The sequence below is a fragment of the Ictalurus furcatus genome, chromosome 28 (genome assembly GCF_023375685.1).
Source record: "Ictalurus furcatus strain D&B chromosome 28, Billie_1.0, whole genome shotgun sequence".
Lineage (NCBI taxonomy): Eukaryota > Metazoa > Chordata > Actinopteri > Siluriformes > Ictaluridae > Ictalurus > Ictalurus furcatus.
In genome coordinates, this window is record NC_071282.1 from 17446159 (window position 1) to 17689951 (window position 243793).

The window sequence follows — 243793 nt, forward strand, 5'->3', positions numbered from 1 at the left end:
TAGATTTGCTTTGACTGACAGCTGAGTAAGTAACATCATCCCGCCCACCCAGAAAGCACGGCCAATCGCTCTCTCTCAGAGTCCTGGCCGCTGATGTATATAATATACTGTATATAGGCTGAAACGCCACAAAAGCAAGCCGGTTATTTAATTTTTTTACACATGCTTTACCCAAGTATTGTGGATTCTCATGATGAAATCTTTCGTGAGAAGCCGTGACTCATCATCGGCGCCCGGAGAGTAATAGATAGACGACAGTAATAGGTAGATTTACCTCGGGTATTCATTTACAGACGTAACCAGACGTCAACACATGAAATGATAAAATAACCGTCTGCTGTTTTAATTCAGCATGACATCTTTGTTCATGCTCCACCCATTTGTGTTTAAAGCGAGTATTATTATAAAAGTAGATCGCTCCATTGTGAGACCTTTTACCCTCGGGAGAAAGAGGTCACGTCCTGCGTCCTGCTCTCACACACACTCGGCACAATGCGAGGAAACCGGGACGCAAACATTCACAACGTCTCAGAGAAGTCGCTCGGGGACGAGCATTGTGCTCAGGTCGCTGATTTTGTCCAACGTAGATGGAGAAGAAAGAAATGAGGGAGAGAAACGAACGGAAAGGTACGAGGAGGAAGCATGATGCAAAAGGGCCGGAATAACAGGAAGGCAATTACCCGAGTCGCAGTCTGTAACAGGAAGTAGGAACAACACTCAGTTAAAGGTTGAGTTGTCAAGAGCATGAGATATTGAAGTTAGTGTTTCGGGGTGGGCGTGGTGGCGTGACACGAAGCGGAGTTAGTGTTTCAGCCTGAGGTTGATTATTTTCCTATCACAGCACGTCCTGAAGTGTTTTATTCCTCTTACACCACAGAAATCTGTTCGTTTTTTATTTTTTATTCCTTAATAAGTGAATATAGTTTATAGTTAGGGTTAGGGTTAGTTCCTGGTGTAACTGTTTGTTCTCTCTCCTGAAGGCAAAAATAAATAAATAAACAAACAAACAAATAAATAAATAAATCAGCTTGTCATGTTACCAAGAACTCCAGGACTTTCTGACACTGGAGACTCCTTCCATAAATGTTAAATAAACGTCGCCTTATCAACAATCAGAGCTCGCTTTGTGAAAAACCAACGCAGTCCCTGAAAATTAGTGGCTACTATAACAAATAATAACCTGAGATTTTGCTGTCAGCGCTTTTGTTGTAGAAAACACCTTCTGACCAATCAGAATCGAGATCTCAACAGTAAATTCTCAAAAGTAAATTCATTTGAAGATGCTTGGGGCGTTCGGTGTTCGGTGACCCGACGTCGTCTCCGTCTCTCATTCAGTACGTTTACACAGACGACAATAATCCGATATGAACCCGATTAAAACGACACTCTGATTAAGAAACTAGCGTGTAAACAGAGATTATTGATGACGTTAATCCGATTAAAGTCACACTCGAAGTAAACACGTGTGGAGTGTTCCTGTTTTAGTCGCGTTATCGACGTGTATTACAGACACGTACACACCTTGATCACAGTATTAACGTCGTGTGGGAGTTTCCAACGCATTGTGCGACAGGACACGTACACACACGGCAGCGCTCAACCGTTTGACTATACAGTAGGTAAGTACGCCGTTTGGGACGCAGCCCACGGCTTCAAGCGGTCGTCTATTAGCACGTATAGCGTGACAAATAATTAACCGCACTTGAAGTTAATTTTGAAGCTTGAAACACCTAAAACTGTATACGGTTCCATAACGAAGACGGACTGCATGTCGATACGTGAAATTCTGGAGGGAACGTCGGACGGCGTGGCGTGGGGACGTAATGACGTGTGCCATTAATCGATCTACGTTCTATAACATGTAAAACAGGAACATGAAAAGAGTATTCTAAAAGCGACTCGTGTAAACACCTTAATCAGAATATCGTCTTATTCAGAATAAGGTCAATGATTAGATTACTGCAGTCCGTGTAAACGCAGTCAGTGACAGGAGCTCTCAGCGAGGACTCGGGAAAAGGGATTTTCTTGGCTGACATTTCCCGTGACACACTGGAGCGCTTGCATCCAAATAACCTGAATGTTAAAAATGTGAAGCACACGTATGGCGCAAGATCAGATTGTTACAAAGGATTAACATGAAGCACGCAGATCATTCGTCTATCTGAGATGGGATCGCTCATGTGTTTCAGTGTGTCTCTACAGCGAGTGTGCATTTGCTCTTTTTGCGAAGTTCTTTTCTGAGGAAACAGACGGGGAAATCGTATGAGTAATAGACTAACTACAGCATCGTTGATCCTGTTGGGCTTTATCTAGGGCTTTATTTGGGCTTAATGATCTCGAACGATTCCTTGGACGTTTCCCCGCTTACAATCTGCAATTAGCTCCCATTTACCGATCGAAAAACTTGCAGCTTCATCGTATCCCTCCCTATACGCCCTCTCGTTCAGTGTGTATACAGACATCACGCAGAATAATAAAGCTTGGAAAGAAGATTGTCGGCGCCTCTGGTGAGCGTATCTAGCTAGTTCGGTTAGCTTGCTTTGCTAATGTAATCTGAATACGAAGCCTAGCATGTAACATCTAAACAAAACAAACAAAACCACCGATTTGTTCGTTATTTATTTTATGTTGAACTAGTTAGCATTAGAAGATACATATATGTACTACGGTTTCTCATCAGAACTAAGAAAATGGTGGACCGGCCACGCCCACAAGTGACAACTGTAGCGGTTGCTAAAGCGCTACGAGAGACCAATTGCGAGCTCTCTAAAAGGTTTAGAGGTTGTTTTCCTGTCAGAAAAATAGGTTTCACAACCCCTTTTAGCAAGTTAAGGACCCCTTGTAGAACCATTTTTTCTAAGCGCGCAGCTAACGTGTGCTTTCCCTCCTTAATTGTTCATTTTATCACCCGCTTATTTTTGCCCTAGCACTTCCTTATTCTCTTCTTAACATTCAGCCAAATCTTTTATTTATTTATTTATTTACTTATTTATTTATTTTACATTTTCTCCCCTCAGTATCACTATGATGTGCGTGTGTGTGTGGTTAAACGTAGCTAAATTGAGCTAAAACAGGCCATGCCAGCCCTGTGTGATGCGTGCTAAACGTCTGTGCATGAAAAGAACAGCGCTTTATGATGTCTTCCTTGCAATTTCACACCGTATGGAATACGTGACCGTATAAAGATGTGTGTTTTTATTTTCTGTTTTGTTTTGTTGGCAGAAGGCACGCGTGAACCCGGATCAGAAACATCTGGCAGGCTGCGATACGAATAACACGAACTGTAGACGGTTAAAACGCTGTCAGTTAAACGCTGCTTTGAGTTGTTTAAGAAATAAAAGACGAGAGGATGTGCTGTTATAAAATATTAATCAGCGACCGGGTGGTGTGATGTGATGTGGCCCAAAGTTGTTTATTTTCCTCTAATAGCACATGCCAGAGTGTCCGATTCCTAGCAATTTGCTAACGCTAACATTGTTTTTAAATTAAAGAATGAGATTATGTTCTTTTATATCGGTTTATAGTTACAATTTAACCCCTTACTGTATGGTGTTGCCGTATGGCAACGATGAATTTATCTCCGGTGTTTTTGATAGGCAGTAATACAAAGCTACTATTTTCCTATGTAATTGGAAAAAAATGGAGCTTTACCTTTGACATAAGAAATAAAACGACCAGGAAGTGCTGTTTGCACTTCCTTTTCTGCAATCACATGGCATGGTGAAAGTCATCATCAGAGGGCTCTTAAAATTGTATTAATTTTTCAATATTTACGCAAAACTCCTTCAAGGAAAACATTTTAACACTATCTGAGATAAGTTAACCTTTATTTTCTGCCATTTCAACACATTTATATATTTTTATTATTCTGTTAAATGGTAAAATTAAATTGTTGCCATATGGCAACAAGATGCGATAATGGAACTGTAGTATGTGCGTTCATGAATCGAAACAGGCCTACATAGCAAAAACCACACTAGACTTCTCTAATAGTATAAAAGTAAGAAAACTGGCGTAATTTCAGACATTTCGCAATTTCACCTCATTTGCAAAATGTTATGTTTCAAGAGAAAGAATTAAAAAGATACTTCACCCAAAGCATGTTTGGATAAAAATTTTTTGTGTGAGTAAATCCATCTACATACTTTTTTTTACAACTGTAATTTCTTTCTAGAAGATAGAACTTTTATGTACTTACTAGGTGGCAAAAAAAAAAAGTCACTCATATTTTGTGTTATTGTCGACTATATGATACTTTCCACCATTGCACATTGTTGCCATATGGCAACAATTTACCAGCTACCCCCCCCCCCCAATTCAAGTAATAACTAATTCAAGTAATAAAAATGCATAAACAAAACTTTTTTTTCTTAATGTAAACATATTAATTCATGCAGTAAAGCGTTAAGGGGATAGAACATCAGCAAAACATGTTCGTTGCTGTTATCGCTGATGTTTTAGCAGCTAAAAGAGTCGCTCCCTCACCAGCCTCTCTCATTTTCTCTTTCTTGAAGTAAAAAAAACCCTAAAAAATTAAGCTTGTAATGTTACCAATAAACCGCAAAGCATAAAGTCATCTGTCCTGAAACCTTTCCTGGAAGAGCTTTACCTCTGCCACTGGAGACTCCTTACACAAAACTTTACCGTAACAACAATTTTCACAAAGTTTTTCACTTTGTTTATGTTGAGCGTCGGCTAAACCGGTCCCTGCGTTAGTTGTTACTACAGAAACAATAACATTTTAGAACGTTCGCATTCACACGAACCTCTTTCTGTTGTAGGAAATTAAACATCAGCGCCGTCTGAACAAACAGAATGAAGAATTCAACAGCTGATATAAAAAGGCTTCTCAGTGTTGTTATGCATCATTTATCCACGCTTATCTAGAACTCTACAGGATATGCTATTATGTAAGTATTCGGTAGAACTAATACATACTACAAAGCCAGTGTCACCGGGAAGTGTTTTGTTCAGGTAAAAGAAAGACGACGATATCCGTAAAGAAGTTTGCGTTTCATAAAGATGAGTCATATCTGCAGGACGCATGCTTTACGCTAATCCGCCGAACAACTCCGACCTCCCAGTGAAGCGACTGGTTTACATTTTTGCAAAGTTTGTAAATGATCTGTTTAGGGAAATGCTAGTAAATAGTTGCGTTTGTGCTGACCGCAGATGCATCTGGCGAACAGCTGGACGCCGTTAAGGGCGCCGTCCGAGCAAGCTTCATGAGAGGAAGGAGAGGAGCGTTTTAACGAACTTCCTCCTGAGTGTATACGTGTTTGCGTTTGGTGTGCCAGAGAAGACCTGCTCCATCTCGTCGAGTCCCAGGTGTCTCTCAGGACGTTGTAAACAAACAGCACAACAACAACAACAATAATAATAATAAAAAAAAAGGAATTTCAAGAAAATAATAATAATAAAAAAACAACATCTGTATTTCTGGGAAATGAGTCTTATTTTTTTTTTTTATGTGTAAAAAGAAAAATAATCCCGTCAGACATGTTTTGCTTTAGAAACGTAATCTCATTTTTAAGAAAAAATATATCTAACTTTGTCTTAATAAAATCTTCCGGTAAATATTAAGCTGGATTTAACCAGCGACAAGCTATAACAATGGTTTGCATAATATTCCAATTGCTCAGTGAAAAGCAGCTATATGTCATGGTTATGCTGAAATCCACACTGAACTACATTACCCATCAGCCCCAGCACGTCACATGACCATGTCACACGTCCCACTGATCACTCGCACCTGTTCTGTGTTATCCGTAATAAGCGCTCCTATAAAAGTTCTGCTTTTTCAGCACCTAATTCTCCAGCTTTTCTTTGTTGCTCTCGTGAAAATGGGTGACGTTTATCTAATATTTCCTATTACGAGATTATTATAAGTCAAATATATTATTCAGCCTGTTTTTAGGTGCTTTTAGACATTTCAAGCCAACATTCTAAATAAATATTTTTAAAATTGTTTTAAAAAAAAAAAACTAAAGTTATGCCCTGGGTTTTGTTTTCTGAGTACTGCTTAATTGTACTTCCTAGTTTTGACCTTCCCCTTGTTAGACACAGATCATGGATCATTCTTGTTTGACACACAGGATTTTTGGATTTGGCCAAATAAAGCTCATACGCCATGAGTTTACACAAGGAAAAAACTGTTTGCGTTCCTGTATGTTCGAGCTCAAAATATGCATTATTTTATATATATATATATATATATATATATATATATATATATATATATATATATATATACCCTTGCTGAAGGGTGACAATAATTCTGGAAGGCAAACAAAGATCCCCAAATTCCAAAGTGTAAAAAATATATATAATAGATAATAGAACAAGTCTATTTCAAGCCTGAAATTATTTTTTAAAAAAGTAGGACTTATCATGTAAGAAATGTAGAGGAAAGTTCAGGACAGCCGCATATGTAATATACAGATTTCCCTCCTCTCCACCCTATTGGCAGTGCTAATGCTGCCTGTGGAACACTTTGCCTCAGGGTTTTTTTTTTTTGTTGTTGTGTTTTTTTTTTTTTTTTTTAACTTTGGTTACTTTGGTTCTCATGTTCCAAGCTCTAAGATTAGCCACTTTATTTTCATAGCACGTTTGACCCCTGGTGGGATTATGGGTAGCAGCCGTTCTCAGGTTTCTGCTCTTCCGAAAGCGAGGTCTCATGGCATTGCGGTTTGGCACATTAAAACAGCTGTCTGACCCAGTGAGAACCGGCCCTGATGTGGTCGAGGGCAAGATGCAGCCTGACAACTGTAGACAGGAACTGAATCAAACGAGTGGTGTTAATAGGAATTTATTACAAGTACTGATAAGAGCTATTGACACGCTGCCAGACCCAAAGCTGGGTCTGGGAACGAGCTAATATCTTTTTTAGGAACCAAAACAATTGAAAACATCAGACTTCTTGTGCTAGTCTGAAGTGAGGGTTGTAACATAAATGACCAGGCAGCGGATATGTTTTCATGCAAATGTATGTAAACATCTAGAAAAGGAAGCTCAGTGCTGAAGAATATAATATAAGGTGATAATATAAGGTAATAATAGAGTAAATAATAGTTTGTTACCCTACTGTGTACACCTTTTCCGTGTTATTTCTCGATTTCTTTGCTAATTTATACCCTGTCGTGCCCATGTTATGCAAACTTTTTTATCATGAAATTAGTCACTTTATGCCCTAGTTTTGTTTTCTGAGGACCGTTTCATTATACTTCCTAGTTTTGACCTTTCCCTTGTTTGATAACGGATCATCCTTGTTTGATGTCGCCTGCTGTGTTTGACACAATAGGATTCTCGGGTTTGACCAAATAAAGCTCATACGTCATTTTTACACAAAAAAACAAAAAACAAACGCAAATGCGGAATAAAATGTTATTTGTGTTCCTGTATGTTTGAGCTCAAAATATCTTATCTTATCTTATCGCGCATATTACATATGCATGTTATATATATACATACACACACACCCTTGCTGAAGGGTGCCAATAATTCTGGAAGGCACACAAAGTTGGCAAAATTTCAAAGTGTACTCTATGTGCAATGCCAGAGCATTAAGCGTATACTTCGGACTTGCGCCCTTGAAGCACTTAGCATTCATGTAGCGCCTCTCTCTCTCTCTCTCTCTCTCTCTGTACTGTTGTTTATTATTTTGATCTACAGTCTCGGTGCTAGCGTTACAGTAAGCTCTGAACGCATGCTAGCAGTGGTCTATTTGCTTCCATGCTCACTTATCCTAGAGCCTCATTGTAACCCCACGAGTCTCGAGAACATTGTGTACAGCTCCGACTCTTTATGAGGTGTTTAAGAGGAATTGGGGGAGGTGAAAATGTGCTTTCCGGAAATATCGTTCAACTAGGTTTTACTGGACGGATGACGCTTAATAGATTAGAAGGTTTAATTGTTGTGTACATGTACAGGTCTGGTTTCGGGTAAATGACATGACGCCGTGACTGATGGTCCATTTCATATTGTTTAGATCTTGTTCTGTCAAACACAAACCTAACCTTTCAGACTTTTGCTCAAACTTTGTGCAGCTCGGATGACGTGGGTCAGTCTGGTGTTTTTTTCCCCTTCCATTCCACATGTCATGCATTTAGAAAATAGGAGATTGGAATGTGTAAAATATTTCAATTTAATGTGGGTGTATGTTGCATCAAGGCAAGTATAAATTCCACTAATCATCATGTGAATACTGACGGCGTTTCAGTTCCAGGTTGTAACACTACAAAATATAGATACAAGTTCAATGGGGGGGGTAAATACTTATGCAAAGCACTGTAAGTCCGTATCAGTCAAGCTAAAGGGGGCGCCAATAAAGTAAAATGGTGGAGAAGTCTTGAAGTTTGTTTGATGTTGTTATGCTAGCGCTAATCTGAAGCTAGTTTGCACCATTCACAAAACATGAGATATATAGAAATATAGAAAAGCTTGAACATAGATAGATATGCGACAACATATCATACATTGAATGCAAAAGTATGCACCCCCACGGGGTTTCAGTGGGAAAATAGTTAAACATACCGTTTTTATTTTTAAAGTGTCTTGTATCAAGACAACAATCCAAAACCAGACAAAATCAGAAAGATATTTTGGAATGTTGTGACCTGATCTGAACAAGGCAGTGCATGACATCTGGCTGAGTTTGTTCTGATTATGTCAAGAACATTATAAGAGGAGCTACAGTGGTGCTAATATTAAAACTGAGAGGATCCCAAAGACATTCAGGAAGTTTGAAACACGTTTGAGGCAGTAATGAAGGAAAACGGCGCATCTACAAAATCGTCTTGAAGTCAAATGAGCCATGACGTTTGGTTGAAGATTAGTTAATGCTAAGCTGAGGCTAAAATCTTGAATATATATATATATGCAACAGCATATGATACGTACAGTGGGTTCAAAGGTTTGCAACCCCCAATTTGAAGAACAATATAAGGGGTGCCAATATTAAAGACATCCAGAAGGTTTGATGTAGTTATAAAGGGAAATGATTGGCATATAAGTTCACAGCCAGTAATGCAGATGACTCCTTTCACAATTCGTTTGGTTAAAGAGGTAATGCTGATGCTAATCTGTGGCAATTTTGTACGATTGCTCTTATCATGAATTCAGAAAATAGAAAATTGGATTTGTTGAAATAGAGAATGTTAAACAGACTGTTTACCTGTGTCTGTGCCAGGATTGGGGTACGTGTTGTCCTGGCACAGTGTGAGAGCTCAGCTCCATGTAAGGCCATATCAGGATTAAGACTTGAGGTCGCTTCCCAACACAATGGGGCATTCTTTAACAAACACATTACCCAGAACAGCCCACCCCCGCTCTCCAGCCCGGGAGAGTCTCAGACCGATTACTGCCTCCTCACCTCCCACACCAACCCCCCCTTCTTCCTCCACAGTCCACTTATCCAATCAGAAGGCTCCAAAGACAGGAAGGTAACCTGACTCCAAGGTCTAACCCAAGGCTTTAATCTTGGCCACAGTTTGATGGTAGTAGAAGGATTCACAGAGGTTCCTTTCTCATCAAAAACACACTCTGGGACTATGCCAGAACATTAAATTAGCTTGGTCAACACACACACACACACACACACCTAATCTGGTGCAGGGTCCATTACACATTCTCCAGGACTATGGCTCTTGAGGATTTAGCCCAGTCTGGTTTCCACATGCTCATTGGCAACCTGGATGGATGATGCCTACTGTTGTTCTTTTGCTCTCCCCACAGCTGAGCGCCGGATCCGAGTGCAGCTGTGACGTCAGCCCTGACGGAACCAAGAAGAAGAAGTCCAAGAACCTGTAAGTTCTTCTGTTTCCTCAGACTGCTATCTCTCTGGTGTGCTATTGAGTTTTCCTGCTCGACCAGTCGACACAAAAGCTATTCCTGATTCAAAGTGCAAGCTAGCAAACATTGATTTTCTTCTGTTACCTGATGTTCCCAGGGGGTTTCAGGCGGCATTGTGGTTCCTCACACTACCGCATGCTAAATACGCATTTGAGAACTTTGAAATCTGAGCGTCTTTTCTTCTATTGTGCAGCCTGGGTTGGGGGAAAAGTGCATCACTGGGACATTTCTTCACAGGGCCATGTAATGTGAAGCTTTTTCTTTGTGTGTACAATCACATCTCTGTAAAAAAAAAAAAAAAAGTGCTTCTGGCACTTCATTTAAACCACTGTTTCCCTGATATATATATATATATATATTTAATTATCTGAGAGGCCTAAAATCATGACCTTGTACTCAACACACACCATGCTGAACTGGTGCCATGATGGGAGATTAGTTTAATACCTTAGGGATTTCAGCTTTTCTCCAGTTTCATGTCTAGGAAATGTTACGTTACTTCACATTAGTAGGAAAAATACTCCACTAGCAATACAAAAATATTATTTTTCTTCTATAATTTCCCAAGCCATGGTGTTAGCAGTTATTAACAGTAGTCATAGTGTTTAATAATAATAATAATAATAATGATGATGATGATGATGATGATGATGATGATGATGATGATAATAATAATACAAATAAAAGTATAGCTTTTTTTAAAAAGTGTTTATTTGTTTTCGATATACTGGAGGATATAAATGGTGTGGGGGGGGCGGTTAATTTTCCTGTTTTCCCCTTGTTTTAGGAGGATAAAATAGAAAGTGTTGAGAGAACAGGAAGTGCTTTGTGCTGGTGTTATAGATGTAATAAAATATTTATTGCTGTATTTATTTACTTTGTGCTTTTTATCCACACGAGTGGAAAAACTGTAAATGGTCACGCAATACACACCGCAACTTGATAGGAATGGATGATTGAGATGAATGAAACTCCTGTGAAACGTGACTAACAGGTGTTACTGTTTATTTTCTCTTTTTTATTTCTTTCTTTCTTTTTTTTTTTTTTTTTTTTTACAGTTAAAGGAGAACTCCATCCTGGAGCGCATTGAATCTGTTTATACTGGAATATTTGTGATGTGTTTCGAGATTTTGGCGCTAGTTTGTCGGTCGGGTTTGTCGCTGCGTTTTCGTTATTCCCCACTGAGAAGCTTGTTAAAGTCCCAGAATGCAATGCAGCCGGCAGAGTCTTGCACTCGGTTACGGCAGAGATGTATCTCGGCTAGTCAGCATTCTACGAGATGATTAGTTTGATGCAGTTGATGGCGGTATTAGCATGGAAGGACTAAAGCTCCGCCGCATCGATCTCGTTAGGTGGAGATGACGCGAGGGCTAAATCCTACTGGCGTGGCATATCGAATGGCATCGTGGGTAATGTAGGAAACCGTTAACTAAAGTATAAACGGACAAACGTGTCAATGAAAGACATGTGAAAACCCCCCAAACTGTATAGAGAACTAGCATAACTAGCACTTAATTCGAATTTTTGTGTGGGATTTTCAATTATCTGCATGTTTTTGTAGTTTTCATGAAATGTAGCACTTAAACGTGGAGCATTGTCTTTCCATATTTGCGCCAGTCACCTTGAGAATCTCGAAAAAAAAATTGAAATCTGTTAAAACTGTCGTAAACGTGATCAGTGAGCGTGTGTGTGTTCTCACCAGCGAGGTCTTATTGGTGTGTGTGAGAACTTGCGTTGATCAGAGAGAGATGATCTCCAGTGTGCGACGTGTCAAAGTTCACATCGGTGTTAAAGCCGCCCGTGCTTCATCAGCTGTTGATTGGCTCAGCGTCACTCACGTGTTAATCAAAGGCCACACGTTAACACCTACTTAAACAGTGGCTGCCGAGTGTTGGCTAATCTTTAGTTCCGTCACGATGGACTGAGATGGCACCAGTGGCGAACTATTACCGTTCACTGTAAAAAATCAAATGGGATGTTTATGATACGAATATTTGATACACCTGAGAAAGAGACGTGATAAAGCGACTGATCTGAGATTTAAAAAGATCTTTTTTCCTTTTATAATGTAAATCCAAAATGAAAATTTCACCAGCAAACCCAAATACCCAAAAGTTCCTCAGAGTTTGTAATGGATCGGTCGGTTAATCGGACATTTATTTTAAATTGGACTCTGTTTTTTTTTTTTTTTTTACCCAATTTCCACCTAGCTTCAGACTTAATTACGTGCTTTCAAACACTGCGATGAAAAATATTTGCCATGCCTACTAAAGATACAGCCAAAAAATAACGCTCTTGACCTGAGGTTCCATTTTTATTCCCCTTTTACAACAGAGATGTAAAATGAAAGACCCGGATATCCCAGTGAAACTACTGGATCTTTCTAGAATGTTAACTTTGAACCCAGTTTTCATCCCATTGTGCCAGTTCTCAACTAGCGTTAGAGTCACTTATATGGATTTATTCAGTGTATGACACACACTTACTTATCAATTTTTTGTATTTTTTTTGTGCTCAGGTAGGGGGTGTGGCTTTCAGATCGTTTGGTTTATCAGTGATTCTTTCGATTTTAACACAATTCTGTCCAATTTTGCCAATTCCCACTAGGTTTTAGACTTAGTTATGTAGTTTCAAACACGGCAATGACCTCCAAAAATGAACATTTCACCAGCAGACCCAAATACCACAGTGGAATTACTGGAAATTTATAATCCATTGTTTGTTTAATCAGTCCACACCTATTTCTTTTAGATTTGGGACCAGTTTTCTTCCAATTTGACAAATTCCCAGTTGCTTACACAATACTAAACTGTAAAAGTTTCCTTTATATGCTCGTTAGCCTCACAGCTCCAGTCAAATAAAAAAAAAAAATGTTTTTTTGGCTGTAGTCAGTAGTGTAGATTTTGTTTTTGGCTGAAGTGTTTGTTTAAGTTCAGGTACAGTACACTCTCAGGCCCGGTGTGGACTCAGACGGAGCAGGGTATGTACTCGTTCAAGCTGGACTAAAATCAGAAGAATCCCCCAAATCAGAGCTGGCACTCTATCAAGGCCTTTTGTTTTTGGCTTTAGTTCTGACACACAGAGAGGAGGGATATTCAGAACTGGAAGGGACTTGGAAGCAAAATGTCAGGCATGAAAGACGTGATCCTGGAAAGCCAGCATCTTTCCGTAAGACGGCATCGGTTCGTCATTTTTCTTCGTTTCTGCGATTCTAACACCAAATTTCTGTCCGAACGCCAAATTTCCGACATCGAAGTCATTTTAAAAAGTTAGCTAATATTACCCTAGTGATGCTTTGCTTACACTTATAGGCTAAGTACACTAAATAGCCAGCGTGCAATATAACAGTAGTGTTAGTTTATATAAATAAAGATTGTTGTGCCATGTTGTATTATTTAGAAAGATTTGAAAGTTCAATACGTCATGTAATACTAATAGCAAGCCACTGTACTGCTTCTTCAGCTAGCTATTAGTGTTAAAATATATAAAGTTATCATTTAGAAAGGTCATTTTCTGTTGAGTCCAGTTATGTCATACAGTTGCAATCGAAAATTATTCACCCCTCATTGCAAATCGGGTTTACTGTCAAAATTGACAGGAGAAATCGTTCTAAGTTGCGTTTTCTGTTGAATTTGGGGGGAAACCCACTCGAAGCATTCGTCCCGTCGGACTATTTCGATCGCTTTTGTTTGATTTGTTCGTTGCAGACAGCTGAAGGTCTGTAAGCTTTGACAATAAGCCTGATTTGCAATGGGGGTTGAATAACTGTAGTTGGGGTTGGTTTTGTCTAGACCTGCTAAGTCCTGGGCTCGAGTCCAAGAGTAATAAAAGGAGTAGTAACAGTTACTTCATTAATTTTGCTAACACGATTTTAGAGAAACGTTACATGCGCTAAGAAACCCTTTTAACTGATACCCTAAAGTCATTTCCTGGATTTTCCTGGATCTTTGACACATTGAGTGAGCTGTAAACATGCGGATACACAACATAGGAGCGTCTCCTCTCCGCACTGTGATTGGCTGAGGCCTGATCCCACCCCCGCCCTACTGTCTTCCCCTCCTCTGGCTTTAAAAAGGCTCAGAGGAGCTGAGAGGGGCTAGATGAATGCACCTCTTGCCCACCCTGCCCCACACACACACATACACACACACACACACACACACACACATACACACATGTTCCATACGATGGTGGACTTCTCCGAGAAGTACTTGGAAAGGTAGGCATCTCCTCCGAGCTTTCTGTGATGGACAGATTGAGGATGAACAAGAAAGGGAGGGAGAGGAAGAAAGAGAAAAGAGCTTAGAATAGAGATTAAACTAAGGAGACGGTGTGAAGTGAGAAGTTGAGCTCGTCTCTGCTGGGATTTGGGAGAGATCCACGTGAGTCACCTGCTCGTTTATGCTTTGTGTGTGTGTGTGTGTGTGTGTGTGTGTGTGTGTGTGTGTTGTTGGGAGTTGATGTTGGAGATGTTGGAGATGTTCTCCGTGTTCTTGCGTCCCGTTGGCGTTTATCTGTAACTGTGTTGTGTGTAGTGGAGTAAAGCAATGCGCAGTACGGTCCTGTGTTACTGACACAAGAGTGACATTTGAAGGCTCCAGCAGGCGTGTAAACGCTCTCGACGCTCCACCGGAGAAGCACGAGGGGCCTCTGCGAACGCCTGATGTCGTGCGTGTGTTTATTGTATACTTTTGCACGGTTTATTGAAGCCTCAATCTATTTGTTTTCTCCGCTGCGTAACCCTGGGTGTACAATAGCAATAAAAATGGTCACTCATTCAGGTTGAACTACAAGCCTGGATTCTATAACCTCCCCCTCCATCCCCCCCCCCACCCCCCCTCCCCCCTCTCCATTTCATTCCCATTGGTGTGGTTTTTTTTAAGCTCCATCATTGCTGCAGAGTCTCTCCGGGCTGCTGTCACATTCTAAAATGTCTTTCCCACTGCAGGCGTCCTGGTTTTCTTGCACCAGAATAGCTCAGAGCAATGCTGCGAGAGATAATAAGGGCCTGCCAGAGTGGGAACTGGAGCCGGGAGACGGTTTGGATTTGGATTTGGACGGAGACGTCCCTCCTCGGAAGCCAGGCGAGGGGAAACGTTAGACGTGGGAGCGATACCGATAAGCCGCGGTTGCAGTGAATAAGCGCGTTTAATGTTTACGTGTGTTTCTGGCTGATAGTGAGCGAGCACTTTTTTTTGTCTAGGAGTTCCAGTGATGTGCGAGCAGGTTTAGCATGTGCAACTGGAATTTGATCCATATTGTTTATTATTATTATTATTATTATTATTGAGATTCTTCACTTTAATGGGATGAGCACATGGCAGTCTTTATGACTGCAGCAGCAGAGTCAAATCTACAGAATCCAGGTGAGATTAGCTTGCTGATGCCAGGCTGAGATTTGGGGATCATAGTTAAGGTCTTAAAGGTCATCGATGTTCTGTCTGACATTTCCTCAGCCGTGTGTTATGAAGCCGCAAACCGAAATAACTCTCGGCTATTTTGCAGCGGGTCGCATCGACACCGCATGCCTGAGAGGTGGACATATTCACACAGGGGTGTGGAATGTAGACCATCTGCAGGACTATGCTCAGGGAATGTGCAAAAAAATATTAAAATCCTGCTGTCACTTGCACACACACACACACACACACACACACACACACACACACACACACACACACACACATCGAAAAAAACTGAATATATTGGAAAAATGTTTCGTTTCTCGGAATTCCAAAAGTGATGTAGTCTAGAGCAAGGGTTCTCAAACTCCAAATAAATAAATAAATAAATAAATACAGAATTATTTACAATATTTAAAATATAAAGTTACAGATTTATTTCATGAAGGAATGAAATAAACAGGAACGTTATTTAACCCGTACAATGATATTACGGCTACTTACTGGGAGTCTGGCTGTTTTACTTTTTTTAATAATTTTTAACCCATTTTTATTCTATTCGTCAGAATTATTCATCAGAATAAAAACATTAATAACTTTAAAAAAGTAGAAAATGTTTCATGGAACCAGTTTTGAGAAAGATGGGCCTGGGTGGTAGAGAATGCCCATAATGCACTAGTACAGAGAGGCACAATTTCAGTGACAGGGTCGGTGCTGATTATAGAGTAATAAATGACAACGCTTTCATTTGCATATTTGAATAATTAACGAGAGTGATAGTTCAGTTGAGACAAGAATATTTTAACCAGCCATCAAGAAGGATTTGATTAGTAATAAACTGCAAGAAAGAAAGAAAGAAAGAAAGAAGATGCAGAAGAAGAACAACATTGTTTATATTCATGTGAAAATCAATAAACAAATAAAATGAGCGAGAGAGAGAAAAAGGTGAGGAAATAAAAGGAAAAAGGTTTTTATATATATATATATATATATATATAAGAAAAACAGAGAACAAATAAAATAAAATGAAAGAAACTGAAAAATATGAACAAAAAAAAATGCTAGAAAAAAGAGAAAAGATATGCATGTGTAAATAAAAAAAAAATCCTAAATGAGCTGGAGAGAAAAAAAAAGTGGGAAAATGCAATATACAGATATAAAAAGTGAAAAACAGCAAATAATTGAAATAAAAAATGTAAAAGGAAAGAAAGGAGATTTTATAAAAAATTATACATATCAACTAATAAAAAAAGTTTTAGGAAAAAACAAAAAGAAAGAAAGAAAGAAAGGAAAATAAAGAAATAAAAATAGAAAAATGCAGAAGGACATTTTAGTTAAAAGTACACACTACTAAATGAGAGGGGAAAAAAGAAAAGATATGCATATGTGCAGATAAAAGATTTTACAAAATGAGAGGGATAGGAAAACAGAAGAAAAGCAAAAAAGAAATAAAAGTAAAACTGATAGACAGTAATATTTTTTCATTAAAAATCAAACTAAAAAGGAGGGAAAAGAGAAAATATATTATGCTGCATGCAGAGATTAAAAAAAAAAAAAAAAAAAAAAAAAATCCAAAGCAAGAGGAAGAGAAAAAGGGAAGGAAATAAAAGCTAGACAAAAAAAGAAAAAATGACATTTTAAATTGAATATTAAAAAGTATATAAGGAGAGAAAAGAGGATTTTTTTTTTATATAATATTATACTCACAGCAGTCAAGTGTATGTGTTTTCTTTATACTATAATAAAGTAAATATTTGGACGTCTGCACATTTGATACGACTGTGACGTCATTAGAAGGCTGTATATCACGTGTAGCGAGCACTACCGAACACTAGGTGGGAGTGTTGAGTTGAATATGTGTCTTACTTCCCCTGATGTGTTTTCTTTACATCCTACCGCTTCACTGAGGCCTATTTCCTTCGACTTCTCCAAAGCAGGAAAGCATCCCAACTGCTCTCAGATCAGTTTTCGTAGCATGTATGTCTCTGACATTTCTCCTCTGATGCAACTCTTTTGCCCCCCCTCCCCCCCCCCCATCTTCAGCCTCTTCTCAACTCTCGCTTGCTGTATTGAAACCAGATCAAGCCCATAAATTGTTCCATTAAACTCGCAACTCTTTTCCAAAGACCGTAAACTATTTAACAGAGGCTCTCAACTCCCACAATGCCTCAAACCTCGCTTTCTCCAGATTTCCCACTGGAAGTGAAAAAACAAGGCCGTCAAACACGTCCCGATCGTCTGTTTCTGCTTTACACTGTCTAAAAAAAGGCTCCTTTTGTTTTTTATTTGGTAGACCTCTTCAGGTTTCCAATTTAAACCCCCCCCCCCCCCCCACTCCAAGCTGCTTTCTCTCTTCCCTTTTTACAGTCTTAATACTAGTCAAAACAATCCGGAACAGCTTCTCCGTGTGTGCGCTCAGAGAGGAACGCAGCTCCTTAACTACTTGACCATTTTTCACGGCTCTTATCTTATCAGAACGGATTTGAGCGAGTAGCAGGGATCGGGTGCGTCATCGCCAGCGTCGTCCGAAATAAAACATGTTTATGTATAAATGGCATTAAAGTCTTTGTCCAGATCATGAGATAATGGTGTAGATAGGTGTAGTTTCCGATGACATCTCGTACGCACCTTCTAGATTCGACTGAGGAAGTGTACTGGAAAAGCAAAGCGCTGTCTGATAAACGTCCCGAATGATTCCATGTCCTGTTTATTCTTAAATGCAAAGATTCGGGTGTTTGATGAGCCAGTTTGAGTGGTGGAACAACGTCTGAGAGAAATGACATTTCTGTTTTTGGAACGGTTTTCTTTGGGAGATACAGAGAGCTGTTAATGAGTGGAAAATTGGAAGAGAATCGACTTGGAACGCAACATTAGCAATTCATTTTCATTGAGCCACGTTGGCATCAGAGTCGATTTAGTTGGCATGGTGGTGCAGTGGGTAGCGTTGTTGCCTCACAGCGCCTTGATTCCCAGGTTAATCCCGAGCTCAGGTTCAAAAATGCCCATGTTGGTTTCCTCTCAAGACCATGCTGGAAGGTGGATTGGTGAATCAATCCAGGATGTGTTCCTGCATCACGTTCAGTGTTCCAGGGATAGGCTGTCACGTCCACTGAGACCCAGTGATCATGGTTTCCAAGGTGTTTCCAATGGTGTTGCCAAGGATGGGGTACTAGGAATGAAATCCAAGCATACATCAATGTTTAAGAGACCAAAAACCAACAGAGAGAGACAATTCTGAGATTTGGACCCTACTAGCCCAGAACCTCAACTGTTAAGCAACCACTACCCCAGCTTTAGGACTGTATCTCACCAAAGTGCCCATGATGGTGGGTTTGATCATTTATTCATGAGCGATTCTTTCGGGCGCTACCTGTTTCCGGCTGAAAGAGCGAAGTGCCTCTCAGCAGTCCTTACACACACATCATCACAGATGACCTTCCTCCTTCTTCCTGTTGACAAAGATAAGAGCAGTAGCTTCAGTCCTGAATGGCCTTGGCTTTGAAACACAAAAGCAGCTTGGTGGAAAAGCAAAATAGCGAAGTCGCATCATTATCATGTGCACTATTCATGCGGTAATGGAATGTTTGAACATAGAGAATAAATATGTGGTGGGTTAAAGAGGAAGTCTGCGAAGCCACATCTTTTGGAAGTGGTTTAAGTTGTGTCTTTACTCCTGCTGAAAAAATGCCCGGTGTTGTATTTTAAGGTGATTGTTCATCATTTAGTCAGTTGGGTAGGAGGCGGGGGGGGGGGGGGTGGAAGGGGGGGGGGGGTGGAAGGGGGGGGGCATTGTTTCCAGATTTGAGCGCAACATTGAATGATGTCATAAATTGTTACAGACTTCCTGTTTCCTGTGAGGGCTCACCTCCTGGTTCTTTTACTGAAGCATAGCTGGATTCAAAGAGACAGCTAATGGTTAACCAGTGGTGGCCCCAAAAACATGTCCTTAATGATTTCCTTTAAAAAACAAAACAAAAAACAAAAAAAAAACACAGATGTTATGAGAATGAACGTGCGCTGATAAAAAAAAAAAAAGAAAGAAAGAAAAAGAAAAGTGCCTCATTCCTCCTGTTAGGCCTCACCGAATTCCACATGATAATAAGTACAGAAACCGTTATAGAAAAGAGGCATGACGAGGGCAGGACAGATGGACCGATTTAGGAACTGTGTCTAGGGAGGTCCAAAAACAGAATGGTCTCCCAACGTGGTGCTGATGAGAGCGGAGGCCTCGCTAATCCACTGTGGAAATCAGACGGCAGGAAATAGGTGTTACGGAAGGTCGGGCATTCCACGAGGACACGAGCGAGGTCGGAGTGTGTGAGGACGCGCGCTCGGGGATGGGAGGAGGGCGTGTCACGAGGCCGAAAGTTTGGCTAGATGGAGAGGGGTACAGCTGTACGCTGTTAGCTCCCTCAAGGGCTCTGACCCTGAGGTCACGAGCCCAGGGGCATTACGGAGAATCCTAGAGAGAGGTGTGGAGGTAGAGAGCCTCATCCCTCTGTCAGCACGTCACTCAGTCAGTCAGGAAGGAAGAAGAGGAGAGAGAGGACGAAGGACAGGAGTGAGACAGAGAGAGAGAGAGAGAGAGAGACAGACAGTGTCTCTCTTCCAACTCTCAACACCTTGCTGGAATCTTATCGCTGCTCTGAGCTCGACTGCGGAGAAAATGTACGCTCGATACGGATTTTCGTTTTTCACCACTTAGGGTTTTTAGGGTCAAGTCATGTGGAGTTGGTCTTGGAGATCTTTTGATGTTTTCCATAATGTCTGGATCTACGATTCATCTCTGACCTACTGCTTGTGTGTGTGTCCATACAGGGCCAAAGACATGAAGAACCGCTTGGCGTTCCTGAGGAGAAGGAATGAATCTCCTGGAAGCACTCCGGCCGGCAAGCTGGACAAAACTATGAAGTCAGTCAAGTATGTGTTACGTGTCCGTGTGTGCATGCTTGTCTGTGGGTGTGTGTGGGTGTGTGTGTGTGTGTGTGTGTGTGTGTGTTGACGCAAATGGGTGTGCACATGGCCTGAGAGAAGAAGTGGTGTGAAGTGGAAAAAAGGAAGTTTTCTGTTTGTGTCATCACGTTGTCATGCGGTGTGGCTGTCATGTTTAGTGTGTATATCTTTCCATGAACTAATGACCTTATTTAGTCCGTGGTAACTTTTATGCTTGTAGCCTTCGTTGTTTCAAAACCAGAAACGACAAACCTTACCATGTGGGTGCCAAAACATTTACTTTGTGCTAATAGAACATAAGGAATTGTTGTTATATCTTGGTTTGGAGCTGCACTGGTGAGAATAATCAGATAAATATATATATATATTTAGTGCATACGAAGTAACACCCAGCTGGTTGAACATACACACGGGTGTGATTTCTTTAGCATGACTAACGCCTGCTTAATCGCACGTGGACGCGGCATACACGATGCCACCCTATCGTGCAGAAAGACCGACTTGCTCCTAAAGTCAATAAGGCAGCAGATGTTGTAGAGCTGTTAATTGTAGTCACACAATGAAAAGCAGCTTTGGAAAGCGAGAGGCTGGAGGCGGAGCTATAGTAGCGTCCTACTGGCTGGCTCTAGCTCCACCTCTACCCCTCCCTTCTGAGGTTAGTCATAAAGGAAGCTCTCCACCAGAGGCATTCAGAGAGACTTGTATACACAAAAAAACACACACACACACACACCGGGCTGGAGAGAAGCACAGGGCTTCGGATGGGTCACACAATGAGAAACCTGACAGAAATGGGCTTGCTCAAGAACCGTTCTGCTTTCATCTGCAGGCCCACGCCGGAGGAGGCGCTCAAGTGGGGAGAATCCCTCGACAAGCTGCTCGTCCACAAATGTAAGTCAGGATTTATTCTTTAAAAAAGTCAAATAAAAAATGTATGGAATTCCGGGTTTGTATTAAGTTTACGGATCGAGTGCTTTCGTCTGGCCCGGAACCGGGAATGACATGTGTGCAGAGAACTCCATATGAATTGAGCCATGCATCAGGAGGGAGGAAATAGCAGCACGGCGGGATTAGTGTGCTCTAAAGGGATTAGTGTGCATGTTCTATTTATATCTGCTCTCCATAATCCATTATCCATAATCCATAATCCAGGCTTTGATGTTTTTAATATCATTTGTATTGATGGTAAGGAAACTCGCATGCATGCGTTCAGTATAACCAGCCAGTATGTCATGTACACGAGACTGACTTATCTGCAGTGTGCACTCTTTCAACACGTTTCCTTATCGCAAAACAAAACAAAACAAAACAAAAAAACCCAAACATCTCCGCAGCCAGCTTATCTGCAGCGGAAAGCGGTCTCGGTTGGCGGGGTGGCTCCTCGCTTCCTCGCATTCTTACTGACGGAACTCCTGAGCAAATTCCAAAAGCCTGTCAGAAATGTCGACGCGAGCCGCGAGGAAAGGAATATTTTTGTAATCGGCTTTCCGAAATGAGGACGCGCAGGGTTAGGGTTTCTGTAGACCGTTATAACGTCCTCAAAAAAAATCCCGAAAACTCGAAAATGCGTCGGAAATGTAAATAAGATCAGAGGATATATGAATCGTTTCAGTGTTTTAAAATGGCTTTCGAAATACTGTAGTGGTTCTTCATCCCAACCGCATGCAACAGAAGGGCAAGAGAGGAAGCTGCTAATCCGTATGGAATGACCCTTATCTCGCAGCTGAATGTGGTGTTCCTGTGGTTCTTCCTGTCTACTCATCCAATAACACCCTCGCTCTTTCTCCATCAGATGGGCTGGCGGCGTTCAGAGCGTTCCTGCGCACCGAGTTCAGCGAGGAGAATCTGGAATTCTGGCTGGCTTGCGAGGACTACAAGAAGATCAAGTCGCAGTCCAAGATGGCCTCAAAGGCTAAGAAGATCTTCGCCGAGTACATCGCCATTCAGTCTTGTAAAGAGGTAAGGAAGAGTTCTCGAACGCCAGGCGCACGTTAAAGCCGAGGCCGGGCAGCGGCCATGTCCGGTCAAAACACGTCGCGATAGTTTTGACTGGAAACAAATCAGCGTCGAGGCCTTTCGAAAGGTTTCTAAGTAAACACACATGGGCAGTGGAGTGTAAATCCTGCATACCCCCCCGCCCCGGTTCTCCTCCAGAAGAGGCATGAGGCAGACGATGAATGAGCTAGTCTGTGTGTATGGTTCCCACATGGAGGCCTGGAGGATGTGAGGTCACCCCTGGCTAATAAATTCACATGTACCCGTGCTACACTACGCCTCTGGTTTTAGCGCATGAGTTTGGGGCAAGCAAAAAAATAAATAAATCCAAACGAGACCACTTATAATTGACATTAAACAGAGAATCCTGACCCGAGCTGGATTTGCGAGTAACTGTAATTCCTCTTCTTTTGCCCTCTAGGTGAACCTTGACTCATACACACGAGAGCACACCAAGGAGAACCTCCAGAACGTCACACGTTCCTGTTTCGACCTGGCCCAGCGGCGGATATACGGCCTGATGGAGAAGGACTCGTATCCGCGGTTCCTGCGCTCGGAACTCTACCTGGACTTAGTGAACCAAAAGAAAGCGAGCGCCACGTCTACGGCGTCCTCGTCATAAGAGGAACCGCGGCGCAGAGAGACGCTTGACAAAACAAAAACAACAACAAACAAACAAAAAAAAAATCAAACTAGCATCGTGGACACTTTTGTTCTCATCCGCCATCCTGTCCTACGACGAGGAGAGACGAACGAGAGGCGACGATCAGGACGGAGAGACGCCGGAACGGAAGGACCGGTCGTCCGAGCCGGAGGCTGAGCGAAGAGACGTTTGGGAGTGTCTGTATAACGAGCGACATCGTCATTATCTTTTTAATTTATGGTTTGGGAGAGAGTGGGGGACGGGGATCTACTCTTCCACGCGAAGACAGTCGGGCACTGTTTTGTTTGTCGTTTCCGCGCTCTGTGCTCTCGGTACGATGCAGACGCCACTTTTTCGTCGCTCCCATTCTCAAGCCGTCATGGCCGGATCGATACAAAGTGCACATCCTTCCTGTCTTTCCTTCCATCTGTGGTCATGCACTTGTAACGAGGCATCTCCATCGGCGTCCCCCCAAGACACTCCCCCCATCCCCCGCCGTCCTGAAAGACGTTTTCGAGGAACGGACCAAAACACGGGCTCTCATGCTTCCGCACGTGGAACACGACCGTCCGTCCGCAGGTCTGCCAAGGTCAAAAGCGTGACAGTTTCTGTAATATTCATTGTAGCTCCATGTGGGGACTGGACGAGAGGATTCTCAGGACTGCACGGCACTCAACTATGAAGCTTTCAGGCTCGTTGGACCTTAATTTCACATTTTTTTTTTGTATATATTATTATTTTTTATTAGGTTTAAGCCTGCACTCCATAGATTCTTTTATGTTGTTGTTGTTAATAAGAAAGATAATGCTTTTACCTGTACAGAAAGTAAGTTTGCATATTTATTTAGATCCTTGCTGGATGTCTCGTTCAGTTCATTGCACTCGGTTAAACAATACAAAAGAAAGCACCCGTCCTACCTACCTTCCCCCCTGCACCCCCTCCCTCCCTCCCTCCCTCTCCCTTTACCCATGATCCTCGACCGGTCCTTATGTAAGTGCAATACGTTTTTATTGTTTTTGTTACTCCGCTTATCTTTTGGATAAGTTTCACTTTGACGATGGATTTTTATTTGTTAAAATTCGACCCCGCTCGAAGACTGAGTCGCAGTTTCAAGAGAGTATTTAGTTGATATTAAGCGCGTTGTTAACTGTGTACATCCTGGCAGCAGGCAGCCGGGGGTTTATGGGTGTAAATATAATTCGTAAGAAAAGAATAAAACGAAGAAAAAAGACAAAAACACAAGGTCTCGTGGGGGAAATCCCACGCAACACCGCTGTATGTATGTATGTAAATACTCAGAGCCTCAAAGCTATAAAATGACGTAACGTTATCAGAAAAAAATCAATAAATAAAAAAGGGGGGAAAGTCGTTGGGTGAAATCCACCTTTTCCTTGGTCATACACTGCTTGTAAGGGGGTTACGAAATGTATTTTATCATTTTCACTGTTTACAATTCAGACGCATCTCCTAAAATAGCAAGCGAAAAAAAAGAAAATAGAGAGAATACTTTTGGTGTCATTGTAAAAAAAAAAAAAGGAAAAAAAAAGAAAAGAGAAGATATAATAAAACAGATGAATGATAAAACTGATACCTGATCTTGTCTTGGTCTCTGATTATTGCTTTATTTTTCATAATGGACATAACGTGTGTGTGTGTGTGTGTGTGTGTGTGTGTGTGTGTGTGTGTGAATACACTCATCACAGTCGCCTCTTTCTGTCACAGCTCGGGTAAACAGGTACAGCACAACTCACTCTAAATAGGTGACCTGAAACACAGTCACACTCTACAGTAACACACTGCAGAAACATCAGGGAGAGAGAGAGGGAGGGAGTTGGGGAACGGGGGAGAGGGAGAGGGAGAGAGAGGGGGAGAGAGAGGGGGAAGGGGGGAGAGAGAGGGAGGGAGGAAGGGGGTGGCAGAGGGGGGAAGGGGGAGAGAGAGAGAGATGGGGGAAAGAGGAAAAAGACACTGATGGAGTTTGCAAACAGAAGACCAAAAAAAAAAATCAGAGAAATGAGGAGAACAAAATGAGGATCGATGAAAGGATCGAAAGAAGAGGAAACAGGCGAGATAAACAAACGAAAAGGAAAGAAAGAAACTGACTAAAGAATAAAGAAAAAATCTGAGAAATGAGGAGAATAAAGTGACGAGGGAAGAAATGGAAAAAAAAAAAGAGAGAAGATAAACGAAAGAAGAGAGACTAAAGAGTAGACATCAGGAGAGAGGAGAGATGTAAAAGACCAAAAATGACAGAAGAGTGAAGAACGGAAAGGTGGAGGAGTGGAGTGGAAACAGGGAAAGAAAGAGACTAATAAAGCTAAGAAAAAAGAAAGAAAATGAGAGGAAAAAAAAAACAAAAATGGAAGGTTAACAAGAAAGATTAGAGGTGGAGGAGTGGAGAACAGGAGAGGAAAGAGGAGAACAAAAAGACAAAAAAAGAAAGAAAGAAAGGCGAGAGTTAAGGTGACATGAGAGATGAGAGAGAAGAAAAACAGAAAAATAAAGAATGCGAGAGTGGAGAAGAGGAAAGAAGAGAATACAAAGATGTAAAAGTGAAAAAGAACAATAAAGGCGATAAACAAGGACAAGAGAAAGGGACTTAACGAGAGAAAGAATGAATGAAAGAAAGGCGAGAAATAAAGGAAAAAATGAGGAGAGGAGAGTTGAGGTGAAAGAGGAGGAGACTAAAAGGTGAGAGAAAAGAGGAAAATAGAAAGGAAAGAGGTGAGTAGGGACGAGAGAAGGGAAGAGAAGAGAGAAAAAAACAAAAGGTGAGAGAGGAGAAGAGCAGAAAGGCGAGATAAGCGCTCATTTTAAAAATGAATTAGAGAAGAGAATGAAAAGAAAGAACATAACAGAGATGAGAAATGAAAAGTGAGAGTTAAAGATAAAGATCAAAGGTTCAGGAGAAGAGAAGAGGAATAAAAGATGAGTGCAGTGGAGAAGCAGAGAGAAATGAGAGAAAAAAAGAAGTAGAGTAGAATAAAAAGAGGAAAAGAAAACTGTCCGGGTTTCCCTTCAGTCCACTGGGTTAAGGTCTGGTGACTGACTTGGCCAGTCTAAAACCCGGTTCGTTCTGCTGCTTCCATCATGAGTTCCATCATCAATAAAGATGCGTGAGAATGTTCCAGAAGCAGCCGTGCAAGCCCGAGCCACGACGCTACCTCCACTATGTTTCACAGATCAGCTCGTGAGCAGATCTTTTCTTTCTCCACACTTTGGTCTTTCCATCGCTTTGGTGAAGGTTCATCTTGGTTCCAGAACTTTTACGGCTCATCTCTGTACGTCTTTGTGAATTCCGATCGGGCTTTCTGATTCTTACTGCTGATGAGCGGGTTGGATCTTGTGGTACGGCCTCTATATTTCTGCTCTCAGAGTCTTCTTCGGAGGGTGGCTTGTGATACCTTCACCCCTGCCCTGTGGACGTTGTTGGTGATGTCACTGATGATTGTTTTTGGGTTTTTCCTCACAGCTCCCACAATGCTTCTGTCATCAGCCGTCGTTGTTTTCTTTGGCCGACCCAGTACACCAGTGGTTTCTTTCTTTTTCAGGACAAATTGCTGTATTGGCTAGGCCTGAGGTTCGTGCGATTCCTCTGATTGATTTGTCTCGGCTTGCTTTTCTCCCATAGACAGCTCTCTGATCTTCATGTCGGTTTATCCTTTTTAAACAGGAATTGCAGTCTTCACGGGCAAAAACCGGGACTCAAACCGAGATCAGACGTTCAGAGCTATTCATTCTCCAAACAATCGATTTAAAAAGTCCCACCTGGGCGGCAGCAAACACCGATCGGTCACGTGTTCCGATATTTTTGATCACTTGAGAAAACAGCAGAAGAGTGGGTTCAAACAAAAGCTGTCATGGTCTAAGTTGTTTAACACGTCTTGATGTAACTATCAGGAAACGAAAGCTGAAAGCCTGATATTACTGTCACGTATCAGAATTTTATTCAGAATTTATACCGGAGAAGTTTCCGGAGAAAAAGTCTGACTAAAAGACTGTCCACAAATAGCATCAATCCTGTCAGCTTTTTAGAGTTGCTAAGGAACCACGTTCGCTTCTCTCACCGTGTGTGTGTGTGTGTGTGTGTGTGTGTGTGTGTGTATGTGTGTTTATGTGTTCCGGACTTTATTGGATTTGGTCAGGACCAGCGGGTGTTTATTAGATGAGTGCTTCTTTCCTTTCTGCATGGCAACTACACAGTTGGACCTTTCATTTGGAGAAGGTTCAGGTTCGTTCAGCCTTCCCACACACACACACAAACACACACACACACACACACACACACACACAGGCACTGGCGGGAAGTGCTGAGCAGCAGGTGGTTCTGCCCAGCTTTGCTGAAGCGAGGTGATGACAGCTCTGTTTGGATTTGGCTCAGATTAAAGCTCCTCGGAGGATCTGGCAGGATTCAGCACGACTCAAACACACACACACACACACACACACACACACACACACTCACACAGATAATAGAGTGCAGATTGGATTACAATTCAACACCCTGTCTCGTTTAAATGTGTGTGTTTAGATGTGCGTTTTAGTTCAAACTAATTTGGTGATCATTAATCCATTCCCACTAATTCATGAAATTTACAAACAGCATGCTTATTAACAAACTCTTTAGCGTAAACATCGTACCCAATGACTGTATACAGTACGCGTGCTCACCATGCTGCCATTTCCTCCCTTCGTGCATTTTTGAAGCCTAATTCTGCGTCCTAATTCAGCTCCAGTCCGTCCTAAATATTACCCATCCATCCATCTTCTATACCGCTTATCCTTCCTTCAGGGTCACGGGGAACCCGGAGCCTATCCCAGGGAGCATCGGGCACAAGACGGGGTACACCCTGGACAGGGTGCCAATCCATCGCAGATCTAAATCTCACTAGCCAATGAGAGTAAATCGCTGTTAAGCCCCGCCCACACGAGAGGTTTGCTAGAATGGCAAACATAGACTTGAAAAGTCTGGCAGCGCGTTCATAAACCATGATTAGTGAAAAGGAAGTTTAGAGAAAACAAAGAACGCTGTTTATTTGAAGCCCATGTGACATTTTTGCCTCTGATATTGTCACTGTCATGAGAAATGGTCGGAATTCCTTCTCACCCCTGAGCTCAGCAAGTGACGTCAGATCAGCATGGCTGCTCACAGCATCAACAAAGTGACCATTCTCTTCTTTTCCATTTAAATGACTTATAAGGAATATACTTTACAGTTAGCTTGTTGCTAACAAAAGACAAACACGAAGCTGTCTATGTTTGTTTTTTTAGCCAATTTGTAGCTCGAATATGACATAACTCCAAATCCGGACGTCCCACTTTTCCGAGTTAAGTTGCACGCGGGATTAGTTCGGACATTCGGATCCACGTTAATATCGTTAATATTTCAAACGATAAATTTGAGGTTTCAGGTTTTCCCCGTCATTATCGAGTAACGCAAACGCTCAAATGCTATCGGATACCGAGTGCAGAAATATATCGCAGTTATCCATCCATCCATCTTCTATAGCGCTTATCCTTCTCAGGGTCACGGGGAACCTGGAGCTATCCCAGGGAGCATCGGGCACAAGGCGGGGTACACCCTGGACACGGTGCCGATCCATCACAGGGCACACTCGCATACACACTCACACACCCATTCATACACTACAGACACTTTGGACATGCCAATCAGCCTACCATGCATGTCTTTGGACTGGGGGAGGAAACCGGAGTACCCGGAGCACGGGGAGAACATGCAAACTCCACACACACAGGGCAATCGAACCCCCGACCCTGGAGGTGTGAGGCGAACGTGCTAACCACTAAGCCAATGTATGCCTTCGCAGTTATCCAACTAGAAATAAATCACTTCAGGGAAATGCGGTTATAAGAAAATAATTAACATCAGGCCGGTGTGATGACTCAGAGTTCCTGTTACCGCTGGAAAGTCCGTTATTTTCCAATAACAGCACGTCCTGAAGGGATTTAATTCCTTCTTATACCCGAGCAATGTTTCACTTATTAAAGAACAACACCTCAGCCTTTTTATCCATTTCGGAGGAGCTTCCACGGATTTTACACAGGTTCGGGCCGAGAGACGTGTCACGTGACGTCATCGTAAGAAAAACTCATTTAATGTTGTGGAATGACTGTGAAACTTTCTCGCTTATATTATAGCAGCTATAAACAGGTTTTTTTGTTTAAAAAAAAAACAAAACAAATCAGGTTCATGGACCCGCCTGCTGTATAAGTCCCTGTGAACGAGCTGTTACTATAGAAACGATAACGTATTCGAACGTGTGCGTTAACGTAAAGATTTGCAGGACGATTTGCTACTGTCAGAAAATAAACCGTCACCCTCTGACCAATCAGAATCGAGAATTCCACAGCGCTCACGCTGATGGATCTGGACTCAACACACGTACACGCGCACGCTGCAGACGTGCCTGAATTTCTGAAAGACCGATTTATTCATTTGTTTATTTTTCACGCCCGAGGTCAGGTTGAAAGTGTACTCAACGAAGAGCTCCGAATAATGTCCCTTAATCAGCCGCTGATTTCGCACCACTTATAATTTCAGACAGGAAATGTTCAGTGCACTTACGATACGACGTAAAAACAACGATAAGTAGCAGGAAATCTCCAGATGTCTGATTAGGGGAGGACAGAAGGTAAGAGGACTCATCTGTGTGGAGGTCAGTCAGGATTGTAGAGCTTTTCTGTAACGCATTTTGTTTACAAACATATACGAATATTGCATGTTTACATTTGTATTTTTGTCACAAAAACGGTTACAAAATGCCGACACTGGAGACTCCTTCCATAAATCTCATCTTGACCAATCAGAGTCGAGAATTCAGCAGCACAGTGGTATATAGTACATAGCAATTAGCGCTACTAACACTAGGTTGTTTATTTTGTGACCCAAAATCTCTGTTGATCTGATCCGAATAATATTCCGAATAATAAAGATCGGATCATTTCGATTCAGAAAATCGACTCTAGGGATTATTTCCGTATCTACATCATCTCTGTATTCTCAGCAGCATTCGCTCCACGACATCTCAAAATCTTCAAAACAAACGAAGGTCCTGCCACGTGCGTCTGACGCTGTGGATGTTGTGGACGTTTCTCAAACGCTGCAAAAGCCCGATCTGTCAAAGCGCGTCCAGATAAAGCAGCGCTTTGAGTCCAGGGCTTGACGGGTCACTTGTGTTGCGGTGACGGAGTGTTTGGCAGTTGGCAACAGCAGGCACGATGGAGCTGCTATTTCGGGACACTAAGTGCAGGTGGAAGGACGGAGATTGAGGTTGTGTATACGCTGATAATCCGTGATCGCAGCGGAGAAGCGCCGCTCGAGTCGTCCGAGGTGACTTTGACATAAAACGTATCCTGGGGAACTGTTTTAAAACAGCGCATCGACACCACCGACGGATTCGTATTAACGCGTGATTAATCAAACAGAATTGGACGTTTACGTTTCAATATAAACTGACTGAGGCTACGTTTCAGAAAGCTAATAATAGAACTTGCGTCGTTTTCACTTCATTACAACTCATGTTATTGCTACTGTTTTGTTTTTTTTTCCAGAAGAACATGCAAGTGGCAAATTCAAGGCTGCATAATAACTGTGTAAGGAAGTAAACACTTCAGGATGTGTGCGGTTATAGGAAAATCATCAACGACAGGGTAGTGTGAAGCCAAGTCACTGTTATTTTCCCACAACAATACACCCTGAAGTGTTTTATTCCTCTTACAGCACGGAAATTAGCCAATGATGACACTTCGTAATAACGAAAGGACGGTGTCATACTTTTGAATCCATTTATAGTTACAATTAATGTTCACGAACGCCACCAGCCTCTCTTTTAAAGCTCTTAAGACAAATAAAGAGCTTGTTTTGTTACCAATAGACCACCGAGACTGGAGACGCCTTCCAAAAATGTTAAACAAGCATCTCTCATGACCAATCAGAATTGAGAATTCAACACCACCTTTACTATATGTTTTTTTTTTTGCTTTGTATTTTTTGCTGTCTTATCTACAGTCGGGACGTGATGATGTAATCAAACATCGGACAAGACCGCTAGCACGGCTCGCGGCAGATCAGGAACGTTTCGGTGTTTGTTTTTTTCTCCTCTTCAGACTCTTGTAGGTCATTTCATTGCTGCACGTTGAAGCAGTACTCGGGAATACTCGGACAGTCTTGCAAACGCAGCCACACATTAGCTCATCCCGTTCCCACAATCGGGCGGACGTCCGATCTCGGCCTGTTGTGAAATCCGAAGCCCTCGGTGGGAAAAAACCGAAGACTTGTCAGGAATGTTTACGCTTGTTTTTTTTCCTGAGCGAAGCACTTATAACGCGTCGGTTCTTGGTGAATTAAAAGGAAGATCCAGTTCCTATGCAAGCAAGAAGAGACAACAGCTTTCGCTAAATTTTTCCAAATCCAAAGCCAAACCGAACCATCTATTTCGAGCGATAAACAGCTAAGCAACAGCCTTTTTATTTGGACGTTTTAGCGAGTCTCGAGGTCTTTCAGCTGAAGAGGAAATACATGAGGATGACTGTCGATGATGTCACGGACTTTAGATCACAGTGAACATGAACGGCGTGATGACAGACATCACGCCGAGCTAAAAACCACTGGAAAAGTAGTACCTAAAAAAATGGGCGATGCCATGATTTGTGATGAATTAACATTCCTTTTTAAAATATGTACAGTACGTTAAGTTAGAATACGTTGTAAACACAGCACAGTGTCCTTCACAACAACTTATATGTATCTCTCAGGTAAATAACTTAAAACTAGCGAATATTAGCATGGTACCAGTTACTGATCCCATGCTCATTTACCAACAGATAGCAACATCTGATGTTGTACCATATGCCATACTATCTGACGCACATGGTCACACTAATGATCTGGAGGCATTTTGTGAATGCTTATCGTAAAAGAGTAGGGGTATAACCCCGGTGTCCTGGCGAAATTCCCCCATTGGCCGTTCTCTGTCATGGCCCCCTAATAATCCCCATCTCTGAATTGGCTTCATCGCTCTCTCTTCTCCACTAATAGCTGGTGCGTGGTGGGGATTCTGGTGCAATCTGGCTGCCGTCACATCATCCAGGTGGATGCTACACACTAGTGGTGGTTGAGGAGACTCCCAACCCCCCAATATTGATATTCAAATAAATGCCATTAGACATGAATGTTATTAATGTTCACGGATGCCAGTTAAACACATTTCATGCATTTGCTAATTCTATACTCAACCCTGTGACTTTCAAATGTCAACGAACCCTCGTAACAAAAAAATAATAATAACAGTAAGATGATTTTTTTTTTTTTAACGGTTCAATGCATGTTTTGTTATATTAACTGTTGGAAAAATAATAATTATTAAGAGGTAGGGATAACCGGCGTTGTAATCCTGGAATCTCTCGAAACCAAATCACTTGAATCACTGAAAGTCAGAGAGACTTCCGCTGTCATGAATTATTCAGCCATGTCGTGTCACGAAACATGACATGATGACCTGCGTCGTGGGAAGCACACACCTCTGACGTGTGAACGTGTGTGAGTGGTTGTGTAAGAGTGAGCTCTAACAGGAGACCTCCTTTCCCTAACGAACGCGAACGCGTTTGACTTTCACCGCGTCCGCGAAAACGAACGGTGACACACGCGGAACATTCCCGCCAACACTTAGACCCGTGAGTAAGAACACTGGGCATGTTGTTGAGGGGGAACCAGGAACCATGGCAACCAACTTCGTAAATAGTTTAAAGACTTGTTTTGAGAAGTGCAGCCAGAGACACTGAAGCTGCCAGTGACGGGAGGCCAAAGCGCTCTGACACGCAGCAGGCGCTTCTCTGGCTTTTCACTTAGCCAGTGGAAAGAAGAAAAAAAAAAAACCCTACTTGAATGAAGCGACACTAAATCCAAATACTTTTTCCAAGCGCTCTTCAAGATGTTGGCTCGTTTAACATCATTGCAGTTCAGCCATATCATGATGTCATGGTGCACTAGTTGAGGAGAAGGAGCTTTCTAGAACTTGCTCCAAAATGCTTGAGAGATTTTCAGAAGAAATACAAGGAAAAAATGGTTGAGGTTTATATCAGTATATATCGAGCACCATGACCAGTCAATAGAAATGAAGCCGATGATGATTTTAATCCCAAATCCGATCTATTTATTGATTAACTTTTTTACATTTGTTGAAGGTCCAAGTTGTAGAAGATCCATCTCCATGTCACTTTTTCCTAATTTGCATTTGAAGATCGACCTTATACAGCTACTTCGCCGGCAGCTAGGAAGACAGAATGATAATTCAATATGATTGATATCATAAATATAATCAGATGAAATGAAATCAGATGCTCAGTACATTCTCAAACAAATACAACCATTATACAAAGACATAGGGAACATATAGTAGATGTTAACTACAAATAAGATTACAGTACACATCATATGCAGTAAAATAAGTCCTCCATGCTACACATATATTTGACCAAACCACTTATATCATGGGAGGTAGCTGACTCTGATGAACTGCCCCCTTGATTAAGGGACAGTTCCAGCTCCTCAGCTGGAGTGAGTGAAGGTACTGGTGGTCCCTCAGCCATTTTACAGTAAGTAATTGGAGTAAGTCCTAAAAGGTGTTCGCTAAGTTAACTTTGCTTTCTGGAATACCCCCCTGGTATACCCCCCTGGGATACCTCCCTGGTATACCCCCCTGGAATACCCCCCGGTATATCCCCCTGGGATACCTCCCAGGTATACTCCCCTGGGATACCTCCCTGGTATACCCCCTTGGAATACCCCCCTGGTATACCTCCCTGGTATACCCCCTTGGAATACCCCCCTGGTATACCCACCAGAACAAAAAAACAACAGCAAATTCAAAATGTTTTTGGTCTTCTGATTTGCTGCTGTGTTTTTGGATTGTTCTCAGACCAAAAGCCAGCATGAAATAGAGGACTATTGATTCTTTCATACCTGAAACAAATCTCTAGGTTGATTAGCATAAAAAAAATAAAAAAAAATCGATATCTGAATGTTCATGATTGCATTTTCTACTTTTTTAATCACCCAACTTCCTACCCTTTGTCTGCTCAAAGTGGATATTTTTGGTATTTTTCCAGGAAAAGAAAAGAAGTCTGAACATAAACTGAACGAGTGGCACAAATCTGAACTGATAATATTCACACGCAGGGGGGGGGGGAGAAAAAGAGATGAGGAAAAAGATCATCACATCTCATGGACACTTTTACTGAAAACACTGAAAGCCCCAGAGAAGATCAGAACACACCGTAGCTCTTGACTTCACGCCACTCTGAAGTGTTTCACCACTCCGAGTACCAAAATCCACAAGATGGAGAACTGGGTAACTCGATGCGTTTAGGAGAAAATAAACTGACTCAGCCTGGCAACGTCCTGCTTTTCAACAAGGGCAAGCTCTTGTCTTGTGTTGTTTAAAGAATAGTCATTGTGGAACCATCGCTCTTTTTCTTTTCCTCTCCCTCTCTGCCTGCTTGCACTTACTCACTCTTTGGCAAGCAAACACACACACACACACACACACACACACACACTGGGCGTAAACATGAGCAAGCCCAGTTTCCACTTGATGAAGCAAAGCTTTGGAGCCCATTGATTAATATACACAGTCCAACTCGACTGAAATCGACTGGCATTCCTTAGAAATGAAACATTTCTTTTCCTTTTTATTTTATTTTATTTTTTTACCAAAAGTTTTATTTTAAAAGCTCAGAGTCACAGAGAGGAATATATGAGCACTGAGTGCAGAACCAGATCAGACCATACAACACAAAGGACTGCAGATCTAGAACAATCTTTACAAAAAACAACAACAAAATACTATGCTATAGTTTTCCATTCTTTTGCTGGTACTGACTGGACGCTGAGTATAGGATCAGCGTCATCCATGTGATGAAGCAGAAATACTCTCATCACCATGAAGTTGATTAATTTCCTATGACAATATGTCCTGAAGTGTTTTATTCCTCTTGTACCACAGCAACTTGACACCATTACAATTTTTTTTTTTTTTACTTATTAAAAGAACATCATACTTTTATTTATTTATTTATTTATTTATTTATTGTCATGTTTGATGCTGTGGTACCTTCTGTGAAATGAATTCCTTCCTGTTCCTTCCATAAACGATAAATAGACATCTCCTCACAGGAAAAACTCCATCATATCAACTATTAAAAAAGGTCAAGCTTTATTGTTATAGAAAATGAATGAACACTTTCTGGCCAATCAAATTGTGGTATAAATACTCATTACTGCATTACGCGTGGCAGGTTAGGATTTCCACTAAAAAATTGGTACACGTTGGCGACCGTAAGTGAAGGAATGTCTTCCTGGAACGATGGAGGTTGGGTTTGAGTCGTCTAGTTCAACGTAGGAATGCAGAAATAACTGACCGTCAAGCTACGTTTGAGCTCGAGGTTAACTTTGTTCTTGAATTGACATTAAAAAAACACCGCTCAGGGTTTGCTAGGTAATTACTTTTCAAACCGGAGATGAATGTATTCACTTTATTGCTTTCTAATTGCTTTATGAGGTTAGTCACAGTGCAGTGGGAATACATATAAATAGACGTAACCCAAACCCCATCAGTCATCACCCAGTTTTCATCCAAACCCTTTTGAGAAAAGAGCACAACAGGAAGCTTTACATGATAACATTCCTCGTACAAATCTACACAGCTAGTGTTTAAGTGTAGACTCATTGTCCATCAGCGATTATGATAAACACAAGTAGAAATTCCACAGAAGTGCTTCAGTCCAGATAACACCGCTGTAATTCCACAAAGCGATGATGATGATGATGATGATGATGATGATGGAGTGAGTCTAACCAAGCGACCACACCTGAATGAGAAGAAGATTCTCATGGGGGGACTGGGAATAAACACCACGCATCGTGTTTCCTGATGGCTTTCTCACAAAAACATCACGAGAGCAAATTCAATTAGAATAAATCTCCTTTTCCGGTTCCGTTTTTTCACTTCCTGTTATTTTATATCAGACGTGTATATATATATATAGCACGAGTATATAATATACATACATAAAGATAGGGAGCACGATGGCTTAGTGGTTAGCAAGTTCGCCTCACGCCTCCAGGGTCAGGAGTTCGATTCACGCCGCTGCCGTGTGTGTGTGCGGAGTTTGCATGTTCTAGTCATGCTGCGGGGGTTTCCTCCGGGTACTCTGGTTTCCTCCCCCGGTCCAAAGACATGCACGGTAGGCTGATTGGCATGTCCAAAGTGTCCATAGTGTATGAATGTGTGTGTGAATATGTGTGTGATTGTGTGTGTCCTGTGATGGATTGGCACCGCGTCCAGAGTGTACCCCGCGCTCCCTGGGATCCTCGCGACCCTGTAGGGTTATAGGGTTCTATAAGCGCTATAGAAAACGGATGGACGGATGGATGTATATATAAAGATTAAATGTAGAACGTTGAATCATTCTTTAGCTTGCCTTGTTCGGGGAACTCTTAAAGAGAGGGTCTAAATCCTATTTTTGAATTTATTTATGGCGCCTATGGACCAAAAGTGTTATTTGTTTATCCCTTCTGAGTGGATTCTGAGTAGAAACACTTTAAGAAGGTTCCAGAAAAGTAAAAGCACATCACAGTTTAAGGTTCCTTGGTTTGCTCCTCTGAGACCTTCTGTGTGGAAACATAAAAGTAACACAGAGTTTCATTTAAAACACAAAAACAAAAGAACTCCATGATGTATTAAGGTATTAGGATTCTAAAATGAAAGTGTTGTTGGCTGTCATCTTACATGATGGAGACGTACAGTACGATGGAAATTAAATGGTTCTATTTTGCAAAGTGAAAGAATGCAAGAGGAGTGCTATTTATAGTTCTGAAGGACTTGATTTATGGATCTACTTACACTTCTAAAGGGCTGTTAATGAATCTCATGCACTCTTCTTCAATCTCCGTATCAATTTATGGATATAAACGGCTATTTATGCTTCCGAAAAGCTATTTACAGAGCTATAGTGCTGTTTACCGACTCTATTTATGGATCTAAATCCTATTTACTGATCTCTTTATGGATTTACAGTCCTATTTATGGATCTAAAGTATTATTGTACAGATCAAAAGTATTAATTCTGCATCTAAAATGCTATTCAAAGACCATTAGTGCTATTTGTGGATGTATTCATGGTTCTAAAGTGCTATTTGCTGATCTAAAGCACTATTAATGGATCTAAAATGCTACTTACAGATCTATTTACAGTTCAAATAGCTATTTATGGATCTAAGGTGCTATTTTATGCTTCTAAAGCACTATTTATGGATCTATGGTAAAATTTCTGACTCTAAAGTGCTGTCTACGGATCTATTTGCGGTCCTAAAAAGCTATTTATGGTTCTAAGTATCAGTATAAAAAGAGCTGTTTATGGATCTATATATGGTTCCTAAGATATACCGTGTTAACAGATCTAAACGACGATTAAAGGATCTGTAGTGCTATTTCTTCATCTAAAGTGCTTTCATAAAGTGCTGTTTCTGGATCTAAAGTCCTATTTACGGATCTATTTACGGTTCTAAAGAGTTTACGGATCTAAAGTATTTTGAATGGATCTATAGTGCTATTTCTTCATCTAACATGCAGATGTTTACAGATGTGAACTGCAATTTTTGCATCTAAACACTACTTCGGGATCTATTTATGACTATTACAGACCAAAAGTGCAATTTGTCGATCTAAATCACTAATCCCGATTCTATTTACAGAGCAAAAGTGCTATTTTATGGTTCTAAAGAGCTATTTGCAGCTATATTGTGCTAGTAAAGATCTACAGTATTTAAGGATCTAAAATACTATCACTTGATCTAAAGCACTATTTATAGAGCTAGTGAGCTATTTACAGATCTGAATGCTGTTTGCACTTTTGGTTTTCGAAGCAGATTTGAGAAGACAGTGTTCCGATTAGTCATCCGTTTCATCCTCATGCCACCTCAGAGATTCGGATCGCCGGCTGATGGAACTAAATGCAACAGCTCACAACTTTGTATACTGTCAGAACGTTTCGCTTCTTTGGTTTAACTTGTGTCTGTGGTTTCGTTTGTATCGATATCGCAAATTGCTCTAAAGTTAAACACTTACAGTTTAAAATGGCTCAAAGAGTTAATAACGCTGCTGTGATGGAACATTAGTTGCGGTTTGAAAACCAAACTAAACTGGTTCTATATCAGTGTCCTATCGTGCGATTTGCAACGTTCCTGACATGCCAGTAGAACGTTGACATTCTTTGGCTGGTTCGTGTGGCTAAACTGGAAAGAATGTACTTCACAGTTTTACGCCTTCGCTAACATGCTACTAATGAAGGTGTGGTGAGGAACGATATAAAGATATAAACAGCACCAACAGACAATTACCTGATTCATTAAAGGCTTTGTATAGAACCATGTGACATACCATATTTTTCACTTTCAGAAATAGTTCCAAGTAAAAGTATTAGAAAGCAGAACCCTTTTAACCTTCAAAGAACCCTTGAGGAACCAATTTTTTTTTTTTTTTTTTCCCCTGGAGTGTACAGATATACACTTATAGAGTTACTTAGTTCTTAAACTTTTTTTTTAATGTAGAACCCTACAACAGTGGGCTTCCGTTTCACATAGGTTTCTAACCCTAAAGAGTTCTTCAGTTGACAATTGTTTAAAAAAAAAAAATATCCAATGGGTTTCAATGGGTTTTTAAGTAGAACCTTGCAACAGCTGGTTTCCTTTTTAGAAAGCAAAGACAGGGGTCTAAATGGAGCCATGTTTGCATGTTTCGTCCAGCTAAACTGGAGCAAAAAGTTCTTAATCACCCAAAGAACCCTCGAGGAACTCTTCGAGAGTGCACAGTTATTTACCGAGTTTCCAGATATACGCTTAGACACAAAAGTTAAATCTAGAACCCTAAAGAGTTTTCTTAGTTCTACAACAAGGGGTTCCCTTTTCAGAGAAGGTTCTAAGTAGAAGTCAAAGCATCTTAATTATCTAGAGAACTCTTAGGAAACCCTTAACCCTCGGCATTTCAAAACCACCTATTTATTTATTTATTTATTTATTTATTTATTTATTTATTTTACTTACGACGGCCATCTTTGCGTCATGGCACACGCTGTTTACGTGAACATCAGTATCTCGGCTCAGAATGGTCCTAGCTCCTCGGAACAAAAATCTCTAGAGCGCATTACAAGGTACATGTACATATATAAACATTTAGCATGTTCTTGTTCCTTAGACTTAGAACTTAAGTCCAAATGTAATGCTCAAGATTCCTCACAGTTCCACTTTTACAAACAGTTTATAACGGGAAAGGTTTGAGTCTCCGTCTTAACGTATCTAGGTAAGTTTAGTGTGCATGCAGAACATTTCAGGTTTGAGACTTTTCGTTTTTTTGTTTTTTTTATCGTGGTGAGAAAGTACAATTTTTTAAAAAATTCCCGCACTTTTGGTTTGAATATCTTTGGTGGGGGAGCAGATATGTACCTGAAATTTTCACAGAAATAAGCCCTCTATAATAGCATTCTGCTGTAAAAATCTTGAGTTTGAGATTCCACTGTTTACAGATAAAAAAATTTTAAAAAAAATTAAAACCTGATGGTTTTGCAATGACAATACATAGAGGTAATTACTACATTTTTTTTTACTGGACCACTTTGAATCGATTGACCCTTAAAGGTTGTATGTAAAACCCTACAATAACCCGGGTCTAAGCGGAACCTTGTTTCTATGTATTGTGCGGCTAAGCGGGAGTTAATATTTGCAGGTTACAGTGTTTCTCCGTCACGCTAACGTTCAGCTAGCGAGGGTATTGTATGGAACGATATAAAAATGCAAAGAGCACCTGAAACACTACATTCCTAAATGCACTCATTATGCAAAGATTTGGAACCCATGATGTTCCGTGTGATGTTGTAAGTCAGACGTCACTGAGGCGTTTCGGCCCACGGGCTCAAAATGTCAGAGTGTGATGTCAGCAGTCATGTGATGTCTTTTTTTTTTCTATTCATAAAACTGGACGGCTGGGTTTGTGGTTAATTAAGTCTGTGCTGTTTTTAATCCTGGTCTTGTAGGTCAACACACACACACACACACACACACACACACACAGTGATTTCATTTCATGTACAAGATTAATTTATTTTCACTTATGATTCTCTACACATGATTCATTTATTCTCATTTGATTCTTTGCACATGATTCATTTATTTTCAGATGTGACACCTTACATATGATTCATTTACTTTCACATATGATTCTTTACTCATGATTCATTTATTCTCACTTTGGATTCTTACACGTTTCATTTATTTTCATGTGATTTTTTTTATACGATTCGTTTAATTTTTATATGCAATTCTTTACTCATGATTCATTTATTCTCACATGTGATTCTTACACACGATTCATTTATTCTCACATCTGATTCTTTGCACACGATTCATTTATTTTCATATGTGACTCCTTGCATATAATTCATTTACTTTTGCGCGGTTCTTTACTCATGATACATTTATGCTCACGTGATTTTTTACTCAGGATTCATTTATGCTCGCATGTGATTCTTTCTTCATGATTCACTTATTCTCACATGCGATTCTTACACACGATTCATTTATTCTCATATGTGATTCTTTGCACATGGTTCATTAATTTTTTAAATATGACTCCTTACATATGATTCATTTACTTTCACATGCGATTCCTTACTCATGACTCACTTCCTTACACACGAAAACTTTACACGATTCATTTTTCACCGAGTGTTTTTCACACACGATTCATTTACTCACATGCTTTTGCATATTACATGTTATTCGCATGACATATTTGCCTTCACATGTGCAATTTCAAACCTTTTTTTTCAACCTATTACTCCCATAAACCCATTGTGAATGGAAGCACCATTGCCTTAAAGGTAGGGCGAGTCTATATTTACAGGGCTTTACCTCTTCACACCAATTATGTGTTCCAGTTGTGGCTTTGAAAAGGTTAGCAGCGTCTCACGGATTGCTCACTTTCATTCCTGACTGCCTTGTCTTGGTGGATGAATCGGGAGTCTATTTTTGGGTCGAGGCGTGTGGATTAAAATGCAGGGTCCTCGTAAAAAAAACAAAACAAACAAAAAAAATAATTCAAAAACATGAGCTACGACTTCAATAATAAATGGTGTTGAATCTTGGCCCAAAATACACACTGATCAACAGCAATAACAATCAATCACTGATCAATCCCTGTATGATTACATCATGAGTCACTTTCCATAAAGAGCACATCTTTTATTCCTCTCCTGTGTGTATTTTTTATTATTATTACTTTTCTTCTCTCATGCTCTGAGCGTTCACGTGCACTGTCGTTGAAAGCCACAGCTGTGTCCCTGTTTCACCGTTTTCTCTTTTTGTTCAACGTCTTTTAGAAATAAAACTTTGAGAAGTGGCACCTCTGAGTCAGCCTTAAAGGCTCAGGAACGGTGGCACGAACATTAAGCCTCTTTATGCGCCACAGTGATTCAGAGATGCCTCTCCTATCCGAGCCAGGAGCACGCTTCAGGCACAACCATCTCCTCACTTCTTTTCAGTAAAGCGTGCGTGAAACATGAGTATACGGCCAAAACCAGTCCTTTCTTTTTCCCCAGGTGTTTGAATGAATCTTTTAAGTCTTTAAAAAAAAAAAAAAAACAACAACAAAAACTAATTAAAAAAATTAAAATAAATCGTGACTATGACTGACAAATATTTCCAAAGCAAGATCACGAGATGCAATGTGGATAGATATTGAAACCAGGCAATAAATAATACAGATGTGTATTATTACAGATAATTGCTGACGCACGAGAAGCACATCAGCACAGGTTCTTCATTTCCTACACACTAACCGAATTGCCAAGAAGAAAATCCCAGCAGGCACAGACAAAAAGCAGAATTTCCCCACAAAATTGAATATCTTTATTTAATAATAATCAGCTCCTTCGTTTTTTTTTTTTTTTTAACCGAACAAAGACACCACAGTTCTGCTGTCATGGTTACGCTCAAATCGACACATTATTATGGCTTTGTCCGAAACGGCGTGCTGTGATAGTACTGTACGTACTGCGATACAGTAAATACTGATCAGTATACGTGTGTAGTATGAATACAATCCGGACATACTACTGTACGTCCGTCATGTTGGCGTTGTCACGTGACCTACAATTTCAAAAGAGCCGACGCGCTGCCTTCCACCATTTTTGATTCTGACAGCTTTTCCGCACCAGTCCCGTCGCCTTATGGGATAGCGCGGTATCCACTGGTTCCCTACTGTGGAATCTTGCCGGACGCAGTAGATCATCCGGGTGTTTCTCACCTACTATTTTATGATTATGAATATGTTGTGAATATGTTATGCTCTCTAGTCCATGTATGTCTTTCTGCCTCGAAATCGAAATTTTTGGTTTAAAAAATAAAAAAAGAAAACACAACATTCCAGCGTAAGAACCGTATCCCATCTGTGAAACATGGTGGTGGTAGTATCATGGCTTGGGCTTGTTTTGCTGCATCTGGGCCAGGACGACTTGCCGTCATTGATGGGACAATGAATTCTGAATGATACCAGCGAATTCTAAAGCGAATTCTTCAATTTTATTTGTATAGCACGTTTAACAATGGACATTGTCCCAAAGCAGCTTTACAGAAATCTATACATTGAGAATATACATTTTAAATTGATGAATTTGTCCCTAATGAGCAGCCAGAGGCGACGGTGGTGAGTAAAAACCCCCTGAGATGATATAGGGAAGAAACCTTGAGAGGAACCAGACTCAGAAGGGAACCCATCGTCATCTGGGTAACACTGGATAGAGCGATTTATAAATAAGTCCCTTCTATAAATGTGCTAATACTACATGATCAAATAGTAGGGTTGTGTAACCAGGAAAATTCATGACAGTTTTTACATGAAGTCTGTTTTGTTGAACTTCTCCACTGATGGAGACTTGAGCGCAAAACTCTTTGTGGTAATTGCAGTGCTTTGGCTATAATAGCAATCATAGCTGAGGCTATCATAGCATAACTGTTCACATGAATTGAGGTCCAAAGCCATCGATATGGTTTTTAAGTGGTACCATCCTTAACAATCCCAGTGACCTCCACGCTCCACAACGTGGAACCATCCTCAGCAGCAGCATGTATCTTCTAACTGATGAGAACTCCAACCAGAAGTAGGGCATCGGGATGGATCAGGCAGGTCCGGAGAGCAGAAGGACCGCTGGTATCTCAGGCGTATCATGTGTAGCTTGACAGAAAGTGAGAGGGAAAACGTCAGGACATCTGTCCAGGAACTGAATCTCAAGAGAAAGTGGGACATGCAGGAAGACAATGTCCTTCAGCACACAAGTTGTTCTACCAAATAATGGCCAAGTCAATATCTGGACCTTAATCCAACAGAAATGTTGGGGAAGCACCTGAAGCAAGCAGTTCATGTGATGTGAGTTGAAGCTGTTCTGTACTGAGGAACGGCCTAAAATTACTCCAAGCCGATGTGCAGGACTGATCAACAGTTACCCCAAACGTATAAGGGGGTCACACCAGATACTGAAAACAAAGGTTCACATACTTTTACCCCTCACAGATATGTAATATTGGGTCATTTTCCTCAAAAAATAAATGACCGAGCATAATATTTTTATCTCATTTGAATAACTAGGTTCTCTTTATCTACTTCCAGGACTTGTGTGAAAACGTGATGATGTTTAAAGTCATACTTATGCAGATATAGACAATTCTAATGGGTTCACAAACTTTCAAGCACCACTGTATTTGTAATGGATTTATTAGCTTGAGTGATGGTCTGTAATGAGGCCCATCAGATCCACCTAATATTTAAAGGTGTGATTTAAAGGTGGAAAGAAGAGGTGAAAAATAGAGCTACGTTAAACAGCGGATTTACAGAAGTTCCGCTTTTCTGTCGAACTCGTATCTGTTATAAAGCACGGCACGTTTCTGAGAAACACATGTGGCCCTTCACCCCCAGCGAGAGACAAACCTCCCTGTAGAAAGAGAAATATTTAGCCACGGCGGTCCAGCGAGATATAAATCTTCAGTCTGTTGTATAAAGTTTATGTTCCTGCACTAAGCATGTGGTAAGAAATGATGCTTTTGGACGAAAATGTCCACGAGCGATTCCTCAAAAAAAAAACAAAAAAAAAAAAACCAGGTTACATTTCTTTTTGGCTTGCTATGATTACTCTGAAACACATTTCCTCTGAGAAATCATTTTGCAATAGGATTATAAATACAACATGGCCGAGGTGAGTACACCGCTGATCCGGCAAAGTAAAGCGAGAAAAAAGATTGAGTTCTAAACAAGAAAAGTACTTGTAATTTGTAAAAAAAAAAAAAAAAAAGTACCGAAAGTACCAAAGTGCAATTACGTAAGTCTTATTCCCTCTTATCTCCTTTAAGTTTCTCGTTACAGATTTTAATGACATATTTTAAAAACAGTTTTAATGTTATAGTTGATTGGTGTATGTTGAGAGAAGCAAATAACAGAAATAAATAAATAAATAAATAAATAAATAAATAAATAAATCTATTTTCTGGTGGTTTGACTCTTGCCATGGATTTTTTTTCTTTTTTTTTTTTTTTCAATAACCTTCTATAAAAAGACTCTAAATATTTGCTCAACAACCTCAGCGCTAAAATATGGACCTCCAGGAGTTGGAGAACTGACAGCTACAAGTAAAAGTCATATTACAGACGCTTGTTGAAAATGGGACCAGGAAAACGAAACCCAGATCAAACACCATTACAACCCTGTGAGTTTTTTATTGATCCGTGTGAGTTTTTTTAATGTCCTGTCGTCACCTTTTAAAAGCTGCCGTGGTATATTTTGCGCTAAGAACGAGTGACTTATTCTTCTCTGGTTGGAAAAGTCAGCAGTACGACAGTTACAGGGTTGTCTGGGGTTCCATGATGTTTATATTTAGCACCCTAATATTTCTTTATTGGAAACTTGGGGGGGGAAAATGTGGCCTGAATATCTCTCAGTCGAAGCCATGATTGAACTAGCATCTGTCGTTGTTTTTCCAGGCCAAGATTTAGAGATGGAGAGCAGTCATTATCTGATCTCCCATGAGTGCAAGTTTTTGGCAGGAGAAAAGCCAAAGCTTCCCCACAGAGGAAGTGCCGGTGTGAGGGGCGGAGCTACAGGAGGAACGCTTCATGTTTCTGAGTCACGCTGCGTTTAGAGGCGCTTCAGTGTGGGAATGCTGAGTCTCGGGTTGCTCTTGGCGGTGGTATCACTTGTGGCTTGGGGATTTTTGGTTTGGTTTTGTTTTTGTTTTTATAATAAGGTTTGCCAAAAAATGTCAGAAATTTGCAGCACCGTTTTTTTTTTTTTCACCCGATTTTATTGTGATCTAGAGTGTGTGGGGAGTTCTTGGACAAAAATAATTATACCACATAGACTATGTTTGTACATTTCAGTATCCATCCATCCATCTGTCCATCCATCCATCCATTTTCCATACTGCTTATCCTACACAGAGTCACGGGGAAACCTGGAGCCAATCCCAGGGACAGGGTGCCAACCCATTGCAGGGCACAATCACACACTATGGACAATTTGGAAATCAGCCAATCAGCCTACAACGCATGCTTTTGGACTGGGGGAGGAAACTGGAGTACCCAGAGGAAACCGCCGAAGCACGGGGAGAACATGCAAACTTCATGCACTCTGGATGGCGGCGGGATTTATACCCCCAAGCCCAGAGATGTAAGGCAAACGTGCTAACCGCTAAGCCACCATGCCCCCTAAATTTCAGTATAAGATCCAATTTGTAATGATATTTGTCCAGCATATTTATGATTTTGACAAAATATCTGTCCAGTATGGAATAACAAGTGGAGTTACACATTGTCTCCCTATTACAGCACGTCTTGAAGTGTTTTCTTCCAACACTAACCGTTTTTATTGTACTTTTTATCCATTTATAGTTACATTTAATATCGTTGAACGTTCAACAAAACAAGTATAGACATCATATATATATATATACCTCCTTATAGAAAACTTCACCATATCAACGATTCCACTTTCTCAGTCTCCGAGAGTGAGCTGTTACTATAGAAACAACAACGTATTAGAACGAGCGCATTAAAATAAACAACCGAGACAGTTATAATAAAAATACGTTACAAGGCAGGGACTTTAAATAAGCTATGACATGACTAATGAGTGCTGAATCACTTGTTTATGCATGTTGAAGTTGCTAGGAAACATCCTTCTCTCCTTTCATCATAGTGCCTCATTGTAATTTCTTTGTTTCTCGCGCGGTTAAAACGAACGCGTCCAAACAACGTTATTCGTTTGGATTTAAAGGTCAATGAAACAATTCTCTCCTTTTCTATAACTGTAACCAGATTAGCGTCGGTTGGTTCCACTCAATCTCTCCGAACTGCCGCAAAGCCTCTCCATGAGAAACATGTGTATTTAATCGTGCGTAGATTTATCCGCATATTGAGGCGACCTGGATGATAGAGCACTGTTTCTCTGAGTGCCCTTCTTCTCGCTCTGCGTTGTGTTTTGCTCATATTTTGTATCCATAGAGACAGCAATGTGCTTGACAGGGATATACAATGTCAGTTCAGTTTAACGTTCTGCCATGACGCCCTCCTCCTCCTCCTCCTCCTCCTCCTCCTCCTCTTGTTCATGTACATAGAACCGGTTTATTTTTGCTGCAGATGTGAGTGAGAGAATTGTGAAAGGAAAGAAGTGGGGAATTTATAGCAAGTTTGGACATGTCCTATATTATGCACAACCTAGTTTCACTAAGGTGGCGCGTAAACACTCGGCTGCGGCTCCCAAACACAGGTACTAGTCTGTGATTTCTAGAAACAAAATAAACCTGGGATGTTTTACTAGACTCTTTATTCACGCTGTAATTTACAGTCCAAAATGCATGATGTCACTGACGTGCGAAAACACAATGCGTCACAAATGACCATACCGTGGACGTTGTTTATGTCTCGTTTACGGTTATATTTGGTTTGATGGTTTTACCATACGCTACTGATGAGCAGTAATCGTTCTCCAAATAACTGTTTACCTTCTTCACCGTGTTCGAGTCCAAATAAGGGACTGCTTGTTCACTGTTCAGACACGCCTGGTAAGTATTATTCAAAATAATAAAACAATACAGCGTTCTCACCTTGACATAAATAGACTTTTAAATGAAATATAAAACACCCAATTGCATAAGTATGAAAGGGAAAACGCTGTCTTTAAACATTTCTTTACTGTATATATATAGATATTCCATGCATGTACACATTTACAAGATGGCTGCCACGAGTATCCTGTAGTTGGTTGGAACATCTCTTGTGCACATCCTTAGCAATTAATACGATGTTTCGTCCTGGTGCAAGATCAAAGTAAGAGTGAGAGCGTTGTCGTATGATGTGAGTTACTGTATAACAATAATCACAACAATGGCCTAATTAATCGTCGACGTCAGTGACGCTGCCATTGCTCCTGCTGTCTTAGCAAGGTAAACAATTAAGCAGCCGCATCGACTGTCGCCATGGTCACTGCTGACATACAAAATCGGAGAAGTCGTCAAAGAAGTTATTCCATTGGATGTTTCAGCTCTATCCTGCCTCCTAGTGGATATCGATTGTAGTCCTCCAGACGCACATAAGGTTCACAGGGATGATGTTTTCTGGGTGGGAGGGGCGCACTCTCTCAGCCCCTGTCAATCACAGAGCCACTAGTCCATCGTGAGCAGGTTGGTGAGCAAATTGGGGAGAGAAATGGGGCGTTTCGAGTGTTAAGTGACATCAAGTGCGCCAATTAGCTAGTTCAGGGACAAATGCGAGAAAAGCGAACAAACAAATAAACAAATCTCAGGGTGAAAAGCTAGTTCTATTGGATATCCATGGATGCTGTTATAAGAAACTCCACTCTTCTGGGAAGTCTTTCCACTGCATTTTGGAGTGTGGCTGTGGGGATTTGGGTTCATTCAGACACCCATAGTGAGGTCAGGTACTGATGTTCGGTGATGAGTCCTGGAGTGCAGACGATGTTCCTTCTCATCCCAAAGGTGTTCAATGGGGTTGAGGTCAGGGCTCTGTGCAGGTCACTCGAGTTCGTCCACTCCAACACTATCTTCAAGCCAGGTCTTCATGGAGATGGCTTTGTGCACAGGGGCACTGTCATGCTGGAACAAGTTTGCGCCTCTTAGTTCCAGTGTAAGGAAATTGTAATGCTACAGCATACAAAGACATTCTATACAATTATGTACTTTCAAGTTTGGAAAAGAACCACATATGGGTATGATGGTCAGGTGTCCATAAACATTTGGCCATATACTGTATATTTACTAGATCATCTCACCACCCAATTCTGCAAATGCTAATCTTTCTCAAGAGGACCTAAATGTTTTTTTTTTATTATTATTATTATTATTATTTATTTTATAAAACCCATTTTCAGAAACATACCACATTTTAAAATGGTATAAAATTTAAAATAATGATGGAATACATTTTCTGCAGAATAGACCTTGACAAATTTAGATTTTTGACTTCAGAAACTGTCCATTTTACTGTATGTTGTTAAGCAATATCATGAGCCTTTAATAGAGACAGTAAGACCACAGTAGGTCAGCATGTTGGGTTTAACGCCATTGAAAACAAGTTTCACGTTATTTTTCCACAAAGCAGACATACTGTACATGTCCATCGTCACTTTACATCATGCATCACACAAACACACATTTATTCCTGATTAGAACAGAACTTCCTGTTGCGTAAACTCAAGATTGGCAGAACCATGCCCAGTGTGTCATGCCGTGGTATCAGGAAATGTCTTGGTGCTTAGTCACAGGTTTATCAATTCGTGTATCTAGCAGCCTCACCTTGATTTCATCAGCAAAGTGCTGAACACAAATATGTAAACTGATACTTTTGTTCTATTTGTTGTAATGTTATGGATACAGTCACCACTGCAGACGTGAGAGCGGTCGATTATCAGTTGAACACAGAATCAGTTGATTATGAATCGGGTTTTATGTTGATTTTGGTGTATGCTCGGGTATGATTAACCTTCTGACGGAGGCAACTTTAAACACTTGAAATCTCTGATGTCATCAATCAAAATTGGCTACAAAACAACCCTAAGCATTTTACAATCATTTACCATTTTCTACACTGTGTCCCCCCCCCTCCACCACCCCCCCTTGTATTCAGGCCCCATTTTTCGTGTAAAGTGTAAATTATTTTAATAGGCATGGGTGTTAAAAGGTTAGATTTCGGTCTTTTTGAAACATCTCATTAAAACTGTCACTTGTTTTTCAGATGATGCATTTTGTTGCTCTCACAGTCCAGACCTGGTTGCCTCTGCGAGGAGGTTTAGACTGGAGATGAATTTCTCCACAATGACTTTGTCCAAGTTAACGAATAAATGGTAGAAATGGTACAAAACAAAAGAAAAGAAAATTACATCTACATGCACAATCCTAAGAATATATAATATCCTCTACCAGCCTTTACATTCTCTCTAAAGGAGGCTTTATAAAATAATAATTATAATAATTATCGTGGGGTGCCAATATATTTGGAATAAGCATTTTCCAAAACCTTGAAAAAAAAAAATTGTTGAAAAAAAAAAACAACTATACATATGGAAATGCAAATTACTTTTTGGATTTTTATTTGAATATAATCCCTGCACTGCTCACGTTATCTTCAAGAATTCTTTGATATGATGCAGAATTCATAGTTGAATCAATGAATGCAAGCTGTCCAGTCCCTGAGGCAGTGAAGCAACCCTAAACCATAACATTTCCACCACCGTGCTTCACAGTTGGTATGAGGTGCTTCTCCTGAAAAGCTGTCGTTGTTCTGCGCTAAACATGTCTGCTGTTACTGTGGCCAAACAACTCTACCTTTTGATTCGTCCATCCAGAGCACGTTATTCCAGAAGGCCTGGTCTTTGCCTAGATGTTCTTTGGCAAACTGTAGTCTTGCAAAGGCTTTTTCCTGGCACGCCTCCCATGCAGGTCAAATTTGTGTCAAATTTCTTTCTGATTCTAGAAGCATGCACTTTGACACCAACAGTTTCAAGACTTCCTAGCAGATCCTGTGATGAAATTCTGGGGTTTGTGGAGACTCTTTTTTGCATCAGGTCTGCTCTTGGGCTGAATTTGCTGGGACGGCCAGTCCAGGACAAATTGGCAGAATCTGAAATCTGCTCCATATGTAGATGATTTTCCTCACAGTGGAATGATGTATTTCAAATCATTTGGAGATGTTTTTAAATCCCTTTCCAGTCTCATAGGCATCCATAACCTTTTTTTTCTAAAGGCCTTACAGAACTCTTTAGATCTTGGCATGATGACACCACACACCTCAATAACAAAGGGAACACCAGAAACTAGATATGAGAGGGGTATAAATAAGACCGGTTCCACCTGCACTCCCTGAGCAGGTTCTAATCACCGGCACCCGATCTTCAACACCTGATTCTAATTGTATGAATTTGAAGGTGTGATAAATGTAGGGGTGTACTTACTTTTTCCATGTGACTGATCTTTTTTTATGTTCATTTAAATTTGGTGAATGTAATGGGAGCAGTAACTTGATCCTCAAAGCACAGATCTGAAGGGTTTAGTGTCCTTGAGCCACAGAAGCTTGTGGGACTCATTTCTGTCTCACTGCAGCACACTCAGAAATACCTGCCCCACTTTACACACCTTCACACACACACACACACACACAATTAGGCCTGACTCACTTTGCAAAGCACTGGCTTTGAAAGTTTCATTCTGGGTAAATGCCACCCCTAAAAGATGTATGTAGAACATTCCTTGACATGTTTCAAGCTGACTGCATCATCAACGAAAACGTACATATATTCAAGATGCTGCCATTGCTACCCACAATTCCTTGCGCATATATCTCCTTTCAGTTGAATTTCTGCATAACGTGTTTACATGCAACAAATTTCCAATTAAAACAGGCATAATATTCCTGAGGTGGGAATTCGGAATTTGGGGAATCAGAATATCGTCTTAATCCGAATCGGGTGATCTGGTTGCAGCATTTACGTGACTCAGAATATTGCCAGATTCCGGAATATTGATGTGTATGTAAACGTAGTCTATGAGGAAGATGACTGATAGAAATGGTTTTCCAGTTGTGCTCATGGGAGCTGTTCGAACAGGATATGACACATCCAGAACAAGAAGAGAAGTCTCTTTCTCTTTTTTTCTGTTCTTTTTTTTTTTTTTTAAAAATCTTTTCTTTTTTTTTTTAAAAAAAGACAGCTGCAGCTCTAGACTCGCCGCCATGTGCGTTCCACTCCTGGAAGACTTTTATTTGATCCTGTAAGTTCAAAGCAGCCGGTGAATGACGGCTCTGTCGTGCCACACTGTGAACTCGGCGCAGCTATTAAAGGCAAACAAGCCAGCAATAAAACGAAGTGATAGAGCCCGGAGAAGAGAGAAGAGGTAGAGTGGCTACCTGAACACACAGAGAGGGAGAGAGAGAGAGGGAGAGATACCGAAAGGACACAATGTATGCGAGAGATCATCGAGTTCCTAATGAATAATTTGACAGGTTGCGGTTAAAAGGAACGGATTGGTTAATTACATATGCTAATGTGGATAGCAGAAAGAGTGAGCGCTAATATTAGGTTAGCGTTAGCATGAGACGAAGCAGATTTGCCAGCTAACTGGTGTAGGGAATGCTAAGTCTCTGGAACATTTAATCGGAGACTGGAACATTCAGCAACATTTCTGTTCACCTCACCAAAAATGTGCTTGATTGAGATTCTTTTTTATTGGGGAATTGATTAAATATTCATTTACTAAAACACACGCATTCACACTTTTACAGTGAACGGGAACTAGACTCGGAGAATATGCATTTTGTCTAATAAATGGTCATTGTCCAGTATAATAAGTGGTTTATTCCTCTTATACAACAGCAATATGCCAACAATTACAATGTTTTTTTTACTTATGAAGCTTACTTATTACTTTTTATCCGTTTAGAGTCACATTTTAATGTCGTGGAACATCTGCGAAACAAGGTAGCTAATGCTCTCACTTATATCGGATCGGATAAACCGTCGTTTCCTCACCAGACTTTCTTCATTTTCATTATTTATTTAATTAAGATGAAAAAATGCAGCTTGGGGTGTTACCGAGAAACCAAAGAAAAGCTGTTCAAATATTGGAAATACCTGTGACAAAGCTCTGACACTGGAGACTCCTTCCATTAATGTTAACTAACAACAGCAACGAAGAAAAATCTCGTCACTGAAAAGGTCACTGTTGCTATAAAAACATATCGTATAAGAGCGAGCGCATTCATATAAACCTGTGATGGTATAGAAGATTCGTCAAGACCTTCTGACCAATCAGAATCGAGAATTCACCAGCGGTGTGTCATAATGGCAAATAATACAGGTCCTGGAATATTCAAATATGTTAGTAAAACTTCTGATCACGCATGCTGTGTGCTGTGTGTTCTGGCTTTTTTCGTGAATAAACACAGCTCGTGGTGTGATGAGATCATTTAAATGCAGGTCAGTGTGCACTCGTGTGCTTTTTTTAGCAGCCACATGACCTCGTGTTTAAAAAGGAGTGTCTCTCAGCATGAAAGGATTCAAGGTCAAGGATACGCAGCCGTGGCAGGTGTGTGAGTGTGTGTGTGTGTGTGTGTGTGGCAGGTTGGGATTGTGTGGATGAAAGGGAACAATGGAAAATGTGTAGCTAGTTTGTTTCGAAAGCCAAATGTAGCATTTGAAACGTTTTGTTAAAACCCTCTGTCATAAGACTGTCGTTACCATGCCGTAAGCGTGTCATGCAGTGAGGTCATGTGCTGTCGACGGTTCATGGGGTTTATGTCGGTCATATGACGCAGAGTTTCCAACAAGTGTTACCGACCATAAGGTTTTTTTTTTTGCTTGTTTTTTTAAACAATGAATTAGTCTTGTTTGGTTTTGTTTTTACTTTTTCTTGTTCTTTCACCAGATTTTGTACTTCATATTAAATGCTCAGAATTAGCCATCAAACGTTATGAAACTTCCTCCAGAGAAAAATTTAGCTACTGTCTTTTCTTTTCTTCAAACTCTTTAGCTAGTGTCAGGTAACTAGCTAGTTCTGACGTTAACTGGCTGCTGTCTTTACTTCAGATTCTTCAATTAGCTTCTATAGTTAGCTAACTAGGTAGGGCGATTTGAGTGTTCAGAAGTAGAGTATAAAACACCGATCTTGCTTCAGAAATAAATGTAGCTACTGCCTTTAGCTACTCATTAGCTAGAGTTAGCTAGCTAGCTAGTATTGTTTGGGGCCTCTGAATTAGCACCAAACATTCTTAAACTTCCTCCAGATAGGAAATTGACCTAACCCTTCAGTTAGCTTCTAGAGTTAGCTAAGTAGCTAGGTTGATTTTGGCATTCAGAATTCGCAACATTACTCAAAGCTTCAAAGTGTTTCGGTAGAGTTTGCTAACCGGCTAGAATTGTTTGCGGACTCAGAATTAACACCAAATATTCTTACGCTGCGCAAGAATATATTTAGCTACTGCCATATCTTCAAACTTTTCAATTAGCTTCTGCAGATAGCGATTATTGAAGTGCCTTCAGAAAGAAATTTAGCTTCTGCCTTTTCTTCAAGCTCTTTAGCTAGAGTTAGGTATAGGTTAGCTAACTAGCTAGGATAGTTTGGGGTTTCTGAATTAGCGCTAAACATTATTAAACTTCCTCCGAAAAGAAATTTAGATGCTATATTTTCTTCAAACTCTTCAATCAGCTTGTACAGATAGTTAACTATCAAGGATTGGCTGGAGCATTTCAGCACCAGACATTATTAAACTTCCTCCCGAAAGAAATTTAGCTACTGCCTTTTCTTCGTTATTTTGCTAGCGTTAGCTAAGTTAGCTAGCTAGCTAGGGTAATTTGGGGCTTGTGAATTAGCACTAAACATTATTAAACTTCCTCCAACCAAAAAATTTAGATGCTATCGATTCTTGAAACACTTCAGTTAGCTTCTAGAGATAGCTAACTAGCTAGGTGGGGATTCAAAATTTTAGTTCCAAACATTATTAAACTTCCTCGCGCGAGAGAAGTTTAGTTACTACCTTTTCTTCAGACTCTTTAGCTAGAGTTAGCTAGCTAGCTAAGATTGTTTAGAGATTCAGAAGTAACACTATAATCGGGTCACAGCGGAGCTCCTTCTAGCTCCAAGTGCACCTGCTACATGCCTGCTAGCATGCTAATAATGAGCGCTGCTTCCCAGATGGCTTTTGTTGGGCCTTGACTCAGCTGCATTCTTCCTCTTCATTCCTCACATGTTCACGTGCTATCTGTTTCTTAGCAACCGTGTTCAGTTTATCTCCTCATCCAGTCACAGGCATTTTTTTCTCCTTCGCCGGCTGTAAATTAGCCGAAATATTGCGAATCCTCCAGCAGCTATTCATCACCAGAGTTAAAAGCGAGCAGAGAGGGCTTTATATCAGGCCTTAAACTGGAATGGGATGAAAATAAAGATGTGAAAGTTTTCCAGCCTGCAGTATACATGTCTGTGGTGTTTGGGAGAGATTAGGTTATTTTTAAAGCGGCGCTTCACAGATCTGACAGTCAGAGCTGTGATAGTGCTCACATCGTCTTATCTCGTGCACACTGTGTGTTCCTCACACTCACACGCGCTGTTTCAGGATATTGCTTCTGTCACAGGAAGGAATGTGGCAGACTTTCATCTTATGTGGTTTTTATTTTTCTTTAAAGCTGTATGTACAACCTTCCATGGTATAAAATCCTTAAAAAAGCCAAAAAAAAAGTCCTGTTTCTTTCTTTTAAACATATATAAAAAAGTTTTGTTTGATCATTTTCTTCACATTTATTTATTCACATTAAGTTTTAAAAAGTTATATTTAAAAAATATTTCATGTAACTTTTTTTGTATACTTTTTCCTGGATTTTTCATAATGTTATTATTATTATTATTATTTTTGCTTATTATTACTTACAGTAACTTTATTTCTTATCATTTAAAAAAAACAAAACATACTAATTGATGTACAACGTGTTGTATCGCATCTTGTACTTGCCTTGATACTTAATGCCCTTTGTGTATTTATACATTAGAAAACTGTATAAACAGTAATTCAGAAGATTAACCTTAACACTGCATTATTTTTTCCACTAAATGTGAAATAAATCATTTCTTATAGCATACAGGCCCATACTTTACCTCTATTTCTATGCCATATTTTGTTATAGCTGTAGATTTATGAATGTTTGTGTTTCTGCAGTTCCATATCATGCAAAGCCAAATGACTTTTTGTCCTTTTAGACGTGCAGAGTCGTTTTATTTATCTTTCTGTTAAGCGTTGTGCTACGTAAATACCGAGACTTCATCACATGGAAGAGATTTACAGATTCACTATTTTACAGACAAGCACTGGCATGACGTGTGTGTTTGGAGGATAATAACAGCACACACACACACACACACACACACACACACACACAAAGACATTAAGTGTGAGTGTTTACTGCAGTACTGACGGCTCCTTTCACAGCTCTAAGGCAGTGTTATACTGTATGTGGTTCTGTTTCTTGTTTCTCTCTGAAGGACTGTGTGGTTGCTAAGCTCTCAGCGGTGTAGCGTGAAAAATAAAATCGGAGGGTTTTTCCCCGATGCTTCATCCTGACTGAGCTGGATAAAGACCCAGTCTGGATCAGGAACGATTCATCTGTTACCAGTAAAAAGCATTATAGATATTTCTCATACATGATCCATCATGTTTTCCTTCCTTGCTAGCTAGCTTTGTTTCAAGGCATATTTGTCTAACTGGCAGTTAGCAAAGTGTTAGCTATCAAGTTAGCTTTGTTTGAATGCATCCAGAACCAGTAACTTAACGATATTCAATACACAACTCCTTCTAATAATTTTTTATTATTATTATTTTTTTTAACAATCGCTTCAAATCTGTTAGCTACAGTTAACTAACTTTTCTTCAAACTCTTTCGCTAGACTTAGCTAACTAGCTACATTTATTTGGGGATTATGAATTAGTTCCAAACATCATTAAACTTCTTAAAAATTAGCTAGCTAGCTGGGATTGTTTGAGGATTCAGAATTAGCACCAAACATTTTCAAAGTTCCTTCAGCCAGAGATTTAGCATCGTCAGTTAGCTTCTACAGTTAGCTAACTAGCTAGGACTATTTGGGATTCTGAATTAGCAAAACATTACTGAACTTCCTTCAGAAAGAGATTTTTTTTTTTTTTTTTTACCTACTGCCTTTTCTTCAAACTCTTCAATTATCTTCAAAATATTGTTAGCTGCAATTAGCAAGCTCGTTAATTAATTTGTTTCGTAAAACATTAAACTATAAAACGGGTCGAATATACGACATGTTCTTTAATTAACTTTTTAAATAGCTAGCGTTGCTGTGGTGTAAGAGGAAAAAAACATGTCAGGATGTGCTGTTGTTGGAAAACTATTAATTAGAGAGTGACATGTCGTACTTTTTGTCCATTTCTTGTTACATTTAGAGTTAGTAGTTGTAGTTACAGTGTTTTATTCCTTACATGGTAGTTATTTATTATATTATAACAACATTATAACAGCAGAAATATGATATAAACAGCTAAAAAGAAGGAAACTGAATCACTTCCTGGAGGTAGAGTCCGATTTTTGGAGCGTACTCTAGGTGTGTGTGTGTGTGTGTGTGAAGTGAGCACTTGTTTGTTTCCTGATGATGAATGCTGTCTGGAATAACGCTCACAGATCATTAGAGCTTACTAATACTGTTTAAGAATATCTGTTATTACAGCAGTGTGATGATGCTGAGTGAGAGGCCCACACGTTTCCCTCAGCACCTCCACAGCCAGGCGAGACAGGAACCAAACCGCTGTGGCTTTGTGGTCAGCTCACGTCAAACGTCTGCCAATGTGGAATTCACCAGCTATGTCTTTTTGGTTTTCATGTGGGCTCAAAAAAAAAAGAGATCCTGCTACGTACAAGTGGGAGAGGAAAAGAGCTTCATGTTTAACATGTGCTGCGACGTGTTTAATAAGAAACCCACATCTGCTGCGAGAGGTTCAATAAGGATGAAGTAAAAATCTGATGTTTGATGAAATGTAAAAAGGCTTTGGACTGGGGGAGGAAACCAGAGTACCTGGAAGAGCATGCAAACTCACCCACACAGGGCGGATGTGGGATTTAAGCCCCCAACCCCCGAGGTGAAAGGCAAAGGTGCTAACTACTAAGCCACCGTGTTTGTTTGTTTGTTTGTTTATTTCTATTCAGTCTTGTACATGTTCATTCAATTGTGAGTTGTATCTGCACAGTAGATCTGTAGGATCTAATCTAAAGAGCATGAAGTCCATTTTAATGCCAGTTGAACCTTATTTTATAATAGAAATATATTTTTTAAAAATTAGAAATGTAATTTTTTATTTTTTAATTATTATTATTATTATTATTATTATTATTATTATTATTATTATTATAGTTTTATTGTATTGTGGTATTTTGACTATATTTTATACTCTCTCTCTCTCTCTCTCTCTCTCTCTCTCTCTCTCTCTATATATATATATATATATATATGCTAATTCTATAAATTATAAATGTATTTGATAAAAATAAGAATAATACTAATAATAAAGTTAATAAACCAATATGTATCAAGTAAAAATCATAAATGCGTATTAAATTAGTTTAAAGGAGTTTAAAAATATTAATAGATAATAGGGTAAGCAAGATGATGATGATGATGATGATGATGATAATAATAATAAGAAGAAGAAGATGAAGAAGAGAAGAAGAAAAAGAAGAAGAATGTGGTAGAGTGTTTAAAAATAAGCGAGTCAAGACTGAAATCAGTACAATTTAATAAACATGAGCAATCGTATGAAAAGTACAAAAAAAACATAATGTTAAAAATATAGTAAATAAATAAACAAGTAAATAAATATACTAAATAAAATGACGGTTGCATTTAAATATGAACTCATTGCTGTAGATGACTGGCGTAGGTCTTGGGGTGTAGAATTTTGGATGGTATTTTTGTTGCTGTTTTATGAGCTTAGAGATCATTCTTCTTCGCAAGTACGAGGTATAACAGGAAGTACAAAATGGTTCCTCTGGTCATCAGAAAACTATAAGGACGGTAAGTTCTATGACAGACAGAACTTTCTGGAAGGTTCCTCCCAAGAGTGGCGTGCGGGAGTCGTGGAGAAGGCCGAGACGAGGCAAACTCTACACAGGTAGAGATGATATATATATATATATATATATATATTCAGGCGTGATCTTTAGTCCAGTTATTACATTATGACTAATTTTAACTGTGTGTATGGATTAAATTTAGCTTACTGACTTCACGAATTCCACACTTATTCCAACACCAAAAATATCATCTGAAAGCACTGATGTCACCCAGACTGACCTCAGCGAAGTGAGGAATATTTCCCTCAGCTCAGCCTGGACTTAGCACTCAGGACTCCACACTTTCCAGATGAGCAATGGAACACGAACCTCTGTGAATCTGTAACGCGCTACAATTTTGGTTTCGTATTTGTTTATTACTCACGGAGGGAAGCTCCACCGCTCCGCACTTCACCCAGAGCTCCTCACGGTGACACTCACGGCTATTTTCAGGCCACCAGCTGTCGTGAGTCACTTTTGTGTCTGATTCTTTGTGGGAGGTTTTGTCATGTCTGCTTCAAGAATGTTAATTACTGACTATTAAGCATGAAATGTTTACTGGACGGTTAAAGGAATTACACGAGGAGTGAAAGGAGTACCACGTCACGTCACATGACAGACGGAAAAAGTGTATTAATGGGTCACTGTGTCTGAAAAAGCAAGTTCCTTAAGAGCAAGAAACTCTTTGCTTTATCCCCCTGGACAAACTCTTCCAAGTACTACATAGAACCCTACAACAAACAGTTCAATTTATGCATTTAGGAAGCTAAAATCCCTCGAGGAACACTTGAGGAAGCCGTGTTTCTAGGACAGAAGTAAATAAACTTAACTCCAGTGCTGCAACTCTTTCATATGAACAAATGCAATCTAGAACCCTAAAGCATCTAACCTTACAGCTATGTGCTTCAGAGTGGGGTCCGAGCAGAACCTATTTAGGAAGCTACAAACCCTTAACCATCTATAGGACTCTTTAAGAACCCATGATTGTAATCCAATGATTTTTTTTTTTTTTTGTCTATTCGGCTTCCCTTTATGAATCAGTCATTGTTTGTGAGCTTGGTACTTGTCGAAGTTGTATGATTTCGTTTGGTATATTGGTTGGATTTGACGATTGAAACGTAAAAATAGACGGTAGAAAATATTCAAACGCATGCCAATTTGCTGAAACAGTTTGGAAAATATGGTTCGGATTTTAAACCATTCCTGGTCTTCAGCCCTAGTTTTCGTGTCTATTTTCATCACTCCGTTATTTTTAGCTGAACCTCTGAACATCTTGCAATTCGATCTGCTATTTTTTTTTCTCCATTATTATTTATTTTACGAGCTTCATTGTCTAATGTAATATATGTTCTGGGATAATAATAAGCACGGGGGGGATAATAACAAGCTTCAGGTGTTTGGCAATAATATTTCGCTTTGGATTTTGGCCAACGCTGCTCAACCCCCTCCATATTTCCTGGCTCAGAGGCTGCTTTTGGAAGATAAGCCTTAAACTGACATCTCAGTTCATATCCAGGTAAAGGGAGGGGGGCAAAGAAACCCAACAAATCATAGTGAGGATAATCACATCTGGCACCATGTAACCCAAGACCCACACGTACAGTATATTTGTTGTTGTTGTTGTTGTTGTTGTTGTTGTTGGTATGCGTCTATCCTGTATTCCTTTAGTACCAAGTCGAGGAAGTTAAATATAGAACATCACACAGCAGGTCAACGAGTACTACGGTTGATTTGAAACAGCTGGAATTTTATCAGCTTTGTGCCTCTTGACTTGAATCTTTATGTGGAGCTCGTAAAATATAGCGTCTGCTCACTGCTTGAGTGGAAACAGCACCAAAATGGCTGCCGTCATTCTCTGGCCTTTCATGCTTATTTAGGAAAAAAGGGACTGGAAGAAAATAAAATAAATAAATAAATAAATATATATATATATATATATATATATATATATATATATATATATATATAACTGCACTCTCTAAGAAATTAGAGGTTCCGTTAAAGAGTCTTATATGGGTTCATTTAAAAAAGTTAAAAAGTTGCATTTTTTATTTGATCTCATACGATCTAGATTGCGATATGTTTTTTTTTTTTTTGCTTCTGTATTACTGCAACTCTGTGAAGTAGAGAGTTCAAAGCCGAGGCATTCGATTATTTATTTTATTTTTCCCTTAATCTCTGCACCCCCTGGAGAGAAGTAGGCCATGTTTTAAAGGAGAGAAAAAAAAAGTTGAGACGAGACGAGCTAAAATATCCACTCAGACATAACTCGATTCAGGTCAACATCCGTGGCACCTCGTTCAAGGTCTCGTTTTTGTCGCGGCCAAGCACGAGGTATCATGCATATCCAATCTGAGACACAAAAGCACGATATTTTATCAGGGGAAATAGTGTTTATTTTAGGATGATGGAGAGCAAGTCTGCTGTGGGTGTAAGTTTGAGGTCAGCGTGGCTATTAGGTCATCCTTTTGTGCTGCTGGTGTTGATGATGACGCTGAACTCACCATCTGGGGTTTTTCCCCTCCCTTTAAATAGGCCACTAGTGTAAGTGTGTGGATCTTTTTTCATTTATTTTTATTTCCCTCCAACTTCTTCACAGATGATGTCACTCCCGGTCCATACGATAGTGGCCTGAGGTCGTTTTATTTGTCCGAAGAGGACGAAACCACACCTCCCACATCAGGAAACCATTCCGAAAAACTTCCTTTTCTGCTTCCAAGATACATTCTTCTGGACGTGACCGAGACAGAGACTGGATTTTTGCATTGCTTCATGAGAAAACAGGCACTTGTAATTTCTCTGGCCTGAGTTACACCCTCTCTAACAGCCAGTGTGTTGGTTTTGGTTCTGGTTCTGATCCTGGTCGAAAATAGAAACAGAAAATAAATGATAGTCTTAGCTATAAAAATAGCGTTGCTACAAATTTGGAAATTCTTAATTACTTTTGAGCTTCTCTTTGGTCCTTCATGCAACACTGAGACACCTAACACAGGAAATACGTTTCTCTTAATCACTTCTGGCTGTTTTGGCTTACTTCCTGTAGCATTCGTTCTCTCTGCATCACTGCCAGAACACTTTCTAATTATTCTAAACTCTTGCTCATTACTCCAGATTGGTTCAATTTATACACTTTGCGTGCCAATTAAGTTTCTTACTGACTACAAAATGTTCCTAATGACGTATAAAAGCTCTACATGGTTTAGCTCTGGTGTATCTTCCTGAACTTCGGGAACAGTATAACCCATCTGGAGCACTTTGTTTATCTACAAAGCTCAGCCAGTAAATATTTTCCCGTATATCAGCTGTAAACTTTGGAATAAAGTTCCAGAGGATGGTTGAAATTCCAGTTCTATTAATGTTTTTAAATCCAGATTAAAACCCTTCCTGTTTGGCTTACTCATAGTTCCTGTGATTATAAACACCATGTGTGACTGTTGTAATTGGTTAATAGGTGTACATTGTTTTAACTGTAGATTATCTTGATATTATGTTGTTCATCTTTAACTGGCGAGTGCTTTTATCGTCATATCCTTATATAAGCTTTCATTTAGGGAGAGGAGTGTGTCCTGTGTAAATACAGTGATGATTCATATTCGAATACAAAATGACATTTAATTTGTCATACACGTTAATGGTACACTTTTAATTCTTTTTTTTCCTTTTAAGTTATGCTTATGGAAGATTGTAACCGTGTTGCATGATGGGATACTTTGTACACCACAGACAACTTCATCCACACGCTTAACGTACACCCTGAGTGCTATGTAATCCGGGTATCTGGAAATAATGACGTTGTTTACATTCTGCGTATTATATAATTGGTTTGAGCAGAGTTTATTATCGTTGTAATGCGCACTACAATTACAAACACAGCACAAAACAGAAAAAAGAAGAAAAAAAAAACAACGAAAAGTGAGAGATCCGAGGCTACGCGAGGCGTTATTTATAGTCGGACAGCTTTTCATCTGTTTAGCATGTGCTAACGCGTTGGAGCCAGATGCTAAACCGGATGTGAATCGGAGCCTCTAAATAGTGTGACTCTGTGTTGTTGTGTAACATCGATCCCATCTGCAGCAAACACGAAAAGAACAAGCGCATCTGATGCCCAGCTCGTGTCCAATCTCCAAGCGGATGCCTTAGAAAGAACATTTCATTTTCCTCGCTCTGTCACGTCTTTGTCGCTTTTATAGATTTGTCGCTTGATAGATTTGACCTACAATTTTTTATATGTAGCCAGTTCCCATCTCCTAAAATGCCCACTTACAGCAGGAAATCTGCTAGGAAGTCATATAGCATTGTCACACACTTCCATCAGGGTACGGTATACATGTATATGGGCTTCTGGAGCTCCAGTGGAAAAGTTAAATTTAGGGTATAATATATTGCATGTAAAATGTGACCATATATATATATATATATATACATATATATATACATATATATAGCATGAGTCAAATGAAGACGTTATTTTTTTAAAATTTAATTAAAAACAACACCAACCTGCAAAACCGAGATGAGCTAAAATATCGCACTGCTTCAAGTGAACATTCAAAGTGGTGATTTGTATTGATATTTATATTCGTTGTAATGTCTGACTCGTATAATTATGTCTGGCTCGGTGCATTCCGAGACAAAATAACATGCATCTGTGTGAATAAGACATAACATAGCTGATAGCAGAGTGTGTTGCTCAGAGGATCATCAGACATCAGAGGTCACGGCTATTCCCTGATCAGAATGTTCATGCTGAGGTTAAAAATCAATACGTGTTTAGAAATGATCACAACTAAACGCCACATCCTAGACAAGTTGTTCTTGTGAAGTAGTTCAACTGTAAGGCGATTAGAAAATCCAGTCATCGGAAATTAGGACGCTGGAAGATAATATCACCGAAATCAAGCAAAAATGTTCAACATGGAGTACGTTTTGGGAGCTGCGAGCTGACCAGACTTGTCAACGGTATTTAAATGAACCGCTGCTGTTAAACTGTTAAAGACAGAAACACATCCACCCCCCCCACCCCACCCCCCTCCATCGTGTAGACCCTTATCTAGTTCTGTAGCACATTCTCTAAGAGCTACAGTACAGGCTTGGAGCGAGTCCCTCAAGACATTAAGCACCGAGGTTGTGGAATGAACTTCCCCTGAAGTATTGGCTTCTTCAAACGAAGCCTGTAGACCCACCTCTTCACTGAGCACTTATGTAAGAACTAAGCCTTCTCTGGAGGGAAGAAAGTAGAGAAGAAGCACTTGATGTAACGGTACCAACTCCCACACTAACACTTCTCCAACAAGTTCTTCTTTGACTCAATAATAATTGATACGCGGGTAATCTGCTGTATTTTGTGAGGTGTTGAGGAAACTTTACAAATATTAATCCTTTATTTTAAGGAATACATAAGGGGTAATTATGGTCTTGTTCTTTCTTGGGCAAAGTCCAGTTTAGAACCATTTTATACCGGGCTTATTCACTATGCTTTTATAATATTCTACATAATAAAAAATGACATCATTGTAGATATGTTATCCGAAAAAATAATGTCCGATAATTCTATTACTAGTCGCGGTAATGCACAAGATGCACGTCAAAAGTCAACAGTAGACGTTGATCTTCTAGCCAGCTGGAGAAAAGATGCAAACGGTATGCTTATACAGTGGTGGACAGATGTGTGACCGTTTATATTAGCCGTTCATCAAACGTTGATCTTTATAAAGTCCTCATTTACAACTCTAAATATCTTAAATTCCATTGAAATTGTAATTACCTCGTTTGAGTGAACATTACTTTGCTCAGTGTTTTGAGTTATCATCGCCCCTAGTGGTCAAAAATGGGAATTGAAACAAAGCACTAAGGAGCAGGAATCTAAAAAAAATCACTCGATGGGGAGATTATAGCATGAATCAAGTGCAGTAGCCTCAAACAAAAAAGAGAGACTCTATACACTGCTGTGCTCATAATTTTTCACTCCCCCACTAAAAGTCATCGTGATTTGGCGTTAGAGAACCTGGAAGTTCCTGTCTCAGTGTTCTGTACTATTTCAAAATGAAAATGTGTTGTAGCACTGAATGCAAGGACTCCATTGCTGTTCCAGATCACTATAATAAGAAACACATGACATATATAATAATAATAATAATAATAATAATAATAAGCAGCTGTATACGGCTATAATCGTGTAATAGTGCATTTTCCGTTGTTGTGTTAATTGAACTTAAATTAATTTGGACTCTACTGAACAAAGAACAATAAAGCTATAATGATTACCTCATTTTTTTATGTTCTCATGATCTCCTTTCAGAAATCTGACAGACAAACAAACAAAGCGTCTACTGGAAGAACGTCATCAGAAATTATGCTCATCTGTAAAAACCCACCATGCTTGGAGAAAAGCCAAGCAAGTCTGAAATCTGAGTCTTGTGATTAGTAAGTCCCAACGCATCGCGGGCTGCATATGTAGTCGTTGCACGAGTGTAAAAATAGTGCAAGCCTGATTGAAGAGATCTTCTTGTTCCCATTCAGAAGGACACCCAAAGGCTTCTCTTGAGCACCGAGAGAGTTTTGTTATTAGCCTTCCTGTTCTGCATTCGAATGAGGACTATAGCAGGGATTGAATGAATGCCTGATCACGTTATATATTTAGGAACAAGGAGTCACAGGGCTCTTCTTCCACTTGCTAAAATCAGTGCGATTGATTGTACACGCCATTCACGTACCATTGCTCGTCACTCTGTGGTACGTCTTTTGTACCTTTGTCATGTACGTCATCTTTAAATCAAATGCATACTAACATTATTATTATTATTATTATTATTATTATTATTATTATTAGGCCTACATGATGGAGAATCCTCGAAAACCCATAATACAATGGCAATTTCATGAATGAGAGTTAAAAACTACTCAAAGTGACTGAGAAAACGTTTATAATCTGGTTGCTAAATTAGCAGGAATTAGCACGCAGGCAGTTAGCTAGCCAGTGACGATGATAGCGCAAATTTAAGATTTCTTTCGAATGACGTGTCTACATACGCAATCCAAAGAAAACATTTTCTCGATAACTGTGGCTTCCTAGAACCGATTCCAGATGTGCATGTTTCGCTAGAATGTACGACGCATTTAATGTGCTGGAAGTCTCTGCACTGTCTAGATACTCTCTTGAGGACGATGAGTCTTTATGAAGATGATGCGTGTGCCGACGGTCAGAAGGGATTCAACCAAATAGCTGATTTCCAGGTTATTTCCGAACTAATGATATCATTTGCTGTGCAGTTGGGATTGTTCTAGAAGTGCAGTCCCAGCGCTCCTCCGGGTTCGGAGACCGAATGACTAAATTAAGGGTCATCTGGATGTCACTTTTGCATAAGAGTAAACGTTTGCATAATCAGTAAGTAGGTTAGCTATGGAAAAAAAAAAAAAAAAAAAACAACCCAGGAGACAAACGTTCATTAACCAAAAAAAAAAAAGAAGAGAAGTGGTGGAAGAGACAGGATATATTAGGCAGCAGATGTTGGGGATGTAGTCATCCTCCTAATACATCAAAGAAGCTAAATATCATTTCTGTTTCATATCTCTTTAATAATAACTCTGCAATACAATAGAATAAACCCAATTTTTGTAAATTTCCATATACTTTATTGTTTCTAAAATTGTAAATGTGCTCGAATGAAATAATTAGAAGAATGAATGAGTTACTTGATTTGTTTTCTCATCATCACCTACGCTATAACGATGTATACATATAACGATTCAGCATCGTTTTTTAAACCATCTTTTCATCAATAAAAATGTACTTCAGTGCATTTATTAGTGTATATCAAAAATGTTTTCAGTTCTTTCCAGTGGAGACTTTCTTTTTCTTTTAGAAATGGATTCTCTGTGATCTGGGAATATATGATCTTTAGTGTTCGGATCTTCTATGTCTTATGTAATACTGTGGAAACCGAAAATGTACACAAGATAAGATAAGATAAGATAAGATAATACTTTATTCGTCCTCAGATGGAGAAATTAGGGTGAAATACATGACTGAGATGGAAATATTTTTACTGATGTTGTCTTTTTTTTTTCTTTTTTTTTCCTGACTGACAAAGTTTTCCTTTTGATGGACTTGAAATTGAAACCGAGTATTGTTTAGTTCACTTTCTCTGTTAGGTGTGTGTTCTCCCTGAGCACCAGGAGAAACATCCATTTTGTTCTACTTCTGCCTTGTTCAAGCCTTCAGGGTCTCTAGCCTGCATCTTTACACCCTATAAAGCTAGTAGAGTTAGTGTTCTTCATCATCATCATCATCATCATCATCATCATCATCACCGCCACCACCACCATCATCATCATCATCATCATCATCATCATCATTACCACCATCATCGACTCGCCAACTTTTGAAATAAGTATATTTACAATCGCTGGAAACAAATAAGTTTAGTGAAAATACAGTGATGTTTATTTTTAGAGATAAACGACCAAACCGGACATTTTTCCCAAATGTTTTGCCAAAACTGTGACACCGATGACGTCAGTACTCTCGCTCAGAGACACACACAAAACATGGAATGGACTAAATAAAGTAAAACATAACTTTAAGCAACATAAATCATAAGAAGCAATAACTCTAAGTGTAAGGAGTGCATTTTGAATTCGACATTAAACATTTACGTCTTTTTTTTTTTCAAAGCTATATATGGAAAGTCTTCTTCGTCATCTTTCTGAGTGATGTTTCTGAAAACAGTGAAGACTCCGTCAGGTTCTGAAACCTTCAGACGACACTCTCGTCCGCAATTGTATCTCAGCCCGGCCATGCTGACTTATTCTTTTTTGCAACCTATCGACGGGATGATCCTTCAAGACGTCTCCATTCGTTGATTGAAAATACCTCTTGTTCTACTAAAAATCTACTCTCGTTCGCCGTGACCTCCTCGTCCTTCAGAGGCTTCATCAGCTCTGTCTCGGGCTGCTCGGTGGGTGGCATGGTCATCATGAGCACAGGGCACCAAAAACATCAGGGCTAAAATTAGCCAGCCGCTTGCCTCAACTGCTTCCCACCCAACGTTTGTCAGCAGTGTGACGACAGCAGACAGGTCCCGAGGGGAAAAAAGCTCCATTATAGCCGGTATTGGCTCCAGACTAATCTTTTCTTTTATAAAAGCGTCCCTTTTTGTTCCAAGCTGGAGACAGGAGTTAATCAATGAACCAGCCAGAACCACTTCACAGACTCACCTTCACAGTTTAAATGCCACCATTTTATATTTATATTCATTTAATTCCATGTTTTGGGGGGAGGAATTATATGTAAGACTGTGGCAGACGAGGCAATGAAGCTCGCTTGATGTTTATATGAAACATTATAAACCCAATGGAAGTGGTAATAGTAGAAGTATTAAACGTTTTTTGACTGAGTTACTGATTCATTTAATGAATCATTTAATGGATTCACTTGCCACTTTTAAATTCATTATTAATATAATCGTAGAGTCATTTATTTAAGTCTGACTCCATGTTCTCTGTGTTTGAGTGATATATTTGTATTTCTACATACACTTCATAAAAGTTTGTTCATTATTTATTGTCCTGTTTTATGAGGACGTTTCCATCTGTACGTCCCATAAAAGTGCACTAAAACAGGATTTAGTAAATCAGGTGAATAGCAATCAGTAGACAACGTTGAATAGATTTTTACTAGCGGTGTAACGATATTAGACGATTCGGATCAATACATTGATTTAAAAGGTAGCGATTGAAACTGAGCGATGCCACAGTCATGAAATAGAAGGGACAAACAACTCGTGTGTAAAAAAAAAATATATAAAAATCACGTTGTGAAACTTATCCTATCACATCGTATTGTATCATATCGTACTGTATCGTATCGTATCGTATTGTATTGTATCGTATCGTATCAAATCGTATCGTATTGTATCATATTGTATTGTATCATATCGTATCGTATTGTATTGTATCGTATTGTATCGTATCGTATTGTATCGTATCGTATCGTATTGTATCGTATCGTATCATATCGTATCGTATCGTATTGCATCGTATCGTATCATATCGTATTGTATCTTATCGTATCAAATCGTATCGTATTGTATCGTATCGTATCGTATCATATCGTATTGTATCGTAACGTATTGTATCGTATCGTATCATATCTTATCATATCATATCATATTGTATCGTATCGTATCATATCGTATTGTATCGTATAGTATCATATCATATCGTATCGTATCATATTGTATCGTATTGTATCGTATCATATCGTATTGTATTGTATTGTATCATATCGTATCGTATTGTATCGTATCGTATCATATCGTATTGTATCGTATCGTATTGTATCGTATCGTATCGTATTGTATTGTATCATATCGTATCAAATCGTATCGTATTGTATCATATCGTATCGTATCGTATCGTATCATATCGTATCGTATCGTATAGTATCATATATCATATCGTATCATATCGTATCGTATCGTATCATATCGTGTTGTATGGTATCGTATTGTATCGTATCGTACCAGATTCAGTGGCATCTTCAAATACTGACTCATTTCCTTATGAATCAAAATCATATTGCATCATGTGGAAGTTTACATTCCTTGTTTTCCACACAGCTGAACAGCTTTAAACACAGTTTAAATATAAATTTATTGCCTGCTTTTTATAGTTCAGCTCAAAAAGTGCACAAGTGGATGTCTAAATTTGAAACTGAAACGACAAAACCATCGGAAGCCAGTGCTTATACAGATCACAGGGTGTATATTTTTATCTGATGTGGAAGTCAATTACTCATTCTTCTTATTTAGCACTTCGTGTATGAGTCACGAAGTGATTTATTTATTTCTTTATCTCACTCCCTAATGATGATTTGGTGCTGATTTTCCTGGTGCTGAATGTTTTGAACTTCGCTTGCTGCATGAATAAACCTTGAGCAACGCTCACTGAGAAAAAAACCCCCCCAAAAAAATGTGATGGAAAAAACGAACTGTTTCTGGGAAATTTCATCCACATTGACACGGTCGTGTGATTTTCTTTATACAGAAAGTGTAAACGAAGGTATTTCGTGCAAATCTTTGATTTCCAAACACGTGTCCTTATCTGGAATAGCCTGGTGTTAACGTCTGAGTTATTCTTCGCCCTGAAGTCACGTTCTCGAGCTGCTTTGGACTCACAGATTGGTGTAGAAATAACCTCTAAATAAATAGTGATGAACGCTAACTTAACGGTGATCATTTCGTTTCTTCGTCGCAGGACTCCGAGTCCGTTGTCACAATAAAAAGCTCAAAGCAGCGAACGTTCACGTGTGAGACGTGTGAGACGTGTGCTGTAGGGATTTCGTAATGTTTTTACCTTTCGTAATTTTGTATTTTATCTTTCTTTTATTTTATTTTCTATTCTTTTTTTCTGTTCTAGTACCTTTTTTTTATGAATTTGTTTCATTTACTCAACTTTTTTAATCAACTTTATTAACTTGTAGTGATTTTATTAACTATTTGAGGTTTCGTACAACACTTTGATCAGCATTTTTTAATATTTATTTATTTATTTATTTATTTATTTTTTACACTTTACAGCGTTTGGCAGACGCCCTTTATCCAGAGCAACTTAGATTTATCCCATTCATACAACTGAGCCAGGGTTAAGGGCCGTGCTCAAGGGCGCAACAGTGGTAACTTGGCAGTGCTGGGGCTTGAACTCCTGACCTTCTCCTGACCTTCTGATTATTAGCCCAGAGCCTTTAACCACTGACCCATCACTGCCCTATTTGTTGTTCTTGTTTTTTTTTTGTTCTTGTTTTTTAATCTGTTGTTTTGTCTCAAATTTGTGCTGTTTCATTGGTTCTGTCTGCTTTTAGGGCTCCAAACATGGATCCAGGACCTACAAAATAACGATTCAACGAGGAACCCGGATGGCCGAAGAAGCGGCAGGATGAAGACGCGCTGTCAGATGTCACCATCAGACACCTCATCCAACTGACAGGGTCAGTAGCAGCTTTTATTAGTTGAGCATTTCCAGGGATTTTTAGACAAATGTCCTTTTGGAAACACGAGGGAAAGAAGTTCGTCCTCATTCTGTGACCTTGTAAAAATAGTAAGCATGAATGCATGAAAAAAAAAGAATAATAATAAGCAGACCATGCTAATTAAATTCCATTAAGCTCATTTGCAACCCCCCCCCCCCCCCCCCATTTTTTTCCCCTTCTTTCTTTCTTTCTTTATTTTTTGCTCCTTGAATGCCAGGCTGCAGAAGATCACAAGACCTTGGTGTTATTTATGAGCTCACTAATTACATTAATTCTGCTTTTATATGAAGGATATAATAGTCCAGGCCAGACGATGGTTAAGATTTATTTATATGCATGATTCATGTGCGGTGCATGTGAGGGATTTGGTTTCATGCCATTCAGGCACAAAACGAATGTTGGGACATTACCCATACATAATGATCGTAATTCATCTTTCCGACGTGCTCATGATATTTAATATTTTATCGCGATCTTATATTATCGTATTATATTGATATTATTACATTATATTATATTATATATCGTGATATCGATTCTTCAGTTGCATTTTGTAATACTTTTTTTTTTTTTTTTTTTTTACACTACTCATGTTTGTATTGTTCGTCAAATATCCCGTCATGTTTTTCAGTCTCACCAGCAAAGCTGAGTCTGCATTGTTTCTCGAGTTCATATCTTATCCCGGCTCGATTCACACCCTCGTTTTTAAATCCATTGCACTTTCCCAGCCACCGTGCGGATTAGCTGCGGCTACGTAGGCACATTTTTGCAGATTAGAGCTTTTCTTCCCCAGAGACCACAACATCGGAGGCCCGAAGTAGGGGATGTGGGGGCATCCAAATATTTTACATACACCCCTGCTTCAACCTTGTAAACCACACCAAGTCATGATGTAACCAACCTTCCTGTATGTCAGTACCTGTGATAGACACACTCAGGCTTGGATTTGACGTTGTCACGTCGTTTTTCTTCTTCTCCCAGCATTCATAGTGGCGCCCCCCAGGCTGCGGCTGATTGATAGTCAGGATCGGCATGCTGCAGCTGGATGAGTCATCCCGGCCTCTCTGTATTCCTCATATGTGACAGAGTAGAGATAGAGACAGACAAACTGAGAGAGAGAGAGAGCGAGAGAGAGAGACCGCATACTGCAGAAACCAGGCATGGAAAAGCTTCTTCGCTGCTAAGAATAGCCCTCCAGGATTGAGAAATGGTTTGACATCCTGCTCTACTTGTATAGCAATGTAGAATAAAAGTGGTGTGAGAGAAAACATCTATTGATAATATTTCTCCTGAGGTGCTATGCACGTCCGTATCACAATTCTTGATTCCGATTAGTTCATTAGTTAGAAGGTGCTGGTTAATTTTCTACAGCAGCATCTCTGACATTTCTATACGAATGCTTTTGTTCGAATACGTTAACGTTTCCTTGCGAACGATGCCACTTAAACGGATTAGAACGATGTCTAATCGCTGAGCTGGTGAAGTTTACTCTAAGGAGATATTTACGAGTAAGGACATAAGGAAGGAGTCTGCAGTATCAGGGCTTTGTTATTTTGTTAAGCTGTGCATTTTCCCACCACTGGAAAGTCTTCAGGACAGTTCACGCTCGGTCCTGTTGACAAAATTGCTGCCGTATAAATTGAATAAAAGATGTTGAGATGTGCTGTTAGGCAAAAATAACGGTGCGGTAGAACTTGCCGGATCTCTGTACGTGGACTCTTGCACCCACAGGAGCAGAACTGGTCGTTTTGCATGTAAAAGCTAACCATATCCCAAATTATACAAGTATCCGTGTTTAAAATCCCCGTCTAACGTGACCTTCAATTGTCACAACACTGCAGCTGTTTCCTCTTAAGCAGATTACGATAACAATCTCGGTTTGCACGCATTTATGCATCAGAATCACTAAATATTATGGTCAATAAATCAGCTAGCGCATCAGCAACTTGGCACATAATCCCCTCTACAGCCTTATCTCACCTCGGTTTAGATTATCTTGATAGCTTTTTAATCCACCGAGCAATAAGGAAGGCATTAATAATTCCTCGTTTTTCTGGGATTTTTTTTTTTATATCCACGCCTTCCTACCGAGGGATTTGTTCTGTTTTGCTGTTATTGAGGCTCTATATACAGGCAAAAAGGAACGAGGAGTGCGCTTTGCCATATCGTTTAAAATGAACGTGAAGCCGAGGCAGAAAAATCACGACTCGCAGCTATACCCACGTATATTATAAGAGCGAGTTATTTTAATGTCTTCGATGATACTTGCGCGGCGGTGAGACCTCGGAGACACGTTACGATTTATCCTCGCATGTAAAACGTGACGAATTTCCGTCTTTAGAACACGAGAGTGCGTGATTTAACTCGAAATGGAATTACTTTTCCAACACGTGGTGCTGTAAAATGTCCACTGAGGCTAATCGTAACGTTGTATGAATTATATTACAGGCGTGTGTGTAGAACGTGACGCTATCGGTATGTGTTTGATGCTTCAGATATCCCTACATGTATTCGGATTTAAAGCAAGAGTGGGCGTGGACTTCCGAAATCGGAAGGATGTAATAATTCGTTGGTGATATTTCCTAAAATATAAACCTAAATTAAACCACCACGACCCTGACCAGGCAGGTACTAAGGGTGGATACATGAATGAGTGTTGTAAATTGTGAATGAACTTCTTTGTTCAAGTCTTTGTTTATCCCAGAAGCTTCATATCTGATCTGACGGCTCGACAGAAAGAAAAAAAAACCTCCTGCTCATGTTGCTCTTTCCCCTGAAGACATTATCTGTTCGTTCAGTTTCATCCCTAATGCATTAACGCTCTTCCGATATCACGCTGGGTTTTTTTTTTTGCTTTTTATGTGTGTCATGTACCCGGCAAATAACAACCTCTTAAACCTCATCTCACTGGGGTCTATTGTTGTGTCCTGGTGTGTTAAAGGCCCGAAACATATTTCACGCCTCAGTATGATTCACCTTGTTTCTCCTTTCTCATTGACGAAATAGATGCATCACATGGCCATTCACCTGCCCGAATAAAAACCGGCGTGGAAAGTCGGCGCCGTCTTTGTCTGCGCCCCTGATCTTTTTTTTGTTCCCCCAACTTGTCCTCTAGTCCTCTGCTAAGAGTGGCCCACCAGAGGCGCCTAAAAATATCTGCTCTGGCCTGTATTCTGATGGAAGTAGGACAGCTTGAGATCTTCGAAAGATGCCGCAGCAGATGTGCCAGACCGGTCGCGATGTGGAAGGAGGCTGTTGACGGAGGCTCGAAGTTAGAAACGAGAAGATGTTTTTCCAAACTGCATTTGGAATCAGAGACTCATGGAATCCGAACTAAAAACGTCGAGTCCAACTCCTCGCACGCAGAGAAAGTAGTTCTCTTAAAGGTTCAATGTAGAAAAGTGTCCTTCAAACGAATAGACATACGTAAAAACATCCTACAAGCACATTTCTTTTCACTAGCAGAAGTTCGTTGAGGTTCTACCGCTGTCTAAACTGAAGTTTAGTGACGATTTCTACTTAGACTGTAATTAGTCTTATTAGGACTCGTTGGCCGGGGTATACGGTATATCACTAAACCTAACCCCTAACCCCTAACGCTCTGCTTGCCTTGATTGTTGTGAAATCATACTATGCCGCTACTGCAATGTTAATCCAGGGTTCCTGGGTTCCACTGTTCTGGCTTGAACCTGGCATACTGTATGTTCAGACCCCAGTGATGGACTACAGTGAAGAATCTTTTGGAAGAATCTAAACAAAGTAAGCTGAAAGCAAGCAAGTAAAAAGTAAAAAGCTTTTACTTTTACGACATAGCCCTTGAAGAACTTGTTTTTCACCCACGGAGTATGTGCGGGTAAAATCTCGTACACTGTACCCTGTAGCAGCAGGTCGTATCGGTGCCTCAACGTTTCAGAGTCCCTAGGTCGAATTTCAATGTTCTCCATAGGGTTTCCTCGAGGTTTTCTGGTTTTCTCCCACATGCCTGTAAGTAACTTGGCTACGTTAAGGTGTGAAGGTAGATTCACACATACAGCAACAACGCGACCAGAGACCGTTCATTTTCAACGAGAGCCGGTTACTTCGACGGCGACTGTTGGCGACTAGATGTGGGCGTGTCCAGCGATGCAACAAAGTTTAAGTTTATGCAAATTTGGAGCAACTTGGTGCAACGACTACCAATGGGAGTGAAGACGTGATCCGCCATGCTGCCTGTGAGTCCGAATTGTTTCGTGGACCCAGACAGACCGGTGCTTGAGCTTTCACCACCCAGATATATAGCCGCAGTGGCAGAGAGCACACCCTGCTTCTCCTTCATCTAGTAGGATATGATGCATGTATACACTGGTGAATTTTATATACAAACGCTTTCCCTCCAGAATGCTTAATTTTAGCAGCAAGAGAATTGGAATGCTAGTTGCGCCACTCTCTGATAATTGTTACTATGGCAACCAGTAGTAGGAACGCCCACTTGCGACTTGCAGTGATAAAATCGCTGTATGTGTGAATGTATCTTAAACGGTGTCCTTCAATGGACTGTTGTTTCACCCAGTGTGTGTTTCCCCCTGAAGATCTCAGGATACACTCTCACACCATTCACTGCCACACTGAACGCTAACTGCAGATGAACGAAGGAATGTTTTTCCGAATAAACGATACGACGAAGGTAATATGATTCCCACTCAGCATTCCTAGAAATAGTGTCTAAGATGGGCTCTAATGGTTCTTCAGTGGTCAATGGTCCTCTCGCCCTAACCTTCAGATAACCTTTCTGGGTTCGATCACAGGAACAAACCAAAGAACGCTAACGGAAAATACATGCAAATACCTTTTTTTTCTAGGAGCATAAACTTATAGAAATGACCGAAACACTTATACAAGTTATTTTTTTTGGTGAATTGACATTCATCTCTTAACATTGTTCTAGTATGACACTGAAATAACAACAAACATGACTAGTATAATGCACTCCGGTTCCGTGAACAAGACCGGGCAAGTTGGCGAGGTTTACCAGCCAGGGTTTGGTTAAAAGGCAGGTCCAACCAGCACCCGCGTCAGCATTACCGCACTTTATTACATTACAGCATTACCGGTTGATATTGTCACATGAATATCATATGAATTTGTACCAATTTGAAATTAAATTACCTGCCATGAGTCTAAAAGCCTAAGTGCTGTTAACACAGGACTGAAAAATCAACCCTGCCCCAAATTACGCCCTTTTTCTGTACTTTATTGACACTTTTATGGAGCACATCGCCTGAGCTCGTTTATGAGCTGAAGCTGACGTACAAGTCTATTCTATTTACCAGACTTACCAAAAATTATCCACGCAATCATGGATGGTTTGTCTTCCAATCAGTGCGCTCGTGCTCCTGTGTGTACGATGAGACCCTGTGCTATAAGGCTCAACCATAATGCTTTCATAATATTTCCTCATTTAATATCATGACCAGCCATTACTGAAGATGACGATTTATTTACGTCTTATTTACGAAAGAGTTCCAACAGTCTGGAGGAAAAAAAAAAACAAGAAACAAAAACTGACTACCACAAGCACAAATATGTGATCCCACGGTGAAATATTTTGCACGAACGCTGGAAAAAAAAAGAAAAAAAATGGCATGGTATGAAATCCAAGCATTCAGGGTCAGAACAAGAGCAAGGCTGGTATTCATGACTTTCATACCAGTCTAGTCTGCATTTGTGTTTTGCATTGGTAATGGCATAAATCATTTTGTTATTTTATCATTGAAGGCACGCTCTACCATCAAATAATCTCGCCATATTAATAATGTTTCCATAAAACACTGTTATAACAGTTACACTGAAGATGAGATGCTCGTAAAAGCAGGACGTTTTACAGATCTACTAATATGCTGTATTTCTGTTGTTTAAACCACCCACAAATGAAGACTTTGGAAAAATGGAAACTATTTCAAAGCTGAAATCCCCCAAGATATGATGGCATGATGACATGACTAGGATGTCAAATGTTGATAAAAAAAAAAAAAAAAAAAAAAAAACAACAATACGGTCCAAGAGTCTCAAGGAGATCATCTCTGCGGTCGGAACGACGCCCGGGGTAACGTTTTCCCACCTAATCCTTTTAAAATGGAGTCAAAACAAAAGCTTTCTGGGAATAAATGGATTGTCTCGGTCTTCGCCTCCTCTCTTTACCCCCTCCTACCCCGTGCTTCTATTTTGGGCTTGTGGTGTGAAAGCAGCTAGCCACATCAGAGAGAATGGAGAGGGAAAAGTACTGGAGCGAATAGCTGACGCTGAACAACGTCAGAAAGGAGCTCTTATTATTTTTGCTTCTGCAGAAGAAAAGAGGGGCAGCTACGGGCAAGGGAGTCTCGGATAAGCTCGGTTGTGCTTAGAATTTCATATTAAATGTCATAATCAGATCTCGGAGATGGGTTTCACATGATGTTCTATTTCCAGCAACTGATTTTCAGAGCGAATGCCATCTTTGTTTAGGAGTCATGCAGTAATGGAAGGAGTGATCTGCAGTGGAAAATCCAGCGCAGGTCACTTTCAGGGAATAAACAACTTGGCCTACATAAGAAGGAACCGAATGATGAAACCCGGTGATCTCGGATCTCGGTCTTCTCGGATACGTTGCATTGGTTCCCGGCTCAACCAACAGATTAATTAGTGACTCTGTAATCATCAGGGATCTTTTGTGGCCTCTCATTACCCTTTCATTACCCAGCTAACATTAGTCAATCATGTACAGGGCTATCATTTTTATACTTATGCCCAGATGGAGAATTCAGAGGGATTCAACCTCCATATCGCGCTAGTAGCAATGGGCTAGCAGGAATAACGGGCTAGCAGGAATAATAGGCTAGCAGGGATAACGGGCTAGCAGGAATAACGGGCTAGCAGGAATCTTGGGCTAGCAGGGATAACGGGCTAGCAGGGATGATGGGCTAGCAGGAATAACGGGCTAGCAGGAATCTTGGGCTAGCAGGGATAACGGGATAGCAGGAATAATGGGCTAGCAGGAATCTTGGGCTAGCAGGGATGACGGGCTAGCAGGGATGATGGGCTAGCAGGAATAACGGGCTAGCAGAAATCTTGGGCTAGCAGGGATAATGGGCTAGCAGGAATAACGGGCTAGCAGGAATCTTGGGCTAGCAGGGATAACGGGCTAGCAGGAATAGCGGGCTAGCAGGGATGATGGGCTAGCAGGGATAAAGTCCTAGCACGAATAGCGGGCTAGCAGGGATGATGGGCTAGCAGGGATGATGCTGCGTCCCACTGGAGGTGACCAAAGCAAGAGAAACCAAAGAAAAACAACATCTCCACTTCTTGGAAAGTCATAAAGGCGTCCTCAACCCCTAGCATATGACGTCCAATCAACATGGTTGCTCACACTGTGAAATAAAACATCACGTCTCTACATTGAAGGAGTTTATACTGTAGTAGTGTTTACTTTAGATCAATCAACACAGACACATTCATTGCTTAAATCTATTTATAAAGCTTGACCATACAGTTTGCCATTTTTGGCAAGTTCCCAGACTTTGGCAGACTTCCCACTTCCCAGCAAAGAACGGTATGAAGAAGAGAGGCTGGGGCTGATTTTTTTTTTTCCCCCTAGTCCAGGGTTTTCTTTCTCTCTCTGGGATATTGGAACTATTACATTGTATTTTACCTTCTATTAAATAACCAAGAGAATATCCTGTCCAAATTAACATGTCATTAAAGTTCCTGTTAAATCCTGTTGAAAAATAGTTAAATTTTTACCCGCCATATAAATTTGCTAGCTTAATCGCACAGATTTCTGGCATAATATGTCAAGCATGATTATAGGCAGGATAGTGGATCAAAAAAAAAAAGAAAAGTCATTCTACTCAAAGAAACGGGAACATAATGAGCATTGTTGCTCGCAGGGTTTTGTGATGCATTGTGGGATTTTTTTAGGGCGCATTGGAAAGATTTCACGATTGAGAAAGCTTAAGCTTAAAATGGCCGACTACTGAGCTAGGCTGAGACGCACCGTATACCGCCATGTCGAGAAAATGTTATAGTGTAACAAGCATGAATAAATTGTGAAGACACGCCCATTTCTGTGATTTTCGACAGTGCGAATCCATCATAATCATTACAGACATTCTCCAGCTGCATGACTTTACAGAATTAGCGTTTCGCAGGAAACGATAGCAGCGTCTTTACTTTCTCTGGCGTATTTCAGACCTGAAAATGTCTTTCCGTTTTAAAAGTTATGTGTTGCAACAGAATTGCCAAATCCTGACCTTAGCTCAGCAGGATTCATTGGCTGGTTACTAAATGCCTCTGAGATTCTCTTTGCCTTATCTTAGTTTCCCTCCTCTAATTACTTCATCTCGGTTTCAAACACAACCACCCACTGGATGAGATAAAATAAAAATAAAAAAAAACAACCACGGTACATCACTCATCGGTTGCCTTTCTGCTGGAATGCCTACAAAGGTTTTACTGATTCATCTTTAATTTCAGTCTGATTCATTTGATACACATGTTACAGGATTCTTAAAGAGGCAAATATTTCATCTTGTTTTTTATCATGACTCACATTTATAGCTCGATCTGTGGAAAGTAGGTCAAAGATAATGCTAACACAGTTAGAAGGAGTCCGTTTGGTCAAGTGTGCTACACTGTGTCGTTGTTTTGAACCTGAATCTCGCTGGTATCTCGGTGGTAGGACACGTTTCTTTAGTGCGGAAAGTTATATCTAGAACCTAAAAATGGGTTCTAACCTCCTCCTAACCCCGAGGGAACTTGTTGTACAACCGTACCATGGAGAGATTTGTTATTGATGTTATGGGTCAAGGGACGCACGGTGGCTTAGTGGTTAGCACGTTCGCCTCACACCTCCAGGGTCGGGGTGTTCGATTCCCATCGTGGCTGCGGGGGTTTCCTCCGGGTACTCCGGTTTCCTCCCCCAGTCCAAAGACATGCATGGTACAATCAGCATGTCTAAAGTGTCGGTAGTGTATGAGTGTGTGTGTGAGTGTGCCCTGCGATGGATTGGCACCCTGTCCAGGGTGTACCCCGCCTTGTGCCCCATGCTCCCTGGGATAGGCTCCAGGTTCCCCGTGACCCTGAAATGGATAAGAAAGATGGATGGATGGTTATGGGTCGAATTTACAGTCTACGTCCATTTGACATTAGACATTAGACAGTTTACACACCCTTAAGCCGAAATAAAGTAGACAAAGAAATAGAATTTGTATAAATAGAACATTTGGTGTGTTTGGTTTGACGGAAATCTAAATACGCTAACGGTGTGAATAAATCGATCAAAGAATGTAAAGTTGCAGCTTTGACTGTTGCAAAGCCCTGACACTGGAGACTCCTTCCATAATCAACTTATCATTTGAAGTACAGAAAGTTAATCAGGACCTTCTGACCAATCAGTTTTGAGTCAATAGGATATCACTGCATGTAATGTATGTAATAGTTATAAATCATTCACCAGTAATCAGTAACTAACGATCATTTATAAGCATACAGTAAACAATATGATCGTGCGTGTTCAGGCTCCACATCTCTTAACTAACAAACAAATAAATAAATAAATAAATAAATAAATAAATAAATAGAAATGCAACCTCATTCTTTTCCTCCCTCATGAGACTACAACATCACACAGCTGAATAAATATTACACAGGGTTTATCTGTACATCTGTACAATGAGCTTGTTTTTTTTTTTGTTTTTTTTTAAAGGCATTATTAATCATTTCAGTGGTGTTGTGTTTGTAGCTGCTGTAATGATGGGGGGGGGATGAGTGGGGGCTGGGGGGGAAGTTGCTTTTGGCATCTGATGAACCGTGACCATTAAAACCAATACAGACTGATGCAGGATAATTATAGACGTGGAGAACTGGTGTTTTTCCCTTAATGACGTTCTCTCCGGGAGCTAAAAGCAGCTCCGCTTTGCTTTAAACCAACAGTGATATAACATAGTTACCTTTCGGGTCGTCGGCCACGCGGTTTAAGAGCTGGCTGTTTTTCCCCGGGAGACAAAGATTAACTCTGCAAGATGCTTCAGTAAGCACTCGTGCACTTAACTCAAACCCAAAAGGCCCGCTTTAAAAGGAAAAAAAAAGAAAAAAAAAAGAAAAAAAAAAGAAAAGAAAAAAGTTTCGGTCTAGTTTCGATGTCATGTCATGTCATGTTAGTTTCGATGACATGTCATGTCATGTTTTTTTTTAGGAGTATCTACATATGCTTGTTCTGGTTTTTTAAAATCAAAAGTTTGTACCCCCATGGTACTTTAATGCACATATGAAAAAGCAGTTAAGGGTGGGGGGTGGGGGTGGGGGGGGTATGTTGGGAGAGGAAGAACAAATGAAAAAAATCTAAATAAAAATCAAGCAGTTGTTCTAAACATTGTGCATTCTGTAATATTGAAGATAGTTCTAAAGGCAAACAGTATACTCAGGATAGGTTTGAGGACGGGTTTACTTTTGAGTCTGGTTCCTCTCAAGGGTTCTTCATCTTTATGTCATCTCAGGGAGGTTTTTTTTTTTTTTCCTTTTCCTTGCCACCATCGCCTCTGGTTTGCTCACTAAAAAAAAAAAAAAAAAAAAAAAAAAAGAGTTTTCCAGTTAGGACTATTTGTTCATAATAATATTATTACTGTTCTCTGTGGTACGTTTTAGATTTATGAGCTGTGTAAATGCTTCTATTGGAAAAGAAAAAAACAACATGTACCTTCTGTACTTTTTCTCTCTCTCTCTCTCTCTCTCTCTGCATTTTAAACAGCATGTGAGTACACTATGAAATCCAATTAGATCTTTCAGTTTGAGCCGTAATAAATAGATAATAATACAAAAAATTTAATCCAGATGGCCAACTCGGGGAGCAAGGGATTGTGGGAAAACAAAACATTTCTATTGTTTTGTCTCCTAGTCGATTTACTAAAGATAGCTCCACGCCTCAATAGTCTCCACTCTGCCCGTTTTTCTGTTCTGACAGGAACACTGTGTTTCAGAAAGCGAGCGCTTATTAAAGACGCTTCAAAGCGTTGTAAGAACAGCGCCTGGGTTTCGGGAGCTTCTTCATAAGAACAGCGGAATGTTATCGTAACGCTGTGAAAACGCTATGAAATATTGAATCACAGGGTCTCCATTCTTCTGGAGTTATTATAATGCGTGTCTTTTTGGGGGGTAAGAGCTCTTCATTTGCAGGGTCGTATCAAAGAAATGAATTTTCGGAGAGGAATTTGTCGCTGGTTCTTTGGTCATGAATATAAGAATTCCTTGAAGCTGCACAGCTGTGGAATTTTATACTCGACCTCAAAAGAAGGCCACTGAACATCTGCGACTTTTTTTTTCTAGCTGACCTAGATAAAAATAAAAATAAAAATAAAATAACAAATCCGGTTCCTCAGCGTTACAGGCGACAAATGTTTTTTGTCTTTAACGTACCATACGTTATCCTACAAGATATTTACACCTTTAAAAAAACATGGTCATTTTTAAAGGTTACTCTGCATACTATTACATTTCACAGCAGCGAAACAAAAAACAGTATTTACGTCTTTAGTCCGCATCTTCTATTCCAAGTGTGTTTAAAGGCGGCGGCCTATATAGACGCTGTTGAAAACCCCAGATCAAATGCTTCTACTCAGAGACGACCTCTGAGACGTGACCTACACGCGGCCGATTTTAATAATCTGAATCGGGTGCCGGGAAAGTCGACGAAACCTGACTCCGAACACTTTCCCTGCGTAAATATTTACTTTTGTGCTACTTTTAAGTCGCTGACTCTCGCTGAATACGGCTCCAAAGGAAGACGCCGTATTTACGTTTTTAGTTACGTTTAGGTAAGGTTTGTCTAACTGGAAATACTGAGTAAAAAGCGTTTGTACGGCGTTGAACAAACCATTTGAACATGACCTTCCTAGTACCAGCTGAATGCTTCGTGGACATTCTAAAAACATTCGCTAACGATATCAAAGTCCTTCATGTAAAGTCTGCACGGCGGCCATCTTGGAGAAACTCGCACGCAGCCAGATATAGCAGCTATAAACAGTCATTCCCTCACCACCCTTTGCTTTTATTCTTTCTTTCTTGAAGTTAAGAAGACAAAAAAAAAACAAACATGCCTTGTGATGTTACCAAAAAGTGTAAACTCTTCTGTCCTGATAACGTTCCACACTGGAGACTCCTTCCATGAAAAACTTCACGCACGTCTTTAATCCGTTTATTCGGAGAATCCATCATGTCCGTGAGATCTTACTATAGAAATGATATCATATTAAAATGAGTGCATGAATAGAAACCTTCGGACCGGTCAGAATCAAGGTTTCAACAGTAGTATAAATAGTAATTAGGGACCGAATTCAGACGCAGTACAGGAACGGAGTCCTGATGAAACCCCTGATAGCGTTTGTAAACACTAAAGGCTCAAAGTACTAACCCATGATTGTTGTATAACTTTGTGAGTTGTTCATGTTCTCGCGTGCTTCTTCCTTCGTTCCTCTGTGGGTCTTAAATGTTTTATTGAAATCTTTTCATTTCACGACTGCGTCAGTAGCGGCTCTGCGATGAAGGGAAAGTCAGAAAAGCCTCTGAGAATGTATTTTCCATTACACCTTTTTCCAGTCTGGTGGCTCCAATGTTTCTCTCTTCCATCTCTGATTTAAATTCTGATTTACTCGCTCGTACGCTCGTATTGACTCGGCGTTGATGACTATTCAGCCACAACACCGTTCTCTGGCCCTCTTTCATGTCTACAACATACAGTATTTTTTTTTTTAATCTCCACTGAGTCACATTTATTTCATAATAAGTCACATTTGGCATTATTTACCTCCCCGGTTCATTGCAGAGCACTGAGTCTTTGCACGTTTTATTGAGTGGCAAACGAACTTGCTGCTTATTTAAAGCAAAAATAGGTTTGACCTTGGTCTTTGAGTGAAAAATTAAAGTGCTTCACGGTGTAATTTTATCCCGTTACTGCTATGTAAGCTCAGAGGTCAGACAGGATGATCGACCTTGCATGGTGAGAGACTGCGACCACTGCTGTCCTCATCCAAAGCACACAGGATATGACCCATCCATTGTCCAGGGTCAGAGTTAACCCTTAACGCCAGTTTAGAGTCCCATTTTAGAGCCACCTTAATATTTCAATCATCTAGGAGCAACGTTAAGATGTTTATTTAATAAGCCAAATGAAAGATTTGATATGAAATACAGTATATTTGTAGAAATGTGTGATGACGTGGCTATTGCGCAATGACTTCGTGTTCTATTGTGTTCCAGCGCATCCTCCAGAATGTTGTATTAACTCATTAATGTTCAGTAGGCATCTCCTTACAGAAGACTACACCGTATTAACCGTTTTTTCGAATTCAATTCAATTCAGTTTGATCTGTATAGCGCTTTTAGGAGCGGACATTGTCTCAGAGTAGCTTTACAGAAACGTATAAACACAGGATAGAGATTTTAAGAGTGTGAATTTATCCCTGTTGAGCGAGACGGTGGTGACGGTGGTGAGGAAAAACTCCCTGAGATGATACGAGGAAGAACCTTGAGAGGAACCGGACTCAGAAGGGAACCCGTCCTCATCTGGGTAACGACGGATAGTGTGAAAGTAAAAGAAAGTGCACTATGGTGTTTATATGAAGTCTGTTTGTTGAACTCGTCCACTGTTCACTAAAGGAGACCCGAGTGTAAAACTGTATGTGGTAATCGCAGTCCCGAGGCCATCGCTGCAACCGTAGACCTAGCAAACACAGCGAGAACGTCCATGAGGTCCAAAACCATTTCCATGGTACCTCAAGCGGTACCGTCCTCAGCGATCTCCAGGCTGCACCGCTTGGACGTTCGTTTGAATTCGTTGTTGTTATAGAAAGGATAACGAATCGGAATGAGCGCATTAATGAGTGCGTGAACCTGTGATTTGCAGCTGCTATTGGAACACTAATCACCACTTTCTGACCAATCAGAGTCGAGCACTCAACAACACTGTGGTGTAATGAAATTTAACAAAGTCCTGATTTCTTCATGAACAACTTGTAGTTAAGCTACATACTGTATGGGTCAGGTCCGAATACATTCCAGCTGTTTAAAAACTCAGAGTCCATGCCGAAGTAAGTGAACCGTCTCTGCATGAGGCCCGAGGTGTAACGACGAAAAATGTGCTGCCACAGGTCAGTGTGTGTGTGTGTGTGTGTGTGTGACCTAGAATCTTTTTTTGGAACCCCACTGAGCATGTAAATCAACAACGCAGTCACTTTGCACAGTCAAGCTATTTTAAGGTTTAATTTCCTTATACTGCCTTTTCCCCCCTTCTGAAACCCAGTGCACTCTGTGGCCCTTGTGACTCACGCACAAGTAATAGGTTAAATTTTAGCTTAGCTTACAAGAGACCGCTCACACATGAGTGTGTGTCATCACAGATAGAATAAAATAAAATAGAGTAGAATAGGATATCTTTATTGTCGCTGTAAGAGTATACATGGACATTAGGACGTGTAATAGTGCAGTACAATTGATAAGCAGTTGTAAGAGTACACTATAAGAGTTGGTGTCCAATCTGAAGCTTTCGGATCAGAAATACACCGTCGGGCCTCATTTATCAAACTTTATACCAATTCGTAAATCGTTCCCAGGAGCGTTTTTTTTTAAAAATAGAAATGTGGTGTTCAGGAACGGATAGTTAGTTCAGAAAAACCTTTGTTTCCGCCATTTTGTGTGAATTTACGTGGACGTATAAACCAATCAGTTTCAGATCACTTCCTTATCAACGGGTTACTGCGATTTTACATACGGTCAAGTTTAAATCACGGATTTATTTCAGCCTTTCGGATGAAAGTAATGGCACCCCAGAGCGGGAGGAAGCGTTAATAATTTACTCAAAGATTTCTCGGTGAGCTTTGAACTTTACGGAGAGTCGTCAGAGTGACTGAATTCGAATCAGGAAGCGCTTGGTGATTTATGTGTGATGGTGTAAATGGCCTATGAGCAATTTTGTATATACCGTATCCGTGTCACTGATTTCTTTACTGAATTCGATGCTGAAAAGCGAACTGGCTCCGTGGATATTTTGTGCTGCTGTGTTTCATAACCACAGCTTTATATGCATGTTTGGGCGGTAGAGCGCTCAAGGGCAAAGCACTGACGAGACAATCAAGAAAATTTAGGACAGCATGTGCTGTTTCTCTTGATATGTGAGTCATTGACAACAGTGATATAATTACAGTGCACGTACAAACCGTGTCTTTTTTTTTGTTTTTTGTTTTTTTTATTTCTTTGACTACCAGACACTTTCATATCCTGGCATTGGAACTAGCAAAGCCGGGAGCACTTTCCTCAAAATGCAAAATGAAAGCAATGTCATGCTATCTCAATATCACTCGGGTCATTAATCGTTAGCGCTATTAGCACCGTGCTTTAGCTTTAACACGTCACGTAGCACGACGGAACCGCGGACAGGTCACGCAAGAAAAGCAGACTGTATATCGTATGTTAGAGAGAGTTGATTGTTGTACTCTCATATTTTGCTTAGAAATGTCTGAGATGCTTCCGTTATCGGGCGGAAGACAACGAAACTAAAGAATGTTTCATTTTCAATCAGATTAGATTTTTTTTAAAAATTGCCTCTTTTTTTTTTTTAGCAACTTTGTCTATTATGCTTTAAAAACAAAATCAACGTGGCGGTTATTTATCTCGTTATTATTACGTCATTATTATTACCTTGCTGTTATCTCATTATTCCGCCATACTATCTCATTATCTCAAGATACGATGACTTCACGTCGGCTTAACATATCGTTATTTTTGCCTTAATTCCTTAAACTTTTCGTTTCGCATTCTAATATTTTCGTTGTTCTGTTCCACTATGGTCAAGATTTTGACTCCCGACATTTAAATTGACCGAATTATGTAACGGTCATACCGACTCTAGGCAAGGAAGCAGGGAAGTGGTTAATAAACGTGGTTAATTGGCTGCTATCGGAGCTGCCACCTTCCACCTTTGCTGCAATTTGGAGGACGCTGCTGCTCGTCTAATTGGCGCTATCGGTTCAATAGCTCATTTCTGTTCTGGAGAATTGGTATTATGGGTGCAATTCAGATTGGTTGTGTTTGCAGAATGAATCATCTCTTACTAATGTTCTTCACACTGCCCGAGACAAAGGATATGCTCATGACTTATCTCAGTGCAGGCTATTGATTTCCACAGTCAGTGAGTGCTTCATTGGTTTTTAGAGAGGTCAGGATTATTTTTAGCTCGTTTCCATTACCTAGTGAAGGATTACACAGTGCAGATGAATATTCATGAGCCGCCACCCTTATTAGGGTGGGTCTTACAGGAGGGGCGGTGTGGTTACGTATATGTAAATATTTATTCTGGCTATAAAAAGAAAAACCTCTGAAGAAACAGCATTATGAAAGGAAGGAAGTTACGCAGTGTTTGTAGAGTACACACGAGGGGTTATGAGCGGACAGTAGAACGCCACTCGTGTACCTTTACTTTTATGTCGCATTACGTAATATCTCTGCTAGGTCCATTCTGATTGGCTTGTAGGTCTTTCAGTACACTATATTCAAACTGGTCATGTATAACTTATGACTGAAGGTCTAGTTGGCTTCCCATTTACTCATGACAGAAGATGGAATTCTATTTCAAATGAAATGAACTTTCCAGAACAATGTAATTAACGCTGCAAGTGTCTTCTTATGCAGTGTTTTCCATAAGTATTCAACCCCCAGTGAACTTTTCCACATTTTCTACTGTCGTGTTACAACCTGGAACTGAAATTGACCTAATTGGTATTATATGTCATGGATCTACACAAAAAATGGGACAAACTATTCAGAGGACAAACAAGTATAGCCTAGACACTCCACAAAGCTGGGTTTTATAGAAGAGTGATGAAAATAGAAAAAAATTTAAATAATAAGCTGTATGAGTTTGCCAAAAAGCATACTGGAGACTTAGAAAACATGTAGAATATGGTTCTTTGATCTGATAGGCCCAAAATTGAGCTTTTTGTCCTTGGCATAAAGTGCTATATTGGGTAGAAACACAACAGTGAGAGCATGTTCCATGTGGTAAAGCATGGTGGTGGTAGCGTCATGGTTTGGAGACCCTTTTCACTAGTAAGAACTGGGAAACTGGTAATAGTTAAGGTCCATAGCATAGGATGGAGCCAAATACAGAGCAATGCTAGAAGAAAACATATAGTCTGCAAGAAACTTGAGACTGGGGCAGAGCTTCACCTTCCAGCAGGAAAACAACTCTAAACAACCCCCAAAAACTACACTGGAGTGGATCAAAAACCAGGAATCTGAATGCGTTCGAATGGCCCAGCCAAAGCCCAGACCTTAATCTGATTAAGAATCTGTGGCAAGACTTGGTCAATGGTCACTAAAAGAGTGCGAGCAGTTTTGCCAAGAAAAATGTGCAAAAATACCAAGATAAAAAATGGGGAAGGCTGATCGAGAAATACCCCAGAATTCTTGCAGCTGTAATTTTAGTCTACTGGAGGTAAAGCAACCAACGTCTGCTTTTTGTTTGATTAGATTTGATTAGAATCGCACCGTCAAATGTTAGTCATATTGTGTAAATCACACTGTAAAAAGTCCATTCCAATTCCAGGTTGTAATACAAAACATGGAAAAGTTTACGTGGGGGTGATTTAATCAACACCTTCAGACCAATCAGAATCCAGAATTCAACAGCACTGAGGTAAAAGAGCACCTTCTCCATTTCTGAGGGAACACATGGAGATTTCAGCAAGGCCTAACCAAAAGGAATACATCATGGACTGGGAATAATTGATGGAATAAAGACGATACATGTGATGAATTCGTCACGCTCGCTCAGTAACAGAGAAAACAACACTTGAAGGATTGTACGTCAGTATAATGAGCTTTAGTTTGAGAGGTGTTATTTTCAGGACCGTGAGGAGAAGGTATGTGGAAACTGGATGAAATATTACAAACATGGCCTACTTTTCACTGTTGGCTTTGGCGAGCATTTTCCTCCCCCACCACCCCTTTTCATGCCCTTGCACATTTGTATCCTCGTAGTATGTCTCACATGTTAGGTAACTGATTTTTGGGGTAAATATTTGAGGCTTGCAGGGGGTAAAATGAACCGGTGGTGCTTTCATTTGCTCGCAGATGGACTATCAGAACCTCCCTGTGGAGATTTCCAGTCGCACTATGCACCATTTGCGTTGCGATCTGTCGTGCAGCGTGTGGTCCAGTGGGGTTTCTCCTGGAGGTCTCCGGATTTGGAATAAAGGCACAATGCCACGGATTTCATAAGTGAGGTCAAAAGAGTAGGGAGGGCCTGGCAGGAAATATATGCGACATTTGCTTTTAAACTGGAAAGGAATGTTTGGTTGAACTTGAAGCTTTCGGTATTTTACAGAAGAAAGACCTATTGGCAGGTCCAGCTGTACATTCCTCACTCCCATAAGTACATGCTTTTCCTGGCTAGTTATTTATTTGTGTAAACTGAATCATTCCTTGTAGTTAATCAATAACAAGCTGGGATTTTAAGGACTGTTAAGCCATACTTACTTATTTATCTTCTTATTTTTTGGCTTGCTAAATTTCTCCAAATATTTTCATTGATATTTTTGCTTTTTTTTAAATTTATAAACATTGACATATATTTATTAGTCAGATTGGATAATTTTTTTGTGTATAAGTTTTCCATTACTGAATACTTCATATACTTCAGTAGTTCTTGAACAATAAGCTAGAAGTTTATCTGTCTGTCTGTCTGTCTGTCTGTCTGTCTGTTTGCTTACACTACAGTTACTGCATAATTCATTGTATTCAGTGAACACTAAACTAGGAGATTAAGGATTAACTACTTATTTATTTTTGTTTGTTTGTTTGTTTGTTTGTTTGTTTGTTTGTTTTCAACGTATGGCAGTTAGTGAATAATAATCTACACCGTATAACCAGATAAGTTCATTAAACTAATTACCTCAAAATTTTTTGAGTTGATAAATCAATTTCTTTAAGCCAAATACACTTAAATATAACAAGTTTGAGTTAGATTTTCGCTATATTTAAGTGTATTTGGCTTGAAGAAATTAAATTTTTGAGGTAATCAGTTTCCTCAGATTTTTGGAGTTAAATGAACTTATCCGGTTTTACAGTGTAGGATTGTTAACAAATAAATTGTATGAATTCCGGTGAAATCACAGTTGTTTGTTACATTTTCTTATGGATTTTTTGTGAGAAATGAGATTGAAGAAAAAAAAAAGAAGAATGTAAAGAAATAAACGACATTAAATGAGGGAAAAAAAACTAAAAACAAACCAAGACAACTTAGAAAATATGAGACACCAATGGAACAGCAAGAAAAATACATGAAACCAGACTTTTCTTTTAAAAAAGCTGATTAGATGGTCTCCCCCCCCCCCCCCCCCCCCATTGTTTTATTTTTTTAATGTAAAGTAATAAAAACTGGGGGGCACAATGGCTTGGTGGTTCGCCTCACACCTCTGGGTTTCGGGGTTCAAATCCCACCTCCACCCTGTGTGTGCGGAATTCATGTTCTCCCCGTGCTTTGCGGCTTTCCTCCGGGTACTCCGGTTTCCTCCTCCAGTCCAAAGCCATGTGTTCTAGGCTGATTGGCATTTCCAAATTCTCTGTAGTGTATGAATATGTGTGTGATTGTGCGCTGCAATGGGTTGGCACCCTATCTAAGCGGTCCACCACCTTGTGCCATGAGGTCCTTGGGATAGGCTCCAGGCTCCCCTACGGTCCTGTGTAGGATAAGCGGTACATAAAATGGATGGATTGATGGATGGACGAGTAATAATAAGTGTTTAAAAGAAGGTTCATTTTGGAAGTCCTGGAGAAGCCTTCACGGACGGTAGACTGATACCAACTCTGAAATCTGTTGAACACGTGTGTGGCGTGTAATGGAAACCGTCATGCTTTTTTTTTGTGGGTTCTGTGGGCTGCCACGCTTGTAAGTAGCATTACGTGTGCGAGCGTTACATCACAGTCACACTTCCTCTCAAGTAAACCGCAGTGCCGAGCTCTTGAGGGAAGAGAATCTTTGAACGCTCGGCTAATAAGATTCCAATTATAGGCACATCATTTGGAAAATGTCACCACTCAGGTTCCATTTCCTGGCCAGGCCTCGAAGGAACGAATTCCTGATGGATGGCTTTAATTTGGTCTTACCTTACCTCCTTTCAATCAGCCGAGTGATTGAGCTTTTCTGTCACAGCGTTCCTTTTGACCTAGAAACTTAACGCAAGAGCAGAAAAAAAAATAACTGTTACATACTGTAAGTTTCAGGAAATGAATAATACGGGTTCGAATCAGCCTGTTCTTAAAAACTATTTGGAAGAGGTTGATTAAAATGTGATGTCATCGGTGTGAGAAATGGGTCAACTGCAACACTTTGGATGGACTGTAAATATAACGGAATGTAATCATTTCAGCACGGTTAGCACGTTCGCCTCACACCTCCAGGGTCGGGGGTTCGATTCCCACCGTGGCCCTGTGTGTGCGGAGTTTGCATGTTCTCCCCGTGCTGTGGGGATTCCTCGCCCAGTCCAAAGACATGCATGGTAGGCTGATCGGTGTGTCCAAAGTGTCCGTAGTGTATGAATGGGTGTGGATGTTTATGTGATTGTGCCCTGCGATGGATTGGGACCCTGTCCAGGGTGTACCCCGCCTTGTGCCCCATGCTCCCTGGGATAGGCTCCAGGTTCCCAGCGACCCTGAAGAAGGATAAGCGGTATAAAAGATGGATGGATGGATGGAGAATGGTTAGTAAGCATTCGGCGAGTTATAAGGAGGTTAAACTGGATAAATAACGTTCCTGCAATGTTCTAAAAAAAAAAACATTTGCTCTAAAAATGCACACAGCTCACAGTTCCAGGGTTCGATCCAGAAAGTCACTGAGATCACATTTGTTCCCCATTCTGATGTTTGATTTATTTTTTTATTATTATTCCCCCTCATTCTGACGCTTGATACTTTAACTGAAGCTCTGCATGATTTTGACCTGGATTTTGACCTGTATCTGCCACTTGATTGGATGATTGCATGAACGTACAAAACCAACAGCACTTCAATCAGGCTAATTTGTTTTGTTTTTCCCACCCCAGCCGTCCTCATCATGTCCCATTCATCCTTCACCTCCTGACCTAAAGATCTCTAAAAGAGCTTCACTTTGTCCAAATCGAAAAGATCCAAGTCTATCCCTGCACTACACAATCTCCAGTGTGTATCGATGGCACGAATCAACCCGTATAATAATAGCGTCTTGTTTGAATTAAGTTTTTGGATCTCACTTCCCTCAGTTTGCCTACATTTCAGTTCCCATTTGATTCACTTTAGTAGGATTACACAGTCCATGATTGTTGTGGTTTGGTGCCGTCCCAGTCCTCCCCTCCGAAAAAACCCTGGCTGACCCTCCGGCGCTGGAAATATCTCGCAACGACGTACTCTGTGTGTGCAGCAAACACCATCTGCAGCTTTGGGAATGCGGCCGTCTCGGGGGAGTGTGTGCTCACCCACTGGGAGATTTATGCGATGCATCAGGAGCTTGAGCAGCTCCACTGACTCCGACATGACTGAGTGTTCTCTTCGGAGAGTGCCACGGTGCAAATGCGTTTCTTTAACGGCAAACACGTTTTACACGATCTCAAACATGGTCGCTTGTGATGTGAGTCGGTGAAGGATGGAAAAACTAGCCAGTTTTAGTGTGATATCGTTCCACCGTGGGATCATATCCGAGTACCGCGTGGTGCTGGGACCGTTAAACCGTTAGATCAGACGTGTCCGACTCATCTAAGGTGACTTTCCATATTGCACTTGCAAAAAAAAAAAAAAAAAAAATCAGTTTAGTGATAAATAACACATTAACCAGTCTCCTTAAATATGTTCATTTATCACCATTTATCTGAAAGATACATCAGTATATTTCCTACAAAACAAATGATCAGACTGCAAACCATTAGCAAAAATCCTCAAATTTTCCAAACTGTGGTTTTACTTTACAGTGCTTTGCATGCTGAGCATACCCCCAGCCCCAAACCCGCCCCGCCCTCCCCGACCCACTGAACTTTTCCACATTTGTGTTAAAACCTCGAATTGAAATGGATCTAATTGGGATTATATGTCAAAGTGTTGGCTTGCTAATAAAGAATTACATCATTAGCACATTTTGTGAGGTTAGCTGAGTTTACAGCCCTGAGTTTATCGCTCTATTTTGCCCCCAAGTGGAAAAAGAGACACGCTCTATTTTTTCCCCCCGATTCCAGTCCACGAGACCATTCGTTTGGTGGGCTGGATTAGAACCTTTTATCGGACTTGTCTCGGCTCACGCGCTATATCTTATTTGATCAGTCTGAATGAAGGACAGAACGATTAGCATATGCTAATCGTATGAGTCATGGGTGTGGATTAGCATTCCCTTTAGTGCTCTTTACGGACTGTCTCGCCCTGCAAATACAGAGAAACTGAAATCGGACCCGTTATTCAACATCCATCTGTACTCGGAGGCTGAGCGTGCCAGTCCTGCCCACGCTGAGAGCTGGTGACTAGCCATGCCAGCTAACTGACTGCCAGACTGAGAGACACTTTTCTCTTTCACCGCCTCCTTCACGTGTAAATGTCAAAGGACACAGCGAAGTACCACGCCAGAAGGTCCATTCATGAAAAGAACGATTCACCTGCTGTTGAACGAGTCAAGCGACGATAGTCCGTTCTGTCCGAGTTCTGATATCGATCCGGTAGTGAGATCTTTATGGTAACCGCGGTAACGGAGTCATCTCGCTGCAAAACTTCTGTCACTAGGTTATTCTTTGAAGGATAACGGTCATCCTGAAGCACATGAAAGATGTTAATGTGAAGTGTTTAGTGTTTCTGGTGGTTGGTTAGTGATGTATTTTCATTCTTCCTGTAAGAAGTTAGCGGGCCTTGCTAGTGCAGTTACAGTGAGAGCAAACGTTTCAACAAACTCGAACATTAGTGATAGTCGTCAAGTTTCGATCTTAGCTCCGAACAACAAAAGCTTATTTTCTGATCATTTTCCAGTGACGTTTTGCGTCATATGAATAAGAAATGCAGTGTAGAAGCAGTCGAGACGTTACTCGGACTCAGAGTCCCAGAATGCAGTGCAGCTATACCGCTCCGCTAGGTTAGTTAGCGACCTACGAGATGACGATGGCCTCGACGATGGTATTTATGCGAAAGTTGAAGCGTTGGAATCTAAACTGTTTGAGCAGGGTGTACATATGAGACGAAGGGTATATTTCACAGGCACTACTATCAGCACGGCATTGTGGGTAATGCATAGGAAAGCTTCACCCAAACCAAACTGACCAACATGTTGAAAGAAGTTTAGACTAAAAACTCCTCAGACATAAATATACATCGGACATCGTTGTTCGTCATAAAGATTGACATGCACTGTAAGTCGATCAGGGTGGTATTTTTTCCCCCTTTAAGCCAAGTGGTGTACAACGTTTTGTGCTGTAGTGGTGTACAATGTGTCACACATGTTCACGTCATAAAATACATCCGATTGGAAAATCCAATCTAATACCAATCTAGAGTATTGACCTGATCTGTAAATCCATCATACGTATTGTAGCTAATTATCGTTTAACAATCTGGCTTGGGCCATTTTTGTAATCACAGGGTCAAACTGTTTTGACCTTTGACCCTTCCTCGGTCCCTAAAGCTTCCATGCAAAGCAACGTTGGCACGGAAGCCGTCCATGAGCCAACGGCCTCTTCACATCCCCTTGTGAGGGAAGTAGCAGCGGTGTAAGACATCTCCTCCCACTCCGTCTGAGTGTGCACAGTGTGGACACCAGCTCTGGTAGAATACGAGGCCCTGTCTCTGCAACACACACACACACACACACACAAACCATGTATTATGGAGTATATATATATATATATATATATATATATATATATATATATATATATATATATATATACACACATGCCAGGTGGCCAGTTTTAGCAAGAGGATGCTAAATTTGCTGGTTGCCAGATTCAACAAGATGTTAATTCCTCATTCTTGTCCTAGTCTTGCACTTGCAGTGCGATAAAGCTCATTGAAAGTGCAAACTGTCTCACCGTTTCAACGTGGAGATTTGTTGACAACTATTACAATTTTTCCAAATGTACTCAAATATGACGCTTCGAATTTGTTTTTTTCTTCCATTTAAAGCAGGTGAATTCGAAATGATTGCTATGAAAATCGATCCGGTGGACTGGTGATATTGTTGCAGGTATTAACAGGTATTTTCTTCCAAAAAATTTTCTCCATTTATTTATGCACACAAGGTATCATCTAATTAAACAGGTATACATTTGCATACTCAATAAAACAAACAAACAAACAAACAAACCAACAAAAATAAATCATTTTCTGAGAAGCTTGTTGGAATGTCACTTATTCATTGTTTCATCAAGAAAATACTCTGTATTGTTTGTTTTGTATATTGTTAATATTGTTTTTTGTTTTTTTTTAATGCCATTTTCATTATAAAGTCTAACATAAAGCAAGATTTTGAGAAATTTCCCTGTAATAATCTTCTAAATAGGGATAGGAGAAGAATGGATATTTCACGAATGCATGTCATCTAGGAACAGATTTTTGTTTCCGAACAAAAGAAAATATCATTTTAAGAAAAGGTTTGTTTAAAAATACGCACGTTTTCATATATGTCCAATCTAATTAATGTTGTGTCTAAGGTTTATAAAGGAAATGGACACACATATCATAATGACGCATACAATTACATATACAGTATGTATGACATGATGCGATTGTGAAATGGGCGGAGCTTAAAGAAGAGTTCATATTTGCTAAGTTTCAGATAAGGTGGTAGTCATGAGTGGACAAAAACAAGAACACGATGAGTTGTGCAATTGATCGGAAAAATCTGGAAGAATCTTTCCTTAATGTCTGCTATCATACGATAGAAACTTTTGCTCCGTCACCAGCCTCACCCTTAGTTAATAAGACACACACACACACACACACACTTCCTAGTCTTGCTTTTATCCGGCGTTTTCTTTTTTTCAAGTTACTGTTGGATCAACTGTCTCATCATTCCAGCATGGAAATTTGTTGCTAGCCACCTTCCATTTTGTTTCCTGTAGAACCTGCAAATTATAGGTTGTAAGTCGTGGTCAGTAATCGCCACAACCTTGTGTCTTATAATGGACTGGCTATAAAAAGCAAGCCACTAGCAAGCTCACGCTATGACCTAAATCAACCCAGACTTTGCTTAGCTTCAACCGCCATTCATCTCACCCCATCTCTCTATAACCCACACCGCAAATGAGCCCAATCTGTCTTTACTGCCTTCTCTGAGACATGCACTGTAGGCGATCTATTTTTGGTGTCGCGCTAAGAAAAAAAAAAAAACAAAGGTGAACACGAATGTGTCCTGCTCCCGGGGCCACGGGGTTCAGCTGACTCGCATGTGATTGCACCAGATTGGTCTGACATTTTGTGATAATAGCCTCATCTGCCTTCCTGGTCACGAATTCAAACCATGCCAAGCTCCTGTTTAGCTGACCTGACATTTAGTTATTCAATAATACATATACTAGTCGTATCTAGGATACTTCTAGTGATTTCGTGTCCTGGTTACGAGATCTATAAATACCGGTTGCTCTTTTCACGGATACGCTTGCTTTTTCGACTCCTGAAAGCGCTTCTCTTCCTCTCCAAATTCGTTCCAGACTTTTTTTTTTTATTTTGGCATTTTTGAAGCAGCCAGAGGTCTTTCATTAGCCTGTTTCCATACCAGCTGTGTCAGTTTCTCCTGTTTGGGATTTTAAGTGAAGACATCGCTAAGCTAGTTTCCAAATCAAGCTCGGTAACAACGGCCAATTCCATGAGTCAGTTCAGTAATTCGATTTTTTTTTTTTTTTAGTGTTTTGTTTAAGTGAATCAAAATTTGTGTGTTTAGAACCTCATCATTTAATCTTGCACTTATAGCAGGGACATTTCGAGCTATACGTGATATAAACAGTCGCTTAGGGCATTAAAAATAATATCTAATAATGTAATTTTATAAAAATTTTATCGGTTGTTTGTTGACATGTATTATATTATACAGTCCCTCCCAAACTATTCGAAACTATTTTATTTTTATTTTATTTTTTTTCCTGTAGATTTGAGTTTGAGATCAAAGGATGCAAGGAGATATACATCCAAATATTAAGTGTTCATTATTTTAATTTACTTCCAGACTTATCTGCTCTCATACTTTTTCCCGTCTAAACTCGGGTGTTCCGATACGACAGCTTCCATGTTTTATGTCGTTTACAACGCGTCTAGATGTAAACACCAGGAAATAAATGAAAGCTGAAATCCTAAACATTTATCTCGTGTCCATCTTTTGATCTCAAACCCGGATGTATACGGTGTAGAGCACAAACACGTGAATCGGCCTCGCCGTAACAATAGTTTCCTAGTGGATTCGATCTACCGTTTATACTGTACGTCATTATCGATATTATCATTATTATTATTATTATTATTATTATCTGTTGCTTGTCTATATTAAATATGGTGCTTATACATATTACGTACATCACGTATGCAATCTGAATAAATGACATAATACAAGTACGTCACTGGAAATGACGAGGGATTTACAGTTCAGCCTCATACATCGTGTCTCATCGATCTGGAAGCTTCCTTTCGTTCTTTTTGCTCCTGGGAACACTTTTAAAGCAGGAATGCATCCTTAAAGTGGTGGATTCGGATGTCGTTTCTGGGTAACTGTAGTAACGTCAGGGTATTCGGATGCGTCCACGGTTTTTCTAAAAACAACGTGTCATCAGCTTAGTCATGGACGTAAACTTTAGCGAGATTAAAACGAGCCCAAATGCCTGGAAATAGGCTTAATCATCAGAAATGTTAGCAATTGAACATATTTTTACGCTGATATTTTTTTTTGTAGTGCAGTTTATTTATTTATTTTCCTTTTTCTTAAGCAGGAAAAAGTTCTTTGAAGCCCACGGCCTGGTTTTTAGCCTTTGTTTCCAAAACCTAATCAAATTAACGAGGAATTAAGCGGATGATGACGCAACACATGCAGGATGTGAGTGGACTGGGACGTCATGACTGACAATGATCAGGATCAGAAGTAACTAAGGAGAGGAAGAGCATGTATCAGCTTTACAGTAATGAGTGTGTGTGTGACGGGCATAAACTACAGTGTGTGTGTATTGTCTATGTATCGTCCGGTTTCTTATAATCCTCATGTCTCAAGAGTAATGATCTTGACTATAGCCGAATTCATCTCATGTAATGTACTGTATATTTGAGTTAAATAGAGATTTACTATCAGAAGCCAGCTAAAGAAGTTTGTTCAGGATTATAGTGCTGGGATTTAAATTGTATACATGTGTGTGTGTGTGTGTGTGAGAGAGAGAGAGAGATCCTGACCTGTGAAAACCTGCTCTCACACAAGTTTAAAGTGGATTTAACTCTCTGGCAAGCGAAGGTGTTGACTAGCTGCTGTTTCTGTAAAAAACAGATGGCGGCTGTTTTTTTTTATTATTATAATTATTTTTTTATTTCCTCGTCAGCTGTGAAAAAGTGTCAGAAATCTGTTTTTGCAACGAGAAGGATAAGCCTGGAATGGAATAAGTTTCATGCCAGTGTCAATGCTAGCGCTGTTGAATTTGGAAACGTCACACTTGCTAGTTAATGAACCGTGTTGATTAGGCATTAGGGACGTCTAGGATGAAAATAGATAAATGATCTGTAAAGAAATTCCGCATTAGAGCGTTTTGCACGTCTGGTCAAGTTTCCATTTCTGCCTTTTGTTTGTTGGTGCAAGGTGTAAAAGAGGTTAAAAAAAAAAAAAGTGGAAATAGGAAACTAGCCTCAGGCATAAAATGAGAAGCAAATATTGATCCAGGGAATGGAAGGATCAAACAGGAAATGTTTTTCCACGTAGAAAACCTCTCCGAGGCTCTGAGCCAGAGCTGAGGGTTTGAGGAGCTCTGTGTGTGATGTGAAGAGTTATAATTGTTTTTTTTTTCATTCATTATTTCATCTCGAGGACTATTACTTTTCTTCAGTTAAACCCAGCTGATTACAGACCAGATCGCAGTCATCTGTTAAATACCGAAAGAACGTACTTTCCAGAGAACAGATACCGAAAATCATGGGTCGGATGAATGATACGAAACGTTCTTCTGAAACTGGAAGCTCAAGTGTGATTCACAAGGAGGCATTTCCTGTACTAACGGACAGGTTTTTGTATTTTAATATTATTTTCAACGAAAGCACACTAACATACAGGCAGAAATGCTTTGCTCCAATTAAATATATCTAGACGCAAAGGCCACGCCCCCTTCATTGGAACTACAGGCATGGAGGCCACTCTCATTTAAATAGCACAGACATGTACAGAGGCCACACCTCCTTCACTGGGACTGACATGTACCTAGGCCTACTGGAAATTACATTTGCATAGGCCACGCCTCCTTCACTGGAACTGCAGTCACAGAGGACACACCTCCTTCACTGGGACTGACATGTACCTAGTCCACGCTTCATTCACTGGAAATTACGTTTACATAGGCCACGCCTCCTTCACTGGAACTGTAGGCACAGAGGACACGCCTCCTTCACTGGGATTGACATGTACAAAGGCCACACCTCCTTCACTGGAACTGCAGGCACAGAGGACACACCTCTTTCACTGGGACTGACATGTACATAGGCCACGCCTCCTTCACTGGAACAGCAGGCATAGAGGACACACCTCTTTCACTGGGACTGACATGTACATAGGCCACGCCTCCTTCACTGGAACTGCAGGCACAGAGGACACACCTCTTTCACTGGGACTGATATGTACATAGGCTACGCCTCCTTCACTGGAACCGCAGGCACAGAGGACACACCTCTTTCACTGGGACTGACATGTACATAGCCTACGCCTCCTTCACTGGAACCGCAGTCACAGAGGACACACCTCCTTCACTGGGACTGACATGTACATAGGCTACGCCTCTTTCACTGGAACCGCAGTCACAGAGGACACACCTCCTTCACTAGGACTGATGTTTGCAGAGGCCACACCTCCCTCAGTAGGACTGATGTATACAGAGGCCACACCTTCTTTACTGGAACTGCAGGCGCAGATGTGTGCATTGAGATGGACGCGTAGAGATGCCACACTTCCTTCACTGGTACCGATGTGCACAAAGGCCACACCTCCTTCACTGGGACTAGGACGGTTGGCAAACAGGCCACACCTCCTTCATTGGGAATAGCCAGGGAGGCTGTATTGTAAATATTGACCCCAGAGGCAAGTCTGTGATACAAATAGGGCACTAAGCGTTAAGGGCCCTTGCTGAAGGGCGCAAAAACGGCTCTTTGTTATTTGCATTTGAAATTAAACCTGACTGGTCACTACCACAGAAGTCTAACCACTGAAATACTTGCAGAACTTCAGCATGGTGTCACGTTTGGTCCAGTTTCCATTTTTGCCTTGTTGGTGGAAGGTATAAAGGAGGAGAAGAGCAGAATGGAAATAAGCAGTGGGCATGGAGGGAGAAGCAAATATTGACCCTGCGAATGTAGGGACTGAACAAGGAAAGCCTTTCGAATGTACAAACCTTCTCCAAGAATCGAGCTGCATGTGTTTTCAGAGGAAAAGAGAGACAGGGTGTACATACAGCAGTGCTGTTTTCGTCTCACATTTGCAGTTAATACTCAGCGTCCATTCATCAGTCTCGTAATTATGTTATGACATCCATTTGATGATCGGTTTTGAAAATAAATCCAATCATCTAGCGATTATTGCAGTCTGATGATGGCTTGCGAGGGATTATAATTCTTGACCAACAGCCTTTTGACTATTGTGCCAACCGCTAAACCACCGTACCCCCCTACCTCACAGTCATAACATAATAATAGTAACGTTTGTCTTATCTACTCGTTCAGAAAAACCTTGGCCGCATCAGCATCACTCCCTGCTTTTCAACCGAAAAACTAGGGTTGAGGCGCGATGACATCACTTCTCCTCACAGCAGGAGTTTAAAGTAAGTTCACAAGTGACAAGGCACTGCTTAATCATACACGGAGGGTCTTAACTCCCTTGCTGCGGTCAATATTCTTAAGCTTTACACACACACACACACACACACACACACACACACACACACACACTCACTTTCTGGAAACCCTTTTCTCATTATTACAAACATCTGTGGGATGCTAGAAGTTACTCCTCTGCTAGATGTCTTCCAGTATCTTCTGGGAAGATGTGCGAAAAAGAAACGAAGTGAAGTCCACAAACCCAGTCATCATGAACTGTACATCTACATGGCTAACACAATGTAACAATTTTATTAAACATCTTTATACCATGGCACTGTTGCATTCTCAAATCTGATTGGTCAGAAGGTGTTGGATCATTTTATAACAGAAACATTATTGTTGGTACAGTAACCACTCATTCACAGGGACTTGTACGGCAGCTGTGCCATTTCACACCACAAATCTAAGACAAATAATAATAATAATAATAATAATATATTAAAAAACATGTTCTTATTTAGCAACGAAAACATAATCCTTGATATAGGGGTGTTTTCTGTAAGGAGACCTTTATGTAGTGATGATGGAAGGAGTCTCCAGTTTCAGTACTTTTCACATCTCAATGGTAAAACTGTAACATTTTGTCCATGGGAGACTTTTGTTTCTTGCTGCATTTTTATTTATTTATTTATTTATTTATTTATTTATTTATTTATTTAGTCGTATTAACTTCAAAAGAGAAAAAAGAGAGGCGGTACGGTAAGGGAATGACTGTTTATACCTGCTATAATGTACGTGGTAACAGGAACGAACTTATCTTGATCATGTTCTATGACATTAAATGTAACAATAAATGGATAAAAAGTGCAATGTGTTGATTGTCAGTTTAAAAAAGAAATGCAATCACTGCCAAATTGCTGAGGAATTAGAGGAACCAAGCACTTTGGGAATTATCGTGATTGTTGGACGATAATAAACTTCAGACTGGTGACAGTGACTCCACTTCATCACATCATCACACTCGGCGTTCATTATTTTCTGTCGGGGAAATACCGGAAAGAAGAGGACTGGAGACTACATTTCCCATAATACATGGAGGCCTACAAACATGGCCGCCATGGACCGCAATTCCCAGAACACTCTCACCTTCATTCTAATCAGGTACACCTGCATCCAATCCACAGCCCAATCACAGCCACAGGATTTAAGGATTTTCCATTCACTCACTCTTTGGGAAATAATGGTGTAGTTTCACGTGTGTGCTGGCATTGCCATGGGTCGGTCGGTCTCGGTCTCGGTCTCGGTCTCGGTCTCGGTCTCGGTCGGTCGGTCGGTCGGTCTCGGTCGGTCGGTCTCGGTCGGTCTCGGTCTCGGTCGGTCTCGGTCTCGGTCGGTCTCGGTCTCGGTCGGTCTCAATTTGCTGATCACCTGACCCTTTTGCCTGCCTTGACTTTGCTCTTGTCTTACGATTTGGATTTGTTTACTGGACTTTATTAAATATGTTGTTTATCCTGCACTTGAATCCGTCTCCTCGTCTCTGTAGTGACAGATCATTAGGAGTGGATGAATATAAATGTACAATTTCTGATTGAAAAATAAATAAACGCCTTCTGATCAATCAGCTTTGGGAATTCAGCAGCACTTCGGTATAACTGAACTTACAAACTCGAAGGGTTTCTGTCTGTTTTGTTATGTGTATCCTACTAGAGATGTTAATGAGGAGCATATGGAACCTTCAAGATGGAATTTCATCAACAACCCAAATGTCAGCTCATGACATCATCACTGTTCGTCCCGGATATCACCACGGTAGATTCAAATCCTTTACAGGAAATGACAAGAATTTTTATAGCAATTCTTTTTTTGGCGGTGTTTTATTATCTTAGGTTCTTTGGATGGGTCAGGAATTTTACTGATGTGTCATTTGTGAACGAATCGACTCTTTGAACCGACTCTTTTAAACGAATATTGATCGTTGACTGAATATTGATAAATGTCTTTCCATTTCCTTCGCTTACTGTTTTGTAGACGCACGCAACGCTGCCACTCATGCAGTGTAAATAAATAAATAAATAAATAAATAAATACATAAATGCTTCCATGGAAAACAGCTTTTCAATATCTGAGCTGTTTGTTAATGTGAACAGTGAGCCGTTTCTCAGTCGACTCTGCAGTGCTGCTTCTGAAAGAGGTACTGAATGTAAACATGTGTATTAACAGAAACAATCAGTTATCTGTCTGTCTGTCTGTCTGTCTATCTTTCTGTCTATCTTTGTCTATCTATCTTTCTGTCTATCTATCTGTATGTCTGTCTGTCTGTCTATCTATCTATTTGTCTGTCTGTCTGTCTCTATCTATCTATCTTTCTAACTATCTTACTGTCTATCTGTCTATCTGTCTGTCTATCTATCTTTCTGTCTGTCTATCTATCTATCTGTCTGTCTGTCTGTCTGTCTATCTTCTCTATCTATCTATCTATCTTTTTAACTATCTTACTGTCTATCTATCTATCTAGGTATCTGTCTGTCTGTCTATCTATCTATCTATCTATCTTTCTAACTATCTTACTGTCTATCTATCTATCTAGGTATCTGTCTGTCTGTCTGTCTATCTATCTATCTATCTATCTATCTATCGATCCAACCATTATTTGTCTGTCTATCTGTCTTTATTGCTCCCTTTCTCTCTAATATGATTATATAGCGATATATACTTATATATACTTTTTTTGTACCCAAACACCATGGGGGGCACTAACTTCTGCCCTCATCTGTGTACAGCAACTTGTGTGTGTGTGTGTGTGTGTGTGTGTGTGGTGCTTTAGTGAACTCTGCTGGCAGCGATGGTCAGAGCAGTCTGGTTCCGATTACTCGCAGTGTTACATGAAGTTTCATTCCTCTGCAGCATGTTTTTATTAACCGATAAATAAGTATGCGAATAATGTGAATAAAAGTGGAATATTTTCCCATAACCGCATGACCCGAAGTGTTTTAATCCTCCCACACCTCATCGATTAAAGAATGTTAAAGAATGACAGCATACTTTTTATTTTTGATCCTTTTATAGTTATCCATTTACTGTCTTAGAATGTTGGTGAAAGCAGATAGTTCTTGTTAAGTCACGGTACAGCCGTTCCCTCACCTGCGTCTCTTTTCTCTCTCTGTCCAGAACTTAATAATATAAATACAACCCTGTAGCTGTGACTGAGAAACCACAAGTTACAGCTTTACCTCGGACTATTGTGAGCGCTGACACTGGAGACTCCTTTCCTAAATGATTATGTGCAATACAAGCCCCTGTGTAAGTTGTTACTATGGAAACCGTAACTTCACAGAACATGCGCACTAATAGAAACCTTTAGACCAATCAGACTGGAGAATTCAGCAGCACTGTGGTCTTTGTACTAAAATCGAATCACTAAAATGTGATAGAAGTGTAATATTTCTAACGTAAACGTTATATCGGGACGACATTTCAGCCACTGAACACCATTATACATGTTACTAAAACCTCACTGGTGCTCAAAATAAGTTCCCAAGTCAGAAATATATACAGTGTTTACATGAATCGTTAACAACAAAAACTATATCTCCTCATTCAGTCCTCAGTAGTTTTGCTCGGTGCCGAAAGTGAATATTTAGTGTTGTATTGCTTAGATCTAAATGTCTCTAAAGCTACAGTGGAGCAAAATAAATAAATAAATAAACAAAACAAAACAAAACAACAACAACAACAAAAAAAACCCTGATGTTTTGAGTCTCATTTCGATGGAAAAGGATCATTAGATGCAGCTCTGTATTCCTGACTAATGGAAATACTGACACCTAGTGGTCATTTTGAAGTTATTTTTTTCTACTTAAACCAAAATGATTTGTTTGTGTTTTTAGAGAGAATATGAAATATACATATTACACAACAACGTTGCTGAATTATTGACTCTGATTGGTCAGAAGTTCATTTATTTATTATTATTTTTTTTTCATTTACAACCACACTGGCTGTAAATGAACAATAGTTTTATATTACAGGTTGAACATCCATCCATCTTCTATAGCACTTATCCTTCCTTCAGGGTCACGGGAAACCTGGAGCCTATCCCAGGGAGCATGGGGCACAAGGCGGGGTACACCCTGGACAGGGTGCCAATCCATCGCAAGGCACAATCACACACCCATTCATACACTACGGACACTTTGGACATGCCAATCAGTCTCTCTCTCTATATATATGTATGTATTTTTCTACAGATCAATCAGATCACTGACACCTCTAGTTTATATTAATGCGCTCGTTAACACCTAATCGTTTCTTTAGCAACAGCTCATCCACAAGGACTCGTATCACTGATGCTCCACATAATCTACGCCTAATAATGAACAGAGTTCAAAGTGTTGTTGTTTAACAAAGGAAAAAAAAAAACAGACTCCTTGATGTGGTGAAGTATTTTTGTCAAGAGACGTTAATGTAACATTTATAGAAGGAGTCTCCAGTGTCAGCGCTGTGCTTTGTAAACTTTCCCAGCACAGGAAAGTGTTCAGGACACAGGAGATTAAGTGTAACTGTCCTCGTTAAATTCAACGGGGGGGGGGGGGGGTTTGCTAGTGAGGGAAAGACTGTTTATAGCTGCTATAACGTAAGCAGTAACAAGAACCAACAACATTAAATGGAAACTGTTAAAAGGCTTGACGTGTCATTAATTAATCGATTAAAAATAGTCCTTCTGTCCGATCGCTGTGTTAGGAGAGGAATACAACACTTTGCTGTTGTAGGAAAATAATAAACTTCCGATCACACTAATCTGGATTATTTTCGCATAACAGCACAAGCCCATTGTGTGTTATTCTTTACTTATGGGATACAGCGGATATTGCAGTGTGTGTATATATAAAACTATTATTCTTAATTACAGGTTCACTGCAACTGGACAGACTGGAGAAAAAAAGACCAGGTGATGTTGTTATATACATATATAAACAGATCAAATTCATTAAAAGTGTCTTTTTCACAAATATACATTTTGTGTGTGTGTGTGTGTGTTTCATTTCACAAATTTGAATTCATATATATATATATATATATATATATATATATATATAAACAACATAAATAAACATGAACACTTTTGTATTATACAAACAAAACAAATGAAAAGTATAAAAATATATTTAATGCTATATTTTCATTTTGAAAAATATAGACATAAGATATATATATAAACAATATATACACATATTACATAATACACTATATATATATATATATAATACAAAAGTATTCATTTTTATTTCTGTTGTTTTTATAATATAAAATACTATTGTACATTTGTATTTTTTTTAAAAAGAAAAATGTCTTTCATGAAGAAAAAAAAAAACAACAGTAAAAACCCCCCAGATCAAATTCACTGAAAGTGTCTTTTTCCACAAATATGTATTGTGTGTGTGTGTGTGTGTGTGTGTGTTTAATTTCACAAATTTGAATTTTGCAAATGCACCTCTAGGGTGAGCCAAAGCACCGTTCATGTCCAATCCTTCCATGAAAAAAAAAAAAAAAAAAAAAAACAAACAGAAAAAAAAAAAAAGCAAACCACATTATGATGAAAAGTCAGTCAGTGACATGAGAGTGGATCTGCTGCATCACGCATGCGCGGTTTTTATTCATTCATTTATTTATTTATTTTAAATTAAAAATAATTGTGCATCAATATCCGAAAACCTCCAGTGGATTTTTTATTATTATTATTATTATTTATTTATGACCCATGCAGAGAACAGCTCTCTTTTATTATTGCACGTGGGTTTGTATGCGTGTCTGCAGGCGCACGCGCGTTTCTCATTTCTTATTCCTTACTTATTATTACTACGACACATTTAATCGCGCTTGCAATTAAAAACGCATGATTTGCATTCGCAGATTTTTTTTTTTTTTGCTCTTTTTCTCCCCCCACCGCCTGCATGATGGCGGACGAGTAAAAGCTCGTGCACGCGCCTCCTCCTCCTCCTCCTCTCAGAAGCGACCATGGAGCCCGGTTGTTTTTTTTTTTTTTGCGCATGCGCATTCCGGTAACAGAAAGCCAGAAAGCGCAAAAAGGAGGGAGGAGGAGGGGAAAAACGGTCGATTCATTTCGAAAAATTTCTCGCATTGGAAAAAAAAAAAATTGCGCTTCCGTCATACTGGGAGGGAGGGAGGATCCTTCTGCTCTGCACTGCCCTGGAAAGGGGGGAGAAAATATTCTGTTTGACCCGCATCGGTTTTTTGGGAGGTAACGAAGGCGGTGTGTGCCGCTTTGCTCTTTTTTTTCTCCCCTCCTTTTCCAAATTAGAAATCGTTTTAGAATTTCTTTTTCCCTTGCGCAGGCCGTGCGTGCGCGCGCTTTTATTCACCTCTAATTTGCGCATCCGGATTTGGGGGAAACCGATGCGTTCCTGGGTAAGCTCAACTTCTTTCCTCAGTCCAGACCTCAATGTGCTGCTGTGTTGTGGCAAATTTTTTCTTTTCTTTTTTTTTTTTTTTAAGCGAGCAAGCAAGCGGTTCTTCTGTTTTTGTTTGTTTTGTTTTTCCCTTCCTAAAATGAACTTTCTTTAGGAATTCTCTCTTGATACATTGTAGCGATTTTTTTTAACCTCGCGCCTATAATCGGCGATTATAAGTTGGAGGAATTTATTTTAGGGAATGCAAAAAAGGAAAAAAAAAGGGGGGGAAAGGGGAAGAGGGGAAAAAAAAAGCCTTGATGGCAGGGGGAAACCGAAAACCCCCTAAAGAGCAGCAGCGGCCATATTTGGCGAATTTTCTTTTCCCAGTGAATTGTGCTTTTATTCGACGATTACATGAGCGCGCGTGCTGTCGGATCAGTAATCGATCAAGTTGATTTCCTGCAAGCGCGTCTGGTTTAACGCGTGTCGGATGTCTCGCGCGGTGAAACGCAGAGGGGGGTTTTTATTTGCGGATTCTTCTTGGGGTTTTTTTTTTTTTTTTTTTAAACAGTCTTGAATGCCGTTTTCGTTGTAAAAAAAAAATTAGCGCCCCCTGTGGTCAAATTCTTGAGAAATTAAAGAAATTACGATTCATTCTGATTGCATTTCGCATCGAGATTTATTTATTTATTATTATTGCGCTCGCGCTGTTTTTATTTATTTATTTATTTTTTAAAAGAAGAAAGTATTTTTTTTTTTTCAAACGACACTGTTTAAGAACACTGTTTAATTTGTAGCCTTAGGGAAAGAGCAGTGCACGGCTGCAGCGTCCTTTTTTTTTTTTTCTGATTTATTATGCATTTCCTCCTGCTCATTCCTCAGTTCGTGCACTTTATTAAAAAGCATTTTATATGGTTTTTGTTTCCTAAGAGAAACTAAAGCGCTGCTCGTGCTGCACTGTTTCAGCTTCTTCTCTTTCTGTGCAGGGTTGCATTGATTTATTATATCCCCCCCATCCCCCTTTGCATGCACATATTATAAAAATCAATCAGACTTGTCGGCATGTTTTGCACGTGCATGCATGCGAGTGTGTGTGTGTTTCTTGAGACTTTTTTTTTTTATCATGCACGTATGAAATGCATGCATTTTCATCTTTTCCATAAGAATGAAAATAATAACGACGCGCTGTGCAGCATTTCACAAGTTTACAGGTTAAATCAGGAATAATAATAATAATAATAATAATAATAATAATAATAAAGGACCGAGTTTGATTATTCGAGTATACCGGTTTCTCTCCCAGTAGCATGGCTGTGCTGGATCAACTGATATTTTATTGTTCTAAATAATTCATAGTGTGTTAAATCGATGAGCTCTTAATGTAACGCTGCATCATGCGTGTCCACGCAGATATCTGGTATCGGAGATATTTCCTGAAATTTGCACCGTCTCTCTGCACGGAATCGTTTCTAAGGCCGCTGTAGGCTATAAATCACCCCGTCGGACGTTTCACTTTTCGACAAAACTTCAGAGATACCGGGTTGAAAACATGAAGCTTGGTGTTGAGAGATGGAAGCCATTTTACTCTTAATTTATTCGTAATTTTATGTTTCATACGATGATTGCCGAGTCGTGCTCAGAATGCTAATACTGATGTTGGCTTAGTGCGTCTCCTGCATGGCCTCACATGGAAAATATTTCCTTTCGTGTCCTAAGCCACTCGCTTTTCAAATAACGGACAAAGATTTTGCCTTCAAATGGTGGAAAAATAAATTGCGGGGGAATCAAAGGTGGAAAAAGTAGGCCTATATGCATGTTTTTTGCCCGCCGAATGATCATTCAAGTGAGCGCCTAGATGTCTTGGCCAACTAATTTTTTTCTTTTTTCCTTCTTCGTGTCATGATGCCAGTTTCCATCCCAAATTGAAATTTTTATTGGACACACACAACCATGCGCAGTATAATGCGCAGTGAAATGATTTTTTTTCATCTGTCCGTGACATAGAAAATCGGCCTACAATCGGGTCTTTGTACTGGGGAGGAAACCGGAGTACCCGGTGGAAACCCCCGAAGCACAGGGAGAACATACAAGCTCCATGCACACGGAGCAGGGCGGAGGCGGGATTCGAACCCCCCCCCCCCCCGCCCCCCCGCCCAGCCCTGGGGGTGCGAGGCAAACATGCTAACCACTAAACCCCCTCCCCAAGGAAAAATCTAAAAACCACCGTTTGAAATGCTTGATGATGTAGGCAGTCAAAACCGCTTCCTCATACTGTATAGTGCTTCATGTCCGCCCCTCCCCCACACTTCATTTATTTTCACACACTAATTTATCTCACGTTATTCGCATGACTCGACTTCACATCGAGTTCATTTCCGGGTGTAGTTTTTAACGGTAAAAAGTAATTCGACGACGCATAAACCTTTTGTCGTGGAGGTTTTTTTTTGTTTTGTTTTGGTTTTTTTTTTGGTCACACGCGAGAGGAAGTTTTGCACACGTCAACTTTTCTTTGCTTAATTCTAGAAAATAACGCAACATTTATTTAGTAGGAAATCCCAGCACGTTATGTTAAAACTGCAGTTTTTTTTATTATTATTATTATTATTATTTTAAAAAAAAAATGTATTCATCTTGAGGACGGTTTTTCACCACGGATATTCGCTGAGATGTAAAAACGGAATGCAGACCCAGTCTGTCGATCGTGTCCGTTCTGTTTTGGTCACCCGCATTAGCTGGTTAGGAAAGAACTAAAAGGTCAGGAAGTTTGCGAAACGTATGACGGGTGTAATGGAAGCGTGTTGGATACAGAGAGAAACGTATGCGACATCAGGCTGCTGTAGGAAGTAGTGCTCGTACAGCATTTTGTTTTTTTTTAGGCACGAAACATCTCTTTAATGCGAACGTTAACGTTCTCGTTGCACGTTTTCGGTTTATCGCTCGAGTTTTTGCGCATAAAGTCTTGGCGGTGTGGACATTTTTTTTTTTTTTGCTGTGTTCAGATTTGACCTTTGCGTTTACGCTTCCTCTTCTGCCTTTGTGTCCGGAATTTAGTCTGAACTGAAACTGGAGCTGCACATGGGCACGTGTACAGATCTTTAGGAAATCCGACGGAAAGTGCTACGGTGGATATGCACCGATCTTATTAAATTCGATTTTCTTTGTAAATATATTAATATTTCGCAATATTAATGCGATTTGTAAAAGCTGAGTACTTTCTGACCACTGGATCTTGAGCTGTTCACAGTTATAATATTGTGAGCATAAATTTGCACAGGATTAGGACGTGCCTTGGCCCGAATCTATGGAAAAATCCGTGGTCGTTTCGAAACGTTGCCAGCCCCTTCGGATATCGCAGCGTTTGCTTGATTTTACGCGTTAATTTCTGCGATCGCGAAGTCCTGGAGGTACTGACTGTTGAGATGTCCGAAATCTCAACGTTCCAGCTTCGTCTCGGTCTGTTCCGAAGCACTGACACTGGAGACTCCTTAAATAAATGTTAAGTAAACATCTCCGTACGGAAAACTTCACCATACCAACGATCGCATGCATCTTAAATCCGAATGAGCGCGTTAATAAAACAAAAGGGGTTATAGGAAATGCATTAATATCTTCTGACCAATCAGAATCGAGCATTCGATAGCGCTGTGGTACAACATGATCTATTTTGTAACTGATGTTTGTTCGTGAATATACACTTCGCTATGACTCGTTGCTGTTTGTTTTGCTTCGCTGACCTTCAGTCACGACCCTGCAGGCGATTCCAGGTTGTTGATACAACTTTGTGTTCGTCTGTTGTCGTTTTTATGTCGCCCGTATGTTCTGTAGCTGCAGGATAAATACCATCGACCCTTCGACTTTCAACATCGTGACAGGCGTTTAAATGAATTCATCGTCATGGTACGTGTAAGGCAAAACAAACATGAAGGTACGAATCTGTGGCAAATGAATGAAGTTTTCAGAGTAAAAACAATCGTGAGATCGGGCTTAGCAGTGTTACCTGAGGGATTTCTTATATTCCCGCTACGAGTTTAATAAAAGTTTACTGCGTAACCCTATATTGGACAAAAAGCAATAAAATGCTTTTGTAAAAACGATATGCGATAGCATCCGAGTAACTAGTAGTGAAGTAATGCACGGTGCTTTAAACACGTACAGTAATACTCCAGAAAAAATCGATTGTTAAAGCCGAGCTCCATTTTATTGACTGTTCAAAGGTGGAGGAAATTATAGAACAGTACAAATGTATTACCTGTGTGTGGAAACCGGTTCTGAGTCAAACGATTGTGTAAAAAAACCAAACAAACACAAAACCTTCTTAGCTATGCTATGGGTGCAGCGGCGAGACTCTTTAAACTATATTTCATGTGTCTTTTTCAGTATAAACAATTAATTAGGCGTTGAAATCATTTATTTTACTTTTAACTGTTTAGCGTTTTTTTTTTTTTTTTAAGCTCTTTAATGAAAAACCCTTTGATCGTGATTTTATGTATCCTAATTGAAAGTAATCAGTTCTGAGGCAGAGTTAATGTTACTCCAAAGTTGATTATTTTCCAACAACCGCACATCCCCGAGTAATTTGCCAACTAATACTTAAAAAAAAAAAAATAATAATTTTGCGCTTGCAAAAAGAACGACGTCATACTATTTATTTATCCGTTTATCGTAACATTTAATGTTGTGGAACGCCCACAGAGGATGTTGGTTCCTCTTCTCACTTATGATCTAGAAGCTACAAACAGATGTTCCATCAAACCATATGTTTTGTCACGGAGAAATAATTGGTAAAAGTTGAGAGAAGCCTTATGCACTTTACCGACACTGTTTAAGTTTTAAGCAAAAAATGGTGATCTGACATTTTAATGAAGGAATCAATGTATTTGTGTGTTTTTGAACTTGCAGCCGTATGTCTGATGGAAACCGTCGAGTCAGCTCATCCGAGCTTGCTTTCCCGTGAGCGACGCTACGCGTTCGTACGTTTGTGTCGGATAAGATCAGACCCACATGATCGTACATCGTTGTGGTGACCTCTCTGCTTCAGCGCGTTCATGACACCAGAACCTGTATTTAAAGTTACTTTTACATACCAAGGCCGTTTTAGGAAACAGACGACGTTTATTCCGTGTAGAGCTGAAATCCTAAACCCGATACGTGACCGAGTTTAAAAGCCTAAAATATCAGTAAATATATTTTTTTTCGGCTTCGCTGTATGAGGTTATCGTTCAAGGCCCGGTCTAACAATAGAGTTCACGTTATTGCGATTCTTATTGCAGGGTTGCCATGGTGACGCGGCAGCTCAGGAGTATTGTTTTTTTTTTTTTTCCTGTCCTTGCTTCTTTTTATTTATTTATTATTTAAAAAAAAAACATTTTCAACAAACAATCTCGCAGGGTATCGTTTTGTCAGTCAGTGTTACTTCGGTAGCTTTTTTTATTATTATTATTATTATTTCAAACAATTTGCATCGGAACATTAGCATTTTTAGTCGGTTTTACAAAAACTTTACCGCGAAAACACTGCAAAAAAAAAAGAAAGAAAGCAAGCAGGCAAGAAGGCATGCTGGGAATGTGCTCCTGGTGTCTAACTCATGATATTTATATTTAATCTGTCAATACCTTTTCATAACATGAAGATAACAGGAGCACACTTTCTTGCAACACTATACTACAAAGCAGTCCAGTCTTCCGCCATCTTGGAATTGTTGAGATTGAATGACAGTCGTGCGTATTTATTTATTTTTTTTAAACAAAATACATATATAAAGGGCGTTATCCATCATCCTCACTACAACGTGACCGTGTTTTTTTGTTCAATTTGGAAAGTAGATTCAAAAAAATGCACTTCAGTGTGGATGGAAAGGCGAAACGAATAAGAAGAGTCATTTTTAATGAAATTTAGCTGTGTGTGTGTGTGTGTGTGTGTGTGTGTGTGGGCGAGGCCTTTAATTGGTTGTTAAGATTGGTCACTGTGACTGTAATCAGACGTTTACTTCACAATTGACGTCTTTTCAAAACGCAGATTAACGATGCATTCTTGTCCGTTCCCATGTGTCTGTTCATTTTTTTTTCTTTTCACCCAATCAAATTCCTTACTCCAGTGGCTCTCATAGCTTTTGTGTCTGGCTGTGGCTCTATAAAAATTTCACAACCCCCTCCTTGCCCTAAATCGCACTACAGCAATGGGTGCAGGGTGTGACTGGACTGAAAACCCTTTGTTTAATCCGTTACTGTTGTAAACACGCGTCACGTTGCTACCTCAGCTGCTGCTTCTACTTCACGTTCATAACTTCGTCGTATACGCCGGTTATCCGGCACGCGTGATGTTACGCTCGCTGATCAGAACTCGTTTTTTGCCTAAGAGCTGGTTAGATTTTGGGTTTTATGCTGTTTTCAGTCCGTTTGAATCGCACCCTGATGCGATTCGCTCGTGGAGGTGAGAACGCAGCATTCGCGCTCGGGTGCGAGACCGTCTCGAGTGCGGTTTGATTGCCGTGAGAAAGCGGTTCGATCCCGGATCGGCTCGAGTACGCGACGTGAACGTGTGTTTTTGGTTTACGGGTGACGTTTTTCTGTGGTTAAAATGAACTGAAAGGATGGCCTGAAAGTGCCGTGGGAACGTGATGTGTCCGGGAGATTTGGATTGAGCAACAAATGGAGAACGTAAACCATGAATGTGATGTGCAAAATGTTTTAAACTAGAAATTCCCGTAATTACATAGTAACATATTGAACGTAGCTCTGTGTTCTCTGTGCTCCGGCTGACTGATTTCTATATGCGCGTAGTAAAAGTTTGTTTTTTTCCATTGTTGCCATTCTGACCAATGAATAAAGGAATTTTCTGTTATTATTAATTCTAAGGTCTATTATTTACGTGCAGTGAGAAAACAAACCAGAGAAAATAGCAAATTTCGTTCAGATCCAGACTCGGCAACTGGACTAAAGATGCAAATGTACTTCGCTTTCACCACGCGTACATGCATGCATGGAACTGCGATGAGGGCGGCATTGTTCATATACCCGTTTGCATATCTTATGCACATCTGGAGGATTAAAAGCGATGTCCTGTAGCTTTCTAAGTGGAACTGTAATGTTCAGCGATGTTAAACCGACTTTTGCTTTAAAACTTTCTCTTTAAAACTTTCCGCTGTCGTCGTGATTGTCGTCATGATCTGTGTCTCGAATCAAAAATTGTACATTCGAAAATATTTGACTATCTTCGAAAATCCAGAAGGTTCGGTTAAAGCCGGAATCGAACCCTTCTTTTCCTCACTCGAAACTTGTTCCTTTTCATCTCTTTTGGCGCGGTCGATAGTTTATTTTATTGATTCCGATTATTTTTGAGGTACTACTAGCACTGTCTTTGCCATCCAGCTGGTCCTGTTGCGAGAGGATAGTGATGACCTCAGCAGTGGTTTTTATCATTTTTCTTCATTGAATAAGATTCGGTTGTGGTGATCACTTAATCAGTACCCGGTTCGGTAGAATGAGGCGGGCGTGTGTTGGAACACAACAGGCAGTGGAATGGAATGGAGATGCTGATTTAAGAAAGATATGCAGTGGTCTCTTAATTTTTTCCAGAACTGTATATGATTGTCGAAGTAGGATTGGAATCTCAACATTTCCAAGATAGCTCAGTTTATGTAAAATAGTGTTTAACTATATCCTTTTTTTATTGTTTAACCTTTTGCTAACAAAAAAAAAAAATTCACAAAACTACTCTGCTCTCAAGGATATCAAACAATTGATGTATGTTTTGGATCATTGTCCTGCTGGAAGATCCACCCACGGCCCATTTGAAGCTTTCTGGCAGAGGCAGTCAGGTTCTCATTTAATATCTGTTGATATTTGATAGAGTCCATGACGCCATGTATCCTAACAAAATGTCCAGATCTTCTGGCAGAAAAACATTCCCAAACCATTAAAGACCCTCCACCATATTTAACCGTGGGCATGAGGTACTTTTCCATACGGCTACCTCTCTGTGTGCCAAAACCACCTCTGGTGTTTATTACCAAAAAGCTCTATTTTGGTTTCGTCTGACCGTAGAACCCGATCCCATTTGAAGTTCCAGTAGTGTCTGGCAAACTGAAGACGCTCGAGTTTGTTTTTGGATGAGAGTAGACGCTGTTTTCTTCAAACCCTTCCAATCAACTTGTGGTGATGTAGGTGACTTCAGATTGTAGTTTTGGAGACTTTCCGACCCCAAGACGCAACTAACCTCTGCAGTTCTCCAGCTGTAGACTTTTTTTACCATTCGAACCGTCCTCTTCACGGTGCGTTGAGACGATATAGACACACGTCCAATTCCAGGTCGATTCGTAACCTTTCCAGTCGACTGGAACTTCTTCATTATTGCCCTGATGGTGGAAATGGCCATTTTCAATGCTTGTGCTATTTTCTTATAGACACTTCCCAGTTTGTAAAGCTCAGCAACCTTTTGCCGCACATCACAGCTATATTCCTCGCTCTCACCCATTGGCCTGTGTATCATCTCATATTTATACCTCTGTGAAACACAGGAGGAAGTCATGGTTGAATAATTTCCTATTCCTAGTCACCCAGGTGTACTAAAAATGGAGAATATCAACGGGAATATACTTTTTCTCATACGAATTCATAGCGCTGCCAATAATTGTTACACACCTATATTAACAAACCCACGAGGATATGTAAAATAAGGTTTAACTATCCGGTTTGAATAAGTTCGGCTGTCTTGGAAGTGTTGAGGTTACAGCAATAATACTTTAACGATAATGCAGAAACTTCCCGATTTATTCCGTTTATACTTCCAGCTTGGAGAGCGGATTTGGAAACGTGCTTTCGGTGGTTGAAAACATTGCTTTAGTGTAACTGGAGAGGCAAAGTGGATAAGAGCGGATTATTTTAGTTTAATTTACCCGTGTTAGTGTGGAAGTGAAATTATGACCGCACTCTTTACACCATTACAGCACAGCCTTATTAATCCACATCATTATTTCATTCTTCAGAAATTCACCAGTTTGCTGTCTACTTATAGCAGCTAATAACCGAGTACGACATGACTCTATGGTTTATGTAATTTTCTCTGTCTCTCTCTCTGTCTCTCTCTCTCTCTCTCTCTCTGTCTTTCTCTCTCGGTCTCTCTCTGCACTTCCCTTTTTTCCGTTTTGAATTTCTGTGCTGTTTTCCTGCCTGCTGTTGCTGACCTAAGAATAGAATTTTTCATAGAAATATTCAAAACATTTCCTCCCCCCAGTCGGTCTGCACACCGCCGTATGTTTTTTTTCGAAAATAAATTCAGTAATTTTCCGTGTGAAGTTTCCCGAGCTGGCCCGTAATTTTCCGCTCCGTTCGAATATCGGGAGTGGAAAAACGCACGGCTGATTTTTAACCTCTTTGTTTTCAGGTCTCGTTCTTATCCCGAACGAACAGGGGAAACAGAGAGAGGAAGCGGGAGGGAGAGGAAAAGGGGACGAGCGTGAAGCGAGTTCAAAGCTCTGGACTACACAAGGTATACACACGTACTCGCACACTGGCACACACTCAATCTGCTTATGAATGTTCATGCGTTATTCTGCATTCAGAGCTATTCAAAGCACGACTTATGAGTTGCTTGTAGCAGACTTTTCTGGTCGTTTTGGGTGTGTGGGTGCAGGAGTATTGTACTGATAATAAATTGTCACGTCACGTGACCGATCCTTTGCGCTGAAAAAATAAGCAGCGAGAAGCGAATGCCGATCGTCAAAACACAAACACGGGCTTTAGTTCGAATTGAACAGTTTTTGTTTTATTCTTGTAATACTGTTCTATGCACTGATCTGAAGCAGGTCAAAACACAGTTCTAAACATTTGATATCATTTTTATATAATTTTTTTAATAGTAGCTTCATTTTAACAGCTAATTTTGTAAAAAAAAAAAAAAAAAAAAAATGAACCATGAATAAAATTCTTAGTTGAGTAGTTTTTGCCTCTTTTTTTTCTTTTTTTTTTTTTCTTTTTTTCTTCTTTTTTTTTCTTCTTTTTTTCTTCCAAAATGCGATGATATTAACAAGTATTAACATTCTCCAATAGTGCTTTATATAATGTTTAATACAACTTAAATTCCGGAAAAGTTGGGACAGTATGGAGAAATCTTAATGTAAACAAAGAGGAGTGATTTTGTAAATGTACTTTAACGTGTATTTTTAAACAAACAAACAAACAAAAACGGGGCGAGGTACTTGATGTTTTACCTAATCAACTGCATAGTGTTCTTCGAAGATGCAAACTGCGACACGTTCCAAAAAAGTCGGGACGGGGGCAATTTAGGACGAATAGCGATGCGTCGAGTTGAAATAAGACGGTGATGTGAAACGGGCGAGGCAGGGCCTGTCTTGGAACTCTTTGAACCATTCTTGGTTGCGGTGCCGTTTAAATAATCGTATTTAAGTGAGGATTTTTGCCGAAGATGTATCTGGAATTGCCCACTACCTCACCGGATTTGTATCGAATCATTTCATTCACGCACAAAACCACAGCAAAAGCCTTCAGGATATCGGCTTATAAAAAGGAAACCAGGCCTACCGTGATTAAAGATAACACGTTCAGTGCACAGCTATCATCTTGTTAAGCATTATTATCACATTTATAAATGACCGTGTTTATAGCACTGCACCATGTATTCTGCAGTTTATTTGAACAGTTTATTTATATATGTATTTTTTTTTTCGGAAGAATTATTGTATTGCTCAAGATGTGAAATTGTGCATCGTAGAAATACCTTCATAAATCGTACGACATCGCCCGGCTCTACTTACAACACTCTTAGCAATTCTAGCTAGTCTCATCTAACTGACCTCGCTTGCTATCCAGGTTAGCCTTTCAAAGTAAACTCCATTTGCACTACGCTTGCACTACCTGTCCTGACCTGCAGGAGTCAGTACAGAGCAGTAAATCAGGTCTTCTGGTGTGAAGGACGACAACGAAGAAGAATCACGTCAACACGAAGAACGATGGAGGAGAAAGACGCGTCGCTTGACGCGATTGTGTCGCTGACGGCGTGTGACGCTGACTACCGCTTTACAATGGTCTGTGTTGGAGCCTACGGTCGCCAAAGCAACGGCGGCATCTTTAAAGAGAGTGCTTTTGGGTCCAGACTCCTGGAAGGAAAACTAGGTTTGCCACTCGTTTCGTCTCTTGCGTTTTTTTTCTTCGACTACTTTGAGAATCAACGGCCCTGGGTCACTGTTGCCACCTTGTGGAACAGCTAAATAGTGCAAAAGAATTAAATGCGCATGTGCGACCTGCTTGGGTTAGAAAAATCTGGCGGCACACGTGTACTCTGCTAATGAGGAAATGTGTCACGCGTGTACTGTATGCTGGGAAGTATACTCGGGGCTTTAGTGTTATCGTTCGTGTTTAAACATTCTATTTAATACATAGCTTTGAGACTTGATGTAAAAGATATCTGGGGATCGGATGACACCACACGAGCTCGTTAGGGGGGAAACATATTGTGGAAAGATTAGATATGGTCACGCCCCCCCCCCCCCCCCCCAGCACATGTGTAGAAGGTGCAAATAATGTTGTAGATTCTTAGTTTATAAAACAAAACCAAAAAAACCTGAAAATTTTGACAGCTTCCTTGTAATTTACAGCTCGCTTGTTTTAACTTGCACCCTGTAATTTCCTGAGAAACAGACGAGTCTGTTTGTGTTGAGTTCATGGTTTGCTGAAATTAAACAGAGGTACAGAAGCAGGAAGAAATTGTGTGGTTGTGGGGGAAGCACCATGAGGTTATGGATATTTGACTCGGAAATTTTTTGTAATGTTTTTGTGTCCAGAGCGGAGGAGAGATGATGTCGGTGACCTGACATGACAAGCTGTTATTGACTTGGAAAAAGCAGTTCAACATTTTAGCACTAAATTTCGATCATGTGGCATTAGAGTTAAGATATCTCTTAATATTTATTTGATGAAGGTATCTTCAGGATGCAGAATTATTCCTAATGGTTCCAGAGGAACAGTTAAAGCTGCAAGCAGTGATGAATGGGCCCTCGCACCCTGGTGCACGTTGGGGCTTTTTGGGCCAGGGTTTAGTTGTTTTTGACATATTTTCCTGTTGCCAGTAGGTGGCGCTATGACTATATAACTGAATATCGGCACATATATGTCCTCAGATCAGGATTCGTACCAAATATATGAATATTAGTGCAGATTGAACATTGTATGTTTTCAGCTTCCTGTTTAATGGCGAAACATCAAGACCACCACGCCCAAGCCGTGCAGCGAAAACTCGAAAGCTTTGCAACTTAGCATCATCGATGCCTTTAGATGAGACTGACTGAATATGATGTCGATCCGATGAAATCTCTAGGAGGAGTTCGTTAAAGTACGAGGCCTGGAAATGGCCAAATCTGAGCAAAAAAATGAAGAGAAAAATCAAAATGGCTGATTTCCTGTTGAGTTTAGGGCAGGGTTTCAAGAGATTTTTTTTGTACATATTGGCATGTTACACGTACGACGTTCGGTACACGTATGTAGGTGAAACTGACCATATCTTTGTGCCCTTTCTCTTGAACTTCAACTCTGTTCGGCTTCACGTGTACGCCATGCCGTCTCCATTTGACGCCAACCGAACCTTGCAAAATTAACACCATATTGAGCATCCATGCAGGAAAATCTGACGCGCATCGCACACATCGCGTCTACGCGTCGATGTAGACAAATTTCAGGTCAATCAAACAAACCTCGTGCTAGTATATCAAAGTGTAGTGCACCTATTTTTCCATATAGGTGGCGCTAAAACGAAAAACAAAATATTCAAATGGATGTAATCGGGACTTTTGAGTAACTACGTAACGTTCGATGGCAACGACGACACCTTAATCACACATGACTAAACCCTATTCAAATGAAGTGCCAGCGAAACCGATCAATCGGTCGACCTCTACAAGATTGCCATTGTAAGAGGTGGAGCTTTCTGTATTGACGGGCATCTTGAGGACACCTCCTTGTCCTGGTTGGTTGAATATTGGTGGTCCTCATCCGCCCCGCCCCCCAACCATTTTCTTAGCACGTGGTGCCACAGAGACCGGAGTTTGTCCTCTGAGCAGACATTTTATCGACGCTTTCCAAATCCGAGGAGAAATTTTGACCAACGTGTTCTTACTTAACCATCACTGACCGCACCTTTTAGTTTTAGATCTCCATGTGACCATGCATGTTAGTGATGGAAACAAACAAAAAAAAAGGTGGGGGGGAGGCGGTTAGGGTTATTTTGCTCTAGTAAAACTAGTCACAGCTTTACGGGTGTTATTTAGTTCCGCGTTTAAGGCGTATGCGCAAGGTCTCGGTTTAATGATTCCGTAAACAACAGTGCCAGAGATTTTCCTCGTCTCCTTTTGAACTCGCTTTGCAACTTTGATTCATATCGGGAAGAAAATGTCAGCACGTCGGGGGCTTAGCGGCAGCCACGAAGCCGGGCCGAATTTCTAATTTTAGACCACTCTTTCAGGATTTATTTTCATCTAATTCGAGTCTGCTTTTCAATAGCGCCTAGTTATTAAATTTTAATTCAGGGCGGCATTAGCATATAAATTGAAAGAAGGCTCCGTTGCATTGCTCATTCGTTCGGATGGAATTTTAAGACCTGACATTTCTGTTGGTTTTTTTTTTTTTTCTTTTTTTTTTTTTTCTTCTTTCCAAGCCATCTTGGTTAATGGAAAAATGGTGGGAGGGAAAATTTCCTCCCTCCAATATATTTGTACATTATTGCTTTTTTTTTTTTTTTTTTTTTCCTCTTCTCTTTCTTTTTTTTTTTTTTTTAAATTGCAGGCCGGAGACGTGACTGCGGTAATTGAATGCAAGACCGCAAAATGTTTCTTGTGCCAGAAAAATGGAGCAACTCGACTTAATATTTCCATCCTTAGCTATAAATAATCAGATTAATTCACTCTCTCTTGCTCTCTCCCTATCTCTCTCACTCTCTCTCTCGCGTGCTCTCGCACGTGCGCGCACACTTTCGTGTTGAAATTTCCGATTCCTGCTGGTGTTTCAGTTAATATTCAGCTTGTGCTGCATGTCTTAAGTGATCCTGAAAATGTGTTATGTAAGGGAGAAAAAGTTCCATCTCGCTAAGCTTGTGCGCTGCAAATTATGTTGCAAAATGGGTCAAATCACTGAAAATATCTCCTCCCTCTGAAATTTAGGCTGACAGCTCATTTACTATCTCGGCCATTTTTCTTTATGCGAGAGCGCTGCAGTTTTCACCGAGGCGGCTGCAGCGAGTTCGGTGTGAAATAGCAGCAGGGTGGAAATTCACAGAGCATAATTCCCTCGTCGAGGTGTTAAGAAGCGCATGCTAAATTCCATCTGCGAGCTCGAATGCAGTTCTAACGCAGCTCATGTTAACGACGGGCCTGAGTGGTTGCTTATTTCAGTATTTATTGAAATACAGTGGTGGCTTGGCGGTTAAGGCTCTGGGTTACTGATCGGAAGGTCGGGGGTTCAAGCCCCAGCGCTGCCGAGCTGCCACTGTTGGGCCCTTGAGCAAGGCTCTTAACCGTCTCTGCTCCAGGGGGCGCTGTATCATGTCTGACCCCAACTTCCTAACATGCTGGAGTATGCGAAGAAAAGAATTTCACTCTGCTATAATGTATACGTGCCTAATAAAGACTCATTTTCCTCCTCGCTTTTAAATCGCTCTCGAATGCCCGTGCGGCCGCGCACGTTTCTCTTTCGCTTTCATGTTAGCAGCGATTCGAATTTGCAGCAGTTCTCAATGGAAAAACAGAGCAACAAAAACACAACACAATGACAAACTCGCTTCTATTAAACCAAATCTTTCGTCTTGTCAGTCAGGTTTCCGTGTACCGTCCTCCTGTGTTTTGCGTCATCCGTTCTCCCTTCGATTTCATCAAGAAGATCGGGTTCTGAGGACGAAATGCGTGCATAGAGCACGATGCTGCCACCACCATGTTTCACTGTAGGGATTGGTGCTGGTTGATTCGGTTTGAAACTTCTCTCAAACAAATATCTTCGTCTCATCACACCGACAGTGACTAATCTTTACTGGGGCCCTGTTCGTACCTAGTATTAACACGCGTCAGCGCTCAGCACAGGTGTGAACAGGGTCCGGTGTGTCTCGAAGACACATTCGGAGGTGGTCCGGATGAAAAATGGACCACTCATTCCACTCTCAGACACTGTACTCTGTTAACTCCTTCAGAGTGACTGTTGGCCTCACCGTGGCTTCCCTCACCAGGCTGTGTCTTGTTTGCGTGCCGAGTTTTGAGGGACAGCCTTGTCTAAGTAGTGCTTGGGTCGTGTGATGCAGCTTTCAGCTCCTCAGTATTGATCCACCGATGCTTACTGAGATGTCCAACCTCTTAGATGTAATTTCACACCCTATACATAAGTTATGGAATTCTATTACCTTGTTGTTGTTGTTGTTGTCGTTGTTGTTGTTGTTGTTGTTTTTTCATTTCTTTCCCTCAGACTGACGGTCTCTCTTTTGTTCTCTTTCTTTCTCTTTTTTTGTTCCTTGTTAAGACTATGATTAATTTGTGCCTTCTGATTTGGAGAATTCCTCCATGCTGAAGTATAAACGTCATTAGCGTTGCGCATCACTCGGGTGTGCAGTTGCTCAGTAATTTTTTTTACTTTTTTTACAATTAGCTCCAGATTCTTAAATCTGCTCTGAGCAATATGTAGTCTCCTGCCCTCCCCACCCCCGTCCCCCCCCCATTTTTTTTCACTACTGACTGACTGAAGCCTAAAATGGCCACATCAGATTCAGATTTCATCGCTTTGCTTACTGGGCGACGGCCAAGCGAGAAGGACTGTTTTTAAAAAAAAAACAAAACAAAAAAAAAAACACTGGAGTAAAAGCTCTCATCTTTTCCCTTGCTTCAGAGATGACCATTCGTCAGCAGGTCATCTCTCCACTCCAGTAATTCTCCATTTAGCATTTCTTAAGTGCAATTAAAAATAGATCGACGCGTCCGTCTGTCGGCAGCCGGAGCGGCCATCTTTTATTTTCTCATCATTTATTTATTTTCTATGAACTCCTGTGAGATCTGTTACACTTAACAGACTTGGCATAACTCCATACTCATTACACATCAATTAGTCACCATAAAACGTTTGACTAATTAGGCTTTTGTTTAGTTAAAGATGTGACTGATGAGCTTACTATGAGCGTTCTCGGCCCTTTTTTTTTTTTTTTTTTTTTTTTTTTTTGTACCTCAGTTTTTAAAAAAAAAATAGATATAATGTGCACTTTATCATTAAATAATTTATTTGATCTATTTATCGTTTGTCATGTATAAAATGGCACTTTATATGTTTACCTGGACGTTGTAGATTATATGACAAAATTCGTTTACATGAATAAATCTGAAATAAATAAATACTGTATGTCATTATAATAGGGAACCAAATAAACACTTGAGAGACTTTTTTTTTTTGTATTATAAGTACAGTTTATGTTTACATTTTTTGTAAGGCAGTCCGTACGGGATTTAGTGGTGTTTTTTGTGATGGTTGCGGCCAAAATTGCTTGACTTTGCTGCGGCTTTAAGCAAATTTATTTATTTATTTATTTATTTATTTATTTATTTATTTTCCTGATCTCTGGGTCTCGATGCATCAGTGAGGAGTTTTTGCATTTCCCATGCCTCCCCATGTGTTTGCTTTCTCCTGCAGGCTGTGTAGCCGTGGCTAAACCCCAGCGGAGCCATGAGCACTCAGGAGGTCCCCAACGCCAGTCTGAAGCAGGGCGACACGCCCTCCGAGACTCTTTCCGCCCAGGCCGTACTCGCCGCCTCGCCCAAGACCACTACCCATCAGGTGAAGACCGAGCCTCGTCGCACTCCCACCACCACCTCAACCAGCAACGGCAAAGAGAGCGATGGCAGCCTTCCTGCTGAGATCTGCGTCGTCATCGGGAGTCCTCGGAATTCCCAAACACAAGGTGAGCATCTACGTTACTTTATACGATAAATTAAAAAAAATAAAAAATTATTTACTTCAAAATCTTCTCCAAGTAGAAAGGATTCTCAGTGGTTATTTGGAACAACCCGTGTTTTCTAAATGAAGATGAGCTTGCGCTTTCTCAGTGATATGGCAAGCTGTGTTTTTGTTTTGTTTTGTTTTATAGACGATTAAATATGTTCGTACATTATGTTCTAAGTTTCAAAAATTTCTAATGATGATGTATGTTCACACAGGCTCCTACGTCTGCCGAGTGTGTGGGAAGAAGTACAAGTATTACAACTGCTTTCAGACACATGTCCGTGCCCACAGAGGTACAAAGTGAACTTCCACACAAGTGTTTTTCCAAGAAATGGCTGGTGTTTTTAATGTTGCACGTCGTGCCCTCAGGGTCTGCTTCCCTAAAACACAAAATGTTCTGTTTTATAGCAACAGAGATGTTCGCATTGTTGAACGTTCACAGTCTCGCCTGCATTTATGGATAAATATCGCCGAGTGTTTCAACTGGCTAGGTCATTTAAAAAATAAGAAAGGGGGGGGCAAAAGTCCTTGAGATTGCTTAGACAGTGAAGGATTACGGTTGAGTGCAAAAGTGTGTGCACCCCAGGACAGTGTAAAGAAAAGAGAATTCAGTTATAGCATCAAGACGTTTTAAACAGATAAAATAGTCTCAAATAGTCCGTGTTAAGTCTGAAAAAAGTAAATGATGTCCATGCAAAAGTAAATGATCCCCATAAGGTGGGCGTTCGCTGTATTTAGAACATTTGTGAAACCTGTTCAACGTTGTAAATCTACCAGATTACAGATCAGCTCCAGAGATCAGAGAGTCATAACAGTGTGTGTGAACTTTATGAATGAATGAATTTATTCATGTATTTATTTGAATGCCTTTTTTTTTTAAATTGTAAAATAGAGCTTGCTGTTGATTTTTCCACATTATATAGATTGGTGTTTTATATTGATAATTAAACGCTTTCACTTCATTTTTATTTTTTTTTTATTTATAATATCATTTAAATTTTAAAACATTTTTTCTTTCTTTTTCGATCTGTCCTTGTTTCTTGCTTGCTTTCTTGCAGTAGTAAAATAGAGCTTCGTGATTTCACTCAAAAATCTTTTGCCCTCACCTGTACATGCAAAAAATCCACCTTCAGTTAAAAGACAGAATTTCCCTGATCCCTTATAAACGTGCCGAACCTTATCGTGAGGACACAAACGCTGGGCAGGCATGATGTTTATCATGGGACTTTTTTTTTTTTTTTAGTTTAAATGATGTATTCTGTAATCAGAACGTGCCTAATAAAAAGAGGATAGTGGATTAGTTTGCACTGCTCGAGACTTCAGGGTATGAAATGTCCGTCTTTTACATTAGAGATGAAATTTCACGCCATGAAATAAAGAGTTAATTGACTTTTTTTTTCTTCTTCCTTCTCTCGTGCAGAGTCAGAGAGCACCGTGCCTACAGAAGCGGCGCCTCATGGCCCAAACAGTGAGCACTTTTCAGTGGAATTTTCACATTTCCGTTTGTTTGTTTGAGGACAATAATAAGTTCAGAAGCCTTCATGTGATGAGATCCTGTGCGTGGGTACGTGCGTGCGTGCGTGGTGTTCTGCTTTAACCTGATGTCTTTGTGTGAATTCAGATGCTTTCCGTTACACATGTGACATTTGTGGGAAGAAGTATAAATACTACAGCTGCTTCCAGGAGCACAGAGAGCTGCATGCAGTCGATGGTGAGGTTTTTATTGTTGTTGTTGTTGTTGTTTTTTGTGTGCATTCTCACCACAGAACTTTCCCAGCAGTTTGGTATTTACATTGGGACACTGTTAGGTTTTTTACAGACATTTCCATGTCATTTTTACTTCCGTACGTTTTGGGACTGACTGTGTTCTCCTCATGCCACATCGATAAAAATAAATAAAATTCAGCTCAACATTTCTGTCTGAAGATGGCACTAACTTTCCTTTTGTTTAAAATTCTTTTTAACCGGAGAACTTCTAAATTTAATTCCACGTTGAACAAAATACATCCGACGTGTGTAGTGTGTAACTCTTTAGAAAAACTGTAGCTAGAAATGTGGCTAATTTTTGAGAAAACGTCAGAAATGTACATTGTTCCGCGTTCAACGTTTAAAAAAACACACCTGTAGCTAGAAATTTGAACAAATTTTCATTTTAACGCCTACATTGCTCATTTCTAACGCTAACGATGGCTGATGACCGATACAAAGCCAGAAGGCTTCTGCTTTGGTCACAACACTTAAGACATGTTACCTGCGTTAATCTGAATTTTCTGGTTCTGTCTTCATCTCTAGATCCCTACGATCATGTGATTCCCGTGGAGGAACCGAAGGAGGAGATCGAGCCCTATCAGAAAATCGGACCAAGTAAAAATTTACTAAATTCTACTCGTGTTATTAAACGTGTGTGTGTGTTTTTTTTTTGTTGGGGGGGGGGGGTGATGTTTGCCTCCTGGTGGTATGAGTCTGACGTAGATAATAAGTAGGACATGCTAATAGCGCATAGTTTAGCATAAACTGCACAAAACTCAGACTCGCAGAAATTGTGATTTTAGATGATTATAATTTCCGGTATGATTATTATTTTTTTTTTTAAATATGTGTTTTTGCATCAATTTGTCCTGTCCTTTTGACACTCTTCATATAAGAAACAAAACACTCAGCATCATGCTGTTACAGGAAAATAATCAGTAATTAAATAATCAATAAACAATCGATTCCTTTTTTTTTCTTAACAGCAGTTTTATTGTTCTTATAGTACTGCAATTTGCCAACGATTACCATTTTTAATGAATGTCGTCGTATTTTTTTTTATCCATTTATAGTTGTTCTCACTTATGACAGCTATAACCAGTTACCACCTTTTGACCAATCAGAATTGAGTGTTCATCAGCATTAATTAGTTAGCTTTAGTTGTATTGCGTTAGCCTCGTTGCTCGAGTGCAATTTTGTCTTTATTTATTTATTTATTTATTTATTTATTTATTTATTTTCAAAGTTTGTATGTTTATTTGTTGGATCTTAATGTTTGGTGTTTATGCTGTCCACAGAAACGGGGAGCTACACTTGTGAATTCTGTGGAAAACAATATAAATACTTCAACCCTTATCAGGAGCATGTGGCCCTTCACACTCCAATGAGTAAGATTTACTTCTTTCCTTCAGTCCAAGTCTGTGATTTCAGATGTTTACCTGGAATTTCACTTTGCACCTCTGCAAAATCACCTCTTTTAATAGGAATCAAATCGACACCTGTAAATACACACCTGCCCCTTTTTATAAACTCTCCATCCTCTGACGCATAAAACATAGCTTGAGTAGCTTGGATTTTGTGACCAGTTGCTCAGTTTATTCTCACCTAGCTAACAAATTGAATTTCTGCACCTCTGGACCTGCCTCCTTAGTTTGAGTACGTTTTGATGCGCGCTTATCGAAAAATATTTGGAATTAATATGAACACCGTGACAGCGAAGTGCGCGCTACGTGATTTTAGCCCCTGATTATGAGTGCTCGCAAGCAGGGTTGACGTTCTCTGTGATGAAGCATGTAGTTTTAACCCCTCTGTGATTAGTCTAAACTACAGAGATGAGAAACGGGTACCGAGAGCCAGGGAGGAAATCGGATTCATCTCCTGGCACGCGCAGCAGATCCCTGAATCCAGTTTATCATCTGTCTGTCTGTGTGGGAGCACGAGGAAGAAATGTGTACACAATAATAATACTTATGATACTGCTTCTCTAAGAACTTATTTGGCAGGTGAAACCCAAATGGTTGTCAGGAACGGCAGAAAATAAATTCACAGACAAGCACATGATTTCCTGTTGGCGCACAGTATAAAAATAGTAATGTTAGTTTTCTGTATATGCTGCCAACCAATATTTACTGAGCATTTTCTGTTATTTCATTAGATTTTTTTTATGGTTTTCGGTTTGTCAGTCTGTCTGTCCGTCCACCTGTGTATCCATCCGAGTTTCTTGTTAACGCGATATCTCAATAACGAGCGGTTGAATGTTTGTAGGATTTACATAGAGTTATCATTGTAAGCAGCAGATGAACGGATTAGGTTTTGGAAGCGCACTTCAGCAGGGATCTGCTAAAAGATTATGTAGCATTCGCACCCGTACAACACCAAACAACCGATCGAGTGATCAAGTGATTGAAATCACGTACTTCAAAGGTTTCGAAAGCGGCGCTCAGCCGTCAGAACGGACGTGAAGACAAAATTTACCTAGAGTGGGGAAAAAAAAAAGCCAATTTACTTGAATGACGTTTTTTAAATAAATAAATAAATAAATATAACTGCATGCGATTGAAATAATTAGTATTCATTACATTGATGAACTGCTTCACTCCCATAGTTTGCTGTTTTGTCAAAGATCTTGTCATATGGCAATGCATTCTGGGTAGGTTTTGCTTATACAGCATTGAAAGGTGAACTCCTCACTGACCCAGTTAAACTAACACTGATGACAAAATCTCAGATGCTTTCCTCGTGCTCTTGTTTCTGTGGTTTATTGGTGGTTTTTTTTTCTTTTTTTCTTTTTTTTTCTTTTTTTTTTTCTTTTCTTTTTTCTCCTCTCAGAAAGCTCTTTCGGTCTGAAAATTGACAGTAAAACCTCAGTGCAGCCGAGCCGCGGCGACGCCAACAGCTCCCAGAGCTCGGGCGGTAAGTCACTCTGCGTCAAGTTGTGAAATGTCGGGAGTATCAGGGATTTCAGACACTCGGTAATTTCGGTTGTGTTGAAACCCTGAAATGCTCGAGGATATGAGCAGAGTTCATGTTGTGATTTAATGTTTTACTGTGTTGCTGACTGAAAATTAAGCAATCACACTGGAAGTGAACAAATACTTGGGTGTACACATTCTGATCAAATTTAGCGTTGGAGTCAAAAATATTCGACTCTGTTTTTAAATATCCGAGTGCCAAGATTCTAATCTGATTAAAAAATAAAGCCAAATAACTGCATTTGGTTATGTTATATTGTATTATATTTTTATATATATATATATATAGAGAGAGAGAGAGAGAGAGAGAGAGAGAGAGCGATATTGATAGATTTTTATGACTAAATGTTTACACTTTTTTCAAAAAATTTGTAACTGTAGTAGATATTTCTTATATTTGTTTATATTTATTTTTGCTTTCTTTTTGAAAAAATAATGAAATTACAACCAAACAACTACATTTGCATAAATAAATAAAAAAAAGCAATGGATTTTTTTAATTTAATTTTTTATTTTGTATGACCAAATGAGAAATGAAACCATATAAATGCATTTGAATTTTTTTTTTTAAAAATTCAGTGCAGTACTTCTATTTTTATTTTGCAGTGTTTATGACAAAACAAAATAAATTACCCAAATAACTACAGTAGATTTAAAAAAAAAATAAATTTTAAAAGTATCACAGTTCTTTCATTTAGCGTTTTTATAACAAAATGAAACCACATTACTACAGTAGATATGTTTATATTTCTAATGCATAGTTTGCTTTGTTTTTTTTTGTTTTTTATTTATTACAGGATAAAAAAATATTTTTATTTATAATTTTTATGACAATCAACCCATCTGCATTTGTATTTCTTTTTAATTTTTTTTTCTGTTTTTTTTTTTTTTACTACAAAGGGAAATATTTGTTGTATGTATGTTTATATTACACACACATACACACCTCAAAAAAATTTTATGTTCATAAAGTGGAAGTTTCATATATTCTAGATTTACTTCACATACAGTGAAATATTTCAAGCCTTTTTTTTTTTTAAATCTTGTTGATTACGGCTTACAGCTCACAGAAATAAAAAATCCAGTATATTAGAATAAAGAATTTATAATACTTTATATATTACAATATTTATAATAATGTCGACCTTGTGAAAAGTATGTTAATTTATGCGCGGTCGGGGTTTTAATCCTTTTGCACGTATTACTGCGTCGACGCGGCGTGGCATGGAGGCGATCAGCCTGTGGCACTGCTGAGGTGTTCTGGAAGCCCAGGTTGCTTTGATAGCGGCCTTCAGCTCGTCTGTATTGTCGGGTCTGGTGTCTCTCGTAGATTCTCTATGGGGTTCGGGTCAGGCGAGTCGGCTGGACAATCGAGCACAGTGACGGCAAAAAAGTTACTAGTAGTTTTTGTACTTGCCATGAAGGGGTTGAATCATTTTGAAACTGGAGAAGTCATTAAGTTGCATTTTCAGTTGAATTTGGGGAAACCGCTTGAAGCATTCGTTGTATCAAGCTATTTCAGTTGCTTTTGTTTGATTTGTTCATCGCAAACATCTGAAAGTCTGTACATTTTGACAATAAACCTGATCTCCAACGGGGGTTGAATAATTTTGATTATTCAGACACATTTTTTTAAAAAAGTCCACCGTAAGTTACGTCCTGTTTGTGAATGTCGCTGGCATAGCCTAACCAGCATTTTTAAAAAAAAAAAATCAACTACAATGCCTTTTTTTATTTTTTCTTTCTTTCCTAGCCCCATCTAAGCAGAACTGCAGCTCGGTGGTTAGTTCTAGTGTTCGCATTACATAACCGTTAAAAAAGCGACTATAGTGCTGACTGATCTACTCTGATTTCTGGTTATGTAGTTTTCTTTGGGGCTTTTTTTGTTGTTGTTGTTGTTGTTGTTGTTGTTGTTGTTTTTTTCCTGGACGGTGGGATAAAGTCAAACGTACACAGCAGGTTTTAATGAACTGAAGTCGGCATTTTCTCCAGAGAGCCTCGTGTAGGTTCCTTGTTTGAGTTTGTAGTTAAAGCTTTTTTTTTTTCTTCTCAATAAAAAATAAAAAAAAATTCAAATTGTTTCACTAAAAATAGTACAAAAGTAACAACAAACTGCATTTTCATTTTTTCGCATGCTTTTTAAAACTTTTTTTTTTTTTTTTAGCGGGGACTTTTATTACAAATCAAATGAAGACTGTTGAAGTTTTTGCAGGAAATCTTTCTCGTATTCTATTTTTATACTCGAGTCAGTGTTTCTGATGATTTAGGACGGGGCGGCTGTGGTTCAGGTGGTAGAGCGGGTTGTCCACTAATCGTAGGGTTGGCGGTTCGATTCCCGGCCCACGTGACTCCACGTACCGAAGTGTCCTTGGGCGAGACGCTGAACCCCGAGTCGCTCCCGATGGCGAGTTAGTGCCTTGCGTGGCAGCTCTGCTACCATTGGGGGGTGTGTGTGTGTGTGTGTGAACGGGAGAATGAGACACAGTGTAAAGCGCTTTGGAACCGCTAAGGTTAAAAAAAAATTTTTTAAAAAGCGCTATATAAGTGTAGACCAGACCATAGGATCATTTCCACCTGGGGGGGAATGTCTTGATTTGATTTGATTTGGTCGCTCTGTGGCATTTCTGCTCCTTTTTCATTCACGTTTGAAATATCATTCAGTGAAATTTAAAATATTACAATTGTCTCCCTATTTTCCCCACAGATGCTACAAGCCCGATGGTGGCCAGCGCCTTCCCTACATCGCAGAGTAAGTACGCACTTTGGAATTTATTATTTTTTTTATTTTTTTTTTGTGTTCTCCTTCAGCATGTTGATAATTACGTCCTCATTACATCATTAATCCCGTCCCTTGTCCTTGGATGAATCATTGCATGGCTGAAACCCATCTTTATCCTGGCACAAATCAGCCTGGTAGTGACCTACATCTGTGTTAGCATTAGCATCATTATGTTCTAAGAGCGACACGGTGGACCTTGTGTTTTTAGAGGCCTACACGTGCGGATCCTGCGGCATTCAGTTCCAGTTCTACAGCAACCTCATGGAGCACATGCAGTCGCACGCCGGTGAGTCTCCGCCCCCCACCCCTGGCCTCCCGCCCCCTGCCCCCCAACCCCCACGCCCTCAAGCATCTCGGCATGCTCATACACGATCGACATCCTAGCTTTTCTTTCCTTAGCTTCTCTAATGGTTTACTGTAAACGTTAATCTAGCTCATTCGCATGCTCTTGTACCTAATGAGTGACATGACACAAACGTGTCCTCTTGTAACCGGATGACATCGCCTGGAGGAATCTCCTACGAGTGTGTCCTATTGCATGGCTCGTCCCAGCCGACGTGAACTCATCATTTTTCACCTGTGGTCATTTATGTAGGGTTTTTTTCGTTGTTGTTTTGTTTTATTTTTTGTCCCCCCCGCCCCATTCCAGGAATTCATATGTGCTTTCCACATGATCATAAATTCTCAGCATGGCATGTTTTTGTTTTGTTTTCTGACCAACTGTAAACCAGTGTTTCTCAATCCTGGTCCTATTGTAGCATCGCTCTGCACTTTTCCCATTTTCCCAGCCCTCGACTTATTCCCCCCTACCTTCCCCTTGAACTTTACCACAGATTATATCGTTACAACCTGGAACTGAAATGCGCACGAAGGAGATTACATTAGGAGTGGGCAATATGAGGGAAATCTTGTTTCACAAGACTTTTTGACGTGTAAAGGCTTTTTTTTATTATTTATTTTTTTTAAAACAATATACAGTACGTGTATCGTGATCTGTAGGCATAGTTTTGCAAACCGACTGCCAGCAAAACTGTAGTGCTGCATTTCAAAATTAAATAAATAAATCTTGACGTAATTTATCATGATATTGAGATTATATCATCATCTTGCTCAGCCCTAGATGATACATCATGAATCTACTCAAAATGGCCCATAATATTGAAACGGAAGCAATAAATCAATATCATTTGCAGTTAAAAGCGTAAAACTTGTGATTGCATGAAGATTCACCCGCCTGTTCGTGTGAAACGTAAATTAGTTCAACAGACTCTCAATGATCTCGATATACAGTCATGTGGGAAAAAAATGACTAGCAAACATTTGATCGTCTTTGAAACAGTGCCTGTTAATATAATTGATATACTTGAAGAAAACCACAAGGAAAATGAGCTTCTTCAATCCTTTATTCAACAGATGTGATGATATTCTCTGGGGGAAAGTATGTACACCCTTGGCGTCAGAAGCTAGTATTGCCCCGTTTAGCAGAAATAACGTCTTGTAGGTGTTTTGCGTAATTGTCCACTAGGCTTGCTGGGATTTTTGACCGCTCTTCCATGCAATATTCTTTCATATGTTCGAGGGTTTTCTTGCATGTACGGCCCGTTTCAAATCCCCCAACGTTATTTCGATGGGATTCAAATCCGGCTTTCGCTAGGGCATTCCGTAGCCCTCTGTTTCTTCTTTCTGAGCCGTTCCTTGGTGGATTTGCTCGTGTGTGTTTAGGATCGTTATCCTGTTGATGCGTCCACGTTCGGTTCAACTTTTGGAGAGACGGCCTCACGTTATCTTCAAGCACTCTTTGATATGATGCAGAATTCGTAGATGAATCAATGAGTGCAAGCTGTCCAGTCACCGAGGCAGAGAAGCAACCCCGAACAGTAAAAGCTGTGGCCAAACAACTCTACCTTTTGATTCGTCTGTCCAGAGCACGTTATTCCAGAAGGCCTGGTCTTTGCCTAGATGTTCTTTGGCAAACTGTAGTCTTGCAAAGGCTTTTTCCTGGCACGCCTCCCATGCAGGTCAAATTTGTGTCAAATTTCTTTCTGATTCTAGAAGCATGCACTTTGACACCAACAGTTGCGAGACTTACTAGCAGATCCTGTGATGAAATTCTAGGGTTCTTGGAGCCCTTTTTTTTTTTTTTTTTTTTTTTTTTTTTGCATCAGAAGTTCTGCTCTTGGGCTGAATTTGCTAGGACGTTTGAAATCTGCTCCATTTGTCCTTACAGTGGAATGATGTATTTCAAATCATTTGGAGATCTTTTTAAATCCCTTGCCAGTCTCTTGTTTTTTCCTGAAGGCCTTACAGAACTCTTTAGGTCTTGGCATGATGACATCACGCACCTCAATAACAAAGAGAACCCCAGACACTAGATATGAGAGGGGTATAAATAAGACCGGTTCCACCTGCACTCCCTGAGCAGGTTCTAATCACCGGCACCCGATCTTCAACACCTGATTCTAATTGTATGGATTTAAAGGTGTGATAAATGTAGGGGTGTACTTACTTTTTCCATGTGGGGTTTTTTGTTTGTTTGTTTGTTTTTTTGAGACCAATCAGAATGAATTTTTTTTTTTTCATTGCAAATAAGTGGGTAATCCATCTAACAAGAATTTCGAAATAAACATTTCAGGGCTCAAATTATTTTCACATTATGGATATTTGGACTACTTTCTGCTGAGACCGAGAACTAAAACTTGGCTCTGGAATAAAGTGGCTGTGTGATGAATGTTCGACTTGTTTCGGGGGGAAAAAACGTACTGCGTTTTCAGAAGTATTTCTCTTTATTGTATATAGAGTACCAGAGAACGATTTCAGGATAAAGCCCATATCATTGGATTGTTTTATTGACATTAAAAGTGATTTGCGTATGAATAAATCCAGTGTTTTTGTAATGCTAAACTAACTGGAGTCTGTAGATGTGACCAGAATACGTCTAAATACATCATTCTCATGTGGGTGAAATTCAGACGTTTTACTTCGGATGGTCTGTGCGGTGTTAACCCTTACTCACGTGGAAAGTGCTGTACGATTTATTTCACGGTGTACCACCCAAATCCGTCCCAGCCCCCCCCACCCCCCCGAGTGCAAGAGTGTAAAATTGGCGCAATTTAATACACGTATTCTAGTTGAAGTGCTCACTCTGTTGGTCATAAATGCCATGTCGCTATTTAAACTATCGGACATTTCCATGAAGACGTGCCATGCGTAACGTGCGGTGTTTGTGATGTTGCAGCGGATAACGAGAATCACACTAAAGAGGACTCGGCTAAAGCGTGTCAAGCCCCCGCACCTTCCCAGGAGCAGACGTGGAAATCGCCTCAGCCGGCCCAGAGGAACCACATCCCATCTTCGTACCGTGAGTACATACTCCTCCATCACAGTCTTTCCATCTCTGTTTAATACCCACAAATAGCTAAGATATAAATATAGATCGTTATTCATTGTCTATTTTTAAACCCTTTCTTCTACTGGACATCTTGGGGGGTTTTGTTTGTTTGATTGATTGATTTAAGATATGACATCATTTGGATTCATACAAAAAATACCACAAAACTGTAAAATTTTGTGTGTCAAGAATATTCCTATACTGTGTTCAGAAATGATTTCTCTGTCATTTTGGTCATCAACGTTGAAAGTTTTGTACCTGAATGTTAATAATGACGTGTATAAACACATTGGAAAATTATTCTGTACTTTTTTGAGGTAAAATATTTCCGTATAACTGGATGTAGTGTGGTTTTTTTTTTTTTTTTTTTTTTTTTTGTTCCTGGGTAGTACGTGTTGTTTTCTAATTGCTTATACCTTTTGAAATTGTTCAAAAGTTAGAAAAAAACACCATACGAATCAAAGTTATTAGTTACAATTTTTTATTTATTTATACTAAAGTGTATATATATGAAGATACAGAAGTGAGTAATTTTCATTAAAAAAAAAATTGTAAATAAATCTCACGGAGCTGCCCCCGAATGTAGTCTCCCATTATGTTCTCGTTATATTGTCCTTGGTAGCGGCGTTCAAAGTCTAGTATATCCTGGTGGAAGTGCTTGCCTTGCTCCTCTGAGCACGTTCCCATGTTCTCCTTGAATTTATAACGATTAGCATCAAGGATATGGACTTTCAGAAACATCCTGCGGCTCATTGTTCCGTAGTTCTTCACCGGAGTCTCAACCAGCTCCACGTAGATTTTACGGCTTTATGATTGCCCGGGAAACCTCGGACCACTGCGACAAATCCGTTCCAAGCCGCTTTCTCCTTCATAGTGAGCTTCATGGGGAATTCCTCGCACTCCAGGATCTTCTTATCTGTCGTCTGACCAAGACACCGGCTTTGACTTTTGCCTCAGACAGCTTAGGAAAGAAGTCTTGAATTGCGACCTTCCAGTTGGCTCTCTCTTGACGTTGTTCCTCCCCACAGCGAACTCGGTCTGCTGTGTCCTGTCCCACCTTTATCTTTGGGACAACAGGGACACCAAGGCGCATTACCAAAGACAGCAGGGAAACTTCATAAAAACCTCCTAGGGTTAGGGTCACCATTTTGAAGTCTCCTAGCCATACACATCATACTTCAGGGCCTCTAGCAATGTCTGTTGTAATATTCTTTTAAGTAAAAAAAAAAACATATATTTTAAAATGTACCTATTTTTTCTGATTTTATATGAGCGAAAAGACTCAAATTAATTAGTTTTCTCAATGAAAATGGGTCGATTTCAAAATACCAGCGTCCTGGTCACAAAAGCAAAGTTTGAGGGGAATAATAGCCATTTTCTATATTTTTTGCAGTATACGCAATTAGGAATAATAGGAAGAAAAAAATTGTTACATAGTGTAATGTTCCAATAATAATAATAATAATAATAATAATAATTAAAAAAAAAAAACATCCATCTAAAGAATCTGGATTAAATTTACAGTACCTGGTTTCAAACTTCATGCACCTGTAGAGAAAATGTGAAAATATTATTTAATAAGGATTCAGATATGCAGGTCCATTTTTATGAAATTTGCTTTTCAGCATATTGAGAGTTTGTGTACGCTGGGTGAAACATACAGATCTTATTTCTCGTTTTTGGATCGGAGTACAACCTTAAAATTTGCTTTTGATTTGCCCTTTTTTAAAAATTAATTAATTTATTTATTTCTAATAAAGATTTGTCCGATTCAATCCAATTATAAAACAAAATCCTATCTCCTAACTTATAGTAAGCCCTGAACTAATTATGCTGTCAAAAATTGTTCAGGCTGAAATTTTATGGGAGTCTGGGGATATTTCATAAGAGTCTGTTATTTCACTTGAGCCAGTCCTACAGCGGTGAAGGCTACAGGAATATTTCAAGATCAAACCATGGCCTGAGATTCCACACCTTTTGATAAGAGAGAAAAATCACTGAATACCAAAACTAATATCTGATCAACTTAGTATTTCAGTGTAGGTCTTACCAAAACAAAAAAAAAAAAAACCCAATATATATAATATATAAAAGCTCTGGTGCACCACTACTAGCCCATACTTGTTTTAGTAGTGTGTCTTGGATGATTTAGCACCGGTTCTGCTGATTGAGCATGCTGAATTGGCGTCGTAAGCTACTGGTGATTTCCAGTGTAGCGAGTCATCAGTGTATGAGAAGAGAAATGGAAATAAGCCAAGCAAGCAAAAGACACTCAAGAGGGAACTCGCACTTTTATCTCATCTTTCAACAACTAAACATTTCTGAACTTTAGCTAGCTTTTATTTCATCAAAAATATGCAGAGATCCTTCGAACGGATTTACAGTGGGATGAAAAACGGTACCTCGGACCATTTTCAAGAAGTGCTTTATCCTGATCAGGGTCACTGGGTACACCGGGCATGAATTGGGAATACCAGTCCATCATGGGGCACAATGGACATGCTGATACACACCTTGTGGCAATGCAATTTAGCATAGCCAGGGTGTTTTTTTGGATGTGCAAGGAAACTGGAGAACCCTTCGTAAACCCATATGGACTCCGGGGGAACGGACAGTAACCCGAGCTTAAGGCAGAGCCTTGTAGGCATCAGCACAGATCACCGTATCCCTATGCTGCCCAGAAACTAGCAACAAATTGTAATAAGTAGTATTTCTCTATAGATATTGGTACTTGTATCCATAGGGTTTGTGGTCCTTAGTACAGTAATGTGATATTAGAGACCTAGGATTTGACTTTCTGCAATACTGGGTCTTAATTTCTGTCTCGCATACAGAGAATGTATGCTGCAACTCTTTTATCGTCTACACCGCAAGTTGCTTAGCATCTCGTGCAAAAGTTTGCACCACAGTCGAACTTGTTTAGTGCTACTTTTTCTGCATTGGGTTGGTGTGTCGTGGTCTGAAAGAACTATTTTAGGCCTCAAAAAAGAAGTCGTCGAGTCCATTTGATGTGTTATGCCGGCTAAAGTATCTACTCATTCGCAGAGTAATAGCATTATAGGTTTTGGGTTTGTACCACCTAGTGAGGATAATAATAATTCCCCCACAAACACTCATTTTTGTCTTCCTGTGTTCGTTTCAACAGCACCTGGCAATTCCGTGAACGCTTTCTGATTTTCCTAGGAAAAAGCAGAAAAGCTCGAAATCATCCCATGATACTCCAGATGTTGTAAACTGATCGAAACGAGTGTGTTGGGGCATGAAATGTGTGTTAGGACACGACACACAATCCTTTGCTGAAACGACTGTGTGGATTTAGGAATGTGAGCCAAATCAAAATTGAAAGGGATCTGATATCGTCAAGGGCTTTGCAAAACCTTTTTCGCTTCCATGGAAAAACATTCCCTGTTTATTTCCATTCCCTGGAAAAATAAGCATTGGTCTGTCCAAACAGAACCTTCTTTTAACTTGTTGCTTCTTCTGTTTTATCGTAGAGAACAGATTGCTTCCGGAGAAGGAGCGGCAGCAGGTGGCTGAACGCTTGTTGCGCATGATGTGTACCGATTTGGGTCTCCTTGGTGTACTCAGCAGCAAGGACTTCCTCAAGCTGGCCCAAACTCTAGTGGACACAGGCTCCCGCCATGGCGCTTATTCCATCCGCGATGCTCTCGGAGACATGAGCACTTTAGCCCTGAAGCAGCTTCCTCGCATGTATAACCAGGTCAAAGTGAAAGTGACCTGTGCGCTCGGATCAAACTCCTCCTTAGGCATTGCTGTGACCTGTCATTCACAGACTATTGGGCCGGATTCCTGCTACGTGCTAACGGCGTATCAGGTGGAGGGGGTTCGGCTTCGACGTTACGTGCTAGGAATTAAAGAGTCTTCTATAAGGGAGGGTCCGGAGCATGTCCATCACTGGGTCCAGAATGTCCTTTCTGAGTTCGTCATGTCAGAAATCCGCACAGTTTATGTCACAGAGCCACGTTTGTCACTGTTACCGAGTTGCGGCAGGTCCAGCCTTAGCTTGCGGTGTGCTGGATGCTCTCTCTCAGCCACTATTCAGGCCGTTCTTGGGCGACGTAGCCTTCAGGCCAGGGGCCTGCATGAACTTGGAGAACTTCTGGCAACATGTCGTGACATAGCTGGAAGCAGTAGCTTTAATCGAGACAGCAAGGCCACAGATGAGTCTCCGCCACCACCCTGTTGGGATTTCACCGCTGAGGCATTGCTCAAGGTCCATGAGAACTTCGAGGCCATATGTGAAGTGTACGGCCGCTGCAAAAGCACAGCACCGCTTCTACAAGGCCTCAACAAGCACCTTCTCAGCACGCTAGCCTCACTGCTTGCACCCTTGCGCCAGGCAGCACAGGAGCTGGGGGGTGATCGTTGGCCCACACTTCAGCAGGTGCTCCCCTCCTACCTTCGCCTGGAGAAACTCTTTACCTCCAAGGCTGGTGAGGCAGGTGCTGGCAGCAAGCTCTGCCACTACTTCCTGGAAGCATTAAAGGAAAACTTCAAGGTTGAGAGGGTCCACCAAGTGGCTATGATCCTGGACCCACAGCTCAAGCTCCGACCAGTCCCTGGATACCAGCATGAGGAGATTATCTCCAGGGTATGTGACATGGCTGTCAGCATGAAGGAACCAGCGAGTGGAGGCCCGTCTGGGATCTCAGGGGATGAGCGGGAGAGCGACGGGCCAGCTGGTCCCAAGCGAGGGCGCATGGATTGCGGGATAGACAGGCCATCCTGCGCTGCTGAGGATCCACAGGTTCGGAAGGAACTGTTCCAGTACCTGGGTGAACCGCTCTTCCAATCGACAGGGGATCTCTTCCAGTACTGGAGCTCCGTTATGGACAGATATCCCAAGTTGTCCCGTTTGGCTTTGTGGCTCCTGGCAGTGCCCGCCATGGGTGTCCGCAGCGAATGCATCAGCATCTGTGAGCAGACCTTCGCCCTAAAGAGGAAGCGCGAGGTCACGGCTGAGGAAATGAACAAACTCGTCTTCCTCAAGTGCAATTTTGCCTGAGGTAGAGCAAGGCCACCAGCCAGCACTACTGACTCCATTGTGAAAGACACACTAAAGTATTTAGTAACTAGACTCTGGTCTAGGTTTACTTTGTAGCTTTCTTTACATCCTTGGTTGGATCTCTTATTCTGGAGCGAAAACCTATTTCTGGATCAATGTCTACGAACGACGTGCAGTTAACGAGTTCTTTTTGTGGACGACTGCTGTGGAGCAATACATTATTGAGCAGATATCACCTACACACACCTCAAACCTCAACTTTCTACTGCCCTTGGTAACCTAGCAGCGAAAAAGATAAGCCCTAAAACGTGGATATAAACTTTTGTCGTCAATGCTTGAACCATCTAAACCAAAACATGGACCACACTGTATGCATCATCTTTATTTTTCCTTTTTCAATTAGTTTCTTTCATTTTTTTCAATTAGACTCCTAGACTGTTTGTCCCTGTTATCCTGCCTGAATTGTCCATTTTTTTTTTTCTTTCTTTCTCCTCCTGCGCTGCCGAAAGATAATTAATCTACTTTGCTTTTCTTGCTGTACAAATGACCTCTTAGTTATCAGGTCTTGGAAATTATTTCAGGTAACCTATGTGCATTTCTTATTTCAGTGTTTCTAAATGAGAGTTCTTCACTGGGTGCTCGCTTCCACTCGTTTGACTGAATAATTTGCTGTTTTTAATATATGCTTCTCAAAATCCGTAATTTTAATGGTCCGTACCGATAGAAGACGCCATGTATTGCACAGTTTGAATCTACATATGCATGAGGAATCAGATATTCAAATTTTATTCTAAACGCATCGCTCTCGTCGCAGTCGGTGCATTCAACCCCCTTCCGAGCACAGCAGGGTCCAACCTATAGAGCTACAACCTGCTCTTCAGATCATGTGCATCATCACAGTCTACAGGATCTTGATTATCTTGGCTGTGAGACTGTCTTGATGGAGACGGAATAGTTTAGATTCAGAAGCGGATGTACCACGTAATCGTTTTTGAAACACTGGCCCACACGGCTTCGGTATATAAAGGAGTCTTTTACGCAATCCCAAAATGGTTTAGCTTGTAAACAGTTTTCTTGCTGAACTCGGACGGTCCAGATGGGAAATCCTGTGTTTTTGTTTCAATGTAAACAATGGCCAATAAAGGCCAAATATCTCATTAACGATCCAAACGATGCAAGGCCGATTTGAAACCATCTGAAGCTATATTCACATGGGTGGAGATCGCTTGAGAAAATATTCTAGCATCCTAAAGGGTTCGTCAGGTTTTTTTTTTTTTTTCCTTTGAGAGAAACCTTTTAATGCTTTTTAAAGGATCCAAGTAGTACCATTTTGGGAAAACTGTAACCATTGTCCATTCCAAAACAAAACAAAACAACAAAAACCCATAAAGAGCCCTTTGTTAGAGAGTGCATAGTGTAGATCATGGAAAATGGTTGGACTCTTGAGCATGACCTTTAACCCTGAAACTACTGTACTGGATATTGCTTTAGGTAAAAACACTACATTAAAACATACACTTTTTTTTTGTTTGTTTTTTTTGTTTTTAAACTGTCGTCCTGACTTTGTGCGGTGGTCTGGGGGGTGGAATACAGGTTTTAGTTTCTGTTTTGCATGTATGCATTTTTTAAAAAAGTTTTCCACCAAAAGTGAATCGGAAAGAAATTTGCTTGTCAAGATTGAATCCCAGCTGTGGTTCAGGAGCATTATGGACATTTTAACAGCTGGTATCCGATTACAATCTTACGTCCGTGTTTCTTTGGCACGACTTCTATCCACCGGCTCGATCAAAGTTCACTGTGTGAGGAAATCACATTTAGCTAGTCAGGTTTTAGACAATTTTAGGCAGGCTGACTGTTTTTACCAGAATGTTTGATAAACATGATCTTTCCAGGCAGACGGTTATAAAGTAGTCTAAATAAAAAATGTTGTTTTGGGTTAAATGTTTTCTTGAAGGTATAAAAGTATGTTACAGGCAAAACAATCCAAAAAAAAAAAAAAAAAAAATGATGTTGGGTCTCGGCCACGGCAACATCCGAGTGGTTTTCCCAGACCGCCATGAAAATATAAACACAACTGGCACTTTTTCTTCACAACATGGCTGTCTCGAGTGTTTAAACATCTTTATATAGATCCTAATTGAAGGAACGTCCTGACTATAAATGGTATGCATCAACACTGGTGTGTATCAACGCTCTTATGCTTCTTTAGGGATAGGATTTGTATTATTTAATTGCCATTTAAAAAGTCTTAGGAATCTGCATTCTGGGATGTTCACTGTGTTGAAAAAGTTGTTTCAGTTCAATATGAATAGATGGTTTGAATAGATTGCAGCTGCTTTTAGTTCTGGATGCAGCTTCCATATTTAATTTTTTTTTTTTTTTTTTAATTGTTCTGTCTTTAATGCACTGGATTTCTAAAAAAACAAAAACAAAAAACAAACAAAAAAAGCCCCAACAGAAAGATAGTATAATTAGTTTCTATAATCTTCGAGTGATAATTCAAGGATGGAATCGAAGAGCTTATTAAAAACGAACCTTCCCAACTGTATGGCATGGCCAAGCTTGATAAAGTTCCCTCTGTCTTGTACACACCAGTTTCGAAGTGTAATGCTGTTCTGAAGATGTACGGACATCATGGATGTTTGTTTGGTTTTTTTTTTGTTTGTTTGTATGTATGTATGTGTCGCTTGGACAAAGTTTCTCCAAGATCTTTGAGCTTGAGTGGAGCTGGATGATGTTTATTCCTGTTGTTCCTTTTTATAGCCACAAGAGGGCGCCGTTCAGCTCCTGCTATGGTGGGAGTGGCTAAACTCCTTACCTCCTTTTGTATACACAACTTTGATAATAGAGTTCATCAGAATTCAGAAACCGGTACTGTTTTTTATTTTATTTTATTTTTTATTTTCTGCTTTTGTGCATCCAGGGGAGAACGTATTTGTTTAGACTGCCAAGGAAGTATCAGATTGTTCTCATCAGCATACTCCCATTTTGCAATATTTAAATACAAATAAATGTACTCTTATTTTAGGGACCCACTATTAATTTTTTTTCCCTTTCTGCTAAGTGCAAAAAGAAACAGATGGTTGCTTTTTTAGTTCTTTTCATTTTATTTTAGTAGGTTTTTTTTTTTTTTTTTTTTAATTTTTATGATTGTGTATGACTTGTTTGAACAGTAGGTCTAATTTATACTTTTTTAGCAGCACTATTTTTATATCTATATATATGGTTAATAATAGAACTTTAACTCATTACTGATTCTCAGTAGAACACCAAGCGCTGTGCAGCATCCTCAGACTCTATCATGTACTGTGTGAAAATAAAACGTACTGAAACAGGAATGTTGTCTTTGTGTCATTGTGTCCTAATCCTGGATATTTATAATGAGCATTGCTCTGTATGTATGCATGTATTTGTGCGCGTGTGTGTGTGTGTGTGTGTGTGTGTGTGTGTGTGTGTGTGTGTGTGTGGACCATCATGCACCTGACTTTTAATATGCGATTCCAGTAACATAATCAATTCATTATGAATGTTGCTTGGGATTATTTGAGGTGATGCCAAATAATGATTACATTCCATTAAAAATGTAGATGATTGGTAACCACGATGTTCCTTCTAAATTGTTATACTCAAACTCATGCATTATAATTGAACCATTATTATACCACAGCGCGCTCACAGTATTCACAATCCTGATGGGGGGGTAGGGCAGAGAGAGCTTGTGTGGTCTCCTTGTGCTTTAGGGGCTTTTTTCTCCCTTAGTCAATGATTGCCGTTACTAAATTGTCTGTAATGTGTGAATGTGTGTGTGTGATTGTGCCCTACTGTGGGTTGGCACCCTGTCCAGGCTGTCCCCATCCTTGTGCTCCAAGTTTCCTGGGATAGGCTCCAGACTCTGCTGTGACCCTGTGTAGGATAAGAGGTACAGAAATGGATGGATGGATGGATGGATAATATATATGTTCAAAGCAGTAACTTGGTCAATTGGGCATTGTGCTAGTGACCATCAGATTATTTTTTCGAGTAGGTTCTTTATGTTTTGTTATTTCATTTATTCATTCAAACATTTCAGGGCCCCATGGTAGAGTAGTCATTTTGCTCCTGGGCTTGGGACCAAAAGTTGTTCAAACAACACTTTAAATCACATGCTCTGTGCTTGAATTGGATTCAGTTACAGTTTTAGATGTTTTTTTGTTTGTTTGTTTTTGTGTGTGTGTGTGTGTGTGTGTGTGTGTGTGTGTGTGTCATAAAATATCTGCCAAATAAATAGCTAAAAAAAAAAAAAAAAAAGGCATGTAGTACAGTGGTTTTCAAAGTGGGGGCCGCCAGGGGGCGCCCGTGGGGCCTCAACAATTTGCTGTGAAAAATAAATTCTCAGTCTCAGACAACCACACACACACACACAATCAATTCCTAATGTAATGTAATGTAAACATCCATCCATCCATCCATCCATGGATCCATGGATGGATAGTAAAGATGTAAGATGTAATTATTAATTTAAAAAAAGGGGGGGATATATTCAGAAGTCTGTATTTTTAATGTGTTTTAAAGACATCTTGCAAAAGGTGGGCCTCGGTCAAATGTTCATGCCATTTGGGGGGCCTTGCCCTGGAAAAGTTTGGGAACCCCTGAGTATTCGTGTAACAGTTTGTTATTGCTGCAAAAAAAGGACACTAGGGGGCAGCACAGGACAGACTTTTATTTTTTTGCTTCCTGCGTCCATATTTTAGGTGAACCTCTGGGAGAACCCTTAAAGGTTCTGTGTAGGAGCTTTCAATAATAGAACCGTCAAACAGAACAACACAATGCAAAATCTTAAATATTATTAAACCGTCCGAACGCTTCCTGTAACTCCATCAATCCTGACCTGGGTGAATTCTCTTTAATTGTATTCAGTACATTCGTTAAGTAATGATTAAAACACTCGCTGTTGTGCTGTTACTGGAAAATAATCGATATCAAAATGGTGTGATGAGCTGGAGCTACTGTTACCACCCCAAAGTTGATTGTTTTCCTCTAACCACACTTCCTGAAACGCTTTATTCCTCATACACCACAGCAGTTTGCCCGTTTTGAGTCATTAAAGAATGATGCGTTGTATTTTTTATCCATTTATATTTACGTTTAATGTTGTAGAACATCCTTGAAACAAGTTAGCGCCTGTTATTTACATTTATAGTATTTGGAGGACGCCCTTATCCAGAGCGACTTACACTTATCTCATTCATACATACATCTGAGTGATTGATGGTTAAGGTTGCTTGCTCAAGAGCCCAGCAATGGCAGCTTGGTTGTGGTGGTGGGGTTTGAACTCACAACCTTCTGAGCATCAGACCTTAACCACTGAGCCACCATTGCCCCCATTGTTGCTTACATTCTTTCACGAAGACTCTGGAGACTTCTTCGGAACCCTCTCCAAGCCTGTGTAAGTTGTTACCGTGGAAACGATAACGTATTCGAACGAGCTCATTATAACACAAACCCGTGATTTTAAAACGCATCCAAATCTACTCGGAGCTGCCGCTCAGAGAAAATGAATCAACGCCGTCTGACCAATCAGAATCGAGAGTTCAACATTTCTGCTGTCTTTTATTTGATCTTACGGGCTGATGTTTTGTTGCGTTCCACCCTGTTTCCCTTTCGAACTGCGATCCCTGCGCAATGACATCATGACTGCAAGAGGCAGCCAAAAATCTCTCAGCGTGATCTCTTAAACATACAGAGAGAGAGAGAGAGAATGCCGCTGTCCAACCACCTTCAGGCAGACTCACAAGCAGGAGCGCTGCGAAAGTTCTCTCAATTATTCCCCCATCGCAGGTCGGAGAGGAAATTATTTCGTCAACGATCGAGCAATTTATAGCCTTGGGCAATAATGCCGGAATGTTTTCACATTGCTACGTCCTTGGTTTGTGGAGACAGTGTTGGTCTGGGGTTATTGGTTCATAAATAACTTATCGATAATGTTTTTGTAATAATTCACGAGCCCATCACTGAAGCAGTAAATCAGGAGCCGGGCGTCTGCATTTATAACGAATGCGTCATAAAAATCTATTTATGACTTACTAATGAAGCGCTCTTAAGGAAGTCAGAAAGCTGATGTTAATTAAAGTTTCTTGATTTACAGTGTGGTTTGATTTTTGCAGCCTTTATGCTTCCTCGGTTTAAGGGAGGAAGTGTGTACGTGTGTGTGTGAGTGAGTGTGTGTGTGCAAGTGAGTGTATGTGTGTGTGAGTGAGTGAGTGTGAGATTGTCCGGATGAAAACTTTTTTACGTTTTTGGCCTCAGGATCATTTTTGGCACGTTGCCACGTGGCGTAACGTTTCTGTCTCGTGTGCATTCAAGACGATCTTTTTTTATCCCCCCTTCTTCTTCTTCTTCTTTTTAATACAATTCACTGGCTTTTTTGTCTTTCTTTTTACCCCAGTGTTGTTAAATTCTCAACTCAGAAGGTGTTGATGAATTATCTATAACAGCAGCTCTGAGAGTAGTTCCAGCTGTTATTCAGATTCACCGCTTTACCTAGTAATGTCTTTGATCTAATGCGTTATCGTTTCTATAGTAACGGCTCATTCATGGACGATACGTATGGTGGATGCTCCATAGGATCTGCATCTAATATATATATATATATCTATTTTTTAAATGTGATAATAGCCCATACTCATACGTTTTGTAATCTCAGCGGCTGTGGATCAGGTGGTAGAGCGGGTTGTACACTAATCGTAGGGTCGGAGGTTCGATTCCCGGCCCACGTGACTCCACATCCCGAAGCGTCCTTGGATGAGACTCTGAACCCCAAGTCGCTCCCGATGGCGAGTTAGCGCCTTGCATGGTGGCTCTGCTCCCATTGGTGTGTGAGTGTGTGTGTGAACGGGTGAATGAGACACAGTGTAAAGCGTTTCGGATAAAAGCGCTATATAAGTGCAGACCATTTACCAAGAGTATTCCTTTCAGCTTATGATCTGTTCATCGGAAGGTTGTGGGTTCAAGTCCTAAAGCTGTCAGAGAGCTAGCATATTCTGTATCATTCATAAACGTCTTTGAAAAACAACATCTACTAAGAACGACAAAAAAAAAAATTTAAAAATCATGCCGTGTTTTCATCAGCTAATGCTGTTCATAAAGTCTAATTATTCTGCAGCTCTAGACCTCATTAGTCGGATGCAAATGAATGATTTCCATGCTATTTCTATGAACATAGGTTTGATGGCACAGTGGGTGCGAAAGTAAGTGTCTGATGATTACATTTACATTTATTAACGTGCCACTTTTATTGAAAGCGACTTCCAACTGAGGCGGAAATCCAAACGAAGGAGCTGACAGCAAGAGCGAGGACGAGGACGAGGACGAGGCAGTTTCCACCGAATGACCGAAAACATGTGGAAGATAGTCGTAGTGTAGTTTGTCGAGTTCACCGAGTACACTGAAATCCGCCAACATGTCATGTACTTAACTACGAAATGCAAATGGTTGCCGTGCGAAGCATGAGGCAGGATATGAGATCACGGTCATGACCCTCTCACCAAACGTGAGCGTCGATGGCAGTGCTGTAATTGGACTTAACTGAGAGTTTTATTGGTTTAAACATGTGATGTCTGGGTCTTTTTATGGCCTCTTTCTCACACTCACGCATCATATTCAGCCTTAATTGATGGGGGAAAAAAAACACCCTTTCATTTCGACCCCACGCTCTCCACCTTTGACCGAAGGATGCACATAATCTGCGACGTATATCATTTGAGACGTAGCGTACATCGTTCGCGAACTCCGATTTGACATATCGCAGACTGGAGTGAAGTGAGCGGTTGAATTGTCAGCACATTACTACGTTTCAGTCATGGAGCTGGTGTCTGAGCCTTGCTAACTTGTCAGCAAGTCTTTGTTTTTTATGGAGGCACGTCATCGTGACAGCACTCGACATGAGTCGACTAATGAGACCACTAATCACCTCCATATGGACACGCCAAGAAGCGGTTAAAACCTGCGTTAAACTGCATCTTTTGTGGTGCTAACTGCTGTTTTAATTGCTTAGTTCCATGTTCTATTATAACACCAGTATTTAATATAATAACGTCTGGTATAAAATAAACAGTAGGGTCCGAGACTGTCACTCGGAACCGTTTTATTTCATCGGCTATTGAAAATAAGTCAATTTTGTTCAACTGTATTTCCTCAAAGTTGATTCTACAATTTTTTGTTTTATTTTATTAACACATGGAGACAATATTAACTACACTATACTAGGCCTGTCAATATCAAGTCTTGGTATTTATGAGATTTCCGTTAACGGCATGTGTAACTGTTAAAAAAAACAACTGTGCAATGAGATAAATGTAACACACTAGAATTTATTTGTGGTGTTAAATTTTAAAGTGGAATGATCTTATTGTTCTTAATTGTTCTCAAGGTTTCCGTGTCTTCACTTGGGACTTTTCATGGGACTTGTCTGTGTTGAATTGGGATTTGTCGTAGTTCATTTGAATTGTACCTGGGACATGTCTTGGGTCGTGTCTGTCTACTTGAGACTTGGATCTTGATCTTTCTTGGCGCATGTCTCTGGACTTTTTTGCCTTTACTTGTGACTTGACTCAGTTCTTGTTCTCCTTACTTGTCTCACCTGGGTCTAGTCCGTCTTTACTTGGCACATGTCTTGGGACTTGTCTGTCTTTACCTAGGATTTTTTCTGTCTTTACTTGGAACTTGTCTTGGGAATGATCTGTCTTTTGATGGGACTTCCCTCTTGGAACTTGTCTTGGGAATGATCTGTCTTTTGATGGGACTTCCCTCTTGGAACTTGTCTTGGGAATGATCTGTCTTTTGATGGGACTTCCCTCTTGGAACTTGTCTTGGTTCTTGTCTGTCTTTATTTGGGACTTGTAAAGAGACCCATCTTTCTTTACTTGTAATTTGTCTCGGGACTTGTCTGTCTGTACCTGGGATGAGTCTCTTTCATTGGAACTTGTCTGTCTTTACTTAGTAGTTGTCTCAGGACTTGTCTTTGGTTTGTCTGACTAATTGAGACTTGGATCTTGGATCTTGTCTGTCTTCATCCATGTCTCTGGATTTGTCTGTCTTTACTTATGACTTGACTCAGATCTTGTTTGTCTTTACTTAAGATCTGACCAGCTACTCGTCTGTCTTTACTTGGGACGTGTCTCAGGACTTGTCTGTCTTTAATTGAGACTTTTTTTTCTTTTTTGTATCTTGTCTGTCTGACTTTGTCTTGGGATATGACTTGAACTGGTTCTTGTTTGACTTCACTTAGAACCTGACAAGCCACTTGTCTTGGGAAATGTCTCGGGACTTGTCTTTCTGTAGTTGGGACTTGTCTTGGGACCTGGGTCTCTTTACTCGGGACATGTCTTGGTTCTTGTCTGTCTTTACTCGGGACATGTCTTGGTTCTTGTCTGTCTTTACTCGGGACTTGTCTTGGTTCTTGTCTGTCTTTACTCGAGACTTGTATTGGTTCTTGTCTGTCTTTACTCGGGACTTGTCTTTGTTCTTGTCTGTCTTTACTCGGGACTTGTCTTGGTTCTTGTCTGTCTTTACTCGGGACTTGTCTTGGTTCTCGTCTATCTTTACTCGGGACTTGTCTTGGTTCTCGTCTGTCTTTACTCGGGACTTGTCTTGGTTCTCGTCTGTCTTTACTCGGGACTTGTCTTGGTTCTTGTCTGTCTTTACTCGAGACTTGTATTGGTTCTTGTCTGTCTTTACTCGGGACTTGTCTTTGTTCTTGTCTGTCTTTACTCGGGACTTGTCTTGGTTCTCGTCTGTCTTTACTCGGGACTTGTCTTGGTTCTCGTCTGTCTTTACTCGGGACTTGTCTTGGTTCTTGTCTGTCTTTACTCGGGACTTGTCTTGGTTCTCGTCTGTCTTTACTCGGGACTTGTCTTGGTTCTCGTCTGTCTTTACTCGAGACTTGTATTGGTTCTTGTCTGTCTTTACTCGGGACTTGTCTTTGTTCTTGTCTGTCTTTACTCGGGACTTGTCTTGGTTCTTGTCTGTCTTTACTCGGGACTTGTCTTGGTTCTCGTCTGTCTTTACTCGGGACTTGTCTTGGTTCTCGTCTGTCTTTACTCGGGACTTGTCTTGGTTCTCGTCTGTCTTTACTCGGGACTTGTCTTGGTTCTTGTCTGTCTTTACTCGAGACTTGTCTTGGTTCTTGTCTGTCTTTACTCGGGACTTGTCTTTGTTCTCGTCTGTCTTTACTCGGGACTTGTCTTGGTTCTCGTCTGTCTTTACTCGGGACTTGTCTTGGTTCTTGTCTGTCTTTACTCAGGACTTGTTTAGGGACTTGTCTGTCCTTAATTGTGACTTGTCTGGAGAGTCGTCTGTCTTGACTTGGGATCTGTCTTGGGAATTGTCTCTCTTTATGTGGTATTTGCCACAGGACTTTTCTGTTTTTACTTGGAACTCTAATTGTCAGCCCCTGCTTTTTTATTTATTTATATATAAATAAAGCTAAGTATATTAAGACTTGGTCTACATTAGTCTCAGTGCAAAACTACAGAAGCACATGTTGGACAAAAAAACATCTTGCTAAATTGGCTACATTTGTTGCGAGGGGAAAAGTTTTTATTTTCTTCAAACTATTCCTATAAAGGGCACATTCTAGTAAAGAAAAAAAAAATATCCAGGATCTCCAGACTGTTACACACAGCTCTCGAGCAGAACTTACTCTTCACAGGGATTATCCTTCTAAGCGTCACTTCATGGGATGATCTATGATCCCGGAGTCGAAGAGCGTAAAACACATAACAAAGACATATATAATCCATTAATCCATCAAGTTAATCTGTCACTCTGGAGCAGATGAAATGTGAAAGCCGTCATGGTTTTTGAAGAAGATTCTCTGTGGGAAAAAGACCCAGAAAGAATGAGAGGGAAAAAAAGAAGAAAGGAAGAAAAACAAGACCACATGGTAAATGTGTAAACAGGGAAGATGTTGACACACAGTGGTGCTGTTGAACATATACGCTTAAGCCGCGGCCGCTGTAGATGAGTGACAGACGGCGTGACCACACACAGCATTCCTCGCATGTTCAGCACTGTTCAGGCCAACAGGCAGTGAGCAAATGTTGAAAAAGCAAACATGAGGAATGACCATTAGAGCTCGAGAGAATATAATCTCGACTACACTCGGGTGAAAATCTTTCAGATCATTTCCACAAACTTTTAGGATGAGGAGAAAAGTTTTCTTTAAAAACAACAACAAAAAAAAATTCAACTGATGTTTATAGAAGCATTATTTGAAGGTACATGCCTCATTGGTTAGCATTTTAGCTGAAAACGAAACTGATTTCCGTTACGCTCTTAGGGTACCATCATGCATCATAACTTTTTGAGATTTATTTCCTGTTAGCTTATTTCTTGCTGGTTTAACATCTTACTGAAAGATAGAACAGAAAATGGGTCCTAATAAAAATCTGCTATTTTTTTTTTAACACAGCTAGATTATCCATCCATCCATCCATTTTCTGTACCGCTTATCCTACAGAAGCCTGGAGCCTACCCCAGGGAACTCGGGGCTCAAGCCACAGGAGACCCTGGATGGGGTGCCAATTCATCGCAGGGCACAATCACACACCCTCACGGACAATTTAGAGATGCCAATCGGCCTACGATGCACGTCTTTGGACTGGGGGAGGAAAACAGAATACCCCGAGAAAACCCTTGAAGCACGGGGAGAACATGCGAAATCTGCACACATTGCGGAGACAGGAATCGAACCCCCAACCCCGGAGGTGCAATGGAAAAATTTACTAACAACTTATCCAGTCTCCCCCTTACAACTAAACTAATGTTAGCTAAACAGTACAAAAGGTAGCTAGATATCTAGTTACCGAAGACTAGCTAACTAGCTGCATATACTAGCAGCAGAAGCTGTAATTCGCATGATATTAGCTAGCTAATCCTGAAAACAATTTCTGGCAAACACAAAAATAATTGTTAGCTATTTTATAAGCATAGCACTATTTCTTTGGATGAATGTACAAATTTAACAGGAAGTACGTTAACATCCAAAACACTGCAACAGCGATTGACAGGTGCGCTACTGTCAGGGTTAACACAGATTAATCAACACATTTTGACCAATCCGAATCAAGGATTCAACAGTATGCACAAATTTACGGTTTAAGCAGAATGTGTGATTATTATACAGTGCTAGGCTGGTAGCCGTAAGCTTCCCTTACTCGTTAACAACATTACAGTAGCTTCAAATTTTAGGATAAATCAATGTAGTCATTTTTGGTAGCTCATAATGCTGTTTAGTAGTCCATGGGTTAATAAATGCTGATAAATAATGTGTTTTATATGGAACTGCTTGGAAGTTTAATGCCTGTGATTCTGATTAGTACTCGTTCTTGTGTTAGAAATACCTCAGGGTCGTTCAGAACGGTTGAAAACCCAAAGCTTTTAGACAAAAGCACGATATAAGTCGAGAGTAAACTTTGTCGAATTGTCATATTATACCGAGACAAAGGCAATGCTTCTTATTTCGAGTGCTGGACCTCAGTGCGTTTTTACGATATTTAAAATAAAATAAAAAAATAATAAAAAAGAGGAAAACTTGCACATTAATAACAACCCAGTCTGCTGAAGTAGCCACAACGGTTGTCTGGACCTCACAGGAAATTTAACACCGACGCCCACCACGGAGCGCAATTTGGCATCGAGAAACAGCTTCATCAGCGCTGGCGTAATTACACCATTAGAGATGTAAAGACCAGAATTTATCAAGCGCAGTTTGGCATCTGACCAAACACATACTTGCTCTCCAGGTCTTTTGAGTTTGAAGATATGGTTCAGTGAAAATTTTAATTTGCAGAAAGATTTCCACTCCCCCTGAGCGTTGTCGATCAGCCAAGACGTTTAGGCGCTGAGGTTTGTAAAACTATGTGTAAAACACCCGCGCTACGAGGCTAATGCTACTAACGAATGTCTATCTCGTCTCGAAGATGATGGGTTCCATTTTGAGTCTGCTTCCTTCTCAAGGGGTTCTTTCTCATGCCGTCTCAGTCGTTTTCTTCGTTACTCAAAGCTGCGTTGCAATACATAGCTATATTATTATTTGCACTGCATCCAGTAATTCCAGTTGTTTAGTAGATACACTCTTCTCTCTGGGAGAACTCATAAATATTTTATGTAGAACCTACAATAATGTGTTTTCCTACCACGAACGGTTCCAAGTAGAACCCATTTAGGACACTAAATTCCTTTGACTGTCCAATGAAGCCTTAAAGAACTCTTGAAGAACCCTAAGGAACTCTTAAAGAACAGTTTAACAAGTAGCAAGACGTTTAGCTCAATTTCAAGTTCATAAATTCTACTTAGAGCCCTTTCCGATATGAAAACACTTCATTTTATGGTTTTACATAGAGCCTTGAAGGATTCCTTCTAAGGGATATCTGAGGAACACTTAAGGGGTTACTTTTATACTTTTAAATAAAACTTTTTAACTTTCCAATTAACCCTTAAAGAACAATTTAAGAACCTTTTTTTTTTTTTTCCAAGAATGTAACTAATACCAATATGGCTAAATGTTAAACCCATGACAGCGTCTAGAGATTTAGAATACAATAATTACCAATAATTTGGAGTTTGTTCTGCACACTTACCCTGTTAATACTTACTGAAGAAAAGGGTTCTTTGTGAGTTCACTGGGTAATCAAGAGTTCTTTCTTTTAATGATCTTTGTCTAAATCGTAGGGTTGGTGGTTTGATCCCCGGCCCACATGCCGATTGAAAGGCACTATATAAGTGCAGACCGTTTACTTGGTTGTACTTGGAGCCCTTTTCTTATAGAGAAACACTTTGTTGAAGGGTTCTACATTATCCCTTTAAAGTTTCTCCGAGAGGGTTGACTCTAGGAGAAATCTTAAAGAAGTCTGGTAAAATGTACCATGACAGAACTTCCCCAGACACTAAAAAGAAAATAACGACCCATAATTTGGAGTTTGTATCGCACGCTTAAATGTTTAATACATACACTCGTAGGAAAAAAGAGTTCTTCGGTGGTTCTTCTGGATAATTAAGGGTTCTTTTGAACTCAATTTTAAACATCTATGTATACGGCGATAATGACCAAGTGGTTTTTAAAACATGTTGGAATTTTAGACTTAGGGCAAAAGATTAGGTATAAACTATGCTACTAACTCATAAAGGTTTAGGGTTAACCATAGGTGCAAAGACAGTCCAAATTGGTGGATGTTTTGTGACTGATACTGTAACTAAGGTGCTGTTTGTTTTTGGGAGTTTCCACTACCAGACATTAAGCACAGCCTTAACCTTAACCAGATTAACCTACAGCTACATTCACTCAGTTAAGCTGGTTTTACACTAGGCGATTTCAGCGGTCTTTTACGATTATTAATTGTCAGACTGTCCGAGATGATGTCAGTCAGAATTCTGTATCAGACTGTGAGATAACACGTGTCCTTCATGTCAGATTAAACAATGAAGATAGCTAGAAGAAGAAAAAGAAGAATTTATTTATCATGTATATATTACAACAGAGTGAAATTCTTTTCTTCGGATACTCCAGCATGTTAGGAAGTTGGGGTCAGAGCGCAGGGTCAGCCATGATACAGCGCCCCCTGGAGTTGAGAGGGTTAAGGGCCTTGCTCAAGGGCCCAACAGTGGCAGCTCGGCAGTCCTGACCTTTCGATCAGTAACCCAGAACCACCCCTGCTCTACGTTGTGTAATGGTTAAAATAATAGAGCTGTTGCATGCTAATTAGCTAATAAGCTGTAATTCCCGTCCGTTTTTGTCCTGACATTATAGAGACGTTCTGTCTCAACAAACTGCTCTTCTTTTAAATCCAATATGTGTTTGTAGCTGTCCCGTGAGTTTTGTGCAATCCTATACCGTCTTCCTATTGGTCGATTTTAGACGAAGTGTCATAGCAGCACACTCACACTCTGAGATTTTAAGCGAAATATTCTGATTTGGGCCAAGACACGTCATGTGACGTCATCGCAACACGCATTCACAACATGCAAATCCTCTCAGATTCACGTGGATCGGACATGAGTAGAGCTAAAAGGTCTCAACAAACGTCACTGCAAATTTTTTTTTGCAATTTTCTACAAAAAGAGCATGAAAAAAAATTCCGCAAGTTGCATTGCAAAATCAACCGTTTTTGGCCACAAGAATCCCAGGGGGAAAAAAATCCATGCAAAATCCTGTATGGACTGACTTTAAGAAATAGCTTGGATGAAAAAAAAACTACTGAGTGTGAATGTAGACGGTAAGCCCAGGCATGTTTGGTGCTTTCCAAAGCGAATATACTGGAAAACTGGACTTTTTGTGGATGACGTGTAGTCTCAGTTTATAAACACAGACGCTAAGCTTTTAATTTGACAAAAATGATGTTCATAAATTCATTCATTCATTCATCATGAATGAGCACTTTATCCTGGTCAGGGTCGCAGTGGAACCGGAGTCTCTCCTGGGAACACTGAGCATGAGGCGGGAAAACACCTTGGATGGCACAATTATGGAAATCGATCATGTTAGCCAAATGTAAAAGTTCTTTTCGTGTCGAAGAAGCATTCCTCAAAATAAATAATTAAATAGATCGATCGATAAATAAATAAATAAATAAATAAATGACGGCCCCAATCGTGAACCAAACTTGGAAAGTATACTGATCTCATGCTGCACCAAGACTCTGAAGACCACATCTGCAAATCCAGGGAATGAAGTACAAAAGGAAATATGTGGACTCACCACCATGACGTGACAAAGCAGGCCCCGGAACAAATATTTAACCGGGAGGTTTTATGACAAGAGACAATCCTCTGCTGTTCGTTTACACCAAACAAGGGGAAAAGAAAAGATGCTGTCACATTCCTCATGTGATCTCCCTCCATATGGAGCACACGGGACCGGCCCTGCAGAGGAGAACCGGCTCCGAGTGCAGAGGAAGTCCGCTTTATTTGTCAGCATGGGATCAGTAAATTCCTTTTATATTGCTCTTTATTGTTATAGGAAGTGGTGTGCAGGTAAGAGATGGCACGAGGAATGCATGAAATCCATTAGAATCAAATATAATCCGGGTACAATATGGTGGGAGTTTCAGCGATGCAGCACGATTTCCTGAAATCTGTTGAAAGTTTGTTGACGTTTCAAACTTGCTATGCAGACCAATTCCTCAGACACATCAAATTCACTTCAAAATAACCGACTTTCACAAACTTTTTTTTTCCCCCCACATTGGACACATTTTCATTTTAAATAAAATTTAAATGAACGATTTATTTACTTTTTCACATGTGCGTGATTCTTTTCATCCATCCATCCATCCATCCATCCATCTTCTATACCGCTTTATGCTTTTCAGGGTCACGGGGAAACCTGGAGCCTATCCCAGGGAGCATAGGGCACAAGGCGGGGTTCACCCTGGACAGGGTGCCAATCCATCGCAGGGCACACTCACATACACACTCACACACCCATTCATACACTACGGACACTTTGGACACGCCGATCAGCCTACCATGCATGTCTTTGGACTGGGGGAGGAAACCGGAGTACCCGGAGGAAACCCCCGCAGCACGGGGAGAACATGCAAACTCCGCACACACAGGGCCCCGGTGGGAATCGGACCCCCGACCCTGGAGGTGTGAGGTGAACGTGCTATTCTATTCTTTTCTTTTCACGTGGTTTTAATTAATTAACTTTAACAAGTTTTTTTCACGTGATCTTTTTTATTTTTTAAAAAAAATTTTTACACGTGATTCCTCTTTTCACCATATGTGATTTTTTAAAAACACTTTTTAACACTTTTTTTTTCTTGATCTGTTTGTCTACACATGATTTATTTATTTATTTATTTACTTATTTATTTATTTACACATTAGTCATTTATATTCACACGTGAATTGTTTTGTTTGTATGCATTCATCCCATGAAGTGTATGAGTTCACGTGCAGTTTCAGGGTGAACCATGAAATGTTTTTCACATATCACTCACATATAAAGGTCGGGCATGTATATCTCGGGGTCGTTCTTGATTTATTTAAAAAAAATTGTAAAAAAAAATTGAGACCCTAAGCAAGAGTAGGATAAAAGAAAAAAAAATGCGTAAGATCATCTGCTAGTAAAAAAAAAAAAAGTAAACCTTTGTTTGTTAATAAATTTGATGCATAAGAACTTTCCTTGAAAACATTTTCAGCTTTGAACTTCCCACGCGCACGAAGAGCACAGAAGTGAAACGTGCAAATAATAGCCACTAGAGGGATACACGCGCATGCACACTCCCCCCCTGAGCGGTTCAAGAGGCAGGGGAAAAGTGCTCCTGACTTCTGTGCTTTTTACCTGTGCGAGTCGACTCCAAGCTACCCCCCCCCCCAACACACACACTTTCTGCACACAAGAGGAGGAAGGGCTAAAAAAGCAGAAACTCCCGAGTCTTCAAAGCAAAGCAAAGCATCGCGCACGACGCAACGCAACCTGCCCTTCCTTCCTGCGTGTCTGTCCTGTCTGTCTATCAGTCTGTCTGCACCCAACAGCCCCAGTGAGGATCCCACGATGCTCCTGAACCGCTGCAGCGCGCCCTGATCTCAGCGCATGGCAACTTTCAAGCCCAAATGCAACTTTTAGGACTTTTATTCCCAATATGCAAGCGCACGAGTTTCTGACGCGCCTTTTGCACGCGTGTGGCATTTCTGACATCGTGTTGCGAGTGGGATAAAAAAAAAAAGCGCACAGGCGCACAGGCTGCTGGAGATCAATTCAGTGGGAGATGAGATGAGAGGAGATGAAGGGGGCTTGATTCCGAGTCCGATCTCAACTCTGATTGATTACTTATTAGTCACCCCCCCTCCCTTTGGATCCCAGATTCGTTCAAAAGGCAACGTGGAGCGCAGAAATGAACGCACTGCCGAGCGCACTGGCGAGCTCCGATCCGAATAGAAGACTCACTTTGGTAAGCACGAGGAGCATGGTGGCGGTTTATTGAGACTAATAATAAGAGAGCTGGTGCTTGGGTTTGTTCACCTCGGACTCGGATCTTCGCCTTTGACAGCTGCTGAGAGGAAAATCTAGAACTTGCGTGCGTCCTTGCACGTTTCCAAATCCCCCCTCCTCCCTTTTTTTCGGGATAAAAGCAAACTAACAAAAAAAAAAAAAAATGAAAGTGTGGACTTTCCTGCCGTGGCTCCCTTGCCTCGTTATCCTAATCCTGTGCGTCGGGTCGGAGTGCGGCCCCGTGTGGAGGAAAGGTCGGTCCAAGCGCGAGCTCGTGAAGCTCCGGGAGGCTCGGGCGAGCGTGCCGGGCGCGTGCGCCACCCGCCTTCCACGCGGCAAGCGATCCGTGCCGGGGCTCGAGCGGCGTCTGCCCCGCCAGCGCCGGCGCGCCTCCGCGGCCGACGAGAACGAGGACGCGTCCGTCTCCGCCGCGTCTTCCGCGCACGGCCACGCTGTTTACTTCACAGGACGCGGAGACCAGCTGCGCCTCAGATCGGCGGAGGAAATCCCGAGGGGAAACTTTACTTTGGGGATGTGGGTGAAGCCCGAAGGAGGACAGCGCTCCCCTGCCGTGATTGCAGGTACGTGACGTGATTTATTTTCACCACAGTGAATAAATTGCAACGCGGAAAGACTTCAGTTAGGATCTCTCTCTCTCTCTCTCTCTCTCTCTCGTTTTGTTTAGGCTGACCTGATCTGATCTCAAATCAGTCAAACTTTGAAGTTTCTCTGCGCGTAAAAGCGCACGTCATTCACGCAGATATGGCGTGGAAACGTGCATTTTATGTATGAACTGTATGATATGATCAGCTTCTGTAAGTGAACTCATCAGAGATATGACGCGGTGTAATCTAAAACATAAAAAAAGGGTGCACTGCAGAGTTTACGCACAAAGTCTCAACGCGCTGCTCAGTAACAGTTCTTGCAGTGCACAAAGTGGTGAGTGCGTGGCGCGTGACAGCTCGTGCATGCCCAAGTCTTGTTTTGTGTCACACATATCCAAATGAAAACTTTTAAACACGTTCTATTATCTGTGATCACAGTTTGTGTGTGTGTGTGTGTTTGTGTTGCCTCTGCTCTGGAGACATCTGACACACTCAGACACTCTTCTCACCCTTAATACTAACCGTGCATTTTTATTTCTATTGCAAATTATTTAAGGTTCTGTATTTACTTTAGACTTGGACATCTGGCCAAACAAGCTGTGGGAGAAATGTAGCTTGTATATCAGGGTTTCCCCCGTTTTAGAGAACACACACACACACACACACACACACACACACACACACACACACACTCCCCAGCACTTCCACCCTTCTCACTCCAGACCAAATAAAGGAAAAACAAAGGATTTACTCCCGAGCTTTGGCGCGCAGCAATTTGACTTGACGCACTAAACCGGGTTGCCAGATATATGTATTTTATTATTATTTTTTTAATTATGTTTCTTATTATCTGCTGTTTTTGCTTACCATTTGTGATTTATATACTGCAAAATGTCCAATGTAGAATACAGTCCTAGATTATAGTCTAGTTTGTGAAGATGAGTAGTAATTTATAAACGGAAATAGGAATGGGGTGGGAAACTAAAGACATGGCAACCTTGTTTGGTGCGTTTTAAATCACCCGCTTGACAGATTGTTAAAATGATGCCCTGTCAGTGATCATGTAATTATTGCACACACACATGGGGTCGATTTTTGGGGAAAAGTGTGCAAGCCTAGAGTTGCCAGATTGTGATTTTCTCCCCTGATTACACCAAGATTAGTCTGATTACACCAAGATAAAAATAAAAATAAATATATATGTATAATACCATTTCCCCCAAAGTAGTTTAGGAAAAAGAGTGCATCACACAGCAAATAAAATTACCTATATTTGTATAGTATATATAAATATAACCTATATTTAATTAAAAAAATGTACTAAATTAAGAGTTTAAGCATTTTTTTTTTTTTACTGCAAGACTAAATCCAATAATAGAGATATTGCTGTGCAGTATATGATGCTGAAATAGATAGAGCTGCTGTGTGTGTGTGTGTGTGTGTGTGTGTGTAATGTGGGGGGTGGGGGGTTGGTGGGGGATGGTGGGAGATGTGTGAGATCTGAACACAATACTCCCCCTAGTTGCTCTTTTCCCAGCGATGACATCATCTGTTTGAAAGTCGAAGCAGCCTGGGTCTTCAGAGAGCGGCGCACAGACACGGATAAGCCTTGTTCTATATAGAGTGGGAAAAATTCCTACATGACATTGGCAGTTTCTGAACAACCCCAGGCATTTTCATGGGAGCTCGGAGTCACGTTATTTGTCGTACTGTTTGTCCTTTACAGAGGAATCCAGATGAATTACGCATCAGACATGTCGTGTAAAAGCATGCACTTGATCTTTGGCTGGCATCCTGCCATGGATGCCATGGATGCCACTGGATGTCCGATGGGCGCCGCTTAAAAAATGCTTACTGCAAAATAAGTCTTTTCGATCTTTTCCCTGAGAGAAGCCGTGTATCGGTTTTCCCTCGGATGCTGTTGTTGTTTGTGATGTTCGGATCAGAACTGGTGCGGCATCGTCTTTCTGTTTCACCTGGATGTCTGATCCAAGAGGGTTTTTATTTACAGCACAAGCTAGATCAGATGGAATCAAGTGACCCTGCTTAAACCAGAGATACTGATGTATTTGTTATAATGCTCATTCCAAAAATGGATCACAAAAAGTGTTTGAAAAACATTAATCATGCTGCTGTACCGTCACTTTTATAATTCAGGTTTCATGCCACTTGAGTGCAAAACTACAGCTTCTTTATTAGCCAGGTCCAGGCAGTGCTAACGCAGTGAGTCTTGGACACACACTTCGAACTGCACTCAATTCAGGACCTTGAACAGCGCTGAGGCGACGTTTGTGTGTCTACGGGAAAAAGAGAACGCTTTGGATCGGCTCATGATCATAATCTAGTCTAGTGTGATTACAGTACGTAGAGGTCCTTACACGAGAACCGGCCGGTGAAGGAGGCGAGAGCTCAGCGAACAACCTGAATTTTAAATCCTGTCAAAGTTGCTGAGAGACTTGGCACTGAAATTCATCTCTAATAGTCATGACGCAAAAGGGACATTGCGAGAACATCCCATGCCAAATAAAAGACAGTGAGAAAGAGAGATTGCCTAATCGGCACTTGCACAAGGCGGTTATAAATCTGCAGGAAAAGCAGATTTGTATCAAAGATGAATTCTAGGTGACCTGTTGTGTAATGTTCAGAGAAGTGATGTGTCACGTTCGGCTTTCTCCATAAGGGAAGCGAAAACGTTCAATAATTATTACGATTAAAAACGCCAGATTGACGTTTTTCTTTCGTTATACATGCCTTGTATCTACACTTATTGGTGTTCAGGTGTCCATTTGTTTCTGTTGATCGTTCTCGAATCTGATTGGTCAGAGGGTCCGATCGATTTTCTAGAACAGCAGCTCTGACATGTTATCGTCCAGCAGTTCGAATATGTTATCGTTTCTATACTAACAACTCATTCACAGGACTTATATGGCAGAAGTTCCACATAAATGGATTAAAAAGTGCGCAATTGTTGATATGGTGAAGTGCATCACGACATGGGACGCAGCAAAGAAAAGTCACAGGAGGTTTTTACTTTCACGCAGGTGAACGGGCAGATATGAAGCTCATGGCACAAAAGAGATAATATTTATTAATATGAACATCCATCCATATATTTTCTGTACTGCTTATCCTACACAGGGTTGCAGGGAGCCTGGAGCCTATCCCAGGCGACTTGGGGGCACAAGGCGGGGACAACCTTGGATGCCAACCCATCACAGGGCACAATTGCACACACTCACACACACCTATTCATACAATTTAAAAGATGCCATCAATTTAGAGCTGCCAATCAGCCTACAATGTATGAAAGAAAGGGGAACACCTCCTTCAGGGTTTGGCCATGCCCAGTTATGTTTTAAATCCAGACACGGATATGCCTTGCATTACATCCCTAATATGCAAATGTCTCCACATGTACGTGTGTGTGTGTGTGTGTGTGTGTGTGTGTCTCAGACCTCGCTGCATGTTTTTGTCTGGGAAAATGTAAATGCTTTAGATTAATTGAGCTTGGCAGCCTTGTGACGTGTGTTTACATGAAGGACCCTACAGGTCTTTTAACACATCTTTTAGTGTGAGTGCTCACGCTGATAGATGACAGACTTTTCTCACAGTGTCATGGTGAACCTGTAACGTAATGTTTAGCAGTGCCGACCTCGGTGGTTGGCCCCTGACAATCTGAGAGCACTGGCTTGCTTGTTGTTGACCCGGAAAGAATGTTCTCACACAGGGTTCTTAAAACCCTGAGAGATGGCGAAAATCAGAAACTGACTGAAGTGATGGATGTGGAAGGATAACACTGTTTTGACTCTCTCTCTCACACTGTCTCTGTGGGTATGTATGGTCGTTATATGATGCTGCAACTCCAAGGTTTGTGGTTTGATCTGGAACTCCGTGAAGTGTCTTGCCTGCTCTCACCATGGGTTTCATCTGGGTTCTCTGGTTTCCTCCCAGCAGTAGATGGAATTAATGACTCTAAATTCCCCCCAGATCTGAATGTGTGTGCATGGTTTCCTGTGATGGACTGGCATCTTATCCAGGGTATATTTGCATCTAGTATTCCTGGGATAGGCTCCAGATCCACTACTCTGACTAGGATAAAGCAGTTCCTGAAGATAAATTTGGAGCACGAAAACAACCAGAATGTCTTGCCCTGTGGGCACGGTGGCTTATTGGCTAGTACATTTACCTTGCACTTCTGGGGTTGGGGGTTTGATTCCCACCTCTGTGCTCCCTGTGTGTGTGGAGTTCGCATGTTCTCCCCGAGCTTCGAGGGTTACCTCTGGGTATTCCAGTTTCCTCCCCCAGTCCAAAGACATGCGCTGTAGGCTGATTGGCATCTCTGAATTGTCTGCGGTGTGTGAGGGTACCCTGCGATGGAATGACACCCTGTCCAGAGGTCCACCCTGTCCCCCACCTCATGCAAGTCCCCTCTGATAGGATCCAGGCTCCTGCATGACCCAGTATAGGATAAGCGGTACAAGCTCTTAATGGCAACTGACTTAAACCATCATGAACACTTTCAAAGGCTTATTCCATCAGGTATGAGTGACTCGGACATACCTGAAGTTTGAGCAACGACGCTATGAAGTCAGCTATCACATATGTCAGCTTAGAAATGCTCATAAGACAAGCTAATGTCACATAATTTAGGTGTTATGTCAACACTGACATCAGCAGTTTTTATGACAACCATCATGAGTTGGAATAAACTTCAATTTCACGTGTATGTTGTCTAATGACTGTTGTCATAAAGGGCTTATGTAGGTACCATATAGGCCTATGAACACCACTCTTGAAGTAAGATGGCAAGCTAACAACTCTCTCTTCATATTTATATATATATATATATATATATATATATATCATCTTCACTAACTACATGTTCTCAGTCCTGGAGATGTTTTCCGCTCTCTACATTGCAACATAGTTTGTGACCAGGATAGCATTAATGTCTGATTCTATGTCCTACTTATTTTCTCTCACACAGGCCTCTTTGATAAGTGTTTCTATGCCTCAAGTGACCGGGGATGGCTGCTGGGTATCAAGACAGTTAGTGAGCAAGGCAACCGAGACCCTCGCTTCTTCTTCTCTCTCAAGACGGATCGGGCACATAAGGTCACCTCTATCCACTCCAACACCCTTTACCTGCCTGGCCACTGGGCCCACGTGGCAGTCACGTACGATGGCATTTACATGAGACTGTTTGTGAATGGTGCTCAGACTGCTGTTAGCAGAGAACAGTCTGGAGATGTCTTCTGCTCTCTTACTAAGAAGTGTAAGGTAGGTCAATGACTTCTCTCTTCTGGCCCTGTTTGTACTGAAAAAAACTTGAACGAAGCATGAATCACTGACTGCTACGGGATTATTATTAGCAATTACAATGTAACCAATTAAATGTTATCCTCTATACCCTATGTTTTGTTCACTGTGGTATCTTTATCACCCCAGTCAATAGTAATAACAACATGCCTGACAAAGTGTTTTTGGCTTGAAAATATGAATGCACTGGAATCTAATCTAATCTGAATCCCAAGGTGTTGATGGTGGGTGGAAATGCCTTGAACCATAACTACCGAGGTTCTGTTGAGCGAGTGACTCTGTGGCGTCAAGCCCTCTCCCAGCGCCAAATCATAAAGGACATGCATGGCCACGAGGACTCTCACTATCAAGCAGACCTCATCATCCGGGAGAACTTTGAGCACCCCGAGCGCAAGTGGCTGGTGGTGAAGGATGGGAATTTCCCACAACCAGACGAAGGCCCTCGGGCTGGGCTGGCCTCTCTGGACACAACCCTAGAGCCGCCAGCCTGTGGTCAGACAGTGTGCGATAATGTGGAGGTTGTGCGCAACTACAACCACTTTTGGACCTTCCGGAGACCCAAGACGGTGCGCTACCGTGTGATCAACGTGTACGATGATGAGTACCGTAGGCCTACCGTGACTGATCAGCAGATCTTTCTGCAGCAACAGGAATTGAATGAAGCCTTCAGCATGTACAACATCACCTGGGAGCTGACGGTTCATAACATTAGCAACTCCACGCTGCGTTCCCGGTTAGTGCTAGCCAACTGCGATATCAGTAAGGTTGGCGATGAGGACTGCGATCCTGAGTGTAACCACACCCTGACCGGATTTGATGCCGGGTACTGCAAGCCCAGGGCTCGCTGTGCTGAGCACAAGCCAGGCAATGGTGTGTGTGATCTAGAATGCAACTGGGATAACTTTGCTTACGATAAAGATGACTGCTGTAACCCCAATATTACTGACGTCACCAAGACGTGCTTCAATCCTGCCTCACATTTAAGGTAAGCTCGAGGTGCAGATTCTGTCAAATTATACATTTCTTTTTTCCATGTCATGTTCTAAAATAATTCACAATAAAGCACATTTTATGTTGATGTTGGATGTACCGGCATTGATCGGTACGTCTTTACCAAGAACTAGGACGGGATTGACGTCACTCTCCAGCATATGGGAATTTTCTTGTGGTTTTAAATGTAATAGGTTTTGTAGAATCTTTCACTTGTGCCCTGAGTAACTTTTAGACACATGACAAGTGCAACTGAGCCAAATTGGCAAGTCATTTCCATAGCAGAAAAACCATCACCATCCTTGGCATTTCAAGTGGGACATAGCTGTGCTTTTGCATTCCACTGGAATACAGCTTTCTGGCTATTTCACAGGTTCATGAATCATCCTACACTCTGAGAGAAAGCCATATGCCTTGTTCAGTAACAAAATGCGACATAGACCCCCCCCCCAATTCCTCTATCGCCCCCATTTCTCCATGTTTACCATGTAGCAATGGTGACCATTATACCCTCATTCAATTACAGTTCACAGTAATCTGTCAGTACACACAGTCTGTTACTAATATTCCCAAAGTGCCAGCCATGTCTTCCTTCCAGCTCTCAGTAAAGATCTCAATGCATTTTTCCTCTGAGGAAGCATTCTAGCCTGTGGTTGTTACCTATAATGCTAGCGTTTTTAAAGGTTGACAAGAAAAGAAAAGAAAAAAAAAAAGATTTCAAACCAGGAATACCTGAGGTCACTGGGGATAAAGCACATGATGTTTACAATTTCTTTTCAGCCGTCTGGTTTAACTTTGTCTAGATCTGAACTGGATCTCTGCAGCTGTTGCTGATATTGTAAAAACAGCCATCTTTAAAGCTACCATGTTCACCTTGCTTAAAGCTGGAAGATTTATAGCATGGAAGCAGAATTTAAGCAGAGGTAGAGCATGTACTACATTGTTGGTGGACAATCGGAACATCCAGGAACAACGTTGAGGAATGTCGAGAGAATATTTACAGAACACATTTACAGTGCTAAGGTCTTATTCTGTATTCTGCAGTTTAATTCAGTTATTTTCCAAAATCAGCGTCTAGGATGCAATTAAGAGCGACTAGACATAGTCTGAAATTAGCCAAAATGAGCACAGCAAGCGACTGATTAAGTTTATCAAGAGAACAAGAGTGTTTTCTATTAGTTGCATGAACCCAGTCCAGTCCAGACGATTGTCTCCACTTGCATTCCTTAAGTACTTCAAGTGACTCTGTGTGCGGGCTGCTAGGTGACATCAGACTTGAATAAAAGCACTTGTATTTTTCTGCCGAAACTTATCCCATTGCAATCATCAAGGGGTCATTTATCATCAGGCATCTGGTCTAGTTACAGAAATCAGCAGCTGGCAAAGGCCGAGCATGAGATTGAAATATTACGACGGATGGGATAAAGACTGTTTCTTCGAGAGACGGTTTGAGAGGGTGCCAAGTTGCAGAGTGTGAGGAGGAGAAGGAAGAAGAGGAGGAACAACCGGAGTCGCAGAAAACGGGAGACGAACTCCTCGGCTGGTTGCTTGTTTTCTGTTGATCGTGGTACAGCCAGGGAGACAAACCGTAGGCAGTGCTGTAAACGTTCACCAACATTCCGAGTTAATTGTGGAATTCTGGACCAACATTGCGCTTCATGCATGCGGAAACAATGGATGATCTGGGGTTTATTTTTGCAGACTACAGTCTGGTACCAGTTTGCTTGTTTAGGAATCTGGCTAGAAGGAAGGAGAGAGAGAAAGAGAGAGAGAGAGAGAGAGAGATGAGGCTAGGAGATTCTCAGACTTAGTATTCAAGTATAGCATTGAAAAATACAAATGATGCCTGCTTTATGTTTGGTTTTTTTTTGTTTTTTTGACATTTCTTCACTTGCATCAGGATCAGGAGATGCTTAGTTGTCTGTCTTTTTGACTTGCACGCAGTCTTTGGTACTCCACAGTACACACATTGCAGTGCTGCTACTTCTGTGCAGTAGCCAAATGCACCGTATTTATTTACCGTAAGAAAAATGTCTGCCATGGCTCGGTTCCCAGACAGATTACTCACAGGTGAAAGGTGAAAATACCTGAGCCATATCCTATGTTCCATTCTGTCACATTAATAGATTAATTAAATAGTTTCAGAGAGCGTATCGACCTTTCTGCTGGCTCCTGACATATAACGTGTACCCCATGTCATCTGAACCCTAAGTCCTAAAGTCTGTAAAGACATAAACGGATATTAACAGCTTTGCCTTAATGGACGTCTTTGGCATAACAGCGACCACTTTAAATGCATGACACCCTTGTAAAAACATCTCTGAAGCTGCCACACACACACACACACACACACACACAACGTAAACAGACCTCCTGCAAACTACGTGCACAATGCTTTATGGGTCTGTTTTTTGTTTTTAAGAATTTATAAGAATAAAACACAGATAAGATTCGGCCTTCATGGACGTCCATCATCTGAAATGATTCTTGGGCGAATTATATTTACACGTCCTTGCAAAACGGAGATGGTACTCCTTTAGATGAAGACGGGTTTGCAGCTGTCTGCAGAACATTTTCGTCAGTCCGCTATGGAGAATTCAAGAACTAATATTCTACCCAGATTGGATTGAATTTGAATTATTCCATCATTGGAATTATTCCTGGAAACTCTAGCACCCACCGAAATTTCTTCTACATGTAGAAAAAAAAAAAAGAAAAAAAAGAACAAAGGAGAAAAGTCTGGTTTTAGATTCTTGGCTTTGAGTTGTAGACTCTTGTAGACCCGGTGGTGGGGTCACCACAGACCAGATTAGGATCTTGGATTAGGGAACCAGAATGTTCAACCATCAAATACATTTGCCATGAATGAAAATAACAAAAATTAGCACATTTGGAGTTCTGCTGAATGAGTAATAAGGAATGTAGGCAATTTTTTGGACCAAATTGGTCTGTTTTCGTTGTTCTGCTCTGGTTCTTGATGATTCATTTAAAACAGCCCAGCGCCAGAGAAATTCTCCCCCAACTTACCCCCATTAATTATCCAACAGAACACTGGGAACACTACTTGGTGTGTGTCCATATTTGGTATAGTACAGTGCATCTGGTATGTACAATGCATCCACGCGTAAACTCGAGCAACGTTTGTTTGCTTTCCGACCATATCTCAGGAAATGAAACAAATATACATCTAATAAACATCAACAAATAAACAAAAAGGAAAGTCAGTGCGGTTAGATTTTGCTTGATTTCATTAAGAATGAAGAAAAAGTGTGAATGCGAATACCCAGTTTTGACTCGATTTGCTTGGAATAGATCTTTGAAAGTAACATGGGGTGGTGCGTATATGATAGGATTCTTTGAAAATCGCATAACCTCCAAAAAAATGACTCCACGAGATCTTTACATCTGCTACATCAAAGTTATCCATTGAAGAATTGCAGCTGTTACACTACATGCTCTAAGTGTAGTAGTTTTTATTAATGGCTATTCACAAGTAGGCCCTCTTGGCTTTGTGTTTGTGTTTGTTCCAGCCATGTCAATATTTGCCACACATTTATTCAGGCGCAATTACCGAACCACTCGTTGTGGAGAATCCCCTACTCCCTCGGTGCGTGGCTCACATTTAGGGATCGGCTCGGATCGCTTGTAACCTCAAACGAGGTGGTACTAAAAAAAGTACCAGCTACTATCCAGAGTGGAAAACCCCCAAAAAGCGAGCAGAGTCTAGTCGAGTTGAGCCCTACTGTGCAGTGGAAAAGCGCCATAAGGGTTGAGGGATCATCCCTGGATGCAGGTCACACCACAGACATCAGGCTGGAGTTCTGAGAAAATCAGCATATTAAGCGGTACTGAGCCTTGGAGTAGAGCAAATGTTCCTCTGAATCAAGAGCAGCCAGTTAAGGTGGCTCGGACATCTTAAAAGGACACCCCTGGTCGGTTCCTGCTTCAGCTGTATCAGGCCGTCCCACTTGACGGAGACCCCAGGGTAGACCATGAACCTGCTGGAGTGATTATATTTCAAAGTTGGCTTGGGAATGTCTGGGGATCCCCCAGGAGGAGCCTGGAATCTGTAGCATGGGGATAGAAAAGAAACTGAATGAATAGAGAAAATGTTGTGGAAGAAAGTCTCGAGTGTATGAATGAGGGAATGAATCTATCCGCATGGTGTCCTTAGATGGACTAGCATCCCATTCAGGGTATATTTCATCCAGTGTAGTCTCCGGATCTACCACATCCCTGATCGTACTGAAGACGAATGAAGAAAACCTTAAGACGCTAAAGTTCTAAATCTATTGTCTTTAGATATTCCCTATCTAGAACCCTAAAAGGTCTGTCGGTTTTTCCCACTGGGGACACATTTAAATTCCTATAACAGAGCGTAAAAAGGAAAAGCTTTTAAAGAAGTAAAACTTCTTTAGAAAACAAGATCCGATTTCTTCCCAAGAGTCTAAAGCCTGCCACATTTTGCCTTCAAATAAAAGAACACTGAAAAATTTTTTTTTTTTGTGCAATGTTTATAGCAATTCCAGTGCATATTGCCTAATAGATCTAAGATAGGATGTGACTGAACTGTCAACAGATACTCCCAGAAACTCATAATTGAATTGCCAATAAGCTCTCTCCACATACAAACCTGGAGACCTTACATAAACATTTTCTAAAGAAATTATGACATTCCTGTTGTTATTAAGATAAGCAAACTTTACATCATTTCTTGGAAATAAGCCAAGGCCTGATGGAGCACTGAGCACACGTCTGCTTTGCTTCAGCAAGTCCATTCACCTGTCTTGAACATCTAACTCTCTCTCCATCAACACAAAGCGTAATAATAGGACATGGCCAGAACGGTACTATCCATCATTCGATATCTTTTTCGGCAGTGCCCCTAGCACGTCACTCGACAGGTGAGAGTTGTCATAGGAATTTGTATTTATATTTGAAATATCTTTCATAATGAACTCCAGGAATTCTTCTCCGTCTCTGACACACAGATGGTTGCGATGTGTTGTGAGCGCAATTAAAATGCTGTAGTTAAACAGCTGTACATCTGGTCCATATTGGTGTGCTGTAGCTAAGCTAACTGTCTGCCATTTCTCCTTTAGAAGGATGACAGACGATTTATCGAGCTGCTGTCATGGCATAAACCACGTTTCTTTACTCCAACCTAATTACGTAACATAGCTCTGAGGGTTTAAATTTTTTACATTTTTTTTTTTTAAATAAATACTTCTTGTATTATCTCGCACGTGTTTTGTAATCGCAGTATAACTAATGTATCATGAGGCACTAGGACAATTAAACATACCTCCATGTGATGTTTGGACACTCTTCCACAGCTGGAGTGTGTCATCCCAGTGTGTGGTCTTCATTTAGACTAGCTGTCTGGGAGCACCCGTTAATGTCAAGCAAACATGTCATTGGTTTTTATTTCTTGCTGCGAGTTGTCAGTCACATTTGCTGCATGTGGTTATGTTTTTTTTTTTTTTTATCTTTACAGTAATGCAGTTTGATGCAACCTGATAGCTGGAACCCTGCCAGGGCCTTGCACAACGCTGTCCTTGTTTATCAGAGTGTCACTTGTGGCCCGTTTCCCATTTCCATGACGGTTTAAAATGACTTGAAGCCTCAAAACAAATGTTTGCTTAATATATAAATGGTAATATATAAAGTCAGATCGCTAGGCGTATAGCTAGTGATTAGGGTTCTGAACATGGAAAACTGGATAGAAATGAATGAGCAAATTCCACATGTTGCACAGAATTGCTTCAGATGTAATGCATCTCTGTCCTAAAATGACGTCATATACAGTGATTAAATAGTATAACAAAAAATATCTCTAAAGGCATCTTTAAAGCGGACACTTTTGAGTGCAGTCTTAGTTTCAGGGGTCCCTTAAAACTTGTTTTTATTATCAGGTGAGATATAAATGTCATTGTAAATCAGGAGATCGTATTAAACCCCTGATAGGCAAGTGTTGCATCATAACATGTAAAACCCAATCATGTTCTAGTATGCAAATGAAGGCCATGCAGCTTCAAGCTTACCAGAGGAAGGTCTTTGAAGTGGAGGGATCATTATGTCCAGCTATTGTAACTTCAAGAGTTTTAGGTACATTTAAATTCAACCCCAAAAACGAAGACTTTCCTGCCATGGAAAACTTTCAAAAAGTTACAGCTTTACCTTTGGCGGTTACAACTTGCTGACACTGGAGACTCCTTCCATAAATGTTACATAAACGTCTCCTCACAGACAAACTAACATAAACGAAACCTAAATGAACATGTCTAACAGTTTAGTCCAACAATGAGCTGCTTTTGTACATTTTTTTTGTCTTGAGTTGTCATAACACCTGAGTCAGGTGACGGATTGTTGTTGGCAAACGTGTGTCATGGCATTACGACACTTTGCAGGCTGAATTACAAATGACATTATAGCGGCATTTATAGCTCAGAGAAAACACACATAACTCAGTATATTGTCTATCAAAGCCTTCACTATTTCACAGTGTTATAAGCAGGCATTCATGTTGCTGTTTCACCCACCGCCATGTGTATTTAAGAAGTCGATTTCATTACACTGTAATATCAGTCGTAATACAACCTCATGGCAGCTTGACATCAATTTTGACAAAACGGATGAAACAAGCCTTTACGCATGTGTAGCCATATGAACGCGGCCCTTAAGCAAAGTGCTCCACCAATAAAGTGAACCACACACTGTATGTCTATATGTGTTTGCACACACAGGGCCTACCTGGATGTGAAGGAGTTGAAAGACATCCTCAAAGTAGATGGCTCTACGCACCTTAACATCTTCTTTGCCAATTCCACTAATGAGGACCTGGCTGGAGTGGCCACCTGGCCGTGGGACAAGGAGGCCCTGACCCATCTCGGTAATAAAGTGTATTTAATTTACACTAGATTAAGAACAAATGAGCTCCTGCTTTGATCTGTTCCTGATTGAGTGTCTAGCTGGCGCTATTATTGGTATAACTGCATCTCGGAGGCTCTGTTTCATTTCTTATGGACCCCCCAATGCGTCCAGTGTTTAAATTGTACTTTTAAATTGTACACAGCTGAATCACTTCATCATCTGATTTTGAGTAAATGAGTCGTAGGTGCCAGCGCTTTGTTTGAACTTTTCACTCCTTTTCAAGGTTCCAGAAAAGGAAACCCAAATGCAGATTGGTAAATACTGCTTTAATTAATTCCAGCTTCCTTAATACGTGCTTTCATCGTTCTTCCAGGAGGAATAGTGTTAAATCCGTCTTTCTACGGCACGTTCGGCCACACTCACACCATGATCCATGAAATCGGCCACAGCCTGGGCTTGTACCACGTCTTCAGAGGCATTTCAGAGATCGAGTCCTGCAACGATGCCTGCTTGGAGATGGAGCCTTCGCTGGAAACAGGAGACTTGTGTGCCGACACGAACCCAACGCCAAAATACAAGCACTGTCGAGACCCTGAGCCTGGAAATGAGACGTGTGGCTGTAGCAACTTTATCCACACGCCTTTCAATAATTATATGAGTTACGCAGGTATGAATACACGCACGTTAGTGTCCACACGCATTTGCATATTAATGAGTCTGTAATGTTATGCAACAAGAGACAGAACATTAGAAAGGTATAGCTGTGCTATATTTACCCACAGTAATATTTATTCCTCTCAAATAATATTTAGCTCAATTTTAAGTCAATATGTCCAATAGAATGGGTTTAAAAAAATACAAACAATAAACTCTCACTGGAAATTTTCCTTTTGGGAAACAATACCTACATGTTAATATTTATATCTTAGATATTTTTTTAAAAAATATTGGAAAACTGAGACATTATATTATATTATATTATGTTATGTAGAAGTACAGTATGCCATAAATTACGTTTTTATTTCAAAAATCAACGACCATGTGTCCTTGCTATAGTGACATTTAATGTTGCGAAAATTCCATGAACCAAGTTAGCTCCCGTCATTGTTTACTTTATATTAGCGGTGTCCCATTTTGACAAAAATAAATAAATAAATAAATAAACATGCATGTTGTTACAGAGAAACTGCGAAGATTGTTATGTGCTGGAAAACGTAATATTCCAGCTTTACATCTGACACTGGAGACTCCTTCCATAAACGTTAAATAAACATCTCTTTACAGACAAAAACGACCATTTTAACGATTACACACTTTTGTTTGTTAAATAACACGTTTTCGTCAGTTACTATAGAAACCGTCATGCATTAGAATGAGAGTATTAATATAAACCTGCGATTTGCAGCTGCACTATTGTCAGAGCTGCTGTTATAGAATATAATATAACCTTCAGTTGTGTATTTTCTTGACATTCTATACACTGACCTCACAAAATGATTCCATTCAGTAGTTGATATATTTCACACACTTCATCCAATTGTCTTTTTTTTTTTTTTTTGGGTCCCTACAGATGACACCTGCACTGATTCGTTTACCGAAAACCAAGTGGCTCGCATGCATTGCTACTTGGACTTGGTTTATCAGACATGGCAGCCCAACTACAAGCCCCCTCCTGTCCCGATGGCACCCCGTGTGGTGGAACAACGTCAGGACTCCATCGCTGTAGAGTGGTTCCCTCCAATCACGGGCCACTTCTATGACAGGTGAACTGAGGTTGCAGAGAGAGGCCTTGGGGAAGGTCTGTCTATTTCTGGTCTGAGTTATACTGTATTTTTAGGGATGGTGAGACACATATGGATATGACGTGCTCTTGAGGATCAGGTGTGTTGACATTCGATATGTCTGGAGCACCCCTGGGGGAGGGCACATGTCCTTTCATGCCCTGTTGATCATGGAGCAAAATGGAAATTGAAATTGTAACATTTCTGAGTGGAGCCTGTCTACCCCACCCCACCCCCCCAACACCATTTGGCCATTTTCAATAGCTCACATGTGTTATGGATTAAAAGCCCTGTTTATGATCTAGTGATTAATTTAGTGTCGTTACAGGACTTACCAAAAACATCTCGCTGACCCTGAGACGGCATTTTCCTCATTTTCATTAGATGATTCAGTCCTGTGTGACTTTGTTGAGTCACTCAATTGTTTTGCTCAACTTTCTGGTAGTTTATTAGCATTTATTAGCAACGCATTCATGAGGATAAGTTTCGGATAACGTTACGTGTGACAGGTGTAATTCACTGACACAAGCTTAGGGGAAGCCCCTCAGGAACATGTCGAGGCATGCCGTGAGTTTGGTTGCTCAATCTGTGCACTGTCTGTTTGTGTCTTTGTGTGTGTGTGTGAGTGTGTGTGAGTGTGAGTGAGAGAGAGAGAGAGAGAGAGAGAGAGAGAGAGAGAGAGAGTCTAAGCCTGAAAGCCGCCTGGTTTCCAAGCACCAAGAAGTTATACTGATCCTGTTCAGACGTCTTCGGTGACTCATAAAAGTGAAATCAGAGAATTACGAACATCTGAATGTTCACAGGGCAAGCGCCCCATGTGACTCATCATTTACAACAATGTTTAAAAAATAAAAAATAAAAAGTGCAAAAAAGATGTTTAGCTTGGGTTACCATTCACATTCTGGAAAGAAAAAAAGAACTGTCAGTAAACAGAGCCCAGGATAGAGGCTGCCTCATAATAATGGTAATACTACTACTACTAATAATAATAATAATTAGGGATGCATTGACCAATCCGATGAGGATTGGTATTGTGGTCAATACTCGTACTCTTAAAAAAAGATCCTCTGATACCGACATCAGTACTATGGGATAATATGTGACATAGTAAGCCTAGTGTACAATTTTCACGCTAATGAACACAAAAAGACAGCGATCTGGATGTATTTGACGATGAATGATGACTGCAAACTGTGAAAATATCAAGAGAAAGAACCACAGCATGTTCTACTGCGTGTAAAGTATCTTTACTAGACAGTGTGAGGACGGGGGACCTGAGCACACAGAGCAGTAACAGCAAGCGTGGTCTTTAAAAATGAGCACTTCACTTCTGCGAGCACTGAGCACTGAGATACAGTATGTGTGCCTCTTCTTCAATTCATGGCACCTTAAACTCATCTTTAATGACCATGCATCATCACGATGTTGCTGTTCTGAGAGTTCCTTGCTCTCTATTACAGATACTGTTTAAACACAATAACATCTTAAACATAAGACTGATTTATTTTATTTATTTTTTTTATTTTATCAATGCATCCATAATAGGAATTATATTGGACTATATCTAAGTTGGGTCTCCTTCCTGTCTGTTGATTTCCTAGAGAAGTGGGATCAGTGTGTGATAAATGTGCCGAAGGCCGAGTTTTTCTCCAGTACGCTTCCAACTCCTGGTCTCCACGTCCCTGCTTGCCTTCTGGACACTGGAGCCCACGAGAAGCTGAAGGTAAGACCACGGAGCCCTGTGATTTTGCCTTACACACTCTTACACCTCTGCTGTTGAATTCTAGATTCTGATCGATTCATTTCCTATAACAAGCGGGGATCTTGTTCGTACAGTCTGAAAAGCAACAGTCGCAAAGGGACTAATAAAAACCGCACAGCTTGCACCCGGCTTAAGAGTCAGAGGTAAAGCCATGAAATTTCCTGACACGGGACAGACGAGTTTACTTTTTGTTGTTTCTTGGTAACAAGATGCAAATTTTGCCTTATTAAGTCCAATAGAAGAGAAGAGACTAGGATGGGGGAACGATATTTGACATACATCTGCTAGAATGTGGACTTGAAGCCACGCCCACTTCAGGTTTAAATCCGAATACGGATACAGACATGGCGATTTGGAGCAGTAAACAGATACAGGTAATGTCATTGCTTTAAACCCCTAATGCACAGGTTTATTAGAGCCTAATCAGCAAATGCATGATGAACCGTGTTCCAAATAAACGGCGCATTCGGCAGAACCTAGCTCGTCTTCCTGAGAGCCTGACGCATTGTGGGCTTTATGAATATGTCATCAATGCACTATGAAGCCAGACGTCTCTTAAACCCCATACCCGTCACCCTCCTGCTCGCCTTCTCAATACGCCTCTGATCCTCCACTCCAGCTAGACCAAGGGCTGTATGAAAAGATGAAATCAGCAACCTACCTAAAGTAGGCTGCCTTCTTTTCTCTTACCCCCCCACCCCCTCTCCACCCCCCCACCCCCCCACCCCCTCCTCTCTCTTGCTATGTGTTACTTCACTCGCTCTCCGAACAACTGTGGAGAGAACAGTTTGGGCAAGGAGGTGGAATTTGGCTTTTATAAATAGTCTGCACAGCTGTGCTGCCACAGAACTCTTCGACAGCTGCTTTATTAATTATTGTTTGTGAGCACAGCTGGCATAAAAACAGTGATGTGTCAGTTTGTCAGAATTGCGTCTGGGAGGAATGCTCTTTACTCTGCAGATCAATGTGTGTTTTTTTTTTCCCCTCTGGGATTTGAAAACATGCAAAGGGTATACGTGCCGAATCCTAGGCTGCCTCGTAACTATGGGGGGCCTCTAACTATTGAAAGATTTAAAGTTTAGACAGAGCGGGGACCTTTGAGTAGAGAAACACATTTCCTTGCCATCACTCTTGAATCCTGCCCTCGGGGAATATTTAGTCATTAGGTTAGATGTTAGGACCCATTCTGATTCGTATCGCTTTGAGAAAGCATGTTTCATGCTATCTCGTTTGGAGGCCATGATAATTAACTCTGATTGATGGATGTAGGTCGGGACATCCTTGGTTTCCATGCAATTGGATCATTTCCTCAAACGATCCATAGATGGAGATAGACTGCAATTCTCTTTCGGACCCCCGGCTCTTTCGGCCTGCGTCCTCATTCATAACAGTGTTTTGCAGAAACATGTCCAGACTTGCCACTGTAGCTGTGTATAAATGCTTCCCTGTTTTCTGTCTTGGAATGGTTTCCTGCAAATGGTGGGCTCCCCCTTAGAGCGCCCCTCTTACGTGTGTGTGTGTGAGCATGTCTATGTGTGTGTGTGTGTGTGTGTTTCTGCTCGTTCACGAACCCTGAAACCCCTCTTGCAGCTGCTTGGACCTGTTTTTGTTTGTGCCTTGTATTTCTTGGCCAATGACAACTTTGCAACATGCCACCTTTCCACAAACGCCCTCCTCTTCTGCCTCACAGCCCCGTGCTGAGCTGGCATGGGTGGCACAGACGCAATCCTCATGCACCCGCTTCACCTGTCAGCCATGTCCTCATACCACCTCACCGCCTTCCCACCGTTGGACCATCGTGGTCAACTGGGAGCACTCCTCTCATAAATCTTTACAGCTGGGAATATTGTGGCTGACTAAAGTGAAAAAGTAGTAGAGTACGAGTGTGGGAATTATCTAGGAAAAAAAAAAAAAACAACCCTGTGGATTCTGGAAACCATGCCGAAACCAGCCAGGGTAGTTAAGGCCACTGCAAAGTGCATGCGGTTTGTGACATCCACATGAGACGACGCAAGACTAGATTCAAACCAGGGGACTTTTACCGAGGAGACTGGACTATAGGAGACTTCCAAGAAAAAAACATATGGAAAAGTCGCTCCTTAAAAAAGAGCCCGACTAATGGAACCTGTATCCGGACATTGTATAAATCACCCAGGCTGCTTTGAACGTCAAAGAACAAGGTGGCTAGTAATGTGTGCCATGCTTACACATGGTTCAACTAACACTCTACAGATTTAAGTTTGAAACCTCACACTTTCTCTCCCAGCTCTTCTGCGCAATTCGGAACTGTTGCGGTTCGTTAAAACGCGACGCTATCCGTACTAGTGCAAACGTCTTTGTAGCGTTGAACAGATTTCACTCCGATTTTACAATTCGTGCTCGATTGAAATGTTCACATTCATAAGCATGTTATAAAGCACTTCTGGAGGGTTTATAAAAAGGCTTATGTACAAAAAAATAAACAAAATAGTAAGTCATTTGCTTTTAATAGCTCTAGAAAGTATCCGTTAATTACTATCATTTAGGTGACATAGGGGCTTTCTTAAATAATAAAGTCTTTGATGCTTTACATACTTTATAACAGTGTATATACATACTACATAACAGTGTTATAAATGCATAACTGATGACCACTTTGATGACCTGAAAGATCATTCACTTGGTAGCTTATATAAGCTGAGGAATTATGCATAGTGCTTAATAACTAGTGTAGAAATGCTAAATGAACACTCGTGACTAAGTCAGGCATGACATTAGGTGACGTAGGGGTGTTATAAGGCTGCTTCTTAATAGTTCTTACAAAAATGTAAGAACACAAAGCGGACACTTCATATGTTATGAGTCTTTATGAATGTTAATGCTCTTAATAACGAGATCTACCGTCATGTAGCACGCGGATAAAATAAATAAATAAATAAATAAATAAATAAATGAAAGTACACCAATCTCAATTAAGACTTGTCAAATTTAGGACAATCGAAGCCTCCTGTCTTTTCTTACACCAAAGAACAAATTCACCTCAAGGGTTTTGAAATAAGCCGTATATAAATCCTCAAGAGTGCTTTATTAAATGCTTACGAATGCGTTATAGTGCGTTACAGACTTCAGGGAGGAGAATAAATCGTATTTCCCAGTTGATTCAATCAAACACTGTGTTCAAACAAAACAGCACTGTGTTATAAAATGTTACGAAGGCCCATTGTAGGAACCTTTCAAATCAAGTGTCACCTCAAAATCCCAGTTGTTTAGAATTCAACCCCTGAACCAGCACTTACGCTTGCCTTCCAAAAACGTCAAGTTTTGAAAGCAGTTGTATAAATAAATCGATTTGACGACTCTGGGCATGAAGGTCAGACTGAGACAGTGAGTCAGTGTACCAGCTGTTACATCAGCACCAGGTTGGTCTACGGATTCTAGGAAACGAGAGGCCACCAGCTCTCCCTGAGTGCAGCGTACGTGCTCTAGAGCACTATTCATCCCCTCGTTATTTAGTAATTCAAATACCGTCCAGCCGTCGCTTCTCCTAGCATCGTCCTATTCCCACATGATACACGGAGGTCGGTGTGAACAGATGAACGCTCAACCTTCAATTCACTGCAATTAAGCTGGACGCCATCCAACTGTGGTTTCCCCACTTCTTTTTTCCCTAGAACGAGCACTGTCCTAGACAAGCTTGTGGCCCCGTGGGATTAGCTAATCAAGTGAAAATGCGAGGCACTGATTCAGGGAGGAATTCGCAGGTCACCTGGAAAATGGGGTCTACTGCTGCAAAAGCAAGCGAACCTAAACTTGAAACGCCTCAAGGACCGAGCGATTAGTCCACTTTGGAGCAATTTGCATAATAAATGACACTCATCCGTCTTATGAAACGACGACCTACCGATTACAGTTATTACAATATTATGTTTGTAAATGCTTCAATAGGAAAATACACCATCACGCACACACACACACACACAAAGTGAAAGATTCCTGGTCAAAGTTCTCATAGTGTCCCAGCATCAATGATCTTTTATTATTATTATTATTATTATTATTATTATTATTATATATTATGCGCTTTACTATATTGCTCTTTGCTGGCCACACACATGCTTAAAATAATAAAAGTGTCGAAGATGTGGCCTGGAAAGCCAATTCAGTGCGCAGTTGATTAAACACTGGAATTTTGTGCGCTACCCAGAAATGAGGTTAGCAAATGGGTTCCGCTGTTGCCAGCTTGGATTTGCACAAAGGAAAAGCATCAGCGTCTACCGTTCTCGCCCTTCTCCCTCGCGCCATTCGATGAAGGCTAGTGGACGTCACTCCAAATATGGCTGGACTGTTGCACATGAGGTGTAGCCGGAGCCTTGAGATGAAACACCCACATCACTGGGCAGCCCTGCTTTCTAGTTTTCTGCTGATGGAAGCACATTATGGTGGGAAAGTGCACCAGAAGAAAAAAAAAAAGGGAGGAAAAATAAAACGAAAAACCCCCCCCCCAAAAAACGACAAAGCCAGCTTGTTATTAGAGCATTTTGTGACCTTGTGCATAAAATAAACCGTTTAGCCGCAGAGAGTTGGTGTGCGGCCAATTTGTGGCAGGTGATTTGAGATTTTTCACTGCACGTACGAGCTATTATACTCCCATCGGTTATGCTCGTGCTAAACGAACGCTGATAATCTTTAAAGCTAATCCTAATTCCGCACGTACGTGTAAAACTTTGTACGCGCTACGTTTGAGGCGAACTTCTTCATAAACTGAACACTTCAGCATCTCACATATTTCCCTCTAACGACTTACGTTAAATCATGATGAATTTGATCCGTCGACTAAAGCAGTTTTAGGACATTACAGGTTCGTACTCCGCATTTTTCTCCAGGAATAGAATCTGTTTGATAAGCAGAATATTTTGAATAACAATGGCCCCAGATCCCGCAGTCGGAATTGCAGAGTTATTATTCTTTGTCTGAAATGTGATTAAGTAAAACCAACCCAATATCCCTCGCTGAATAAGAGAAAATATTTGTTGGCGGACTTCAGCCAAATTCCGCTCTGCACACGATCAAAGGCATTACACCATTTTTTCCGGATCATCAAAACACACATATGCTCCCACAGCTATGCTTTTAGGAACTGATACGCACACATTCACAGCCTACAAAATTCCCCTGGACATGGATTTGGAAAGAAGACTTTTCCTTTCTTAATTTTTTAACACAGCAGCTGATAAATGGAGTCCTGTTAGCTATGGTGGAGATTTAAAAAAAATAATAATAATCTGTCCAGTAAGTCCAATATTTTCAATAATCCAGTGCTAACAGTTGCGATCTTGACATAATTGGCATGGCTAGCAATAAGCAGTGGTGTTCCCACTTGTTCCTTTTTCAATCCTGAGTTTGGGTTACTGTTGGTGCTGAGGTTCGCATGTTCTCCCTGTGTCTGCATGGGTTTCCTCTGGGTTCTCAAGGATCCTCCAACCTCTTAAAAGCATACAGTAGGTGGACGAGCTATGCTAAATTGCCCCTTGGTGTGTGTGTGTGTGTGTGTGTGTGTGTGCATGTGCCCATCCAGAGTATAGTCCCGCCTCCCGTCCAGTATTCCCAGGATAAACTCCAGATCCACTTCCACCTTGACCAGGATAAAGTTGTTCCCGAAGATGAATGAATGAATATACTCATTATTATCTAGAATCTCCAAACAACAGGCAGGCAGTCCAGATTACTACTGGAGAAGGAGCACTCAGGATTAGTTTTATCCGAGACCCTCTGTTGTATGTACATAGTAGTTAGATGCTTTTCTACAGGTAGACACACCAAAGACTTCATTAGGATGCTAGATGAAACTGTTATACATGGATAAACAACCAGTTGGTCTCTTTTGTCTCTCAGGTCCACCAGATGTGGAGCAAGTGTGTGAGCCAAGTGTTCGTACCTGGAGCCCCCACAATGGCATGGAGGTGGGCCTGGTACCGCCGCAATGTCCACTGCAGGGCTGCATGTTGCAGCTGGAATTTGCATACCCGGTTGTGCCCGAGTCGCTCACCGTCTGGGTGACGTTCTGTTCTTCAGAGGAGACGGCTCTTCCTGCTATCCACAACATCATATTGCTTTGTGTAAGTGGGCATAACCTCTCTCTGGGTCCCAGTGATGTGTTCTGCGACACGCCTCTGACCGTCAAGCTGGACGTAAAGGAGAAGGTGTACGGTGTGCAGTTCTTCACCATGGAGCAGCACCTGGAGATCGATGCCACTTTGCTCACGTCCAAGCCCGACTGCCCACTCTGCCAGGATTGTGAGGAGTTGCGTTACAGACTCCTGCGCCAACCGTCGTTTAGTCACGCTCCGCAAGGCATCGAGCTCAGCGACTCGGCACGGAGATACCTGGACAGGTAAGAAGTTCTGCTTTCATTTTCCCAGTGGCATTTGGTTAATTAGATATAAGTGACAAGTTTATGACAAAACTGTTACATTATAGGCTCTCAAAAGAAATAGTTTGCTCTATTCAGAAGCTGTGTGAGTTACACGTACAAGATAAAAACAGAGGTGGGTCTCCGTTACTCACGATTCTGACCTTCTGCAGTATTGGCTTGCGTGAGGAGCAGGACTGAGTCCAGCGTCACTGTCTAACAGCTTAATGCATCCGTGATATGTCATTAGCACTCACACGTACAAAAACTATGAAATGCCATTCAAGGCCAATATTAAATTCATTACTATGACAGCATTAATTAATTACTAGTATCATCCCTTTACAGTCACTGAGGAGATTGGCAGAGACAGCATCTTAATCAGAGACATTACTCATCTCAAGACAAGACAGATTTTTTTTGGGATGAAGTTATTAATTAAATTCAACTGAGCATCTTTAGTCCACATTTTCTATCCCTGATTTTTCTGGGCTCAGCCAAGTGCTTGCGTTTAAAGGCAGGGGTCTGGATGCTACCGAAAACCCCGTCTTATTCAGGAATCATCAGAGGCGTGTTCTAGACACAGGTTATTTTAATAATCGGAATGGACTTCACCAAAAATTAACTTAAGTATGTGCACAACCAGACTGAGTTTTCCCTGCATAAATATTAACATAACATAACATTTATCATTACACAGTTGTCCAGGCTACCATTTTCAGTACATCGAGGTTTATAGCGTGTTTATTTATTTATTTATTTATTTAATTTTTTTTTCTCCAAAGTGATCCATTCTCTACCTTCCCCTGAAACTATTTTATTTCTGGAGTCATGTTTTTTCTCATCTGATCTCAGCGTCCGATGTAAACTTTACAATCCTGCTCCTCAGTGTTGACTGTTTCAAGATGTCTGTGATAATTGGCTGTTACGAAAGCCGCTGTATTCCGACTCATCGTCGTTGCCAAAAAACAGGATTTCAGCACAAAATATTATTGACTTTGGATTAAAGCTTTGGCTCTAGTTACGGTGCTCCTGAACTCCATGCTGCCCTAACACAAAAAAGCCTTTATGCATCTTCACCTTTTTCGTCTAAACGTACATGCATTATTGGCCCACCCTTGTTTAATCCCCCTATACTAACACAAACCACATTTCCAGCACGGGAGATGCTGAGGATCGCAGTATCTGGTGTGTCTCTGGATCCTCGGGTTTGCTTTCCACCCTCCTTTCTAGGAACTGTCAGAAAAGATTTCCACTTGGAACTCATTTTAGATATGGGTGGCTGGGCCTTGCATGCTGGGGATGAGAGCGACTCTTAGCGGGTTAAGCCCGAGTCAGGTTGTAACCCGTGTTACATAATAGATGTCTACGATAATTCCAGTTCACGCAAGAGAAAGCGCAGCACCATGGAAACTCCAGTTGATCCCCCCTTTGCTGTCTGGAAATTGATGCGCTCAGGCACGTTGAAGGAAAACCCTCTAGCAGCCAATCTATCTTTCTTGGGACATTCACAGCTTTATGGTACATCACGGATGGCTGAGCAGGTCGACGTGAAATGTTGAATTTGTTTGCAACTGGGAACATCCATTCCTCTGCGGTTTCGGGAATACGACGAGCAATTTAGCAGTGACCTGTTGAAGTTCTTTGAAATATGAACTGACTCTGTCATTGATGTCAATGATTCTATGTCAACATCTGCAATAGTCAAAATCTAATTTCCATCCTTTTTTTTTTTTTTTTTGCGATCGGTCCAAGAAAGCCTTCATCCTTGACTTTGCTTACTAAAAACAGCTACGCTATTGTTTTCATTCGAGAAGCCACACTGGATGAGATTACTCGAAATGGCTAGCATTTTTGTTGTAGCCCTGCTCCGACGTGCAGATGTACAGCTCTGTTATTTTATCCAGAGCGGCATCAGATGTCCAAAAAACCGACGGCTTGAAAAGTATTTTCTGTTTATCTAGTGCTATCACATTATCAATCATGCTCGAGATCCTTTTATTCCTGTGATCCCAGAGGAGATTTTTTTTGGTTCAGAGGAAATACCCAGATTATACGAAAGAAGGTTGTGTATATAAGTGTACACTTTACACATGGAGAACCGTATTTTCCATATGGAATAGTCATAACAGGAAATGGCAAATCCATCTTCATCTCCATTTCCTCTACAGAGTCCTTTCCGACTCTCAAACGATTTCAAGCATTTTTGCACCGCTCTCTCTCTCTCTCTCATGTTCCTTTTTATTTGTCTCTCAAGCATTACTCCAACTGAAGCACAGTAAGTGCTCCATTCACTCATGAGTCATAGGTGCAAACACATTGTACCATCACACCTAAAGCATTGCCAGCGTTTGAACGATGGGCTGCTATCATGTTTACGATGACATATTACCTCATTTCATGCCATGTCATCAGTGTGTATTTATGCCTTAAGTGCATGGACTTGTCATTAGTGCTTGTGAAATGGCTTGGCTTAAGTGACATCATTTGACACATCATCGAGTCCTCCACTCCGGAGCTCTTGAGCGTGTGACAGAAAGCGACCGCTAATAGAATACAAATGAATCCGTATGGTGCGGGTGTTGAGCGGTAGACAAAAGATGGCGTGCCTAAAGATTTTAACACCTTCGAAGCCTTCGGAGAAGTCAGAGACTGGAAAATTTGGGGTCTGCAAAGCTCTTCAAAGTTATCTTCGAATGATACGGTACATAAAGATGTTTTTCTGTGTTGTTTTCGATTGCCAGTTTCAGACGACACCTAAGATATAACATTTTGGAGTGGGGAGTGGGCGGGGGTGGGGGGTGGGGGGGGGGGGGTTGGTCGCTGTTATAGGAAAATAATCAGCGATGGAGTAGAGTGAAAGCCTAAACCCTAAAGCTGATTATTTTACCATAACAGCATGTGCCAAAGTATTTTATCCCGCTTATATATCCCAGCGATTTCCAACAATCATAAATCATTTTTAAACCTTTATTTTATTAAAGAAGAGCAAACGGTGTACTTTTTATCCAGGTTTCGTTGCGATGTTAATGTTGTGGTGCGTCTGCAACGAACAAGTTACTTCCTGTTATCGCTTACATTACAGCAGCTATAATCTGTAATATAAACCAGCCTCTCTTTTTTCTCTATCTTGAAGTTAATAAGACAAAAACAATAAATAAATGCGGCTTGTCATATTACCAAGAAACCAAAAAGTATAAACTCACATTTCCTGTAGATTTTCCAGTGTCGGAAAACTTAAAGGTACAGCTTTAAATGGGACTGTTACAGAGCCCTGCCAGTGGAGACTCCTTCCCTTCCATAAATGTTATATTATACTGATGGATAGGGTTCCCCCGGGGGAACAGACTGAATGACCCACATCTATCCTCTACCTTTTACTAATCCATTCATCCATTTTCTATACTGCTTATCCTACACAGGATTGCGAGGGAGCTTGGAGCCTATACAAGGAGACTCGGAGGACAAGGCGGGGGACACCCTGGAGGGGGTGCCAACCCATCGCAGGGTACAATCACACACATATTCTTCCCTGAAGTATGGGGAGAACAGGCAAGCTCCGCAGGGTGGAAAGGGGTGGAAGTGGGATTCAAGGTGGAAGGGGGATTCAAACCCCCGACCCCAGAGATGCGAGGCAAATAACCACTAAGCCACCATGACCCTCATCCCCTCTTCTTTCACTAATGTAGGCTGTAAATGAAAAAAATGATATCCTTCCTGTAGCAGAAGCTTTTGCAACAAGAGAACGAAGTTAGGTTACTTACATATTCTCAGATGTCTCCCGGACTATGGTTGGATTCTTTCAAGTTTCCTTTCTTATTTTAACCCAGTTTTCTCCATGTTTATATGATGGTAATTGCCACCAACTAGCTAGGTTTCCAATATAGCATGCGAGCTAACACATGCATACTTTAACACATGAAGCCAGCATATCTTTCTGCTGCTCATGTGATGTCATAGGAGTTATGAAAACCATCCTTCCCATCTAATGGCCAGTTATGCTCCCTCTACACTATATGGACTTCTGGCCTCCGTTGGACATCCGAACAAGGTATGACCTTGTGATCTCGGCAGAATGATTAGACAGTTGCACCACCGATTTTAGCTTCATGGTATTTGTAAGACTTTCAGAATCAAGTGTTTTGCCTGATCAAATGCAGTGATCCTCAAAAAAAAAAAAAAAAACCAAGCACCTAGACCTTACACCATGAACGGACCATGAACATCTGGCTTGGTGTTCTTGTAATTAGCATCTCTGTTAGGTAGAACCACATGCACTATGGGCTTTTTACCCATCAACACACTTTGAAGAACGTCTTAGATCTTTTTGTAATGAAGTGGTTAAGTTTTAAATCAAATCCTCTGTTCTTATGGAAGTTTAGCTGAGTGCAGGGAGGATCATAACATTCAAAGCCTCACCCGATGTTTGGTTTAGAGAGTGCAGTAAATGTTCGTACATGCTAATTGGTGTGAGCAGCTCTCAATGTGCATGGATGTCGAGGTGTTCAAATGCGGGTCCGCAGGAGGATTTCGTGTTTAACTAGCTCTACTACATGCACTTAAGTGCATGAAAGTCTTGGTAATTAGCTGATGAATTTAAATAAGCGTGCCAAACCAGGGTAAACATTCAACTCTGGCCTCTGAGACTGGTTCGGAAGTCATTCCTGATCAGTACATTAGCTTTGTTGATCCAAAAGGGTTTCAAGAAATCATTGAAAATCGAAGAAAGTTTCCATGTTAAACACGACAAAAGAGTTCTTCCTGCCTCAAGGCCCAAGGCATAGCTAGCTTCTATTTGATACTATTTGAAAAATGTTTTTGTTTCCTGACTGCCTACCATTTTTTCTGTTTTCTTTTCTATTTTTTTTTCAAAAACGTGCCAAGGATGCTTCCTCGTCGTCCTGTTGTTCTTGGCAGATAGTGTGAAGGAAACCTCACGCAGAGCGCGGTTCTGGTCTGAGGAATGCTATGAAAATCCAGAGGTTTTCATACCACTCAGAGCACTGGAGACTGAATGAGATCCAGATACTTGGTTCTAATTTGGTAAAGTATGCTTGCTTTCGGAGGCTCAAGAAGACAGTGTTGAGAGAGTATTGTAAATGTGTGTGTTTCCAGAATGCGACAGAGAGATGTGTTGATGGAAAAGTGCATCTTAGCATATGGTTTATTTGTTTGGTCACGCTTATGTCTCGCCAGGTTTTGGTCGTCCATCATGTGTTCTTGCTTGAGTGAAGGTGCCATTTGAGAAGACAGCTCAAGTTTGCTTCGAACCATGCTGTCAAAACTATGCTCAGATTTGTCAAATGTAGCTCTAGATCAGCAGTTTAACTGTTTATACTAGACCTGTTGTCTGTTGTACTAGTTGTAAGGTCCGATCCCACGACTACTACAGAAGGGTTCCTCATGGGTTCTTTAGATGATCAGTCATTCTAGCTTTCTAGTGACTGAGAAAGCCTCTGTTCCTTTCAGTGTTTCCCAAGAGGTACAAACTCAAGAACCTTTCAGGAACTAGATTGAACCCTTTTTAAGGGTGCAATGAACTAGTATTGCAACCATGAGCAAGGCCCTGAACCCCGATCCATTATCTTCACATGTTTCCATGACAATAGAACACGATAACCATTGTTCTACACTCTTAGTTTTGTTAAAGCAGTGGCAAATTGGCACTTACGGTTCTGTGGTAGACCAGATGGTTCTAAGGTCCAATCGTAGGACTACCACACTTTCAGAAACACTCTCAGGAAAGGTTCTTTTTTATTTGGATGATTAATGATTCTAGGGTTTCTGTGACTGGAAAACTCTCTGTTCCAGTGTTCTACATCATACCTTTCAGTGTTCCCCCAGAGGCACAGCAAAAGCACCTTATAAGGCTTTTTAAGAGCTCAAATAGTCACTGTTGGAACATTTAGCAAGGCCCAGAAACATCACCTATTAACTTCACATGTACATCACAGTGGAACGTGGAGACCTTTTTCTTTTTCTTTTTTTTTTATACACTTTCAGAGTAATAAAAAAAAGGTTTTCAAGTTTGTTTGTTTTTAAAGACTAATGATAATCAGTTTCTAAAATGATTGATCTTGTGACTGGGAAGCCCTCTGTCCCAAGGTTCTACATAATACCTTTAAGAATTGAGAGACTTATGGTACTAGATTTAACTTTTTTTCGATGAACTCAGAGAACCATCGAAGCAGCCTTGATCCAAACCCTCATCCATTGACTTCACAGTTGGAAATGGGAAGTTCTACACTCTTGAAAATGGGGTTGTGAAAAGGTGAAGGGTTTTACCTTGCTAAGGAAAGCCTTGGTTGTGGGGTTCTTTCGAGGTTCTTGTTGGGTTTATCAAGAAAGACAAATGGAACAACATGATAGGGTTCTAGATACAACCATTGTTTTTCAGTGAGTGCACCTGTTTAGAGAAAATGACTTTTTCTATTCAGATTTGATGCCCTTGTTTGTAAGGTCCATATAGGATGTGCTGTAATTGCGTGTGTGCACACACGCGTCTGATTTTCGATCCTGTGTTCATTTTGCACGAGGAACCCGAGACACGCTGCAGCAAACGTCCTTGTGTATTCAGATCAAGCGGTGCGGCAAAACCGAGTCTTGGCTAGGGTAGTGAAATGTCTGTTCATACTCACTTTGGAGCTTTCTTTCTCCGTATTCCTGTCGCACCGGGCTGTCACTTCGTCCCCCGTTCAATTTACTCACAAGTTTGAAGTCGATAATATTGTTGCTTCTTTGTGTATCATATTATAATGCAAATTTGACTAATACAGTGGTCAAAATTATATATAGATAGATAGATAGATAGATAGATAGATAGATGGGCACCCTGTCCAGGGTGTACCCTGCCTTGTGCCCGATGCTCCCTGGGATATGCTCCAGGTTCCCCGCGACCCTGAAAAGGATAAGCGGTATAGAAGATGGATGGATGGATGGAGATATATATACACACACACACCACATTCTAAAGTGATCAAACAAGTATCCTGCAATTAATCCACTGACACATTTGAACACACAGCTTCCTGCTGGGCATTTTGTGTGTATATTTGAATATGTGTGTGTGTGCATGAGAATGTCTTGTGAATTCTCTTTTTTTGTGCATTCTTCTTTGATTTTATGGAACTTTCACTGGTGTGTGTGTGTGTGTGTGTGTGTGTGTGTGCTTTAGTGATTTTACCTCCTCGGCCTCACACTTGGCTCGGGCACAAACGCAAACAGCCGCATAAAACTCCAGCCCTCGCCATTCATCTTAAGTGCTAATTTGAATGATTTGTTTAGCCTCTTATTAAAAGTTACTGCTTCCCTGCCCATTAGACCAGGCACCTTATAACTGTGCTGACGGCAGCGCGAAAATCTTGGCCTCGCCTGAACCTCCCGTGTTTGCAACGGCAGCCGCCGTGCCCGAACGCTCCACTAATTTGGCCGCCTCGTTTTTGTTAATCAGCAGAGAGAAGGGCTTGTGTTCCCTCTGGGGAAGCCAGCCAACGCAAATGCAAATAATGAGGCCTTTGTATGTTTTTTTCCCATTCCCTTCTCTCATTCATTCTTTTATTACAAGCTGATGTGTGTGTGTGTGTGTGTGTGTGTGTATGTGTGTATGCGGCCGCCTGAACGTGTTGTTTTATAGATGTGTGGACTTCAGGACTACAGAGTTGATGTTGGAGAAGCCTTCTGTCTGTGTGTAGCTTTGTGGGTGGTTGGCATGTGTGCTTTTGTTTGTGTATATGTGTGTGTGTGTGTGTGTGGGAAGGAGGATCTGTTCAGAAATTAATACTACTTGATGGTCTGTATATGACCTGCTATTCAAGCCCAGCATGTGCCTCTGTCAATATTTCTTCTCACCACATCTACACACACTTTCTCTCTCTCTCTCTCTCTCTCTCTCTTCCTGGCCTGTTTACCTGTAGCGTTCCTTTCACTTGTTTGCAAGTCCAGTGTCTCAGACTATTGAAACACACGCAAACGACCGACGTTCAGCTGTTCAGCTATATGGCCTGGATGTTTTCTCTCCCGGTGCGTGTCTTGTTTTTTGGCCCGTGTAGCGTGTATTGAGTTACTGTTTTGTGGAAACCCGGGCCGTGACTGCACGCCAGCTATTTGTTTGTGTCTGAGTGAATGCAGTGGAACACTAAAAGAGACGTGCTTACTCGCACCAACATCAAAAACGTTAGCCCGCTGTGTTCAGTTCCCAGCGCTGTATCAGTTTCATTGTGGTACAGCTGCAGGGAGCAGAGGGAACCCTCCATAGCTGTGTCGTTCGGTTCAGTCCATGTGGCATGTGGTTCAGTCCATCTGATTTCAGACATACTGCATGTGCCGAGTCATAATCAATATCTAGGAAGATGAAGAAGTGACTAGGCAAAATTTATAACGATTTCATATATAGAGTATTGTTGTTTAATGAGAGGAATAAATCTACTGCAAAAGGTTCCATTTGCATAAAATTCCTTGACTAACATGACTGTATGATGACAATTTTTTAACAATTAACCATTAGTCATTAGTTTATGGGTAGAAATATTTTGCAGTGGCACGTCACGTTACCATTTTTGACTAACACCTTGCTCTCTGAACCGACGAGACGTCTGTTTGAATTTCTCTGTCCATTCATCTTTAAGCATTCTGTTTCCGTCATCAAGTTTTGGAAGAACATTTTGGACAAGCCATGTCATCGCTTCACTAATCAGACCAAAGAGACTAAATGAAATAAAATCGATGAAAGTCTGTGCATACAATTGAGCTACGTTCATTAAAATAATTAACATAATTTGCATAAACGCATGCGAAAGCAGGGGTTGATGAACTATGATCTGTTTTTCAACCATCGATCGGTTCTGCTTCAGTATTTATTTAGCACGCGGCTTGATCCGCTGAAATACTTTGCTGGGTCTGCATCCAGAGCGGTCTGCCAGTTGACAACCCCTGGCATAGCAGATTTAATCAATGTGCTAGTTCTTAGCCTTTGGCAGCTAAAATCGTTTTTTTTTTTTTTCTTTCCCCTAAACGACTTCAAATAGGCAATAGAGACTGTCAGTTATTTTATTGCTTAATAAAGTGCTTTATTATTCACATTATTCATTCGAATAGTCACATTTTGCTGTAAAAAAAAAATGTTCCATAGGTTTTATCTTTTACATGATGTTTTGTATTTTATATTAATATACATAACTAAAAAGTAAATGTAAACAAAACAAAATCAGAGGATTTGTTTTATAGATTACTTGGCAACCAGTATGATGAACAATATGCAAAACCAAAGTCCATACAAAGGCCAAAAATGATATGCTTATATATATATATATATATATATATATATATATATATATATATATATATATATATATATATATATATATATATATATATATATATATATGTATGTATATATATATTAGCATATCATTTTTGACCTTTGTATGGACTTTGGTTTTGCATATTGTATATATATATATATATATATATATATATATATATATATATATATATATATATATATATATATGCCTAACAGATATACCTAAAATATTTGGCAACTCTGTGTGAGGAAGTTTAAACTGTAATAAAGTAAACGTCTAGACATCTAGACATCAGCACAAGGCACTGATAGCACTAGAATAGATACTCAGGCTTGTACTAGACTTAATGTACTGATAACGTCTTCCCAAATGTAGAGGAGTAATAAACCCATTGGCCGGGTGAACTCCGATTCCCTTGGATACGGGCGCTGAAGAAGGTGACTGAGTCCAAAGGAGGATGTCATTGCCTCATTTCGCTCTTCAGTCATTTAAGTCTACAGAGCCTGAGATCTGTTTTAAGTGCAGCTCCTGGATCAATTCCATTCACTCCCTCCGCAGCTTGCATTTCATATCAGCAAGCATAACTGAATGCAGATGAGCTCTGAGAGGCCCGAAGTCGAAATCCATATGCACGCTAATTGTAATGCCTGGTTGGAACCCTCGAGTGATGGCTTGCGAAAGTAGAATCAAATTATGATGGTTTACAACAAAGCTGACCTAGGATTAGAGAATTACAGGCTCGTTTACATCGGGCCCGTAATGGGATTTTGGGGTCATGAATTTTTAAGGAGGTTAAGAAGGCACTCGAGCCAACCAGAAATGCAGCCAAGAAATAAAACTTTGTGTTGAAAAATCTTCATTAAGAGTGCATGAGGCATGAGAAACATTAGTAGTGGTACAGTCTGAATAAACATTTGTATTTTTTTTTTTCACTACTACGTCCTGATTATACGCCCTTTGGGTCAAGGAAGTTACCAAAACTTTGGGGCTGCTTTGAAGTGAGCAATCTTTACTCTTTAGCGTGTTTCCAACCTAACTCTAACTCTTCTTTTGATCTTATTTCACTTTTTGGTGTTTAGGGATGTGATGCATGGTGTGATGTACACCTACCAGGTTCAGACCATCACCAGATGGGGAGATAGCGAACCGTCTCCTCCTTTATTCCACCGTCTTGGAGCACCATACTGTGGAGATGGGATCATCCAGAGGTGTGTTTATGCGACGCATCTTCAGTTTCACCATTATCATCAAGCAGGAGTCCGTCCAAACCTTAATGATGATCACATGCATGCTGCTTTGTATTAATTCCTATTCTCTTTTGGCCCCCAGGTCCCAAGGAGAGCAGTGCGATGATAAGAACACCATAAATGGGGATGGCTGCTCAAGTCAATGTAGGAAAGAGCCGTTTTTCAACTGTGTAGGTGGGTACACAAAGCAACGGAAATCTGTCTTAAGTCCCAATAGTTCACCCTTCTAACTCAGGATGGTGAGGGATAAAAAAGTTATTTCTCTAGGACACATGAACTGCTGGTTATGCAACCTTACAGATCAGATCAGCACGCTTAGAGGAAAGCACTAACTTCTATATTCATGAGCTAACAGAAACCACAATTGGCTAGCATCACTCTGATCGTTAGGAAAGAATTGCTGTGGCATTGTTGCATTCAATGTTTAGATATTTGACCTACTCATGACTAAACATGCTTTGAGGAGACTGTTACTGCCCCATTTGGGATACATGCGCTAACAGACACTGATAATACATCTAGCATCTACGCAACAAATAGCATAGATAATTTGACTAAATTGTAGTCAAGAAGTCCCAGACGGACACACAGACCTGTTCCCATGCAACATCAACAAATATTTCACACAGAGGAGGGTTCTACTTGTAAAATTAAGAAAACAACAATACGAAGTTGCGATTTCAGCAACAGCAGCAAGCAACAAAATGACAGCACGACAAGTGAAATCTGAATTTTCTCAATTCTATTCAAATTAAGTTAAAAACATTTAGGAAAAATCTTTCGGCTTGAATGATTTTTGGACTAATCCTATGGTGCTTTTGGTCCAGCGCTTTTCAGGTTCCGCACTCACAAATTTAGTACCTACCTGCAGTTAGTTCCAATTTACTGTTTGAAAAAAATGATGTGCGGTTTCATCTGGTCATAGAGGACCTCTCATTAAACGTGTGTAGAGACATCACAAAGACAAATACATTTAAATCAACCAATTTTCGCACTGATTTTAACACGTTATAAAATCTTTAGAAGCTACTGTATATATATATATATATATATATATATATATATATATATATATATATATATACATATATATATATATAAATAAAACAACTACTGTTTAAAAAACTACATGAGACATGAGTGATTTGTCAATTGCTGGTGTGAACGTACTGTTACACCTCGGAACCTGATCATAATCATGTGCAATGTGAAATGGTTAAATAATCCCCTCTTTGCAAATATGCCTTTAGACTTGTCCAACACACATTTTTGTTACTTTCCTCCAAGAATTCTCAAGCAATGCGACATCCCAATCACGTCTGGAAGACATTTTATTCAAAAGAGCAGGACAACAAATTCAGAACGGATGCTTTGGCACCTTGTCTGAGTCTTTGCTTTATGCATAAAGGAGGCTTTTCCGCTCCTCTTTGGTTATGGCCCAAGGAAACTTGTGTCACATCGAGTCTGCAGCACTGAACATATGGAAGTCATGTGCAACATGCTTGTGAACATGAAATTAACATGTTTTTCGTCAAAACGGCACAAGATAAGAGTGACGTTACACGTGATCGTAGGCATCGGCATATTCCGAGGCATTTTCCTCAGGGAATCTGATTCCAACAAGCATGGACGCTAGAAACACTGGCAGACATCTAAAGCGGTCCTGACCTCCTGTCACCAGCCAGATGTCACCTTTATTTAGAGCTTGTGGAGTTCTCTTGATCTGTTCTCATACAGCTATCATGGTACCTGTTATTTCCCTCTGTCTGCATACTTTCAGTGGAATAACTCACATCTGTGTGATGGCTTGAATTGTTTGTAGACTTCACATCTGCCCATCTGTCTGTCTGTCTGTCTGTCTGTGTCTTCCTGACTCTGTGTCTGTCTGCCTGCCTGGACTTAGTTGCAGTATTTTAAGTTAAAATCGATGATGGAATGACAACACCACTAGTGTTGATTTTCACTTCCTAGGTTGAGCAGCAAAGTGTTTCGTCTAAAACATTGCTTTATTTAATTTAGCAACATTATATAAGCGAGTTTCACTAGCCATTATTATTATTATTATTATTATTACAAATCCATCATTAGCTAACAGATATATCAAGCTAACTATCCTGTACTTCACAAATAAAACTATCTGTGTCTGCTAACGAGTGGGTAAAAATAATTTTGCCGGCATTAGTTAAACTAGCTAGCTTGACCCAGAGACTTATGTTGAGAGCAATCATACAGACATCACTGGCCTGTAGTTAAACATAACATAAAACACTTCTTTAATTACGTAATATTAATACTTTTCCAGGACTAGCTGAACTAGCTTGCATTATGAATAAAGAACTAACAAGTTAGCTTAGCTAATGTAAACCCGACATCAGACAGTGCTAGCTATCGTTCAGTAAACTACTGTGTTTTATAATCAAAACTTCTAGCCTCGTCTGCTAACAAGTGGATTATAGCTAAAACAAAAGCTATATAATAGCTTGCCTGAATTAGCTAAGCTAGCTAGCTTAACCCCAAGGGACTTCTGTAAATGAAACCTCTAGCAATGTCTGTTAACAAACTAATCTTACAATAAATCGTTTGATTGTAATTAAAACCAAAGACAACGATTCATGTAGAGAACAACTATACCTAGACTAGTTACACAGTTAACATTAACATTACTTCCTTAAATGTAGGTAGCAGATATATATATCTTAGTTATCCTTATGCAAACTACAGTAAATAAGACCTCTGGCCATGCCTTGTGTTTAGCCTAAAACACAATATAATAGTTTTCCAGAATTTGCTAAACTAGCCTGCACTACGGATATTACAAGTTAGATAAGTGGCACCTAGCTTTACCTGTAACTAGCAGAAATATCAAGCTAGCTATACTTTACTGTATTTTTTAGTAAAACCTGTAGACATGCATTTATTGTGAAATGAAAAGCAATGGCCATGTTTGCTAGCAAGCTAGCTAACACAAAGCTAAATTTGCACCAGATTAGCACTGACACTAAAAGATGTTGGAGAATCATGTAGCTAGCAAAGCATGTTGCACTTCTGACACAGTGTGTGTTTTCTTCCTAACTGCAGTAAGCAGAGTGTGTGTGAGTGTGTGTGTGTGTGTGTGTATGCCCCCTTAGGCAGCCCCACGTTTCAACATCTCCAGAGCTAGGCTGAGGGGAGCATTGGAATTTGCGTAGAGGCCAACTTGGCAAGGCACTTCTCTGTCCCCCTTACTGGAACCCCTGACTCTGGGAAGCAGGATGGGGTGGGGGTGTGGGGGGATGAGATGGATAGAAAGAGCAGGATGAAGAAGGAGGGAGTGTGAGATGAGAAGGATGCAGCGGAGGGAGGACACAGTGGAGAAAGATTGATTGAGAGGGATAGGATGGAGAGAATATGGACGTGAGTGATGGAGACACTGGAACAGGAGGAAGTGAGGAATAAGAAACAATAGAGCAAGAGATGCATAAGGAAGCAGGAAGACGACTGAGGATGACGGAGACTCCGGTGTCTGGAAAAGACATCTCTCTCTCTCTCTCTCTTCTCTTTCTCTGTCTCATTCTCTGTCTCATTCTCTCACTCTATCTGTCTGTACATCTCGGCTCCTCCTCCCTATCTCCTTAAAAAATAAATACGATAGAGCCCTAATCTGACAAATTCATCATATCCCATTACTCTCGCGAATCCTTTTCCCCCCACCTTGGCCGTCTCAGCAGGACTCTCCTTTCTTCGCAAAATTCATCTCATTTTTTTGTCGTCCAAAACCAATCCGCTCTGACCTGGCAGCAAGGACACGTATGTTTGCTATCCTCTTCCTCCCATTCTCCCGGAGAGAGGGGAAAAAAAAATAAGATGGGGATAACACCAGAAAATCTTTGTTTTTCTTTAAAAGTACCCACTGATAATCTTTGGCAGATACTCTTCCTTGCCGCTTTTTTCCCCTGTGTCGCTGGGTTCAGACTAATGTTATGGACTTTCCTCCTGCTAGAGTGCGGAGAATGAAAACGTACTTAGCAGTCGCAAAGTGTCTCTTAAGTTTGAATACGTTCTACCTCACTTACAGAAAGTTCAGACATCGCTGGGTTTTTTTTTTTCGTTTAAAAAAAAAAATAGCATTCCTGAATTTTTCATTCAAACGAACTAGCTGCTGTGGTTTATCTTATTAGCGCCTCACTAAAGTAATGGCCATCTTTATACAAAGTGTTTATCAACATGCATGGAACCTTAACCGACGTATTCTGTCCCACTTTACACCAGTGTGGCTTTTTTGTGTCATTTGGACACAATAAATAGTAACACACGATCTTTAAATGCCATTCTGTCTCTAACAGGCGAACCCAGTACATGCTACTACTACGATGGCGATGGAGTTTGTGAGGACTTTGAACGGGAGACCAGTGTAAGGGACTGTGGTCTGTACACCCCGAGCGGTTTCCTGGATCAGTGGGCCACTACGGTGGAGACGTCCCATGAGCAAAGGCTATACTGCCCAGCTGAGGTGGCATCGGGATACCCTGCGATCACCAAGGTAGAACCTGTTTTTATCACCGATACATTTGATACGGATGTTCTAAAGTTCAGGCCAGGGTTTCAGAAAGCTTAAGGGGCCTCATGAAATTATTCAAAATAAAATAGATGGAGTTGTTTACCTGTTTACCTAGAAAGTCACCTGTACAACCCAAAAAGATTATGTACTGTACTATCAGTCCCTAAAAATGAAATTTTTGTGCCAAGAGTGCACATAAAGCAGACACTTATGTTTTGTGGTGCAAAGTGCTGCTGGGTGATTAGCATTGTTTTGGATTTATTGCCCTTGTTTTGGGTGGATTTGCTTTTGTTTTCACTTCATTTAAATGTAATAGCTTCGAATAATTTTTACATGGACACTTTTCTTGCTGGTGAAGATGGCCACGGCATACACGGCATTCACTGTCCTTTGTCACTGTGTGCAGACAGACATTGGCATTGCTGTGATGGACATTCTTTTAGTGAAACTCATGCTTGGCATGAAGAAGTCATCTCTTTCCTGCTTGTAAGACTGACGATAACATCTCCAGAGTCCAGAAGACCCTAAAGCTGTCTTTCAAAAATTACACACCGACCTCTGTGTCAATCGGGCCTTGTGCACGATGACCCGGCCCCATTACAGCCAAGGTCAGACTGGGTTGCTTTAGCTGGAAAAGATCAAAATCACACAGAATGGAGACGGATGAGGCCATTCAAAGCCGAATGATACAGTGCATATGGAAGCCGTCAGCCCCGTAAGCACTCGATGGATGAATTGAGAGAATTCGGCATTTGAAGTGCTTCTGAAACCCCCACTCATGCTTCTGTTTTTTCTTTTTTTCCACCAGCTGTTTCATGCAAGGTCTTCTGTCCGTTGTGGTTTATGGTACAGTGAATATTCATTCCAGATAATTCTATCTCAAATTCCTTTAAACTTCCTTTAAACCTGAGCGTGTATGTCAGGTCAGAGTTGTCTCGGGGTTTCTCTGTTTTCTTGCGTCCTTCAGACTTAATCACATTATTATAATTTTTTTTACAATGAAAACCTCATCAGTCAAACCAAACCAAATCCAGACAGTTGGTTGATGAGAAATGGATATCTTGGATCATCCCTGCAAAGTTCCATATTTACTTCTGAGTGCCTTGTACATGATCGAGACATGCTCTAGCTTTGGAATGGCATATCTTTGGCAAATCTCATCGTTATCCCGTCCAGTCATCAAATAGACAGTGCGTGAGTTCTATCTCTTTAGAAGTAGCTGTAAACAGTAAACACATCCCTGCCTTGCCTTGCTTTATCCGGGCCTGTTGATGATCAAGGTGCCTGCACCGTCTCCTCAACAATAAGATACATGCTTGTCATTGTTTTGTTGTTATTGTGGTCTTCCTTCATTTGTTGCGTCCTTACAATCAGAAGATTCTGTGCAGGCTCTGCTGCTTCAAAGGTCGTGTTGGGCCAGCTCCCCCCATGGGGAATGAAGTTAGTTGATAGGGATCAGTCCGGATGCTTGAAAGGAACCCATGGAAGATGGAGTGAGGTGGGAAGGGACTGTGTCTATGTCGAAGATGCCAACAGGCCTGCAGCCACGGCTGCTATCCACCATGAAGAACACACAGCCTTTTAGGTCAAACGAGCAGATTTTCATCGTTGTGAGAGCCATATGTGAGAACACCCACCTACCCACCCACTAGTTAAAACCCCCACCATCAGCCTGTGTGCGTATCTCATACGTAGAAAGAACAGGATGTCTTTGCTGCTCTGTATTTTCTATCTGTGTGGGCTGGGCAGAAATGTTCTTGGCCTGGCTCATCAGCAACCCACCAGCACTTTACTGACTTTTACACGTTTGTTGTTTTGACCTGCTCCTCGAAGTGAAATTGATCCTCAACTTATCCCAATTTCGACTTTGCAGCATGTCAGCATTCGGTGGAGTGCATCTGGGCTGGAGCATGGTCAAGAAAACAGCACGCGGCAGCAGGTTCGTGCAGAACACTTCCAGAAAAATCTGCACGGCCGCTGCTCGTGAGCTGGAGAAGCCTGCTCGGCTGGTTCGATTCCCAGGCCACGCGGTGAGCGAGTCGTGTACTTGGGTATATAAATATACAGACAGCCACCATGCAGAACAGCAGGACTGCTGGAGCTTTGGCCAAATCCAGCATTGTCCAGCGCCAAGGCTGATATCCCGTCCGCTGGTTAATGTATCTGCCCCTGTTTTTTCATGCCTGATTTCATTGGTTTTACAGGATCGTGATGAAATTGTTCTCCTTTTTTTGGGCAAGTCATTCCAGTTTTTTCTTCACCTGTTTAAGAAGTGAAGTCTCTTTAGAAATTCTGTGGATGTCAAAGAAAGAGAAAGCATAATACAGAGTGTTTAGTGTTCAGTATTTTATCCTGCTTAGGCTGGTGGTGGATCCAGGACCTATCCAGGTAATTCTGGGTGCAAGGCAGGAATATACCCTAGATGGATGTCCGTGGCAGAGCATCCCACACAGTCATTTGCATCTAAATGCAAAGTGGAATAGCCAGTCGGATAACCTAATGGGATGTTTTGGGAGGTGGAAGCAAACCAGAGAACTCTGTGGAAACCCACATGGATATGGGGAGAATTTTGCACAGTAACCGGAGCTCAGAATCAAACCCTGGAATCTGGAGCTGGGACGAGGTACAGGGTGTAACATCGCTTGATGAGAGCTCCAGAGTCCCCATTTCGAACCTGAGCTTGGCTTTCTGTATGTGCGGAGTTTCACATGATTTGCCCATGTTGCTGTGGGTTTCCTCGGGTGGGTTCTCTGATTTCCTCCTACCTCCTATAAACATGCCAGTTGGTGGCATAACTACTCTGCCCTGTGATAGACTGGCATCCCATCTAGGGTGTGGTCCCACCTCATGCCCACTGTTCCCAGGATCCACCATGTCCCTGACCAGGATCTGATCAAATGGGGAATTTCTGGGGAAACCAAATGTATCTATCCTGATTTCAGAGTCACCATTAGCCTGATTTATTTATTTATTTATTTATTTATTTATTTATTTATTTAATGCATAAGCAGGACCAGCGATTTATGAATTAAATGTCAAAGGCCATACTTCTTAGATATCGATTACATCTGTTTAAATTCCAACCAGGATCCGGAATTAGGCCTGATGATCGAGATTAAGATGACATTGGGTGTACCGGTGTCAACTGAAATACATTTTTGGACTTTTTTTGCAAAATAAATCATCCGGAACAAGCCTTCAATATTGAAATCAAGGGAAATGCATTTTACATTACTGATTATTATTATATTGAGAGAAGTCCTGACTTCTAAAGTATAACAAAGTCATTACAAACCATAATCCTGTGAAATCTATATGATATTTAGCATCCATGACTGCTTGCAATCAATTTCCAAGTTTTTCAGGCATTGCCATGATAAAGCACAGCAGCTAAGATCGCATTAGATAGCGTTAATGATATTTTTACATCACACTGCTCATGTAATTATGTACAAAAATTACTGGTGGCACAAAATAATCAAAGTGATTTATTACTCTCTTTCTCTTCTTATGCTCACCAGTGCATGCAGTGTGAGGTTAATTAAGGTAGCCCCACATCCCAAACATGGCCGAGCTGCAATAGGACACATAGTCCTTCCTAAGCAATATGTCTTCAAGTGCTTGAATAGAACATCCTGTTCACAGAGCTGTACCACAGGGATGCTGCTTTTAGCTGAGGTAGGCCTGGAGGGGATTTTGACAGCACCTCATACTGCTCTCAGGTTAACAACAAGCATGTGTTAGCATAGTGGAGCGCTAGGGTTTCAATAGGTTATCTCTCCAGAGCCCCTACAACCCACTGGGCACTGATGCAAGACTCAGGAGGCCATGCAGCACAATAACGACAGGCCTGAGAGCATGGCTCTCCATGCAAATACATGCACATGGAGCGCTCATGGAGCTCGCACAGAGCTTTTTTGCATGGCCTACTGGCTAAAAGGTCACATTAGTAATAGCTCATTTCATTGCAAAGTCACTTTACGATAATGGATTTCAGCTATGCTCTTGAGGGCGTGTTAGTCTGTGTGGGATAGCAGTTTTGCCAGCCCTCTGTGTTTCTGGTGGCTCTGGACCGTCTCGTGTTTGTGCGGAAGTTCACTGAAGTGTTTCAAAGGCTGCCTGTGTGATTGCTTTGCTGGAGCTAATAGAGACTGGCTGAGGTAGTTTACATGGTCTGGACACTTAAAGAGAAAGTACATGTGTGCAAATTTGAGGCAGTGCTTGTTGTGTTACAGAGGTGCCAAAAATATATGTTAAGTATATATGATACAAGCTATGCACGTCCATATACAGTACATGACATTTGGGACATTCGTGTCTCTGGCAGTCTTGGAAAACCCGTCAGATGTTTTTTCTGCCAAAGATATGCTTTGATATCTCTAGTTTAAGAAAGCACGATTAATATTTATCCAAAACAACGTTTTTATTTAGTCTAGTTTCTAAACTTGCCTTGGTGTCTGTCTGTTTTGGTTAAGAAGCTAGTTTAACAAATGCAGTCTGGGTAAAAATGTTGAAAACCTCATGATTTGATCAAATGTGCCATAGGATATATTTGTATTCGACTCAGTTTGCAATCAGAGATGTCTCAGAATGTCTATGATGCTCCTTGCATGTCACGTCATCATCAGAACAAAGAAGAGCGCTTACACCCAGGGGATGAAATGTTCACAATGTTTAAATGACCTTATAAAATTTGTCAACAGAACATGAGTGAAATGAATGAATGAATCAGTGATTATATCCTCAAGGATGTTAGCATGAACAGAGATCAGTGGCGTGAAGAGGTAATGATGAGGTGTCGGTTTAATTGCTGCGGAAGACTTTTAGCTCAAGTGATGAGACAGAGACTGATGTGGATGATAATCAAAGTGAGAACTCATTTCCCATTGTCAATGTTGAAGTTTGGCGGGCTGATGAATCAGCTAACCAGTTAACCAGACTAAAATCCCATGTCCAATCTTATCCTCAAATGGAGCCCATGTGCCTACAGGTTTTCGTTCCAACCAATCAGGATCCACACCTGTTTAATCAGTTAACCTTGGCCTTCGATCAACTATTCAATGTAGAAACCTGCAGAAACACTGGCCGTTTGTGGATAAACGTGCACAGCTGTCTGAGCACAGTGTCTAGAAATGTAAGCAATGATCAGCGATCCTGTTTGTCTCCACTTCCAGAATTGTAGCTCGCAGCAGGTTTCCTTGTACAGCTGGAGATAATGTGCCACTTCCTTAGTCTTCATGTACAGTGAACGCTAAGCTCTACATCATAGCAGGAACACTCAGTAACTGAGAAAAGTACAATGGTGACTTTGCCATACCACAAAAGCTTCTCTTGTTTCAATTATCATTAAAAGGAGCATCTGGTTTTCCCATAAGAGCCTAGGCTCTAAAAGGCAACCTCCATTTACACGCTTGGCTGTTAACACTTCAGGTTTTGGGGGAGCGTGGCCAGCAACTCTGGAAGGGCCGAGGAGAATGTCATTTATGTTAAGTGGAGGTGGTTCGCTTATGGAACGCTCTCGGGAAGCCATGGGCAGACCGCACATTTTGCTCGTGCACCCACAGTGGCATGTGAGGCAGCCATGGCTTTGGCTTGTCAGATGAGGAGAAGCCACGAGTTATGGCACAGTTAGCCCATTTTAGACATCAGTCTCATTTCCTTTTCGCCAACTCAGACCTGCCAACCTTTACACACTTTGTGCTAGGGCTCTGTATTTTAACTTTGGAGAACGCTGGTATGAGTTATCGCTCGAAGATGTGCAAAAAGAGCAGACTTGTACCCCCCCCCCCCCCAATAAAAACAGTAGATCGACATATGGATCTAGAATGATTGATAGTTGACTCTCTGATACTAACTGAAAGCCCCACCCTTTTCCCCAATATCGCATTAATAATCTCTCATCTTGATTTTCCTGCTTGAAAGATGCACCTTCACTTGAATATTTATGAGTTTATTAATGTGAAATAAAATTGTTCAATGTACAAATATGTGCTATATGTGGTATAGTATACCACTGAAAATTTTCAGCCAAAAAATAGTCAAAAATTTGGCTAAAAATAAATGATATATTTAAGAAAACTAAATGAACATTTTCTAATTTCTTTCATATTTTTTTTTGTACAATATACAAAACCATGGACATTTCAGTTCTATACTTTACAATAATTACATAAAAATAGATGATTTATTAATGGGAGGATCTCTATTGTTCTTTAATATGTAATCAGTTCACTGTAACTCAATCAAATGAAGCAGTCTGGAGATGGAACAGTTTATTAAGGAACATCCATTCTTCCTTTTTTGATTTCTGTTACGTTATCTTTACATTCTTACATAAACCGAAGAATGGAAAGATAAAGTAACAGAAATTAAAAAATGAAGAATCGACGTTGTATAATTCTGCAATGTGGACCGCAGTAAAATTTTGTTCCTGGTAATGGTTCTGTCTGGCCTTCATATTTAATTGTTTCCTTGCCTTGTTTTAACATACCAGATAAGTAATCATCTATAAGTTCTTCCAGTTAAAAAAAATTCTAAAGCTAGCAGGGTTGCAGGATCAGGGTTGAAAAATGCTGGTCTAGCGGGTAAAAATGTTCAGAGAAACCCCTTCTGGAGAAGCTGCACCTGCATGAATTTTTGGATATAGTATGCATAATTTTGTTTCCAGCTAGTCTTTTGAGTCTTCAGCGGTTAACCGAGAGATATGAGGGAAGCAAGGAGATTTGCGTCTGGAGGTTTGGCTCTGAGGTTTTCAAAGAGCATTACCTCACATGGAAGGCTCTAAGCTGGGTCTCTTGTGTCGTGATGGTAAAGCAAACCTCACACAGGTCTCCCTGCAAATGTCTCACAGATGTTGCGCTAGCTGGCAAGCACCTTTCCTGTTTGTCTCGAGGAAAACGAAAGAAAAAAAAAAACGAGAAAAAAAAACAAGGAGAAACAAATCACAGTTTATCCAGCACATTCAGAGAAAATAAACAGATTTGTATAGACAAACCAAGAATGTGCACTCCCTGGGAGACTATTTGTGCAGTTAAAGGGGGGAAAAAAATGTCACAGGATTAGTAGAACCCTGAAGAACCTCGGGTGAGCTCGTATTTTGAGAGCATTAGGCAGGTAGCCACGTTCGAAAAAGCTTATGAGATCGTTTATTATTTCCTACATTCGAATGACATCGATCGTAGGAAAATAAACACGAGCCGCACGCTGGACTTTTGTTTTAAAGATGGAGTTGAAGTGATACTGAGGTGGACGACCCCAGTACCCTTGTTACCTGCTCGTGATTTGTTTAGGTTGTAAACAGAAAGCAAGTGCTCCCCCCCCACCCCACCCCACCCACCCACCCCCCCGCGCTTTAATCCATGGCCTGCTTTGCTGCCAGCTCTTGCAGCTGTTCCTGAATTAGCAGTTTAGAGCAGAAAATCAGGCACAAGATTCCTCTTGAGGATCTCGAGCTCTCAGTGTGCTCTCAGTGACTGACCTAGCTCAAACCCCCGATTTCTGTGCTTCTCTGGAACATCTATACCAATTCTTATTTCAAAATTAAGTCATTTGTTATCCATTTGGCACATTGAACCTTCATAAAAAGTTTTTCTGAGGATACGGACAAACTCCAAAAACCAAGTGGCTGCTCATTACTAGGCTTAGATAGTTGATTCCATTGGGAATGAGATGTTTGTGCTAGAAAAACAACTTTTTTTTTTTAAATTAAATCAGCTGCTTCCAGTCATTAAAAAAAAAAAGAGTAACCACAGTATTCAGAATATCTCAGTAAAGCGTATTGTGACACCATTTATCCCGATTTTAATATTACATTGTCATTTCGCCAAACCCTAGTTAGCAGGTCTGACATTCAGACAGTTGAGGAAAACGCTACTGGAGGTCAAGGTCTCAAGGTTTTTTTTAATCTTAATTTACTAACAAATTCTTCACTCTGAAGAAAAGGAGAACCTGCGTGTGCTCCTCTGTATTGTTCAGGGGGATAAAAGGGGAGTGTATGAGAAACCCCTCCTTCTGAAAACTTCACAGCTGGTCTGAATTGCATCTTGGAAGTAATCGTCAAGCCATCCCAGGCACACTTTGTTTTCAGGAGTGAACGCTGGAGGATATTTGCTTATAATTAACTTCAAAACATCCAGTCGCGCCGAGATCCATGTGGTCCGTCGTGGATGCACACCATACTCGAGCGATGTTCGGCCAAGGTTCGGGTTTGTTGACCAATCAGACGGAGAGAAACATCGCCGTAGGATGTGGGACGTGGAGTAAAAATCTGGTTCCATTATGTGAGGCAAAGCCTACTGAGCTGTCTTTGACTTTTTAGCAACTTTAGTCAGGTTCTCTGGTGTCTGCAGTCATTTTTGCATATTTGCAGAATGAACATGCGCCCGTGCAGTGCCTCCGTGTTCTAATCAAGCGATGTAACTTAATTGCTCTTGGCAGGTCTCAGTAGCCGTTTCTCACCGAAACGAACAAGCCTTAACAAGCTCACAACATTTAGTGTGCTGTTTCTTCCACCCTCTTTTTTTTTTTTTCTTTTCTACTTTACTACCACCCATTGCATTCTTGCAACTTGTGGTTTCTGATGATTTATTGTACATCATTTGTTTTATTGGTTTATTTTCCCCCGTGTGTTGCTTGTGTTAGACCTTGCTTTGGCTGCTGTGTTGTGGTTTAGTAGTGATGTCACAGGGCTGGAATGCTGTCTATGGGGAGACTTCCTCTCCCTGCTTCTGGGCAGGATTCCTCCCAGACCTGGTGGGTGGGGGTCTGGATTTATTTACTCTCCTTAACAACCAAATCAAAATAATGACAAGTCCATTTGGAGGTGCTTGTACAGTAGGAGCCGTAGCAATTATATAAGAGCAATATAATTTGGGGAGGTGCTGGTGGTGATGGTGGTCATGTGAAGACGTTTAATGAGGTTATACACCCAAGGTGATTGGGTGTGCGCCTGCAGGCTCGGAATAACACGCTGAAGTAGCGCGACCCACTGGTGGGAAAAAAGACCGGCTTTCCACCTTGTCTCAACCTTCAGGTCTTTTGGAGCATCTCCTCACGTCAGTCACAACAGATCTGCGAGGCAGATAGGACCGGGTTTTATCTGGGATGTTTGTGCTCGGATTACTCGGATAAGTTTAAAGCTCAGATGACTAATATCCAATTTCATTGGTTCAGTGGAAAAGTCAAAACTGGAAAAGTGTCCTTGTTTTTTTTTTTTTTTTTTTGCTTTGTGTACATTGTGAAAAAAAAAAGACTGGAGATGGAACTCAGTCACAACTGACAAACAACCAAAAAAAGGATAAAGAAGAAAACAGATGCTAACATACAACATATAAATGCAAGAAACGCACACTCACACACACACACACACACACACACACACACACGAGGCAAACACTAAATTTTGACCCTACCTTTATCTTTCACGTCCCGTGTCCATGTTTCTCAGAACGCATATTCAGACACCAGCTCAGCCGATTAGCTAAACCACCGACACATCTCACCTGTTCGCTTAAACCCCAATCAGCAAAACAGCACCATGACCCTAGCAGGACTGAGTCTCATAATGCTTTGTTTTAATGTGGCTGGCCTTGTCTGCCCTCCAAGCTACAAGGGTTCCTGATTGGCGCGTTAGCATGCAACTTCAAAATAATTTCACTAGAAAAAAAGACACTTCAAGAGAAGTGTGGAAGCATTTATAGCTTACGAGCCTGCCTCTTGTTGGTGTGATTCCAAAGTCTAATGTCAATCAAAAAAATGGAGTTAAGTGGAAGGAGAAAAGAAAACACGTGTTTTTAGGAATCATGCTTTCCAGTTGCTTGGATTTGTCGTGTTACTGTGTCATACCTAACTTGCATCGAATTGAGAAAATTCTAATCTCACTTGGTGAATTTGGTGCACTTTTCACAGATTTTTAGAATTCCGAAAGCATTATTTTTAACCTGCTGCTGTTTTTCCCTCCGCAGACTTGCCAGTCCAAGGTGTATGACTTGTCTCATGGCATTTCCCAGTATGCCTGGTTTCCTTGTCGCGAAGCCCAGCAGGTTTCCTGGTACCGCCCATACTGGCTGAAGGTGAGTTTGCCATCCTTCACTCACCTTCCTTCCCGTTAGCGATAAGTAGTGATGAGAGATGCGTTTAAGATTCTGATTGGTTAGAAGGTGTTGATTTGGGTTCTGATGTGTTACTGTTTCTATAATGGCAACTAATTCACAGAGTCTGGTGATGTTAATATCTGCCATAAGTGATAACAGTAAACAACCAGTTTCACAAACTTTCCACAACATTAAATGTAACTACAAAAGGAAAATTAGCGTTGCGTAGTTCGGTAATAATTGGAAACCGCAATCATCTTCAAATTGCTGTAGTATAAGTTGAATGATACTTTAGGACACGTAATTATAGGAAGATTATCAACCGCTGCAATATGTCTGTTCACAGGCGTATTTCTCGCACCCGATGGTAGCCACAGCAGTCATCATCCACTTGGCAGCAGACGGGACGACCATTTTTGACTCGGTGCAACGTCAGACGCAATGCAACATCTCTGTGCAGCTGGTAGACACCAAGGACAAGATCCACAGCTTAGGTGTGTATAGATTGAAATGACTAGCACTGACTGGAAAGTTTCTGAAAGGTACCTGAGACAGTTTACTTTCTGAACCTTACCAAAAGATGGATTCTTCTTGGACCTCAGAATCATATCAATTGTTGTGTATTTCTATATTTATTTGCTAACAATGGTAGATCCAAAATGAAATACACCCCCCTCTCCCAATCCACTCAGGTAACTGGCGCCTGAGCTGCCGCACCAACCCACTGGTGATCCCCGTGAGCCATGACCTCAGCATGGCTTTCTACCACACCAAGGCTATCCTCCTGATCTTCCGCTGCCCATTGGTGGCTATCTCTGGTGTGGGTCTGCGTTCCTTCCAGTTCTTCGACCCTATCACCATCAGCAGCTGCCAGAGCAATGAGATCTATAACCCCATGGGCCAAAGGTGAGTTCAAGGGTCTCCTAAAATGTCCATAAACACAGCGAAAGGCTTTCCTCAGTTATTTCGCCATTCTAAAAACACGTGCTCCTCGTAAAGTGAGTGTATGTTAAACGTATTCGTCAGATTAAAAGAGCACAATTGCACAAATTTCCGTATGTCCCTTTTATGCAGATTTACAAGACAGTAGGTAATAGGTTTCATCCGTTTCCTTAAAATCATTCTCCAACATTCAAGCCATGAAGAACAGCGCTTTTTTTGGATGCGTGGCATATCATCGCGGAGGAATACCTGCAAATCTTCATATAAGAAGATAAAAAACAACCTTTTTCCCCCATCTGTGATCATTTTTCAAACTGGTCCACTTGTAAAAGCGAAAGGCAGCATATTTATATCAGTTAGTCATAGAGTTGTAAATTCTAAATCAAGATTGCACATGAACATAATCTCATTGGTTTACGGGATGATGCAGTGATTTATTCGAGACCGTTTTTTCGCTCGATTAAAAGGAGACATCTCGTTCCATCTCGCTCAGCTTAAACGAGGGTGAGTACTATGCCGCCTCGTAAATTTTAGGCCAAAAGTAATTTGCAAATGCTGGAAAGGGTCACTTCTAATATTGACAACGGTGATTTGTGTCAGTTCCTTTTCGATTTGTTTTATAGAGTGGTTCACTGGCGTGATTATAATGCATGCACGCACACACACACACACACACACACACACAGAAAAACAAACACAAACGCAAATACAATCTATGATCCTGTGCTCTGGGTTTTTTTGGCCTCTGCGTTTTTATTTTGCGTCGTACTTGGAGGCAGTCGAGGACTTGCTGCCAACGGCACTGCATTTCCCGTAATCCTTCTACCTCTACAAAACACCAAGTCCCCTGTTCCCAGTGCTGTTAACAACGGGGGTCATAATAATGGCTGGCTTTTGTGTGCTCGATTCCATTTTTTCGGCACTCAACGCCTTTCAAACAAAAGCCCTGGCGCACCCTCACATTTTTGGATGCAGTGGAGGAATGTGTTTTGTTCTTTCCTCCGCTGCTCTTTGCTTGGGTGCCGGGCTTCAGAGAAGGTTTTCTGTATGAGAGTAAGTAGACATAATGAGTTTAAATTGCTCAAGATGTTGCAAGTTTAAACACTCAAGATGTCGTCCAGTGCATAAACACTGGTCGGTTTCAAACAAGCTGCAAGTTTATTGGTTAGTAGATCAGTGCAATCTCGGTTTCAACTTCTGGAACAAGCATCGCGTTACAGTCTTTGAGCAGTGTTTCAGCTGGAGAAAATTCTTTGAATCCCCAAAAGAATGGTCCACCAGTTGTTTTGGTTTTTTTGGGTTTTTTTTTTTTCTTCATAGGTTCATATTTCTTACTGGACAATCATGTTTGTAATCAAATCTAGTCTGCACTGTGGTTGGAAGATTAGATCAGCTGTCAGACAAAGTTCCCGACTATCTAAAATCATCAATTATTGCCAAACAGCTGGAAAACTTTGATTGACACACCTGGATGCACACTGTTATTCGGTTCCTGTTCGACCTCCATTCCAGTTCAAGCTACACGTGTATCGCAGTATGTTCCATGATGTAGGTGACTATAAAAGTATTTCATAGAAGTCTGAATCTTGGCAGGGGTCCCAGTGTGAGTTTTATTGATACTGAATATCACTGCTGTTACGAAGGGTAAAGCAAAACATGTAGTCTTCAAAACCCTTTGGTGCTTTGGAAAATCTGGGCTGAGTTTTCCAAAAAGATCATCGTTATATGGTCGAGCGAGCATCAGTTTGAAGTCTCTCTTTTAACTTTACAGTTCTTATGGGAAAGGAGATGTTTATTTAACATTTATAGAAGGAGTCTCCAGTGTCAGTGCTTTGTTCAGAACACGTCAGAGATTAAGCTGTAAGTCTTCATGTCTACAGCGAAAAGCTGCATTGTTTTGCCTTATAAACTTCGAGAGAGAACAAAAGAACGTCTATTAAAGGAACGTGTATAGGTGCTACATAGAGTACGTTATATACTAGATAACAAGAAACGATTTGTTTTGCAGACATTCCTCAACATAAAATGTAACCATAAATGAGTAAAACATACAACGGGACTTCTTAAATATTTGTACTCCTAGCCAACTGGCTGGGGTCGAAGAGGAATAAAACAGTTTTGCGTGGTAACGGTGACTCCACGACTCATCACACCGCCTTATTGTCAAATATTTTCCTATGACAGCACAGCCCCGAGTGTTTATATTAATTTTACAGGTGCATCTCAAAAAATTCATGGAAAAGTCCATTTTCTTCCCGTAATTTAATTCAAAAAGTGGAACTTTCATATATTCTAGATTCATTACACATAAAGTTGAAATATTTAAAGTCTTTTTGTTTTAATCTCGATGATTACGGCTTACAGCTCACCGAAATCAAAAATCCAGTATCTCAAAGTATTCGAATAAAGAATTTATAATACAGAAATGTCGACCTTGTGAAAAGTATGTTAATTTATGCGCTGATGCGCGGTCGGGGTTTTAATCCTTTTGCACGTATTACTGCGTCGATGCGGCGTGGCATGGAGGCGATCAGCCTGTGGTACTGCTGAGGTGTTCTGGAAGCCCGGGTTGCTTTGATAGCGGCCTTCAGCTCGTCTGTATCGTCGGGTCTGGTGTCTCTCGTAGATTCTCTATGGGGTTCGGGTCAGGCGAGTCGGCTGGACAGTCAAGCACAGTAACACCACGGTCAGTAAACCAGGTACTAGAAGTTTTGGCACTGTGGGCAGGTGCAGAGTCCTGCTGGAAAAGGAAATCAGCATCTCCATAAAGCTCGTCAGCAGATGGAAGCATGAAGTGCTCTAAAATCTCCTGGTAGACGCTGCATCGACTCTCGACTTGAGAAGATACACTGGACCAACACCAGCAGATGACTTGGCAACCCAAATCATCACCGACTGTGGAAACTTCACACTGGACTTCAAGCAGCTTGGATTCTGTTCCTCTCCACTCTTCCTCCAGACTCTGGAACCTTGATTTCCAAATGAAACGCAACATTTACTTCCATCTTCCCCGTGATTGTGTGTGTGTGTGTGTGTGCTGAACCAGACTGAGAGATTAAAGGCTCAGGAAACCTTTGCAGGTGTTTTGTGTTAATTCACTGATTAGAGATCTTCTCAGGTCGACATTTCAAAAGGTTTGAAATGTTTCACTTTATGTGTATTGAATCTAGAAAATATGAAGGTTCCACTTTTTGCATTAAATTACGGGGGGGAAAGATGAACTTTTCCATGAATTTTTTGAGATGCACCTGTAAAATTAATATAACTGTGCACTTGAGTTCTTCCACGCCAACCTTAACAATGTCGTAGAAGTTAAAAAAACAAAACAAAGAAAACCCGCTCATCATGTATGTCCATCATGTCTGGAGATGTCTGTGAATGAGTAGACTTGACATCATGTCAGTAACAAATGATTAGTTTGAATGTTATAAGCCTGCCTATTGATTTGTAAAAGAGAACCGTATCAACTGTTAGTTTGTGCCCCATTTCAATCCATTTCACTTTCTCCCATGTTGATCCAATCAGCGCTGAGGCATGTGTTAATGATTCAAACGTTCTTTATTTGTCTGTGTGAGGAAGAAATGAATGTGCATGTGGTTTGCTTATTTATGTGCGTGTGTGTGTGTGTGTGTGTGTGTGTGTGCGAAGAATATGGAACACGTCTGACTCTGATGTTTTACTTTTTCATGTTTGGCAAAAGAGTTGTAGTTAATTCCTTGACCAAAGCATGACAAGTCAGTGTTGTAAAAACCTCTCGCTCGGACCCAGGTCCCGGTCGAGCCGCCGTGCTCGACTCCGCTTCCATTGTGGTGCTCGTGAGGTCTCATTTATTTAGCTCCAGAGTGGAAAGAGTGGGCCAAGCACATTCTATTTATACTGCAGCTCCCTCCCTGCGGCTTTGTTGCCAAGTTAATGAAGATTAATGTCAGGTTGACCGCGGTGTGTGTGTCTCGCCGGAGTTGAATGTGACATGTAGTATTCCACTGTTAGTCCTCCGGGCCGTCTGGAGGATGACGTAGTGCAGTTTGTGTGCAACAGCCAGTCTCTTTCTCATTCTGTCTCTCTCTGTATCTCTTTTCTTTCCCTTATCTCTCTCTCTCTCTCTCTCTCTCTCTCTCTCATTCTTTCTATCTCCCTCCAGTTGCGTTCATTACTCCTGTGAGGCCATCGACTGCCAGGAGCCGAAGGTCCGCAATGCAGAGCTACGATGTAGCGGTGGCTTTTTCAACGGCGCCCGATGCACTGTCACATGCAACAGTGGCTACGTGCTGCAGATCCACCGGGACGATGACCTCATCAAGAGCCAGGTATGCGCACGGCTGGAAACAGAGAGAAAGAGAGAGAGAGAGAGAGAGAACATCGTCTCTCCAGTGTGTAAGAAAGGCAGGGCTACTGTATAGTCTGCTTCTCAGTTTCATCCCCGCCGTCTGGCCCCAAGAAAAGTCTGGATAAAACAGCCAGAAAGAAAGAAAAAAGAGTGAGCGAGAGAGAGAGAGAGGGGATGAATGAGTGTGTGCATTCCAGCCAACCCCCTTTGCCAAGCGCCCCTGCATTCTCAGCAGCCATTAACCTTATAGAGCGGCACCTCAACAACTTTTTACATGCACCGAAGAGCCGCATGTGGAAGTGGTTAGTAGTGGCCTTAAACACTCGCCCCCCTCCAACCATGCTCCCTAAGCTCCATACACAAACTATGCAAAGCCCTAACACACACACACACATGTTTGCAAACATTCGCACCCACCTTTGTATAAAGTGCATTGTACAAAACAGAAAAAGAAATTCCACCAGGAGTGGAGCATTATATATTTAAAAAAAAAAAAAAAAAAGGACTGATGACAATGCCATTTTGAACAGGAACTGCTGATGGTCAGAGCATAGTTTGGAGGTGGGAACTGAATCCGAGAGTGGAGTAGAGGTGTGCATTACAGCTGGGATCCCTCAGGATCCAACAAAAAAATAATGTTACAGGAATTGGTTTTTACCCACATGAGTCTTATGTACATTAACATGGGAGCATATTGTACACAGCAAACTGCTGGTAATAGGTTCATTAGTTCATCTTCTGTAAATGCTTTATTAAGTTGTTTACCAAGTTGTTTATATTTTGCCAAAAAAGAATAATGACTAAATAATCAAAATATATAACACACATAAAATAAGTTTAAAATAAGTAACAAATATAATAACAATGGAAGCAGGTGGGATTAGTCAGAAATATTTGTGGGAGCATCTGGGATTGGTCAGACTTTCTGTGGGAAGTGCCAGAATAGGTCAAGTGTATCTGCAGGAGAGGATAGGATTGGTTACATTTTCTGTCAGAGTGAGTAGGATTAGTCAAATTTCCTGTGGGAGCTGGTGGGATTGGTCAAATATTCTACTGAAGAGAGTGGAATTGGGCAAACTTTCTGTGGGAAGGCCAGGATTCGTCAAGTGTGTCTGCAGGAGTGGATCGGATTGGAAAATATTTCCTGTGGAAATAGGTGGGATTGGTCAAATTTCCTGCAGGAGCACGTAGGATTGGTAAAACATTCTGTGGGAAGGCCAGGATTGTTTAATTGTCTCTGCAGGAGCAGGTGGGATTGGGTTAAATTTCCTGTGGGAATAGGTGGGATTGGTCAAATTTCCTTCAGGAACTGGTAGGATTGGTCAAACTGTCTCTGGGAAGAGACAGGATTGGTTAAGTGTATCTTTGGGAGCAGACGGAATTGATAAAAGTTCCAGAGGGAGCATGTAAGGTTGGTCAAAATTTCTCTGGGAAGATCCAGGATTGGTTAAATGTGTCTGTGGGATCTGGTGGGATTGGTAAAATTTCCTGTGGGAATAGGTGGGATTGGTTACATGTTCTGGTGGGATTGGTAAAATTTCCTGTGGGAATAGGTGGGATTGGTTACATGTTCTGCAGGAACTGGTGGGATTGGACAAGAGTGTCTGCGGGAGCAGGTGGGATTGGTTGCATGTTCTGCAGGAACTGGTGGGATTGGTCAAGAGTGTCTGCGGGAGCAGGTGGGATTGGTAAAAATGTTCTGCAGGAGCATGTGGGATTGGACAAATTTACTCTGTGAAGGGCCAGGATTTGTCGGGTGTATCTGTGGGAGAGGTGGGATTGGTCAAAATTTCTGTGGGAATCGCCAGGGTTGGTTAAGTTTATCTGTGGGAGAGGTGGGATTGCTCAGAATTTCTGTGGGAATCGCCAGGGTTGGTTAAGTTTATCTGTGAGAGCAGGTGGGATTGGTAAAACGTCCTGTGAGAGTGTGTGGGATCGGTCAACTTTTCTGCACAGTTTAGGCCCTTATTCTGAAACTGTACCACTATCTATCTAACTCTCTAACTCTATATCACTAGCTGCCATTGAATACACAGTGTTGAGTGAAACATCTTTGACAAAACTTCCTCTCCTTTAAACGCAAAGTATCGAGCACAAGCGAAGACCCTAGTAGGACTTGAATACCGGTTTGTTCCACAGTGTGTGCGATACTGTCCCAACTGAGCGAACAGCTTGGCACACGTACATGCAATAGCACTACTCTATTATCGACTCTATTATTTTATAAAGACCTTTCTTTTGTCCACCTGTACATTTGAGTGCAAGAGTTTTGAGTTTTGAATTGTTGAATTTTGAATTATTGAAACTAATGGGAGTTACATTTTAAGGACCTTCCTTTAACATGCAGAATCATTTTGAATCCAACTCTGTACCAATGCATGCTACTCAACACCTCACTACGGAGCAGTCCTATGACCCTGAGGAAAAACAGGACGTACCAGGCCCTGTGCTGTGTGTGGCATGTATGCGTGTGTGTGCGTGCGAGATTGCAGCATCAGCACGGAAAGAGTGAAAGACGAGACCGACGTCAAGCTCCATCTCATCATCTTGCTTCATTAGGGAATTGCAGACTTGCTCCACTTGTGTCAAACGGGTTTCCAGGAACTCTTTTAGATCATTGTATCTGTAAAACCATCTGTTCTGTTCTCTCCACTTGTTTGTGTGTGTCAGTGCATGCGAATACGTGTGTGTGCGTGAAAGAGAGAGCGTGGGTACACCGTTGTTTTTGTTTTCTGCTTGTAAACCCTTTTTTTTCCTCTCAGATGTTTGATGGATAACCGGTGTGGGAAACATGCTAATTCCACTTTCCTCTGGACTTGCAAATGATGGGGAGATTACATCTGCCATCACACGGAGTAAACCGAGCAAATTATCAATTATTCTTAGCCTTTGGCGTCATATAGGACTTTCTCAGTATGAGCCGATGTGAACCGAGTGCAAAGGTTTGTGCACTGGATACCAACAAGATGCTTGATTAAAGTTTGCTGTTCTGTACGAGGTCTTCCAGTCCCATTGGTTCTTAACTCAGTCGCTCACAAGAAGCTACACCAGACTGCGAGCCTGTTAGAGATTTTCAAGACAAACATGCATATTTGTAATAGACTCGCCATGATGATGGTGATCTAGGGAATGCTAGAGCTTGTTGGTTTATTTGAAGGTTTATTGATGTATTTCAATGATCTTTCGCAAAGATCTAAGGAAGTCTAAACTTATTTGTGAGAGCAAGTGTTCTGACAATCGTTCACGAAATATTTATTTAACATTTATGTAAGGAGTCTCCAGTTTTCCACTAGAAGAAAGTCTTTACACTTTCCACAATGTCCTTGACAAATAATTGTTATTTATTTATTTATTTATTTATTTATTTATTTGGCAAATTGCAGTCATTTAAGAGGCATAAAACACTTAAGGATGTGCTGTTACTGGAAAATAATCAGCAACAGGGTGGTAAAAGTTACACAGTCGTTGGATATTTGTAAAACTGTACCAGCAAAACTGTTATGTTTTGTTCACCAAGTGGACAAAAAAAAAAATCCTACATTTTTTGGCCAAAATATTCCTTTACGGTCTGGGATTCAAACTGGCAACCTTCTGGTGATTTCCTAGTCACCAAGCTTCAGATCGCTGTTAAGGTGCATCCTTAAGATAAAGGCGCTATAGGGAACCGGGTGTAAAGGGAAGGCTTGTGATGAATTCAGCATGTTGTTTGGGATCTGCTTTAGCAGATGTGCTGTAGAGATGCCTGGCTTGAATTAGACACACTATCCAGCAGAGAGGAGCAGAAACCTCAAATGTAAATAAAATTAAAATGGGGAAAAAAAGAGGAGGAAACTCCTTTTGCACAAACACTGTCTTTTTAATGTGACTGTGTTGGTTTTTGTTTTTTTTCCGTAGTTCTGCCCCCGGCTGGACATTAACCGCCAGGATCCTGGTGTTTTACGTGCGTTTGTTATGGGTTTGTTTGTATGTGCGTGCGTCCGTGTGTGCATTCATGGGTGCATGCACACACACGTTCACCTACGTCTGTTTCCTTTTATGAGAGAAAGCAGTGTTCGGCATGTAAGACTCATCTGTTAGGTGCACTAAAGTGTCCCTGACAGTGGTTTGCAGCCAATAAGCCCACAGAAATCAAACCTCACGCTGACAGACAGTCGAGCGATGGGAAATCAAATAGATGTGCATGATAGATATGGGAAAGAGATGTTACACGATTCCTGCTGTTCTCCCACAGCGCACACAAACACACACACACACACACACACACAATGCCTAAAGGCAGATATAATCTAATATTTTGGAGCGAATACTAGGCTACTACTGCTGTTGCATGTGTAGCTTCACATACTGTACCTCTTACATACGTGTGTGTGTGTGTGTGTGTGTGTGTGTGTGTGTGTATACCTACATGGTTGTTTTTTTTTCTTCATGTAAGTGGGCAGTAAGTGTAAAACACAATGCAACAGCTAAAGTAAACTTTTGTCAGAAAACCCAAAAGCAAACTCTGTAAAAAATTTGGAAACATGACCGCAAAACCAAAAACACAATAGCAAGATTTTTAAAATATATATATATATATATATAAATAAATAAAAAATTGGAAACATGTCAACAATACCAAAAACAAGCCAGCAAATTCATAAACCCAAATTCAAAACAAAAAAATAATAAAAAGAAAGAAATAAAAAAAAAATATTCAATAAAAAACCCAGCATGTGTGGTTTAAAAAACGTTGGCGTTAAAGGGGCGGTTTATAATTTATTTGCCCCCTCTTCTGTCCACAATGTGAATACAAATTGTATACCAAATCCTGGAGCTTTCTTGCACCATCTGACCAACCTCATCTCCTCTACCAAGCACAAATTTTTTTGCCTTTTGTGGGGAAAAAAATAAAAAAATTATGCAGAGCTGACCAACTGTCCCAGCTATTTCAGAGCTCATTTGTGGGCCAGAAAAATGTAAGCAACTAGAAACTAGTCATCTCCGATGCATAGCAATATTGTGAATCACAGTATCATCAAAGGTACAGAATTCTGAAGTTGTATGAGTATTAAAAAAAAAAATTACAAACATAATCTACAACATAATCTTAAATTATAACCTTTAATGCGACGTCACCGCTTTTTTATGACTTTATTAGCAATAAAAAGTTAAGAGAAGGTCTTCCGGGGAACAAACTATTAGCTGATGTTATAAAGCTGAAATTAGCAAACCACTTAAACTACCTAACTTTGTTGTTTGATATCTTGCCAATGATATATAAGTTGTTAGCATATATACAAGATTATTAGGATCAACACTAAAAAAGATATAATATGAGATTAGCAAGCCTGTTAGCGTGTTAGAGTCGCAGAATAATCTACTCAAGCTAGCTAACGTTAGCTAGCGATTAACTAGCTATAGGATGCTTGGCTTGGCAAATATAATCTACTCACTGTGAGAACTATAAAATTTCTTATAAAATAAAGTCCTTTCGACCTTTCAGACAGACTTTCCTTTATTGGAATGGGTTGAAAACTCAGCGAAGACATACGTGTTTAATTCAAAACACTCGCTTTATACAACATTTCAGATCAGTTCCTGTCAGAACGTTAGCTTATGGCACAGCCGTAAAGATTCAGAAACCTGTTATCAGTTACTAAGGGGGGAAAAAAAAAAAAAAAATTCCTTTGTTGATACAAAAATACACAGCTGTCCAAAACTATGAAAACGATGATTAATGTGTGTTTTTCTGATTACGCTTCTCCTTTGATATATTTCTTGGACGATATTACCGCAGTGAGGTTATTCAAATTTGCTTATATTGTTCTCAGACTGAAAGCGTGTTCACCCCTACTGTAGCTTTTCTTCTGTGATGGCTATGAGATTTGAGTTAGGTATTTATGAGCTAATGTTATGCTCAACATAATTCAAAGTCTGCCGCACATAAATGTTAGCAGTCTGTGGTTTCGTGTAGAGATTGCCGTGCCGTAAATAAATTCTCTGGCAAAGAGATATGAATATTAAATATTAAACCTTTAACACAAATGACATAATTTCAATGGTATCCAGACTATTAGGTACATAAAATATCTTTTTTTTTTTAGAAGGCCTAAATGGAGAACGGATCAAAAACATCAAACGGGCCGGCTAGTAAAGCTGTATGAAATATGTCTATAAAGGTTTTAAGTCTAATAATGTTGACGTTTTAGCAGTTCGTCCAATCTCATCAAATTTCAGTAGAACTTCAAAATGAAACCACATGTCCATGGTTTACCGTTTTAAGTAGTACTGTTTTCATACTACTAGACACAATAAAAGATACATTTCGGATGTAAAATGCACTGTAAAGAGAAGCAGAATATAATTTTACTCGAGCGGAATTATTTTGCTTATTCCAGATGTAATTGAGCAGCCAAGTTACATATAGTTCATAGCTAATATAGTTAACAAGGACTCAAGAGCTTTTTCCCTAAGTACACTCCTACACACTGCTTAAACCACATGAGGTTATTCATTAAAGTCACACGATCTTGCTGATGTGGTTTAAGATGCATCATGACTTATCCAGGAACCCTGATCCATCATTCATTCATTTACTCAATGATCCTGAGTAAATGCTTTTTCCCTGGGATATAGGCTCCAGACTCCACGTCACCCTATGTAGGATAAACAGAATGGAAAATGGATGGCTGGATGGTGTATCTGAACATTATTGGGGCCGTCATCTTTCCACCTACCAAGTATTCATTATAAGTGATAAAAGATTTGGTGAGAGTGACTTCAAAGGTATATTTATATTTAAAGATACAGTTGTAGATATATAGTGTCATATCTGCCTCTGAAAGTTCCTCGCAATGAATTAGTAGATAAGTTGTGGGTATAACAATAAGCTAAAGCTAGAAGGGGGATGATTATGGAAAAGTCCAGGTTTAAGATTGCAGGCCTCCAGAGATGATTTCCACTTTGTAACCAGATGTTCAGGGCATTTTTTGAATATCAGTGTTTCAGTGGAGCAACGGAAGCCAACATTCTTTCTCAATGATATCTAAACCACACGCTGACCTGTTTAGATCAAAACAGTCCGTTGTGTCTGGCTTTTTTGGATGGGAATGCTCGCTGGCATAATAGCCAGATGTACCAGATATCTTCCACTACAAAAGAAAAATGTACCAATCCAGAAATGAAACTTTTCCCTCTTTGAAGTTTAACCAGCGACCTGCTTTGCACTGACTTTCACGATATTTCAATTGTTATCTGATCCATCTGTAAATGTAAATAAGTTCCAAACTATGACATGTAGTTAATGAGAACAGTTCAAAACATTGTGCCTCGCAAGCAGTGGCTTTTGGGTCTTAATGTCAGTTTATGGTGGTTTGTGGTAAACAGAGGAAGCACTCTTTTCAATGTTTTAGAAGATTGATAATCACGAGATATTTGAGATTTACGTATGTAGCCTGAAACAAACCGTTTTAAACAACACTACAACAACTAACGTAAAAGTTGTTCAACTTGTCTCTTTTAAAGGTTCTATGTGTACAGATACAACAGATGGATTTCCTGTCAAAAAGAATCCAAGGTTGCATAACTTCATTAGGAAACTAGAGCCCTTAGAATACAAGGAACAAACTTGTATCTTGTTCCTGAATATCAGTTTTCACATCTTGAACATCACAAGCTTCCACGTCACACTTTATGTATTCAGTTTGGCAGTTTCCCCCCTAGTAGCCCTAACAACTTCAAGAGTTTGGTCCATTTTTTACCCAGTTTCCCTACAGTTTAGTCATAGGCAGTTCCCACCCAGAACATGTGCTTCTCACACACTAGTGAAACCGACCATTGCATCCTCCTGCTCATTCAACATCATACGACAGCTGAACACATTTGAAAAAGACCATTACGTGCCTACTTCTGATTATTATTCTGTCTAAAGGATCTGAATCAACCGGGATGAAAAAATGCCTTCCTTTCTACCCAGGGTCAAATATGGTCTCTTTGACTCCCAACCACAGAGTCTTGTTCAGCCCATAGTCTGCGGCCTCCCTGACAAGTACCATGTCCACCCTGCCAACTTCTATAGACATTGTCACAAAACAGCTTCACAGAAATCCAGATGTAGATTTAGATCCCTAATGTGCAAACCAGGGGTAACAGTGGCAAGGAAAAACTCATTGGGACAACTTGAGAGGAACCAGACTGAAAAGGGAACCCATCCTCTTCTAGTTGACATCATATGGTGGGAACATAAGTACAGATGAAGGTACTTAGGTAGGTGGTAGGAATGCAAATACGGATTCTGGTGGGACTTGCTATGACTGCATAATAAAAAAGCGAAAGCAGAAGGTATGTGGTCACCCTGGGATATCAGCGTCCTGCCACTCCAATGTCAACAAAAATGAGTGATCACATAGACAGGGTAGGGGCAACATCAGAACATCCCAGTGTACCATAACGCACTATGCCAAAGAACCCCCAGATCTGCAACTGTAGCTGAGATAAGAATTATTTAATAAATGCCTGCTCAGCTTGTCAACTGATGCATCAATTAATTTTAAAATGATACTTCACCTAATTGTTGTGCCAATCAGGAAATCTTGACCGAGATAAAGGGCACTACAATCCAAAAACAATGATTGGAAACTTGTGAGATTCCTCACGGGTCTTAACAGGCTACCCTTTATATAGCTCTGCTTAAGTGTGTAGTGAGTAGTGATCCCTGGTCTTTCTTGCCCTGTTTACCCCCTGTAGTCAGGATCTACGGTGACCATTACCTGTACAGATGGCAAGTGGAACAAGCAGGTGTCCTGTGAGCCCGTTGACTGTGGCCTCCCTGACAAGTACCATGTCCACCCTGCCAACTTTTACTTTCCCGAGGGTACCACCTATGGCAAGAAGTGCACCTTCCAGTGCAGGGAACCTGCTCAGCTTGTGGGTGAGAAATGTCTACCAGGGCTACTGCTTAATGGGTAAATGTGAAGATGCTAGCTGATGGAGACTTGTAAGCATGGTTCAAGTTAAGAATGGTAGCACGTCTTTACTAGCTTTAATTTACAGGTAGTACTTTTGGGTAATATTAATATTGGATTGACTTATTTTACCTTGCTATAGGAACTAATAACACACTGACATGCATGGAGGATGGCCTGTGGTCCTTCCCGGAGGCCTTGTGTGAGCTGCGTTGTCCTGCTCCTCCCATCATCCCCAATGCTGTATTGCAGACCAAACGTTGTAATGAGACTGGCCTCAAAGTGGGCTCACTTTGCAAGTACAAGTGCAAGCCTGGCTACCATGCCACCAACAAGCCCAAGAGGTACCTGGCACTGTCACGCTGTTTACTTTCAGTCTATTTACCATCACTGTCTAGACTGGAAACACTCCATAGTTGATTGTTGCTGCCGCAAGATGCCACATTGGCTCAGAAATGTGTTTTTTTTTATTTTTATAAATAGGTCAATCCAAGACAAGGATATCATTTTGTATACTTTTCAAACTTTAACCTAAGTTTGTGTGCCTGTATTTTTACCACCCCTCTCTTTGTTTTTCTTTAAAGACGGGCATTTAAGATGCAGTGCACAGAAGACGGCCGATGGCTGGAGGGATCATGTGAGCCGGTGATGTGTCCTCCACCTCCGCCGGTCTTCCACGGCATGTACCACTGCACTGATGGCTTCCTATTCGACAGCATGTGCTGGCTGCAGTGCCACTCTGTCAACAGCACGGCAAAGGCATCTGCTCCCTGCAAGCAGGTCCGTCGTTTCCTTTCCGTCTCGCTCACTGTGCAAGTACCCACGCTTTCTGATGAGTCATCCTTTTGTTTATTTGCTTGTCGCGCTAATAATATTGATGTTAAGTAATGAGTTCTGAGCAAATCAGACCTGTTGTGGCCGTTCTCTTCCTTAACTCATTCGAGACAACACAGTCAGTGCGTGCGCTGTCATAGGAAAATAATCAGTGATGGGGTGGTGAGATGCCGACATGAATTGGAATTTTACCACCCCAAAGTTGATTATTTTCTCATTAATAAAAGCTCATTAATAATCGACGCCTTCTGACCAATCAGAATCCAGCATTCAAAAGTGCTATGGGATAAATGAATGTATCTGAGTTATCTTTTGCCTGGATTCTTATGTGTGTCTGTCCCTGCATTTATCCATCTGGTTTAATTTAATGAATGACTGAAGAGCTCTGCTTTCAGAGCCTAGAACAGGAAAGTAAATGTCCTCGTCACTCTCTCTCACACACACACACACACACACACACACACACACACACAAACGTACACACACGCACACACACACGGAAGGTCGAACACAGGCTGCTGGATGACTGACCTTGCCAACAACATCTCTGCAACACCCCTTTGATGTCCGATGACCTCATGGTGGAATTTGCAGCATGGCACAAACAAAATCAAGCGCTCCACCAGATGTAATCCTGAATGTTTTCATGTACAGGTCACACGCACTGAAGCTTACGCACAAAAACATTCCGCCAGTATGATTCAATTAAGCCTGCTTTTAATTGCACGGCATTAAAATGTCTGAGAATTTTGAGTAACCCGTCCTTTAGATAGGTGATATGATATGTCTGCTGTCTCATGACATTACGCCCGCGTTGTCATGTCTCCACAGCAAGGCACACACCCCAACATGATCCGCTGCAGGAAGGATGGAAACTGGACCGGATCTTTCCAGATTTGTCCACAGATTAAGGGTCAGTGTGCTTTACCACGGAACCTGCATCCAGGCATCCGGCTCAGCTGCAAGAAAGGACACGCCATAGGTGGGCAACTGAAAGTGGCACTGACACTTACTTTAATGACGAATTTATTTATATAGTGTGTTTTAGCAAGAGACCAATTAGGGCCATAATAAATGGTAAAATAAATGGTTTAAGCTCACTCCCTCATTGGCTGTTATTCGTTTTCATAAAGGGCACCAATATTTTTGGGATTGACCCTATTTACAGGAAATAAGACCTTTTTTGTGCTTGCACTCCACATTGCACTCACTCTCTTTTTCCTTTTCTCTCTCTCTCTCTCTCTCTCTCTCTCACACACACACACACACACAAACACACACACACATAGGAGCAGAGTGTGAGCTTTCATGCAGGGACATGAACAGTGATGTGGTCATCCTGCCTGACAACATGACAGCTAACAGTGTTCTGCAGCACCACTGGATGAACCCACCCAAAGTCACGGTGTGTTTTCTCCTGTCGCCCAAGACACACACACACACACACACACACAGTGCCATAGACGCACTTCACAAAAGAATGTTTCCTCTGATGCGGCTGTGGGAGAATGTTGCACTCCCTCTCCATATCTCCAGCGAGCTTTCATGGGATGCGTGTTGAAGTGTGTTTGACTGGCTGGTGATTCATATTTTCTCTTAGGTGTCTGAGTCTGGGATCTCAAAAAGGGTCACTTAGAAAAATCAGTCCATTTAGGGGCAAAGAAAGCATACATGCAGCATCACGTAGCATACATTATACCTTATAATACCTGTAAACCTCTATACATACATTAGAGATTCCTATTTGGGGCCTTTAGAGGGAAAAGAGACGGGTAGCCATTCTGATAAATCCTGTCTTCATAATGCATTATACATGCATTTATCTCATGGATACGTCATATCCTCAATTCATGTGAAATGAGCACTTATAAAGCTTCGTAATCTATTACGTAGTGGAATGACGTTTGAATCACATTTAGAAGACGTTTTTTTAAAAAAAAAGAAGTTGTATGTGCTTTTATAAACACCTGAATTTGAGAAAACAAATGTGCATGTTATATTGTGTTATAAAGCCTTACAACCTGCAGTACAGTACAAACTACACCAGAGCCTGGGTCACAGTGCATTACAGCATGCAGGCCTAAAATGTTGAATACGGTAAGATTATAATGTATTGAGTAGCATTTATTATGCTTTATTAAGCGTCGTGCAAGTTCCCATGGCTACTTATGAGCATTTACAAGGCATTATAACATGTGTGTATATATATTATATATATATTGTATATAATGTATTATGAATACAAGATTTATAGGAAGTGTTACCAAGATACGGATGTTGATATCTGGACATCAGAAATATTTCAGAAATATAAAGAAAAAAAAAATTAATAGATGCAATAATGAAGAAATAAAGTAGAAATGACACAAGGTCACTTGAGCCTAACCTTCTGATCTCAGCATGTGTGTGTGTGTGTGTGTGTGTGTGTGTGTGTGTGTACATGCTGCATATTTACTGCATTTTAACTGGATGTCATACACGTCTAACCTGGCCCTCATTCAATTATCTCTCATTAGATACCCAGTCAGGCAAGCACCAGCATTCCCAATTACCTCACTTTAGAAAAATGGTACGATTACAGCAATCTCTGAACTCATTTAAACTGTAACGAGGCGGAGGCCAAGTCCTAAAAGTTAAAAAGACGTTGGTAATGACTATAATTTTAAGAATGGCCCTATTGCGGGCGCTAATAGAACAGCTTGCTATGCATTTACCTGTCAGAAGCATTATATTGATTTAGTGCTGATCGTTGAAACTGGCTGTAGGTAAACTGTAATGAGCTCCATTGTTGGTTAGCACCTGTCTATTTAAACACAGAGGGCCCTCAGATGCCTTCCGACTGAAATGCCAAAAAGACCTTAATGGATGACACGGCGTTGGACAGGCTGCAAAACCCGCCAGCCATTTAGCATTGCGCAAATGAGATTTAATCACCGGAATTCATTAACGCTGTTCTTCAGGTTTGTGTGCAAGTTAGATCTAATATCCAGTCGCTGAGGTCCAGAGAGAGATGACGACTTTCTTTCTTTCTTTCTTTCTTTCCCATGCATAATATTAATGTTATTGTTGTTACTGTGCTCACCATTACTGCTGCCGTTCCTCATATTTCTTAGTGATGGGAATGTCGAGTCAGCTCCTGGAGAAATTGAATGACACGTCGATGATTGATTGGTTGAAATTGATCCGGTGTGTGCCGGGCTGGGTGGTGGAGCTGGGATGCTAGGGGGAAGAGGAGCCCGAAATCGATGCCGCTGAGGCGTGCCGGGGCGTTGAGCTGAGCTTGGATCGATCACCGCTTGGTTTCTCTCTGCAGCTCGCCACCCTCACCGCACCGGTGTCAATCGATAGCGTCTGAATTCCACAACACCTGTTCCTCGTAACTCTGAGCAAGGACACACTTGGTGGAGCTGACCTCCCGTAGCAAGGGATGCTAACTATCCAGTCTGTTGCTACTACTCGCATAACCTCTTGTTTGTTTTTTTTGTTTTTTTGGATGTATGTACTGTACACTGCATTCATAGACATCCAGGTAATTAGCCTAGGCTAATTCCTTTGGCGTACTTCTTTTCGCCTACTGTGTAGCTGGGTAGTAGGGATATTCAGACTCGGCTTCTGTCTCTCCAGAACCCATCTACAATTCTCTGGTCTCTCTCTTGCTCGCGCTCAAAAAAAAAAAAAAAAATTGATTTTCAGGATATTGTATACATCAATATATGGGAGACTCCCGGAGAGGTGGGATGTCTGTGTTAGCTTTAGGTTTAACCAAAATTATATCCTCGCTCATCAGTCATCGTATACATCCCAGTAAGGGTAGTTATAAAGATGTTATAGATTTCCGGAAGCTTCTCTACAGAAATCATGACCCATCTCCACAAGTCCTGCAGCAAATCCTAAAATCCAGCCCCCAATTTCATTTTTTTTTTTTTTTTTAGTACTGTTAATCAACAATTAATACAAATTACTATGGGAGTGAATTGTTCACTCTTTTTCTCATATATTAGACTTCATGATATCAGCAAAAATCATGGCACACTTTGCTGAAATACAGGTAATAGAAAGCCTTGGCCGAGAGAGAGAGAGAGAGAGAGAGAGAGAGAGAGAGGCGAATGTTCATACTTGCTCTGCTGAAAGGAAGGGCTAATATTAACCTCTAATTAATAGCCCCAACTTTTTATTAAAAGGGGGAAGAGCTAAATTTATTAGCAGGGATACAGACAACGATACAGACACACTGGGGGCTTAGACAGAAGGCCGAGTGCTCCAGCTGATTGGATTTAGGGCTGTGGGGATGGATGTGTAAAGGGATGATGTCATGCATGTCCAAGGCTGGAGAAAGCGTCGATTACTTACCCTTGTACATGCTGGATCAGGAATACAAATCCAATCAGATAATAAAATAGACAGAGATTAGATAATATTAGATTAGGTGAGGTGAGGATTATTATCTATTCTGTCTTTCGGTAAGGCAAGCACTTTTTCCCCCGGGATTTCAGGACCTCGTCACAGATGTTGCGTAATCAGGTAGGCCTATTTTGAGAATCTACATAGGTCAACGATCATGGCTAACTTTAACTAGCTAGCTAGCTAAAAACCGTAGATTGCACACTAGCTAAAAGTGTGTCATTATCTGATTTGTGTTCTCAGATTTATCTAATATTAGCCAGTCAACTCCATAAATCAGCTCTGGGAAACTTCTTTCTATGGTTTTAAGATGATGGCACATGACACGTAATGTAAACGTCTGAAAAAACTCCCAGCGTCTCAGGAGTGCTGTTTTATACCGTGCACTGTTATTTAAACAAAAATCGTATGCATATTTCTGTATAAAATCTAAAGCGAATCCAATGAAAATCGAATAATTTGCTCGTAATAAGGGATAGGGATGCATGTTTAACATGTTTTGGTACAGTTATTCGGCTCTGAAAATATACAAAAAAAAAAGATTTTGAGGAAAATGATTTAAATACAATGTGGGTTAACATATTTTCACGTGAGGTAGGGTTATAAAGGACACTGGCATATGTATTGTACCATAATGAGACATAAATTGAAATGTAGGTCAAGAAACAAACTGTAAAGTGGGTGGAGCTTTAGCTTTATAATGATATAAGATTGTCATGAGTTGACAGCGAATCGTGAAATGACCGTTTTCGATCGTTTTATTAGCACGGTTTAAGAGTTTATGAGTAGACATATACAGATATAAGGATGCAGTGTATCTGAAAAAAATGATTGATGAGACCAAAAGTCGCGTCACTTTAATCTGACACACGGTGACCCAAAGTGCTCTCCGTTTCGTGTGTGTGTGTGTGTGAGTGTGTTATCGATTTCCCATCACTCCCAGCAGTCTTCAAACGCTGAAATGTTTTCTCTACTCATCTGTCCTCTGATCATTTGTTCCCCACCTTTTTCTTTTCCATTGATTTGCTGACTGCGAGGAAATGTAAAATACCTTAGTTTGCAGAGGTGGGTAAGCGAGAGAGAAAAGTGAGGAGGCTTTGTATTTGTGTGTGTGTGTGTGTGTGTGTGTGTGTGTGTGTGTGTGTTTGAGGTATAACTGTATAACTGACATAATGCTAGTCAATAAGAGAAGACTACCTGGCCTGTGGGTATAGCGCTCATCCTAATAACCCTCAAGCTTGCACACTAGAACATTTAATTATTATTTTTCCTCTTGCTGTTGTCTTGGTTTTTTTTTTTTTTTTTATTGTCATCTTTATTTCTCGACTGCTTTGTACTGGAGAAATGAAATGACACACTGCTGATTGATGGGGGAAATTGATCCAGTGTGTGTACAGGGCTGGTGGAGCTTGATGGCTGGGGAAAGAGGAGCCTGAATCGATGGTGCTTAAGTGGTCTGTGGGTGGCACACACACACACACACACACACACACACACACACACACACACACACACACACACACACACACAACATTATCCATTCCAGACCAAAATAACCAGAATTCCCATTCCGTGTTGTTTAAAACGTACAATTAGACTCATTGTTTATTGAGTGAAACTGCTTCAACACTAACCAGTGCCATTAAAATAAAATAAAAAAAAAAACTTCTCGACAAAGAATACTCTGTTTTCAACTTGTAATGGTTCGTATTTAGTGCTCTGCTTTCGGAAACCGTTTGAAGTTTCCCACCGATGTCGTAGCACGACGAACCTGTTGCTACACCTCCCGCTATTGAATGCGTCGCTGTGACATGGCTCCAGGGTGACAGCGCAGGAAGTGATAATTCATAGTGCTCTGTCGAATGAAATGATTTATGTTACGAAGAAGATCGACTTTCCCAAGGTGCTGGGTTTGGATGAGTTCCATCTTTGGATTTCTCAAAATGGGAAGAAGTTAAAGTTGTTTTTTTTTTTCCTTCTACAAGCTCTCATCTTTCCAACAGTCGTGGTATCGAGTGACCTCATTTTTGGCTCCACATTGTTATTCTAGTTGTTATGTGACAAACAGAAACTGGCCTATATACCTAAATCCTGTGCCTTCTCTTCTACCCACAGCATATAACATGCACCATGGGCCTGAAATGGTACCCACATCCTGAGGTCCTCCACTGCATCAAAGGTTGTGAGGTAATTTCTTCAGGACTCTCATTTTTTCACCTTTTTGTCCAGTCTCCAGCAGAAAGGATAACACTACACCAAAGTCAGTACTTGTGCAGAGTTAGTTTTCCTTTTTGCAACATTTGGTAATACAGAATGCAATACAATTTACAGTTGCAATCAAAATGACTCAACCCCCATTGCAAATCAGATTTATTGTCAAAATTTGCAGACTTACAGCTGTTTGCGATGAACAAATCAAACAAAAGCAATTGAAATAATAACACAACGAATGCTTCAAGCGGTTTCTGAAAATTCAACTTGTAATGATGTCTCCAGTTTCAAAATGATTCAACCCCCTAAGATGGCAAGCATCTTTGGTACTTAGTAGAGCACACTGTTGCTGTTATGACCTGCTGTCAATGAGATGCAAAGCTTCTGGCAGCGTTCCTGAGGAATCTTCTCCCGTTCCTCATGAGAAATGGCTTCCTATTCAGTAATACTCTTGGGTTTGCGTGCTGCAACCGCCTTCTTCAAATCCCACCGGAGATATTCTATGGTGTCCAAGTCAGGTGACTGTGATGACCCTGTAGAATCTTCCAGGACTTCTTCTGCAACCAAGATTTGGTGGAATTTGAGGTATGTTTGGGATGATTGTCCTGTTGGAAGTTCCAGTGATGCTCAAGCTTCAGCTTCCTCACAGACGGCGTGATGTTTTCTCCTAGGATTTCCTGATACTTCAATGAATCCATCTCGCCTTCCACACGCTGCAGGTTTCCAGTGCCAGAGGATGCAAAGCAGCCGCAGAGCATCACCGAGCCACCACCATGCTCGACTGTAGACAGGGTGTTCTTTCTTCATTCTTCTTCCTCCAGACATACCGCTGATCCATCGTGCCGAACAGTTCCAGAATCCAAAAACTTCTGTGGCTTATTTATATGATTTTGAGCTGAGTTTTCTTGTGCTTTTGGGTCAGTAGTGGTGAACGTCTTGGAGTTCTGTCATGGAAACCTTCAGCGTTTAGTACGCGCCTTACTGTGCTCACTGAAACCTCAGTGTCTGTTTCACCAAGTCTTGCTGCAGGTCTCTTGCAGTCACTCGAGGGTTTTTCACAACCTGCCTTCTCAGAAATCTGCTTGCAGCCATTGATAGCTTCCTTTTTCTGCCCCGTCCAGGTATTTCATAAATTTTCTGCTCCTAGCCAGTTCAGGTATTTCATGTGTTCCAGCTCAAGCACACCTGCTGCAACTAATTAAGCCCTTGATTATTTGCATCAGGTCTGCTTGAGACAACACCTGTTCTGCATATTTGTGCTGTTGTGAGGGATTCTATTCAGGGGGATGAATAATTTTGAAACTGGAGAAATCATTATAAGTTTAGTTGAATTTGGGGAAACCACTTGAAGCATTCGTCATGTCGAACTATTTCAGTTGCTTTAGTTTGATTTGTTCATCGCAAACATCTAAAAGTCTGTAAATTTCGACAATGAACCTGATCTGCAATGGGGGTCGAATCATTTTGATTGCAACTGTATCCCAGTTGTACAGTTCAGTTCAGTTCAGACATGCACAGTGTATGAAGTTTGATCCTTTCTCAAGCTATGGTTTGATGGTTTGCTATGGTAATTTGGTCATCTGTCAGTTCCTCAGCCACCAGTCAGCTCTGCCTTTATCATACTACAGCTACCAACTGAAGGTGAACACATACTTCCTACAAGACAAATGAAGCCAGCCAAGAAAAGCGAATGTTTTTAAACTGCTGCTCATGCCTCGGAGGAAAGCGCTAGCTTCACTCTTCCGCATACATGACCTCACAGATACACGTGATTGGATAGTGTTGCTGTGATTGACAGGGGAGAAATGCCCCTTCCACCCTGACCCCATAGCCATTTTTTTTCTCTCTTGGCTCCCGGCCATGGATCGCTGTGGCATCATCGTGATTCAAACGTACAGTCTCCCAAACACTTTTAAGCCCTGCAACATGCTTTTGACCATTTTTTAAAGTATGTAAATATAAGAATGTCTGGTAATCATCCCATTTGCACATTGCTGAACTGGTGGCTCTGAGCTACGTTTACCTTTAGCTACTTGTTAGCTAGCAGAGTGTTATTCTCATAGCTACATGCCTCTTTAAATGTCTTTACCAGCACCTTCCAGTGTTTTATTATATTTGATTTCAAAATAATAAAGTTATTCGAAAGTAATGATTGAAGGGGTCGTGTAATGGTGCTCGATGTGAAGTTTATAATAACACTCCATAGTTGATTATTTTTCTATAACAGCATATCCCAGAGTGCTTTACTCCTCGCATACAATAGCAATTTGCCAACGACTATCATATCCAGGATGACAGAACATATATATTTTTAGATACATTTAATGGTTGTGAAGCAAGTTAGTTTCCATTAGCATTTACATTATACCAGTAGTACCCTCACTAGACCATCTTTTTTCTCTCTCTCTTAAAAGATAAAAAGATGTTATAGAGACACCACCCACAAGGCATAAACTTCTCTGTCATGAACATGTCATAAAATTAGTTACAGCTATACCTCTGACATTGGAGACTCCTTCCATAAAGGTTAAATAAACATCGAAACAATCTCCGAACAGAAAATCAAAATCAAGTCAAAAAACTCAAACACTTTTTTGAAAAAAAAAAAAAAAAAAAAGGTTTATGTGACGTGTCCGTCATACAACTTCCGATGAATGTGGTTACTATAGAAACGATAACGCATTAGAACGATTCCTTAATATACGTAAACCTGTAATCTGTATGAGCTGCTGTTACAGAAAATGAATCAACACCTTTTGATCAGTCGACACTTTTCTGGTATAAACTACAGCAAATTACATCTGTACTATAATAACCTACACTTGATCTCATTGTAGACAATTAGCTGATGAATTTAATTAGGTGTAAATTTAACACACTTCTGTTCTGAAGTATTCTAGTCAGAGATCTGATTACGTTTAGCTCTCAGACGGGCTGTAGTTTGGCCAGTTTCCCAGAACACATTTTACGTTCGTATGTTTCTGACGTAGCATACTTACACATTGGCAGTAATGCTATTCAGATTAATTGGTAACATCAGTTTCAGTGCAGTTTGCATTTTATAATGTTATAACGCTTTTATAACACTACTATAATCCGCATTAAATATCATGCATTTTTAGTTTCAGACTAATAATCTGGATTTTTCTTTTTTCTTTCCTGCAGCCATTCCAGGGCGACAATTATTGTGACGCCATGAACAACAGAGCGTATTGTAACTACGATGGAGGAGACTGCTGCCAGTCCACTGTCAAGACTAAGAAGGTAACACGAACATTAACACCAAATTTCCTTGTTATTATTCATTAAATATGGTGAAACCAATAAAAAAGGACTTGTGGATATGAGTGAAGACCTGTCAGTGGGTCAACCCATAAAAGTCCATGATGGTACAATTTAGGAATTTAGGAAGCATTGGGCTTAACGGGAATGAGACCGTAATTGCAATTACACTCATAGATGCACAGTTTAGCCGTAAAAAAAAAAACAAAAAAAAACATAAACAGCAGACCCACAGCTTTCACACAAGACCTACACCAATTATAAGTCGGTGCTGGAAAAAAATATCAAACACCACATATCTATTTGAAATGAGGGATAGCAAAAATTAAGTTGTTTCATGGACAGTCCACAACATTAAATGTAAATATAAACCGTCATTCTTTAATAAAGAATTTTTTTATCATTGGCCAATTGCTGTTGTATAAGAAGACACATTCTTTACTTATATTCATCCAGCATACATATGCATAAAGGATTTGACTGGTATCACAAATGGACAAAAACGGGCATAGACCTTTGAGGGTTAAACCATCTTTTGGTTTCACGGCTCAAAGGGCCAATAGGTCTGGACACACATTGAAACCTGTTGTTAGTGGAAAAAGAACAGCGAATACTCACTGACGAGTATAACTAGACTTAAATCCTGTGTAGCAGACAGCCTCATCTGTTTATAGTGACAGGAATATGATTTAAATTGACTTGAGTGATTATATTAAGTTTACATTGGAATATTTTCCCTCCCTAAAGTAGTGATCCATTATTATTCTATGTGCTGCCAATACGTAGCACATACACTGCCAATACGCCAGTATATGATTCACTGAAACCTTTAAAAGCACCAATGCAGACGTGTTTAGTTCTCGTAAGAGTTGCAAACCATTAGCGGTAACCCAAGTGTCTAATAATAAGATGTTATCCAGTCCAGTACGTTCATTCTTCTGCTGGCGCGGCAGACAATTCTGGTCAACTTCAGACAAATGCTGTAAAAAAAAAAGGGCTGTCATTGGATCGTTGGAGCTGAAAAGAAGAGATAAATGCGGTCTTAAATGCAGGACGAACCCACAGACCCTCGGTTTTCCATGGTTGCGTCATTTTGGCCATCATACCTCGTGCCTACTCCAGAAGGCTGCTGTTTGTTGGGCAATTACCCGAGCCCTCCAGCGGGATGGCAGGCTTTTCCAGAGTAGACCAATGCACAAGGAAGTCTTTTTGTGAACCCTGCTGCGTGTGATGGCCTTTAAAACCTGCAGGGAGTGTGGACCCTTCTCCTGAAGTTGCATCCCGTTTCCAGATGGAGAGCTGAAGCTTCTTGCTTCTGACATCGATTTCTCAGATTGCTGAGATCATGACCAGACTTGGTTTCAGCTCCAAATGACCCATAAATGGGTAACCCATTGGAAGGGGTAACTTATTCATGGGTAACTTCAAAGTCGTCTTGTTTTTCGCTCAAGGCCATTTAAACTGATCTCAACTAGTTGACTGATGACATAGCATTTCCATCTGTGAGGTTAAGGGTATGGAAGATTTATCAGCAACCATGTCAATGTGTTAGTTCTCTCTTTTCCTCTTATCTCCCTTATTATTACTCTCACCTTTGCTCATTCTCCCTCTGTGAGCCCCCTTGACACTTTCGACCATGGCCATCCTCAAGCTCGGCCTCTCGTTAACAGCTCTGTAAACACTACAGAGGCTTTATGGTTGCTGCTGACAGATTCACTTCTTCAGGCAGTAACCTTTCTTTCTTCCCGTCTCATCCATCTCCTGCTCTCTTGCCATATTTCTTACCTCAGGAGTGGTTTGAACTTTTGGCAATGCTACGACTGTGAGGACACAGGCAGCGATGATTCATTAAGCCTGACTGTATTAGAGGACGCTTTTTGGAGGGTTCGCTATGTCCTGCCTACGTCATTGAGCAGACAGAGATCTCAGCGAGAGTTGAGTGAGTGCCAGACAAGCTCACCAGTGTTGACGGAAGGTTCAATTGCTCTGCAACTATTAGCCAAGCGTCTGGTACACCACTCTTCTCTGTAGTGCTGTTCATGCAAGATAAGAATGGAGTCATCGTGTAACGAAAAGCACGCTGTTTGTATCAGAAGCAAAAGTGGGTGGGTCAGTTGGATTCATTTATGAATGCTTCCTCTGACAATTACCAGAAAATATCAACGCATGACAAGTTTATAAAGCTGACTTTGCATATGTTGTACATTTCTTTACCTTGAATGGCACCAAAGGACAAAAAAAAATCTGCTTACAGAGAAAAAAGAAAACCTTCTCAGCTCTACAAATACACACATACTCAACGTGCAGTGCCAAGCCAGGAGTTTTCCAACATCAAAGTGTTAATGCCCACACTGCTGTACTAATGGCCCAAAACAAAGTTTATTGCGGAAAACAGGCCCTAACCCTGGGTGATTTTCCTTGCATTAGAAAACCAACATGATCCTCAGAACTCAGAACTGCCATCTTGCCATCTGATCTTCAGGAAATCTGTCTCCCAGGGTTGCAATGATAAGCGGATCACCTGGCTTCCCGATCCAAAGCCCAGTTCAGAAGTCAGGCATCCTGTCCTGGCAGCGCTTTAAGCAAATATTTCAGGTGGATTTTACCCACAAAAAAGGAAAAGAAAAGAAAACAAAAATACTGTCCCAGGATTTAGGGAGAGGATACATCCAGAAAACTTGCTCTGAAAGAACTAATCATGGTTCGATTGATGGACTGCCAGAGGGGAATGTCAACACGAGCAGATGAAGGAAAAGGGATGAGGGATTGCCTTAATTGAAGCAGTTACTGTTCCTGGCTACTGCAAAGTCAATCCGACTGGTTTTTATTTTGTTCTCATTGTCAGTTTATTCATCATTACTCGGGAAACCCATAAACACTTTTCCCTTCAGAGCAATGACGGGCACGCATTAGTGCAAAGATAAGGGCTAGTATGATTTTGAATTGCACTTAACCTCGCCTTGCCATTCTTTAGTGTTTCCAAAGTGTTTTGTTGAGATAGACAGCTGAGATACTATATGACTATTGGTTATGCCTCGTGAAGTAAGTTTATTTGAAACAGCAGTGTGCACGCCACCTTGGTCTCGATTTGTCTGGAAAGCAGATGCGTGTATAATGTCCCGCAGAACAAATAAGTATTGATAGTTGATGATAAATGTTGTCTTTGTAACCCTGATGCTCATTGGGAAGCTGAATAGCTGATCTTAAATAGTTTTCATATGTGTTTGATCATAATCATTAACTACGGAATGTAGGCTTTGTGAAAGAAAAACATAATGCAGTCAGTTGTCTGTCTGACTACCAAGGACATTATGGTAACCTAAAATAATGAATTTAATGCAGTAAAATGGTTGCAGCTAGGCATGGTTGTCATTTTTGATTGCCATCATCTCTGAAGCTGCTCTTACAGGAAAGAACAGCATGTCCTGTGACTTAAAATCCTCATGAAATGACTTCTTAACCGTGATTTGATACACTATGTTGATGTACTTCTTACTGAAACAGGAAGTCAGATTGACACACTGTTTACTGACTTACACGACAGCCAGTAGCATTTGATATATGCCATACCCACACCAAATCTAAATAAACCTCACAGTAGCTTACCGAACTAGCTAAATATAGAGAACAAAGTGGGAATCGTGTTCTTGGACAGTCTGAGGAAGCAACACACTCCAGCATTAGTAAAACGCTTCTTCGAAAAAGCACATAACCGTAACCTTGTACAACTTCCAAACAAATCAACTCCAGCCATTTGGGGTTGGAGGTTCCCCCAAGAGAATGGGGTCCAAGAAGACAAATAAATAGATGAACCATGTTTTCTTGCTGATAGGCTAGCTTAGCGCAAGACCTGGCTCTGTGGAGGGACATACAGTATATCGCTCTAGACATCATTATCATAGGACAATCATGAAGATCGTATCAGTGTTCATAGCACGAAGGGATAGCCAAAACGGCAATTTTGATTTCAGGGGCAGTTTTGGAAATTAATCCCAAAGATCTTCAACAAATTTCGTCATGCACACTCAAACATGAAGTGCACAAACACGTTCACTTCCATAGTCTTGTTGTGTGCTCAGAATGACTCAGCTGGGCCTCGACCCAGCGATTGTGACACAGCACATGAAAAAGAGAGCTCTGCCAACAACCTGTGCGATAAAATCGGAGTACCCTCTCTCCCCCCTCTCCAGGGCGAACCCCTTTGCGGCTTCACTCCCTTCTAGTGCGATAACCCCAGAGTGAGGGAAGCAAAAGCACTTCCCGCTGCCTGCATGTTTGTTTTCCTTCCTTATCTCTCTCTGGCACACTCCACCACCCCCGCCCCCTTCCCTCCATCTTTGGCTGGAGATTTGAGTATTAAGGAATTATGGGTGACTGGTTGTGCATTAGTCCTCTCCGGGACTTTGAAGGTGCGAGGCTGGTGGCACGTAAGGTCACCGCAGGATCCAGCACTAATGACTGCAAGCTGTTGGCGGGACGCGCGCTGACTGAATGGATGGATGGATGAATAGAAAGAAGGATGGATGAATGGATGTTGGTGGTTGTAGCAGGGAAGAGGGCTGCCCCAGTACCACCCCTTCGCTTTCCCTCCCACCCCTTTAAGATCCCCGTAGAAGGAATTCCTTTCTGGAAGTGGGAGGTCCCAAGTGGGTTGCTTTTCATGCAATTGAACTTTGTTTGTACATGTTTGTGCCCTGGCAAATCTGGTGTGAGAGCTGAGCTTGAGGCAGTTCTTTTTTTGTTTGTTTTGTTTTTTGTTCTGCAGATGTTACGCAACATTACAGAACATCTTGATCCCGGAGTAATGGTTATTTCTGTGGGAAAAAAACATTAATATTGGAAACACCAATAGACTTGAGTTACACTGTCATTTTTCCAATTAAAAAAAATAAAAAAAATTATGTATAGTCAATGCAAAAAAGTGAAATCCTGCCTGATTTTCTAGCATGCACCTTATTGGTTGCTCAGTCATTCATCTTCAGTTAGTGCTATATCCTCTCAGGAGCCTATCCTGGGTGCACACTGGGTACAAGGTAGGAATACACTTTGGAAGGAACACCAGTCACAATACACATGCGCATTTACACCTAGGGTCAATTTAGAGTCACATACTAGCATATTTATTTTATGGTGGGAAGAAACATGAGAACCTAGAAGAACCCACACATACATGAGCAGAACATGCACAACTCCACACAGACAGTAATCCGAGCTCAGGGTCAAGCCGGGGACCTTGGAGCTGGAAGGCTGTTTCCATTTTTATTTAAACCTTTTGATATGTATCTTTGGACCATTCTGCAATTGCCCTTGGGTAGCAATTTAAAAGGAACCTTGGCAAATGAACCTGAGTAGCTACGAAATAAACCTAGCTAGACATTACCTTATTTAGTTTAACTATGGATGACTTCTGGGAATCTATAGACACAAGTATGACTGTTAGATAGCTAAAAGAAAATCAATTTTATTACATCTGTATGGTTAGGAGCAACCTCTTAGTCCAAAACTTTATCGGGCAGAACTATATTATTGTGGCGGTACCCCTCAAAGTTGGCCGAAATAAGGTTCTTCTGAAGGTACCCAAAAGTAATTCCACTTTAGGTTTCTCTTGGAATGCAATGAATCTCAGTTCTGTCTTGAAGAGGTGTTATACTTCTAGGTGAAGGAGACTTGCACTCTGTTGATGTTAATTTATTTGAAAGTTTGAAAGATTGGTGAATATGGAATTCCACAAGGCATTCCCAGGACCCTTCTGCATGCAGGGCCAGATGTGGCAGCTGGTTTTCCACCCTGAGGTCAAGGTCAGAGAAACCATGTCAAAATTGCCACCCACAATCACAGGGTGAAGGGGAGATAAAGAGGCAGGGTTTAAGGGAGATTTCCAAGACTTGGTAAAAATTGGAAATGCCGCAGGCCGAGTAAGGTTAGTGAAAGTTAGTTGAGATGAATTAATTCATATTTTCATCCAATTTCTAAAGACCAATCTGAAATAAAAGGACAAAGGAAACCCGGAGAGGACGCAGAAGCGAGGTAAAAGTTTTTAGAGTAGAAATAAACTCCATTGGGCTATGTGAAAGTAAGGGAAGACACTTAGACAGAGGAAATGCCACTCAGATGATTGGCAGCTGGCTTTGATATGTCTGCAGCTCTTGCTCGTAAAGCTTTCGCAAGTTACTTCTGGGAAGCCTCCTCCTCCTCCTTGTGAACATGGTTCTCCTCTCTTAGGTAGTGACAAACACCATTCCTCCTGGGTTAACTCTCCCTTTTTGAACCCCTGTCCATATCTTGCCTGCTTTTGAAAGCTGCTCTTGTTGAAGCAGTCCAGCACCCTTTTATTCAGCTTTGAATCAGATTTCACTGATTCTAACTCTTCCTAATCAAGCATTGCTTGATCCCTGCCTGGATCTATCTATCAGGATCTATCTATCTTTCTGGCTTGCCTTGCATTACCTAGAGGTGATAGAAATGCATAGGCAGTCATATTGGATTCTTAAATTTTTTAATACGCTGAGGTACCATACAGAATTATGTGAGGGATAACACACTTGGGGAAATGTTGTTAGTCCAAGTTCAAGTTCAAGTGGCTTTATTGTCATTTCAACCATATAAAGCTGGTACAGTACACAGTGGAATGAAACAACGTTCCTCCAGGACCACGGTGCTACATAAAACAAGACACTAACCACATGAGACGACACAGAACTAATAAGATCTGAACATTTTTACATAAATTGCACGTGCAAACGTGTGCTAACAACACAAGGCAGTACAGTACTACTAAAACAGGACGATAGGCACAGTAAGTGACAGTGTAGCACCGACCAGTACACAGTTTTAGTGTGGAAGTGTCCGATATAACAGGTAGTGCCAAAGATAGGTGCAAAGAGTAACAATGTAACTTAAAAATGGTATTAATGTAAACATAACATTCTATGACTTATCTATGACATATGTGGTATTCAGCAGATTAGCATATAGCAAATATGGACATAACAGTTATTGCAGTAGCAGCCAAGTAAAGTGTATAAAAGTGATAAGAAATTAAATACGATATTTTAAGTAGCAGCAAAAATGTACAGTATAAGCACACAGCCCTGAGGGACCCCTGTGCTCAGTGTGGTGGTATTGGAGATGCTGTTCCCGATCCAAACTGACTGAGGTCTCCGAGTCAGGATGTCCATGATCCAGTTGCAGAGGGAGGTGTTCAGGCCCAGTAGGTTCAGATTTCCAGTCATGTGCTGAGGAATGATCGTGTTGAATGCTGAACTGAAGTCATTCGAATGTAGGTGTCTTTTTTGTCCAGTTGGGTGAGGGCCAGATGTAGGGTGGTGGCGATGGCATCATCCGTTAAGTGGTTGGGGTAATAAGCGAACTGCAGTGGGTTCAGTGAGGGGAGCAGCAGGGTCTTGATGTGCCTCATGACAAGCCTCTCGAAGCACTTCATGATGATGGATGTGAGTGCAACGGGACAGTAGTCATTGAGGCAGGACACTGTAGATTACTTCGGCATGGGGAGAATGGTGGTGGCCTTGAAGCACGTTGGAACAATGGCGCTGATCAGGGAGATGTTGAGGATGTCAGTGAGAACATCTGTCAGCTGGTCTGCACATTCCAGGAATGTTTTCTGGTCCAGCAGCCTTCCGTGGGTTAACTCTGCATAGGACTTTCCTCACATCAGCCGTGGTTAGACACAGCACCTGGTCGTTGGGAGGAGGGGTGATCTTCCTTGCCACTACGTCATTCTGCACCTCAAACTGAGCGTAGAAGTTGTTCAGCGCATCTGGAAGGGATGCATCACTGTCACAGGCAGGTGATGTTGTCCTGTAGTTGCAGATGGACTGAATGCGCTGTGTGTCACAGATGTCCGTGAAGTGACTATGGATTGTCTGTACGTGTGTGCGCTTTGCCTCTCTGATGGCCCGGGATAGTTTGACCCTCGCTTTTCTTAGGGCCACATTGTCACCTGCCCTGAAGGCGGAGTCTCGGGTCCTCAGCAGTGCAGGCACCTCCGCAGTCATCCACAGCTTCTGGTTGGAACGTGTAGGGATTTTCTTGGAGACGGTGTCGTTATCAATGCACTCACTTAATGTCCCAGTCAGTGTGCTCAAAACATTTATGAAGAGCAGAGATTGCTCCAGCTGGCCAGGTTTTCACCTGCTTCAAAACTGGTTTTGAAAGTATGCTGGGATTAGCATAACAGAGATGTGATCTGAGTAGCCGAGGTGGGGGCAGGGCTCTGCCCTGTATGCACCAGGGATGTTTGTGTAAACAAGATAGAGCATGTTCACCCCTCTCGTTGTAAGGTCCACATTCTGATGGAATTTAGGGAGAACCGATTTGAGATTCGCATGATTGAAATCTCAGGCAGTGATAAACAGTCCATCAGGGTTCCCATACAGTTCACAGAGCGCCTCCTTAGCATTAGCACTGGGTGGAATAGATACCTCGATTATAAGGACAGTGGTGAAAATAATCCATGTTTCGCAAAGTGGTTTATTTTCCGTTAACAACACATCCCAGAGTGCATTAAGAAGCTGGAAAGTGGTTGAATACTCTCCATAGGCTGTATTTGCACTCAGCCAACAGCCACAACTGTGTTATGAATGTGCAAGTGCAAGTTGCACATGTGGTCCTTGTTTAAAGTGATGAGGTCAAAAAGCAGCTGAAGCCTTTCCCTCGGGGATTCAACATCACAGCAGCTGGTGTCAGTGACGCACTGCCAACATTAAAGCATGGCGTCAAGTGCCACCGGGTATGGGCAAATGACATTCAGACGCACATTGGGTTTTGACTCACCATAGGCTTGCAGCAGTAGATTGCACAGGGGGTCCAAAACATCTTGGATAGTGTTGCCGGTTGGGCAAGCTAAGCTGCAAATGACTGTACAAAAAGGTTCAGAGTAATATAGCTACAGTGTTGTGAAAAGTATTTGCCCCCCATCCGGATTTCTTCTGTTTTTGTGTATATCTCATATGAAATAATTTTAGATATTCAAACAAAATACAACACGACACAAAGGCAACCTGAGTAAACACACAAAAAATGGAAGCAAAAAAGTTATCCAACACCTATCATCAATGGGGAAAACAAATTGGCCCCTTAAACTTAGCAACAATAACTGGAGATCAGTCTTTCACTTACTTCTAGGATTAGGACTTACTCCTATACTTTGGATCATTGTCTTGCTGCATTATCAAGTTGTGCTTAAGTTAAGTAATTTATGGACTGAAGACCGGACATTCTCCTCCAGGATTTTCTGGTAGTGAGCAGAAGTCATGTTTCCCTGGCCCTGAAGCAGCAAACCATCCCCATACCATCACACTACCACCATCATGCTTGACCGTAGGTGTGTTTGGTTTACGCCAGATGTAACAGGACCCTTGTCTTCCAAACAGTTCCACTTTCGACTCATCAGTCCACAGAACATTCTCACAAAAGGTTTGAGGATCATCAAGGTGTGTTTTGGCAAAATTCAGATGAGCCTTAATGTTCTTCTGGGTTAGCAGTGGTTTTCACCTCGCCACTCTTCCATGGATGCTGTTTTTGCCCAGTGTCTTTCTGATAGTGGAGTCATGAACAGTGAATTTTATTGATGCAAGAGAGGCCTGTAGGTCCTTTGATGTTGTCCTTGGCGTTTTTGTGACTTCCTGGATGAGTACTTGGAGTCCCAGAGATTTTGAAATAGATTTGTATCTCTTCCCAGACTGATGTATTTCAATCAGCAACATCGTTTCTGGAATTTCTTTCAATTTTGCCATAGTGTGTTACTCAGTAAGACCTTTTAACCAACTTTTGAAAAACCAGCTGTTGAAAAAGTTCTATTTAAGTGTTGATGTGATTGAACAGGGTTTGCAGTAATCAGGCCTGGTTGCGTCTCGTCCAGCTGAACTCCATTATGAATGCAGTTTCATAGATTTGGGGAGTTAGTAACTACGGGGCGAATAAATTTTCACACAGGCCCAGTTGGTATTGGAGAACTTTTTTTGCTTCAATAAATATCATTATTATTTAAAAACTGTATTTTATGTTTGCTCAGGTTGCCTTTATTTTATCTTAGATTTTGTTTTTATTTCTGAAACAATTTAGTATGAGATATACACAAAAACAGAAGTTAAGTTGTAATTAACAACTGAAGTTGTACTTTAAGTGTACTTTAAGTGTTTTTCCACAGAACACATCACTGCAAATTCAAATTCAGGACTATCCCTATTCTGGCTACTTGAGAAAGTAGGAAGAGTTTCTCTGGCTTTGACTATTCATAGTTACATGCGTTCAAACAGTACTTAAATTAATAACAATTTCATTTTCAAATGAAACCAGAGGATGAGATTCTGCTAGTTCATATTTATGGGACATTCTACTGTCCTATTGCTACAGTGAATAAATAGACTAATTCGGTATCTTGAGGTCAAGTTGATTTTTAGCTTCACCCACATGTCCAGCTTCTTGGGTACATCATGGCTTGCTTGGTGGTGGAAATAGTGGGAGCACGGGATCATGGTCAATTTGTCAAGCATCTGCTGTGCTAATTGTCCTCCATTCATCCATGATCAGTGTTTGCTCCTAACCATTGATGAATTGGGTATGCTGTAGGCAGTGTTAGCTAAGCGGTTAATTGGACATCTGACTGGAAGGTTGTGAGTTCAATTCCCAAGCTGTCATTGTTGGGCCATGCCCTGAGCAAGGCCCTTAACCCTCAACTGCTTAAATATATAAAGGAGCTGAATGTAAGTCAAACTGGACAAAGGCATCTGCCAAATGATGTCAATGTAAATGTATAGGGAGACTGAGAAATTTTACATTCCCTACCCACAAAGTGACCGAAATGGTGGGTTTACCTAATAAAGTATTGAGTGTAAAATTGTAGCGTTTATCAATGTTAACCCATGACTCGTTCAAGTGATACTGATTTTCTCTCCCTCCAGGTGATCTTCTTTCCATCATCGTGTGATCCGCAGACCGATTGTGCCTGCCGGGACCCCAAAGCACCAGAAAACAGAAAAGACGAGCATGTGTACTCTCTGGGCTGAGAGAAAGAGTGCAGCCATGGAAAGCCCAGCTATAGACTGGGTTCAAGCAAGATATTCTTCCAGATATGCTGCTTCACAAGTGTACCTCTCCTGTCCTGTCTCACTCCTCCATGTCAACGTGTCTCCCTGCTATCTTCTGTCACGTCTTGGAAGGTCTACCCATCTCCAACTCATTGGGAAGAAAAAAAAGAAGGATAGAAAAAAAGAAGACAGGTGTGGGAATGAGAATATACCCATGTGTAGTAAAGAAGGAATGTTTTTCTCTCATCAAACCAGAAAAAAAAAAAAGATGATAGATTCTGGTTAGCATGCCTATCTGTGCCAGCTTTCAGTGTTCACGTCTATTTTGCTGAAGTTTGTTTGTTGTTGTAGTTCGAAGTGAAAGGAAACATTTTGGCAAAAAAATTGACACCACAAGGGCTTTGATGTTTGTTTTTGAAAGCTTCTTTGTATTGATATTGCAAAGGGGACTAAATAGGTCCTAGAGTAATGGGTGTCCACTCATGGTGGGAATACATCCTGCATCAGAAACCACAGAAAATGGGGAAAACCCAAGGATTTAGGTGTTTCCATTGAACATTTGAGAGTCTAGTCCTGATTCTGAGATACCAAAATGTGCAAAATACAAAGGACCTAAAAATTTGCAGGTAGTTTTGGAAATTTTGGTAGTTAGCAAAAAAAAATAAATAAAAAATCAGCATCTATCAAATCCCAAATTGGTCACCCGCTTAGTTTTAATAAACAGTGATGGTATAGGCAATTATGTATGCTAATGATACTACTCCACCCTAATGTTTATCAGGTCTTCAAAGATGGCAGTTGTTTTGACATCAACCCAAAACCAACATGAAAGTGAACTCGCCATGTTAGCATGGCTTCAGTTTATGTTGCTGCTGTTCCTGCTGCTACTTTGCCATCATGGCCAATCTTATTTCTTATGGAGCTGGAGTTATGACTGCCTTAACAGTTACCTCAAGATGCCAGACTCATCCAAAAGTCTTCGTTCAAGAAATGATCGATTTATGACCTCAAGAATGTCGGTTATAATCTGCATACATTTTGAATGTAAAGACAGGGTTAGCATGTTCAGTCGTATCACCAGCGCTTATCCAGAATCCGAACTCTTTGAATTTGCCAAATTAACAATGATCTCTTTCTCTTTGACTGTCTGTCAAAAATGGCATTTTGTCCACAGTGTATTAGTGTACTTGTGCCAAATTTCCTACACCAGCAATTCTCAAATAGGGGTCCATGCACCATAGCCAGGAAATAACATCCCACCATTATTAAATTGATTGTATTTATTATAGAGTGCTTATAGTGATTAGCCAGTTCCCTCAAATTAAATGGGTTTAATACAAACCTGTAAGCCAAGTCAGCCTACGAATAACATCTGATAGAATCTAACACGATGTACCAGGTGAAATTTCAGGAATAGATAGCTCTCGAACTGCTGCTCAGAGAAACTTGCTGTCTACCCTCTTCCGCATACATGAGCTGACCCGCACCCATGATTAG

The 243793-nt window shown here is 40.7% G+C and overlaps 3 protein-coding genes across 7 annotated transcripts in view; all 3 read left to right on the top strand.

The window, feature by feature from the left end:
* The window catches only part of rgs3a (regulator of G protein signaling 3a), a 128296-nt gene extending 103866 nt beyond the window's left edge, over nt 1-24430 (top strand). Inside the window, exons 12-16 of the mRNA XM_053618387.1 lie at nt 9733-9803; nt 20070-20171; nt 21034-21095; nt 21997-22163; nt 22621-24430. Coding sequence (XP_053474362.1) covers nt 9733-9803; nt 20070-20171; nt 21034-21095; nt 21997-22163; nt 22621-22821 — 603 coding nt within the window. The 3' untranslated portion in view covers nt 22822-24430. The remainder of the gene's footprint in view (nt 1-9732; nt 9804-20069; nt 20172-21033; nt 21096-21996; nt 22164-22620) is intronic.
* An 81323-nt stretch (nt 24431-105753) lies between these two features.
* On the top strand, nt 105754-141485 carry znf618 (zinc finger protein 618). 4 transcript variants are annotated; one of them, XM_053618477.1, is made up of 14 exons: nt 105755-106405; nt 106500-106572; nt 115938-116042; nt 123218-123485; nt 123742-123819; nt 124947-124994; nt 125148-125237; nt 125819-125890; nt 126574-126663; nt 128105-128188; nt 130952-130996; nt 131235-131312; nt 134262-134384; nt 137909-141485. In XM_053618477.1, the coding sequence occupies exons 4-14, from the start codon at nt 123251-123253 to the stop codon at nt 139438-139440; spliced, it is 2475 nt and encodes an 824-aa protein (XP_053474452.1). In that variant the 5' UTR covers nt 105755-106405; nt 106500-106572; nt 115938-116042; nt 123218-123250; the 3' UTR covers nt 139441-141485. The 4 variants fall into 4 exon arrangements, with proteins under 4 accessions (XP_053474454.1, XP_053474455.1, XP_053474452.1 ...); XM_053618478.1 differs by lacking the exons at nt 105755-106405; nt 106500-106572 and adding an exon at nt 115554-115804; XM_053618479.1 differs by lacking the exon at nt 131235-131312 and having other exon boundaries at nt 105754-106572.
* Nucleotides 141486-156779: 15294 nt separating this feature from the next.
* pappaa (pregnancy-associated plasma protein A, pappalysin 1a) lies at nt 156780-242357 on the top strand. Of its 2 annotated transcripts, none has more exons than XM_053618475.1 (23): nt 156780-157995; nt 163007-163299; nt 163554-164323; nt 171075-171220; nt 171575-171868; nt 172772-172964; nt 174584-174705; nt 180616-181114; nt 191514-191642; nt 191764-191855; nt 196004-196200; nt 206181-206288; nt 206656-206803; nt 207002-207215; nt 211393-211558; nt 220303-220486; nt 220663-220864; nt 221105-221300; nt 222186-222336; nt 222644-222759; nt 227871-227942; nt 231132-231230; nt 242171-242357. In XM_053618475.1, the coding sequence occupies exons 1-23, from the start codon at nt 157578-157580 to the stop codon at nt 242273-242275; spliced, it is 4914 nt and encodes a 1637-aa protein (XP_053474450.1). In that variant the 5' UTR covers nt 156780-157577; the 3' UTR covers nt 242276-242357. The 2 variants fall into 2 exon arrangements, with proteins under 2 accessions (XP_053474450.1, XP_053474451.1); XM_053618476.1 differs by having other exon boundaries at nt 221105-221165.
* Nucleotides 242358-243793: the final 1436 nt, after the last annotated feature.

Bases quoted from the DNA above. Each gene is read 5' to 3' on its own strand.
- znf618 (XM_053618477.1), top strand. From the start codon at position 123,251: ATGAGCACTCAGGAGGTCCCCAACGCCAGTCTGAAGCAGGGCGACACG. The intron at 123,820-124,946 runs GTACAAAGTGAA...TCTCTCGTGCAG, and splicing joins ACATGTCCGTGCCCACAGAG to AGTCAGAGAGCACCGTGCCT. The intron at 125,891-126,573 runs GTAAAAATTTAC...TGCTGTCCACAG, and splicing joins CTATCAGAAAATCGGACCAA to AAACGGGGAGCTACACTTGT.
- pappaa (XM_053618475.1), top strand. From the start codon at position 157,578: ATGAAAGTGTGGACTTTCCTGCCGTGGCTCCCTTGCCTCGTTATCCTA. The intron at 206,289-206,655 runs GTGAGTTTGCCA...GTCTGTTCACAG, and splicing joins ACCGCCCATACTGGCTGAAG to GCGTATTTCTCGCACCCGAT. The intron at 221,301-222,185 runs GTCCGTCGTTTC...ATGTCTCCACAG, and splicing joins CATCTGCTCCCTGCAAGCAG to CAAGGCACACACCCCAACAT.